This window comes from Lissotriton helveticus, chromosome 7 (genome assembly GCF_964261635.1).
Source record: "Lissotriton helveticus chromosome 7, aLisHel1.1, whole genome shotgun sequence".
In the NCBI taxonomy this organism is placed as follows: domain Eukaryota; kingdom Metazoa; phylum Chordata; class Amphibia; order Caudata; family Salamandridae; genus Lissotriton; species Lissotriton helveticus.
The window spans coordinates 1,157,518,630-1,157,782,061 of NC_136068.1; the positions used below are offsets into that span (position 1 = coordinate 1,157,518,630).

The following is a 263,432-nucleotide window of genomic DNA, read 5'->3' on the forward strand; positions in this document are numbered from 1 at the left end:
AGAGGAAGTCAGGGGGAGAACAAGGGGAGTAGGGCATACAATATTGACTATAGAATTAGGAGTTATTGAGGACACGTAAATGTAAATGTAAATGTCGGAATTTGTAAAGCGCACAGCTACCTCCACCGGAGGTGTCCCGGCGCTGTCCGTATACCGCTTAGGAACCCTTCCTGGCTTTCCTGGGAAATGTCCACTCCTGGGCACCCCCAGGTGCAGCCAGGCATCCCAGCGCTTTTGGGGCCATTGTGGAGACTAAGCAAGCTATTGCCCAGAGTTGCAGCGTGGGACCCATGATCAGAACAGGCACTGAGGTGAGAATATCCAGTCAGGGGAATTAATGAGCCGGAGACCCACCGAGGCGGGAATCGAACCCTGGTCCCTGGCCAGAGCTCTGCATCAAGGTCTGCCTGCTCTAACCATTGAGCCACACTTCTCCACTTGAGTAAGGGTCCGAGGAACAGGAGTTTCGGATAGGCTAGAAGAGTCAGGGAGAAGGTGAAGTGGGGTAAAGGGGTGACGGGGCATGGGAGAAGAGGGGGGTGGGGAAGTTTGCAGAACAAGAGTAGAAAAAGGGCTGAGGGTATGGGAGTCATAGGGGGAAGAAGGAGAATCTGTAGAGGGGGTGGATGGTAGAGAGGAAGTTGTTGGTTGAGATTGAACAAGAGAAGAAAAAGGGGGGAGGGTATGGGCGGCATAGGGGGAAGAGGGAGAGTCTGTAGAGGGGGCGGATGGTAGAGAGGAAGTCTTTGTTTGAGAATGGGAGGTGGGGTTGTCACCAATGGTAAAGTATTCAGAACTATCGGAGTCAAAAGTGCTTGGATATGGACGTCAAGGTTAGGGGTAGTGGTAGGTGAATCAGGAAGGGGACTTGAGAAAGCGGGGATAGTAAGGTATCTCGGTGATGAGGGGGAGGGAGGTAAGAGTTTAGAGTATGAGTGAGATTATGGGATAGTGCGTTGAAGTGGTGTTCGAAAATATAGAGGTATTTTTCGGAATCTTGAATGAGTATGTTTCCAGATTTGAATATAGAGATGTCTATTTCACCAGGAAAAGAGGAGGAGGGAGCGTTGAAAAGTTTCAGACCATAAGGGATTTTGAGGGAATTAGTGATAGGGAGGTGTCGGAGAAATATGCTTTTCCATTTGGATGGATGTTTGGTGAAGAAGATGTAGTTGGTAATTATGGAGGAGGTAAGGCTATAGTAGTTGTCGGCAAGTAGAGTTTCTTGCTGAAGAGTAAGGAGTTTGTGTTTAAACTTTTTCTTACCATGTTGGAGAGATGTGTGGGGTAAAGGATGGACCAAGAGTTAGGGCCAAGTTTGGAGATTGGTGATTCTAACATCGTGGGAGAAAGTGAGAGGGGAGGCATGATGAAACAGCTTGGTAGGAGCGAAGGGTGGGCAGAGGAGGAGCGGGGTGGATGTAGGGAGGCGCGAGGTGGTGAGGAGGGTAGGGGCAGGGTAGTTGAAAAAGGTTCCACAGCACAGTGAGGTAATAGTAAACGAGAGTAGACACAAATAAGATAAATAAGGTAAACCACTAATACAGTAAAAACAAGAATATAAAGTGCAGACAAACGAAAGGGATAGTAGAGTTGAGTAGAGTTGAGGTTAGGCATAGCAGTTACATTATAATATTTGAGGTAGAACAATCAAAAGTGCATCATAAGGAGGAGCCACGTAATCATAAAGAGTAATAGCATAGATTGAATCACACAGTAAAAGTAAAATAAAATTATATAAGTCCGATAGGCCAAAGAAATGGGGGTCGAGTCCCATAAATCACACAATTTGAGATAAAATAAAATAAAATAACATTAGGCACATAAAATATGCATACATGTATACGGAATGGGGGTCGAGTACCATTACTCACACAAGTCGAGATACAATAAAATAAAATAAAATTAGTCACACAGAATATGCATACATATATAAGCAAAAGAGATATGGGCAATTTCAGGTGCAAGAGGCATGAAATAAAAAACACTTTGGTTATGGTACAATGATTAAACTCACTGGCAGTGATTATTGAGTCTTATTGAGTGGTGAGGTTGCTCATAAGAAAGTGCAGGAAATTGAATAGCACTGACCAATCCAAGATGGCCGCCAACCAAGTAATATGATTGCACCCTTCTTCTATATCCATTGAAAGGGAGGTAAAAACCAGTACAAGATGGCTGCCATCCTTGTGAGAAGGTTTCTCCCTATTTCTATTTACACAGCACTGGTCACCTCTTCTGTTTCTAGTGGAGCTTTAACTCCCAAATGGATGCCCGCAAATCAACAGTTTAAAAAGTTTAAAGTGGGTGCCTCTACCTGTCACATACCTCGCTTCAGCCTTCTACGTGTCAAAAGCGCTTCGTCCCACTGCCAAACCTGCTGCTCACAGCAAGCTAGAACCAATTCAGGCTAGCTACGAAGCACTCCGTATGTGCGAGGAGTCAAGGAGGCAACATATGACCACAATCACTGTATTTGAGAATGATTCCTATGCACACACAGTTCAATCAAACATGTAGGTAATACAATAGTATGTTAGGTCAAAGCAATGAAATTATTGTCCACTTCTTCTCGTTGAGATTTTCTCTTTTTAATGCTCAAGCTACACCGCGCCAGCCGACATGTGTTTCGTCAAAGCATAGGTCGCTTTGCTCTTCAGGGCTGCCTTCTATTCTAGGTGTGTGTTGTAATTCCACTAGACCGGTGATAATTCCAACCCGGTTAGGGTAGTCCTCAGGTTGCTTCAGTTGCTCGAGTCTGCACAGGTATCTCCACTGTGAATATAACAGGACTTGTGTCCGACCGTGAGGGATGAAAGGAGGAACAGGACTCTCTCAATTTTAATATCGATTCCGGAATTGAACACACCATTGGAGACAGACGCCGGATTCTCGGCAGGACGGAACAGGGGACGCTACAAATGTACCGGAACTAGGAATTGGTGAACACGATATAAGTTGAGGAGCGGATTGGCCGCATATATAGTCATATCAAGTTCGATATTAAAATTGAGAGAGAGAATTAATACATATACTATTGCCACTACAATTTATACAAAACTACGCAAACTATTAAAATACATATATAAGAAATGTACCAATACCACTTCAGCAAACACAAAAATATTAAAACTTAGTAACATTTACAAAACTCCCTCCGATAAATGCAACAGTAGTAAAAGCTTTGGATTGCGGATATTTACTATACCCTTTCCAACCACTACAACAGTAGGGAAACTGTTGGAGTGTGGAGGGGTAAAATGTACTATTCCCACGCCAATCACTACAACAGCTGGCAAAGTGTTGGATTGTGGAAGGGTAACATTTACTATTCCCACCCCAATGAGTGTAACAGTAGGGAAAGTGTTGGATTGCAGAGGGGTAAAATGTACTATTCCCTCTCCAGTTACTACATAAGTTGGTTAAGTGTTAGATAGAGGAAGGGTAAAATTTACTATTCCAACTCCAATCAGTACGAAAGTAGGGAAAGTGTTGGATTCTGGAGGGGTCAAATGTACTATTCCCACTCCAATCAGCGCACCAGTAGGGAAAGTGTTGCATTACGGAGTGGTAAAATTCACTATTCCCACTCCACTCAGTACAAAAGTAATGAAAGTGTTGGATAGTGGAAGGGCAAACTTTACTATTTCCCCACCAATTACTTTAACAGTAGCGAAAATGTTGGATTGCGGCTCGGTAAAATCTACTATTCCCACTCCAGTCAGTACAACAGTGGCGAAAGTGCTGGACAGCAGAGGGGTAAATGTGCTATTCCCACTCTAGTCAGTAAAACAGTAGGGAAATTGTTGGAGTGCGAAGGGGTAAAATGTACTATTCCCACTCAAATGAGTGCAACAATAGGGAAAGTCAGTTCAACATTAAAATATATATATTATAAGAAGATAAAATACATATACTATTCCGACTACAATTTATACAAAATTACGCAAACTATTAAAATAAATGTATAAAAAATGTACTACTCCCACTTCACGCAACGCAAAAATAATAAAGCTTGGTAAAATTTACCAATGTCCCTCCAATAAATGCAACAATAGTAAAAGCTTTGGATTGCAGATAGGTAATATTTAGTGTACCCATTCCAGCCACTACAACAGTAAGGAAACTGTTGGACTACGGAGGGGTAAAGTGTACTATTCCCACACCAATCACTACAACAGTAGGGAAAGTGTTGGATTGTGGAGGGGTAACATTTACTATTTCCACCCCAATGAGTGTAACAGTAGGGAAAGTGTTAGATTGCAGAGCGGCAAAATGTACTATTCCCTCTCCAGTCAGTACATAAGTACGTTAAGTGTTAGATAGCGGAAGGGTAGAATGTACTATTCCCACTCCAATCAGTACGAAAGTGGGGGAAATGTTGGAGAGTGGAAAGGTAACATTTACTATTCCCCCTCCAATGACTTTAACAGTAGAAAAATGTTTGTGTTGCAGAGAGGTAACATTTACTATTCCCACTCCAACCAGTACAACAGTAGGGAAAGTGTTGGATAGCAGAGGGGTAAAAGATGCTATTTCCACTCTAGTCAATACAACAGTAGGAAAATTGTTGGAGTGCAGAGGGGTAAAATGTTCTATCCCCACTCCAATGAGTGCAACAATAGGGAAAGTGTTGGTTAGCACAGGGGTAAAATGTATTATTCCCACTCCAGTCAGTTCAACATTAAAAACAAACAAAATAGCTTCAACAATATGTAATTATATGAAAAACAAAGTAAATAAAAACATATAAATATGTTGAAAAATAAAATACAAATATATTTCATATTAAGAAAATGTAAAAATAAAAGCATATTACAATGTTAAATACATATCACAAATACCTACAAATAATATTTTAAATAAAATACAAAAATAATGTGCCTGCACATGTATATATTTATTTAGAAATTATTTATTCACAAAAACATTATTTATTACTATATTTTTATTTAGGGCCTGATTACGAGTTTGGCGCAGTTGCGCTGCTCTCAGCTGGCACAGCTGCACCAAACCTACGCAAGGACCACACGTGGTATTACGAGCTGAACTTGTGTATGGCGGCTTTCTCATGCAGTGCCTCAAAAACAGGCACTGCAATGGGAGCTGCAAAAAAATTCCAGCACGGCATGGACAGTGAATACAGACAGGGGGGCACATGTTATGTCCCCTTGAATGTATCCCCATTGCGAGGGGTATGGGGGCCCTGTAGGACCCCCTTTGTTCCTGCCTCGCCAGCCATTTCATGGCAGCTGTCCTTCATTGAAATGGCTGGTGGTGCAGGAATTTCTAATTTGCTCAGCAGGATTGGGCCATTCTCGCTGAGCATGTTACATTATGGTGCACCTCTGGTAGCACCAGGGAATGACCATTCCCTGGCGCAGCCGGTGGTCCTCTGAAGCAACGACTTTTCAAGTTGTAATGCGGTGGCCTGGCCACCGCGAGTCTGGCGGTCACAAGAGTGACAAGACTCGAAATCAGGCCATAAGAGGCCAATTATAATGACGTGAGACTGCCACCGACAACCTGTCGGTGGCAGTCTTACCGCCATCGTGTACAGGTTCACTGCCCGCATTATAATAATGATGGGCGTAAGGATGGCGGTCAGAAAGTCCGACCGCCACTCATCCGACAGGCTCAAGGAGCCTGTTGGTGCGCCGGAGGCAGCCATAATCCCTACAATAGTGACGGTGACGTTGGGGATTATGATGTCCCTCCCCACCAGCCGTTTCATGGCGGTTTACCCGCCATGAAAAGGCTGGTGGAACCTGACATTGGGGGCCCACATGGTGCATGCCACATAGTGCACAGATATGTTTCCTGTCGAAACACGCAGCACCCGCCACAATACAAAAGATAGACAGTGTGACCGCCTTGGAGGTGGTTGCATTGTGATAACACTGATGGGACCGCCAACAGCAAGTCGGATGGTCCTGTTGTCTACTAGGGTGGCTGCCACGTAGTGCAGGGATATGTTTCCTGTCTATTTTGTGTACTAAATTACCTCCCACCCTTGACCCCTATAACCACACAACCCACACCTAAAAAAATAAACATTTAACATTATTAATTATCAATTAATTAATCATTAACAACGAATTAATTACTAAATTATTAATTACTAAACTAATATAATTAATTAAAAATGAATTACTTCCCACCCATACCTCTATAAACCCATAACCGGCTATGAAACTAAAAAACACAAAATGTACTTAAATAAAATGTAATAACTACTAAAAATGTAAAACATATATTATAAAACATAAACAATAATTATACAAAAAACGTACATAATATACATGTAAAATATATACAAAAATACATAACTATAATTAGAAAACGATATTTTCATTAACTATATTTTTTGCAAACTATATTAATGACTTTGATATTTTAACATCAATATTACTTACTTTAAAATCTATATTCTTGACATCGATACTCTTGCTGACGATATTTCCAAATCATGATATTTAAGACTCGATATTTTGGTATGGATATCTTTTTTTCCGATATTTAGTCTGAATACCAGATCGCATATAGAAAGGGACGGAGCTTGAGGGATACCTTGGTACACAGTGACATTACTATGGCCAAGCAGGTAAGGGAGAACAGTCTCCAAGGGTTCTTTCCCTGTGGCCACTGTAAAAAATGTAGAGTAGCTGCTTGATAAAAGAATGCATCACACCCAGTCGCAATATCATCCGAAAGATCTCTCAATTTCTTGCATGCGGCTCCCGCTTTTTGTCTATATCCTGGAATGTCCTTGCAACCTCATATATGTGAGCAGTACCACCCAGAAGGTTAAGGAAAGTATTCTGGAAAACACATGTGGGCAATTAACAATAAGGACCCCCCTACCCAGCAGCAAGCATTTTCAGGACCATAATTTCTGTAATAGCTCCTTCCTCTGATATTATTCTGTTGAACAGATCCCTCCGAAGCCCAGGGGAAGTGGCTGGTTATTGAGACTCAGAAAGACTAAGTCTAAGTACATTCTGGATATTGAAACCAAGAGTCCAGTGCCACACAACCTGGATGAGGAACTGGGAGTCCATCTGAATGAGGAATAACTTCCCCAGTTCTCTTTTGTGTAGCACGTCTTATCTCTAGTTACAGTAGCTTTACTGTCTCTGTGTTTGTATACCTTGTCCACACTTCATCCTTCTGTCTCTTTGAGACACTGTCAAACTGATTGGTATCATGATTTAATGTGAAGTATTTGTTTTCTTATGTTTCAGGAGGAAAGGAAGGGACCTACTCTGGAAAATCGGTGACAGCAGCGCAGGTTACCTACCCTTTTCCTCATTGGCACTGGTTCGGTGATACACCTTGAACAAGATAAGATTCTGTGCACCTTTCTTTGTTTATCGTTTGATACTATGTAAATGTACAGGAATTTATATAGCACAAATCACCAAGCGGTTTCTAAGCGCTTGCTTAGGGAACCCGTCCTGGTATTCCCCTGTGAGATAACCCCAGCAGGGTATCCGCAAGGTGAAAGCCAGGCATCCCGCCGCGAGGGGCCGTTGTGGAGATTAAGCAAGCTATTGCCCAGAGTCGCAGAGTGTGACCCCGTGAATCGAGTAGGCACCGGAGCGAGAATTGTCGAGTCCATGGACATTTTAGGACTCAAGACCCCGCCGAGCCGGGAATTGAACCCTGGTCCAGGGCTGACCTCTGCTTCCAGGTCTGCCTCCTCTAACCAGTGAGCCACACTTCTCCACATGCCTATAGATGCTGATGTTTCTTTATGAGGACCATGACTATATATATGTCTGCTATCTTTCGTTCAGTAGCAATATTAATGTTAAGCTGTTGAAAGTTTGACCCCTCAGTTCCAAAAGAACACCCCCCACCTCTGCCAGTATCCAGAAATACATTTAAACTGGGCATCATAACTTTCGAAGCCATGCATTGTGCACAGCCTGACTAATCACACTCCACCGTGAAAATGTAATGGGGAAGAAAGCAACCAAAGAGCAAAGGCGTATTTAGACTGGAGTCTAGAATGCTCCAAACGCTCAATCCTTCTCAATTGCATTTCCTTCCATTCCCACCCTCATTTGTTTCCTTTTTCTACTTCCACTCCCTTTATAGTGCCTTCTCTCTGGTAATTCCACCCTGCCTGCAATCTCAATTTCAATCTATATTCCATTGTCCATCTTCGACTTTCACTGTGCCATGCCTTCTCTCGTTCATCACCTTCCCCCTCCCAAAACGTACCTTCCCCCATCCCACCAGCTCTACAGCAACTCGAGTCTGTCTACAATGGGTTTCACTGACCTCAGGACACTTGTACATTTTCATTCCTTGTTTTATAGGTTACGTTTAGTGCATCCTAAGGATACATTGAGTGTAAAGCAGAATTACACCTATCTGGTAATAATGGGCTGTTGAAATGTAAAATTAAAAAATAAAATGGGACTCCTCTTTGCGACTTTCTTTGAGCTTCCAAATGATTCCATCTATCCAGTGCATTTGAATCGAATGTTCGGGAAGAATCAATGCTTTCAACTTCAATAAAGCTAAGATACCCTGAGAGCTAAGCGCCAGGCATGCACTAGAGGAGTGACGAGGAACGCAGACTGGGCGCAGTTTATTGGACTCCTGAGAAGCTGGTGCGATGGCTGGCACACTGGCATGGAGGTGGCGCTTGTCTTGTTGCTGTATTTGTTTGTAAAGATCTCTTAAGTCTGCACACATCTTGCCAAAAGTAGCATTGTCAATGTCCATTTAGGGTGCAAAATTAGCATTTTAATAATTCATCATCATCAAGAAAAACTTTATTTCAGCCGATATGGCCATAAAAGCACAAATAAAAACAATACATAACATTCAACTCAATCGCATGACCATTGCTCTAGGAGAGGCACCAACTAGCACGTTAGAGTCCATTTAGGGTGTTTAGGGTGCAACATTTGCATTTTTAATAAATACGTGTTTGCTTTTCTTGTGTGTGCCGTGTGTGTGCCTGTATGAGGACACATGCACGCACAAGAAAGTGATGGGGTATTTTCATGTTCGGCGACAAGGCTGGCCCTGATTAATACACTTGATTTGATCACAGTAGAATCTGTTTGTTTTTCTTCCCTATAAGTGGCACCATTTAAACTCTGTCCATTCCGGTAACCATTCTCCCTCACATTCGGGTTATGAAAATATTATTAGCATCCTTAATACTCCATGGTCCTGGGCAAGGAATAGGCGCAGGTGCAAATACCTCAAATGTTATCACTGGTTCAGGATCACCTCAGTGCAATGTCTTTTTCAATCTTTAAAGTTCATAATCTCAAGAAGCCGTGGTGGAATCCCCCTTGCAACACAGTCTCTCCTCCTCAGGGGCAGTCTAAGCCCCACTGTTTACTTGCTAGTCATTTGTGGCAGGCTGGGCTGTTCAATGGTGTGCGGTACTCTCCCACCCTCACGGCAACGGTTCTTTCATGGGGTCTACAGCAGTAGCCTCTTTTGGCGCAAGATTCATGGGACAGACTCAGGTACTCAGGCCTATGTGTCAAAACTCAGCATTGGCAGGGATGGCTGAAGACAGGCTCTCAACAGAAGCAGTGCAGCATCCAGGCCAGAAGTCTCACATTGGTGTCTTTGGGGCAGTTGTGGATTCTGGGCTTTCTGGGCTTTTCACTTTGGCAGGGGCACAGCTCTCCTCTCCTTGTCTGTAGTGGCAGCACTGGTCTTATGAGCCTGAGCAGGCTTCTGGACGCCACAGGAATACACACGCTTATACAATCTAGGTTCGGCTTACTCATGAACCATGCAGAGAGATCTGGGGCCTGTCAAAATCTTGGGTCAACCCTGGCTCGCTCTCTTGAGTCAACCCTGGCTCGCTCTCTTGTGTTGCCAGCTTCCTCTGGATTCTCCTCATGTTGGGAACATGCTAGGCTTCTCTGCCTGCATGGCCAGACACACTCATACCTTCTCTCAGCAGAAAGGCAAGCTTTGTCAGGCTGTGATAGGAAACACAGTTTGCTAGACACCAACCTTCCGGAACAGATCCAATGGGGTGATGATAATTTCTCAGTTCAACCCTGTACAACATGCAGGGAGTGTTTACAAGCCACAGGCCTGCACTGAAGCACCTAGGGGAAAAGGGAAATGGAAAAAACTGTAGGAGGAGAGGAAAATGGGGGGCCCTTTGTAACTCGCAGGAAAAGATATCATCTCTTTACCAAACCTTCATCCCTTATTTAGAGGCTGCTGATCAATTCAGTCATAATGTTGCCTGCGATATAGCCCGAATAGAAATTGGGAAGAACCATCAAGATTTAGTGTGTGACTTGGCAAACTTTTTTTTCCCTCCAGCAAAAACTAACAAAAAAGATCACACTGGCCATCCTTAGTATAATGGTGACTGCCGTAGGGCTAAGGAAGCACTAATCTCAACTATTAAAAACAAAGATCGTCCCATGATAAAAGACAAACGGTTAGCTCATAAAAATATAATTAATGAGGCAAAAAAATGGTGGGAGGTAGACACATGGGAAAGCTTGAGACTTGCCCTATGCTCCGGGGACATGCGGTCCTTCTGGAATCTAGTTAACACTGGCTCCATAGAGGGCAAGTCGGCAATAGAACCACATTTGGGGGCAGAAATCTGGAAGATCCATTTTGAAGCCCTCTATACAAGGGCAGAGGAAGGTGAGCGTCAAACCATAGATGAGAGTGTTTCCCTGCTGTCATCGAAATTTCCCTGCTAGAGATAATGGGAGCAATGAGAAGGGTATCCCCTTCAAAGGCGCCAGGTCTAGATAAGATCCTGGGTGACCTACTATGCAGCAAAACTAATATTTGGGCCCCCTACCTATGGACCTTGTTTACTGCCATCTTACATGAAATGTCGATTCCCCTGTCATGGCTGGGGACGGAGATTATTCCAATTTATAAAAAGGGCTCACCACTCCTTCACGCCAACTATCGCCAATAAGCCTTATAGATGTCACTCAAAAAATGTATGCAAGAGTGCTATTGGATCAAAAGGAAAGCTAGATGGTGGAGCATTCTATATTCAGTCCTTACCAAGCAGGTTTTAGAGCCAAGATGTCCCCAATAGATCAGATATTCTGGCTGCAACTTCTGTACTGGAAGACAATGCTTTTGGAGGGAGGCAGCCTCTATCTGATCTTTGTGGACCTAAAATTGGCTTTCAACCTGGTCCCTAGGGATCAATTATGGTCCATCTTACTGGACTTGGGGATTCCCCCTTACCTCTATTATCAGATGAAACGGCTCCACGAAAACAACTCCGCCAAGTTAGGTGTGGTAAAAATGGTGAGCTTACCGACCACATTCCAATAGACAGAGGGGTAAGACAAGGATGTGTCCTGGCCCGACCCTCTTTTGCTTATTTATTAATGGTCTGGTGGAGGCTCTGAATGCTGGGAGGGACATAGATGCTCCTAGGCTGGCGAACAACAGTGTTCCGGCCCTGATGTTTGCGAATGATACCCTCTTACTATCCAAGTCCCCAATGGGAATACAGAGGGCCTTGGATATTTTCCATCTATTCTGTAAAAACAAGGGTTTGGAAATCAATTCACTAAAGATAAAATGTATGGTTTTTAACGGAGGCAACACCACGCGACCTAACCCTCTATGAGATGGGAAACCACTAGAGAAAGTGTCTGTTTTTACTTAGGCCTAACACTCACTGACAACATGGAGTGGACCGCACGAATCAAGAAGGCCAGCTTAATGCTGGCACAGACAGCTGGGGGGATAGCAAAGATGTCTGGGAAGTGTACACACAAAATGGTTGGTCCAGCAATGGAAATGTACAAGGCCCAGGGTAGAGAAGCTGCCTTATAGGTGGCAGAAATCTGGGGCCATTGACCGTGTGATCATTTATCTAAGAACGAGAACTCTTTTATTAGGCAGCTCCTAGGTCTCCCTAAAAGTACACCATTGATGCCACTCCGCATGGACCTTGGGATTAACTCAATTGTGGAGGAAGTTGCCTTTAGGCCTCTTCTTTACTGGAGATGTATCTGGAGTACTCCAGAACTTGAGGTCTTTAGACAAGAACTAAAGGAGGTCGTAAATCTACAGAGAGTTGACAAAATCCCATGGCTGTCCTATATTAAAAACATCTTGGCTGCTATGAGGATGAAAGACCTATGGGCTAAAGCTGAAGTAACTTGCATGACAACTCCCAAGAAGGCCTTGTCTAAGATTTTTAGAGAATTTAAACGTAATCAGATAAAGGCCAATTCCGATACAGGCGCACTGACCCTATCTTTTTTAGAGGCAAAAGACCAGTACAAGCTGGAACCTGTTCTTGATGTCGTACAGTCACCCGTTGCAAAATAATTGTACCTACAATTTAGGCACAGCGTACTACCACTGCACGCATTTACAAGTTATTGGGGAAATACTCTGACTCAGGGCTGTCCAGCCTGTGCAGATAATCTAGAGACGGACCAACATGTTTTATATGTCTGCCCGGCATACAAGAAGGCTAGATACCGATGGTTACAACAGGTGTGCCAGAATCTTGGGACAAAGTATTGCACTGAGGCCTATAGGATCCTAAAACATTATACTAGTCTGCACATAGTGTATTCAGTTACACGTTACTTATTTTCTATGTGGTGTGTACGGTCATCTATATTAAAAGCTGGGTCTATTGGATAATTTTAGGGTTTTTTTTTTACGCAAACAAAATGTACCAATACTTTTTAATTATCTTTTTAAATGTTTTAAATAATGCCAATCCTGAATCAGTACCTTTTTATATCTAGAACTCCTTTTTTAAATATTGTAATGCACGCACACTTTATCTGTCAGAATCATATGTACAAATTGTGCTGTATTCTTTTCTTTGTGCTTTTATGGCCACAAAGGCCGAAATAAAGAATTTTTTGATTGATTGAAATCGAAAAAATAAAGAAAATGGCTGCAGTCCGACACCACAGAACCTCTTTTGTCCTCTCCTTTGTCTGGGAAATACTTTTTTTCACTCTGGGCAGTGAACTGAATGTGATGATCTGCAGGTGAGAGTAGACAACAAAAAGAACTTTACCATCCACCTCATTTACATGCTCATTCTAATTAACGTTATCACGTGTAAAACATCATTCAGTCTACTCACAGGCTAGCCACACATTAAAGACTGGAATATAACAGTGACCCAAGGTAGAGTAACATAAATCCGTTTGCGGGTCCACTCCGGGTAAACCAAGAATGCTTGAAAATGTTTTAGTCTTAAATAAAATGGTAAAGAAGGCTGAAAGACGTCACCAGGTCTATGAGAGTGACTATAAAATATCAATTATCCAATGTCTTTTCTAGCCACCCAATCCAGTTAAGAAAGAAAGCAAACATGTACCTTTTGTTAATGTCCCCAATGAAACAAAAAGAAAAACAAATAAAGTAGGTTCCTTCAACCACACAAAAGCTCTCTCAGGAAAAGAGAGAGAACGCTGTATCTCAACAGGAGCTAGTAGCTCCCTCCACAGCCGGCAGCCTGTATCGTGGCAACCTCTATGTAGAGTAGGGGGACTCCCAACAAATGAAGAAGCGTTCTGTCCACAACGCGTGTCGAAAAGTATTAGCTTCCCTAACCACAGAAGCCAGAAAGTGACCGCGTCTGCTCAAAACGAGCAGTAACAAAGTCTCAGACAGAAGCGGCAAGGAGCAACGGAAGCATTTGGTCCTGGACACTGCTCGAATGACTCCTCATGTGCTGCTATGGAGAGTTGAAGCACTCAACTCTGTATCTGGATTGACAAGCGTTGGTAGACTCGAAAAGAGGGGCTTTTGTAATCATAGTTCCATTTTCTGAGACTTTGGAGCTAACTTCCCATGGTATTCTGGGAGTTGTAGTCCTGCCCAATACCATGCATTGTTCGCTCACCAGACTCACACACCCAGTCATGCCCAGTCAGTGTCACGGTGCCTGCCTGAGGGCCTAGGTGTACTCATCTCCCATCACCCCACTGCGTCCACTCCGGACAACCATGACAAACTTCTAGGCTCTTTAAGCAGAACCTCAACACCTCCAGCAGAAAGTGTTAACTTCATGTTATGTCCCCTTACCTTTGGGACACCGGCTGTCTGACAGACAACAGCCCTGGTTGAAGAGCAGCTCTTTGAGTACTCTGTGGAGCACTTCCTTCCTTAGTCAAGAGCCATTTGGGAATGGAAAAAGTGGGATGGTTTTGTATCCTACGCGTATACTCTTTCTCCATAAAGGGGATATGGGCCTATTGTCTGAGGTTTCAGAACCAGTTTAGGCAGGGCTGGACTGGCCATAAGGATCATTGGATGTTTACCGGGAGGCTGGAAGGGTGGGGCCGTTTTTGTACCAGGGCTGGTTTTGCAGCAATGCTGCAATATTAGCCCCCAGTGACAAACGTAGCAGTGCTGGTGGATGGTTTAGTTAAGCAGCAGTGCTCCACATAGCACCCTCGCCCAACCTCTGCCCCCTCACCACCACATCTCCCTCGGGCAGGCAGATCAAATTGCCAGGGCTGACTTGTGTTCTCAGTCTGGCCCTGGGTTTAGGATGTTCTCTTTCAAATATAATTCCCAGACAGCAAGTTAAGGCTTGTACAGCAGGCACCAATGGGCCTCCCTTCAAGCAGGAGAACCCAAAACATGGCCACAATGAAGTGTGAATTCTCTGCACCTGGCTGTCATCAGCCTTCTAGAAGTAGTAATCAGGGACAGAAAAAAGGGCATGCCTTCCTAGAAACATCCTCACCTTAAACAACAGAAACTGCTGTCCCCCCCTCTCACAATTACCATCAACCAAATGGCAGTCCTCAGGAAGACCTAACCAACAGTCCTTTGCTAACAAGGACCTCGTGTGATTTCTAAAAGAAGCTCTGCCTCCATCCTCCTCACTTCAGTGTCTGGGTCTCCACCCTCCAGCCACAGGAATGAAGGCAATACACTTCCACTGCCTGGGAGGAGCTGTCCTCATCCTCCATCATGGGCAATGCTAAACCAGGGTCAGCCAAAATGCTTTACTTGTGAGGGGTCAGTAGAATGCACTCTCACAGACACAAGATAAAGGTCTGGTTACATTGTTGATTCGAAAACAGGGTAGAGTGCTACCACCACTCTATGTGATACAGTTAACTCGCCTGCAACGGGTTCAAAATGCTGCGGCAAGAGCAATCGTCGGCCTGCCCAGATTTTGCCTGGTGGCGAGTGTCCTTCGCTCCCTACATTGGCTTCCAGTGAGGAAGCGTATTCTCTTTAAGGTCCTTTGTTTGACCTTTAAGATCTTGGGAGGTATAGGCCCTGAAATTTTGTCCAGCTGTCTTTCTTTCTATGTACCCACTCGCGCCCTCTGCTCTCAAGGCCAGGCTCTTGTTGTAGTCCCTAGATTTAGGCTCTGCCGCATGGGGGGTCGTTCCTTTAGTGTAAAAGCTGCATTAACCTGGAATTCTCTCCCGGTCGAAATCCGTTTGTTAGAGGACCTTATGACCTTTCGGAGAGCAATAAAAACGTTTTTGTTTTAGCTGTCCCCATTATATCCTATCTTTTCCTGTTGTGTTATGTTTCTCCTTGTCTATGCGCCGGGACGCTCCTTGGCTGGAGTAGCTGTGCGCACAAAAAATTAACATAACATAACATACACCCTGTGCATGGACGATAGTCCACTGCTTTACTATCATGACATGCCTAGTGGTCTCAGAATGGGTCTTGGACCACTCATTGTCAGGGACAGACCTGGGCCTCTGCACACACAGTCCATTTACCATGCAGGGGATATTCTCATGGTAGCAGCAACTTACTAGCAATGTAATTCGACCAGAAAGTTCTGCATTAAGTACAGAAAGAAATTCAAGACAGTGTGGATATGAAACACCTAAATACCCACCTATGTCATACCCACATATGGAAACTCTCGATAATAACGTGTAAGCATATTTTATTTTTATCAAATTAAATTTTGCAAAGACTTTTTAACCTCTGTATCAACTACATCATGCATTTTAAACTTCTGCGTAGGGATCACATCAGAACCTAAAATGTTTGTTTTTGTGTATTATGATATATTAGCTTCCAGTTATACGAAAAAAAGGATCAGATTAATAACTTTAAGGCATGAAATAGTAGCAGACCTTTTCCTGAAGTCTTGATTCTCTTTTTTGTTTGCCTTGAAAATCTTTCCTCTGCTCCCCGCATGACAGGCATTCCACCTGGGGCCCCAGGCGAATAGTTTCAAGCCTTTCAAAACCAACACCCATTGCTGGATCCTCGAGGCAAGTTACTCCTTGTTTCTGAGGCATTTTCACCGGACTGTCTAACTTCTAAGCCGCCCGCTGAGCCCTTCCTGGGATCCCAGCTCCATATTCGGTATGTTTATTTCATTATTTTATCATTTGTATGGCGCCAAACGTGTATAGCTAAGGGGTGCATAAATCATGCGTGCTATCTAGTCACGAAATGCTTGTGTTTAGCCCGTTTCTAAGCGCTACAAAGCAGTGGCAGATAAGGAAACCGCGGCTCCCCGAGATGAAGCGAGTTGCCCATGGTCACACAAAGCGCAGAGGAGAAAGTGAGATTATAATCATGGTGTCTTGATCTGTAGGCAGCAGCCTGACCAATAGGCCGCCTTCCCAGCTTTGTTGTGTGACTTTACATGCGTAAATGAAAAGAACATAGGTAAATTGCCATTTACTCAGCACTTTCAAATGTACCCAATGCGTAGTGTTTAAAGCACAGTATGAAGCATCCTCAGTTGTAAATATTGCTATAAAATACTTAGAATATATATTTCCGGTGCTCGGTTCGTTTTATTATAAAAAGTAGTCAAGTAGAAAAAACATCAGCAGTTCAACCGGAGATACAAAAAAACGTGTCGGCCTAAATGCTGTTCTAACACTCACCGTAGACAATGTATTGTATTGTAATTGCATTTATATAGCACTTACTACCCCTGACGAGCCCTCTGTAACCCCCGCCATCATGCGCCGCCCACAGGCAAATAAAAATATAACAATTTAACAACTTCCAATATCGTCAACCACATCTAAAAAGACGCTCTCCCCTTTACACGCAAACAGCGACTTGTGTCCTGATTCAAGCGCCACAAAGACATGGACGCGGTGGGTCTGGTGGGAGGCGGAGGCTGTGCAGGCCACGTCAAGGGTGCACAACACATCTGAACTGTCACTGCTGCGTCTATGTGAGGGCTACACCGGCCATAACTTCATGTGTGTGAAACTCATGAGGTAGGTGTGCGTTAAGATTGTAAACGCGACCTCTGGCTTCGTGGCTGGCATTTCTCAGCCTGCTCTTTATGCTTCAGTGACTGCTCGGGGTTCTTGCTTTTACCTGCACCTTTGCTCCTACAAGTTTCCACAAGCCCACTCCGATAATAGAGATACGGTTGTCGACTAATAGTGCAACTGGCTAATTCTGGATCTGCAATGCTGCGATATGGCCCTCGCGCCACGCTTTCTTTGCACTGAGTGATAGTGAAAGGTAATGAATGCGCTGCAATTAACATTATATTGCACATTCCTGTCTTTTACCTGCACTGGTGCACAATGTGCTGCATAGCGCCCACTGCGTTGTAAGCAGGATTGTTTTTGTGCAGAGAGGGACACCTTCCTGCTCAAAAACAACCACCTGCAGTATTTTCCTCTTTCTATATGTGGTGCACAATGCAGCGCACATAGAAAGAGGAAAAAACAAGGAGTAATACAAATATTTCTCCTGCTTACGCCTCACCTGGGCAGGCGTAGCATTTTGACGCCAGTCAGTCAAAATACTTTATTTCGATAAATCAATATCATAAAAAGACAATAATACTATACAAAGTTTACATACACTACAATACATAAGCTATACAAGATAAAATCAGAATTAATTATACACAGTAAAAAGTATGTCAAAAGTTTAAAAATTTCCTTTAAAAGTTCGTAAAAATTCATAAAATGAGGTCATACTTGAAAAGATACAAAACATCATACGTAATAGGTACCCACAGCTCATTTTCATTCTGTAAACATTATCATTGTGTAAACCTAATACTCAATTACATCCCAGTACAGTACAGCATTTAGGAGTTATTAATCATATTCCTGTTCTTAATCCTAACAGCACCCACTAAAAAGCTGGCAACGTGAAACATGATCCTAGGGGTCTGCAATAATTGTAGAAACAGAAGAGCTGGCCTGACTTGAATAAACCCAGCCTCCTTTAAAATGGGGATCAAAAATTTCGCCCTTAATGCCGTGTAATGACCACAGAACATCAGAAAATGCATTGTGATCTGAGTGGAGAAGTTATCACAAGAACACGGCATTGCATTTTCGGGGGTACTCCAATTTGGAAAGTAACCAAGGTTCAAATGAATCAAATCAAATCGGAATCGGGTTAGGAGGAACCTATGATACGGTCGATTTACAACTTTTAGATACATTTCAGGACCTACTTGGGTAGATATAATGATATTAGCCCTCACTGTGTTTTTTTTTAATTCCATTTGTTCTCGCTCCAGAGTTAGCATTTCACCCATTGCACCCTTAATTAGTGCAATATCCTTTGATGTTATCTACTCTGGTGAGGAAAAAAGCTCAGGTATCCCTAATTTGGCAAAGCTATTTTTAATGTATGCCAACCACAGAACGTTATTGTATCTATCTAGCTGTAAACAGTCTTTCAGAATGATGTGGTTTAGGGGAATTTCCTGATTCAACCATATCTTCAGCCATGCTAATAAGGGGGCTATTTTTATCAAATCTGAAATAAAACCTACTCCCAGTTCAGTATGGGTTGTATATGACGGGGTAGACTGTGGCACAGAAAGAACAGATCTCAAAAATTTGTTCTCGGTAATCTGTAAACAATCCGGGAAACTATATCCCCAGATTGAACTACCGCACGTAGCAACTGCAAGACACTTTGCTTTATAAATCTTCAATATTGTTGCAATTGGTCTAGCCCCCAATTTTCTCGAGAAACCCTGTAGAGCAGAAGAGGATCTTGCCAGGGAAATATTTCTGTTTTTTAGCTGAGGTCCCCAGTTTCCTCTCTCATCAAAAGTGATCCCCAGATATGGGAAAGTAGGTACTCTACAGAGTTCTTCTTTTCCACAGATAAAAGTTTTAGAGTACCTCTTCCTAGAACACCTACCCATTATCATAATTTGGGACTTCTTAGCATTTATTTTGAGGTCCAAGGAACCCATAAAGTTCTCGAAGACATCCAAAAGTCGTTGTAGACCGACCCCAGTCCGTGAAAGTAGGACAGCATCATCCGCGTATAGGAGAACTGGAATACCAAGTTCTCCTACACGCGGAATGTCAAGGGAGGCCTCCTTTAGTACGGGTTCCAAGGCGTTCATGTAAATCATAAATAAAAGGGGGTCCAGGATGCACCCTTGCCTGACCCCTCTTTCTGAGTTAAAATGACTAGTACAGCGGCCCTCCGAAGTGACCCTGACCGAAGCTAATAGCCCAGAATGTAGGTCCGCCAGAAGGTTGACTAGGGCCCTATCAAGACCCATGTCGAGTAGAATTTGCCACAACTTTGACCGGTTTACAAGGTCAAAAGCTGACAAGAGGTCCATGAACCCCAAGTACATGGACCCCTCCTTGGCCTTAGTGTATTTATCCACTAGCAGGTGTAAATTAAGACCTTGATCTAATGTGCTCCTCTTTGGTCTAAACCCATATTGGACATTTGATAGGATCCCTCTCTCATTCACCCATTCATTCAATTTAGACAAAATGACCCGTCCCAGTATTTTAACAGAAGAGTCAATTAGAGAGATGGGTCTATAGCAGGAGGGATCCTGCTTATTACCCTTTTTGTAAACTGGAATAATGATTGATTGTTTCCATGAGGCCAGTATATTGTCATGGGTTAGAGCGTTAAAAACGTTACACAATATCTTTGACCAAAATTTTGGAGCACATTTAAAAACAGCTGCAGGGACCCCATCAGGTCCTGGGGCCTTGTTTTTCAGGGTCAGGTCTATCGCCCTTTCCGCTTCTGCAACCTCAAAGGTTACAGCAGGACCCTCGACGGTGAAAGTGGTAGCTCCCATTTGCGAATTATTACTAGGGTCAGAGTATATTTTTCCGAAATGTTTTATCCAGCCCTCATCTGGAATATTAGTCTCGAGTGCGGAATTCTCCTCCCCCGAGAATAATGGTTGGTTTACAATTTTCCAGAATAATCCACTATTTTTTAGGGTATCTGGGTTAAGTTATTGGGCCCAGGCATCATCTTTCAGCTCCTTTTTTCTTTCTAGGATAGCTTTTTTATACGCCTTTCATAAACTAGCTATTTTGGCACTATCTCTTGGAGTGACCTTCAGGGCTCTAAGTAGTTCACCGTGTGCCTTGGAGCATATTTTGTTAAACCACTTCTTACCCTGAAGCGGCTTCTGTCTTGGGCCGGCAAGTAGATTGTAATTAATTGCAATACATATATTATCAAAAGCAAGAACCACTTCTTTATTTTGCACCTGTTTTGCTAAGCATATCGCTACTTCATCCTCGACTTTATGCAGTACCTCTTTCAAAAAAGTTTCAGGGACTATATTTGTCCATTTTAGCCTCTGTCCTTGATCTTTAACGGTCACATTTAGGCCACCTCTATGTGTCACCGTTTTCATTGAAAGTAAGTCCGTAGGCATTATTTCCATAAACACAGGGTTATGGTCACTAAAAACCGAGACCTCAGTGTTATAGATTAAAACCTTGCACAACCAAAAAGAAGACATAAAAATGTAGTCAATGATAGTACCATCATCTATTCCCTTAAATGTAGGGGGCCTGTTTTTACCATCCCCGCAACCCGACTCATATAAATTCCATCTAGCCAGGACATTTTCTAGACATTCCCCTCATCTAGTATGTTCCAGATGGATGGAAGAAGAATAAAGAGGGCCTTCTTCCTCAAAACTAATACATGGTAGGGTGCATGGGTGAATATTAAAATCCCCAAGGAATATTATTTCAAAAGTATTTACATTTACATTGTAGACTGAAAAAAATGTATCCAGAACATCCAAATTATAACCGGTGCACTCATTTGCATTAGAGTTATAAAAGTTTATAAATAAGATCTTGGCTTTATCCTGGGTAGAAAGTTCAACAATTAGACAATTCTCACATCCTGAGTTACACTGCAAAAAAGTGCCTTTAATATCAAGTTTAAATAGATTTAGTAAGCCGCCCTTCGCTCTACCTGCGGCACTACTGGTTTCTGGGATGCAAAAATGACTGTATCCATCCAAAGAAAAGCTATTGAACTGATCCCAAGTTTCTTGTAAAACAATAATGTCAAAAGTTTTTAAAGAATTAATCCACACATCGTTTCCAGCCTTAGCCTTAATCCCAGCAATATTCCAGGTTGCAATTCTGAAAGTAGATGATAAGGGCTGAGATGTAGTTCTAGGTTCAATTAGACGCCAATCATTTTCCTCCAGTGAGGCTAGAGGGGTGTAACGATTGGATAATGATAGGGCTTGATCAAATTGATTGTACGGGCTAGCCAACTGATAACAATAAGGATCCAGAGTATTTGGAGGTTGAAAAACATTTGGCGCAGGGCATGCAACTCCCCGTCTCTTTACGAAGTCAGGGAACTTGGGCTGGTCAGGTTGTGAAGACTGGGTGTGAATTAGATGGTTATAGAAAAACCCAAGAGGCCGTGCGCATACCATGTTATCCGCTATGGGTAAGGTAGCTGCTCTAAGTAGGACTGTGGCAACATGTTGCGGGTGCTTGAAATTTATAATAATACAGTCCCCCCCAGTATTCTTCCTAAAATTACCTATCCAGCTGACTCTACTTGTGGAAATTATGTCATTTGAAAAAGCAAATGGAAAACCACAATTCCTATTCAACCACGCTAATGATTTGTTTTTTAGGGCCGCATGTGTTTCTAGCCTAGGATCAGTGAGATAAGAATCAACCTCAGGGACGTTTGTTAATACAACTGTGTATGGGACGCAATCTGGAGGGAGATTAACTGTAGTTCTTTTCTTGGGCACGTTTCTCCCTCCATTCAGCTTCTACTGACGACCAGAACTCCCGAGGCTTCGCCGGGAGCAACAACGCTGCCTGGTGTGGCGCAACTTCGTGTTTTTAGAAGGAAAGACTTTTGATAACTTTGCCTCCTTCTGCTTTGGGGCTGCGCTCTGGTCACCGCGCACCCCTTGTCGCCACTTCATCCCCTTGGCTCCCGCTGCCAGAGCACCCCACGCTGATCGTTCTCCCCCCTCTGACGGGCAGGTCACTGGGGCGGGGACGGGCGTGGCCACCATCTTGGGCTGCTCCGTGGTTGGTGGGGCAGTTCCTCTGTCCCTCCCCCCCTGGCAATTTCTTCTGGACTGGCTCAGTCCCGCGTCAGCTTCTACTGACGACCAGATCTCCCGAGGCTTCGCCGGGAGCAACAACGCTACCTGGTGTGGCGCAACTTTGTGTTTTTAAAAGGAAAGACTTTTAATAACTTTACCTCCTTCTGCTTTGGGGCTGCGCTCTGGTCGCCGCGCACCCCTTGTCGCCGCTTCGTCCCCTTGGCTCCCGCTGCCGGAGCGCCCCACGCTGATCGTTCTCCCCCCTCTGACGGGCAGGTCACTGGGGCGGGGACGGGCGTGGCCACCATCTTGGGCTGCTCCGTGGTTGGTGGGGCAGTTCCTCTGTCCCTCCACCCCCCTGCCACGCCCCTATTACTTCCGGCGGCCTATTTTATGGCCCTCCTATCCCGGCCGTGCAGCGGACGAGCGCAGCGGGCGCGACGAAGGCGCGCCGAAGTAGCGCCTAAGTTAAGCCCGTCTGCGCCCGTCCGCGACAGGCCGGGACCAGGGGCCATAGCCCCTGCTCCTTTACTCAGATACTCCTCTGCGCAGCTTCTCTCCTACTCTGCTGATGCTCCCCTTCAATACTCCCTCACGCAGCATCTTACCTTCCTGGGCATCTATGTTCCCCATCCTGACCGCGCCACTTCCCCGTGGGCTATTCCTTCTTCGCCCTCCCAGGACCCTATGCTTTTTACCACTACACCCTCTCCCTCTCACATTGCCTCTGCCTGCCTCCTTAACACCCGTTCGGCAGGCAAGCATCAACTGCAATTATTTAACCTCCTTACCTCCGACTCCCCTGATATTCTGTTTTTAACAGAAACTTGGTTCTCGGATGCTTCACTCCCTGACATCCTGGCCATCCTCCCCGATTCCTACTATGCCCTCCGGGCTGATCGCCCTGACGGCAGGATCGGAGGGGGTGTAGCCATGATCGTTCGGGCCAGTCTCCAATTCCAGCTTCTCCCTCAAACCTCCATAGCTGGAGTGGATTTTCTGGTCGCCCGCTCCACTAACCTTCCCGCCCCTTTGACAGTTGTCCTGGTGTACCGCCCACCCCTGAGCATGCCTTTGTTTGTGGCCTCCCTGCAGGAACTCCTCGCTACCCTAGTAGTTAACAACTCCTCGGTTCTCCTGTTGGGAGACTTCAATTACTGGCCTGGTGATCCCAGGGAGGATCTGGCGTCCAAGGATTTCACGGCCACCCTCTCTTGTCTTAACCTCTCGTCTCACGTTTCTGCCCCCACCCACAATCTTGGTCACACGTTGGACCAAGTCTGGTCATCCCAGGACATTGTCTCCCCCCCTAGCATTCTTCCTTGCACTTGGTCGGATCACTTTCTTATTTTTTTTACTATTAACCTTGGTTCCCTTCACAAATTTTCTCGCCCTAAGAACATTTTTGCACGCAGTTGGAACCGCGTGGACCTCCCTTCCCTTTCCCTCTCCCTGGCTTCTTTCCCTCCTGACCTCAATGGCCTTCCTCTCGATCTTCAGGCCACTGCAGTCAGCAATTGGTTATCTTCTGGCTGCGATCTAGTTGCCCCCCTTAGAATGGTCAGGTCTGTTCGCCCACATGAGGCCTATAGATGGTTCAACTCTGAACTCAAGGCCCTCAAATTGGAACTTAGACGCTCTGAGCGTCTTTGGCGTCGCAGCTATTGCCCCGATCTCAAGGCCAAATATAAACGCCTTCTTAAGGATTATAAGAAAGCTATTCTTGCGTCCAAGACCAAGTATTTCTCTGACCAGGTAATACTATCCGCCAACAAATCTAAAGAGATCTTTTCCTTGGTCACTAATCTGGCCACCTCTGATCGTGTTTGCCCCAAGCTAATCCCTTCCCAGGCCCTCTGTTCTTCCTTAAACGCCTTCTTTATCGAGAAGATCGCTAATATTAAATCCAACATTCCTACCACTCCCTCCCCCCCCCTCATTCTGCCATCCTTGTGTCCAATTCTTCCTTTACTTCCTTCCCGCCTATTTCCTTGGACTCCTTTCTAGCCTTACTCATTAGGATCAAGTCAGGCTCCCCTGCCGATTGTGCCCCTGCCCGCGTGCTGAGAACCCTTTTCACCTCTTGCCCTACTACTCCTCTTTCCTTTCTTAATGCTTCTCTCTCAACTGGTTCGGTCCCTTCTTCATTTAAATCTGCGATTGTTTTCCCCATCCTTAAAAAACCTGGTCTTGATTCTTCTCTCCCTTCTAATTTCAGACCTATTTCTCTTCTTCCTTATCTTGCAAAAATTCTCGAAAGCTATGTCACCTCCTGTCTATCCTCTTATATTGAGCAGAACCATCTTCTCGCTTCCCACCAAGCAGGCTTCCACTCGGGCCACTCAACCGAGTCAGTGGTGCTTGCAGTTCTTGATGAGTTGAAAGCCAAGGCCGACACCAACTCCCCTCAAGCTTTGGTTCTCCTGGATTTGTCCGCTGCGTTTGACACGGTCGATCATACCATCCTTCTTGACCGTGTCAGCGCAGCGGGCATTCGGGGCCCTGCTCTTTCCTGGATCACGTCCTTTCTTTCAGGACGTTCACAAGCTGTTCACCTCTCTGGCTTCTCTGCCTCCCCCCTCCCGGTGTCATGCGGGGATCCCCAAGGTTCTTCTCTTTCTCCCCTTCTCTTCAATCTCTATATTAGCCCCCTTATTATTTCTCTTCTCGATCTTGGGGTCTCTGTGTACAACTACGCTGATGACCTCCAGCTCGTCTTTGATCTTTCTTCTTCTCATTCCTTACCTTTCTTTCGCTCCACTCTGGTTTTCATTTCTGAGTGGATGAGCGCCAATCATCTCAAGCTCAATCCAGATAAGACTGAGCTTGTCTTGACCGGTGGCTCATCCAGCCCCTGGTCTTCTGCTTTCTGGCCCCCTATTTTTGGTCCCCCTCCTACCCCTGTTCCTTTTGTCAAAACGCTTGGCATTAAGGTCAGTCATGACCTTTCAATGCACGGCCAGGTCAGCTCTGTAGTGTCTTCCTGCTTTCTTTCCCTCCGTCTGATTCGTAAGATCTCCCGATTCTTTTCTCTTGATTCCCTCAAAATTATTATTTCGGCCCTCATTACTTCCCGCCTTGATTATGGAAACAGCTTGTTCGTGGGTATCCCTGCCTACGAAACTCGTCGTCTTCAAGCAATCCAAAATCAGGCTGCCCGACTTATCTTTCACTTTCCCAAAACCCATCATATCACCCCTGTCCTCAAATCTCTTCATTGGCTCCCCGTTCTACAGAGATCTCTGTTTAAACTTGGGTGCCTAGTCTTCCGGGCTGTTGATCGCTCTGCTCCGGCGTTCATTAATTCCCTGATCTCCTCTCACACCCCTGCCCGTACCCTTCGTTCGTCTACCTCTGCCTTCCTCACTGTTCCTCGTTTTCGTAAATCCCGCACTGGTGGAACCAGATTCTCTGTTCTTGCCCCCCCGGTTTTGGAATTCCCTCCCTCTTTCCATGCGTTCTATTCCCATCTTTTCACACTTCCGTAAAGCGCTCAAAACATTTTTGTTTGCCCAGGCCTACCCCTGCTAACCTCCTTGGCCCTGTCTGTTGTGTTCAGTAGAGCTCTCAGCGCCAGGAAGCCGTTTGGCCACCGTGCGCTTTATAAATACTTTATTTCATTTCATTTCATTTCATTTCATTTGATTGTTTCCCCCAGCTATTGTATTCTGGCTGCCCGAGTTCGGGAGAGATGGTTGAATAACTGGTGCTAAAAGTTGAAGTGATGGGGAGGCTGATGCCATTGGTAGTTGAGTGACTGATATAGTTTGTGTAATGCCCCTACTCCTATTCCCCCCTTTACTGGAGCTACCTGCACCCCCCATTACATTATTGCCAGCATTGCCGCACTTGTGTGTTTTAGTCTGGGTTATGTGTGAGTTTAAAATATCCCCTAATCTAAAAACCTCTTGTGTAACCTGATCTAATTTTACTACAAGAGGTTTAATCAAAAGTTCGAATTTAGATTCAATTATACTTGCCAATAACTCAATATGAGCAGGGATCAGATTAATCAACTCAGCATTATTAGCAGGTTCAGTTGTACACCCTGAACTGGAGGATATGGTCCCTGTCTTTTTTGATTTCCTGGCCCCCGCCCGCTTTACAGGTACTTCCTACATGCCCTCACAGCTCTACGTGTAGGCGATGGGGCAGGCGAAGGCCTAGGAGAGGGTGATGGGGTCGAACACTGAGAAAGATCGTCTAATTCTTCCCGCTCTTCCTGTGACTCTACTGGGGATATATCATTAATAGCGATTACAATCGGATCTTCATTGCCACTATCCACCGGAATTGGGGAAACTAGAGGGGATATCGGACTTGTAGGAGAAGCCGTGGGGCTTACCCTATTTAATGAAAGTCGCCTTTCTTTATTAATTTTACTAACCACCTTGACTAGATAGTTATCCATTGTCCTGGTGTCGGTCGGTATTTTTGCCGACCTGAGTTTCGACGTTTTAAGAAACCTGAGGCACTTCAAGATGTATACACGAAAACTAATGTAGCAAATAAAAGTCACCCAGGAAAACTACTTCTAGATCAAGTGCATCCAAAAGGTACCACAAAACGCAAAGATTAAAATGTTAAAGTATATATTTCACAAAATAGAAGGGTCCAGAGAAAAGGGTGCCAAAGTCCATGGCCCAGCCCGGCCTCCTCTGGCCTCTGACGGCCGCAGACGGCCCGCCCTTGTCTCGGGCTTCTCCCGGCGCACGTCCCGCAGGACGAGGGACTGGCGCTGCCTTTATGCGCCTCCTGGCGCTGCTCAGGGTGTCCCTGGTGGAGGGAGGGACTCGGCGGAGCCAAGCCCGGCCGGGGAGAAGCCCGGGACAAGGCCCGGCCCTTAGCTGCTGGTGCTGCGGCGGAGCAAAGCCCGGCCCCCGGAGAACGCTGGAACTGTTGGTGAGTCAACCCCACAGGACTCTGCTCTGGCGCTGCCTTTATGCGCCTCCTGGTGCTGCTCAGGGCGTCACTGGTGGTGGGAGGGACCCGGCGGAGCCAAGCCCGGCCGGGGAGCAGACGGAGAGAGGCCCGGCCCTTAGCTGCTGGTGCTGCGGCGGAGCAAAGCCCGGCCTCGGAGAACGCTGGAACCGTTGGTGAGTCAACCCCACAGGACTCTGCACTGGCGCTGCCTTTATGCGCCACCTGGCGCTGCTCAGGGCGTCACTGGTCGTGGGAGGGACCCGGCGGAGCCAAGCCCGGCCGGGGAGCAGGCGGAGCAAGGCCCGGCCCTTAGCTGCTGGTGCTGCGGCGGAGCAAAGCCCGGCCTCGGAGAACGCTGGAACCGTTGGTGAGTCAACCCCACAGGACTCTGCACTGGCGCTGCCTTTATGCGCCTCCTGGCGCTGCTCAGGGCGTCACTGGTGGTGGGAGGGACCGGCGGAGCCAAGCCCGGCCGGGGAGCAGGCGGAGCAAGGCCCGGCCCTTAGCTGCTGGTGCTGCGGCGGAGCAAAGCCCGGCCTCGGAGAACGCTGGAACCGTTGGTGAGTCAACCCCACGGGACTCTGCACTGGCGCTGCCTTTATGCGCCTCCTGGCGCTGCTCAGGGCGTCACTGGTGGTGGGAGGGACCCGGCGGAGCCAAGCCCGGTCGGGGAGCAGGCGGAGCAAGGCCTGGCCCTTAGCTGCTGGTGCTGCGGCGGAGCAAAGCCCGGCCTCGGAGAACGCTGGAACCGTTGGTGAGTCAAGCGCACATAGAAAGAGGAAAAAACAAGTAGTAATACAAATATTTCTCCTGCTTACGCCTCACCTGGGCAGGCGTAGCATTTTGACGCATTCCCAGGTCTACCAGTGTTGGTAAGTCTGGGAATGTGCCAAAATCATGTTCCCTCCACCCAAGGAATGCCTCCCTTGGACAGAGTTACACAACGCAGAGGTTTGTGCTGCATTGCGTTACTCCAGATTTATCACGCCACTCACGGCCACGCAAGATGGCCTTGCGTGCAGTGGTCTAAGTGGGCGTGATCAGCAGGGCACAGCGTGCCCATACTTCTTTAATTTCATAGAGTCCGTTGCCCTACTTTCTATTTAAAGATGCCTCCCGGACAGCAGAAATCACCAAGGCCGATAGTTAAGGCTCTGCTTTTGGGCACGGGGGCGCGGGCAGAGAAGGAAAAGGACTCTGTCTTTTCCTTCGTGCCCCGTGAAGTCAAGGACAGTGTACAGTTCTCCTGCCACTGGCAGCTGCCCCCCTCTCTTTGTTCCCCTCTTCCCTCTCTCTCTGTCTCCTCCTCATTTAGTGAAAACGAGATTTCAAGAAACAGGTATTACCTTCTCTTTCCTTCTTTCATATATTTGCTCCCCTGAGAAATGGATTCAAAAAAGAAAAACACTTTTGCTGGAAACGTCGTCTTTTTCAGACATTTTTCAATTTCCAAGTGCAGCCTGAGGGTTAAGAGAAATAAAACATTCAAAATATGAAAAAAAATGAACTAAAGCTAGACAGAGTGGTTGCAAGGTGGCCAGATTGATTTATTCACACCTAAACACATTAGCACCACTTTACAGTGTTTGCCAGTGTAGCACTACTTTTGTTTTCTCGTCTCTCTTTGAACAACATTGTTTTCCCTGGGTGGGAAAGTGCACCATTCATGGAGGTGCTGAAATACCTGCTTGATGGGTAAATTGGAAAACAAAATGTGTCTAGTGGCTCCGTATTCACGAATGTGGCCTTTTTAAACCATTCTGCTTACGTGTTGTATGGATATAAGCAATGGGCATTGAAGCGGGTCCCTTTTGGGTCATGGCCTTAACTTTTCAGGCAAAAGCACTCACTGATTTCTGAATAATGAGTGTAAAAAGAAAAAGGTAACCGTGTTGTTCCTGCTTACATTTCACATGCTTTACTTAATCTTGCATTCCCTATGAGTGTTTGCTTTTTCTAGTATGTTAATTTTTTTTTAGGCAGCATATTGCTCTTGTCTAGTGCGTAATTTGAATTGAGTCACATTCAAGTGTTTATAGCTGGTTGGTGCAGTTCAAGTTTCTCTCAGTGGGGCAGTATGGTGTTCAGTGGGAGATAATTTGTGGCTACTGTGGTCAGAGCTGCTGAATTTGGAACTAGGGAACCAGGTACAGCCTTCATGAGCAGTTCACCAGACCACTCCCCCTGAGGGAGCACATTTCCATGCTAGACCTTAGAAGGCCCACAAGATCTTAAAAGCCCTGGTGCCTTAGCATCAGGAGGTGAGCCCTAGCAGTGGCAAGTGTGGGTTAAGCCTGTCCACCATAATACATTCTGAAGTTCACCTCTAGTCTTGCAGGCAGGCCTATGTAGCAGCACACCATAGAGTGACAGCAACTCTGTCACAGAGGTCACAGGACCCTTGAGCAGGGTGGCACTAGGGCAGTGCGACCACAGCAGGCACTGACCAGCCGCGGTCTGTGCAGGTAACATCGGTGGGGTAGAGGGGCTGGGTAAGGGGGGATTTTAAGGGACGATGCTGAGGGAAAGTTAAATAAATAATTACTTTTTTCTCGGCATCGTCCCTCGAAAACCCCACCGCCCCACCGGTGTTACCTGCATGGACAACGGCTGGCGCTGACTTCAGGTGGGGACGTCGTGTTTGCAAGTATAATATGGTTTTAAAAGCATTTGCTACCTCCTTCCTGGCCTCCAACAATTCTCAGCAACAATAAAAATGTCATGATAACTCCAGTGATTAATGTTCGTAGTAGAGAGAGATGGTGTTTTGTCTAGTGGACATTATGACTCATGGAAAGGAAGAGCAGAGGGTTAATTTGCCTGCTGCTAAGATCACTTACCATGCAGAATTTAATGTAAATAAGTCAGTGGGTTACTGCTTTTTGTCAGAGAGACCCTATTGTTACTTGCAGTTAATAAGTTAAAATCCTAACATTGAACAATGAGCTATTAACTGTCATGTAAGTGCTGCATGCAAACTGTAAGGTATAAATTAGAGCATTATGATTTTTTCCCCAGTCTTTAATTATCCTAATGTTGCAAAAAAGGGTTCATTTGGGTAGAAATCAATTCTGATTATTAAAGAGAACCCCCAACCATGGTATTACGTTTTAAGTTCTGAGTTTGTGTTTCTCCAGATCAATTACTATTAAACTATGCTGCCTACTAGTATGGTTGTCATATGACTCCTACACCTTGTAGTCCTTTGTCTTATGTAACATTTCCTATACAGTGATTTACACACATATGATTGATTGTGTCTGTGTAATATGTGTGATATAAAGTGCCCTGACACCCTACACTAGTATTAGAGGTGCTGTAAATTTTTTGATACTTAATTTTCTTGACATTTTTACACATGCTAACAGTCTCTGCAAAGATCCTTCCTTATTAGTACCAGTGGAACATACAACTTCAGCAGTGGGAAAGGTGACTGTGGGACTTGGCCTTTTTGGCTAAAGTTCCCTAAACTTTTTGCTTTTCTCCTAGACCTTTTTCTGACGACAAGTGTTGCCAACTTAGATGCGTTGGACACTTTGCCACTGCTAAACAGTGTCAAAGTGCAAGTGCTCCCTGTGTACAGTGTAATGGTAATTGGTTGTCCATGCTTGGTGTGTTTGCCTTACTAGTAAAGTCCCTAGTAAAGGGCACTATGTGTGCCAGGGCTGGTAATGCAAATGCTACTAGTGGGCCTGCAGCACTATTTGTGCCATCCACACAAGTAGCCTTAAAAAGGGAACTCAGACCTGCCATGGCAGGGCCTGTGCGCAGTTTGTGAAACTGCCATGTTTTTCTGTCAAGTGTACTCACATGCCAGACCTTACCCTTCCCTTTCGGTGCGCCTAAGAAATCCCTATGGTAGGTCTAGGGTCCCCCTGGAAAGGGTGTAGTACATGTGAAAGGTAGGACATGTACTAAGGTGTGTGTCATGTCCCGACAGTGAAATAACACCATTTCGTTTTTCACTGTTGAAAGGTCATCTTGCCCATTAGAATAGAATGGGAATGCTGTGTAATGTGAAGTTTAGTATGCCTGCACTCACCCTGCAATAACACATCTTTTTATGAAGATGGTTTTTGCATTATGTGTTTGTAAGCCACTCTTTCAGGAGTGGCCGGGATTTTGTGCTTCAAACATTTCTATGGGCCTCAGCCTGGTTGTGGATTGACTGGCTGAATTTGAAAGCAATAGGATCTGGGGAATGTCTTGACCCAGGGGAGGAGGTGAGACAGCACAGGCTGACCTGCATCTGGAGTGTAGGGGGAGGAGAAGCCTCTAGAGGTGAAGGGGCCTGGGCTGGTGCTATAAAACAATTGTCCCATCTCCTGCTGACTGATCGAGAATCCAGACCCCCCACTAATCAAAGGAAGAAGGTGTCACTGGTAGGGTGGCACCCAGACCTGGTTTGAGCAGGGGTCAGGGCCCCCTGTAACACAAAGACTTCAAAGCCATTGAGTGGTATAACTATGCGAGCTGATGCCCCTGAACTCTGGAGAATGGCTTGATCAAGTGTGAACAAGACTGGAGCTACTTTGTAGTCAAGAGGACCTTTGCCAAGGAAGAAACAACTGAAGAGATTAATGGAAAGGACTGCTCTTGCTGTGTGAGCTGGGGCTGGCCTGCAGTTTGCTCTTTCAACCAAGGAAAGGCTAAAGGCTAAAGGGATTTTGCTGTGTGCTGTGTCCCCCTGGTTGAGGGACTTTGCAGTGTGCTGTGTCCTGAAGTAACTGTCCCCAAGGGCCTGAGGTGAGCTGGCTCCTGTCTCCCTGTTACAGGAACACAAAAGTTTCCAGAGAAGACTCTCAGAGACGCATATTCTAGCCTGAGACCTTCACAAGTTGTGTCCCGTGATCTTGGGCACGTGGAGTTCCAAACGAGACTAAGCAACGCTGTGTGCGTGTGCTTGGTGAAGCCTGAGTCCTTCAAGAAGATCCTCCTGTGAACATGTGCACCAGGAAGCCAAGTAAGTCTCAGCGATGCAGTGTACGTGTGCTTGGTGCAGGCTGAGACTTTCGCGTGGATTGGACCGAGTTGGTGCATACGAGAAGGGCAAGTGTGTCTCAGCGACTCTGGGTGCGTGGGCTGTTTGCAGCCTGAGACCCTCTCCAGAGTTGCCCTGTGATCGGGGGAACAAAAAGATCAAGCGTGTCTCGAGCAACGCCGTGTGCGTGTGTCTTTGCGACGCTGAGCGCATGTGCTTTCTACCGCCAGAGACCTGCGCAAGTTGTGCCCTGTGATCGCGGGCACCAGAAGATCAAGTGTGTCTCAGCGATGCTGTGTGTGTGTTGTGTGCAGCCTGAGACCCCGTGAGGAGTTGTTTGATTATCGTGCACCCGGAGTCCAGTGATTCTCATTGACTGAGTGCGGGTGTAGTGTGCAGCCTGGGATCTTCCCATTGCCCGGAAATTCAGAGAGATTGCATTGGAGGCCCACGTCAGTGGACAAGGAGAGGAGAGTGGGTTCCCGCCCCCCAGGTAACGTGTGTCTACTCCCGGGGCGGGGCGCGTGCTTGGTGGGAGACGCTCTCGGCCTCTTTCTCTTTCCCTGCAGCGTGAGCCTCTGCTTCGGCTCGGATCGTGGCCTGTGTGCCAAGGGTGTGGCAGTACCGGGGGCCAGAGTGCGAAACGGCATTCACTGTGATATATCTTACCCGTGTGCGGGGTGGCAACTGTGGCCGGAGACTAACCGCAAGCATCACGAGTGGCGGAGAGACTGCCGGAAGCACTGTGAATGGTGCTGGAGTAACTTACGTATTGCATTAGTCCTGCATAACGGGGTATCTGATGATTGTATGACACTTTGCCTTAATTCTGCACAACAAACTGTTTGTTGGTCGTATTGCCCATTGCATTAGTGTTGCATACCGAACTGCCTGATATATGTGTTCCGCATTACATTAGTTTTGAGTATCTGAAAGGAGCCGCATGCATTGCATTACGGTGGCATAACAGTTTACCATGTTGTTGCATTACGCACTGCATTACAGTAACAGTATAAATCTCCAGATAGCCGTATTATGATCTGCATTATTCTATGTTGTGAAGTACCTGATTGTTGCATAACAAACTGCATATTACAACATTAGGATTACATAGGATTGTTTAGTTAAACTCAATACTAATAGGCCAGGGGGAGCTTTACCCCGATGCATATGTTGGTTTAGTATTGTGTGGTCGCATCATATATATTTATATAAACATATACTTGTTTTCTATGCAACTCGTGTGGAGTCTATTTGTGGTGTCATCATTGCGTTGCTGTGAGTATAATTGCAAATACTTTACACATTGGCCTTGAAGATAAGCCTGGCTGCTCGTGCCAAGCTACCAAGGGGATGGAGCAGGGGCTATCTCTAGAGGTGACCTGTCTTTCCCTAACGTTGGGGGATTGTGGGTCCCTGTTTGGCCCAAGGTACCTATCTCAGCCAACCAGGGAACCGGGGATTCTAACAGTGACCAGTCAACCTTTGCAAAGGGCCCACCACTTTACAGCAGCACAGTCGCCTCCACCAGTTTCAGCTGCCTCCGCATCCTCCGAAAGACCTTCAAATGGGTACCCCCGAATGCAGAAAGACCGTCACCCACGCACTCATAACCACCAGACTGGACTACCATAACGCCCTCTACCCCGGAATCAACAGAACTCTTCTACACAAACTCCAAACCATCCAGAACGCCACAGCCAGTCTCATCCTAGGGACCCCACAGAACAAACACATGACCTAACACCTACGAGACCTCCACACGCTCCCCATCGAGAAGAGAGTAACCTTCAAACTTCTCACTCACGCCTACAAATCCCTCTACAACATAGGACCCAAATACCTCAACGAGAGAGTCTCCTTCCACGTACCCAAACGGAACCTCCGCTCCGCCGACATCGCCCTGGCAGAGACCCCCGCATCCGCAGAAACAGAGCAGGTGGAAGAGCCTTCTCCTACAACGCAGCCAAGACCTGGAACGAGCTCCCATTCGACAACAGACGCACCCGACCCTGCACACCTTCAGCAAGGACCTCAAGACCTGGCTCTTCGACTGATCCGGAGCTGCACGCCCCCTCGCTCCCCAGCACCTTGAGACCCTCACAGGTGAGTAGCGCTCTTTACCAACTCCTGATTGATTGATTGACAAGTCTCATTTTTTAATAACTTGATCCATTTGAGCTATAAACAATTTATTAGTTACATTCATCAGATTATGCAGCAGATGATGTATTATGTGGCAAATATTTCAGAGCCATAGTTATGTGGAAAACATGTGCAAAATAGGATATTTTGCCATTCATGTTTGAATTGCTCTTTTGGAAAAATGGAGAAGAAGTGCTGATGACAGAAACTCCATAGCTGGGAGACCGATGGTTTGCGATTCCACCTTTGAGGATATTTGGGACATTCTGTGATTGGAAACGTATCTCACTTTGTGAATGTATTTTAATGTCAATAACTCATATTAAACCTTAAATAAACATGTGTATCCATTGGTTACATTGAATTACTTAATAAGCTGTAACCGGTTATTGAAATGGGAAACAAATACTAAAAATTGGGATATTTGGCTCTTTCTGTCACACCTCTGACTCAGCCCACTGATCTAATCAACGGGTTATTCCTACCCTCTGATTCTCCGGCCACAGTTCCCCACATCCCCTCCACCCCCCCACTTTGACCACTGCTTCCGTGGCTTGATAAATCTTACTTAGCAGTTGTGTCGCCCTTGTGCCCTGTTGCGTTGGGCAAAGGTGACACAGCGGCTAGATAAATATGCCCCTATATGTCTGCTAGATAGCCTTATAATCCAGATCTATGTGCAGTACCACTCACATAATAACAATGAAGAACCAACCTTCATATTAATTTCTTAGAATACCATGCATTGCAGACTAATTTTGAATGTGCTGAACTGAAGAACCTCTGTGCCCATTGCCTGTCTTGCGTCAAGAGTGTGTCGGTGTTTGCTCTGTGGTGAAATGTCTGCAATTCCCTTCCGGTATGTGGACGAGCAAGACCTTTGACCTCCTGGTCAGGGAACCCTTCTCTCCCCTCGTGCAGCTCCATCATTACACCGCTGCCCCCAGCACCGCTCTGGTCACAGGTTGGTGTTCGAGGCCCTCCTCCACCCGCAGGCTTCTGCCTGCGTGTCATCCTTGGCGGTCCAGTGGGAGAGCCTTACGCTTCTACTGGTCTGCTCTGCCAGCCTTTCTGTTATTTTTCAGCTTTTTCTCTTTTTGTGCCTGTTCATTTTGTCTATTTGTTCCTTTGTCTATCCGCTGCCTTTTTGGCCTAGTTGTCCCTTTTTGTTTCTGTCTGTGCTGCTTCTCTGTTTCAGTCTGTGCTGCTTCTCTGTTTCAGTTGCTGCTTTCACTGTCTTTTTCCTGTTTTTAACCTTTTGCTCCCCTTCCTGCCGCTGCTGCCGCAGTGGCCCCCCCTGCCAGTTCCCGCCTCAGAGCTGCGCTCCCTCCCCGTCCCCTACTTAATGGTGGCCGCGCACAGTGGGTGCGCTGCTGGCATGTCCAAGGCATGCCAAAGGCAAGGCCCTCTGCACGCAGCCCTGACCTGACCGTGACCAGCACCAGGGACCCTGGTCCTCCAACCACCCACCGCTACGACTCAGCTGCTCTTCATGCACTCAATCCCATAAGAAACAACAACTGCCCGCTGTCGCCGCTGAACACCACCCACGGCCAGTTCTTGTTCGACACTACCGCTGTAACTTCACCCACCTCAGGATACTCACAGCTACGGCCCACTCACCGGACGCCAGCGCAACCAAACCCCTGAGCAGCATCCTCCTCAACATACACTCCCTACACAGACATGCAGTAGAAATGTGGGACCTCCTCGACACCCTGTCACCAGACGTCACCTTCCTCAGAGAAACTTGGGTCAACACCACCTCTGCCCCCGACATCGCTACCACCATCCCCGACGGATGGAAGATCCAAAGGAAGGACCGCTTGAACCACCCGGGAGGAGGACTTACCATCGCACACAAAAACTACCTTCGGCTCACCACATCCAGCACAAGGGAATGCTCGGCCCCCACAGTACATCTCCATTTCCAGTTCTAGACCAATCCCAGAATGACCCTATGCGGCACCCACGCTTACATGGTTCGCTGCAACCATCACTGGCCTTCATCGCGCCCCACGCCATTGCCTCCATGGACTACATACTGCTCGGAGACCTGAATTTCCACCTCTACAACCTCAGCGACCCCAACTCCACCGCCCTCCTGGACAACTTCGCCAACCTCGGAATGAAGCAGCTCGGCACCGCCCCCACCCACAAGGCAGGACAGACATCGACCCCCCTCTTTGTAGGCAGGAACGACACCCACTTTAGCCACACTACGCAACCCCTCTGATCCACCACCACTGCGTACACTTCTCCAACACTAAACCCACTGCACACAAACCTACACCATGCCCTCCACGCAGGAATTGGAGCAATATCACCAAAGAGCACCTCAACTCCACCCTCAAATAGGTGCTCCCTCCTGCCACGACTGACATCAACTCTGCAGCCCACAAACTCAACAGATGGATCACCGACTGAGCAGAAAAGCTCGCTCCCCCCTCCGGAACTCAGACAAACAGCGCCCCACGAAAGCCAACTGGTTCATCACCGACCTTCGAAAATCCAGACTCACCTGCAGACATCTTGAGAAAGTCTGAAGAAACAGCAAAACCCAGAAAGCATGGACCAGCTACAAGAATGCCACCAATGCATCAGATCAACCAAAAGGAACTTCATCCAGGACAAGATCCCCTCCAACTCCAGCAACTCGAAGTAGCTCTTCAGCATCATACAGGAATTCACCAAACCCCCAACAAAGCCTCAGATGTCACGCCCGCCCAGAACCTCTGCAACAAACTCGGCTCCTACTCCCATCTCAAGATATCAAGGCCCTCTACGACAACTTCAATGAACAGATACCAGACTCTGAAACCTCACCCACCTCCAGCACCGCCAGTCAGCCTACCATCTCTGTCTGGGCCCCGGTCACTACAGAAGACACTATCACAACCATGAAGTGCATTCACTCAGCAGCCCCCATGGACCCCTGCCCATTGCACATCTTCCATAGAGTCGCCATAGCACCCAAACTGCGAAGCACCATCAACTCCACCTTTGAAACCGGCACGTTTCCCGACAACTGGAAACGCACAGAAGTCAAGCCACTCCTCAAGAAGCCCTCTGCTGACCCGTCGGATCTCAAAGACTAAAGAACTATATCTCTCCTCCCCTTTGCATCTAAAGTAACTGAGAAGAGCGTCAACGGCCAGCTCACGAACTTCATCGAAGTTAACTCCTTCCTCGACTCCTCTCGATCCGGATTCCGCAGCAACCACAGCACCGAGACTGCCCTCCTAGCTGCCACAGATGACATCCGCACTCTCCTTGACCAGGGCTACACGGCAGCCCTCATCCTACTAGACCTTTCTGCAGCCTTCAACACCGTCTCCCACCGCACACTCACCGCCAGACTCCACGACACTGGCATACAGAAAACCGCCCTCGACTGGATCCACTCTTTGCTCACCGGCCGAAACCAAAGAATCAGACTCCCGCCCTTTTTTTCCGACCCCACAGAGATCAGTTGCGGAGTATACCAAGGATAATCACTCAGCCCCACGCTCTATATGGCACCCCTCATCACCATCGTCAGACAGCATGGACTCAGATCATCCTCTCCCTCATCAAGGAACCTGACACCGCCAGACTCAGCTTCCAGGAAGGAATGAAAGACGCTGCTTCCTGGATGAGCGATACAAAAGGGGATGATGGACGGAGCGTTTGAACAAATCAAACACTCACCCCCAGTCAACTGATCTGGGTTTAATCCATCACCATTCTTTAGTTCACTCAGCCACCCCAGTTCAGACATGGCTATATGCAAATCAGTCTGACCCTGTGCCTTATGGGAACAGTCCAGCCCGAACTGCCAAGCCATGTCTTCCCTGGACCGGAAACAAGCATCCTGGGACCGGTTTCGGATTCATAATCCTCATCAGCCAGGCTATCTTGAATCCAGTGGCCAAGTGAACAAGGGACTCACATCTGAGCATACCCTGCCACACTTAGGGCGAACAAAGCGATACAAAAGGGGATGATGGACGGAGCGTTTGAACAAATCAAACACTCACCCCCAGTCAACTGATCTGGGTTTAATCCATCACCATTCTTTAGTTCACTCAGCCACCCCAGTTCAGACATGGCTATATGCAAATCAGTCTGACCCTGTGCCTTATGGGAACAGCCCAGCCCGAACTGCCAAGCCATGTCTTCCCTGGACCGGAAACAAGCATCCTGGGACCGGTTTCGGATTCATAATCCTCATCAGCCAGGCTATCTTGAATCCAGTGGCCAAGTGAACAAGGGACTCACATCTGAGCATACCCTGCCACACTTAGGGCGAACAAAGCGATACAAAAGGGGATGATGGACGGAGCGTTTGAACAAATCAAACACTCACCCCCAGTCAACTGATCTGGGTTTAATCCATCACCATTCTTTAGTTCACTCAGCCACCCCAGTTCAGACATGGCTATATGCAAATCAGTCTGACCCTGTGCCTTATGGGAACAGTCCAGCCCGAACTGCCAAGCCATGTTTTCCCTGGACCGGAAACAAGCATCCTGGGACCGGTTTCGGATTCATAATCCTCATCAGCCAGGCTATCTTGAATCCAGTGGCCAAGTGAACAAGGGACTCACATCTGAGCATACCCTGCCACACTTAGGGCGAACAAAGCGATACAAAAGGGGATGATGGACGGAGCGTTTGAACAAATCAAACACTCACCCCCAGTCAACTGATTTGGGTTTAATCCATCACCATTCTTTAGTTCACTCAGCCACCCCAGTTCAGACATGGCTATATGCAAATCAGTCTGACCCTGTGCCTTATGGGAACAGTCCAGCCCGAACTGCCAAGCCATGTCTTCCCTGGACAGGAAACAAGCATCCTGGGACCGGTTTCGGATTCATAATCCTCATCAGCCAGGCTATCTTGAATCCAGTGGCCAAGTGAACAAGGGACTCACATCTGAGCATACCCTGCCACACTTAGGGCGAACAAAGTGATACAAAAGGGGATGATGGACGGAGCGTTTGAACAAATCAAACACTCACCCCCAGTCAACTGATCTGGGTTTAATCCATCACCATTCTTTAGTTCACTCAGCCACCCCAGTTCAGACATGGGCTATATGCAAATCAGTCTGACCCTGTGCCTTATGGGAACAGTCCAGCCCGAACTGCCAAGCCATGTCTTCCCTGGACCGGAAACAAGCATCCTGGGACCGGTTTCGGATTCATAATCCTCATCAGCCAGGCTATCTTGAATCCAGTGGCCAAGTGAACAAGGGACTCACATCTGAGCATACCCTGCCACACTTAGGGCAAACAAAGCGATACAAAAGGGGATGATGGACAGAGCGTTTGAACAAATAAAACACTCACCCCCAGTCAACTGATCTGGGTTTAATCCATCACCATTCTTTAGTTCACTCAGCCACCCCAGTTCAGACATGGCTATATGCAAATCAGTCTGACCCTGTGCCTTATGGGAACAGTCCAGCCCGAACTGCCAAGCCATGTCTTCCCTGGACCGGAAACAAGCATCCTGGGACCGGTTTCGGATTCATAATCCTCATCAGCCAGGCTATCTTGAATCCAGTGGCCAAGTGAACAAGGGACTCACATCTGAGCATACCCTGCCACACTTAGGGCGAACAAAGCGATACAAAAGGGGATGATGGACGGAGCGTTTGAACAAATCAAACACTCACCCCCAGTCAACTGATCTGGGTTTAATCCATCACCATTCTTTAGTTCACTCAGCCACCCCAGTTCAGACATGGCTATATGCAAATCAGTCTGACCCTGTGCCTTATGGGAACAGTCCAGCCCGAACTGCCAAGCCATGTCTTCCCTGGACCGGAAACAAGCATCCTGGGACCGTTTTCGGATTCATAATCCTCATCAGCCAGGCTATCTTGAATCCAGTGGCCAAGTGAACAAGGGACTCACATCTGAGCATACCCTGCCACACTTAGGGCGAACAAGGCTTCCTGGATGAGCAGCAGCTGCCTGAAGTTCTACTCAGAGAAGACAGAAGTCCTCGGACCCTGCCCCTTTCCCTGGGACAACACCTGGTAGCCTATGGCCCTCGGCCCTCGGAAACCCCCCCACACCTACAGACCATGCCCGCAACCTCAGCACCATACTCGAATCATCCCACTCTATGACCCGATATATCAACGCCGTCTCCTCCACGTGCTTCAACACCCCCCGCAAGACCTTCAAATGGATCCCCCGGAATCCAGAAAGACCATCACCCACGCACTCATAACCAGCAACTGGACTACGGAAACACCCTCTATGCCAAAATCAACAAAACCCTGCTCCGAAAACTCCAGACCATCCAGAACACCGCCACCAGACGTGTCCTCAGTATCTCATGACAAGAACCACATCACCCAGCACATACAAGACCTCCACTGGCTCCCCGTCGAGAATAGAGTGACCTTCAAGCTACCTACTCACGCCTACAAATCTCTCCACAACACCGGATCTCAGTACCTCAACAAAAGAGTCTCCTTCTACGCACCTAAGAGAAGCCTCCGCTCTGCAGACCTCGCCCTTGCCGAAACCCCTCGCATCCACAGAGCCAGAACGGGTGGGAGTCTACTTCTACATCGCTGCAAAGACCTGGAACAAACTCCGCTCAGCATCAGACGTTGAGCCACTCTGCATGCCTTCAGGAAGAGCCTCAAGACCTGGCTCTTTTCGGGTAAGACGTATATGCACTTTTCCCCCCACCAGCGACTTGAGACCCTCGCGGGTGAGTAGCACACTTCACAAATCCCTGATTGATTGAATGATTTTGTGCTGCGCTTATTTTGTAGACTGACTTTTCACTGCCTGCACTGCAGCGCCTACTCAAACAGCAGTGCAAGTTGGTGAAATGCCCATGGGCAGGGTGGGGAGAGGAGCAGGTGATGGGCGCACACCCATTAAAAAACAAAATGCCACTCATCACAGAGCAAACACCAACATCGATAGTGTGTCTGTGTTTGCACCTTGGTGAAATGTGCGCTAATCATCTTCCCTATGTGCTGTGCACTCCTTGAATTCTGTGAGATATTCTGCCCCCCAAAGGATGAGAGACCCATGAGCATCTTTAAAATCAAGATCAGATGTGAGATCCAAAGAAGAACTCGGATCTAGGCCAATAAGAAATTTAAATTACGCTAGTGAAATTTGAAACATTCCCGAAATCTTTTATTACATGAAATTCATAACATTTCTTGAAATTTGCAGTTTTGCCTAATTTTTACTGTGGGAGCCTGATTTGCACATAAAATGTCTGACTAAAGACGTTTTCTTCTTGAACTGGTCTCCTGAACATTTCTTGCATTATTTCATGATTTCGTTTTATTGAAAGTATTCCTTGTTGTATGTATTTTTATTCAAAGTATGAATCTCGTTTCATGCTAAAAGCATAATTTCAGGTAATTTACATACTTTTCCATGAAATTTCATGTGTGTTTGCTAAGGGAGAAGGCAATAATTTATCAATTTCAGACAACACTACTGGTATCCCAAAGTCGAACTCAAAGTAATAATAACAATGATCCCAAAGTCAGGCTAAAACTAATTTCCTAATGGATTCCAAAACCAATCCCAGATGAATGTGCCTGGGTAAATCACAAGATGATTTTAAGATCACTTTCTGAAGGTTGGGATGAGCTCTTGGATTCTTTTCACAAGGAGGTTGAGAACTAAGGGCCATATGCATGTAGGAAAGTGCCTGCAGTTACCAAATAGCAAATTTTTGTGATTCGCTATTTGGTAATAGCAAACACCCATGTACAAATGTGCGTTTAACACAGTTTGAGAATCCCAGTGGGTTTCAAATACAATTACCTCATTAATATTCATGAGGTCGATCACAGTTTGTGACCCATTGGGATTCGCAAAAATCACAGGGATGGTGGCAGGCTGGGGTCAGCAGACAAAAATATCTGTGATTACTTTTTTAAAAAAGCAATGTTTTTTTGGAATTGCAGCTCGTTTTCCTTAAAGGAAAATGGGATGTGCTTCAAAAAAAAAAATCAAAAGTTTTCTTTAAATTTTTAAGAGTAGGCAGGGGTCCGTGGGACAACTGCCTGCTCTTAAAAAATGTTTTTACAAACATTCACAAAGGGGAAGGGTGGACCCCATCCCATTTGCAAATGGGCTACCACCTACTAAGTAGGTGGTAAAAGGTGAATGTTTTGCAACCGCATTTCAGTCACAAAACATCCATACATACCATCGTGATTCAGTATTAGGAAGGGACGCCCTAAACACGCCCCCTTCCTAATACCGAACCGCAAACCAATTTGCGTTTCGGTAATAGGTTACTGAAGTGCAAATTGAGCCTTTGTACATTAGAAAATGCGTTTTTGCAGTCACAAACTGCCGATTCTGCGAATTGGGCCATTGGCGACTTCAAAAAGGCTTTGTACATTTGACCCAAAAATCCTTCTACAGCAATTCAATACAGTTCAAAATAAAAATAAAATGAAGGAATGCTACAGGTGTATTATTAAATAGCTGTAAGCAGATGGGAAGCAAACAGGGTTAACTGAATAACATGTTCAGTGAGAAATGGCAAAGCAAACAAAAATAGTGCTCATTGTTGAAGAACCGAGAAGTCTCTGATAATCAGTAGTCCCATCATTAAATATGGTGGCAGCACGGCAGAGACACAGGGCTTTTAAAAAGTGTTACACCATCTAAGTGCCTAAAAATAAAGACACCTTGGGAAGGTTGCACTACAGAGCTTAGAATAATTATTTGAAAGATCAGAATAATGTCAGTCCCCTTTTTAGGAGGGTTTTGTGCACCTTACAGAAGCAGAATTAAACAAAATGCTCTTTACTTTGAAGACCAACCTATGGTTTCTTAATATTAATATTCAAGATTTATTGTGATTTTATTCTGAGCATCAAAGAAGAACGTATGTAATGTTTTCAATGTATCAAGTCATAACAGTGTTGTCTATTTTCAATAGGTTTTGTCTTTTTGTTCTAAACGAAACTGGCTTCACTTACTTCACAAAAGATGTCTAACGAGAATAAATGCATTTACAACTGCATATGCATGCTATAACTGTGTACAATTACACAGTAGTGAAACCCCATATAAAAAATTAGGAGTAAGAAGATTAATATGTGGTTTACCCTGTGAGTCTGAGAATACCCTCAAAGTCCTCTTTTATCCATTCCCACCCTCACAATAGATAAAGATTTCTTCAGAAAAGGAATGGCTCTTGTCATCTTCGAGGCCACAAAAGTGAATGAAACACCCACAAATGTCCTAAGGGTGGAGGAGGAGTTGCACAATGGGGAGAAAAAAATATTGTAGAGGAAAAAAGAAAAAGAAAAATTTAACAATTGCATAGACCTTTCCACAATTTTAGCTGTACTTTGTATACAATTCCAACGTAGGGAAATAATGTCTAACAAGCATTGGTAAAGCCTATAGGTCTGGTGTTAGCCGCCAGGTTTCTGACAATTCGTATTTTGTATTGTCATGTGTATGCAGGACATAATTGTTTGTTAGTATGATGGGCCCCACAACAATCTTAAAAAGGAATTGCTATGGGCAAACAACATTTTATGGTCCAGAAAAACGCACATTACCATTGTACTCCCTGGCACTGAAGGAAACTACTTTGTGTGTGGATGTGTTCCTTCTGAAAGGGCAGCATGCCATAACTCATAGTATCCAAGAGAAGGAATAAGAAAATGAAACAGTGAAGAAAAGAATGTAGGAAAGAGAGAAGTAAAGAAAGAGAAGGAGACAAGGAAAGATAGAGAAGGAAACAAGGAAAAATGAAGGAAAGAGAGAGAAGGAAAGAAGGAAAAAAATGAAGACGAGAAAGAAAGACAAAAGACTGAAAGAAAGAAAAAAGAGAGAAAGAGTGAATGAAACAGAGAAAGAAAAAAATGAAACCAGGCAAGAAAGTAAGAAGGCAAAAGAGAAATAGAGAAAGAAGAAAGAGAAAGAAAATAGAAAGACAGAAAAAGGAAAGAAAGGAAGAAAGAAAGAAAGAAAGAAAGAAAGAAAGAAAGAAAGAAAGAAAGAAAGAAAGAAAGAAAGAAACAAAGAAAGAAACAAAGAAACAAAGGAAGAAAGGGAAGGAATGAAAAAAGAAAGAAAGAGCGAGAGAGAAAGAAAGAAAGAACTAGAAAACAAAGAAGGAATGAAAAAACGGATGAAGGTAAGGAAGGAAGATAGAGAAAGAAAGAATCAAAGAAACCAAGAAAGAGACAAATGAAGGTACAAAGTGGGTAACTCAACACAGAACAGTTTTGAATGAATACAATGTGACCTGCTATGCTATTAAATAGCAGCAGTCAGAAAAACAAAAACACTCCAATAGGAAGTTACAACAGCATTGGCAGGAGACGGGATCTGATAAAGATGAAATGTGCATCGTAAGCGTCCTGCTATCACATCAACACTAAAATAATTATAAATTATAATTATAAAGTCAAAACAAAAACACTGGCACTGAAGTGAACTAGCTTGTGTGTGCACCTTGTGAGAGAGGAAAATGCAGTCACTCAAAGTGAAGTAAACCAGTGGCTTAAGTAGGCTGACCCATTGCTCCATGCTTTAAACTGTAGTGGGCAGAAGCAAAATGTGAATGCCACAACAACAGACCAATCGAGGAAGAGGGGTGGCTTAAAGCCCCTATATGTATGTATATTATACATATTTTAGTAAAACTGAAAGGTCTTGGCTAGCTCCAGTGCTAAAAATGCCACATCATATTTCCAGTACTATGACTGGAGAAGTGTGACTGTTGCTACATTACAGGTGTTCTACTGCTCGTGTTTTGAAATTTCAAACTGTGCTAAATCTGTACCTGCTTGTAGAAGTAAATATATGGTTGCAGGGTTACTACTTTTTTAATCAATCCCATGTGATGCGAAGGTGCTTCCAAAGCTAAATTGTGTCCCTTCAGCGGCTCAAATGAAGAACAACATGAGCAGTCATATTCTGCAATCAGCAAACATGATAGATTATGTAGTTATAGAGACCTAGCTAATTCTGCTGGCTTAATAAATGGGTAAGAGCGATAAAGGCAAGGTGGCCTGTGTTTTTCAGGAATATCAGCAGGTGAATAAATCCTCCTGAGGAGTTTTAGAAAAAATACGTCTTTTGTTATGCTTTCGATATAAATAGACTAGGAGTGTGTGTAGCTAATGTAATTTGATGAAACATAGGTATTTGAAATTACAGCAACATTATGCTAGAGTAAATAGAATTATGTGAAGAGCCTAACCTAGCATTTAACATTATTTTCGTAGCCCAAAATACACCTCTGTGTCCAAAATGGACCTGACGATTCATTTGGCACTAAGAAAATACCACTGAATGTGACAGAATATGAACAATAGCAGCCAGCAGTCGTCCACGCTCTCTTCCTGTGTTCTTGTGCTAGATATTTTTGCCCCAAAATATCTGAATTATGCAAGAGGGCATAAATCCTTCATGTTCGGTAATTTTACAAAATTACAGAAAATACTCCAATTATTCCAGTGTAATTTTGCCCATGCCTAAGACGCAGATAGCTAGTTCCCTAGTGGCTAAAAATAACTGAATCTATTGAAGTGTAAGATGACAGTCATCCTCTGGGTTGCCACCAACGAAAAATATGGATAATATTCAATTCAGATTAACATATGAGTTAATTTAGGTGTAGTAGATTTATTGGGGATACATTTGGATCTGTTTTACGAGAGTAAGGTAAAAATATCAGTAATGGGATTGCAACTTTCTCCGTGTCGCCATGGTAAGTAGATGTAAAGTTGGAAACTACAGGGCATATGTACAAGGACTTAATGCCACCAGAACGTCACCTTTTAAGATGTTCTGGTGGCGTTAAGTCCATTGCCTTATATTCAAGGTGGCGTTAAGCCACTTAACGTGGCTTAACCCCACCTTGTAAATAAGGCCCCCTTTCACGCTACACTTAGCGTGAACAGGGAAGGCAATGGGTGTTGTGGTGGGTTTTCAGCCGCAACAGCCATTGAATTTGATACTGCACCCTATGTGTAAGGGTGGCGTAACTATGAGGCAGAGCTAAAATTAAAACAAAAAAAACATGTTCTTAACAGGGCAAAACGAGGAGAAATGTTTAATTTCTCCTAGTTTTTTTCCAGTTTCTATGTATGCTGCATTGTGCAGCACAGATAGTAACAGCAAATCGCCATTATTTGATTGTTTATGTGCAGGATGGTGTGCCTTCCTGCACATTAACAATAATTTAAAACATGACGATTTGCAACTTCCATGCGTGCTGTGCAATGAGGCACACATAGGAGTTACAAATCGCCATTATGCATTGTTTATGTGCAGGAAGGGACACCTTCCTGCCCGTAAACGTTCATTCCCCCCAACGTAGGCACCCTGCGTTGACACTAGGCAGCTAAATTTAGTGTCAGCGTTAGGGGAAATGCAGGGATGCGGCTTAAGGTGCATCCCTGCCTTTTTGAACTGACTGAGTGCAGCGTTAGCAATTTTGGAGCTAACCCATGCTCAGTCAGTTTTATTTATTTATTTATTTATACACAGTTTTCTATAGCGCGAACTAGACCCATGGGTATCAGAGCGCTTTACAACAATGGCAAAGGATAAAACAGCAATGTATATAACAAGCAAAGAGATTGCGCATAATAGTTGGTAATTTTCCAGCGTAGTCTGTAGGAAAATAGTAATAAAGGAAAGACCGCTACTAATTTACAAGACACGAATAGTATTGTTCTGAGGTAGAGCTGATTGTTTACTGTTCTCTCCTTGCTTGTCTTTTGACTTCCGCTAGTCTTCATATTTCTCATTTTGTTATCTTAAGACCCTCACAGCTAAGTCACAGAGGCAAATTGCCAGTTCATTGTACGTATGCCTCTACATTGGTTACCCCTCCATACCCACATTTTCGTCAAGACTATCTGTCTTACAAGACACTTACAAAGGGCACCCCTGCATTCCTTATTTTTGTTGTTAAATCATTTTTATTGAAGATAAAGAACACAGAAATACAAATATAATATTTCGTTCAGATGAAGATATGAGTATACAGTTATACAATAATAACATCTGTAAACAAGTGAACTAAAGAAATGAAAAAAGAAGATTGCATGAATTTGTAGTAACACTCGTAAAACACAACCAATAAAAAGAACATAGTCATTATAGGACTGAACTTTGAACTAAAAAATATGGTGTACCTATGAAAATATAGGATGGTAAAGTATATTTAGAAGATTTTATTATAAACAGAAAGAAGGGAAGGAGTATGAAAAACAAAGGAATAGAAAGAAAAGAAGATAGGGAGAAGAAAAGAAAGAGAAAGTATAGACTATAAAAGATGAAGTTATAGAGAACGTGAGTTCGATGACAGATAAGTAGTGAACGGTAGCCAAAGTAGATCAGATTTAATCTGTAGATGAATTGAAGCATGAGATACCGAAACAATTCTATGCTCATCACATATTAAATTCCACCAGAGTAAAGAAGATAACTTAGAGTTGTCTTTCCAGCATGTTAATACCACCTTGAAAGCAACAGCAATACATAAATCAAATAAAATTGACTTGGAGGTAATTTGGTCAAAATCAGGAGACAGAGTACCTAAAAATAAATTATGGATGTTAAGTTGAATTCTATAAGAGAAAATCAATAGACATTTTGACCAAACAGTTTTCCAAAAGGCATGAACCTTAGGTCAGTAGTAAAGTAAGTGTATTAAAGAACCTTCAGCAGTACGACATGACCAACAAGAAGGTGAGACTGGTTGATTGAATTTATGCAGAAGAAGGGGAGTAATAACAACTCCATTATAAATAAAAAAATATAGGGATTGTGTGATATTTGCAGCTTTGGATGTCTTGAAGAGTTTTTGCCATAATTTGTCCCAGTGAGAGATAGACAATGTTTGGCATAAATCCTGTTCCCATTTTAGTTCAATATTAGATTTATTCCGTGTGCAAAGAGCTGTAGATAAAGTTTTATATATGAACGAGGCACTTGGAATAATATCATGAGAGACTTGGTATAAGGGTGTATCTGGTGTGAATGAAATTGGAACTGGCTTAGAAATGAAATTCTGTAAACAACTCTGGAGTACTGGAACTAGAATGTTATATTGTTGAATACATGAATCAGGTAGAGTAAATTTCTCTTGTAATTGATGGAAAGTCAAAATCACATTATTAACAATCATTTGATTGACATAAAAAAAGGCCCTTTTCTTTCCAATACTTGTAATAAAATGATTTATGACAAAATTTGATTTTTTTTTGTACCATATTGAGGAGGTTAGGAAAGATTGATATTTGTCAAAATACTTAACGAAAAGTGTATGCAAAAAGGTATTGAGAGTATTTCAAAATTGGATATTTGGAAATAAAAGTACAATTGGTCATGAATACAACATCCTGCAATGAAAACTCATTTAATAATGAACAATCAACAGTGACCCAAGAAGGTTTAGGTAAATCTTGATAATCTTTGGACATAGCATAAAATTGACGAATCAAAAAAGCATTATGATATAGTCTAAAATCAGGAAAACGAACACCCCCCTCAGTTTTGGGATGAATTAATTTGGATAGGGCAATGCGTGCACGCTTATTATGCCATAAAAACTTAGTACATATAGAATTAATCAGTGTAAAATAATTATTGAGGATTTTGAATGGTAACATTGAGAATGTGATCAATACCTGGGGAACAATCATGATTTTAATCGTATCTAGTCTGCCCAACCAAGATAAAAATAAAAGAGACCAAGAGGTCAACAAATTGATAATTTTAAGTTTTAGAGCAGCAAAGTTGTGGGATAATGTATCACGGATATTAGAGGAGAACCATGTTCCTAAATATTAAATTTTTTGAGGGCACTATGTAAAATTGGTATAATCAAACATATGTCGATAACATAAGAGAATTTAAAGGTAAAATCTCAGTCTTGGAGAAATTAAGTTTATAGCCAGAAACACTAGAGAATGATGAGATTTCATGTAAAAAAGGGGTTTGAGAAGAAACAGGGTTGGATATATAAATAAGAATATCATCTGCATATGCAGAAAGTTTAATTTGGTGTGATTTCAGTGTAAGTAATAAGGGGGTTATTTCTAATTCGTTCAAAGAAGGGTTCCAAACATGACAAAAAAAGTAGTGGGGACAGGGGGCATCCCTGACGTGTACCTCTTTGTAGACAAAAATATGGAGAAAAAAGACCATTAACAAAAACACATGCTTTTGCATCTTTATATAATATTTTGACATATGAAATAAACTTTGGACCAAATCCAAACCATTGTAAAGTGTGAATCATGAATTCCCAATTTATTTGATCAAAAGCTTTTTCCGCATCCAAGGATAATGCGACTAAGGGAGAGAGATATTTTCCACTAAGAGTGAGAATATTAGAAAACATTCTGGCATTATCAGAAGCTAAACGTCCTTTGACAAAACCAGCCTGATCTAGATTAATAAGAAGAGGGATAGCTTTCTCAAAGCGGGTAGCCAAAATCTTTGCATACATTTTACAATCATAGTTGAATAGTGATATGGGATGCCATTTTTACAAAAGGAGGGATCTTTGTCTTGTTTATGGATGACAATAATAAGGGCTTCTAAAAAAGAGCCCCAGGCCTTAGAGTTGTAAAGAAATGAATTAAAAAGTTCTAATAAATTAGGTGCAAAAATTGAAGAAAAGGCAAAAAAAAATTCAACTGAGAAGCCATCAGGGCCAGGGGCCTTAGATTTATTTAAGGATTCGAGAGCATCGTATATTTTTTGAAGAGATATATTCTCTTCCAGTGATGAGAAGATATCTGGGAGAGCTTTAGGTTTAGGAATATCTTGGAAGAAAGATACAAAATCTTCCTCAAAGGGATTAGTAGTTTCTGTGTGTAATAGATTATAATACGATTGAAATGTATTAATAATATCGGAATCGGGTGAGAGGAATTTATTGTTTGTTTCTGAGTGAATAGGGCCAATATTTTTACGTTCTGATTTAATTTTTAAATAATTTGCTAACATTTTCCCTGCTTTGTTTTGGCCTCTGTGAAATTTTGATTTAACCTTAAGAAGAATGTTATAAGCGTCCACAGTGACAATTTTGTTTGGGGTGAATTTAGCTTTAATCAACTCTTGTAGTGAAGAAGAGGATTTGGATGAAAAATATTTATGTTCCAAAGTTTTGATTAGTGTTAGGGTTTCTTTATATTTAGCACTCATTCGCTTTTTTTTCTTGGAGGAATAAGCAATAGTGAGGTTTCTAAACGATGCTTTAAATGCATCCCAATTATTATGAATTGAGGTATCTAAAGAATTGTTGAATACAAAAAATTCATTAATAAAAGAGGTCGCTTCTGAAATGAAAGTACGGTCTGATAAAAAGTAATTGTTAAAATGCCAGCGACCTTGTTTGCACATAGTGATGGATACATCCACAGAGGTAGAAACAGGAGCATGGTCAGAAATAAAAATAGAACCAATTTCAGATGAGTGGAGACAAGGTAATAGTGATTTGGAAATTAAAATATAGTCAATACGAGACCTTGTATGGTGTACAGGAGAAAATATTGTAAATTCTGGGGCATATGGGTTATATGTTTTCCATGCATCAAATAAAAGACGAGATGAAATGGCAGAATGGAATGATTTGTGAGTTTTATCTGGTTTGTATTTACATTTGGATTTTCTATCTGAAAAAGGATCTAACCAATTATTGAAATCACCACCAACCACTACAATAGAATTAGATATAGATAATAACTTCATTTTTATAGAGTGCCAAAATTCCGGATCCGGTTTAACGTGTCCATAAATATGGAAAAAGGTAATTTGCATTTTGTTGATGATAGCATCTACCAGCACCCAACGACCATTAGAATCACATTTTGATGATAATATTTGGGTATTGGTAGATTTATGAAACAATATGGCAACACCACCATGACGTTCAATAGCAGGAGAAAAAATGATTTGATTAACCCATTGGCGTTTGAGAGATTCTACATCATTACAATGTGTTTCCTGTAAAAAAGCAACATGGGCATTCATTTCAACTAAATGAGACAATACCTTTTGACGTTTGACAGGATGACCAAGACAATGCACATTCCATGAGACCACATTAACAATAATGTTGGATTAGGGGGTACATGAAGAAACAGGAACACGAAACTGCATAATAAACAAAATAAAAAGAGAAAGAAAGACATTGTTTGATATGTGATGAGGAAAAGGCATTGTTAGAAGTAAGACATTTACTATAAAATATAACTGAAAGTGAGAAGAAAAGATAAGAATAGAAAGGAAAAAAGGAGAAAAGAAACAGAAGAAACAGAAGGAAGAAGCAAGTAAACAGATCAAGGATTAACATCCAGATCTGTAAAGAGAAGGAAGATCGAAAAAAGAGGATCATAGTGACACCGAAGGACATGGACCACAGTAATAGATAAAAAGGAATAGAGAAAATGAGAGCCTCATGAATTGGCGATCCTGAAATATAAGAGAAGTCAAGTATTAGTATCCATGCCATGGGAGGAGAGATTATGAAGAAAGAGTTTAAGTTTATCCGGATCATCAAAGCAACGTGACCGACCATCATGTGTAATTTTACAAAGGCACAGATGGAGAATTCCATATTGGATGTTAAGCTGTCTCATCTGAGGACGTAGAGCAAGAAATTCTTTACGTTGTGCGTTTGTTGCATAGGAAATATCTTGAGATATGTATATAATATGGCCTTACCAGATAAGACGACGTTTAAGTCTTACAGCCTTCAAAACGTGCATAAGCTCGGTGAATTCCAGGAAAGGCATTATGATTCCACGTGGTTTGTTAGCAGTAGGATGAAGACGACCCAGCTGGTGTGCTCTTTGTATGTTGAAGGGGTTTGACGATGACTGAAGATCCAGGAGCTCTAGAAGGAATTTCTGTAGAAATGCTACCATGTCAGGACCTTCAATATTCTCCAGAAGTTCATAAAGTATTAGTATTAGTATTAAACCATTTTATAACGCGCTCCATTACTGGGGAGTATCCTGGCGCGAAAGAGGGAAAAAAACAAACAGCAGAACACAGAGCAAGAGAAAAAAAAAACACATCATATTGTACTCTTGAAGAGGTGAGTTTTCAGGTGTTTTTTGAATGCAGCCACTGTTGGCATGGAACGCAGATGGAAAGGGAGAGCGTTCCAGGCCCGGGCCACAATAAGCCACAATAAAGGCGCAGATTATTTCTACGGTTGCGATTTTCAAGATCTTCAGTGTGGATTTTTTACTTGTGAATTTCTTGTTCAAGTAGTGGAATCTTTGTAGAGATATCCTGTATGTCGCTAACTCTTTGTTAAAGTTCCAGTACCTTTCTCTCCATAATAATCCATCTCTCCTCAATTTGTTTTAGCTTTTCATTTGTAGTGGACATAAAGGGTTGAAGACCATCAACTTCATCTAAGATAGAGTCCAGAACTGGATTCTGTGAGGAAAGAATTGGAGAAGGCGGATCGTTTTTATGCCTTTTCGGTTTTGTACCAGATGAAGAGGATCTGGCTATGTGAAGATCGTTAGCTATTGTTGATTTACAAAGGAAATCACCTTAAGAGCTGTAGCAAAAGTGAACAATTTCTAATAAGTGCCGTGAAAAACAAATGATTCCTTATTATGATGAAGAAGTGGTAGTGATATTTCCCTCAGTATGCAACAAATATTTAAAGTTCCTCCAGTGAGCAAAAGCAACAGGTGAACCTCAACTTGAGCTCATAAAATAATCAAGGCTGGTTTCACTTGAGAAGAGAAAAAGAAAGGAGCTGCTCCATTCCCACAAAATAGTATCATATTTTGGCAAAAACGGTATACTTGTGGGCGATAATTAGTGCCCAGAGGAGCTAGTAAATGCAGGCATGATGACAGGAAGCATTTTGGCCCCACCGTAGTTGAAAACGGCAGAAATACGCGAGCGCTGCCATCTAAAATGGTGGCCGCTCCCATCTCTGTGAGGTGAAAATTGCTGCGACGGTGTACGGGCACAGAAATGAAGGAAATCTTGTTGACAAGCGGTATTGAGACTCAGCGCATCATCATAAATGCAGGACCGTCACCCACAGCTGAAAAACAGGGAAATGAGACTCAAACAGCGCATCGGAGTCCAGCGACGGTGCGGAGCTCACATCGGGTCCGCCGCCATGTCAACTTGGCACGCAAGCCACCTCCCCCCCACCCTTGCATTGCTGGCTGAGAAAGAAACATTGCACACAGACCGCACTGAACTTCGAGCGAAGGCAGTGTCAGACTAGATATGAAGAAATGCATGAAAGAAAAGTTCAGCAGGCAGGCCTTCTCCATCGATGCACTCGGGAATGTGGAATTACAATTCCAGCAACATCAGATTGGTTCCTATTACCCTGCATGTAAAAAGGAATTAATGACCCATCTCTAAACAAAACTATATTCCCACAGAATAGAATCCGGTGTGAGCTAAGTTTCCCAGTAGGCCACAGACTCACGTCTAGGGAGATGACGGCTATTTTGGATTTGCCGGTATAATCTAGTGGTGCTGACATTCTTACTGGGCCAGTTGTGCTGCATGGATGTTGGTTTTCAAGCATCAAGGCATCTATTTCCCCTAAAGACTGGACTATGAACCTTTTGATTCTCAGAGACATATACTAAAGTTGTGGCTAGTTTGCAAACAAACCTTTACCTACCGCACTCTTTTTGAACGCTAAAGACTTTGGTTATATCTTCAATTAAGTTATTGTAATGGAACGAGACTGCAATCAAAGCATGTTTCTTATGTATACAAATATTGATGTCCTCACTGCATTATTATTAGAATTCTAGGATGTAAACAGATAAGTGTAGGGAATCTCAAGATGCTAATAATGTTTCTTATGTATTCATGTTTTCGACAATCAATCAGAAACTAAATGAATCTTTCAAAAGACAGTGACAGAGCCTAAGGTAGTTATTTTAACATAGGGAGATGTAAACGTATACATATATTTCAACAAGATAATCACGTATGTTTATCTCTATGCTTTCAGGAATTCCCACGACTCTGTCAAAGCATAGATAGTTGATGTGAAGAGATATTACTTAAGTGTACAATTTCCCCATGTTCAGTGTTCCAATGACAAGGTTCTTAAGGCATCTTTTTATGCTGTAGAGAGCCAATACAACTTGCAGCCTTCCTTAGCCCCAGAAGTGAGGAAGCAGTGTGTGGAGTTCTGTACCTCGTTTTATTTCTTATTCCATTCCCCTTTCCCAACTTTTATCCCTGGTCCTAATGTTCTATTATATGTGCTCACTGGTGGAAACATTGAGAGATAGAAAAGTACATTGCTTCTGTTGGATCTTGCTTAGAAGTTGAGGGTAAAACCGAAATCGCCCACATTTCAGTTCTCAGCTATTCTCCTACTAGTACCACTGTATATCAACGAATACACATATATATATATTTTTCGTCCTGAAAAGATGCAAAAGGAGTTAATCTGTAGTGTAGATTCCTTGTGGGGTTGTGGTGGCTATATAGTTATCCAACATCACATGATGTTTTCATATAACAGGCTTACAGGTGTCTCAGCGAAGGTTTTTTGTTGGAGTAGGTTTAACAGTTGCCTTGAAATGTTTTAGGATTTTTTTTACATCAATATCTTCCTTTAGAACAGGGTTCACTCGTGAGTAGAAGTTGCATGTGAAATCTACAGCTGTTGGTCCTCTTGCATTTTTCCAGATACGGTAACATTGGAAACCTCTTCATGGCAGTTGAATGTGGCCCTCCTTTTGTCCCATACCTGGTTCGTATTTGGCGCTCCATCATCCTTGCATGAGGCAACACCAGTCACAGTCTTTTCAAAATCTACCTGCCCGCAGTCTTAGTACGGCACACCTAGACAAGAGACGTGGTATCCACTCGATAAAAAGAAATTACGTGGATCCTGAAGACACCACTAATTATTACTCTCCTCCCAGTCATGTGCAAAGTTCTCTAGGCATATCAATGTCCAGAATGCCTAGAAGAAAATTATATCCATAATGTTTAGCTTTTATCTGAATCTGCCTTAGTCTTGGCAGTAGAGGACCTTAAATCGCCTCTGGACAAACAACACTCTGCATCCGTGATCCTCTTACATCTCTCTGCAGCCTTCCACATGGTCAATCATAGCAACCTTTATCAATAGACTGGAGGAGGTTGGCATTGGTGGCACTGTACTTCAAAGGTTTACATCTTTTTTTACAAGGCAGGATGTAAAAGGTAAACACTGTACCTTTCTTTATGATGAATTGCCGATAACATCAGGAGTCCTACACCTTTCTTCTCCATTCCCCCTACATTTTATTGTGTACACCTCTCTTTTGATTGCCTTAATTCACTCTTAAGGCTGGCAAACGTTCTCATATGCCAGTGCATGCACATTATCGTGCGTTTATGCGAACACTCAATACCTTCTTCAAATGCACTTCATGACTGCTTGAACGGCATTCAGCATTGGATGGCATTTAACTTTTTAGAGCTCAATGCTACTTAAACCGAGCTGTTCTTGGAAACAGCCTGTATCACTGGGAATAAGAGTGTTGGCATCAACGCCTTGGCCCCTCTCCCCCTCTCCTAAGGTGAACACATTAGGCATCATTATAGACTCCGACCTCCCGCTGGATCCTCAGGTCAATACTTTGTACAGTTTCAGTCATCACGTGCTCGGTCTCCCTCATTGAGCCCTACCGTAACTTACAAAATAGATGTTCTCCACTGTAGTATCTGCATGAGTACCCACCAAACCTGATCTATTGTGATAGTCTCTTCCTGGGACTCACTCTTGAACTTCTCAATAAACTCCAAAAAGTACAAAATTCAGCTGTTCAACTGGTTTGCTCTACTAAGAATGACCTCAGACAATTTAATTCAAAGGCCTATGTCTTTTCCACAAAGCTTATATTCAAACCTACTCATAGGGCTTTCCTCTTTGATTCAACCTTATAAGCTAAGCTGTAGCATACATTCTGACAGACATTTGCTGCATCCAGTGTTAAAAAATCACTCACAGGGTTAAAAAATCACTCACAGTTGACAGGTCTTTCAGATACTTGGGAGCAATAGCCTCCCTTTTCCTTTTTGGCTACAAGCAGCACCAGGAAACTGCTGGTCGTGGTGAGGTTTACAAGTTCCGTCATGCATTCATTCATTCAATGGCAGGTGAGTTAGAGCCCAACATCAAAGAGTATTTATTGATGTGCATTTGTTTACTAGAAATGGATGAAAATGATACTTGTGCTTTATACATGTATCCTGATATCAGGCCTGTTGAGAGCCCAAACATGTATTTGCTCCACTAGTCCACTATCCATGCAATAGCAACAAGCTGAAGCTCTCCAGTGCACTGGTATGGACAGCCAATCCAAAGGCCTTTGTCTGACTGATTTTGATTAGTACCCATGTAGATTGAATTTCTTGTTTGTGAAAGGGGGGCCTGAATGGAGAAAATGAATGGAAAGGTTTCTTTATTCATAAAGAATTCGAAAAAAATACTTTTAGGAAAATGTAGTATTCAGAGAGCTAAAATATTTGAAGTGCTCTCAGGGATATATATGCAGTGATCGATGTTTGAGGCTGTGAAATGCTTAGCCTTCATGCCCTCTTCTTGGACTAGGAGATTTGACAGTTTTGTTATGAATGAATAAGCACTTACCTATGCTGGTGGCAACTAACAAAGAGTTTTAACAGTACCTTGGAAGTAGAAACATCTAATACTAAGCAAGGTGACTAAGAGATTAGGTTTACAAGTACTTCAGTATCTTGTATTTTATAAGCTTTCTTAACGACTAAATGAGACAGTTTACTAATCATGCCCAGGGAAGGGAGTGGGAACTGGAAGGCCGTGGCATGGTTTTCAGACCAGTCAGTAAGGGTGGCTGGTTCAATGAGAAAATCAACTCTTTGAGTGCCAAGTATTAGACAAAGCGTATCAATGCATGCACATATTTTGAAAAGAAAATGTCCTCAAGAGCCATGATGGGACAGGAGTTTCTAAACATTCTAGAAATGTTAACGAAGACAGATGACTAGTGAGATGCTATTTCCAGTCCAAAATCTTATTGGTAACGTTTTGTCGGGAGAGAGAGATTGACACGTAAAAGTGAGGTGATCCATGATCTGAAAAGAGAGCCTTCCACCGCACAAACTATATTCATCAAATGTGTAACATGACAATGCCATTGACAGCTAACATACTTTTGTGCCATGAGACCTCCACACTTAAAGAGCACCAGATCTTTAACAGGGTCTTGCATCCCTGTGTGACTAATTCAACCAGGGTACTGTGAAGATTCATTGAAATGGCATGTGCAAGAGGTCTGAGGCGCTGGAGAAAGTGCCACAGGAAGTTATGAAGGGCTTTGATTCCAGACCCTTAACATCAGTACTGCAGTGGTTACTCGCTTCCTAGTTTAAGGTCACTTCTGGGTTAAGAGAGGTAGAGCAAGAACTTAATTTGAGCGGATGGCTGCAAGTGAGGCCACCAGTACTCAGTTGTGAAGACCGGCACTTATTTTCCTCATCAGAGGTTGACCCAGAGCAAGAGAGTGAAAAAACCCAAGGGGAAAAAAGGAGGAAGAGAAAGAAGAAAGAGAAAGAAGGAAAAAAGTGACAATGGATGTAAGCATGAACCGACAAGAGTGAGGGAATATGCAGGGAGTGGATTAAAGGTGGAATCAAAACTACACAGTCTTGGTATTCAGCACTCTTTGCTGCCTGTGGACTTCTGAACAAAATGTTGAACCCCGGCACTTATTCTTTTACAATTCAGCACAGTTTAGACTCACTTGGATTGTTAGGCTTTGTCTGGAAAGTGTCACGTAGTTGCATTGGTTTTTAGGTCTCGTCTGAGCCAGCGCATGCATTGGTCTAGTGGGATATTTAGTGAGTGGGCTTTAGAAACACGCCGAACACCCACACTTCCAGATCCACATCAACCCCCAGACCACCCTGAGAGGAACGCTCATCTACAGACCCCCAGGCCCACGGACACAATTCAGCGAAACCATCACCGACTTCATCAGCCCGGACGCCCTAGCCTCACCAGAGTACATCCTCCTAGGGGACCTGAACTTCCACCTGGAGAAAAACGACGACAACAACACCACCACCCTGCTCGACAACCTCGAAAACCTCAGACTCAAGCAACTAGTGGACATGCCCACGCACTACGCCGGCCACACGCTCGACCCCATCTTCTCTGCGAGCAGCCACGTTACCTTCAGCCACTCCATCGGACTACACTGGACCGACCACAGCTGCATCCACTTCACCTTCAAGAAGAACACATCCCACCACCGCACTCCACAGATTCCCTGCAGATGCTGGAGCAGAGTCACCACAGACCAGCTGACCACATCGCTAAGCCAGAACCCACCTGCCGACACCCCTGACACCAACGACGCAGCAGACAACCTCACACAGTGGATCACCAACTGCGCCAACGACCTCGCTCCACTGAAGATACCCCCAGGTAAGACCAGCAACAGAAAAACTTCATGGTTCACAGACGCCCTCAAAATCGCAAAGAAATCATGCCGCACCCTCGAAAAAGCCTGGCGCCACAAGCGGACATCAGAAAACATGACAGCCATCAAGAGCGCCACCCGCGAATACCACCAGATGATCCGCACCACCAAAAGGACATCATTCAAAGAGCGGCTGGACAACAACTCCCACAACAGCAAGGAACTCTTCAACATAGTCAAATAGCTTTCCAACCCCAGCGACAGCAACAACGACATCACACCATTGCAAGACCTCTGCAACTCCCTCGCCGCATTCTTCCACCGCAAGTTCGCAGATATACACGACAGCTTCGGACCTCAGACTCCGCCCCCAGCCACCAAACCAATTTGCCCCACCACCAGTCTCAGCGCATGGACGCCCATCAGCACTGAAGACACCACCTGCGTCATGAACTCCATCCACTCCGGCTACCCCGACGACCCATGCCCTCATCATATCTTCAACAAAGCCGACACCATCATCGCACCCCACCTCCGGAACATCATTTACAGCTCCTTCACGTCAGGCACCTTCCCTGGAAGCTGGAAACATGCAGAAATCAGCACCCTTCTGAAGAAACCAACAGCAGACCCCAAAGACCTCAAGAACTTTCGCCCCATCTCTCTCCTCCCTTTCCCGGCCAAAGTCATCGAGAAGACCGTCAACAAACAGCTGACTGCATTCCTCGAAGCAAACAACTCGCTCGACCCATCCCAGTCCGGATTCCGAGCCAACCACAGCACCAAGACCGCCCTTATCGCAGCTACCGACGACATCGGGACCCTGATGGACAACGGAGAGACAGCCATTCTCATCCTCCTAGACCTCTCGGCAGCCTTTGACACCATCTGCCACCGCACCCTGACAACCTGCCTCTTCAAATCTGGGATCCAAGGAAAGGCTCTAGACTGGATCACATCCTTCCTCTCCGACAGAACCCAGAGAGTCTGCCTCCCTCCGTTCCGCTCCGAGGCCACCAAGATCATCTGCGGCGTACCCCAGGGCTCATCACTCAGCCCAACCCTCTTCAATATCTACATGAGTCCCCTCGCCACCGTCGCACGCAAACACAACATCAACATCATCTCCTACGCCGATGACACCCAACTGATACTCTCCCTCACCAAAGACCCTCTCACGGCCAAAGCCAACTTCCAGGACGGAATGAAAGAGGTCGCAGAATGGATGAAGCCCAGGTGACTAAAACTCAACTCGGACAATCCCCATCTACCTGGGACGACTCCTGGTGGCCCACGTCGCTGGGCACCGCACCGACACCTACGGACCACGTTCGCAACCTGAGATTCATCCTGGACTCCTCCCTCACGATGACCAAGCAAGTCAATGCAATCTCATCCTCATGCTTCAACACCCTGCGCATGCGCCGAAAGATCTTCCGATGGATCCCCACCCAGGCCCTCGTCACCAGCCGACTGGACTACGGGGATGCCCTATAAGCAGGAACGACAGCCACACTTCAGAAACGGCTTCAGCACATACAGAACGCCTCCGCACGACTCATCCTTGACATCCCCCACCACAACCACATATCCGCCCACCTGAGAAACCTGCACTGGCTCCCCGTCAGCAAGAGGATCACGTTCAGGCTGCTCACCCACGCACACAAAGCACTTCACAACATGGGCCCCGAATACCTCAACAACCGCCTCTCGTTCTAAACTCCCACCCGCCAGCTCCGCTCCACCAGCCTCGCCCTCGCCACCGTTCCACGGTTTCGCAGAGCCACTACCGGAGGAAGGTCATTCTCCTACCTGTCAGCCAAGACGTGGAACTCTCTCCCCGCACACCTACGACTGACCCAGGACCATCTCACCTTCAGGAGACACCTCAAGACCTGGTTATTCGAGCGGTAGTGGCACCCACCCCTGTCAGCGCCTTGATACCCTCACGGGTGAGTAGCACGCTCTACAAATGTATTGATTGATTGATAGAAATCCAACCACAAGCTTTTGTTTGTGGCCTAAAGCTTGCGGTTACGCGCGTGGGCACACGCACAGTCGCTATCTGGCTTTTTTCGCAGCACCCTTACAGCGTGCGTTCAGGCGCCATCTGGCTTTCCTCTTGCTTGCTCTCCCAAGCGCCTCGCTCCGCCCCTCCCCCACAACAGAGCGCATCTCGCGGGCGTGTCTTGTTTCCTTCCCTTTCCTGTCCATGCGTGCCTCCCAGTTGTCTGTATTATTTCCTGCAGCCATTTCACTCTTTCTACCTCTGTCAGTTATAGGGTCCTCGTCTTTCTTTCTCCGGTCACATCTCCTCTCATGTTCCTACAACAGATTCCAGCTTGAAAACATTTGGGAAATGGACCGTTTTCTGAACTTTTGACTCGACTCGATTATTTCGTTTCACTCTTTACTCTTTAGACCCACTTCAAACGATTTTTAGTTCTTCTACTTCTTCAATGCCCACTCTTCATTGTCTTCCTTTCAGTCCTGGCTTCTCCCTCAGTGTTTTTGTATTACATTTGAAGGTACCCGTGTGTTGCTCCATCTTCCTTGCCTTTACTCATGTCAGTCAATGCTCCTGGCTTTCATCTCTCTTCGGATACTCATTTTTTTCTACTCTCCATGTTGCCAATCTTGCTTTCATTCCATTTCCTTGCTAGAGAACAAATATGTTTACCTGTCCACCTGCCATCTTTCTTTATTGTCTTCCTCCTCATTGTTTCGGTTTCCTTCTATACAGTATCTTACTTTTTTTTCTTGACTTCCCTGGTGTAGATTCCTGGTGTTACCTTTACAGTGTGTTCCTTATTATTTTGTTGTTCAGCGCTAGTGTGGATGTGGTTTATACTACCATTAAAAAGAAATTACATAAAAAGTATAGGAATTTCTTCAGATAAAGTTTCTAATGTGTTTGGCTACAACACGTTTGGAATCCTTCATGGCTTGCCCACTGTAAATAAAATCCATGGGTAGTGGTAACCTGTGAGGTGGATGTAATTCAGGGGTAACTTTAGCCCACTTTCTTCCCCTGTGACACTTTGGTGTCAGAATGTAGTTTAAGGCCGCGCATGATGCAGATTGGTGGTAGAAAAATTTGTCTAATTTGTTTTTGTGCAAATACATGGAATTTTGGGAAAATTACCGGAAATAACATAATCATATGAAATCTCAAAATGGCATTTGGCTCTGTATTTTAGGATCATTTCATACTAATAAAAGGGAGCAAAAAGCGTAATCATCACGTACAACAGTCACTCTTGCTCTACTATTCATATTATACCTGTATATTTGTTCAAACTTTTTACTACAGATGTTGCATTTGCATGAAATATTTATAAAAAACAGCACGTCGATGCCCAATTGGGCATAGTAGCACAATTTCAGGGATTTCACATGACAAAAGTAACTACTAAATGTATGCTACTTACAGCAGCGTTACACACTTTTTGCCGAGACCTAGTACAGAGGCCAGTAGTTCAGTGTGTGCCAATCTCACAATGCTGGAAGTACATAGTTTTGGTATCACGCAGCACCTGTGGGTATGCTTGCATTTTGAGGTTTCCCTTTGTAGTCTAATGTATTAGTTCGTTTCTGTCCAGATGTGGGTAATTAGACATAAGATGTGCTGTATGGATGGGCAGGCTGTGAACTAATGAATTCTGTATAGTGTTTCCGGTATGCCATTGATCTGTAATTCGCTGGACTTTTCTGTGATGGTGACATCTTTGCATAGATCTTGTCAGCTGGATTTATATTCTATTTCCACACAACAGCTTATGAACTTGGGTTTATCTTATTTTGAGGATCATCCTGGTGATTGCCTGGTGGTCTCAGGTGCACGTTTTTGCTTGCTCAGTCGAGTCAGGTGAATTTTAGGAAGTAGCGCCTATCCACTGCATAACCATATCCCCGTTAGGACAGCAGATGGCGTTCTCTTTCACATTGCTCTTATTCACAACAAAAACAGAAGACGCATTGGCATAGCCAATAGGTCTTGACTTTGGGACCTTATAAGTGTTTAGCCATGCAACAGTTAATGTTGTTGCACCAAGGATATTGTGCTGGATAACTAAACACTTATACGGTCCCAAAGGTGAGACCTATTGGCTATGCCAAAGCTTGTTTCCTTACCTACTAGCTCACCCTCATTATTGCGGTCGCTCCATGTTTATTGTTTTCCTTTCCTTTTGATTTCTCCCATTTTCCCTGCTTTGCTTCTGTTTTGCCTTGCCTTGCGCTGTGCTGTCTCACCTCCTTTTTCTTTAAAATCTCACCAGTGGGTTGCTGCCGCGTCACAGGACCTTCTACTTGTATTTTGGTTAGCTCTACTCCCTGCTAGAACCACTGGTGTACTTCTACCCATTTTGTAATATTTAGACAGAGTGGTACCATCACTTAGAAGAAATGAGTCCTGAAGGGGTGTGGGCACCAGTCCAGGATTTCTCTTATTACCTTCCCTGTTTCCTACGTCCAATGGCGAGTTCCTCCGCTCACCGGCTTAAGTATTTATGGACAGTATGGACCTTCAACAGGTCTACAACCTCAGTACCTGATCGGTGGCTATGCGGCTCTATCGGGACCACATTGCTGCAATAAGTAGCAGGCTCATTCAGATAAGTGCTGACTTAAGCAAATACTTAGCATGCCTAGATGTTGAAGGTGGAAGATCACAAGAATCGCAATTTTGTGGAAGAGTGAGATTCCAACCAGGAAAGTGGTGCCATAAAGTCATTCAATCATATATTTTTTTGCATTACCTTTAGAATTCTCACTGTAACTATCCTTCTCCACCTTTGGGGAAAAACCTTAAGACTTACCTCCTGAGTAACTCCTCTCTCATTTGCTGACCAGCATCAAGATTTATATTGTTTACAGCACAATTTATAATTTACTTGCAAAGAAATAGTGCCTATGGCAGCATCATAAGTACCCTGATTATTTTATGTCAGTCAGCTACATTTAGCTCTGTTGGCCATCAGACGGTACTCAACCACCTCAATGTGATCAGCTGTAGGGTTTTGATTTGCAGTCTCTCTTTAATCATTTCATGCAGACAGAAGTCAGGATTATGCTCTACTTACTTATTCTTGTAAGTCTCAATCTCTTACCTGCAATGTGTGCCAGGGCTCATTGCTGCAATCACTTTTCTTCGGTCCACACCACTTTGATTGTAACGTGCACTCTGATAATGCCAATCTTTTCCTAACATTTAATGGAGGTTTTCGGTAATCATGTCCACATTCAAACTATGCCCATAGTTAATAGGCATTTAGATGAGAAATACTTGAATGAGTTTTAACCTGCGGTAGGTATTACTGTGGAGTCTGTGGAATGGCTGAGATTCTCACCACGAGGCAAGTGACCTGAGCCCCAGGAGCATTTCCTTGTTAAACGTCCTCTTGACTGGACTCAAGAATCATCTTAATCCAGATGTGCTAGTTGTACTCCCGAAAAGATTGTGAACACTATAACACAATTGTTTCTGAAACTGAAAAAGGGAAAACACCGCGGTGACACTTTATCCGTAGCACTTTAGTTACCCTAGCAAATATTAGGGCTAATGTAAAGGGTTTAAGACTCCAATTAATATTTATTATTGTCTAATTAATATTCATCGCATATGTTGTTTTGTGATTCCTGGACCACTTCTAATGTTGAAAAAGTATGTTTTAATGCAGCCTTCCTGCGCGTCACATCCCCTGAGCCAGCCATATGCAATACTGGCTCTCATGGAACTCCCACCCTTCAGCAGTCACCAAGAGAACACATGGAAAATAATATTCTAATAAAAGACTTGAAGACACAACACTAACCTGGCCAAAAGGCAGCAGAGTGCTGTACATGGTAGAAGGCAAGCTTGAAGTCAGCAAGTAATGGGGAGGAAGCTGAGTTGTGAATGGTTAATGCAATGTGAAGCAGTGTTCTTTAAAGAGGCAAGTCTTCAACTCTTTCCTAAATTGCAGCAGCTATTGGGCAGTCCTGATGAATACAGGAATGATGTTACAGATCCTGGGCACTTAGATGGAAAGGCCTGTTGTCTTGTTTTTTCTTTTTACACTTATTAGTCTGTAGTCTGGGTGTGCCGAGAACCACCAGAGATGGTGAGCTTGTCTGCAAGATAAGCAGAGGCGCTGGTCATGTTGGCTTTTAAAGGATGTGGCTGGTTTTGAATATGGTGCGACCCAGCAAGGAGAGCCAATGGAGTTCCATCAGGGTGGGGTTGATGCAGTGGTTTAGATTGGGGGGGGGGGGTTTGCCCTGGGCGTCCCTTTTTTGGGGGCAGCAGAGGTGAGAAAGTCATGTCTGTCGACTAGCACCATCCCCCCATGAACAAGTCATCCCTCGGCCGCCAGACCCCTCCCCCACCCCCACCCCAAGAGCAAGTAGTCCATCGGATGCCACCCCCTGCTCTTACCGGCTCAGGCCGGCAAACGTAGGGTCCGCCCCATGTGGCAGTAGGTCTTGCTATGCCAATGGGTTGATGTGATCATGTAGTGTAGCTCCTATTTTCCCAATAGGCTCTGCGCATTGGAATAGTACCTACAGCAGTAAAGGCCTAGGCCAGACGTTAACTAGGTCTACTACTGTCGATACTAGACTTAATTTTTGGGTTTGCCAGCTAAGCTCAGAGTTCGCTAGAAACTTTCTCGAATGTTCAAGGAAGGATTAACTTCCCTGATTAGACAAGAAGGGATTTAGTTTCTGACAACCATAGAACATGACAACTTTGCTCTCCCCTAATCAAGAGTCAATCTCAAGAGTCGTGTGAGCACAAGGCAATTATTTTACTCAGTCAGTACGTGCATTCTTAGTCTCATCAGAATGTAGAGAAAAGGAAGAGACGGGCGTGTTCAATAAAAGATGTTATTTATTGATCAGTCTCTTTTCTCGTACAAGAGAAATGGATCGATATTATTGCGATACTTATAGTTAAGTAAAGTGCATACATTAGAAGCAATAGTATAAAATAATACTGTAAAAACATTGATATGGTTTCTGAGCCATATGATGTTTAAAATGATTAAAATATATTTACATACACATATACATTTGACTAAACGTACTCAACTGGTGTTTCTAAATACGCCTACCCCGTGTACCTGACCTAAGTCTAATGCGTGGGCGGTAATAGAAAGTTACAGTTTAAGTTAAGTTTGTTTTTGCCAAGTGAATAACTAAAGAATTCTCTAGGAGGGGTTATTCAGTTCTGTACCTGGAATTTAGGATGAATGAGGAATGGTATCTCTTTCTCTGCTCTCGATATTCCAGGCTGCCTGCGAGGGCTGCCCAGAAGCGCCGGTGCTGGGTCTCTCGGCTTGAGATAGCAGCGCGTCTCTCAGCGCGTCAGGAAGGCGGGGCTGCTGCCTGCGGGGTCTGCTTCGGCTCTCTGCTTCGGCAAGTATGGCTGCTCCGTCTTGTCACCACGCGTGTGTGTTGCATAGGGCAAGGTCGGCAATATTTATACCTTAAAGGTGCCGGGATTGACGTAAGGATGGACATAGGTACGTCAATAAAGATGTCATACGACTTGCTCGTTAGCACATTCTTTACTAAAGTTCTCTGTGAAATCAAAACAATGGCCGCACGGATTATCCAGGTTGTCATAGGTTTGATTTGTTATGAGAACGTCGTATGCCTTATCAGGGGCTGGAGGAATGTCGCTTGTCTAATTAGATCTCAAGCGTTATGACCTAATCAGATAACACGTTCCTGTGCCGTAGTGTGACTGCGTCAGATAACGGTATCTGCATCATGGGGGATTTCTTGCCTCATGGGCTGACTGTTAGTTAACTAGCTAGTAAGTTTAACCAGAATAGGGTCAGGAATAGGGGGATCGATTCAGAACCTATAGAAATACACGACACCCACTCCACGCTAACTATGGTCATATCTACTAATCTATGCATAGTATAACATAGTACAACATACTATAGAGTATAGTGTATACCTTACCACCCCAAAATACATAAATGCATTTTGAAATTTTCAAATATACTGGAAAATTGCAGTCATATATATTGTATGCACTTAAGCTATGAATTAAATGCAAAAGTAAACACGCATTGTTATGCATTATTGCTTGTTGGTATATGAGAAATACACATGAAATGGCTCTTAATATGGCTATACAGAAAAAAAGTCGAAACCATTTCATCACATAAAATATATTGTGAACATACCAGTGGGCAGCTAAAGTCTATATAAAGTCTATAAAGTATCTAAAAAAAATAGAAATCTTAGTTCTCTAGGAATAGTTTCTTACTTTAAGCAGAAGATCAGTGTCCCGGGAAAAAATATATAGAAAAATATTTTAGGGGCTTGCTGAAAAAAGTTGCTGTCCGTGAACTGGATTGTAATTGTTCATGTGACTTTATTTTTAAAGTTGAAGGCCGAATTCAGGGAACGCCGTGTGCGAGTTTACTCAAAAGTCTCTATTTCTGTTCCGGAGAGAACATCATATCATTCAGGCTTTCGAAAAAACTGTCAACAGCTTCATGGGAAAGTTCCTCTAAGTCGGAAATAGGGGTAACCATGCATTCGTGCGCATGATTGTCTCCATTGACATTCTGATTTGCATTGCTGACAGAAGGTCGTACCTGTTCGATGCTGCTTTCATCTTGAACTTCACTACTCTTCAATCGCAGTGGTGAAGATTCCAGGAATGCCGTCATCAGAATTGGTAGCCTTTCAGGGCAGCACAGTGCGTGAACCTTGGTAGGAACCAACAGTGTATCTGCATCCACCGGCGCATCCGATTGTAGCGTCAGACAGGTGTCTAACACGCATTCTTCTCTGCATAGCAGACACCTTAGTACAGGTAAAACGCACCTTTGCCACATTGGTCGAAATGATAGAAACCAAGTCATGTTTAGGTCTCTAAGCCGGGAGAGTCCCAGGATTTTTGATATCCGGTCCCGGTATCCAATGGCTAGGATCGTATCTTCCATTGTCGTGAGATTTTGTTCTGTGACATGGGTTGCCATAACGAAAAATAAGGACCAGGAATAGGATTCCTGCAATTAGTCCTAGGATCAGGGGAAGTCCGCCAAAAATCGAATGGACGAAATCTGGAAAGATACCCAGTATGGCTTTGAATGGTGTTAATGCCATCGAAAATACTGTCTTAAATACCTTTGAGACCCCAGTGGTATCAGAAATATTTAAGATTTCGCTCAGGATTTCCGCGAAATGTACGGGGGAATTGGTTGATAATAATGTATGTATCTCTGCAGTCGTCCTTGCGACTTGTAGATCATACGTTTCTTTAGATGACGTGAGCCTTGTAGGCGTCTGAAGAAGCACTGTTTTCATTCTGCTTAAAGTGTCTATTCGAATAGAAGTAATTTTCAGACCGGGCCATGCCCTTGCCTCCCTGTCTGGAAAGGAGCTGGGGAACAAAGAACGTCCACAGCACTTGACCTTCGCCGTCGTAGTGACGAGATAAGGAGTCCCGGGCATAAGACTACAGCATCTGCGGTCTACAATAAGAATGTAACTCCCATTATAGAGTCTTTGAAAGAATGGTTCTATTTCAGTTGCAGGTGCGCCTTGCTGGTGACATGAAAGGTTGTATGAATTCCCTTCACAGGCTCCGTGCAAACTAATACCGTTACACAGAAGCGTGCCGCTTAGTGACATAGCACAATTGTTGCCACTAAGAAACACTTTCTGTCCTTTGTTACTGACACATGCATGTGAATAGGGCAGGTTCCAAGTTGTTTTAAGGTACCCCTTTCCCAATTTCTCGTACATGCCAGCCTGTATATATTTTTGGCAGTATTGAAACCTGAAGGTTGAGATTGGAATATTTATGATTCCGTGGATTATCCATTCACTGACAGGTCGTTCTGACATTGTCATTGGTAATCTTTCTAGTTTTTCAATGCTCAAGATTGTATAATCAGCACCCTTCTGCGCCATACCGATTTGTCTATCAGTAAGGTTAAAGATTTGGAATAGTGACGTAGTGTTGATTAAACGCCAAGGCACGTAGCCTGAACGCAGATTTTGTAACGTCCAGCCAAGCTGTACAATAGAACGCAATTGTGACTGACCATGTTGTAATAACAGTAAGTCTTGCGATAATATATCGATTGCTGAAGACACAATGCTGTCCAATGAAAAAATTCTGGAGGACAGAGTCATTAACCCATTGTCCACTACAGAAAGTGATTTTTCCAAATTAATACGGTCAATTTCCCGTATTCTTTCTGCTGTCTCAATTTGAGTAACCTTCCAGGCCTCATTGTATGCTGCATATACAGAGGCTGCTATGAAACGCTTCTGACGCTGTTTGCGTGGTCCCAGTATGAAATCACGCAAGTCAGCACCATCAGTAAGTAAAGTTAGGTGTTGCTTAATTTCAGGCAGTGTGGAAGTTTGTAGCCATTGAAGGCATAATTTGCCCACACTGTAGGTTGTTATTATCCCTGGGTGATGTCTTTGGGGATATCTAGGGTCTGGCCTGTTCATTTTGAAACCCTGTGTTTTATTCAGGAATCTATCTTGACAGTTATTTGTATCTGTGGGCCAGATCAACCATTGTTTCCAATCAGGATGTGTTCTGTTTTGGTTAAGTATATGGTTTATGTCTATATCCGAGTTATTGCTAAACATTGTTGGCTTTGGAATAGACAGGTTATTTAAATCTTTGATTTTCGCTAGGCCAAGACAGGTGGTTTGTTGAACGGTGTCATTTAAAAATATCATTTGTTCTGGGATCATGCAGGCTCTAAACAAAGCTTCTAAACCCTGTACTTGCCATTCTTTTGTACCCCAAACACTTTTCAAATCAACATTTTTGTCCCAATAATCAAATCCAAAGGTATTCATTTTTTCAAAGAAAGAATCTGAATATATCAATTTTGTGTTGGTTATCATGGTTTTCATCCCTGTCTTGTTTGACAATTTGTAATAAAATGTTTCAGCATTAGTTATGTTAAAACCTGAAAAATATGAATATTTGTCATAAACGGTTCTAGAGCTCCCTTTTGGAGGTGTAGCACAATGTTCCCATTGATTATAACTTAAAACATTTCTAGGTTGTGCAGATTTATGCACGAAATGGTTACCATAATGGTTATAGCAGTACATGCTGTCATAATTTGTAGAACCCTGCAAATAATCATGTTTTGTAAATTTAGCAGACATTACTAAGTCAGACATCATATTGTTGGCTGAAGAAAGTTCTGAAGAAAGTTCTCGTTTCTCGACGTGTGAAGATGTGTGTGGTTTGAGGACCAAGTTGATGTTCTGACTTGCTGTGTCCATTTTAGCATATTTTCCCTCAATGAAGCGTCCCAAGGTAAATACCATGATGAGCCAAAGTATGAGGATAAATGCACCAAAACCCACCCAAAATTCAATCCATGGAGAAATCAGATATGTTTCTTTTAGTTGTTTCAAAAGTTCCTTCGCTTTGTCTTTAAAGGATTTTGATGATGGCTGTGTCTTTTGTTCGCTGAAACCGTCGGAGGAATCATCGAAGTTGATGAAGTAACCAGATGCAGTTCTGTCAATTGTTCCAATTGGTTCAGGATTTTTGTTTCTTGCATTTTCACTTGGTACTTCTGTATAGATTGGTGTGTCTCTGCTAAATGTCTTTATTTGGGTTTTCAGAGGTCTTAGTTCTATTGCATTGTTGCATAGTCCTTGTTGTTCTTCTGTAGGCGTTTCGAATGTGATGAGCCTCTTTGTTAGGACCTCTGTACTGGTAGCAAACCTTGGTGTTCTGCTACTTATTGGGAGTCCACTTGGCCTACCGTTGGTTATCGGCCACATGTTGTGGTTTTACCAGGTCGATGGATACAACTCGGTTCTCCTTTTTTCCAGCAAGTGGCGGTAGTACAACTGATCTTGTCCCGTTGACAGACAATACAGGAACTGCTTTTCTGTAAGAAGGCCCAAATTCCTTCTTTACCGCGATCTTCTCCCTGACTAGATCCCCGACTTTTGGAATCCAGACAGGTCTTGCTGGGACAGGTGGTGATTCTTCAGTGGTTGTTGGCTGTTCTTTCAACTGTATGTTGCTCAGGTCTTTTCTTGTTTTGTTTAAGTCCTGCAAAATAGCCAAACGGTCTTTGACATCAAAGCTTTTTTCTGTTACCACTGAAGTCTGACTATCAAGGTCAGAGATCAACATCCTAGTTCCGAATAATAATTCGTACGGACTGAATCCCTTCAGAGAATTTCTTGGCAAGTTATTTAGACTACGTTGGACACTTATTAGATGTTTGACCCACCCAGCTCCCGAACCTAATATCCTTTCTATTATAGATTGCTTTCTGTCTTGGTTTTTTCTTTACACCATCCCATACCCTCAGGAAGGAAGTGAGAAGATTCCCGCTGGGCTGTGCTCATTTGGCCATTCTTTCCCTCCCCCAGGCTGGATTGCCTGAGAAAAAGAAAAAAAATGGTCGAACGTAGCATGCTCTTAGCGTATATGCCATTTAGACTCGCAAATCTTGTATAACAGTCCGGACGTCAGCCGAGTGCTGTAGATCTACATTATAAGTGGGAACTAGCCTGTATATGTTAATCGCAAGCCATTCTTTTTACTGGTAATATTATCTGCCTTGATACGACGAGGTATTAAACTGCTTCTCTCCCCACTGCGATCTCTGTTGCAGTTTGGGCAGTTTTTTACAAACATGGTGTAGTGCAGGCTCATGCCTGGCCACCAGTACCGTGATTGTAATTCTTCCAGAGAATCTTTTAATTTAAGGTGTCTGAGACCCTCGCCCATGTGTGCGTCTGCGATTAACAAGTTTCTCCTGTCCGTGTTTGGAATCACTCTATCCCCCACTCCAGGGATTCGAGCAAAAGGAATGGAGTTTGCATCTATGATGTATGTGTAATTGAGTGGATAGTTGATCGGTAACGCCGAGCAGTCGCCTTTTGATGACGTTTTTACTGCCAGCAATGTTTCGCCGTCAATGTATTTTAATGTACGCTTTTTCCGATCTACGGGAGCCGGTTTACTGGCTGCCGCTGCGGCTGTTTCAGCCAATGAATTCCCTACAACGTGAACGCCATCATGCTGGTGACTCAGTGAGTGTGTCACGTGAGTCTTTGGTAGTTCTTTTTTCAAAAGAGCTACCTGTTCCCAGAGCAGTCTCTGCTTTATTGGTGCATCCGTGTCATCTTTGTAATCGTTCTGAATCCAGGTCTGCAAATCCTTGTTATATGCTTTGACGCAGAAATATGAATCTGACACTATAAGTGTCGGGAATTCGCGATCCGCATTATCTAGCGCCATTTTCAAAGCTAGTATTTCAGTTTGTAGTTCTGAATTAGTTTCTACTGAGTGTGATTTTGTTAATAGAGGTCTTAGTTTACCTCTGTGCCACACTTCTTTTGTAATCTCACATGTGGGATTGTATGCATGTTCTCCCCAAACGGAGGGTTGAGCATGTCCGTCTGTATAGATTACACAGGCGTAGTGTCGTAGAGGCAGAATGTCGATTGGCAGAGGATACGTTTTTTCATATTTTAGATTTTTTAATTCTTCTAGTTCTGGATCAAAGAAGTAATATACTTTGTCCGTTGTGATTGAATTTACCCATTGTAACCATTCTGGATCCAATGTTGTTGTTGGTAAATTACACGGTGTTGTTAATGCCTCAAAGGCTGATTCTGCTGTTCTGACTGTGATATGTCTACCGTCAGCTATGTCTTTTTCTCTAACTATTGCGGTTTGAACTGCTTGAACAATTTTTCCTTTGTTGTTGAATCTCTGTTCAGCTTTTGTGTACAAATGTGATTTGAATGCAATTGGTACCTTATCTCCTTCATTAGAAGTCAGGTATGTGAATCCGCATCTCCCTGGGATGACTCGGATCACAAGGTTGCGTGTATTATCACGGGTTTCTAATTTTGTCTTAATTAGCATGTCTGTTTGTAAGGATCTCAAAATGTCTGTGTGTGTTTGAGTCCAACTGGATTTTTTAAAATCTGGTTTAATTAGATCGTAAAGGGGTTTGACCCTTTCTGCGTAATTTGCAATGTAAGTTCTTCCGAAATTTAGGAAGCCTAGAATTGACTGTAGGTTTTTTAGTGTTTTAGGAGCTTGGATTACGGCACATTTCTCTAGGAAATTGTCTGCCAGGCTTTTGCCTTCACTTGATAACTCATATCCTAAGAATAGGACCGTCAGATGGGCAATTCTGGACTTTTTGAAGTTGAATTTGTAACCCTCTGCAGCGAAACCAAGTATTATGGTGTTCACTCTTTTCAAGTGAGTCTCCAAGTCATCATCTGTTAAGTAAATGTCATCGACATAAGATAATGCTTCATCATCATATAGTTGTAGTAATTCTGTTACTCTCGCTGAGAATACCCCCGGGCTGTTCTTGTACCCCTGGGCTAACCGACAGAATTGTTTTTGAGTGCCATTTACTGAGAATGCAGTTAAATATCTGCTCTCTGGTGCTATGTTTTGACAAAAGAATCCGTTGGAGATGTCCAAGGTTGTTTTGTATTTTTTGCGCACTATGTTATTCATTAGTGCAGCACTGTGTGAGTTTTGCACTGCAAAAGTTTTGCAACATGTGTTAAGGTGTCGGTAATCCAAAACTAGACGGTACGAATTGTCTGGTTTGGAGACCGGAAACAAAGGATTGTTCATTTGTGAGGTGCAAGTTTCAATCACCCCCTGGTATTCTAGCTGATCTAGTATTTCATTTACTTGTTTTTTAGCTTCTTGCTTAATTAGGTACTGCCTTTGTGCAGTTGGTTGTGATTTTAACTGGATTTTGTGAGGAGGAGAATCCTCATCCCATCCTACATGATTTTTATATAAAGCAGGTGCTAAGGCCACTGCCCACTTTCTAGCAAGTGTGTATTTTTTATGAATCGGTATTTGATTCGAGAAGGCAGGCATAATTACTTCTTCGCCATGAGGGCACTCCCTGACAAACTCTGGTGGCCAGTCTTTTTCAGCTAGAAGTATGTCATAGCCTTTGGATAGGTTATCCCAAAATAGTCCCCTTATTTTCCTAGTCTTATCTCCCTCTATACGTAATGTTATCTCGTATATTTTGTGGGGCTTGCTAACTCTGGTATCTGCAGTTTCCACTTGAAGGTATTCATTCGTGTCCACTGTCTCCAGATGATCCATAAGGACTTTGCGAGCTATGCTCACCTCTGCTGCGCTGTCTAGCATTGTCTGAGCCCATTCTCCGTTTTTCAGTTGTGTCCTCAGTATTCTCGGCATTGTTAACTACCTTGATACTGGCTACCTTCTTTTTTGGAAATTGTGATTTCTTTTTCAGTTGAGCAGGTTCCTTGTCTTTGGACTTGGCGTGCTCTTCTGATCGTCCTCTTCTTTCCGATTTCTGCGAGGAATTCTGAAAAGATTGAGAGGGACGTGTATCAATGTCTTGATATCTATCAGGTTTTTTAATATTATCCCTATTTCTAAGGTTATATCTATTCCCAGAGGGGTCACTCTGAGGTGACCTTTGTCTCGGGTTTGGAGATTTCTCTCTTCGCCTAGGAGACCTTCCTCTGGACTGGAATTTCTTTTCTTTAGGATTGGATTGTTTGTTCCCATCCCAGTTCTTTTTTGGTGAATTATTATTATTATTAAAAAACATTTTTTCTGGACTTGTAGTCAGTTGCGGTTTTACCGGTATTCCACCTAGACTATCTCTGCCTAGTTCTTCATAGGATTTTTCTATGATTCTGGCAATTTCAGCTGGTTGGTCTGCTATATCTGTCTCTTTTAACCTCTGGCGGATCGCCACGTTTGCTGCTTCACCCTTTATGTTGGCTAGTAATATAGCCGAAACCTGCTTGAAGTCTTTCAGTAATTTCATACCAAGAGTTAAAGCAGGTTCTGGACCGTATTCATCTTGAATTTGTTTAAGCACATCTGGTATTACCGAAATGGATGGAACACCGTGTGTTTTTGTATAGATGGAAGCAAAGACTGTACCCCAAGTGTCACAGTCCTCAATGTGTGGTGCGATTCCCATTGGGAGACATATAGTCAGAATCCTGTGTTTTTCCAGCGGGGTGGTGTCAGGAAACACCGCCTCTATTTGGGTAATTTTCTGTGCCAACCAGAATGGTATCTGTTCCCGTTTAGCTGGAACTTTACCTAGGCAGGATTGGATGTTCTGTGGTGTAATTTTATTTGTGTTCCCCTGGTGAGGGGTCAGCTGTGGAAGTTTAATCGCTGGCTGAATTGTTGAAGTCCGCATTACATACTGAACTAATTGTCTGTGAATTTTTAGTAGTTGTTTTAGCTGTATTAACAGCTCTGCTGCAGGCATTCTTTCGATGTCTGGATGTGGTGTGTATCCGGCTAAGACCGGCCACGTTGCTCCTGGTCTTCCTAAAGGACCGAGCCTTGTAATGTGATTATTATGTTTTAGGGCGCCATCAAATAAGAGCAAATGCTCTTGGAATTTGAGTGGTACTTCCACCTCCTCGAAAGGAGTGTACTCATTAGGAGGTTCCTCTACTTTGTAATAGTGGAAGTACTTTGTTACAGCATTTGCTGCTGGAAAATGTATCCATGTATAGTATACCTCTGTCTGCCGATATTCGTGTGCCTCGATTACGAATATGACTGTGCCACCTCTAGGTGTCAGTCCATTTTCTATAAGTTTTAAGGTTATAGATCTTCTTTTGGTGACCGGAATGAGTATTATATCCGCGTCTGCTGCTTGCATGGTAGCATCAGCATCTGCTATTTCAGTAGCTAATCTAATTGCCTCTCTTTCTCCATCACTGTCTCCCATTTTACTGACAGGATGGTATTATTTTTATTTGCAGATCAGGTTTTTTATGGAAACAGAGATTAGATGCACAATATTCTGGAACTGTTTTATCCTTCAACGTTGACTAGACCAAAAACCATACATAGGAGTTCCCTCCTGCGAGGTTTTGGAGGATATAATAACCTTTCACCCACTCCAGACGTCTTTGGAGTATTTGGAAAAAGGGGTCTGAGTGAGAAAGCACGACTGAGTTACTCTAAATGTCTTACGTTAGTTTTATCGCCCTTTCCAAACGCGTTGGGCGCCATGTAGTGTAGCTCCTATTTTCCCAATAGGCTCTGCGCATTGGAATAGTACCTACAGCAGTAAAGGCCTAGGCCAGACGTTAACTAGGTCTACTACTGTCGATACTAGACTTAATTTTTGGGTTTGCCAGCTAAGCTCAGAGTTCGCTAGAAACTTTCTCGAATGTTCAAGGAAGGATTAACTTCCCTGATTAGACAAGAAGGGATTTAGTTTCTGACAACCATAGAACATGACAACTTTGCTCTCCCCTAATCAAGAGTCAATCTCAAGAGTCGTGTGAGCACAAGGCAATTATTTTACTCAGTCAGTACGTGCATTCTTAGTCTCATCAGAATGTAGAGAAAAGGAAGAGACGGGCGTGTTCAATAAAAGATGTTATTTATTGATCAGTCTCTTTTCTCGTACAAGAGAAATGGATCGATATTATTGCGATACTTATAGTTAAGTAAAGTGCATACATTAGAAGCAATAGTATAAAATAATACTGTAAAAACATTGATATGGTTTCTGAGCCATATGATGTTTAAAATGATTAAAATATATTTACATACACATATACATTTGACTAAACGTACTCAACTGGTGTTTCTAAATACGCCTACCCCGTGTACCTGACCTAAGTCTAATGCGTGGGCGGTAATAGAAAGTTACAGTTTAAGTTAAGTTTGTTTTTGCCAAGTGAATAACTAAAGAATTCTCTAGGAGGGGTTATTCAGTTCTGTACCTGGAATTTAGGATGAATGAGGAATGGTATCTCTTTCTCTGCTCTCGATATTCCAGGCTGCCTGCGAGGGCTGCCCAGAAGCGCCGGTGCTGGGTCTCTCGGCTTGAGATAGCAGCGCGTCTCTCAGCGCGTCAGGAAGGCGGGGCTGCTGCCTGCGGGGTCTGCTTCGGCTCTCTGCTTCGGCAAGTATGGCTGCTCCGTCTTGTCACCACGCGTGTGTGTTGCATAGGGCAAGGTCGGCAATATTTATACCTTAAAGGTGCCGGGATTGACGTAAGGATGGACATAGGTACGTCAATAAAGATGTCATACGACTTGCTCGTTAGCACATTCTTTACTAAAGTTCTCTGTGAAATCAAAACAATGGCCGCACGGATTATCCAGGTTGTCATAGGTTTGATTTGTTATGAGAACGTCGTATGCCTTATCAGGGGCTGGAGGAATGTCGCTTGTCTAATTAGATCTCAAGCGTTATGACCTAATCAGATAACACGTTCCTGTGCCGTAGTGTGACTGCGTCAGATAACGGTATCTGCATCATGGGGGATTTCTTGCCTCATGGGCTGACTGTTAGTTAACTAGCTAGTAAGTTTAACCAGAATAGGGTCAGGAATAGGGGGATCGATTCAGAACCTATAGAAATACACGACAATCATATTTCTTATGCCCTTGGATGAGACGTGCTGTGGTGTGTATGATACACCTATGGGGTGTCAATGTTGAGTTTGGGAGTCTCGGGTAGGGCATTACTGACATCCACATGCGAAAGCACGAAGGCTGGAACAGCAGTGTAGAAATTTCTTTATAGAAGAATTGATTTGACTTTGTTTAGAAGATAGAGATTGTACCAGACTGTCATCGTTTTTGTGGCAATGTGTTCATTGAGGGATAGGTTGGGGTCCATGGTAAATCTAAGTGGTTTGGCATTCAGTGAGCGTTGATGATGGTGATGAGTGGAGTTTGTAAACTGAACGGCTGCTCCTAGGAGTGCCCCAGCGCTAGTTTTCCAGTAATTCAGATAAGTCTGTGTAAAAAGCCATGTTTTCAGCTTCTTTATGAAAATCTGCTCTGAGTTCACCAGCCGAATGTACTGGGGAATTTTATTTCATTCGGATGGACCAAGAAAGGAGAAAGAAGCCCCCCTCCGCCATCCCCAGCCTGGAGAATCCTAGGGACCTTAGCTAAGGCCTCTTCAAGAATCCAAGACTCCTGGCAGAGCAATAGAAATGGATTCTGGTGGACAAGTAACTCAGGCCAATCTGATGTAGAGCTCAGTAAATCAGCACCAGATTCTTAAACAAAATTAGTTCCTTACTGGGAGCCAATGCAAAGTATGATGGGAGTTTTGAAGTTGTCAAAGTTTGTGTCATTGAAAGAGGTTTGTACATTATCTTTTTGATTGTTCTTGTCAAATAATAGGCATTCTGTCTTGGTTGGGTTGAGCTTCAGATAGGTGCTCGACATCCAGGAATGGATGATGTACAAGCAGTATTTGAGGCGTTGGATGTCTGAAGCAGGAGACATTCAAATAGAGCTGTGCATCATCATTGCAGAATCTTGATACTGTTATCTGTAAGTAGAGTACCAAGCAGCTCTATCTAAATGTTGAGAATAACAGGGGAATGGCTAATTTGTGATACAGCTTATTAGAACTTTGCAAATTGCAATTTGTCAACAGATGCTCAGAAACCTGGTCAGTGCTCATTTTGAGCCAGTTGTTGCTGGTGGAGACCAAGAGTGGACTGGCCAGATCAGGCATCGGGCATTTCCGCAGGAAGCTGGATGGGTGGGTGGTGGTTTTGTTACGGGGGGCGGTTTTGTAGCAGTGTAGCAGTTTTAAAAGCACTGCAGAATTCCTTGTCCATCCAACAGTTTTAAGACAACAGTAAAAGTGCCAAGATAACTCTGGTGATTAATGTACCGGATGGAGAAAGATCAGAATGTTGTCTAGTGGTAGTTTTTACTCATCTAAAGTTGCGCAGAGGGTTAATATGCCTGCTGCAAAGAGTGTGTGCCATGCATATCACAGAACAGTATTTTATGTGCATAGTCCACTGGGTTACTGCTTGTGTCACATATATTCTTTTACAATCATAATCTAGGTTAGAAAGTTCGGTTTTTTTCCCTAGAGTCTTAGTCTATCCTTATCCTAATTTAGCTAAAAATGGTTTGTTTCAGTAGAAATCCATTTTATTAGTAAAGTCAACCCTAACCACTGTGTTACATTCTGAATCCTGGGTTGGTGTTTCCCAAGACCAGGGACTCTTAAAAAAAGCTACTAGTATGGATGACGTGAATCCTGCACCTTGTAGTCCCCTTTGTCTTATGTAACATATTCTACACACTGATGTGCACATGTATGATTCATTGTCTCTGTAATGTGTGTGATGTAAAGTGCTCCGACACCATATACCGATATGAGAGGCGCTGTAAAACAAACCAAATACATGTGAGAGAGGGGCCATGGAGAGATGAGGGGCACTTTTGAAAGGTGATAGTGAGGAAATCATTGAAGAGCCCCAATAAAGATTGTCCTATCCTGGTGCACTGTAAGGTCATCATTTACTGCTATGAAAAATAATAAAAATGAATATATAATGAAAAGTGTATTGTAGAATACGTATACCTAGAGGGAAAAAAAGGAGGGACTAAAGAACAGGTCGCCCTCCTAGGACGTCATATGAAAAGTGTGAGCCCACATTCCTGGGTTCAAGGACCTGTCTTGTGTTGCGGCTGTTCACAGAAAATATAAGTGAAGCCAAAATAAAGAAAGAAAACTTTCTTTCTTGAGTCCCCTCACTCACCGGAGTTTCCTCACTGTGACATGCTTCATCATTGGGGCCATCCCAGTTCACTACGAAAAGGGGCGTGATGCGACTTGCGAACTACGTAGGAGCACTTAGTTGTGAAGGACTATGTGTGGTGCAAAAAAAGTCTAGTGGAGTGGGTGAAAGTGAATTTAAAAATACCGTGCTAGTGGGCCTCAATAATTTATTCTGCTCCTAGGTTGGTATATTAAAAATGGGGTTTATACTGTAATCCGACCAGCTATGAAGGTAGGGTCAGTATATGGTCAACATGTTTCACGCTACCCCTAGCGTTTCTTCAGGACCATACAGGGACCAGCCCTGTATATGGCACTCCTAAAAACCTAAAGTAGGGGTTAGGAAATAAACAATGAAAAAAAGGAATAAGATATTGCAATTGTTAACGCTGCTCAATATAGAAACATGCGTGGCTCTGAATACATACGCTGTTGCTTACTGACGTATGTTTAGCTCATTGATGAACCTGTAAAAGATGAGACAAAGTTTAGGGCACCTTACCCCTTTCTCAAAGAGATCGGGTACATGTATGTCCTTCATGCCGCACGTTTTAGAATATATATATATATATATATACACATTTATGGTGCAATTTGCCCCATATCGGTGCGTGCAGGCTCTCAGGTCCGGTGCATAGTAAACATAATACACACAGAGTGACTGTGGCGTGAATTCACACACAAACAAGACACACACACGACTTATTGTGACAAAAACGATAAATATACACTACAGATAACATATAAACCAAAAAAGAATCTCAATATTTACATTTGCGGGTGCCTACTAGCGCTTCATGGTCTCTAAGGGGGAGGTGTCGCCTCTATGGAAGCATTGCTGCAATAGCGGAATTAATAAGAAATGCGGTTAGTTTTCAAAAAAGCAAGGTTTGTTTGTATCGAGCGGGCACGGTTTTAAAGCCTTGCTCTATCTTTTCTACTGAAAATGGAGGGAAAAAGGGATGGTACACTTACTTCCTGATCAGCAACACTGCGTGGTATTACCTAGCTGCTTCCCCGTCGGACCGCATCTTAGAGTGCGTTCGGCGGGGGATGTTTTTATTTCTATCATTTCCGGGTTTGGAACAAAAAAGCTAGACCGCTTGGTCTTGGAGGCCATTTTAGGAGGATGTAATTCCCCGTATCGATAAAGTTTCGTGATTTAGAAAGAGAGAAAAAAGGATGTTATGTCGCTTACATTCAAGTAAAAAGGATTATTTAACAGGACATTCTTATAAACAAAAAACGTCATGAATGATTCATCGTAGAGCAGAGATTCTAGGACAAAGTATCTAAATACAGAGTATTTTGGTTTGTTGCAGAATGTTTCCTAAAATTAAGACCTCATGACTTTGTAAAGTTACTCGGGGACGAAATGCCTTAATACGAGATTAGCTCCAGTTAGGCATTGGTGTTAATAGTGGTGGCGAAATTTATTCTCAAGGGACTTTGATAATGAATTCAACGTTAGTTTTTTCTTTTATCCACTACGGCTGGGAGAAATGAATTGGCATACCTAAACCTAAGGTATTCCTAGTGGTAATATTTTACTGGGTAAGGGCAGTGATTTTCAAAAGGTACTTGGTGCCTAATCAGATTACACATTTAGTGGTTGAACGCACCCCAGGGTATGTCATCGTTTAGCCCATGTACATCAGTTTGAAGCTTGAAGGCCCAGCGTTGTTCACGTTCATGCAGGGTTCTCTCAAGGTTCTCTTTGTTCTTGATGCATTCCAAAACCACCCATTTGAGGTCATTAGGTGTGTGGTTTTTTTCAAGGAAGTGGTTGGTCATGCGTGTTGTGGCCCTTTTGCAGCGAATGTTACTTCTGTGCTCCACAATGCGGGTGCTGACCTATCTTGAGGTCATGCCCACATAGTGTAAATTGCAGGTACAGGTGATCAGGTAAACTACTCCGCAGGTATTGCAGTTTGAAAAATGCGTAAGCTGCCATGTTGTATTGTTGTTGAAAGTTACTGACTTCGTAACTGATGTTAAATGGCAGACACTACAATTATTACACGGGTAGTGGCCGCTTAGTAGTGGCTGTAACTGTTGATGGTTTCAGTAGGTCTTGGGCGAGTATGCACCAAGTAGTTTTTCAGATTCATTCCTCTGCGATGGCTGAACATAGGTGTGGGTATGTTTAAGTCGCCGCTGTTAAGTATAGGCCAATGTTTCTTCACTCTTTTCGTGACTTTGTCAGACACCTGGTCAAAAGTGGTGATGCAGATGGGTCTGTTGTTAGTCAGAGTATTCTTCACCTTGGGTTCCAAAAGGGCATCCCTGTTGTTGTTGCTCGCCCTCTTACTAGCATCCTTTATCAATGTCTTAGGGTAGTTTCTTTCTCTCAATTATTTGCTCAACTCTTCAGCTTGTGAGTGATAATCCAGTTTGTTGGTACAGTTTCTTCTCAACCGTAGGAATTGCCCAAACGGGAGATTCTGTTTCACATGTCTGGGGTGGAAACTGTTGTAAGTAAATAAACAGTTCCTTGCAGTAGGTTTATGGTGAGTTGTTGTTGTTAAGATCCCATCGTTCGCCCAGATGTTTAGGTCCAAGAACACCAGGTGTGATCTACTCATGGTTTTCGTGAACTTAAGGAACAGGTCTTGCTCGTTGAGCCAAGAGCAGAAATTCTGAGCCTCTTCTTCGTTTCCGTCCCAGATCAGCAGGATATCATCAATGTAGTGCTTCCACAGTTTGATCTGGTTCATGTATGGGTTGTTCATGTTGAGGATCTTCTTCTACTCTAATTGATGGACGTACAGTCCGGCCACGCTCGGCGCGAAAGTACTGCCCATACTGGTCGAGTGTTGTTGGCAGTACAATGTCCCTTCAAAACGGAAGAAATTTTCAGTAAGGGCTAGGCGGCAACATTCAAGGACTACATGCCTTGGTGTATGATATGTCCAGATTTCTTCAAAAAGGACTTCTTCTAATATTTCCAGTGTTTCTTTGTGTGGCAAACTGGTATATAGACTCTCCACATCTAGGCTGATTAAGATGCTAGATGTGGGGTCGAAACATTGGTCCTTCAGTAGACATAGTACATCTTTAGTGTCTCTTAGGTACGTGTCCGTCTTTTGTACAATGGGTCGTAGGAACGCATCCGCGTACTTCGACAGGGGTTCCAAAATAGACCCTATTCCGGAGACTATTGGCCTCCCAGGTGGATTATCCAAACGTTTATGAATTTTTGGGATTGTATAGAAATATGGGATAGTAGGTCTTGTGTTCACTAATAATTCTGATTCTTTTTTGTCCACCCAGTCATTCACCATACTTTCTTCAATTAGATATGCAATGCATATCCGTAAGCGTTCCGTAGGATCTTCTTTTATAATGATGTAGTTCCTGGTGTCTGCAAGGAGGCGTAGACACTCCTGTCTATAGGTTTCAGAGTCCTGCAGGACAATTGCCCCACCCTTGTCAGCTGGTTTTATGGTTATTTTATCATTCTTGGATAGTTACTGTATTGCTTGTAACTCAAGGTTGCTAGTAATCTGCAATACCCTGATTGAGTTAGGGTCCAGGTCCTTCACCTCTTTCATGATTGCTTTTTCAAAAGCTAATAACTCCACCGGTAGGCGGTGTGTTGGTGGAACAAAGGTTGATTTTTTCTTCAATCCTGTATCGCTGTTATTTGGATTCGCTGGTTCTTTGTCTTTGAAAAAGATCTGGAGTTTTAATTTCCTAAGGAACTCTTTAAGTTCGCAACAGAGTTTGAATTTGTCAGTGTGGGGGGTAGGGACAAACCCTAAACCTTTGTTCAGTACATCCGTTTGTGCCTGGGATAGGGTCATGGTAGACAGATTTACCACCAGGCCTATTGGTTGCCTGTCGTTGGTTCCGGTGGCCCCTTGCTGCATGTGTTGCGTCCTGTGGTTTCCAGTGGTTGGGCCCACTGCAGGTGTTGACCTGTCTTGTTTTTTGCTCGTTGTGCTGGTTGCCCCCCTCCTAAAAAAGGTCGGCCTTGGTTCCCTTGGTTTGTGTTCCAATTCTGGAATGGTTGCTGAGGTTACATTGGGGGAAACTGTTGAGGCCCATAGTAGAATGGCGGAGGAGATGGGCCGTGGGGTGCATGGTATGGGGGCCACATTGGGGCTTGATTCCCTCGATATCTCCCAGAGTTTCCTCTACCTCTCCTTGGTCTTCTGTTCGTTGAGTAGTTGTAATTGTTAGAGGAATTTGAATTGTCAGATCCAGTATCTGATCCATCGCTGTCTGTATTGTATCCTGAGTTCCTATCACTTGGTTTGTAATCATCCCTTATATATGGATATACCTTTTCGTGCGAAAAGGATTTCTGATCCTTTGACAGTTTTATATACTTGGTGTCCTTTAAGCTTATTTCGAAATCTGTCATGCTCTTATTTAATTCATCAAGTCTCTTTTTTAGCTCTGTTGGAGTGTGGAAGGATTTTAGGCGGACCTCTAAAGTGCAACGAGCAAACAATAGGCCTGGTGGTAAATCTGTCTACCATGACCCTATCCCAGGCACAAACTTTTGTGATGAAGTATCCGTCTCACAAACATAGGGTCTCTGTATTGGATTTTTTAAAATGTAAACTTGTTTAACAACGCACAAAGCCTACCTTGCTTTAGAGCATTGTAGGAGAGTGGGGTCTGCTTTCCTATGGTCACCCCATTTTTTGCTTTTTGCTTCACTGGTTTTCGACTTAATGTGGCTGTGGGCCAGCTAATCAGACCCACAGCCCTGCTGTTCTCTCTCTAAATTTCACACCATGTACTTTAGGTACATCACCAATTGGGATTTGGGTCAGTCTTATGAGTCTCTGTACAGTGTACTATAGGTACCCAGGGCATAGGTGCATCCAAGGCCTACCAGGGGCTGTAGCATCTCTTATGCCACGCCTGGATGGCCATCCAAACTGACACAACTGGCTGATCACTCAGCTGGGGCAAGGTCGTGTAATCATCCCTTGCTTAGGTATAGTATTCCTATACCTACCCTTATATATAGACACATATGCACCTATAAGTCACTCCTATGGCAGGCCTTAACAATCCTGGAGGCAGAGTGCTTGGTTTTATGTGAGATGGTGCTCTAGCATGAGCTGAGCCTGTCTGCAGCTTTCAGAACCATGTCCTTATAGCTGTTCTATGATATAGCCATACCATATACTCTTAAGTGCATTATGAACCTCGGGGTTAAATGCTATCTTTGGTTTGGCTTTATCAAAACATGTCGTGTAAGGTGCATATGCTTTGGAACACTACCCCCTCGCCAGTTCAGGCGACGGGGGTAGCATTCCACCCTTCTAGAGGGAGAAGACATGTTACTTCCACTAATCCCGGTTAAAGTTAACCAGAGCCTCAGCATCACAAAATGGATGCTGCTGCCACAGACACAAGTCTGACCTCCTGCTGCTGGGAGTCCTTCCAGCTAGGGAGGCTTGGACAATAGGTTTCCTGTCTTGGGAGGTGCTAGCACCACCCCAGACAGGCTATAGTGTATTGGGGCAGGGAGGGCTGAATGAAATGAGACACTGCCTGGGTGTCTTGGAAAGCCAGCGAATTGCTTTCCGTGCAACTTCTGAGGCACCCTTGAAGTTGTGCATTGGGGAATGAGAAGTGCTAGCCACGAGCACCAACTGCACCAAAGATTAGCCCTCCACACTCCACGAGTTCTGCGTGGGGCCCTTCTGCATTTTCCTGCTTGACCCGTCTGTCCGGTCACTTGCCCGTTGGCTAGTGGCCTCTGTGACGACTAAACCTTTGATTTATAATACTGGTCTGCTTGTTCCAGACTGACCCTTGCTCTCCTGAAAAGGAGCAGCCCATCAGACCTTGCTGGTCTGATTAAGAAGCCATCTTCCTTTTCTGCATGGGTTGCCTTTGCCAAGGCTTGTTGACTCCAATCCGGAAGCCGACACCGCCAACAGCGAGATCCTTTGTGGGACAGTCCGTGCCCTGCTCCTGGTCATCGTCGACACCTCCTGGTCAACGTGGCTGCAGAGACAGGTTTCACGGCATCACCTGATTGCTTCGCGGCATCGCCTGGTTCCTTCCTGGTTCCATCCTGGTCACTGGCTAGTGACCCAGACTCTCTCCCCTCTGCTTTCAGGTACTCTTCATCCTCGATCCGCCCTTGGTTCCTCCCGGACACTTCTCTCCTGGTCGCCTGCAGCATCTTTCTCCAAGGCTCCATAGGAATCAGCGACGAAACCGACACACTTTGACACCTATGCACCCGCTTCCTGTGGGTGAGGTAACGCGAGTATTTCGGTACTCCTGTGGGTATTGACTATCCTAGTGTCCTAGTTTCAAGTAGCTTTTCCCTAGTCCATCCAGAAGTGTCCTAAAAGAACTAGTTTCCATTTCTTTCGTTCCCATTCTAACTCTATGGTAACTTGCGTGTGTGTAAAGACACTGCACGCGCATCCCGTGGGCCTCCTGCTCTCCATCCATTGGTATTACAGTGTAGCCCCAGCGATTCTCCAGGCCCGAGGCCTTTCCTTTGTTCGTGACGTGGTTCTTATACCACTATTTTAGTATATGGTTCGAAGTGCCCCTAGGGCATTACTGTATTTTGTGCAACTTATTGTATTTTGATTAAGTATCTTGTATTGTACTGGTGCCTCTGACCTCATAAAGAGTTCAGAGGATTGTGTTAGAAATAAATACATATATATTTTGATATACAACCTGTGTGGTGACCTTTCACTTGGTATTAAAGGGATTGCATATGGTAAAACATCTGGCTTCACATGCCCTCTTGAGTTTAGCCTAAGACTGCTTTGTCCATGCTACCACTAGGATAGCTGGTCTATAAGGTTGACTTTACAACCATCACCATAAGGGTTGTTTGGACTGGTGCAAGGTGCTCACTAGAATAGTGAACATCATATACCAGGCCAACTTCTCACATTGGTGTGCATCAGTTGGGATTTGAGCTTGCTGTTGTTTTACCAATTGTAATCTTTGCAATATCATTTGAAAGATCATACAGGTACCTATAGGTACATATAAAACAAGACCTAGAATACTTAAGTTCTACTGAACTTAGTTGTTGTAGACCAAAGGACCTAGCACACACTGACTACAACTCCTAGGGAGGTTCAGTAGGAAACACTTAGTGTAGGTAGGTGCACACACCACACCTCACTAGATCATGTCTGGCACAGGTGACCCATTTGGATCTCTACCTGTGGCGAGTGACCCTCCCAGGGCACCCTCCAGATATGACATGCTCAAGTTCCAAGAGATGAGACACTTGTGTACCTCAAGGAAATTGAAACAGGGTTCCAACCCTACCATCCCACACCTGATAGAACTCCTAGAGAGAGCTGACATTGAGAAGGCCTCTAAACCAGGCCCCTCAGATAATACAGGTGAGGGTGTACCCTCCACAGAAGATGACTCCCCAGCCCCAGAAGAGGAGGAAGAGGAGGTTGAAGAAGATTCTGAGGGAGAGGTAGACAGCCAAACTATAGTCAGGAGACTTAGCAAGGCTAACTTAAGCCAACTTGGGCCTGAGAATGGGACAGCCCCATTCAGGCCTTCAAGTGGGTTTAACCAGAGGTATAGGAGGGACAGATCTCACTCAGGTGAATCTCTCCACTCCAATGGCTCTAGAGGTTCTCAGAGGGGAATTCCTTCCTCTCAAAGGAGAGAACATGAGGCTAGGATGAGGGAAGTCCAACTCAGAATAGAGAAGGAAGAACTTGCCCTAGCCCAAGCAAAACTTGCTTTGGCAAGGGAGCAAAAGTTAAGTGGATTAGATTCCACTGGTGGCAGCACTATCCTTAAGGATAGAGACAGGTCCTATGACAATAGACACCTGAGTAAGATTGTGCCCCCCTACAAAGTTGGGGATGACATCCACAAATGGATAACTGCTTTGGAGAGGGCCTGCAAAGTATAGCAGGTACCCCAAAGTCAGTGGGCAGCAATCTTGTGGCTCTCCTTTGCAGAAAAAGGAAGAGACAAGCTCCTCACAGTTAGTGATGATGGTGCTAACAATTACACTGTCCTGAAGAGTGCTCTAATTGATCGGTTTGGCCTAACCACTGAACAATACAGGTTGATGTTCAGAGATACCCAGAAGACACAGACTCAGGACTGGACTGATTTTGTTGATTGTGCCACTAAGGCTCTGGAAGGCTGGTTGCTGGGAAGTAAAGTTAAGGACTCTACAGGATTGTGGGGCGCGGTTTGGGCGCTGATGGGGACGGCGGCGTGAGCAGATAGCTCTGCGCCTGACCCCGGGAATAATCCTGGTATACAGTCCTGAGTGCGGCTAATAACAGCGGTCCGGACACTGGATTGCCGGGGGCTCATCCCGCGATTGATTTCGCGGTAACAGAGGGCTCCGCGGAGATAGTGGAGCTGAGCGAAGGGGCAGCGGTCCGCGCTGCAGGCGTGGAAAATGGCGGCGGCCGCCGAGAAATCCTGGTGCTGACCAGCGGAGCACCTGGAGCTGGCTGATAGCGGGTCCCTGCCTAAGCGCTTATTGCATCGCACTGTGGGGCTCGACTAACAACTGGGTGGCACGGACCAGAGGGCTGGCGCTGATGTGAAAACATCGTCGGATTCGGCCGACCAGAGGGGATCCCATGATGCGACCTAAGAGGGCGACCACTGGGCTGATCCCTTGAACTCCGCTACTGACAAAGGACCCGCGGCTGGAGGGGCGACCCGACCGGAATCCGGTATTGATGTTGGTGGAGCGGACGGGGATGGCGCCAGACTGGCTGGTGTTCTGTGGTGCCCTGGCGCGCTGATACATGTGGGCGAGGTGTGAACAGTGATTGCTGCAGGCAATTTCCTAGCGCTTGATGGACCCGGACGACCTGTTGGATTGCCAGTGATACGGACAAGGTACCGCAGCGGCGGCAGAGGGACTGGTGGCCGTGTCCTCCTGGGGAGCTGCAGAATCTGAGCTGCGGTCCTCCGCCTGGACGTGCGAAGAAGGACGCGGGGCCGAGTTCACAGCGCTGCACCTGTGGCGGGGGCGGCCTCCAGGGCGAGGGCACTGAGTGCTGCGGCCGGGCCCCATAGCGCAGATTACCCTGCTCTACCCCAAGTGCCACTACGCTGAGGAAATACTGGCAGCGCGCAAAGGAGTTGCGGGCTGCGGGGTGCTGGGGGAGCTGGATCGGAGCTGCTTACTGACTTGCTAGCACTGCATGGCTCCCGTGCGCTGAGGATTGGTGCGGAGGAATCACCGAAGGCGAGAGAGCTGCTTGCTGGAGTCACGGCTGGGTTCGCTGGGCCGCAGGGGGCGAGTAGTGAACGCACAGGCATACCTACAGTGGCACGGCTTGGTCGGTTGCTCGGGCATTGCATTGGACCTACAAAGCTCCCGTGGGGTTGCGTGCTGGTGGCGGGGGGCTTCACAGCGCTGCTGAGCAGTGAAGGCGGACCATTGGCACACAAGAGGGACGTTGGATGCTGGCTGTGAATTGGGCACCCTGCTAATAGCGTGGAGGAGGGCAACGACTGCCTGGAAGTCTCCTGCCCATAGAGTTGCACTGGGCTGAGGATACTGCGGGTGCTCAGAGCTGAATGTGGGGCCGACATGGACCTATAACTCGCTGGTGACCGCTGCATTGTGCGACCTGGTGTCAGCTGGGGGGCTCCGTTAGCTATACCGGCGCGGACACTCTTTGGGAGCTCCCGGGGCCGCGGGCCTCTCTTTTACTGCAGATCTGGGTGGACTATAGTGGCCATAATGAAACCGAAGTCCAAGGCTGAGGATGTTGGGGCGCAAGCTGACGCCCAAGACGACGGAGGAGGCGGTGAGGGCTCAGGAGTGGAACGACGACTAAATGAAAGGCTGGACAAAATTCTGGAGGCCATCACAGCTTCAAAGGAGTCATTACATAATGATATTTCACAGGTTGCGACGGGTCTGGGGCTCCTGAGGGCGGACCACTCGAAATTGGTGGACAGGGTAAAGGAGACGGAGCTGGTGGTTCAAGACCTGAAGCTGGCAGTGGTGACGGTGGAACGCAAATTGGAAGATGCCCTGCAGCGCCTAGCGACCCTCGAGAGGAAGACCGAGGATGCAGAAAGTCGTAACCGGCGGAACAACGTACGCGTGGTCGGTTTGCCCGAGAAAGTGGAGGGGACGGACATGGTAGCTTACCTGGAGAACTGGTTCCGGACAGAGGTTGCCCCGGAGGGCCTTTCTGCTTTTTTCACGCTCGAACGGGCGCACAGAGTCCCGGCCAAACCTCCCTTGTTGGGCCGCCCACCTCGACCTGTAGTGGCTAGAGTCCTTCATTTCAAGGATAGAGACTTACTGATCCAGAACGCACGCACGAAGGGGCCCTTTAAGGTGGAGAACGGGACTGTCACGCTTTTCACGGATTACACGCAGGACATACAGCGTCGTAGGGCCTCTTTTCTAGCCGTCAAGAAGGAGCTCAGGGACGAGGGGATACAATACTCGCTGTTATTCCCACCCAAACTGCGTGTCATTCTGGATGGATCTACCCACTTCTTCCTGACCCCTGACGATGCCTGGACGTGGTTGGAAACGTATAGGGTGGGTACTGACCGCAGGGACAGAGGAGACCGGGGCCAACCGATACCGCCAGGGCTACGCAAATCGCAACGTATCCGGAAGCGGAACAAACACCAACAGGCTCGTCTGCAGGCACAACTGGCAGCTGACAAACAGGGTGCTCTGGCGGCGACGGTGGCGATAACAGGGTCGCAGAGAGAGGACTCGACCAGAGGATCGGGATCGGAGGAAGATGGGAGACATTCAGGGGCTGACATGTCAGATGTGGACCATACAATGGGCCCGGAGGTAACACCGAGGTCAGCGGATGATTTATAGCCGGGCTGGGCTGCGCTATGCCTAGGGACTGCGTTCTGAGGGGTTGGAGCCCCTGGTAATGTATCTGTTTGCTATAGCTGCACATGCTGCTGTTTGGGGTTACGGGTCCGGAAGCTGGGGCGGGAGCTGCCGACCATTGGGGCTGCACCACCCCCATATTGCCCTTAAGGCAACCTGTAGTGATTACTGCAGGGTAGCACAGTATGTTAGTTGTGCCTGTTTGGATGGGGTCTGATAACTTGGATCCTGTCCTGGGGGGGGGTTGTGTTTTTTTTTTTTCCTGGGGTGTTGAGTTTTTGGGGGTTAGTAATGGTGTGGGCGCTGCTGTTGTGATGAGGGCGGGGGAGCGAGACTGCAATGATGGGGACATTACGCGATTTGAAATGTATCACCTAGAATGTGCGAGGCTTGCATACCATGACTTGACGGCATAGGGTCCATGCATATTTATTACGGAGAGGGGTACACATAGCTCTACTGCAGGAGACACATCTTACTAAGGCAGAAGGTCAGGCATTGCAACGGAGGTGGAGGGGCCAGGTCTTTAGTACCGCTTACTCTGCATTCGCCAGGGAGGTACTCATTTGGATACGGGCAGGAATCCCGTTTCAGGCCACTAGGCAGGTGTTGGATCAGGAGGGCCGGTATGTAGCTGTAGAAGGTAGATTGTATGGTAAAGACATCGTACTGTGCAGTGTGTATGCCCCGAATACTGAACAGGCCCGCTTCCTAGCTACACTGTCGGGTGCGCTGGCGCCCTTGTTAGCTGGTCCGGCCATCGTGGGAGGCGATTTTAATGCCATCTCGAATGTGGACATGGATAGATCGCATCCTCCTCTGGCGGCAACACCGGTTAGGAATTTAGCTACAGCTAGGTCTGATTGGCAGGACCAATGGGGATTCATTGATGTGTGGCGTGCTCAACATCCTCGTGATCGGGATTATTCATTTTTTTCGTCGGTGCATGACCTACATGTACGCATGAACGCTTTGCTGTGCTCCCCCCTGGTAGCTCACATGGTGGTACGCACTGAATACCTTGCACGGACTATCTCCGACCATAATCCGCTCTTGATGTCGATGGATTGGCAGAGGGTGAGGACAGCGATCCCGACATGGCGCCTTCACCCCGAGACTCTGGAAGATCAGGTGTTTAGAACGGAGGTGGGAGAGGGTGTTGGTAACTACTTCCGGGAGAACTGGGGTTCAACTAGTTCAAGAGCAGTGGAGTGGGACGCCTTTAAGGTGGTTATCAGAGGGTTGTGCATCAGTAAATATTCAGGGGCTAGGAAATCGGTGGTAGATGACGTACTGAAGGCAGACGAGGCCCTAGGAGAACTGGAGCGGAGGAGGCCGGAGTTGCCGTCCTTACAGGAGCAATTGCTGGAAGCCAGGGAGAAGGTGGCGGCCGAAACGGAACGGCTCCGTTGTTTTGACCAGAGAGGGTACTTGGCGAGGGTACATGAAGAGGGGGACAAGGTTGGCACGCTGTTGGCCAAGCTGGCTGAACCGGCGCAACGGAGCGGACCTGTTATGCAGATAACACTGGAGGATGGCTCCATGACACACTCACAGGAGAAAGTGTTATCTCGCTTTGCTACTTATTATGAAGCGCTTTATAGCAGTAGGAGGGAGGAAGCGGATGAAGACATAGAGTAGTATCTAGAGGGAATCCGTCTACCGCGGCTAGAGGAAGACGCCGCCGAAGGGCTGGGTCAAGATATTACATTGGCGGAAATTCGTGGGGAGATTAAACATATGGCCCGGAACAAGACGCCGGGACCTGATGGGCTGCCTATTGAATTCTACGCTCAATATGTTGATACACTGGCCCCCGCCTTAGTGGAGGTTTTTCGGGAGGCGGTGGCGGAGGGCCCCCAGCTGGGATCGAGGCCCTGATAGTTCCCCTTCTGAAACCGGGACGCCGGGAGGCGGACGTGGCCTCGTATCGACCCTTGTCCATGCTGTCGGTGGATTACAAAATCCTGAGCCGCATACTAGCGACCCGGTTGCTGCCGCACATGACATCGCTGGTTCACACTGACCAGGCGGGCTTTATTCCCATGAGATGCACAGCTACAAACATTCGCCGACTTCTTAGGATTATGGAAGACAATAAGTCCGATGAGAGCTCTGCGGCAGTGCTCTCTGTGGACATAGAGAAGGCATTTGACAGCCTGGAATGGGCCTTCCTCTGTAGGGTTTTGGATAAATTTGGCCTGGGCGACAGGTTCGTAAAATGGACGAGGGTGCTGTACTCTTCGGCCGCAGCTCGGGTGAAACTGAGCGGAGTGATTTCGGGTCAATATTCAATACAAAGAGGCACAAGACAGGGATGCTCGCTGTCACCCCTGCTGTTTGCGTTAGCAATTGAACCCTTGGCGGCACAGGCGAGACTGGGGCAGTTATATAATGGACTAGAACATTGGGGCAGCTCCGACTACATTTCACTGTACGCTGATGATCTGCTCCTCTTTCTGCGGGAGGTCGGTGCGGATCTACAGGGGGCGACTGATATGCTGTCCGGCTTCGGAGAGGTCTCCGGTCTTCGGGTGAACTGGTCCAAGACATGCCTCTTCCCAATGAGACGGGATCTTTCCCCGCCTGCTGAGCTGGGGCACATTGCATGGGAATCGGCATGCATCACATATCTAGGGGTCCGGATTTATCATGTGGACCAAGATTTGCTGGAGGGTAACATAGGCCGATGTGTTCGAGCTCTGAAAAAATGTATGGAATTCTGGGCGGCGCTTCCTCTGTCGGTCATGGGCAGAGTGGCACTGCTTAAGATGGTGGCACTCCCCAGGCTCCTGTACTATTTCCGTACACTGCCGATCTGGATCCCAACGAGAATCTTTAAGGAGAAAAACAATGTTTCCACAGTGGACCAACCGAAAAAAGCACCTCCACCTTCAAGAGAACCAAGCAATATTGCATTTGTTGTGCTGATCACCTCCGAGACCTGCTGTGGTTAGGTCCCACTGGATTCCCAGGAGAAAGTTTGGAGACATGTGGAGGCAGCATCAAAGTCGAAGTAATTTACAGAAGCGAGAGGTGGTATGTAAAAATATTGTTCTTTTTATTAGTTTTTTTCTTTTTGCAAGGTGCACAAAAAAAGCCAACGCGTTTCGCTCCCCAACCTTGGGAGCTTCGTCAGGGCTGAAACCAAATGTGAAAATATATACATATATTAATAATACATACAGACATATAGAAAATACAAAACATAATTTACAACATTTAAAAGACAATAACACCAACAGTTATGCGAAGAGATGGCATCTCAAATAAACAATGGACAATACATATAAACACTAAAAAGACGATACAACCGTCATGTGAATTAAATATCCTACAGTCAAGTAGCATGGTCACATAGAGCCACCAGTTATTTTTTATTCTATTTTAATTTAAAAAGGAAAAAGGGGAAGGAGAAAAAGTGGGGGGGTGGCAACATTCTAAAGAAAAGCAACTTGATAAAAAGGAGGGGGGAAGGGAGAGGAGGATATAAACAAAGGAGCAAAGTGAAAAAAGAAAACTAAACCAATAACAGTAAGAAGAGAAAGAGCTTTATCCACAGATTTGTCCAAAAACACTTTTAGCAATAAGTTCGCAACAAAGAAGCCTTACCAAGATCAAGTGAGCTTAGACCTGTGTGGGTCCTAGGATCGAGTAGAAATAGCGACATTCATTGTAGTACAGCTTGACCAGCGTTGTACATGGAAATATAGTCTGAACGAAATCCAATAGAACAAAGATAGTGCTCTTTAAAATTAAAAACAAAGAGAGATTGTATATATCAAAAACTCGTACCATATTAACTCATGCACAATTAATCAAAGACTGTTACGTGACAAATGGTAAAAATAATATAGGACACAGAATACAAAGCCTCACCAAAAGGAAAACGTTGTAGGAGTCAAATAATCCACATGTGTGTCTAAGGGTGTCAGGGGGGTCGTAAGTCACTACAGTCAGAAAGCAATAATATGCAAGAACCTGTAAGGGTCACCTGAAAAGTAAGAAAAAATACTAAAGTTCCTTTGGTCAACAAAAGGAAAGTGCAACTATATTAAAGGGCGATACAACTGAGCACAAAAGCATATCACAATTGTACACAGCCCATAGTGTGATCTCTACAAAGGCAAAGGTCGCTAGAACATAGCATTTTTTTTATATATATATATAGTTCGAATCAGCAACAAATCGTCATAACCTTTTTTCCAGGGGAGTATCACTATGCAAGACAGCATATAAGTAATATACACAACCCACATCGTAATCACTGGAAAGTCGAAAACGCCAAAGCGTTACAGCTTGAAAGAATAAATCCAGCTGTAATTTGTTGTAACTGTCTTTGAAAGTAATATAGCTAACTGTAATAGAATCTTTAAGGACCTGAGGTCGCTGATAGGGGGTTTCCTTTGGGGCAATGGTAGGCGGCGAATAGCCCTGGCAACGTTAATGAGACCCAGGTTGGAAGGTGGCCTGGCGGTGCCGGACTTTGAACTATTATCTGGCGGCCCAACTGCAGGTTTTAACGCAAAATATAGCGAGGGAATACCAGGGCCCGGAAGGTGGCTGGGGGAAGGGAATGCCTCGTCATGTGCAGGCTTATATAGTTCTGCAGCAGAAGCTAGACCTGAGGGACTTGACGGGGGAGGAACGGACCCTGAGACTTTGCTGAAACAGGATGCAGCGAATGGCGGGGACTCCTCACCCGTACGCACCGGAGATCCCGTTGGGCATGCTGACAGCACTGCCACATGGTGGGGATTGGTCCCCGCTAGCGGATTGGGAGCTGATGGGGGTCCAGGTGGTGGGAGACTTGTATGTGAACCAGGAGCTGGTGCCTTTCTCAGTGCTGCAAGAAATGTTTGGGCTTCCAGAGGGGGACTTCTTGCTTCACGCCGCGGTCACAACGGCAATTCAAAAGCACTGGAAAACAGGGAAACAGGAACCGGTGGAAACCCTGGCTTGCCAATACACAGTGATGGCGGCGGGCACGGTTAAGGCAGTGACCTGCCTCCACTCCCGACTGCTTAGGGAAGGTATGCGTCCCCTAGATGCTCTTAAGGCGAAATGGGAGGAAAGTATAGGTCGGCAAATACCGGATCCCACTTGGGGCCAAATCCTTAAACGGGCATGGAAGAGCACAAGAAACACTCGCTTTCAACTAATCCAGTACTTTGTGTTGCATAGGGCTTATCTAACACCGGGGAAGATTCGGAAGTACTTCCAGGTCCAGGATGCGTTGTGCCCGAGATGTCGGGAGGAGGATGTTGAGCTAGAACATATGCTCTAGCTTTGCCCGCGCATGGGGGGCTACTGGGAGGAAGTGGGGGAGCTTCTGAATGCGGTTACAGAGAGACAAATAGATTATGACATGGCCACCTGTTTGCTGCATTGGTTCCCTCATACGGCTAAGACTAAGGTAACCAGCAAATTTATTGATTTAGGGCTTTTGTTGGCAAAACGCGAAATTACCTGGCATTGAAAAGCGAAGGAGGGTCCATCGTTTGAACGGTGGAGGAAGGAATTTTGCAAGTGGGCTAGTAGCGAGAGTGTAGTGAGGCTCAGACAGGCCACCCGCTCAGGTCATGACAAAGTACTGGAAGTAGCACGGGCATGGGAGGCCTTGGTCCAAACCCTGAAGGACCAACAGTTGACGGAAGGGGGAGAGTAGGTGTCACATCCACGTGAGCATAGCGTATGACACGTAGTTTTGCTACCCAACGATAATTCAGTTGTGCTATGTTGGGCGATTTGGTAAGCGCTCACACCACCATTCATGTAAGGGGGAGGGTAATGAGAGGGAGGGGGGAGCTGGAAGGGACAACAGTATGGACTCTCAGTGTTAGCTCCCGGGGGGTAGTTCTAGTTTGGTTGCTGGAAAGTTGGGAGTAAATGAAAAGCGGATACAAGAATCCTGTGGTTAGCCAGATCTGGCTATGATAATGCGAACTATGCCTGCACATCACGATTCTGATAATTGCCGCCCGACCTCCGGGTTGTGGGCTAAACGGCTGGGTACTTCGAATTTCACTGTTCCATAGACGACGAACGATGATTGTGTAACTATAGGTTGGCGTAACTGTGTGACCATATATCTGCAATAAAAATATATTTAGGAAAAAAAAAAGGACTATACAGGATTGTATAATTTGATCATGAGAGAACAAATCCTTAATAATTGTCAGAACCAGTTGTTGCACCAACACCTGATTGACTCAGATCTGACCTCTCCCCAAGAATTGGGAAAGAAGGCAGACAAATTGGTCAGAACCAGGGTTAAGCAGAAACCCCAGAACCAAGGTGGTGATCAGAAAAGGGAAGACCAAAAAGGTGGGGATCAGAAACAAAAAGACCAGAAGTCTTCATCAGGCCCCCAAAATTCTAATGAAGGGGGGTCCCAAACTTCTAAGAAGAAAAAGAAAGAAGGTCCTAAGAAACCTTGGTGTAATTATTGTAAATCTGCCTCTCACTGGTTTAGTGAGTGCACCAAGAAAGGTACATCCCCTACCACTGTAGCCCCTAAGGCACCTGCACCCCCTAGTACAGTTAACAGTGGTAGTTCCCAACCCAAGGCTATAGTGGGGTTAACCATGGGTACTGAGGTGGATTCTGGCCTAGTCAGGATCCCCACTCAGGCTGTTCTTGTCTGTAATGTGGACATGGCTATGTCCTCAACTGTGAGTCCCAGTACTCTGGGCAAGTACAGGCAAACACATTTAATCAAGGACAAAGTGGCTCAGGCCTACAGGGACACATGCGCCAGTGTCACTATAGTGACACCTAACTTTGTGGACCCTGGACAGATTGTACTGGGTGATAATTACCTGGTGACCAATGCTAGCAATGTCACTACTACCCATAGTGTGACAGTTGTTAACTTTTCCTGGGGAGGGGTAACTGGCCTCAAAGAGTTGTGGTAAGTGCAGTCCTCCCAGTTGAATATCTGTTGGGCAATGATCTTGAATCCTCAGTATGGTCAGAAGTGGAGTATAGGACTCATGCAGAGATGTTAGGCATATCAGCACATGTCCTTGCTGTGACCCGGTCACAGGCCAAAAAGTGCCAAACTGAACAGGCCTTGGATCCTGAAACTATGGACCAAGTGCCATCCAAGAGAAAGAGCAGTAGGGTCAAGGCAGTGCCTTCCCCCCTACCTACAAGTGAGATCAGCCTTCTCAGGAAGCTGATTCTGAGACTCCTGAAGGAACTGTCCTAGAAGAACATGAACCTGACCAGGTTGAGTTTCTTGGGACAGAGGGGCCTTCAAGGGCAGACTTGAGGCAGGCACAGTTAGACTGCCCCTCTCTTGAACCCCTCAGACAGCAAGCTGCTTCTGAGGCTGCTGGGATTGCTACAGGTACCCATAAAGTTTACTGGGATGAAGGACTCCTTTATTCTGAGGGTAGAGACCCCAAGCCTGGTGCTTCCAGGAGGTTGTTCATACCTCAGACCTTCAGGGGTTTCTTTCTTACCTTAGCCCATGATATTCCCTTAGCAGGACATCTAGGCCAGAACAAGACTTGGGACAGGCTTGTCCCTCACTTTCACTGGCCCCATATGTCAGAAGATACTAAGGAGTTTTGTCGCTCCTGTGTGACCTGCCAAGCCAGTGGCAAATCAGGTGGCACAAAAAAGGCCCCCCTCATACCACTACCTGTGGTGGGGGTACCCTTTGAAAGAGTTGGGATTGACATTGTTGGACCAATGGATCCCCAAACAGCCTCTGGGCACAGATTTATACTGGTGGTAGTGGATCATGCCACCAGGTATCCAGAAGCTATTCCCCTAAGGACCACAACAGCACCTGTTGTGGCCAGAGACCTCCTGGGAGTTTTCTCAAGAGTGGGCTTTCCAAAGGAGATTGTCTCAGACAGAGGTGCAAACTTCATGTCTGGGTACTTGACTGCTATGTGGAAGGAGTGTGGTGTTAATTACAAATTCACTACACCCTACCATCCACAGTGCAATGGGCTTGTTGAAAGATTTAACAAGACCCTCAAGGGTATGATCAAGGGTTTACCTGAAAAGCTTAGGCGAAGTTGGGACATCCTTCTACCCTGCCTTCTGTTTGCTTACAGAGAGGTCCCACAAAAGGGGGTTGGCTACAGCCCTTTTGAGCTTTTGTTTGGGCATCCTGTAAGGGGACCCCTATGTCTGGTGAATGAAGGATGGGAGTTACCTCTCAAAAAGCCTAAACAAGACATAGTGGACTGTGTACTTGGTCTCTGCTCCAGGATGGCTGAGTATATGAAGAAGGCTTCTAAAAACCTTGAGGCTAGCCAAGAACTTCAAAAAGCTTGGCATGACCAAAAGGCTGTGCTGATTGAGTACCAGCCAGGACAGAAGGTGTGGGTGTTGGAGCCAGTGGTCCCAGCAGCACTCCAGGACAAATGGTCTGGACCCCACACCATTTTTGAGAAAAAGGGAGAGGTCACCTACTTGGTGGACCTTGGAACCCCTAGGAGCCCACACAGGGTGCTCCATGTCAACAGACTCAAAGCATATGTTGACAGGGCAGACATGGGCTTGCTCATGGCTACCGATGAGGGACAGGAGGAAGAGAGTGACCCTCTCCCAGACCTGTTGACTCAGAACCCTGATGATGGTTCAATTGATGGTGTGGCCTTAGCTGGCAGCCTCACTGACCAGCAGCAAGAGGACTGCAGACAAGTTCTACAGTCCTTTAGACATATGTTTTCATTGACACCTAGTCAGACTAACTAGTGCACCCATGCGGTGGACACTGGTGACAGTCTGCCTGTGAAGAGTAAGATCTACAGGCAACCTGACCATGTCAGGGACTGTATAAAGACTGAGGTACAGAAAATGCGGGAATTGGGAGTAATTGAGCCATCAGAGAGCCCCTGGGCCAGCCCAGTAGTCCTTGTACCAAAACCTCACACCCAAGATGGTAAGAGAGAGATGAGGTTCTGTGTGGACTATAGAGGTCTCAATGCTGTCACTAGGACAGATGCTCACCCCATTCCAAGAGCAGATGAGCTCATTGATAGATTGGCTTCTGCCAAGTTTCTGAGCACATTTGATTTGACAGCTGGCTACTGGCAGATCAGGTTAGCTGAGGATGCCACGGCCAAAACTGCTTTCTCAACCCCAGGAGGTCATTATCAATTTGTGGTAATGCCCTTTGGCTTGAAGAATGCACCTGCCACTTTCCAAAGGTTGGTGAACCAAGTCCTCACTGGGTTGGATGACTTTTGTGCAGCTTATCTTGATGATATTGCTGTCTTCAGCTCCACCTGGGAGGATCACCTGGTCCACCTGAAGAAGGTTTTAGAGGCCCTGCAGAAGGCAGGCCTAACTATCAAGGCCACAAAGTGTCAGATAGGGGAGAGTAAGGTTGTGTACCTGGGCCACCTTGTAGGTGGAGGTCAGGTTCAACCACTGGAGAGTAAGATCCAGACCATCAAGGACTGGGCTCCTCCAAACACTCAGACACAGGTCAGAGCTTTCTTGGGCCTGTCTGGTTACTACAGAAAGTTTGTTAAGAACTGTGGGTCCATTGTGATACCACTTAATGCCTTGACTTCAAAGAAGATGCCAAAAAAGGTTCAGTGGACAGTTAGCTGTCAAAAGGCATTTGATGACCTGAAGAAGGTCATGTGCTCTGCACCTATCTTAAAGAGTCCTGACTACTCCAAAGAGTTTGTCCAAACAGATGCTTCTGAGTTGGAGGTGGGAGCTGTGCTTTCACAACTTAATGTAGATGGTCAAGATCAGCCCATTGCTTTTATTAGCAGAAGGCTGACCCCTAGAGAGAAATGTTGGTCAGCCATTGAGAGGGAGGCCTTTGCTGTGGTTTGGGCCCTGAAGAAGTTGAGACCATACTTGTTTGGCACTCACTTCAAAATTCAGACAGACCATAAGCCCCTCTTGTGGCTAAATCAGATGAAGGGTGAGAATCCCAAACTGCTCAGGTGGTCCATTTCCTTACAGGGGATGGACTTTACAGTGGAGCACAGACCAGGGACTGACCATGGCAATGCAGATGGTCTCTCCAGGTACTTCCACTTAGAACATGAAGACACAACTGGTCACGGTTAGTCTAATGTCCCTGCGTTTGGGGGGGGTTATATAGGAGAGTAGGGTCTGCTTTCCTATGGTCACCTCATTTTTTGCTTTTTGCTTCACTGGTTTTCGACTTAATGTGGCTGTGGGCCTGCTAATCAGACCCACAGCCCTGCTGTTCTCTCTCTAAATTTCACACCATGTACTTTAGGTACATCACCAATTGGGATTTGGGTCACTCTTATGAGTCCCTGTACAGTGTACTATAGGTACCCAGGGCATAGGTGCACCCAAGGCCTACCAGGGGCTGCAGCATATCTTATGCCACCCCTGGCTGGCCATCCAAACTGACACAACTGGCTGATCACTCAGCTGGGGCAAGGTCGTGTAACCACCCCTTGCTTAGGCATAGTATTCCTATACCTACCCTTATATATAGACACATATGCACCTATAAGTCACTCCTATGGCAGGCCTTAACAATCCTGGAGGCAGAGTGCTTGGTTTTATGTGAGATGGTGCTCTAGCATGAGCTGAGCCTGTCTGCAGCTTTCGGAACCATGTCCTTATAGCTGTTCTATGATATAGCCATACCATACCATACCTCGCGGTTAAATGCTATCTTTGGTTTGGCTTTATCAAAACATGTCGTGTAAGGTGTTATACGTTTTGGAACATTACCCCCTCGCCAGTTCTGGCGACGGGGGTAGCATTCCACCCTTCTAGAGGGAGAAGACATGTTACTTCCACTAATCCCGGTTAAAGTTAACCAGAGCCTCAACATCACAAAATGGATGCTGCTGCCACAGTCACAAGTCTGACCTCCTGCTGCTGGGAGTCCTTCCAGCGAGGGAGGCTTGGACAATAGGTTTCCTGTCTTGGGAGGTGCTAGCACCACCCCAGACAGGCTATAGTGTATTGGGGCAGGGAGGGCTGAATGAAATGAGACACTGCCTGGGGCACACAAGGTGTCCCATTCATAGTCTAGTTCAAACCGGTGCTGGGGCACTCCAGCCCCAGCTCTGGCGCGAAACTGGACAAAGGGAGAGGGGTGTACCTGCTAGGTCCCTCCTAACAGGTAATCCAGCCCCTAGATTTGGTATATAGGTAGGAGCTGAGTCCCAAGACTTTGGATTTATCCTGACTGAAACTCTGATACGAAACTCTGGACCTTCGACATCCTACTCAACATAGAAGACTGAAGAATCTCCTTTGTGGTCAAGGAGTGACCACCCTGCACAAGCAGGCACCATCAAGCGATCAACGGTTTGCTTTGACGATGCTCCTGTCGGAGCCCGAGCACAGAGCCTGACAAGACCTGGACTTCCAGACTTCCTTCAGCCCGATCCACAGCCACAGCAAAGCTGAGATCCGTGGAGGCGACGCTAGACGTGGTGCCGGCCATCTTGAAAAGCCAGAGAATTGCTTTCCGTGTAACTTCTGAGGCACCCTCGAAGTTGTGTATTGGGGATTGGGAAGCCCCAGCCCCGAGAACCATCTGCACCGAAGATCAGCCCTCCACACTCAACGAGTTCTGCGTGGGGCCCTTCTGCATTTTCCTGCTTGATGCATCTGTCCGGTCACTTGCCCATTGGCTAGTGGCCTCTGTGCCGACGAAACCTTCGATTTACAATGCTGGTCTGGTTGCACCAGACTGGCCCTTGCTCCCCTGAAAAGGAGCATCCCATCAGACCTTGCTGGTCTGATTAAGAAGCCATCTTCCTTTTTTTTGCGTGGGGTGCCTTTGCCAAGGCTTGTTGACTTCAATCCGGAAGCCGACACTGCCGAAAACGAGATCCTTTGTGGGACAGTCCATACCCAGCTCCTGGTCCTCGTCGACACCTCCTGGTCCACGTGGCTGCAGAGACAAGCTTCACGACAATACCTGATTGCTTCGCGACATCGCCTGGTTCCTTCCTGGTTCCATTCTGGTCACTGGCTAGTGACCCAGACTCTTTCACCTCTGCTTTCAGGTACTCTTCATCCTCGATCCACCCTTGGATGCACCCGGACACTTCTCTCCTGGTCGCCTGCAGCATTTTTCTCCAAGGCTCCATAGGAATCAGCGACGAAACCTGACACACTTTGACACCTACGCACCTGCTTTCTGTGGGTGTGGTAACGCGAGTATTTTGGTACTCCTGTGGGTATTGACTATCCTAGTGTCCTAGTTTCAAGTAGCTTTTCCCTAGTCCATCTGGAAGTGTCCTAAAAGAACTAGTTTCCATTTCTTTCGTTCCCATTCTAACTCTATGGTAACTTGCATGCGTGTAAAGACACTGCACGCGCATCCCGTGGGCCTCCTGCTCTCCATCCATTAGTAGTACAGTGTAGCCCCAGCGATTCTCCAGGCCCTAGGCCTTTCCTTTGTTCGCGACGTGGTTCTTATACCACTATTTTAGCATATGGTTCGAAGTGCCCCTAGGGCATTACTGTATTTTGTGCAACTTATTGTATTTTGATTAAGTATCTTGTATTGTGCTGGAGTTCAGAGGATTGTGTTAGAAATAAATACATTTATATTTTGATATACAACCTGTGTGGTGTCCTTTCACTTGGTATTAAAGGGATTGCATATGGTAAAACAGCTGGCTTCACATGCCCTCTTGAGTTTAGCCTAAGACTGCTTTGTCCATGCTACCACTAGGATAGCTGGTCTATAAGGTTGACTCTACAACCATCACCATAAGGGTTGTTTCGACTGGTGCAAGGTGCTCACTAGAATAGTGAACATCATATACCAGGCCAACTTCTCACAAGCATAACATACAGAGAGAGTACTTAAGAGAGTCCAGAATTGCATATTAAAATCTCGAGAATCACCAATACAATATATGGGTATAGGACATAATGAGTATTTAAACAGTACCGCACAGTTGGAGGAATCGGGTTAATAAATGGAGTAAAAGAAATAAAATGTTATGCAGGAAAGTACAAAGAGCAAGGTGCTTACCACGGGCATTATGGTGGAAGAATTCAACATAAGCAGCAAAAAAGGGTCATTGGTACACACAAAAAGAGAGCTTCGGCTTCAGGAGGAAGAACCTTGGGATGAAAAAGATGTGGAGAACCCACCGTTACTGCAATCCCAGGTTATGATAATTTTTTTTCGTGTGATCTCAGACTAAAACCTGACAGAAAATGATGTATATTCTCCGTTTTAGAAGGCATGAGACGGCAGCGGTGCTTGTCTGTCCATGTGGGAATGACTGTAACATAACGTGAAAGTGTCTAACTCTAGTATGTAAAAAGGTTATAAAGACAATATTTTGTTCTTTCTACCGCTCTCCCTCTCTCTCTCTCTCTCAGCCTCTTCTCCGTGGCTGCCTGGACATGTCCCTGTACAGCTTTGGGATCGAGCCCATCACTTGCCACGCTTGGAACAAAGATCGCTCACGTGAGTACAATATGAGAAACAGAAGTGCTTGTGCCATGGCAAATATCTTACCCAGAGGAGAGATGACCCATGTATAAACTGGGAAATTTCCTCAGCAATCCATTGCTTTTCGAAAGCTCATAGGGCAGTGCTTAATTTGTGCAGGTGGATTCCGGTGCTTGGCACTGGCACTTAATTGTCAGCAGCGGCTTTACTGACAGTCCACATGGTGGCACTGTCTTTTTTTAATTTTGAGGTGAGCAAAACAACTTTGTTTATTAAGTCAATATGCATTGAAAATGAATAATACCGGCCTCTCATGCCATTGTAATGGCTGTCTGTGGCCTGAAATAGTCTGAATTGTCACACTTGTAGGGGTGCGATGGTTAGGTTTTATGTAGGTACCGCCATTGGCAGCGCTGGCAGGTTATCGGTGGGGCATGCTGCAGTGGCCTTCCGAGCAGGGCCCTGACACTTCATTTTTTACAAGTTAAGCACTGGGAACACCCGAGGTAGTGGGGCCTACAACGTCACCGGCCAACGCTGAAACTTAACAAACAGTCCGAGGACACTGAAGAGCTGTAGACAGAGAAGCCCTGCGTCGTGACGCGACATGTTTGGGAAGCTGATCAAACTGCCTGGCTTCCGGTTCCTGACCCAGAGCGAAGACCAGCCAGCCCATTGTGTCTCAAAGTTAACCTGTTTGCCCTGTTTAATTTTTGCAGATAGGCGTCCCAACGGCCTGAAGCAGAAACTGCCCCTCTGTGGTCGAGGTCAAACTTTCATTTGGCGGTGTTCCCCACGGTGCTGGGGCTTGCATTACATTCGTTGATCAATCATGCCTTTAAAATGCAATATCTAAAAAACTAAGGGGGAGGAAGTGATGTAGAGTTGAATCTCTGTTTACTTCAAGTAAAGGCGATTAATGATTTGATTGATGATAGAAAGCTTTTGTAAAGTTGATGTTGGCATCATTCTGTCTTGATGAAAGCAACCTTTACTCACAAAAGTAATTTGTTTCTGTGCCTTATTCGCCACATTTCCCAGCAATATAAAATAGATAATAAAAATTTCGGATGGAATATGGATCCAAGCAGTAAACTATTACAAATTCAGAAACGACGCGCTCTGTGTCAAGGGTAAACAAAAATAAAATACAAAAAAGGTAATGTCGTTTTTTGCATACTGAAATATGTATTTGAAAGTGAACCATCCTTCACAAAAAAGGGGAGAGGGTCGAAAATAAACTCTACCACCCCGAACCACCAAGTATCACACATAAACCCATAAAGGGGTGGAGAGTACTAGACCCAGAGTGAATAGAAAAGCAAGCAGTGGTAATATAGAGGAAGAAACGATCAAGTAGATCAGAACCATGTGGAGGTCAGTTTTACCATCATGGAGTACAAATAAGAGTTTATTGATAGATTAAACTCGAAATGGCGTCAGGCGGGGGGAGCTCCAGAAAACACAACTGTTCTGATGGGGTCTCCAGCACCGGTCGTGCCCGCTCCTGCTCCGCCGCGAATATTGCCAGACTAAGGTAAGAGGGGAGACAAGACTGGGACAGATAGATGTCCTGATGAAGACCGACACGACATGTCAAATGTGGGCACTATCATACGGTCGAAACATGTTGGCTATCGCAGTTTAAGGAGGGGTGTTTTAGGAACTTGATTTCCTTCATAGACACTGACCATCATTCACTCATTTTTAATCCTGACCTTGGAACCTATGAATAAAGGTCTGACAAGTATCCATGAGCCAATTTTAAATAGCACTATCTATTTACTGCACCTTGGTCTATCACTATACCCATTCTTGGGGTAACACTCTATTTGTGATCACTGTTTGTCTCCGTTATTGTGTTTTATGTTTCTCCCCCTCCCTATGCCCTGCCCTGTGCGTGGCTACGCAGGGGCGTTTTGTAAGCAGACCCGATGATGAAGCATGTCACACACATTTGTGTGTGAGTGAGGGCAGTTTTTCAAAACACACGTTTGTGCCACTGCTTGCTTTTCAATTCACTACGTTTTTGTTCATAGATATTTTTATAAAAACTGATTTCATTTTATTACAATGCATAAGTACTAATGAATGAAAACGTACTTCAAAAATGAAAACTTTAATAAAGAAAACTATAAAATCTGACAAATATCAACATTATTGAAAATATTAGCGAATTGTATTCATTGTGGGGGGAGAACAAGGGAACCATTTAACTATAGCCACTCTATTTGTAGCAATATTTATTAACTGTAAAGTGTATGTTTTGATTACTGAGGACCTTGCTTCTGGAAGTTGATAGAGGTCTTAGAGACCGATAGGACTAATGCAACATCAGTCAGATATCAAGTTAAATCTTTGCGCAAGGAGTACTTAATTTGTAAAAAAATAAGTGCCAGGGATCTCATCAGAAAGCCACTGCAGCTTACACCACATATTGCCCCTGCCATACTGCTAATGATAGTAAGAACTACTAACCATCTCACTCCTCCTACAAGTGTGACAATTAGGACTATTTCAGGTACCCAAAGCTATAGGAATGGCTTGGGTGGCCGGTAATAGTAATTTTTTATGTTGATTGAATTAATAATTACCTGTTGCTGTGGTCACCTCTAAATTAGCCAGACAGCACCACCATGTGGCAGACTGGTACAAGCACCAGTGTTGACAATTAAGTGCAGGTGCCGAGCACCAGAAACCACCTGCTCAACTTAAGCACTCCATATTAATTATTATTGTATGATGAAAACCTGGATGTCTTTGGTCAGTGAGTATACATTTGCTTCGGACTGCACAGAGTGTGCACGATTGTTGTACCGTAGGCCATATTAGAGCGACATGTGATCAGATACTGCAGTAACTGCATTTCTCATTACAGAAATTGCCATCAGCCCAAATAGTCATGTTGTGCAAATCTATCAGAAATCTGACAACCAGTGGAAGAAAATCCATGACCTCAGCGAGCATAATGGACTTATTACAGGTTTGATTGTGCTTTATTTCTTACCTGCTACCATGTAGATCTTTATTGATAATATAAAATAATGTTTTTTATATTGTGCAAACTCATCTAAGTCGCAAAGTACAGGTAAATAAAAGACGTTCTACTTCTGCAATTCACTGCCAGTCATGTTTTTAAAAACTCCAGAAAAAGTGTGTGTGTTGTCACTGCCTGTATTCAATCCTTAGGGCAGTATTAACAAAATGTCTCAATATCTATTTTATTCCATGCCACATTACAATTGCACTTAGTGTCTATAACCTATGAAGGGATAACAGATTGCTCTATCGTAATAAGCACAAATTAAGATATATTGTAGGAGGCAGTGGTACCTAAAAAAGCAAATATTGAAAGAGAGGAAACTGAATACATTAGCAGCTAGCAGCTAGCAGCATTAGCATCTAGGAAAGAGGGAGGGGTTTACACGATTAGAAATTCATGGTTGTTATTTACCTTCCAGCGCCTTTATCTCTTTGTGACAAATTCTTGTAAATTTGCTTTAAAAATCATTTCAGGAATTAAGAATTTAGCTTTTGCTATGAATAACCTGACGAAATGTCTTACAGGAAAATAGCCAAGAATAGTACAAAAATCGACTTGATTGTGTGTAATCACATGAGGTATTTCCCCATTTCTATGTGGAAATACAACTGTAATTTCATGTCCCAGAATTACTGTTCTTTGTAGGATTTGGTATTTTAAGATCAGAATTCCCAATGGCTTTTCCAGCAGCGCTCAAGTATCTTTTGAAAGAACTGTCTGTGATCCAGTGTACATGTTAACCTTGAGTTTTAACCTTTGACTTACTTCGGTTTCTCAATATATAGTAAATGACCGGTGATAATTTTTCCACATTTTCAGTTATTGCCACTAACACAGATCTTGTTAAATCACACAAGAGAATGACTGAGCGCCAAAGGACAATCAAGAAAGTAAAGGGATCCCAATTTGCAAACCAATAAACCGGGCGCCTATCCAAACCAGTGAATTATTTACAATTTTTAGGTCGAGTCTGGGCATCCCATGTGCTGCTCTGCAAGCCATGCTGTATTGAGTTATGGCATAGATACCCCGCCCATTTCCCACCCATAATTTCAATTGGCTCCTTGTACTGTCCTTTTAAAATCTTTGCTTTTCATTCCTCAATAGGTTTGGTAATCCCTCCTGGGTACTGCCTTGTCTGCAATTGTAACCACCTTTACTGGTGTTGTTACACGGGCTCCTTTATCTAGTAGGTGAGCACTATTTGCTTAAACTACTTTCTCTTACCAGCTGTTGTAGGCAGGACACTCTCTCTGGTAACCACATTATTTATTTTTTTACACCACTGGGCACGCCTTTTGTTATACAGCTTCCAACATGCAAAAGAAGCGGTATGACGCGTGGGGCCATTGCATAGCTAAAATATTTTAATTGTTTTTCAAAACGCACATGTGCTTTATCTTTAACACAGCGCCTGCTTTTTAAAAAAACATTTTATTTTACCCAGAGCACACACCGTGCTTTATTTATAACATGGGAAGCGTGGGTAAGCGAATGTTTTTAAGCCGCGCCGCCTCTATTTTGTTTTGCATGGAGCGGCATGTTCGTTGAAGCTGTTTTTGCCTCCCCCCCCCCTGCTTCCCATTATGAGCCCTCCCCCACTCTCTGAGCAAAAACGGGGCCTTTCTCAATCAAGTAGTAATGCTTCCTCATTCCTCCTCCCGCAGCCATTCCCTGGTCTACCCGACCCCAACCCTTATTCCCAACACACCCGCCCCCTACGCAGGTCCTGCGGGCGCCTACATAGTACGGGCTTCACAGCGTCATTTATATTCTTTAAAAAGTAGCATGTGTAAAAGCATTTCCATTCTCTGCTCTGCCCGACCTCTCTCTCGCTCCCATCACTCCCGGGCACAGGTCCTGCGGGCGCCTACAAGGTACGGGCTTCACAGCAGCAGCATTTGTATTTTCAAAAGAGTAGCGTATGTAGTCATTTGCAGTTTGCAAATGCTCTGTCACTACAGGCAAATGCTCTATTACTTACCGGTAATCTTCAATACTCCGGGGCCCGTTATCCTCGTCCTATTCATGACAAAGTGGATACAATCATCTCCTGACAGAAAAAGAAAACAGAGGAATGCTGGGACGCTAACCCCAGCCCCTCAGACTGGGAGTACATAAGCAGTACTTACCCAGCACTACGCCTGAACTACCAAGCCCCCAACAGGAAGGTCGGCGGTCTGAGAGGGAGGGTGGGGCGTAATGAATGGGATGAGGACAACGGGACCCGGAGTAATGAAGATTACTGGTAAGTAATGGAGCATTAACCCCTGGTCCCTACTGTCCTCATCCCATTCATGACAAAGTGGAGAATACCAAAGCAGAAACCCGGCCTTCCAAAACCCCCACACACACTCAGGGAACCACACCAAAGGCAGCAACCCAAGGGAAGCAAAAGGGAGAACCGCAGGATACAAGAGGCAGAGCAACCATCCAGGAAAGCACCCCACCAAAGCAGGGTCGCACCCCCCAAAAACAAATAGGAAACAACCAAGACGAAGAGGAGGACAACCCACAGAGTGCAACCAGCACACGCCAGGAGCCCCCCCCCCACAAGGAAGGGGAGAACATGCCACGCCAAAACAAACAAAGGCCACCAACAACAAGGACAGTGAGGAGGCCTAACCAGGAAGAAGACCTCCAGCAGCCAAACTGGCCAGCAAGCCAGAGTCAGGCAAACAGGGACACAACCAAGGACCGGAAACCAAGACCAAGGAAAACAGAAGGCGACAGCAAGGAGGTAGTCAACCAGAGAAACAAGAAACAGAGTACACAGGCCAACAAAAAGGGAACTCCAAACCGCCCAGCGAAAGGGAGCATGCCACAAAGGAGACCAGGCCCAAGAAAATGAAGTCTAACAGGAGGCTCCCCAAAGAGACGCCAGAGACAAAGCCCCAGAAGGAAAACAGAACCAAAGCAACCAACATCCCGGAACTACAGAAGGGAAGCCCCCACAGCCAAACAGGACACACAATGCCCAAAAGACGAGGGGAAGAACGGACGGCCACACAGCCCCTGAAACAATCCGGCATGAAGGATGAAAAGGGGCCCACCAGAGGCTAACAACACCGGGCAGACGCACCGGAGAGCAACCCAAAAGGGAAAGAAGAGAGCGCCAGCCATCAGGGCAAAGGCACAAACCCGAAGAACCAACCAAGGGCAAGACCACCCAGACCAAACCAGGAAAGAGGGGAGCATTGACCAAGCACCAGCAACCCCCACAACCAGAAGTACACGGCCCCTAACAGAGCCGACACACAACAACCCCCAAGCACCCAGCCCAGGAGGTGCCGTAAGAGCCCAAAGGGCAAGGCCCACACAAGAACACCAGGGAAGCACGAACACAGCCCCCGAATGCCGAACCACCAGGCCCCAAGAGCCATAAGGGAGCAGTCGAGCACCCAACGGAAAACCAGCCACAGAAAGATGGAAAGACCAACCACTACCAATCTCCCACCTCACTCACCTATCGGTCCTCTCAATCTGAATTTACCCCCTACCTCTTTTAATGATCCCTCACCGCACTATAATCCCCCCCGACACCCCCCTCAAGGCTTTCCCCCCCTACCGCCCCATGCTATCCCCCACCTTGATATCCCGCACTCTACCAATCTCCTTAATTTAACTGATGCACTCTACGCATCAATTCCCTCCCAATCATTCCATAAAGTTGAACTTCTACTCTCATCCCTTGTATTAGAAATCTCTTCTCTCAGAAATGATATCTCTCTCCTCCTCAAAGTCCATCCGTCCAACCCAGACCACACTTCTACGTTATCGGAATGCGCCGCACTGTCACAAGACGTTGCTCAGCGCATGACAACCACCAACGGACCTCCTACTGTATCGACCTCCACCTGCACCCCTCTCCTCCCCGGTAAATTCACGGCCCGAGCTAAGCATAATGACTACTCTATTAGCACCACAACTAACAACCTTAACACATCCTCTCCATCACACCGTGACAATAGCATCCTACCCTCAGGAATCACCTCTTCCAATAACTCCCCTGACCCCCCCTCTGCATCCTCGCTCACCATTCCCTCTCCTTCTACAATACCTGTTCGCTTAAATACGAACGGACTCCCCCCGCACCCAACATCTCCTAGGCTTCCTCAAATACTTAGACCTATCCCCCCTGTCCCATTACCCCTCCTCCTGCCTCTACTCCCCTCCGATACATGTTGATTAACTGTAGATCTGCCTCCTGCCACGCTACGGAGATTGCTGAAACCATCCTCAGTGAAAATATTGACATCGCATTCCTTACAGAAACCTGGCTCACCGCCCACTCCACCCCTATCCTAGACCTGCTTGTCCCTCCAGGCTTCTCTATCATCTGAAAAGATAGAAACGAACAACTAGGTGGAGGACTTGCCTTGATCTTTAAAGACAAATTTAACATATCGCCTGTCCTGCTCCAAGACCCTTCATCCTTTAAATACCTTTGCGCTGACCTCTCTTTTCCGGGCTTGCCCTCCACTCGGCTACATACCATCTATCACCCACCGGGAAACTGCCTACCCTTCCCCGAAGAGATGACTGAGGTTATTATTCAAGCATCGATCTCCCACTCCAAGAATCTCTTCCTGGGTGACTACAACATCCATTTGAACAAGAATGATGATCCTGCGGTCGGATCACTGAAATAATATCGACTACCAAAATATCGACTACCCAAAATATCGAGGAAAAAATATCTACAACCAAAATATCGAGTTTGTATGTACAAACAGGTAAGTACAAAAATATCGAGTACAAAATATCGTTTACAAAAATATAGTTGTAAAAAATATCGACTTTAATCAAAACAATGTTTAATTACATTAATATAAAAAATTAATTACTAAAATATAATTAACAATACTTAAATTAACTTTTAATAATTAAATAATTAATGAAAGTAAAAAAATAAAAAAAATTATATCATATTTCTTAAAACATATATATATATATATAGTAACAAAATGTAATTAAATAATAGCCAATATTATTAACGTACAAATACAAAAGAGTAAAAATTACTATTCCCACTGCAAAGAGTGCAACAGTGGATATATGACGTTACAACGCAACTTTTACAACGCACTACCATTACAACGTAAGTATTGGTAAGTATATAATATTTTTTTTTAATTTAAATTATTTAAAATTATTTAAATATAATTTAATTTAATTTCATTTCATTAAATTAAATTAATGTAAATTTAATTGTACTTTATTTTTACACTGTACCCCTGTACCCCAAAACTGACCCTGAACCCTAAAAAAACCCTTTACCCAAAAACCCAAAACTGACCCTGAACCCTAAAAATACCCCTTTACCCAAAAACTAAAAACTGACCCTGAACCCTAAAAATACCCCTTTACCCAAAAATTAAAAACTGACCCTGAACCCTAAAAATACCCCTTTACCCAAAAACCCAAAACTGACCCTGAACCCTAAAAATACCCCTTTACCCAAAAACTAAAAACTGACCCTGAACCCTAAAAATACCCCTTTACCCAAAAACTAAAAACTGGCCCTGAACCCTAAAAATACCCCTTTACCCAAAAACTAAAAACTGAACCTGAACCCTAAAAATACCCCTTTACCCAAAAACTAAAAACTGATCCTGAACCCTAAAAATACCCCTTTACCCAAAAACTAAAAACTGACCCTGAACCCTAAAAATACCCCTTTACCCAAAAACTAAAAACTGACCCTGAACCCTAAAAATACCCCTTTAATTTAACATAATTAGCAATTAATCAATTAAATTAAAATAATTACCAATTACATTTTAATTAATTAACAAATATTATTTAATTACCAATTAATTAAATATTACTACCAATTAATACATTTACATATTTAATAAATAATAATTAAATTACTTCCCACCCTATTCCCCTATAAACCCACAACCCGCTACAGGAAATACATTATTTTAATTTACATAATTAGCAATTAATAAATTAAATTAAATTAATTACCAATTAAATTTTAAATAATTAACATATATTATTTAATTACCAATTAATTAATTATTACTACCAATTAATAAATTTACATATTTAATTAATTATAATTAAATTACTTCCCACCCTATTCCCCTATAAACCCACAACCCGCTACAGAATAAAATTACACAATAATTTAAAACAAATCATTAATTAAAAATAATTATAACATAAAATGACACTTTTCACACATATTATAACATAAAAACACTATAAATAATTACATATTATATAAAAAACGATATTTTTTACTTTCGATATTATTTACAGTCGATATTACTTCCCTTACCTTAAAAACAATATTTTGGCTGTCGATATTCTGTCCTGTCGATATTTTCTCCAAACGATATTTAAAACTCGATATTCTGTCCAAACGATATTTTGGAGTCGATATTATGTCTGTGTACCCCTGCAGTCACCCTTTTCAACGAAACCCTTGACATCACGGACCTGACCCAACTCTGCCTTGCCCCCACTCATAGCAAAGGCGCCACCCTAGATGCTATCCTTACTAACAAGGATTTGGCCACTCTCTCTAATATACTTCCGGTTGATTGGTCTGATCACCACCTCATCCTCTTCTCCTTGAACTGCCCCTCTACTCCCCCTCGCACCTATCAGCACTCTTCCCATTAAACCCACTCGTAGCCTTCACCTCATCCCACCTGGTGAACTCGAATCCACAATTAAAGCTTGCTTACTCCCCCCCTCTCGTAACACCAATGATCTCACTGATCATTACAACTCCTCCATTCTCGACGCCCTCAACCTTATTGCCCCTATTAAACTCAAAAAACATCCCTTCCAAGTCCTGGGTCTACGCCAACCTCAATAACAAAAGACGGACTCTTAGACATTCAGAACGCACCTGGAGAAGTCATCCTTCCTCCGAAAACCTGACTCTACTTAGAGCCAACAGAGCCCTTTACAAAAAACATATCTTCAATGAGAAAGCAACCTTTCTCCGCTCTCAACTTGACCAGGCTAAGAACCGTCCCAGAGTACAATTTAACATTGTTAAAAAACAAACTTCCTCTGGCCCTCCTAAACTTACAGCCTCAGTGGAAAGATGCGAAGAAATTGACATTTCTTCTCTAATAAAGTCAACACCATTTAACTATCCTTCTCTTCCCCTCCTCTCTCTCTCCATCCTCCCTCCCCCCAATTTACCATCCCAAATATCCCTAACTCACCTTCTTCGACCGCCACTCCTTCTCCCTACCAACTACCGCCGTCCAACCAACTCTCCCTCCCTAGCACACCACCCCGCCCAACCCCTACTTACTAGCACCCAGTCTGCTTCTTCTTTGACTAATACCCCTCCTAAAAACAATGCTTCATGGAGCACTTTTAATCCTATTTCTGAAACCAATATCATCAATATCATCTCTAAACTCAAACCATCGTCTCATTCCAAAGACCCCCTCCCAGCTCATTTAGTTAAAGAACTCAAACATATCATTGCCCCTATTTGGTCCGATATCATCAACTCCTCACTCTCTTCCGGTTGCGTTCCTTCCTCCCTTCAGCTTGGCCAAATATCCCCCATTCTAAAAAACCCTCTGCCGACCCTAATGATCTGAACAATCTGCGCCCTATCTCTAACCTTCCCTTCCTCTCTAAAGCCCTAGAAACATGTGCTCTGCCCCAACTATATAACCATATCTCCTCTTTCAATTTACTCGACACTTACCAATCTGGGTTTAGAAAGGTATGCAGCACAGAAACTGCGATGCTCAATATAACTGATGACATTTATCGCTCTCTTGACAAAGACGAATCCTCACTACTTATCCTCCTTGTTCTCTCAGCTGCCTTCGATACGGTACACCATCCCACTTTGCTGAACACCCTTAAAGATCGCTTTGGTTTTGAAGGCATTGTACTCAAATGGTTCACCTCCTTCCTCCAGAATAGATCTCAGCAAATTAAGCTCAGTCACTGCCTATCCAAACCCCAACCCATCACTCTCGGGGTCCCCCAAGGGTCTATCCTCTCTCCAACACTTTTCAACCTCTTCATGGAACCCCTCACTCTCCTTCTTAAACAAGCCAAAATCAGTTACCACCTCTATTCCTGCGATACACAACTATACTACACTATTAAATCGCACAATGACATCCTTCACCTCAATGACACTTTGTTGAAAGTCCAAGCCTGGTTCCACCTTAATCATCTTAAACTGAATCCTAAAAAAACGAAATCATCATTTTCACCCCTAAACACAACTCCCTCCCCATTCAACTCTGGATCAAAGACATCAATGCTCTTAATTGCCCCCTCTCCACCTCCAATTCTATCAAATCCCTTGGCATCAGTATTGATCAGAACCTTACTCTGATCCCCAACATTAAGAACACAGCGAAAAGTGCTCTTTTCACCCTGCACCACCTCAAAAAAATGAAACCTTTCATTCCTGCTGATGATTTCAAAATCGTTGTTCAATCTCTTGTCCTATCCAGGATTGACTATGGTAACGCCACTCTGGCCAGCACCCTCAAAGCACACCTGGCACCGATTAAATCTGTCCTCAACTTAGCCGCTAGACTGATCGCTGACTGTAGAAAATTTGACCACATCTCCCCTGTCCTCAAAAATCTTAACTGGCTCCCAATTGAAGGTCGATCCACATACAAGATGGCCTGCATTACACACAAAGCTCTTCACCAAGACACCCCCTCTTACCTTTCACACAAACTACATAAAGCAAGGAGTACTAGATCCTTGAGAAGTACCAACTCCCTTGTCCTTATCCCTCCTAAAATGTAAAAAGACCCAGTCTCATGCATTCTCAGGCAATGCACCTACAATCTGGAACTCCGTGAGCTCCCCGTACAAGCTCCATTCGATTGATAAAGCAATCGAATGGTTGCAAAGAAGAGGACTCATACAAGAATTTCGACACAAAACAAACCATCCTATTCAGCGGGAGTTATGGAGGAGCAGGACCCAGTCAGAGGAAGGTGGTCATCCGTGTTTATACTGTCCTGGTACGTGTCTTGGCAACATCATGCAGTAAGTCTGGTTTGAGAAACCCGATAGGTACCCCCTCTTGGGGCAGAGGGGCCTGGAAAGTTAAGCCAATGACAGGTTCCCGACGGTAATATAGGTCATCATGGTTACGCTCCCTGGCAGGCGAGAGAGATGCAGGTGCTGCTGGTATCACCCGCCCTGAGTGCTGGGACTCTCTATGGCCAGCGTTTGGCCAAGCGGGGACAGGGTGCTGACAACTTCACACACCACTTCTTCCGGAGAAAGGACAAATGGGACTACAGGGCCGAAGAACAGTGCGGACTGCCAGTGGCAGCTCACACGGGTTGACGCCAGGATGCTTGGGAGGTCTCCAAGAGACATTTCCTCAGCAAGGAATTTTTCATGAGTAGTAGATGCCTTGTCATGGGCTCACTTCTCAGGAGGGGTGTTCTTGGTTTACTGAACAATAATGTGGAATTCGAACAGGGTATGAGGCAGCATGAGGAGGAGAATGGGGCTATACGTAGTGCAGGGGGCCCTGCAAGGGCTCTGTATAAGGAACAGTGGGCAAATAAGTGTGTACAGGCACTGAACCACAGTGCTCCTCGAAGGTGGGTGGGGGTAAGGTTCACAGAGGCAGCTGTGTCTAATGAGGAGGTTGATGGGAGGTGGGGGTGAGGAGGCAATGGGCCATGTGAAGCTCTGGCTACAGATGAGCACCTGTCTGGTGCTCATGACAGTGACAGCTGGGGGCTTTAGGTCTGTTCTTTAAGGGAAGAAGGGTCTGACACGGGCCTGGGATGAGCTCAGGACAGCCGTGACCATAGTCTAGAAGGGGACTAGGTGGAGGGTGAGGTATTCCAGTAGACAGGAACATTGGTTGTAGGTAGTTTATTTACAGGAGACAGCCTGTACAACCACCATCATCAGAAGTCCAACTCTTTTTCCCCAACTCCCACATACAGAACTTTAACCCCTTCCGCACTCAGGACGAGCTCAGCTCGTCATGAGTGACGACGCTCGTACGCTCATGACGAGCTGAGCTCGTCATGTAACGCGTTTTTTTAAAAAACGCAGCGCGCAGCGGGAAAACCGCCAGCGCGCATGCGGTTAAGGCATCAATGTATCATAACAATTCTATTAGAACACTCTTCACAGATCCTGATCGTCGCCAGATTATGAGGTATTCCAGTAGACAGGAACATTGGTTGTAGGTAGTTTATTTACAAGAGACAGCTTGTACAACCACCATCATCAGAAGTCCAACTCTTTCTCGCCAACTCCCACATACAGAACTTTAAGGCATCAATGTATCATAACAATTCTATTAGAACACTCTAAATAGGAATACTACAGAGGGTGAGCCTTTGAACAGTGGGGAGGGTGCCTAGGCAGGAGACGTAGATGCTAGGGCAAGAAACGTTCATGGGAATCTCGTGGACAAGACCAGCTTTCGAAAGGTGGCAAGCGAACAAAGAGAGGAGACAGCCGGCAACCCAGCAGAAAGGAGCCAGGAAGTGAGTATAAGGATGACTGGGAGGACTCATGGGGTAAGTCGGCCAGTAGAAGAAAGGGGGTTAGGGCTATCGGAGGACCAATGTTTTTGGTAGCATAAGGGATATTGAGTAGTTGCAGAAAGGATGGTGAGAATTGCGGGAGATGTTTCTGGTGGTACAGTGGAAGTGGGAAACCAAGGCATTGGTGATGTGGTGCAGGGGCAGGGCTCAAAAGCGGCATTGAGTGTTCGGCAGGCTGCAGCTATTGATTTGATGGAGGAGGGAGGCTCTGCTATAACACAGGAGGGGCAGAAGGGGTATAATACGGTGGAGGACACCAGGTAGGTGACTCCACGAAGGCTGCCACCATGGCAAAGGGGAGTGATGTGGTATTGCTGTATCCTGGGGGGAGAAGGGGGGGGGGCATTTGTTGCAAACAGCCAAGGATAAGATTTGGGCAAATTAGATTATGGTTTGTTTAAGTTTCTGAATAGGGAGATAGTGAGTAAAGAGGGCTTGAAAGTGGATAAAAGGGAGCTGGCTAAAACGCAGCAGGTGCCCACTAATATTGATACCAGGACTGCGGCGTTTACAATATTTGCCTACATAAAGTGTCAAAAGGTCCTAGAGCAGAGTGTGGTCCTATGGAAGTACATGGCTGTCATTAGGTCAAATAGCATAAATTATGGGGGCTTGGTGTGGTTAAGATATGATGAGCTGTTTAGGGCATGGACAAGCGCCACACTGACAAAATCATGGGAGGATATTGACCAGGAGCTTTGGCTATGGTACATAATACCTACATTACCTGCACAAACAACACACACTGCAAGTAAGCTGCCTATTCCTTACCAGCCCTTTCTGTGTTAGCCTTTCTGTGTTGCCCCTTCCAGAGTGTTCAAGCAGTCCCTCATGTGCCCTGCTGGACGTTTAACAAGGGAGCTGGTTATAGGTACCCCGGCAAGTTTTGCCATGATGTTTCAGGAGCGGCAGTAGGCACTCACTGCTGCAGGGTACAGCAGGGGACAACCAGCCCTCAGTGGAATGGGGCAGGCGGGATGGCAAAAGAGTAGCGGCAAAGGGTGGATGTTCCTGTTAAACCAGATGCATTGCTACCAAGGTGGAAGAGATATTCTCCCGGTGCAGTCGCAGCTTTCTTGTGGGAGGGTTTTTGTTTTGGTTTATGTATACCTTACACGTGTCCCCGAGTGGGTCAACAAGCGAACAATCTGACGTCACAGACTGTTTTGGCAATGCTACTAGCAACCGAAAAGAGGGACTGGCATCTACTCTGAAAGTTTGGGGGATTGAGTTGGACTCTGTGGCAATAGTGTCATGGCTTCCAAGCTACGAGATGGAGGTGCTAAATGATTTGATTGATTAGCCTCTGTAGAGGGAAACATGAGCTGCGACTGTCACTGCGGGAGCTGTAAAGCCACATCCCAGGAATTGTTTGCCCAGACGAGTGGAGAATGACCTATTGGTTTGAAAGCATTATTTGGTGGGTTATAACGGAGTGATAATGTGGCTGCAAAATGACCCAATGACATGGAAGGTGGAGGTTTTTTTAATGGCTCGGATTTTGGGGTCATATGGGAGGGGCGTTGGTTTGCGGAAACCTGACCCCAAACTGGGAAGATCAAAGACCACAGGATTGTTTTCCATTGCTCCTGGCAGTGTGTCTGTGTAGGATTGAGATGAGGAAGGAACAGGCGGGTGATGTTTGTGTCTGACAATGTTGTGCAGATAACTGCTTCCAATGCTTGGGTGTTGAATATTCTGAGAGAAACGGTCTTGCTGTGTTTGGAGATGAATGTTTTCTTTCGAGCTAAGCACATTGCAGGTCTGGATAATGGAGTGTCTGAAGCACGTTCTCATTCACAGTGGGAAAGGTTACAAGGTTTGGCTCTTAGTGCAGGGAAAGAAGGTCTCCGTTTCCAGAAGACTTGTGGGACATCGGGTCATGAAAGCATATACACTAGTGGAATATTTTCTGGTGAATTCCACAAGGAAGATGAACCGACAGAGTTGAAGGGAGTTCATAGTATCGGGTGCCAGACAGCGTGGATGTGAAGGGTGGGGTTAAGGTGAAGATTCAGAGACATGGTAGATTTAATTTTTGGTCAAATACAGAAGGGTGTATGTGGAATTACCATAGGTGGCAAACTGGCAGCTATTGCATTCTATGGGAAGATGCAATGGGATAATGATCCATGTGAAGGAGAGCTGGGAGGAAGGCGTTAGGTGGCTGGTCCTGACTGCATGGCGAAGTACCCCAAGTGAGGTGTTTGAGGTCCGGTCAGAGTCCTGGGGGTAATAGTAGAACAGGCGAGAGTAGCGTTCACTTCTGCATGCAAGGTCAGCTCTTCAGAGCACTATTCAGGAATGTTCTTCAATGCCTTTGGATTTTCAGGGTTGGTAGAGGGAAAAGGAAGTTCGGGTTGGTGTTGGACAACCCCTAGCATACAGAGGGTTTCAAAGTGCATTTGAGAAGGTCTAAGACTGACCAGAGGGGTAAGGGGCGGTGATGCTCTTTCACCGTTTGGTTGAGGCGTGGGTTTGCTATTGGTTGCAGTTGGGGTGGTCCTTATTGGAGTTAAGGGGATGGGGTGAGGGCCCTATTTTATGGCACAAGGACAGCTTTGTAGTAACTCGGGGTAAGTGCTCTGAGTATTGAGAAGATGCTTACAGGGTTTGGGATTGACAGCACTGAACTTTGGCACTCATTTGTTTCAGATAGAGGCAGCGAAGTAGGGCTTCTGACTAGTAATAGGGGAAGACAGACGAGAGGGTTTCGGTAGGTGGTGGATCAGTTGTGTGTGGGGATAGGTTCAGCAGGAAATTAGCTAACAGGTCGATTGCTTTATTGGCAGGCGCTCGCTGTGCAGAGTATACCGGCGGGACACATGGATCTGCAGGCACTCTGGTGAAGTAGGCAAGGGTGCGGGCGGAGAGGAAATTTGGAGGCAACTAGTTGGGTTTGGAAAAAGATGGTGCATTAGTTTGGCCTTGATGGGGTGCATTGGGGGCAATGGGTGAAGGCTGTGTAGGATTACAAGACAGAGTGGGCAAGCGTAATGTTTTGGTCATTCATTTAGGGGTGAATAACATGGTGCAGTTCACTGGTTTGTGTTCTTGAAGTCCATGGGGCGGACTTGGACATGCTGAAGATCAGCCGGCTTTCCAAAGATGTTGCCTAGGAGGGTGTGTAGGGGCACACAGCAGTCGGCTCCAATACACAGAGCCAGGAAGGAGCTGAATAGGGAGATGACTGTTTTTACATGATGAAAAGAGTGCAGGGAATAGCTCATCACACCATTCTTTTTGAGTCCCCACACATTTTTCAGACGAGATGAGGTACTCTTGCAGAGCAGTGCAATAGCCTGTATTTGGAAGGGTGGACAAGGTCACTGGAAGAGTGGCTGAAAGGCTGTATGATGCTCTGAGTTCAGGGGGAACAATAGAGCCACGTTTTGAGGCAAGTACGAGGGCTGTTCCAAGAGCTGGCAGACTAGATAAGATGGTTAACGTCGGTTCAGGTGTTTAGAAGCTGGGATGAGAGACGTGGGAGTTACTTAGGGCAGGCAAATTTGTTTCAAGCTTTTTTTTAGCCAAGTTGACAGAACAGCTTGTGTGGCTCAGCTGAAGGGCTAGGTACTTTGCTTGTCAGTTGTAAATATAGCAGCCTTTTGCACTCAGAGCAAGCAGAGTGGTGTGATTATTTCCTCCCAATCAGGGTCCGAACGTGGACAGCGAAGCACACTCCCCTCTCAGGGAGGTTAGGAGGAAGAGAAGGAGACGACAAGGGGACATGGCAGCTGTTGGGTCACCCATGTTGCATCAGCGCGCATAGCGGCAAGCACACTTTCCCCTGCACCCACTGCCGAGCTGAAGCCCACCGCCCCCCCTGGTATATGTTGTTGGAGGTGGGGAGCTGGAATTTGACCGTTCTGGTGGTGTTATTGTTGTGGTTTTTTGTCACTGGACAGCATGCAGAGGAAGGAAAACTGTTGAACTGATTGGGCAAACAGTTCGGAGGGGGTGTAAGAAAGAGCAAAGAACAATGAAGCCCAGATTTAGGACAAGGAACGGGGCCTGATCCAAGACTGAGCAGGCTCAACAAGATGGTTAATGTGGATCCGGTATGAGGACTACACAGCATTTTAAAGGTTGTGTGCAGTTCAGATGTGGTTGGGATGGGATTGGAGTTAATTGGGGGAGGTGGGTCAGTTTTGAACTTTTGTTAGCCCAGTTCACAGGGTAGCGTGTGCGCCTCTGCATGCCAGTTGTAAATAAAGAAGTCTTTTGCACTCAAAGCAAGCGGAGTGAAGTGATTATTTCCTTCCAATCCCCAGTTAGTATTCTTTTGCAGCTTTGAGTCAAGGAACACAAGTGTAAAGCAGTCGCTAAGCTGAAAACACTTGAATATTCTAATTAAATCTCATCGGGCTTCTTATTTAAAGAACGATTGTTTGCGATCCAAACATTAACAAAATTCATTAATGCATCTCTCCAACAAAGTATAGCTCTCTAAAGCATGCTATATTTCACTCTAATATCAAAGATGCTTTTGCAAACCACAGGAACCAGGAAATGACTCATCACTAACCTTCTCTCTATCAATAGGATCTTGGAGATTACTTGTCAACTACAAGTGTTTATAGGAGCTAGCTCAACCTTTCACAACAGATAATCTATTTCTAGATCAAGGAGAGGGATAGAACCCTCAACAGAAGATGTGAGGGATGATATCTTCTCTAGACTTTGTACAAACTTGGATCTTAATCCTTCTCCATTTATCTATAGCTTAAGATGATAAACCTTTACTGGAGTCGCTGGAAAAATCGTTTGTGATCTCTGGCATGGTCTTCCAATGGCTCCAGTCTATCTTGTTAGTAAATTAGAATTGGATCATCATCAGTGACTGTTAAATATCTCTCCTGCAGGGCCCTGCAGGGCTCCCCATTATTTCCACTGTTACTCATTATCTACATAAGCCTGCTGTCCTGGGTTATCTTCCAGTACCACCTACATTTACACATGCATGCAGATGACACCCAGCTCCAAACCCAGGTGGATAGTCAGAATGAGTACAGTGAAAGCACTACTTTCTAGCAGGAACACTTGCACCATTGAATAAAAGAGCGCTATCTTTGTTTGGATAGTTCAGTAATGAAAATCCTTAGAGTTGCAGATCCGTTATATGACAATCTTCTCTTGAAGGGCCAGAGGAACTAGTAGCCATTCCAAATCCTAGGTGCATGACTTCACACAGGTCCATTACTTGGTTATCAAATAAGAACAACAGTTAAAAACACCAATTTCTATCTCCTGCTACTGATAAGGACACTACTGTTGCTTCAGTTTCTATATGCTTCAGGCATACAGAATGTTGATGCTATCACACTTGAATATTACAACATTGCCTTTGTCTGAGCAGCAAGAGTTTCTGAAACTCCAGAGACTGCAGAAGTAAACGGCTGGGATCTGCTTCAAAAATGTCATACCAAACTGGTTTTCAAATACTGCATTGACTTGAGGCAGCCCAGACAAAAAGTTCAAACTTCTCTGCAATCATCAAAGCACAAATGAGTTAAGACCTGGAATACCTATAGTCCCTGGTCAACAGGGAAGCTGAGTTCCAGCACTACTAGCATGCTGACATAGGCCATATTTACTATCAAGGCCCACAGAGGCAGGACTGGCAGCATTTTGAAGTTGGTATATGCCGCAAGCAAGCACCTTATAATATTAATAAATATGTTTTTCCTCTTTGTTATTAAAGTGAGTTTCTGCCCTTCATCCCAATCAATATCAATGAAATATTTCACTTGTCTTGCTCTGCTCTAGGCATGAGTAGTTTGTGGAGTCTCGGGGCTCATTTTGCATTCTGGTACTTACAATCATTAGTTTATAATGTGAACAATACAACTAACAAAACGGAAAGAAAAGACTAGGTTTGAGGATGGCAATGTGAACATTTTAAGCTAATGAAATTAAGCAAGTGCATTCCCATTGTAACATCTGTCATTTTTATAGTTAGCCTCCCTGTGGTTGTGTATTGTGCCACTCTAGCCCCTTTTTTTTACGTCGGTTGGTGATGTTATTGCCATTCTTCTAAGTCCATGGTTGCCTCCAATTTGTTCTCCTCTGCTGAGGTCTGTGATCATCTGTCCGAGTTTTGGTTTTGAAAAGCCTCTTTCTGCTGGGTGTGACTAATGCCCATCCATGTTGCTGGAGAGATGATTTTTTTTTGCCGCAGCCTGCGTCTGAAAAATCAGCAAGTCCCTTTTAAGTGTTGTGCTGCATGTTTGAAACCTAGGATGGCTAGAACTCAGAGTCATACTGGTGAGGTCCATAAGAAGACTAATGGCAATCGTCCATGTCAAGGTCTCTCTAGGAGTATTTCATTTCCTCTCCATCCTAGGGCAGGCAGTATTGGATATTTCCATATTACCTATGCACATTGAAGCTTGCTGTAATGTCGCTTCTGTATAGGTGCTAGACGTCAGGGACTGTCCAGGACTGTCTGGTACACATTCAGGGCCTTGGAAAAGGACTGGTGACTGGGTCGAAAACGTAAGTAGAAAGAAGAGTACAGCGCTGCCCAGGATCACACAGGAAGTCAGAGGAGAAAAGGGGTCCAAAGGGGAATCCTGCACAAGGGAACAAGATGGCTAAGACTCAGAAAGGATAGGCACTTTGGAATTCAGAATAACTACACCCAGGAAGGACGTGCAAGAGATATATATACATAACAACATTAACAATAAAGGGAATGTGGGGTAAAGCACTCGGGAGCTCCACACGGTAAGACTGAAGCTCAGTAAGTTCTTCACCCACATTTGCTATTACAGAAACTGACTGCAAATGTCCACATATAGGCTATATATGCAAAGGGAGGGTCTGTGGAGCTGATATCTATGGTGATGTTATAAATGTAACTCAAAGACAAGAGTCACAGTAGTCAAGAAACATCACCTCTATCTTCAGCTATGCCCACGGATCCTGGTGATCAAACAGGAACACGCAAGGCTATAATAGCAAGTGCGTAGAACTAAATACACAGCCACAATAGACAAGAATCTAGCAAGTAGAGTGCTTAAGAGGGAAACAAGGATACACTTGGCAGAACGCAAGTAACACACATACAAGGAAGCTAGAAGCAAGACAGTAGAACAGGAAGACAACAAATTAGGGACTAAAACAGAGGTAATGGGAAGAAAAGCAGGAACTGGGACAAAGGAAATACAGGAGAACGGATTCAGTGGTGCATTAAATAGTACTAGTTTAGGAAACAAGGAATAGCTAAGGATCAGGAGTCAAGGTAGCACTAAAGACAGTGCTAATTCAGGAACAAGAAATGCTACAGCTGAGGAACAGGAATCAAGGTAACACTACAGGCAGTTGCTAATTCAGAATCAAGGATAGCTATAGCTCATGGATCAAGAGAGCACTACAAGCAGTGCTATTCGGGAACAAGGAATAGCTGCAACTTAGGAACAGTAACAAGGGATAACTATAGCCCAGGAATGAAGGAATATCAAAAGCTCAGGAAACAAGGATTCATCTCATTGGTACACAGCTATAATGACTGTTAGAAGCGGCTGTCTCTAGTTGGCAGAGGTATACACTTCTGACAAATAGGGACACACCTTTTCTAGTCAGGGCAAGGGGATCACACACTTAGATAACCCCTGCTCACCCCCTTGGTAGCTTGGCAAAGCAGACAGGCTTATCTCAGAGGCAGTGCGTTAAGCATTTATGACCACATACAGTAATAAAGTAAATACACTACAAATGGACACGACACAGTAGTATTATAAAAATAAGGATTTTTATATAAGGCTTAGCACAAGACCAAATAACGACAAAAATATACCTCAGTCTTAATAAATACTCTTGGAAGGAAAAAATAATAATTCAAGCACGGTTTCTTCTTAGCACAAAGTCTTTAGTATCAAAAGCAACTCTTCTTCTCTAAAACACAGTTCTTGGCAACAATGTAACCCACACGGGAGTCACACGACGTCGAGGCAAAGTTAATCCAAAGGTTCGGCGTCGACCGCGATGAGCGCTACGTCGAGCCCGGAGTCGCACAGACCCCAACAACACAGTACCTTGGAAAAGTGAAGCACTCGATGATCAGCGGCGTCGAGATGTCCGGCGTCGCGTCTTCGGCGTCGATCGGGCCTCGGAGTCGGGGCGATCTGCAGCGGCGTCGACCGAAGTCAGGCGGGAGCAGCGCTCTCGAGATGAAGCAGGATACGGCGTCGTCGATGTCGATGTTGCAAGAGTGAGCAGCGCTCACGGCGTCGAGAGGGCTCGAAGTCGATGCGATCAGCAGCGGTGCAGACACGAGGTCACTTGGAGCTGGAGCCGAACTCACTACTCACTGGCGTTGTTGCTGGCGTCGATCGGGCCCGGCGGCCGGCGTCGAAGGTGCGGGACACTGGAGCCGTTACTCACGATGTCGAGCTGGATTCGGCGGCGTCCATCGGCGTCGAGATTGCTGGATTCTTCAGAGGTGCTGGATTTCAGGTTCCAGCAACAAGCACTTTCAGCAAACAAATGAAGTCCTTTGGCCCTGTGACTTCAACAGGAGGCTGGCACTCTTCCAACCCTTGGAGATTTTCTTAGCAAAGTTTGAGAGTACACACACAGTTCCTCTCTCCTGGTTCCTTGGCAAAAATAAAGAAGCAACTGCAGGATTCCCCCAACAAACAGCACTCTGGCAGAAGGGGTAGGCAGTCCTTAGATCAGCAGGCTTCTTGTCCTTGGTTCAGGTTTCCTTGTCAGAAGTGATCTAAATTCTTGGTTCAGGGGTCCTTCTCTTATACCCCTTTTTGGCTTTGATCCCTTTGTCCATGCAGGGGAATTTCCCCCCATCTTGGGTTTGTTGTGGGTGTTGCCAGGCCGAGGCACCTGGCCTATTCACTGTGCAGGGCAGAGTCTTCAGCCGCCCAGCAGGAGCGGAGCCAGCATTGTCACTGGCAGGGGCAGGGCCATCAGTTGCCCGGCAGGAGGTGGGGCCAGGAAAGTCCCTGGCAGGCACAGAGTCATCAGTCGCCTGGCAGGGGGGCGGAGCCAGCATTGTATCAGGCAGGGCAGGCTATCAGGAGCTACTCTTCCCCTACTCTCAATGTAAATGCCCCACTCACCCCACACTGACTCATTCAGACCTCTGGAGCCACCCAGCTCCTGTCACACACACACCAGAACCAGCAGAGACCGGTAGACAGTTAGACAAGAAAATAGCTACTTTCTAAAAGTGCTATTTTCAAACACAGAGTCCAAAAACCATCCACACAAACGGATGCGTTATTAAACCCTGAGTTCAGGGATACCAAACTCGACATTGCACCATGCTCCCCGAGCCCGCTAGGATTATAGCATTAATAATCCTGGCAGCCCATTCTAACTTATGGAGAGCAGGTTACCTTACAATAGTGAAAAACGAATATGGCTGTAATTCACTATTAGGACATGCCAACCTTGTCAGGCTTGTCCTACCTTATGCTTACAGTGCACCCTGCCCTTGGGCCTACCATAGGGGTGACTAACATGAAGTTAAGGGAAGGTTTAGGGACTGGCAAGTAGGTGTACTTGCGCAGTCCTCGTGACAGTCAGACTGCACGTGGTCTAGCAATGGCAGACCTGTAGACATACTTTTACTAGGCCGCTCTTGTGGGTGGCACAACATGGGCTGCAAGCCCACTAGCAGCATTTGTATTTACAAGCCCTGGCACTCCTGGTGCACTCTACTAGGGACTGACAGTAAACCAAATAAGCCAAACATGGAATCCAATCAATACATCAATTTCACATAAGGAACACTTGCACTGTGGCACTGATCAGCAGTGGCACAGTGCCCAAAGCAATATACCAGCAAAAACATCGTACACAGAGGAGGCAAACAGAAAAAAATGGAGGAGAGACTCATGCCAATGATGTCAGGTCTAACAATGACCAACCCTGTACTGAAGGGAGCTGGGGCTTAAAAGAGCTCACAGTAATCATGTGCATCAGGTGTGAGCAGGCTATCAGCATCCAGCAACAGTTGAACTGAATTCCTACACCCATCTTAGGCCTGCAGGGCCCCACACTAACACCCACACTGACCCACCCAACTATACAACATGGTATGGCCTTCTAGCCAATGTCAAATCCCTCCCTAGACATGCTACCGCTATCTGGGATCTTTTTAAGGACAATAATCCAGACATTGGATACCTCACGGAAACATGGATTAAACCCTCAGGCTTTTCGGCAATTGCTCTAGCTCTCCCGCCCGGCTTTCGAATCCAAAGTCTTGACAGGTTAGAGCGAGCGGGTGGAGGTGTAGCCATAATCCATAAGTATCTATTATCAGTCACCATACTTGATTAGCTCTGCTCAGACTTATTTGAATGTCTTATTTTTAAACGTATCTACACCCTCAACATAGCTGGTTTACAGGCCCCCAAGCCCGATGCATGACTTCAACCGTCGCCTTTTAGAATTCATCTCCCCCCATATTGTTGCTATCCTCAATTTCCTACTTTTAGGGGATGTTAACATTCACAGCGAGCGGTACAAAAGGGGGTGGTGATGGACGGAGCATCTGACCCAATCAAACACTCACACCCAGTCAAAAGATCTGAGTTTGATCCTTCACCGTTCTTTAGCCCACTCTGCCACCCCAGTTCAGACATGGCTATATGCAAATCAGTCTGACCCTGTGCCTCATGGGAACAGTCCAGCCCGAACTGCCAAGCCATGCCTTCCCTGGTCCGGAAACAAGCTTCCGAGGACCGGTTTCTGGCATTACAGCCGTCTTCAGCCCGGCTTGCTTGAATCCAGTGGCAACGTGAGCAAGGGACTCACGTCTGAGCATACCCTGCCACACTTATGGCGGCAAAGCGGTACAAAAGGGGGTGGTGATGGACGGAGCATCTAAACCAATCAAACACTCACACCCAAACATTCACAGCGAGGACACAAATAATCATGATGCAGTGACCTGTCTAGAGAACCTGGCTTCCCATGGTCTCCTCAACATCAACGATGACCCCACTCACTTAGCAGGGCACACCCTTGACCTTATTCTTTCTAACTCCCAACACATTAAAAATGGGGATACTCTCCCTCTGACTTGGTCGGACCACTCTTTAATAAACTTCCATCTGACAAGCCCTTCCACCACACCCTCTCCCTTATCCCGTACGGATAGGTGGTACAGACCTTGGCATAAAATCAAAGCCCACCACCTCGCGTCCCCTTTTCGGACCTGGGACATTGACACTCGTAATCTCAATGTTGAACAACAACTACTGTATTTTAATATTATCATCTCCAGTATCTTGGATGAAGCAGCACCTCTAAAACCGGCCACTCCACCCACAAATCCTCTGCCTCTGAATGGTACTCCCCGGCCCTACGTACCGAAAAGAGGGGGTTCATAAAACTGGAACGCACCTGGCGACTTTCCCATCTAGAACAAGATAAAGCCAGATATAAAAGCGCTTTAGCAGCCTATCATAACAACATCAAAAACGCACGGAAAATCCACATTACTCAGCAATTAGAGCAGGCTGGCTCTAACTCCAGGACACATCCAAGATCCCCACCACTGAAATCAGCAACTACCGACCCATATCTCTTCAACCCCTACAGTCCAAGCTTATTGAGAAACACATTAATAGACACCTGTCAGATTATTTGGAGACTCACCAACTTCTGGATGTCTCTCAATCGGGGTTTCGGGCTAAACATAGCACCGAATCCGCCCTTATTGAGGTCACTGACAACATTCGCATGGCTGCTGACAACGGTCAGGCAGCGCTTTTGGTGCTGCTTGACTTGTCAGCAGCGTTTGATACTGTTTCCCATTACATTCTTCTGGACAGACTCCAAGACAAAGGCATTCAGGGGTTAGCACTGAAGTGGGTCACCAACTTTTTAACAGATAGAACACAGACTGTCACCATGGGATCTTTTACATCCGCCACTACCAAGATTAGCAAGGGGGTCCCGCAGGGCTCCTGCCTGAGCCCGACCCTCTTTAACATTTATGTCACCCCTCTGGCCAGACTCATGAGATCCTTGAGATTTACTCTGCTGCCTGGATGCGTAACAACTATTTACAACTGAATGCGGGCAAATCTGAAATCATGTTATTTGGAGGAGCTGCCACTTATTGGTCACCTACCTGGTGGCCGGAAGAGCTGGGTACTGCCCCTATCCCTAAAGAAGTGGTCAAGAACTTAGGTGTCAGGATTGATCACAGACTCACCCATGAGACACACGCCAACACTACTGCAGGCTTCTGCTTTTATATTCTTGGCCTCCTGCGAAGGATCTTTCCTCTTTTACCCTCTTCCACCAAGAAAACGCTCATGCAGGCCTTGGTACTTAGTAGACTCGACTATTGTATTGCCCTACTATTTTCAGCCAACGAAACTGCTATTAATAAACTGCAGGTGGTGCAGAATACTGCTGCCCGACTTACTGTCAATGCCCCTTCTAGAACACCCTCCGCACCCCTCCTGAACCAACTCCACTGGCTCCCTATAAGGAAAAGGGTCAAATTCAAAATAGGCTGTATTGTTTAAAAAAGCCCGCAATGGTCAAGGCCCTTTGTATCTCTCTAACAAGCTCTCCTCCTACATCCCTGCACGAACTCTCAGGTCCAGCACTGAGCATCTGCTCATCATCCCCAGAGTCAAAAAGGCACGTAGCGGTGGCAAGGCATACTCCTATCTTGCCCCTCTATTTTGGAATAATTTACCATCTCATCTACGTTCTGAACTAAATCTGGCCCAATTCAGAAAGATGCTAAAAACCCACCTTTTCTAATCTTCCCCTTGTCTATGATGTTCCTTACCGTCCACAGCGCCGAGATACCCTCATGGGTGATTCAGCGCTATACAAACCATTAAACTTCAAACTTCAAACTTCAGGGGTGGAGACGAAGCAGTAAGCAGAGAATTATAGGTGATAGAGTTTCCATCAAGAGCAGACTAGCCTCCACAAAACCTGGCATGGATTGGGAATGTATGTCAATTCCCAAATAGTGTCCACATGGCTGGAAGTCAGGATATGCATGCAGAGGAGTGTCTGGAAGCTTATTTGAACACTGGAAAGTCACATTATGCGCCCCCTGGCAGTGGGCATGAGAGTGCAGGGAGAGAATCGTGACACTGGGGGTTTCCATACTCCCATTTCAGGGCCCCATCAGATTGATGGGAAATCAAAGCTGTCCCTCTGCATACAGGTTTATACAACTACTACAATGAAATTGCCTTTTCTGGTGCACAGGCAAGTTCCATATATTACAAACGATAGTTACAATCAACCTACTGCTGAGTTGACTGATGAATGTGAACTGATCAATAGCTGAATGGCATTTCCAACAGCCAGTTGCTATGGGGGGCTTTGTATGGGTTGTGAAGCTGGGCTGTGTATGGGTTGTTGTGAAGCTTTCCCGAAGCCAACCTGGAAAGATTTGAGTGAGTTTTCGAAATTAATAATTCCTGGTTTGAGCGCAAAACCATAAAACAGTTTAATTTATTTATTCACTAGCTCACCCGTCGCGTGTTGCTGCGATCTCAGAAGAAAGGAAATTCAAGGAAACTTGTTATGATAACATTCAATTTACATTCTGTCATTTTTATTGAAACTTATTCATTTTAATATGGAAAACATTTCAAAGTGTCGTTTTAATTTTATTTATTTATTCGAGTGCTTGTGCATACATAAATGTAAAAATTCAGTATTCGAAAGATTATGAGGGCCCTGGGGCGCCGATATTTAAAACATTTGTATGCCATAAACCTTCGCGGGAGTGTACTCAACAACTTCCCAAAGTTTCATGGCGATCGGATGAATGGTGTAGTAATGCATATGCCAGAAACCTTCGCGGGAGTGTACTCAACAACTTCCCAAAGTTTCATGGCGATGGTATGAATGGTGTAGTAATGCATATGCCAGAAACCTTCGCGGGAGTGTACTCAACAACTTCCCAAAGTTTCATGGCGATCGGATGAATGGTGTAGTAATGCATAAAGGACAAACAGACAGACAGACAGACATACATTCGTTTTTATATATATAGATTAATAACATCCCTTTTCATGCACCCTTCTTTCTTTTTGAGGCTCCAGAGGGGAAAATAATTGCCTTAGAAGCTGATTTGATTTTTCCCAATATTTTTATTATGCAGGACTTCTTTACACTGTGATAGGACGTCTTTTTAGGACATTTCAGAGACGCTTAGTTTAACTACCTGCCCACTTGTTCCATATAATACATGGAAGATAAGGCCTCTGTGAAATGCCTCAGCACAAAGTACTACCTCAGCAAGATGAAGTCCTGTCTCCTCAATATAGAACATTGCATGAGAAAGACTGAGGGCCTAATTTACAATAGAATGGCGCAGCACGGAGCCGCAGCAATTTTGCAACATCATTCTAAAAGAGCAGGAATGCGCTGTATTTACAAGAATACAGTGTATTCCTGTATTGACCCCTGTGCTCGTGCTAAAAAATCAATCTAGCGCCAATGGCACCAATGCAGGCACACTTGTGTCATGTTGCAAGGGTGCCTGCATTGCAGGGATGATTGATTTGTGCAGGTAAGGACACCATTCTGCACAAAATCAATAAATGGAGGCAATTTCCTCCTTCTATGAGTGCTACAGAATGTAGCACATAGAAAGAGAAAAAACTAGGAGAAAAAAGGATATTTCTCTCTGTTGTACCTCCCTAACGCAACCATTGGGGTGGCGTTAGAATCTGACGCATTCCTAGGTTTGAATCTGGGAATGCTTCAGATTCCATGAGTTATGCATGGGAACACCCACAGCAACACCCATGGAATGCCCCTTTCTCGCAGTATTCTGGTTCTGGGTGAAAGGCTCACATATTTACGAGGCCTTGAAAAGCCATGCAAAGTGGCTTTGCGTGGCCTTGTAAATATGCTACGGCACATTGCGCCACCGGAGCCCCAAAAAAGTGACACTCCGGTGGCACACAAGTGCTGCTGGAGCCATACAAATGAGGTCCTGCGTGTTTCAGAGATGGTCATGTCCTCTCCAGGGCCACAAAAAATAAAGGGTCTAGTATGCACTATGGGCACTAGTGTTTGAGTAGACAAATAGCTTTTATAAGATATAAGTTTAGCTAATTCAGAATCTAACTTAGACTGGCAAAGAAATGCATATTCATTGGCTTATAACCCCCACAGGTATTGACTGGGCACCGGAATCCAACCTCATTGTGACATGTGCAGTGGATAGAAATGCCTACGTCTGGAACCTGAAAGATGGTGTGTGGAAACCTACACTGGTGCTGCTACGCATCAACCGAGCTGCCACCTGCGTTAAGTGGTCCCCACAGGAGAATAAGTTTGCTGTGGGAAGTGGCTCCCAAACCATCTCCATCTGCTATTTTGAGAAGGAAAACGACTGGTAAGTAGAAGAATCCTGTCCAGGCTCTCATAATTATGTGGCAACATAGGATGGAGCCCCATTGCATTGACAAGGTGCCCTAACATTAAAATGCAGAAACAAATGGCTCTGGTAATTGTCAACATGGCTTGATTGATAGTTAGTGAATAGACTCTAGAAAAGTAGTGTTCGCAAGCTCGTGTCAAAGTAACTTCAATATAAATCTACTAATCTTGTTGGACCTATCCTCGGCCTTTGACACCGTCAAACACGAGACCTTGATAGATCTCCCTGAACACATACAGGGTCTATCAGAAATTGTTCTAAATTGGTTCACCCCCTTTCTCCAAAATAGATCACAAATATTCAAGGTCAATCAATCATTATCCAAGACCGTATCAGTCACTCTAGGAGTACCACATGGATCATCCCTTTCACCTACACTTTTCAACCTTTTCATGGAGCCACTCACAGAACTTCTCAGCTCATCGAATGTACATTATCACGTGTATGCGGATGACATGCAACTCTACATAAAGATCCACTCACTTGAGGACATCAAATCTCTCAATTCAACACTTCAAAAAATACAGACCTGGCTGGCCGAAACCATCTGAAACTGAACACTCTCAAAACTGAATTCCTCTTAATCGCTCCCCCCAACCAATCGACCACCATCCTCCATTGGATGAACCAACTAACAGGACTCAAAGGTCAAGCTTGCATTATCGACTCAGCGAAATCACTGGGAGTGACCCTAGATAGAAACTTAAACATGCAGAAACACATCAACACATCTACAAAAGGAGCACATTGTCAGATGACCACCTTGAGAAAAATGAAACCCTTCCTGCCCCCCTAATGACCTCAAGCATGCAGTTCAAGCTCTAGTAATCCCCAGAGTGGAATATGGGAATGTCACTCTCTGCGGCCTTCATAGATCGACGACAGCCCCTTTAAGAGCTTCAATCAACGCTGCTGCTAGACTCATCACTGGCTCCAAAAGAAACAGTCACATCTCCCCCTACCTTCGAGCCCTCAACTGGCTACCGCTCGTGGCTAGAATTCATCTGAGAATCGTTTGTATGACAAAAAGGCACTACATCACAAAACTCTGAGTTATCTAGCTCAGAAAGTAGTGCTATCATGTGGCAATAGATCCACCAGGAGCTCCAGCAATCTTCTACTGAAACCACAACGTTTTCTAAAGAAGAAAACTTACAACCTGAACCGGTCCTTCTCAGGAATGGCTCCCAGGATTTGGAATGCTTTGCCCCCAGAAACGAGACAGAATCACTCCTCTGTATTCTTCAAAAAAGAAGTGAAAGCTATTCTCATGGCTAAATTTACTTGATCTATTTTTCTTGTACATATTACCTGTAATATACCTGCTAATCTGTCTTAGTAATATTTTTGAATTAGTCTTACATACATTTTTCTATGCCTGTATTTGTTTACTTACATCAACCGTATAAAGCGCTCTGATACCTGTAAGGGTCTTGTTCGAGCTATACAAAACTTTCAAATAAATAAAATAAACCGTTTGACTATGTTAGATCATCTGTGTATCAGTACAGCTTGCCATTGTTCACTGACTGGCCTTTGACACCAACATGATTTTATGCTGGGCAAATCCCTTTCTCTCTCTGTGACTCAAGTAGTAAAAATGTGAAATGTGATACATAAAAAGCAGCTGTACTGCTCCAATTACATGTTCCCATCACTTGCTTTCTGTAATCTGTTTTTTTACGAGAACCCAAATTCTGATCTATTCTATTAACAGAACCTTATATTCAAGATAACATGACATTTTGTTTAAAGGGCATGTTTATTCTTATGCCTCTATGTGCTGCAATGACAGGTATTGGTTGTTATACAGCTCAATGGCATTCATGTTATTACCCTCAGAAGGAAGAAAGGCAGAGTGGACCTATCAGGATTCGAACCTGTGGCCATGAGAGTACAGAGAGGCTTCCGAAGTAGATGCATTAGCACACTTAGTGACTTACTTTCTGGTCTCCCATTCCATTGTTGACCTTGTCATTCAATATTTTACTCTTATCTGTTAAATATGGCAACCTCAGGGTTCAGTGACCCAAATTCTTATGTCCCAATACGTTATGGCATCATAGCTATTCTTCCCTTTCTTTTCAATGCTGCTCCTAACATGCACTTCAGTTGTTGCACTTCATGCGTGTACCAGTGCTGGTATGTCAGCAGTGTCCCACTGATAGAACATAATGCTTCAGTATCTGCACAAGTAACAGTCTGTGCTGCAAGGATGCACCTCTTCGCGTGCATACGCACTAATCACAGATTTGAAACCAAAACCGACAACCCAGCAGCTATATCGCCAATGTGTAATGAGGCTGTAAATGGGAGTATGCATGTTTTCTCGCTGGTATTATGCATGAAGCAGATTTGATGCAAAATACATCTATTCAATTGCTGCTGTGAAAAAAGAGATCACGAAAGCTGAGGGTGAGCACCTTTTACATGTATTGTCCAACACTGGTACTTAATGCCAGGCTGAGATTGGTGTAACCTGTAAAGGCAGTTAATTTTGAGGAAATGGCGGGCTCCAGGTTTGTGAAGGCAAAGATTGAGTCCCAGGAGGCTGTTTGCAGTATGTCCCTGGTAACAGAGGCATCAGTGGGGGGACACTGAATGCCGGTTTCGCAAGCAAAGAGAGGGAGGCTAATCCTCTTCTTTTTGCGGCAGGGTACACAAAATCTGAACTGATGTAGGTCTGAAGACATATGACCCAGATTAACTAAAGGTGCAACAAAGTGACATAAACTAAAGAGTCACTAAATATCCATGTGCACACCACTACACAGTATTGCTAAACAGTACTACATCACGTAGTACAAAACCCCTGGTTGTGGATGCAAATTGGGGTTTTCAATGAGAGAATTGTTTAAATACCCATTCGAATCAAAGCAAACCCACATCTACTAAAGTCTCACAAGGTTGCATGTCCTAGCATTATATCAAATATTGCCTGCAAACTAAAAAGAACAAGGGCAACCACGTGGCAATGTTGGGCTGGGTGGTCTTGTGCCATTTTTCAATGAGTAAAGTACGTCATATGATTTACATCACTATGAATACCATTGAGCTTGAGGGTATGCCTTTTGTCTAACAATCATAAAAGATCCAGGTCAATGGACTTTCCACCACGGTGCAATGTTAAATCACGTTTAGTATCACACAAGCAAGGCGTTATTTGTGTTTGTGTGGCTGATGATGCCAGTAGCACACAACACCTTGAAAACATGATGCTGCTCACTTTATATCTGTTGGTGCAATGCAGTGGAGTTGATTTACACACAGTGACACTTTGTGATATTCTTGGCTTGCTCTCCCTAATAGGTCAAAAAATATATATAGGATCGATGCTGTTTGAAATTCTCCCAGTTTTCTGCTTGGCCACTCTGCCTATTGACTTCAAAGGGTGTAGAGGGAAGAGACATTGTGTGTGTATTTACAAAAGGGCATGTGCGCTAATCCACCATTCCTTGACTCCTTTCATAGGTGGCTGAGCAAACACATCAAGAAGTCCATCCGATCCACGATACTCAACCTGGCCTGGCACCCCAACAATGTCTTGCTGGCTGCAGGGTCCAGTGATTTCAACTGCAGGTACCGCCTCTCATCATCATAAAGTCGAACTCCTGAGGTGGTATATTCAAGCTGAGTTACAATACAATAACCAAAGCTGGCACCAGAGACACTGGAATAGTTCTAGAAGGACAACTGGCCAATGCAACACATCCCATTCGCCCTCTGCCACTTGGAAAGGGTTCCAGATAAGCATTTTTAAGCCAGGGAATTTCACTCCTAAATTTTGGAAGTTGGCAGTGACCCGGGGCAGAATGTGCGCTATACAATTGACACCTTGTGCACAGATAACAGAGAGGCCTAACAGACACACAGAACTCACACGCAGGTGCACATACACACCTTTGCAGCGATAACAGGCGGTATGTGTTGTGTAACATCTTCAGAAAGTTCTTGCCCTATACTTAAAAGGGTTTTGAGAAGATTGTTTTAGTTTGTGATCGTGCACCGATGAAACATTGTATTCTTTAAGAAACATTTTACTGAAACATGACCTTGGCAACTGAACCAATCGTAAAACAAGCATTTTCGCAACTTGCTTCACAGGCCACATGCCCTCCATTAGGTTTCGGTGTGTAAATGCTGAACGCCTCATTTGTAAGGGTAAACCTAAAAAAGAAGAAAAAAAATAGATCCGATTTTTAACATAAAAAATGTAAAAGACCTACGGATCCCTCTTTGAAATGAAATTGAATCTGGTTAAATATTTGCGAAAAAGAAAAACCACTCTAAAGCATGTATTTAAAAAGCATGTTGAAAATGTAAAATATCGTGTGCAAGGAAACGCACATTCCTTGCATGAGGGGCATTTTCAAAGAAGTCCAAGTTCAAAATACTCGCTTTTGCAAATGTGGTGTACTCCAGACACCAGTGACTTACACTTGTGTTGGTGACATTATCTCTTTTCCAAACGTGGGTTTTGTTTTGCCAAATACTGCTACTTCACTACACATCTCTTTAAAGTAGCATTGGTGCAAGAAAGGGCTTTCTTCTTTCTTGATTGATGTTTCAGTTCCCCCCGTTTGTTTTTAAGAGAATTACAAAACTCCAAAATTTAAATCTGTTTCTCGAGCCATTCATAAATGTCACTGGCTCCCAGCTAGGTAATGAATCAGGTGCAAGGCTTTGTGTACTGCCTACAAGGCATTGCCCAATGTTGGCCCTGATTACTAGAAACAGAATTTCAAGTGGTCTGAGCCAAACCGGAATTTGTGCTCTTCTGGGGCTAAGAAACTGATGGTCCCTAGGTTCAAACGGGCCAGCTAGGGAGGAAGAAGCTTTGTAATATGTACCGCAAAGCATGAAACCCCCTACCCTCTAATATTAGCTTCATGCCCAATTAGTTATCCTTCAGGAAATAATTAAAAACTTGGCATCTCCGTAATTAGCGTTTCTCTGATCTATTTTAGCAGAGCTAGCGCCAGGTCACCTTCGAGTAATCAAGCTCTTTAAAAGTCACTTCAACATAACATAACTTGAGAGACCCTTTTACTTCATAGCATCATCACACCAGGTTTACCACCCTAATTAACTACCTCAATAGGTATCCATGTCCGTCCTGGACATAAGCCTGGGATCTATGACATAATATCGACAGACAGAATATAGACATACAAAAATATCGAAGCAAAAATATCAACATCAAAAATATCGAAATTCTATCTACATTAAGGTAAGTACAAAAATATTGGGAAAAAAATATCGTAGTACAAAAATATTGAAGTAAAAAATATTGTTTTTTTAAATGTATTAATAATAATGTAAAAATAATTTAAAAATACATATAATGTAACAAATTATAGATATAAACATTAAAACATATTTAAAAAATAATAACTAATACATATACATTTAAAATAAATTAAAAACTCTACATATAAATTAATATATATACTTACTCTACATATTGCATCAGTAGTGAAAGCGTTGGATAGCGTAGGGGAAAAAATTACTATTCCCACTCCAGAGGGTGCAACAGTAGGGAAAGCGATGGATAGCGTAGGGGTAAAAATTACTATTCCCACTCCAGAGGGTGCAACAGTAGGGAAATAATTGGATAGCGTAGGGGAAAAAAATCACTATTCCCACTCCAAAGGGTGCAACAGTAGAGAAAGCGTTGGATAGCGTAGGGGTAAAAAATACTATTCCCACTCCAGAGGGTGCAACAGTAGGGAAAGCGCTGGATAGCGTAGGGGTAAAACTTACTATTCCCACTCCATAGGGTGCAACAGTAGGGAAAGCATTGGATAGCGTAGGGGAAAAAATTACTATTCCCACTCCAAAGGGTGCAACAGTAGGGAAAGCGTTGGATAGTGTAAGGGTAAAAAATACTATTCCCACTCCAGAGGGTGCAACAGTAGGGAAAGCGCTGGATAGCGTAGGGGTAAAAATTACCATTCCCACTCCATAGGATGCAACAGTAGGGAAAGTGTTGGATAGCGTAGGGGAAACAATTACTATTCCCACTCCAAAGGGTGCAACATTGGATAGCGTAGGGGTAAAAATTACTATTCCCACTCCAGAGGGTGCAACATTGGATAGTGTAGGGGTAAAACTTACTATTCCCACTCCATAGCGTGCAACAGTAGGGAAAGCGTTGGATAGCGTAGGGGAAAAAATACTATTCCCACTCCAAAGGGTGCAACAGTAGGGAAAGCATTGGATAGCTTAGGGGTAAAAAGTACTAATCCCATTCCAGAGGGTGCAACAGTAGGGAAAGCGTTGGATAGCGTAGGGGTAAAAATTACTATTCCCACTCCAAAGGGTGCAACAGTAGGAAAAGCGTTGGATAGCGTAAGCGTTATATTAACATACTTATCAATTAGATATTTTTTTTAACAAAAAAATATATATATTTTATTTACAAAAATATATTACTAAATACCAAATATTTATAATTAATATTTACTTAAATAACAAAAAATTACTTCCCACGCTACTCCCCCTTTAACACACAACACACTACACATACAAAAAACACAATTAATATAAATATCAATTAATCAATTAATAACAATTCATATTATTAAATTGACGTAATTATAAATTAACTAATTGACAAATATTAATCACCAATTAATAATTAATTACCAATTAATAATTAATTAACAATATATTTACAAGAATAAACAACATTTATTAATACATTATTTATAATTGATATTATAAAATAATTTTCAAAAACGAATTACCAATTAATTAATTAACAATTAATTAATAATAAATACCAATAAATAAATACAATCTCTTTAATTAAGGTAATTATCATTTAATCACTTAATAATAATTAATTGCCAATTAATCGTTAATTAACAATAACAAAAAATAAAAAATATTACTACATTAACTCTAATTAATTTAATTACCTAATTAATAATAATTAATTACCAATTAATTAATAATTACCAATTAATTATTAATCAAAAATATTAAACAAGATAATAATAATTAATTAAAATTAAATTACTTCCCACCCTATTCCCCTATAAACCCCCAACCCGCTCTGATACTAAAACGCAAAATGTAAACAAAATTACTAATTTCTAAACATACATTAAAACATGTTTAACAAACATATAAAATACTTAACACTAAACAAAATTTAGATATTAGTAACATACATGCCTTAAAATCGATATTCTGTCCATCGATATTATTGCACATCGATATTCTATACCATCAAAATTAAAACATCGATATTATTGTATATCGATATTTTAATATCAATATTTTGTCTCCCTACCATAAGCCTGGGCTGGTCTACCAGAATATTGTAGAATAAATCTCATGTTATAAAACTATTGTAGCTAAACTATTGACTTATAAAATATCAGGAACATATATATATATATACATAGGAAAGCATAGATTTGAAGTGTTTATCTCCTAATATAAGTACATTGATGGCATAAATGTTTTCGAGGGACGCAAATGTGGAGTTACGAATAGTAAGTCGATACTTACCTATTCCTACCTTCAAGATATTTTGGTTTTGTATGTTTAGGCTATGACACTTTTGTGGGATTACATTTCTTTCCTTAATGTTCTGACGAACAGTCATGCCGGGATTGCAGTGTCATTCTCTGCCTTCATTTTGTGCAAAAGAGAAAATGTAATCTTAGGCTCTTTGGCATGAAGACATTATTAGCAGAGCACAGAGAAATGGGTGCCTGTGCTTGCAGTTACACACACAATTTGAGGGAGACATCGAGGATACCTAAACATATAGGCAGGCCCCAGGCCCAGCTCTCCCATGCTGCTTCATCACTATGCTTTCTCCCCGTTTCTCTGAGTGCTCTCTCCTGCTTTTGCCTCGTTTTAACTGCTTTTCCCTTCTTTTCTCCTGCTCTTGTCGCGTTTTCCACTACTTTCTCCTTCCTTTCCCCCATTTTCTGAGTGCTTTCTCCTACTCTTGTCTCACTTTTTACTGCTTTCTCCTTTCTCTCCCTGTTTTTCTGAGTGCTTTCTCAAGCTTTTGCCTAATTTTTGACTGTTTTCTCCATTCTTCCCCCATTTTTCTGAGTGCTTTCTCCTGCCTTTGCCTCATTTTGTACTGCTTTCTCCTTCCTCTGCCCGTTTTTCTGAGTGCTTTCTCCTGTTTTTCCCTCAGTTTTCTCTGCTTTCTCCTTCTTTTCCCCACGTTTTACTGACTGCTTTCTCTTGCTTTTAACCTCGTTTTTCACTGCTTTCGCCACAAAGCAGCTAGCAACTCCTGCACCTTGAAACCCTCACATGCTTTATAAATCCTGATTGATTGATTGAAGTATGAAGTCCTGTGCAATAACACCAGGGAGGAAACTAATACGGATGCTGAAGCAAACCCTGGAAAAGAGACACAAACACTACACACGGAGAAACCAACAATCCAGAGAGCCCGCTACACTGAGAAACCAAAGCATAAGGGTACAATGTGATTTAAGAATGCTGCCTAAAATAACATAACACTATGCAGTTTGCTATTTTGCAGTCTTAATTCTAACCTAGCTTATTAGCTCTAGCGTGAAAGGTTTAGCTGAATGTGTTAGGATCCACACCTTCTAGATGTAGATGCTGAAAAACTCTTAGCAAGGGGCTACTGATCTCATGTGATTCACTAAACAGTTCAGCAACTATAGGGCTATCAAGGAAGCTCAAAGTTTTCATGCATGGTTAGAGATGTGAAACTTTGCTATCTTTAAGGGCTGAGTTTTGTGTAGACTGAGGAAATGTAATTGAGTGACAAAGTGATTGAAATGCTAAAGGATTAATGTAAGTCACTATCAAGCATTCAAAACATTTGTCATGGTGAAATATTTATTGTTCTCCATTCAATGTCTCTCCACATCTCTCACAATGCCAAATGCAGGAATGTCCTGGAGAATTAGGGACTGTTCCCTGTTAGGCTCATTCCATTAAAGTATCTGGAAGTTGTTTATCTAGTCAAAGTGTGAGAAGGAAATTAGACTGGTGCACCATCAACAAACGGGGATGGATTAGAGGGAAAGAAGGTTCTCATTTATTCACTCTCATTTTTCATAGAAAGGCACAATTAGTCGATCATAGAAAATCTGCTTCCGGCAAAAGAAGTATCTTTGCTGTTCTATTAAAAGCAGATCAACCCTTTAAGAAATGTATGTATGATCTGATGCAATTATGGGAGCTGTGCTGAGAAGTGTTGGCGAAGTCCATGAAAAGTATTACAGTTCAGGCGAGTGCTCTGACAGTCAAGGCAGTGCTGCTGAGAGTTATTGATATAATCAATGAAAGCCTTGGCATCCATTTTGAGCAGTGGTGGACCTAGAAGTTGCAGAGCAGAATATGCAGTAAAGGAATGGCTGAGGCCAACCTACAGGTATTTAAATGTAAGTGAGCATCCACATTCCTGGGGCTTTAAAAGCTAAGATATGGGGCTTCTATGTAATCAAGTCATGAGCCGACAAGGATGTCACTGTCAGTTTATTTCCGGAAGTTGTTAAAAAAGTCGTATTTTCTACTGCAGTTTAAAGACTCAGTAGAATGGCATGAGCGAAGGCGTTGATTTGGGCCAACACCTCTAATCAGGGTCCTGACACTGCCTGTATCACTTGCCAACCTACGGTCATTGACAGCCACTAGTAGCAATGATTGTGCCTACAGGGCAATCTGGCAATCCCCAATGGGCTGGCCTGATAGGTCAGTGGGTGGGCTGTTTTTCTGACTGCCTGAGGGACAGTTTTATGGTCTGGTGAGGCATTTCCCTGATATTACCTCAAACCTTGCCTGCAGCTAGCACAAATGTGTGCAGCGTCCCACATCTTAGGACACATGTATACAGCATGTCTTGGCAAGTTTGAAACTCCTCTGATTTGTAAATGTGGGCCATTTTAAATCTATTTCATTGGTTAATGGGACCCACTTTTCATTTGTTGCCCGGCCCTGTTTTCAGTCCCTTTCCTACCCTGTCCTGAATCCTGTGTGATTCCAAGGAGTTCCCCAGGTGTATGTTGGCAAACCCTTGCAGGTCGCAGATCTATGGTCCTGAAGCTAACAGGGGGCTTGGGCTCCATAATTGATTTTTTTCAAAGTACACGCATCGTGGCATGTTTAAATGCCAGAGGGACAATCCTTTCGACAAGTTAAGGATTGATGAATCCCAACAGCTGATCATTAATATCAGGAAGGTGATATTGCCAAGATCTGGCCAGGCAAGGGCCTGGGGGAGCAGCACAGTCTATATTTTATTGGACTGAATCACATTGCACAATCTATGTTTCATAAAATGTTTCCATATCATTTTTGACTCGAGTTTCTTCCTGTTTTATTGCCTGGCAGAGTCTTTTCCGCCTATGTGAAAGAGATTGAAGACAGACCCAGTGCCACGCCCTGGGGCGCCAAGATGCCTTTTGGCGAGCTCCTGTTCGAGAAGGGCGAGAGCGGCGGGTGGGTGCACAGTGCCTGCTTTTCCCCCAGTGGGCAGTGCCTGGCCTGGGTCAGTCATGACAGCACTGTCACCGTGGTCGATGCTGCAAGAGATAAGGTGTAAGTATATGCACTTCAGGAGGTCTGTCTGCATGTATGTTTGGGGGTCACATAGGGGCTGGCAGGATGGAGCTGAAGAAAGTAGGGGCAGTCCCCCTCAAATAATGTTTACATTTAAAGATTCACGCAGTTATACATAAAAAAAATGTTTAAGCACACGCATGACCTGTGGCCAGGGCAGTAGGAATAATGCAATTATGTGGTGTTTACCACTTAATTATGGATGTATTTTTTCCATATAATTTATTGTCTACTGCACAGTCAGCAAATTCCAAAATAATGAATTTGTTGTAGACCAGACACATAAAAAATTACTTGAAGAACCCACTGCGCGCGGTACTGCAAGGTTGCAGCCTCTTTGCAATGGTTAATTGTTCACCTTTCGCTGTTTTTAGGTGTTAACCTGCTAAGGAGATTAAGCTTTTGCTCAAACCATAATAATAAGTGACAAAATGTCACAACAACACTGTCACATAATATGTTGCGCTGTACTCAATGATTTGCCTTTTTTGCTGCATAATTTAACCAACCCTGGTGCACGATTGGTGTTCAAAACTGTCTCAATTTGCACACACTGGCCGCTTTTTAGCAACCTAATTCACTAATGGGGCACTTTTACTTTGGTTTCTGGGCCTGATTTCTGTCCCAGTCAGACCCCTGTCTCCATGATCTATAGATAGACACAGCTCTTGAGTGCGAGTGAATGACTCTGACTTCTTTTTCTGTAGTGTGACCCAGCTGAAGACCGAGTTCCTCCCTTTCCTGAGCGTGATTTTTGTATCCGAGAACCAGTTCATTGCTGCTGTGAGTGCGATGCCTTATTCCATGCATGCTTTACATGTGTTTTTACGGCTTCGGTCCTGTATCCTCGGGTACAAATGCAAAATATCAAAATACTGTCTCCTTTTCCACTACATAATATCATTAATTAATACAGGATTGTATAAAGCATCTATTAATGAAGGGATACGAAGTTTCAATGGCTGAATTTAAGAATGAAACAGTAAATGCAATAATGTCCAGCCCTGCAGAGCATCCATTTAGCATATCTGACTAGGACTGAAGCAATACACTTCTATCCGTTCTAATGCAGTACCTGGCTTCCCCATCACCGAGAGACCCTGGAGCAGCAGTAGCTGCTGTAGGGCAAGGAATGCAGCCCAAAGATGTAAATGAGCCAGTCAAACAGCTATGGTGATTCCATCACAGTCCCTTGGCAGTCCACCCAGAAAGGAAAAAAACAGATATGGCCTCAGTTATCTTACCAGTCTGAATCCAGCCTGGAAGTGATCGAGTGGGATCCTGGAATTGTAGTTTGACGTGACTGAATTCTGAAGTGAGGTGAGTAGCAGAGGGGATGCAGGGCTGGTTGGTACGTGGCATCTGTAAGGTGTATTTGATGCTGAGTGGCACATCTTGGATGCTTTGACCGAATTATCCCTTGCTCTGCTGGCTGATACCTTCCTTAGTGCAGAAAGATCAGGTATCACAGAACCCCAGAGGTGACTCTGCTGGGACAGGGAAAGCAAGGGCACAGGGTGGCACAGTTAAAGGTGAGAATAGTCAGAGGTACCCTCATAACTGAGTGACATTGGGCCAAGAAATAGCAGACATAAGATAAAACTAGGACATGGCACTCAGGAATAACATGGATGGTGCAGCATACTGATAGACTAATTCAACTACTCGGGTCTCTGTAAATCGAGAAATCAGTTCTAAACCTTCACAAAGGTTAAATATTTTCTATCTTGCTCACTCAGTCTATTTACCCTTTTTCACTTAAAGTCGGCAATACAGGTACCAGGCAGCGGCGGCTCCTTTGCTAAAGAGGAGGAGCGTCGCCCGACTGACTGCTCTGCAAACAGTGTAAAAAGAAAACTAAATCCATAATAACTAACGCTTTCATCATTTTAGTTTTCCTTCCTGCTCAGGTGCGGGCTGGGAAGGTGGGCCAGGCTGGCCAGTGCAGGGGGCAGGAGGAGGAGCGTAAAGCACACTGTAAAGTGGGCATGACGGTTTGGCTGGCCTAAAAGGACCGGTCAAACCCTCATGCGCACTTTTCATCTTCCCCACCAGGCTGCATTACACAGCCCAGTGAAGAACATGCAAAGCCTCCAAGCTCCTGTCTGAGTGCCAATCCATGGTGATCAGACCAATCACACGCCAGACCAATCACAACGCTGCTTGAGGCAGCGTTGTGACTGGACTAGGGATTCAGGGAGGCTGGGAGATTCCTGTTGCAGCGCAGAGAAGAAGGAGCAGAGGTGGCAGCACACGGCGGCACCCAGGTAAGTCTGTTTAATTTTATTTTTTGTATTCCCCGGATTTCATCCCTATTACCCCACCCGCGCTTAGTAGCTGCACAATGCAGCACACATAGAAACAGCAAAAACAATGAGAAATAAAGCATTTCTCCTCGTTTTGCCATGTTAAGACCAGGTTTTCCCTGGTCTAAATGTTGGCTCTGCATCCTATTTACACCACCCTTGTAAATAGGGGGCAACGTCTAAATCAATGGGTGTTGCAGCAGAACGCCCACCGCAACACCCATTGCTCATCCCTTTCACACTAAGTATAGTGAGAAAGGGTGTCTTATGTACAAGGCGGGGTTGCCGCCTTGCAAATAAGGCAAAGCCCCTATCAACACAGGAATGTCACTAAAAGGGGCGATAAGGGCTTGTAAATATGCCCCTTAATCTGTAGTACATTCTCAAAAGTAAATGACATCAATCGCATTATTGTTTTCAGCTCACCGGAACACTGAAGGACAGTCTCTTTTATGCAAGTATTTTACATACTGTAGTAGCATGTTGCCCTTGCATCCCCCTCGCAGGGCCACGATTGCTGCCCCTACCTCTTCACATACAGCAGCCCAGACAACATTGAGGTCATTGGAAAAATCGGCGGCCAGAAGCAGAGCTCCAGGGGGAACATGTCAGCCATGCAGCACTTCCGGAATCTGGACAAGAAAGCCACAGTGGAGAACGAGGATCCTACAGTGGCCACACTCCACCAAAACAGCATCAGGCGAGTTTTCAGTGGGTTGCTCTTTTGGAAACGTTTGAAAGAAACCTATTGTTTCACACACCCCCCTCTCTTTTCTTCCTTCTTTCTCTCTCTCTTTGCTACCACTGAGCAAACATACATGTAAAGCAGCCCAAGAAAGACAACTGTATACAATGTACATGTGAAACTTATTCAATTCAATAAAAAAAAATGAAATAAAAAAAAAAGAAACCTATTGTTTCTTGCTTTATTTGTAAAAATGTTTTCCTATATATTTCTACAAGTGAGAAGCGATATAGCTATTCTTTACTATAAAAGGCATCACATACACCTTCTGAGATATATTTTCACTGTTCTTCTCTGGAGTTCGCTTTAACCCCTTCACTGAAGGAGTGAATGCATACACCGGCCCTAGAGCTTTTAAAAAAACAAAAAAATCAGCCTCAGTGTTCATACACATGTACCACTGTGTGCACCATTGCAAATATATTTTTTGAAGCTCATTCAGGGATATGTATTGGTGCATACGTTCTATAGATATCTCAGGCAGCCTGAACATATATTAATAAATATGTGGAGATGTTTTAATGTTTTTTTACCAAAATTGCTGAATATATTGTTGTTTTTCCCTAATGGAAAAAACACAAACTGTGAAATGCTAACCAAGAAAATGATGTCCAGTATGTCTGGAGCCTGGCAATATACTAAACGCATGTGGGCCTTTGTAAAGAATGTAGTGTATAGAATTAATTATGTAATATCACTGCAGACCACTGCATTGTGTCAGTATGACTGGTATCTGATGATTAATAACAAACTAAAGACTATATGGAAAGTATAAAAACAACATAGTTTCTAATTCTGTACAAACTAAGAAATCTTTGAGGTGCAAACTAGAGATTTCTTGCCTTGACTAGCTGGCTGGGAGAAGGTGCTGAACAATATATTGTCAGGGTAGATTAGTGAAAGGACCAAGTTTCAGGATCAACTGTCTCCATGATGAACAGGGTCAGTACTGATCAGCATTAGGTGGGCCTCTGTCTAGAGTGGCACAGTGAGTAGAAAACGATGGGTCGGAATGCTACCCCAAGGCATTGCCAATGGTTAGACTTTTGCAATCATTAATCCCATCACTTTTTGGGTGTTTGCTTGCCCATAGTATGCCTAGAAGCATGAGACTGGCACAGCTTTCCAAGCCTACTACGGTCAATGACTGTGTATTTCAAAAAGTACTACAATTGCACCAATTCAAGATCTTTTGTGGTTGCAAATGTAGTATTTTTTTCATAAACCAAGCACTATATGGGCCTGATTCACAAAGGTAACTTATACTTGTGAGTAGTTATTGAAGATAAGATGCAGTATCTCTAAGTTAAATAATTGTTATAAGTAACACAGAACAACATCTCCAGGTTGCCTCTACAACGCTCCTCCTGGCAATGACAGTTATTCCTCACATAACATTCTAACACCAACTCCCTGTCCAGTATTCCATTTAGAATCTACAAAGGGACAAGCATGAGCGGTGTTCAGAGGCTGAGGGAAAACAGAGAAAGACATGAGGGAAAAAGGGTAAAAGGAAATACCAAATCAAAATTACAAAAGGTATTTACACTCTTGAGTAAGTTTCTACTTTTTGTCTTTTCAAAGAACCCAAGTGTAAATTTACTCCAAACGTGTAAAATACAGGTTTTCACCAAATTTAAGCGCCTGGAGGCTATTCGAAAACTGAATTTTGTAGTAGGTTTTGTAGTAATACAAGAGTACTACAAACATATTACAAAATGCTATTCACAAACTTCACTTCTACTATTTACTACTGCAAAGAAAACAGTACCAGGCCCTTCATATAAACCCTAAAGTACTCCCGTAGACGTGGACTTGATTCTAATTGTAGATGGAGGAACATTCTAGTGTATTAAATGAATTATAAGAGAAGCTTGTACAGAGCACATCCTGAACTCAAGTATTTAAAAGTGTTCTCATGTGTGATGATCAAGTAAGAAAAAGCTCTGAAATAAAGAGTTGCTTCTAATGCCTTTTTTGTAAAGTGGAGGAATTAAACTACCAGTCCAAGATCTTGAAATTGAGCCTTTTGTATAGCAAAAGTTGAAGCCTGGGGTCAATAGTTTTCCCAAGAATTCTACATAGGGACTTATTACGACAATGGCGGTCCATGGGACCGCCATAGTCGTGGTGGTGGTTCCGCCAGCGCCACACCGCAGGACCACCCGCAGTATTATAAGTGTGGCAGTTGGACTGCCACTGAACAGCTGCTACCACCGCGGATCAAGGATCATACGGTGGTCTGGCACCGGTTTGAGGCCAAAATATGCTGGCAGTGCCCAGCGGCACAGCAGAGCATATTTTGAGTTGCCCCACTGCCACCCTTTTCATGGCGGTTGCACTGCCATGAAAAGGGGGGCAGTGAGACAACAAAGGGGGCCCTACAGGGCCCTCTTGTGCCTCTGTGCACTGGGGTGCATGCGGGGTCACCTGTTGTGCCCCCCTGTAGTTATGCACCCCCCCAGTTCCTGCACTTGAAGGAATGCACGACATGGTGCATCCCTTCCCGTGCAGGAATGTGCGCTGGCAGTCCCACGGCGGTGCTGTTTAAGGTTCACAATGAACCTTTAAACAGTGCCGCCATGGGACCACCCCGCCATCTGCCCGCCAGACCACAACATGTTTTGTAATCTGGCACGTGGCGGTGAGTTTTGGCGGCCCAGGAACAGGGGGTTGGCGTGCCGCCTGCTCCAGGACTGCTGAAACTCAAAATAAGGCCCTTAGCCTTTAACACTGTGACCTGTACCCGATCTTGGGCATTACATTGGAAAGTCATGAGGTAAGGAAAATGTCCACATTTGAATTTAGTGAACTCAGTGATGCAAAATATATCTCTAGAAAAAATAGCTCAGGTTCTGAAATGGTTGAAATAAAGAATAGCCATGCCTGCTGTGAGATGGTAGTTTCTGGGATATTTTTCACTTCAGAACACTAGCTTGCAGTAATCTGCCAGATGGATATAGGGTTTTTATTCTTGGATACAACTTCTAAATCCTATCAAAGGAGGTGAGATTGCTTTTGCTGCATTTTAAGTCTATGTTTCTTTCAGGTGCTTCCTAATTGTTTTAATTTACTTGCTCTCCAAGCTGAAGGATCTTTATATTGTCTCTGTTTAACTCCATACAAAGGGCAAGATCTATTACATCTCCAGACAAAGGTTTAATTATTTTTACTTTGTCTCTCTGTCTCCATGATTCGGGAAGAATTAACCAAAAGGCAATGTTTAAATGGCTCAATCATAATATCCTCTGTGGCTTGCTGTAATTGATCTTTAAAAGTGGTTAAGCATTAATTTGCTTTAAGCACAGCTTTAGAGTTCTAGACCACCCAGTCACTTGTATTGAGGATCTCTGTTTTTCCACCCATTAGATTCCAGGAATAGATCACCTTTGATGAAAGTGCCATTTTGACAGAAAGAAGTAAATGATCACTTTAAGATTCCAGATTATCTGCCCTTCAGTAAGTAAATCAAAAAGGGCATAGTTTCAATATCATCTATTATCGAGGAGCTAGAAGTCCTCCATCTGAGGCTAGAATTTCTTCGAGGGCCTTATTAGCAGATATTTCCAAATAAATGTGAAATTTGTCATTAATGTACCCTACAATTATGACCCAGTCTCCCTGACTTAAATAAATAAGTGCAGAAATGAAGTCAAAGACGTTTCAGAGACTTTCATTATTCTTATTATCTGGTGGAAAGTAAAAATTTAGAAATAGACAAGTGGATTTCTTATTTGACACAGCGCTGTTAAAAATAAATGTTAGACCCTAAGTACTAATATCAGTAATGGAACCATTTCATAATTCTAAGTCCTGTCAACTAAAAGGAGAATTGATAGACCCCCCACTTGCATGAACCTTTATAATAAATGTGGCTGGATTACTAATAACATAATAATAATAAACTACAAATTCTTTCTTGCAAACAAATAATGTCTGCTTGAGATTCGAGTAAAAGTAGCCTTTTCTCTAGATGTGTGTGTATGCCAGCCACATTCAGGGACCAGATAAATAGATTAGAGGTAGAGTTAAGGGTATGCAAGGATTGATAGGTTTGTGGAGTTAATCACTCCAGTGACCCATGACCAGTCTTTTATTACTTCTGTTTCACCTTGTTTTTGAAGGGTCGAATTTAGAATTCTTACTGAATGCCCAGTAGGGCCACAGGCGATAGTGAGAAAATCACCTAACGATGGAACGTGGATGACAGAGAAGAGATTTCATCATTTGTAGATTAAAAGGATTTTTTCATTTAATTATTACTTGCTTGACCCCCGTTTGTGGTTTGGATATTGTTAGATGATGAATGTTGTATGGGGTAAACATAAAAAATACTAGAATCCAAAATAATACAGGGAACAAAAGTTGAATTAAATTCAAATAAAAAGGAAAGGTGACTCAAATTATTCTGGATATTAACCCATTTAAACCAGCAGAATGAATCATTTATAACTGTGGATGCATGTGTAGAAGAGATATAATACAAGATCTATTCAGAGATGCGTCCACAAATCAAAAAATATCAACAAATGTAATTATAAGGGAACAATGTCCCTAGTAGTAGAAAAGTGAGGTCCTTGGGAAGCCTTATTTGATTGTAAAGTGTGTATAGTGGACTCATCAGGAGTATGAGTTGTAATTTTAGTTTTACGGAACAATTTTGCCCTCTTATTTCTCCTCCTGAAGATTCACCAGCCAACATCTTCCTGTGATCCACCATCACAAGGAAGATATTGGTTGGTGAATCTTCAGGAGGAGCAATAAGAAGGCAAATCTCCTTATTGTCATCTATAATTTCAATCAAGTCCTGAAAAAGCAGAGGTTTGAGTATCTTTTTAGGGTGCCTCCATTTTTTTCTTTTTTTTCTCAGCATACTTTTTAGATACTTGAATGAATGTCCACTGTTTCAGATGATGTACACTGATATTCCGCAGCCTCTTTTTCAAAGTATTTTTCATCAACTCTGTTGCTGAAGATCTATTAAAGTCAAATCAAACTACCTTTGCTTATTTTGTAAAAACTGGATAACAAGCTACTTTACTAAAATGTTCTTCCAGTGGCGCAGTTAAATCTTTCTGAAACAATTTTTTAACAAATAAAATGTATCAGTCAACAATGATTTTTTAAATGGCACATATGTTTCCCTTTGTGTGATAATGGACTTATTTGAACTTTTTTTTATAAATTTACTCTGAACTGGCTTAGGCATGGCAGAAGCAGAACCAGCTTGTGAGTTTTTTATTTTATTTGTAATATTTAACTCTATGTGTCTACCCAGTATAAAGACAATGAAAGATGAAACAGCATTTCGAGCACATGATCAGAGTTGGAAGAAAGTTTTCTAACAAAGAAAGAATAGACCTTAATGCTCTATTTAGAGCTAGAAGACATAGTCAAAAGGGATGTTAAAGAAGCTAAATAAATGAAGTTCTGGGTTAGCAGATACATTTTATTCATGATTAGGTTTACCACTTAGGGTGCTAATGAAGATTATGTATCTCTTTATGAAGTCCAGATTTTGTCGAGGGAATTTCTTTTTTTTTTTTTTTGGGCATATCTTTTTTTTTTGTTGTAACTTTTATTACATAAAACAACAAAAAACACATCAACAAACAAACAAGGCAATATGACGAAAGTACAACCATTAGGCATGTGCTCAAGGAGGGCGGGAGATACATGACAACAGGAGAAAAAATTTGTCGAATACAGATGAGGGGGGGGCCGAAGGCGAAATTGCATATAAACAGTACAATATACCACAGCATTGCCGGAATGCAGGTCAGGGCGATTGAGAAGGACTAGGAATCTCTGCTACTGGGGGCGTACATATATCTCCCCGGTATGAGTTCCACTGGTTCCAAATCTTTCCCCATTTTCTGGGTCTACCTCTTGCTATATACACCGTTTTCTCTCTGAACATGCACCAGTCCATACTCTCTTTCCAGGCAGTCACTGTAGGTGGCCTCTGGGACCCCCATAATTGTGCAATATCTCGTTTGGCTATCATATTAGCAAGAGTCACCCATCGAAGCTGCGACACATCATAATCATTTGGGCCCCACGCGTTCAACAGACATTGCCGGGCTTCTGGCATCATCACAACACCCGTTACTTCATTCATCTCTTCATGTATACGATTCAAAAACGCATCACATCAGGGCATTCCCTGGTTATATGAAGATAGGTGCCAAGGAGACCACAACCATGCCTACATAAGCCATCAGCGGAATAGCCCATATGGATCAGACGGGGGCCGGTGACATAGATTTGATGGAGGATCTTGAGTTGGACCAGGCGGAGACGGGCCGGAATGGAAACCTCCCTGGGAAAGGAGATCGCGGATTGCCAGTCCTCATCATCAAGTTCAATACCATCAGCAATCCAGGTGTCCCGAAGGCGATCAAGCAAACTCGATCGGTCATTAATCATCTTTTTATAAAACAATCAGATGGTACTAGCCGGCACATGACCATCCAATATACGATCTTCGAGGGGGGAGGATTCCAGAATGTCACTACCCACAGGAAACACAGAATTCAAGGCATGGCGTATTTGGACATTACGAAAAAATTCCCTGTTACTCAGCTGATATTCCACTTGTAAGTCCGAAAAGGTCTTCACCCCACCTTTAACCCAAAGATCACGCACTTTACTAATACCGATCGTGTCCTATTTATCAAACCCCTTCGTCTTCCATAGACAACCCAATTTTGCGGAGGCATAAAGCGGAGTAGAGCCGGTTAGTCTATTGCTCCAACCCATAGCCGCAGTCGCGCTATGCCATACACGCACGGCTATAGCGGTAGGTCCCGAAAGTCGTGAACGGGAAGATCCCGAGTAAAGCGCCCTGTTGTAATCACCACCCGGGAGCAGCCACCTATACATTTCAAATGCTGGATTCAGTGCCGGACCATACAGCACATGGTTGATGGCAGCAAGTTGGGAAGCCCAATAATACCTTTGAATATCCGGAAGCGCTATGCCGCCATCATACCAGGGAAGTGTTAATTTCGGAAGAGCGATGCGTGAACGTCCGTCCCATATCAACTGCCTCTGCAAGGATTCTATCTCCCGAAAATATTTCGACGGGATCACATCAAAACTGTTCTGAAGTGCATATAGGAATCGCGGTAAGGACATCATTTTAAAAAGAGCCGCACGCCCTAAAGGAGACAACGGTAATTTATGCCAGCGCACTACATCCGAGCACAACTGTTGGAGTGGTGGGAGTAGATTGCGTTCATAGCGAACCGCCGGGTCCAGCGAGATAAACACACCCAAGTATTTAAAACCAGACTGCGACACCTGGATGGGGCAGCCCCGCGGTAATCGAGGGACACCACCCGCGAGCACATAAATATAGGATTTTGACCAGTTAATAACAAGGCCAGAGTTCTTCCCAAAGGAGTTAAGCACGTCGAACAACACGTTAAGCGATTTTTGGGGAGATGTCAGGTACAATAAAATATCATCCGCGTACAAGGAGATACGATCTTCAAAGTCCGGAGTCCAACGTATACCATTCATTGAGGGCTCCCACCGTAGCCAAGCAGCAAGTGGCTCCAACGCAAGAGCAAAGAGAAGCGGGGATAACGGACAACCCTGCCGTGTGCCCCTCCCAAGAACAAAAGGCATGGAGACCCGACCATTGACCACTACCTGCGCCAGTGGCGTTTCATACAGGAGTTTGACCCAACTAATAAAGCTAGCGCCAAAACCAAACTTGGCGAGTGCGGCCCAAAGATACGACCATTCAATTGTGTCAAATGCCATCGTGGCGTCCAGGGACGCCAAGATGGCCGGTTCGCGCAACGTCTGGGCCCTCACGAGAACACCATGCAAACGCCGCAAATTCAATGCCGTGTTACGATGAGGGATAAAGCCCGACTGATCCGGATGAATCAGGTCGCTGATCACCGTAATCAGACGATTAGCGAGTAACTTGGCAAGAATCTTAGGCTCCGCATTTAAGAGCGAAATAGGTCTGTAAGACGCGCAACGATCCCGTGGCTTGCCCTCCTTGTGGATTACCACAATGGTCGCAAGACGCTGATCTCGAGGGAGGGAGCCATTTTCTCGTGCAGCCAAAAACATATCTCGAAGATAAGGTGCCAGCGTATCAGGTCGTAGCTTATACAATTCGATAGGGAGGCCATTGGGACCCAAAGCCTTGCCGGAGCGAATAGAGCGTATCGCAAGAGCTACCTCATCCACCGAGGGCGCGGCATCCAAACAGTCCCGATCCGATTCTGACAAACAAGGAAGTGCAATATTTTTAAGTAAAGACTGAGAATCCTCCTCGGGCCTGTCGGACACCGAGGTATACACCGCTCGGAAATAATCAGCAAAGCATTCAACAATTTCAACAGGGTCTGTCACACGCATACCATCCAATTTCTCAATCACAGGAACCACACGACTCGCTCTCTCCTTTCTATCCAGCCAGACAATCAATTTTCCTGCTTTGTCGCCCACATCATACAACCGTCCCTGCTGTTCCCTACTCATCATCTTGGCCGCATCAGTAACCAAAGTTTTATATTCCAACTGCTTAAGGTGGAGAATATGCAATGCGTCTCGAGTTACATCTCGCTCCAATGCAGTCTCTAATTCAGTAATTTCTGTCTCGAGACGAACAATTACCTCATTCTTACATTTCTTGGCACATCCAATCAAAGACAATGCCTGTCCCCCGATAACAGTCTTGAAAGCTTCCCACACGAAACAGGCGAGGACACGGAACCCACGTTTTCAGCAAAATACAAATCTAGTGATTTAATCAATTCAGTGTGGGTTTTGGGGTTAAGAAGATACCAGGGGTTAATCGGGGCTACCCTCCCTTCAGCGTCTGTGTTCAAATTAAAATGAAACCAGAGAGGGGAATGGTCTGATATACCCCGAGCCAGGTGTCTAATCTCTCCAATCGAAGGGGACAGGGCAGCCGGCACTAGGATATAATCCAATCTAGAAAGACTACCATGTGCTCCCGAGTGGAAAGTAAACTGTGTCTGCTCCGGATGCATAAGCCGCCAACAATCCACCAGCCCCAATGTCTCCAGGAAGTCACCCAACCAGGATTGCGCAGCAGTAAGGTCTCTGGGTGGATAGCGGTCCGCTCTGCCGGAGACGACGGAGTTAAAATCACGACCTAATATCAGAACACCCTCCGGGAGACCCAAAACCATCCGCCCCAAGTCTGCAAATGTTGTGGATTGTAGGCCAGGAGGAACATAGACCGACACCAACGAAACTGTTCTTCCTTCCCACCTCCCCACAAGTGCTACATATCGACCCCTGGTGTCGAGAACCACATCATCAACCTCGAGGGGGAGTGAGGTCTTAAGCAATACACCCACCCCTCTAGAACTAGATGTAAATCCAGAATGGGCAGCAAGACGATAACCCCGTCTGTTAAGAGCATAACAAGTATTCCCAATCAAGTGTGTCTCTTGTAACAGTACAACGTCGGGTGAGAGGCGCCGAAAAAGCTGCATAACCACCCCTCTCTTTATCCGATCACCCAACCCATTCACATTCCAGCACAGAACCCTCAATCCCCTACCCCCATCCAAACCCACGACGAACTCCCATCTCAGAACGAGCACCACACCAATGTCCGAAATAGTAATAGTTTGTTGCCTTGAAAAAGAAAAAACGAACAACCCCAACACATTTCCCCCCCCTCCCCCCAATGTTCCCAACACAACTCCCCCCCACCCTGCACCCCTGCACAGACTCGGAAGCCACCCCAATTTGCATTGTGCCTGTCGCCCTAACAATAAAAAACAACAACTAATCTACACAAAGAAACCCCAGAGGAGGAAAGGGTCCCTTCGTCCCCGCTACCTCCCAGGATACGCAGGGAACGATCAAAGAAGTCAGTGAGCCACAGCTGTCCACGGAGAATAGTACTCCGGACACAGACACCATCGTCATTCTTGGTCCATTAGGCCCCCCTCAGCGCCACCAGTGTGGTCCTGGCCAGCACGGCGAGCGGGCAAAGTGTCCAACCAATCACTTGCTTCCTCAGGCCGGACGAAAAAGAATGTCCGATCGTCGTATTCAACAAGCAGTCGGGCCGGGAACAACATCGCGTATTTCAACTCCATGTCTCTAAGCCGCCGTTTCACCCCTTGAAATCCCATTCGTTGCTTCTGGACCGACTGGGAAAAGTCCGGATAAAAGTTCACTGCAGCATTCTCGAACTGCGTAGGACCGCTTGTCCGTGCCGCCTGCAAGATGGCGCCGCGGTCCCTGAAGTTGAAGATTCGTGCGATAATCGGACGGGGGGAAAACCGGGCTTTGCCTGACCCCCCGGCACCCTGTGTGCACGTTCAATAGCAAAGAATTTGCTCAAGCCCTTGGGTGCGAGATGATTGAGGATAAGGTCCTCTACTCGAAGATCAGTAGAGAGTGAACTAGAGTCTTCCGGGACCCCAATAATACGCACATTGTTGCGCCGTGCACGGCCCTCAAAATCCTCCAAGCGACGAGCAAAAAAGTCATTAGCAGTTCGAAGGTTGCGCACTTCTGTTTGCAAGTCGGACACATCCGTTGTGAGGCTGGATGTCTTTAGATCAAGTGACTTCACCTTCTCGTTCGTCTTGGCCAAATCAGTTCTAATTAGGTTGACATCAATGGCCACCGTGTCCAGTTTCAGAGCCAGGGCTTCATACTGTTGGCCAATAGAGGTCTTGATACCAGCAATGGCGCCCATTACGTCCTGCAGCGTTAAGTCCGCCGACATCGCAGGATCGTCGACAGCCTCCTCCCGTGTCTTAGGTATGCCACCGGGGTCTCCTTTAGAAAGTGTGTAGCGGTCCATGACATTTGTCTGGGCTGAGCCTCCTCGGAAGGTGGTCTTGACTTTCCGTTTTTCATCGTCGGACTTGCCCGTCATGGCGAGCCGGGTGCCCCGAAGGGAAGCTTGGGATCTGGTCCAAATGGCTCCTTAGAATTCACCCACAAGAATACCAGATGCAGAGACGAGTCAATTTGAATCCACAGCCAAACTGTCGCTAGCTCCGAGCCCAATGAACTGGCATAGGAGCCATCCCGACCAGCCCTCACCCGCAGAGGGGATACGGTGTGCAGGAGAAACGAAACCGAAAGTGAAGTGAGGCTGTGAACTGATCCCCGCCAGCCGTTGTTGTTGAATTATGATCTGGGTAAAGCCACTACTCAAGGCCCAGGTTGTCCCATGGAGAAGGCCACAAACTTCAGGATGGCGTAACTCGGGGACCCGACGTCCGATTCCGATCCTGGAACCTACTAGTACATCAGCCGGGCTGTGTCTTCAATGATCTTCCGTCAAATCAGGATATTGTCCAGGATAAATGCGGGAGGCGTCGAGGGTTCTCGGGAGCCCTGTGCTCACGCGGCCATCTCGGATGCGCGCGAAGCTCCTCCCCCCTCGAGGGAATTTCTTGAATAATTCCAACATTTAGGAAAGTATAATCAATCGGTATACCCAATTAGTGGATTCTGTGAAATCTTTAATATGCGCTAATCTTCAGTTGTTGGAACTCCAATTTTTTCCATAGTGAGATCTATATTTTGTGGTTGATTTAATGCCCAACTGACAAAAGAACAAGTGTCTTGTTTACTTTGCTACGGACTGCCTCATCTTCTAAGACTCATGCAGAGAAGAAAAGTGAGAGAAAGTGAAGTTATGCTAGCTGTCCCCACAGCTAGCTGGCCTTTTGAAGGATTACTAATTTATTAAGTAACTAAACTAACAACATTATATTGGGTGTATTCATCTCTGAAAAAAGCATTTCTCACACTTTTTTAATTCTTTCATTTCTACAGTCAGCTGCGCATCTTCGAGGGAGGAGAAGCTGGTGTTTTCAAATTCAGCAGCGTGGGAATAGATGGAGCATTGGTCATCTGGGACTCCAAGGTAAATTGAACATCCCCACATCAAAACAGGTAGTGTGACAGCCGATAAGGACATATTGGTCCTACTTAGTTTGTCAATGTCCCTCTAACTACTTAGCAACACTGACCCATTCTGCATGTTCACTGATTTAACTTTTGTTTTCTCAGCAGGGGCGGCTCCTCCACTAGGGCGGAGGAGCGTTGCTCCACTGCTTCCTCGCAGTGCGAAAAGCAGAAACATAAAATGGTAAAACTACCATTTTATGTTTCTGTTCTCACACTGCGAGAAAGCAGAAGAGTTTGTTTGCGGGCGGATGGGCCAGGCTGTTCTACGAGCAGGGCTGGGCAGGGAAGGAGTGGTGTGCCCACTCCTGAGTGAGCATGACTGATTTGGTTGGCCCTCTGGGGCCGCCCAAACCAGTCATGCGCACTCTGCAATGCAGCCTAGCAGCCTACATGGAGAAAATGGCCTCCCCATTGGCGCCTGGCTGGGCGGCGTCCCTACCAATCATAATGCTACCATTGCAACATTGTGATTGGCTTAGGGGAGGGGAGGGAGGCTGCCAGCTTCCTGTTCCTGCTGGAGCAGGAGCAGGAGCTGTGAAAATGTGGGTCCCAGCCCGAGGACAGGTACGTTTTTTCAAATTAATTATTAAATTTAACCCATCCCCCTCCCCATGCGGCCCCCGCACCCCTTCCCCCACCTGCTATTAATGCCGGCTGCAACTATTTCTCAGTGCTACTGTGCCACTGAGTCCATTATGGATCTTTCTGTTTTTGTTTACACCGCTTTTCCTGGGAGGCTGTTGCCTGCATACCTTGTCTTTTACATTTAAACATGTTTCCTAGTGCTTCTGTGAAGCCTTCATAACCCTTCAGTATCATTTCTTGATTCCTGCGCCTAGGGATGGACTTTCCTGTGCACTGTTTGCAAACATTTGCTTTCTTATTATATTCTACATCTTTCTCCAAAGACGCTCTGTACATTTTTTGTACATCTTGAAAACTATGTTACATTAAAGTTACATTGTGAAAAATGTTTTGGGGTTTTGTATTTCAGAAGAATATTTCTGATTCGTTATTTCAGCACAAATATGTTACTTATTATCACTTTATTGCATGCCTGAAAGTAAAAGTTCCAAACTTAGCCAACTCTGCCTGAGGCTTCAGTTGTGTCTTCCAGAAGGTGACTGATGTTTTGGTCCACAAAGAATGTGCCCAGTCGAAAAAGAACCAACATTGGGCTCCATCTTTTGTATAGTGGCAGGTAGTGAAGGAATGTGCAAAAAGATTTAAACAATATAAACAAAATAGTGACTCTTCACAAGACCAGTCAAGTGATGGCTGCATTGCACTTCCAAGTTGGACATCTAACATTGGACTGTTAGACTTGATCTGGAATAAATTAAAACGGCACTGGTTGTCCCCTAGTCAAAGAGATCAAGTTGTCAGCCAATCTCCAATACTGCCTTTGGGCATTTTGAGTCAAGGCAACCAAATCTGCATAAGAAAGGTTATTTCATGGATGTATGACAACGCATGCTTTTACCACGCATGCCTTTACAACGCTGTTTTTACAACGCATGCCTTTACAACGCATAGTGCTTTGGGGCGCTGGATAGTGAATAGTTTAATTTACTAATCCAACTCCAGTCCCCGTGGATAGTAGGGAAGGTGTTGGAAAGTAAATTAAACCTATTCCCTATCCTAGAGCGCCCCCCCAGCGCAATGCGTTGTAATGGTTTGCGTTGTAAAAGTTGCATCGTAAAGGCACTGCGTGGTAAAAGTTGCGTTGTAAAGGATGTTTCCCTTATTTCATAGACAAAGAATGTTCAAACCATGAAAGCACTAAATAAGAAATCCTGACAGGGAAAGGCCCAAAGGGCCACCATTTCAACTAACTTACTGTAAATGTGGGAAGATGAGAAAGCCAGAGCCAATTCCCTTTTCAAGTTGAACACCTTCTCCCTCGGAATCGGAATTTCACTGATACGCATCAACCGAAAACTATTCCATTTGCTGCCAAGAAATCATTGCAGATATTGAATCGCTACTGGCAAATTCAAGCTTCTCAGAAATGGCAAAAGACAACAAAAGTAGATTTGGGATCCTGACTATGGAGAGTTTGTCACTACCCCAGATCAACATACTCCTAACTTTTTGGGGCATGGGAAAAGAGGCTCGAGGTGTATTTTAAATCAATAGGGAGTAGAAGAAATGTCAAAGGAAAGGCTTTTAAACTTCCCCACCAACTCTTCACACTGAAGTTGAAAGATTACTGTGTGGAGAACAAATAGGAACAGGGAGTTGGGTGTGTTCTCTCCTAGATTAACCATACAGTCTACCTGCTCAAGTATTTCACAAATGAACAACTGTTATCTTAAAAGAGTGATAGTAAAGTGCCCTAGGTGTATGCCCGGACAAAGTTTGTTGGTTTTATTCTGAGCTAGAAAAATATTTCTTAAAGATCTCAAAAAGTCCAACTTCACCCTTTATATCGGCTGCAGAAGGCACAGATCTTGAATCTCTGGACTGAAACTCTATTGTTCTCTTGATAAAAAAGGGAGGAGTCTCTCTTGTGTATTTAGAGATGCTTTCACAAATCTGAAAGACACTGACGAGTTCTGTAGCACCCATAGATCTAATATTATTATTAGTACGCACTAGTAATTTAAGAGGTGTGATGTTTATTGTGCCACTCAAAGTGGGAAATGGACGGAGATACTCACCTCAGTTTCCAGTTGCTTTGTCTTTGTCTCTTTTACTACTGTTTCTATGCCTGGGACACCTCAGTCTGAATAAGACAGCTTTGAATTTGACCTCAAAACTGGGACATGTGACTGCTCTTTGTAGAAGTGCCCAGTACAGCAGTCCCCACATTTACCAGGCCCATTGAAACCTTTAGATTGAAAACATGCCTTAGAGATGTCTAGGCCTTGTCAGTTGACATGAACAGCATCATACACTTTCCATCTTCTCGACGACTCTTCCACCGAAATCGAGGTCCTGTCCTTCTAGATCAGGTAAAGAGATGCTCCTCAAACCACTTTGGGGGTCTGTCATCACGGGGAACAGTTCTAAAGGTTTAAACATCAACAAGGGAACAAGGTTTCCCTCATTAACCATGGATTGTTATAGTTTCTTTTAAATATACGCAACATCCGGACTTTTTTCAACATGTTACTATTAGTATTTTTGAAGATTAATTCGGAAATTCGAGTGACAAACCAGGTTCCCACATTGAAATAATGTCAATTAGACAGTGGCAAGATTTATACATGGTATTCAGCACAATAATTAGCATTTGACATTCATAATTAAACAAGAAAACAACACATCACATTAAATGACAGTGCAGGGTGCATACACAAAAATGATTGCACATGTTAAGTGAAATTAAAGTTTACATTTTTAGACATTGGACACATATCTTCCATTCTCAATTCCTGACTAATTCCCACAATTGTTCTAGCAAAGTCTTTGTCTTGGGGAAGAAAGTCCTTTTTTAGGGGAGGTCCCCTGCCTAGGTGCTCTCCGGTGTCCTCAGGTATATTATGGGGCTTCAGTTTCTTGGTTACAATGCATGTAGTCAGTGCTTAATTTGAGTTGGTTGTTTCCGGTGCTCAGCACTGGCACTTAATTGTCAACACCGGTACTTATGAAAGTCTGCACCATGGTGGCCCTGACTCTCTAATTTAGAGATGAGCACAACAACAGATGCTTTATTAATTTTAAGATAAATTAAAAATTACTATTACCAGCGCTCAAGCTATTTTTATAACGTTGAGGGCCTGGAATAGTCTGAATAGTCACACTTTAGAAGTGTGAAGGTTAACGGTTGTTTTGGCACTGTCATGGGCAGAGCTGACTGGAGCAATGTCCGGTGCAAGCTGCAGAGGCCTCTTGGAAGAGCCAGGCACTTATTTGTTTACAAATTAAGCACTGCATTTACCACTGCTTAAGGTGTGCCAGCGTGTTTCGATCTCTGTGGGTATCTATGTTTTGGGTGAGATCTTTGGGTACTGCTGCTTTTATTTCAAGGACAGGTCAGGTATGCCAGTTCCCTAGGGTTTGAGACTGGATAATCTTTCAAATCTGCCAATCAAGCTTTCTTTTGAAAAGTTGTTTGAGGTGGTTGCCCTCTAGGGTGTCCTTGGACACCCCCTGTGCTGGCGTTGCAGGGTGCTCTGCTTTGGTCTGGCGCACTGACTCCACATTCCCTCTTTTTGTGATGCACAGTCAATGCACTTCTCAGCATCTTCTTTGACTCTGCGTCGTCCAAGTCTAATATGACGTGGCAGCGGCCCCATGCAAATGAGCGAATGCCCCATTGTGATCACACAGTCGCAAAATGTGCACTTGCAAAATCCCTATTATCCCTATTAGCATAGATGCATTTGCAGCCCCTCCCTTTTATAATGCCAAAGAGCCCCAGGGACGCAAGAAGCAGACACAAATGCCCTTTCACTCTCTGTAATACGGACCCTGGTGGTTAAAACTCTTGCACAGCCTAACGCTATCTCTACCTCCAACTGCATCCCTAACTTTTTTTCTCCCCTAATCCTGAATGGGCGTTTGCCGAGTTATACTAAATATTGTATTTTTATATCATTACAGGGAGCCCTATTTGTTGATGTTCAAACCTCAGAAACAAAGATAGAACCCAGCTCCCCTTCTTTTTTCAGGGCATGTTTGCTTTCACTTGAAATTATTCCAAGTTTTAAAATTCACGTACCCAATTGTAATTACTTCCCATATGTGCTGAAACCCACTTACATGCCTTTTAACACTGTTTTTGTAGTTCTGTGCTTAATATCGATGTGTGTGTGTTATACGTTATTTAAGATGCGTCAAAGGTCCTTCGCCCAAGTGTATTTTAGTTCAAACTAATGGTCACTTGCAAACCTGACTGTCAGACTAGTCTGCCATCAGCAAAAAAGGTGTTGAAGAAGTCGAACTTTTACAAAAGTACTTTAAAATGTCTAAAACATTTAAAAGTTATTTGAGATCACCACAGGCCTGGAAGTTCCCTAGTTCCCGAGGGAGGAAGAAGGTAGGAAGGCTACGCAGGATAAAAATGCAGCTACATGAATTTTTGGAAAGGTGCCACAATCGGGCATATCTATGGCTTTTATAATTTCCGTTTTCGCCACAGCTTAATGTAAATAACACTATTTTGCCCATGAAGGAATACTGCCGTGAAATTGGACCTATTTTGGCTGTCAAGAGAACAGAAGCATAGAAAGAACATTTGCGTAGGATAGCATAATTTGGGGGGAATCTTGATTGGAAGTCGGACTACTAACTTCGACAAGCAACACTTTGTGAATCAGAGTTGGATTTGGGAAACTTCCTTATTTCCTGCCAGTCACTGGCACTGGAACGCAGGACTGGCCGTTCAGAGTCAGCTTTCTGCATACTTTGCCTGACTTGCGACAAACTCTGCCTGGCCCCCACCCTTGCCGGCCCGGACCACCTGCCTCTCGGACCTCCACGCTGGCTATTTCCCAGGTCTGCCTCTCCCGAGAGCCCTGCGATGCTATAATCTACCAGAGATTTGGCCACGGATTATGACAATACAAGTCCTTTTTGATGATGTTAGAGGCTGGACAGCATCCCGTGAACACGCAAAGCCTTTTATGAAAAGAAGCTTACGCTCTGATGGACAGTGTGAGCATTTTATCTGCAGACTCGGGGAGGGATTGAAGCGCAACTTCATTGAGCGGCAGAAGAGCTCTGAAAACTGCTGTAGTTATCCTAGGATGACGTGCACCCGTTGAACATACACTGCTGGATTTCAGCGACAGCGGAGATCTATGCTTGCAATGTTTTCTGGCAGAAAGTTACTTTTTTTTGTCTTACGCAATTCACGACTCAGACAAAAGCAAAGGCGGACTCCACATTAATTATATTTGTAATTGTTTATTTGGCGAGCAACATGGAACATAAAATGGAGCATGAGAAACGAGCCGCCAATGATATTGCTCAATGATGATTAAGGAACGATGATAATCCTTTAGCCATCGAGTGATGAATGTGCCATAGCCGAACACTCTCCCTCTTGTTTTTCCTCCAGTCTTTGGAACATGGCAAAGGGACATGTGACTGCTGCTCAGCTATGACCTCAACAATCTCATGGAAGACCAATGTCTTGCGACGGTATCCTGAAACACTGAGTGAGCCAGTCTCCTCTAGAGGCAAGGGACAATCCTCTGATTTGTGGAGGACTCGGTTAATCCTCAATTGGAGGATCCATTGGTGGAGAACCCTCCAGCAGAATTATCATGGCCTTTCGATCCTTGTTGCAGTGGTAATTCGGGTGGAGTATTGCCGTCCAACTCCTTCCCAGGCCCTTTTTTAATTGTACCTCATCTGTGCATCCTTAGAAGTATTTCATCAATCTCCTGTCCTCTCTGTCACAGGTTTGAAGCTGACCTGTTGGGGTTCAGGAGAGAATAGAAGCTGGTGAAATGAAATCACTCCTGTAGCCTCTCATGTTATAAACCTTCATGCAGCTAGTAACAATCTACATCTATCAGAGAGAAAACCCAGAGCTCTTCCATCCTACTGCAAAACATCAGCAAGGATCTCCCTGACCCTAATTTCAAATTTCCCCCATCCAGCTCAACAGTCTGCTTTGTCTTTATACTTGTATGGCAGTCTCTCTTGGTTTGCAGTATAACCACTGGGTCTCTCCTTTTCAGACAAGGACCCAGGCAGTGCTTTAAATGGGAATGAACTAGTACAGGTACTCATTTAAATGCGGCGAATGGGCGGGGCTAGGGGCGGGGCTAAGAGCAAGACATGCTTATACTCATTAACTTCAGTACTAGTGGCAGCACATACCAAAACTGATGAGAAATGCGTTTCTATAAACAAATCGGGTTAACTCGTTACACAAAAGGAAAGCTAAACGCGGTGATGTTTTAACATTTCTTTGTTTTATGATATTTACAGTTTCCATACTGTTATATGCTGTTGCTTGGCACAACAGTATATATTCTCGAGCATACACACACAGAGAAAGAAACAAGCAGACGTGCACAAAAAGCGTTCCACACATTTCCCTAATATACCTCCCAAGAGTGTCTCGATCCCCAGCCCCCCCACCCTTCTCTCACTTTTTTCCTCACATAAAAACACCCACAGGCACATAGACAAACCTAAGCAGACACTCAGGCAAAATAATCAGGTAAGATTAAATCTATTTTAACCTTGTTACCTTCCTTGGCTTTCTTAATTGCAGCATCACGGGGCTACCTGGATTCCTGTGTTTGCAACACAGCAGGATGGTGAACACCGGACGTTATGCAAATGAGCCCACGCTGAATAGTTCAGCTAGGGCTCAGCTCACCAGTCACTGCTACAGAAGTGCCTTGGCTGTCTGAGACAGGTCACCAGCACTAGCAGCCAATGTGCCTGCCGTTTATGAGTACCGGTACTCTCCTAGGGAGTCGAGAAGTGCCGGTACTCGGAGTGATAAAATTAAGAAGTGCCGGTACTCAGTACCTGTGAGTACCGGCCTATTTAAAGCACTGGACCCAGGACAAGGATCCAGGGCTGCTCAACCACTGTTCGGTTACCAAATGGATCATCATATTTTGCAACTGGTGGCAAATCAAATATTCTTGAATTCCTGAAATCCAAAATATTCTCAAACTACCTCTAAAGGGAAACAGTTAAGACATCTGCTGCAGTGGGTCTGTAAATCTTGCTCTGCTCTCTGACTACTCACCTGTTAGATAATTAGTCATTACCTAGTCACTTTCCTGACTTCCTGGCTACCCATCTTGCACATGAATCAGGCAACATTCACTGGGCCCCACTGTTTACCCTATCCCCTGCTCATATATTAGTTGATTCCTGAACACTGCCTGCCATTGTTACTCCTGAAGACCAACACCCTGTGTTCAGATTGAGCCACATGAGTCTCAGCATCTCAAATCTAAACACCAATATATGAAATTGCTGCTGGGGAAATAGGTTGCCTGAAATAGTTAAATCATGACCAAGTAGACAGTCAATATAGTGAGCATTGTCCGTGTCTCTTTTTAACTTCCTTGATATCACTGTTATCTGCCTCACTACCACTGAGGGGCACTTTGAACTCTCAGCTCTGGTGTAGTGGGGAGCAGTGGTCTCCTTAGGGGGTAGGAAGGTGCCTCTTTGAATTCCCATCTATGGATGCATCTGTTCCCTTCTTGATCTACCACTTCAAATTCTTATTTCTTTTTACATTGTTGCCCAAGGCTTTTTGGCTCTGGTCCACTGTTCCCTACTTCAAGTGGCATGCGACTTATAGAAACTGTGTCCTTGCCTGGTTTCATTTTGTCAGGCTTCTTATGAAGGTATCATAAGGCATTGGCTTTCAATTTTTTCTAAAAACCCTCTGCTTAATCAAGTCCACTATTACAGGACGGATCCCTTCCTCCACCTTAGGTGTCAGTGGGTACTGGGGTCGACCTTGATTTTTACGAGTTCTATTCGTAATATGAATCCCACGTCATTGGCCACTGTGGACCACAATGTGGATAGCACCTGACGAAGCAAACCAGTTAAATCTGGAGACATAGTCTTATCTTGACTTGGTCAGCAATCAGTATTTTTACATAGGAGAGAGAGTACCTCATTCTCGTACTGTTGGGTTATGTTTAAGCCAACACCATCTGGGGTACAAACCACAGTGCAATTAAGCTTCCACCTACTGTCCTTACCTACCAAATGTGCAAGAGAAGTTGGACTGAGCAAAAAGGTACAAGGGAGATGGAAGTGAGTTAGAAATATGGTGAGGGGTTCGTTGGTTAGAAATGCCTTCTGCATCAATAAACATTCCTGAGAGAGGTAATGAGGTAAATTTACACGTGTTTGAAGCAGAGATACCAGTGTTAATGAGGCACATGGTATGTTTACCATTAGTAAGGCAATCTACTTAGGGACCCTTCTGGTCTACAGGAACTAGTGTATTCATTGCAAAGTCTAAGCCTGTCTTTCTGTCCAAAAATTCAAGATAGGAGTTCTGTGTCATCTGGTGAAACTTAGTTTGGTCATTATGACCATGCGCATTAGCAACTTTGTAGGGGAAATCTTGCTTCGAATGTCCTTGCTGACCTCAGCCAAAACAAGATCCCCCATTTTCCAGTGCTTCTCCTCTGTCCCTTCTGTTTCCTCACCTGATCTCCCACCACCTTGTCCCCCCTTCCCTCCCTTCTCTACTCTCCTCTTTGAGAAGTGACACTGCCACTCCCGTTCACAGTTTGCTGCATGCTCTCGAGTTTGAGCAACATTCTATTTCTTCTGAAGCCACACAGTGGTTATCATCTGTTATTAATTCAGTAAACTTCTTAGTCTGCCACCCTATGAATATGGTCATTAACGAGCATCTTACGTTTGGTAGCAATCCCTGTACAAAAGCAGCACCTACAGCCTCCTGAGCCATTTCTGTTGGACGGGCTATGCCCGAGTACATTTCAAACACGTCCTGAACTCTGCCTAAATTAATTACTAGTGCTAAACTAGTGGGGGTCCGAGGAACATGGCCCATCATTTTACCCTTGGCTGCAGGGCAGTACCTCAAAGGATAGAGGGTGCCTGGTGTTGGTGGAGAGGGAATCTCATCATCAGCATTGCTAGAATGGAGAGAAGTAAAACACCTCCTAGCTGCTCAATCTTCTGTCAATCTTAAGCTTGCTCTGGTGATATTAAGGCTCGTTCTTAGTTGTCTCTGCATCCTGTGGGAATAGAACCCTCTCACAAAACACAGTAGTGGAATTGGCTTCTTGTTTGGTCCCTTGCATCCCTTTACCACGCTCTTTTACAATCAGTCACATGGCAGCACTCACTTGTGCGTTACCTCCATGTACGATGGTTGCCTGCAGACGCGCAGGCCCTGCTGCGTTTCCAGGTACAACTGCGGCTGCACCCCGCAGTTCAGTGATCTCAGTTAGGGAGGGAGGAGGAGCAGTCAGAGTACAATCCCCAAGTCTGTCCCTAATGTGACTGATTTAGTACTCAAACTTCTGCTGGGTATTTTTCATACCATGGATTTGGTATTCATGTTTAGGCTTATGTGCCTCTTTATGACACTGTGAGAAAATAGGCTATCATGTATCGTGTTCTTAGGATGCTCTGGTTTCATTTGCAAATTCCCTAATCCTTCCATATCAAATGTACCATTTTCAGGAAAAAACTTCTTCCCATCCTCGTTAGTGAGTCCTACCCACTCTTTTAGATATTTGCACATGCCTTTACCATACTGGAGCCAGATAGAGTGGGCAGGAGTCCGTTTGGGAGGGACAATTCAGACCCCCTCACTGTTCTCTGGAGTAACAAGGAAAAGGTTCTACCGGCCTAGTGCACACAGCTCATCTTGTGGAGGTAGGGTGGAAAGGAAATAGAAAGCAGTATATGGTTGCCCCAGTTTTTTTTTTTTTTTGTGCAGAGTTTTATATAGCGCGAACTAGACCCGAACCGAATCAGGTATCAGAGCGCTTTACATAGCACCAGTTACGTTACTTGAGGACGGACACACATTAATTTTAGGCACGGGGAGATTAAGTGATTTGCCCAGAATCACAGGAGGTTTTCTAATTGATCTCATGCAAGGTAGAACATATCGTACTCTTGCATCCAAAGATCCTCCTGCATTTAGCTTTTCCTTCAGTTAGACACCCAGAGGGCATCATAAATGTGCTGGGGGCAGCTGGATCAAAGGGCTTCTTTCTCTCACACTTTTATTCTTTACGGATCTGTTTTTCATGTCCTGGTGCTCCTGTCTACCCTCCCGATTGCCACACTTCTAGAGCCTGTTTACTCTAAACCAGGGATTCACTCACACACTTTCAGTTCTCTGGACTCCACCCCGTTCTTCCTACCCAACCAGCTTATTTTCCCATTGTCTCCTACTCAGAGGACACTTGTTTTCACCTTTGAAACAAACTTTTTACCAACACAAAATATTATTAGACACTCAATGAAGCAAAATACTGTGACTGCAGTTAGACTTTTCCTAATTTTGGTTCAATGTGCTTACCCTGTTTGACCAATTCACCATGTCCAGTGCTGGAAGGCGCTCCACCCTGGTCCCCCTGGAGAGGCTTCTCACTTACCTCTGTCACCTGGGGTAGTCGTATGGAGTTCAGACCATCGCAATCCTGCTTCTCTAGCACCGATGGGAGCCTCTTCTCTGTGGTTCGTTGTTAGATCTAGATGAACCTCTCTCCAAGATATCTGAAAGAGGAATTTACCCAGTGATGAGATCTCCATTGGCTGTTACCAGGTTATGGCATCTTCCTTTACAAGTCTCACAAAAGATGAGCAAACCCGAACTTCAGTATCGGCGGATATTTGCCAGATATCGAGCTTTGGACAAATGACTTCCTGTGACTGCACAGGCACCTAAAGAGAGAGAGAGAGGGAATGAGTTTTTCATGATTGAAAATAATTGAGTACATATTGTCTGTAATACAGCACAATGTGTACATATATGTTCAGCCCCTTGCTGTTGATTGGATGGTATTCTTTTCGATCTCATTTCCAGTCTTCTTTTTTGATGGCCTTCTTCCCTCATCTTTCTTTGTTTCACTTCTGGAGTGTTTCATCTTTACTGTATTCTCATTGGATGGCTTGAGTAATTCCACTGCTTGCATTCAGGGAAGCACGTTTTTCCTTTTCTTCCATCACTGCCTGGTAGTGCATGTGTTGTCTAGCTCTCTCCCTTGTGTGCAGCTTATTTCCTTAAATCCACCACACCCTCTTTGTTGCTCCCCCCTCTTGCCACTTTTATTTTTTGGGAGGGCCCTGTGACTGCCATTTGCTCCAAAACAGGTGTCTACCATTCTGTAATGGTAAATGTAAAACAAAAATGACAGCTGCATCATGCCTCATACATTAGATGATGCATGTGTGCTTTTACATCATCACACTGGGCCACCGTAGCATTATAATGCATATGTGCAAGCACATCCTTGCACGCTTTGTTTTACTGATGCAGTTCAGCATTTATTTCTGCCAATGTTTTATATGCTGGGATAGGGCAACTTGCTGCAACTGCTGCTGCCTGTGTGGCAACTCCCCAGACATTATTTCTCATATGAAGTGTGTTATCGAAGAAATGGTAGTTGAGAAGTGGAGATAACATATTCTACATTTTGTCAAGTTTGAGACAGATCTTTAATGCAAGCAGTAGGTAAAATCTTTGGGGGGCAATTTGATGGAGGAGCTCTGACTAGTACTGGAGGGCTTTAGAAGTCAAGTTAAACTCTAACTTTCCTCAGGCTTTTTACATTTGGAAGGATCTACAGCAGAAGTGAAGGGGAGAGGTCCTTGAGGAGCTATTTGTTGCAAATATCGTAATCACTAAATTGTAGTGGAGCACTGCAACAATGCTGTCTCCTTAATAATAACTGATTATTATTGTCATTGTTAGTGGGTAATAATACTTTGACTGCTCTATTTTACCATTTAAGTTTAAGTTGTTTTTTTTAACAATGTCATTGTACTGTTCTGAACAACTGCAGTGGATTTTCTGATTAACTAACGTTTTTTATTGATTCATTTGTAATCGGTTTTATTATATATGCAATAAAAAGTTACCAACTCATACCATTTTTCATATGATTGCTTATTTTGCAGCCATGAAAATTAAGTCTGGGAAGATGTCAGAAGTTCTTGGAAGCAAACCTCTTATACAGCCGGAATTCCTATGTGATGTCAAAAGTCTTGTAAAGTGCCCTAAAATATGAAAAATACATATAAATGTGCATACATTTACTCAATGATCTTTTTTTATTGTTTCACGAACGTGTTTTGCATACAGCCAGGTATTTCTGTGTGTCTGGGGTTATGTCAGTCAGTCAATAAACTTTATTCGATTTGACAAAAGCAAATCATAAAAGTGCAAATTCATAACTACATCCCATATAATCACATGAAAAGTTCAACATAGTAATACAATGAATAAAAGGTTATAACATCTCAGCATTTCGATCAAAAGTCCATGATAAAGAAAAACATACACTAGGAGTAGAAAGTTGTAAAAACAATAATGCTGGATGCGCTTGTCTAAAATTCAGTGGTAACAAGAGAGGCCGGATGTATTTGTAGCGCAATGAATTGAACCTAGAGCACAAAAGAACAATATGCAGTGTAACAGGGGTAGAAGCATTATCACTCGTACACACAGGTAACTCAGTGGCTTTGAGCCAACCCCCATCAGAAAACATAAACTGGGGAATCATAATCAGTCTTAATAGGGTCAACACTTTTCCATGATGAGAAGTCATATCAAGGGTCAGATAAGGCTCCAAGCTGCTCAACGATTTGACTAAATAAAAATGGGTCATCAAACGGTAAGTCAATGCAAGAGCCTCCCTCTCTGCACTCACCTTAACAGTAAAGGCCTCTATGACCCATTCAATGTCTGCATGAAATAGCACAATCCGGGTCAAAGAAAAGATCAGATCTACCAAGATCTCTCATATTACTCATTATGTATTGCAGCCAGGGGATATGGGACATTAGGTCCAGGCCCAGAAAGTCCCACAGAATCTTAATATTGAATTTGAGCTCTTCCTTCAGCCAGACCAAAAGCCACAGGAGCAGGGGGCAGAGGCAAATACAATCTGAGATATGTCTTAGGCCTACTTTTTCATGGACATTTTCAAAGGGAGTACATTGTGAGACCTTTAGAAGGTTTCTTAGGAACTTCTTTTGTGCACTCTGAATAAAAGAGAGGAGTGTGTACCCTCAAATCTCACACCCAAAACTTACTGTAGGGATGCATTAAAGATATCAATGATCATCTTAATGTGAGTATGCCCAAGACGCTTTGAGAAATCGCTGACGCTATGAGTGACCCAATTAGAAGATGTTAAATAATTTTTAATCAGTGATTGCCAATTAAAATTGGAATCCAGCAAAATGCCTAGGCAATGAACATTTTCAGCCCTGCTGATATGATGACTATAGCCATAAAGTTCTTGGAGTTTAAACTTCTTGGGTCCAACCACTATAGTGTAGGATTTAGCAAAATTGGTATTAACGTCCAAACAGTCCATGAAGTTAATAAAAAAGGTCTCAAAGTTGCTGCAGACCTTTTGCAGTGCATGCAGTCATGACTGTGGCATCAGTATATAGCAGGACAGGCCCTGGACTGTACCGATCCCTGGGGACATCTGGCACTCCTCAGTTAAAAAGGATTCCAAACGATTGATGTATGGAATAAAAATAAAGGACACCAAGATACAGCCCTGATTGACCCACTCCCTTTACCGTAAATTGCGTGTGTTTCCCATTAGGACCAAATCTTATGGTAGCTGTTAGTCCCGCTTGCAAGTTACGCAAAGAGTGATGAGTGCAGGCTCGAAATCCAATGGACTCTAGCACGGCCCAGAGCTTATTTCTGTTAACTGTATCAAACGCTGTGCAGAGGTCCATAAAGGCCAGATGGATGGCTCCCTTCTTTGCTCTAGTGTACTTGCTGGTGAGCAGATATAGGTTCAGGTTCTATTCTTTGGTTCCACGACCTGGTCTGAACCCATACTGTAGGTCCGACAGGACATTAGGCTCGATACACCAAGCCATTGAGCGATCCAACAAAGTTTTCACCACAGCGTCCACCAGGTAAATTGGTCTATCACAGGCTGGGCCAGCTCTATTCCCTTTTTCAAAAATTGCCACTATCACTCATTTTTGCCAGGACGGTGGGATAGGGCCATGCACAGCAGCATTTAAATGTGAATTCATTATAGTGGCCTAAAGCTCAATACATGAATTGTATAAATACCTGGGTACCCCAATACGGTCTGGGGCTTTCCCTGAGGAAAGGGCTAAATTTGCAGATTTCACCTCTTCTCAGTAAAAGATGTGCCTATCCTTTCCTGAGTACTAGGGAAGAGGGTAGTTTGCCCATCAATGTTATAGATGGCCTCGAAATGCCTAGTCCAGGCATGTTCTGTGGTGCCAATGCCATATTAGACAGGTTCTCTGCACTGTACTTCAAGGTACAAGCAGCAAGTACGTTTTCCCAGGCCTCACTCTTAAGTTAATTTTTTCGCTCCTTACAGGCGAAATTGTAGGAGGCTTTGGTCTTCCTTACCTCTTCTTGAATCAGCTGCTTTTTTTGTAATGCAGCCAACATATTTTTTTGAGCCCTCGAGCATCTCATATCAAAGCATTTATGACAGGGAGGGGATAAAGCCTACCAATCCTGGAGAAGGCCAGCTTAGATGCACCGCAGATATTGGAAAAAAATTCCAAGATGCAAGTATCAGGGGCATCCTCATTACGACTAATTAAAAAGTCAGAATGACTTAAAATAACCAAACTCAATAAAAAGTCAGAGTACAACCTTTGACCACCTAATCCTAAATCCCTGGTCTATAGTTACTAACGGCTAATTATATGTGCATGGCCTAAGCGCTCATAATTCTTCCCAGTAGAAAGTGTCTGAGAGAGGGTTATGATCACTCCAAACATTCCATACCACCTGGAAGAGTATAAGGAAGGAAAAAAGGCAGGCTGAGGGAAAGATATAATCTATTGTTGATCTATAGTCCCTACCCAGGATTCTGGGTACCGGGTTGGCGGAGCTATATCTCTCCCTAGTCAACAGGTTGACTAAATTGTAATCAGAAATCAAATAATTTAACACTTCACCGCATCGTGTGTGTTCGAGATTAACATGATCTGAGGAAAAAAATGAGTTACAAACACACCGATGGTGTTACAAGACATAGAAGGATGCACATTAAAATCTCCCACTAACAAAACCATCGTAAATTTGGACAATCCAAAAAAAGAATCCTCAAAAATCTTTTTAAGATCCACAATGACATCATAAGCACCTCTATTCGAGACAGAATTGTAAACATTCACAATTAACAGTCTATCGCTGTTGGGCTGTTGTTATGTGTTTCAAAAAAGGGCAACACTAGAAATATCGTCTGGATGTATATTTGCAATTGAGCTCTGAAACAACACACTGTCACTGAAGACAATAAACAAAATGTGTAAATGTGGTTTAACTTCCAAAAAGTCATGAACTTCTCGATCCAGCAGATGTGCAACATAATGCCATCATGTTCTTGAGTCAATCAGAATCCAAGGCTGGTGGAGAAGGTCGCAACAACTTGCTTTGTTGGCATGTCTGGTGACATTCATATTCAAACCTCAAAATGTAATACAGTATGACAGCACAAAACCACACAATGTAGTATGTGAATGTACCAGGGAAATGTATTTGGGGAATCCTGATGTTTGTATATTCTATTGTTATGACTTGATTACATGGGGCGAACTCTGGAGGAAGGTTTGAATAGCAAGAGTCAGTTGCGGTGCGACCTTCATGCTAGCGAGTCGCTACATGCCGTGGGTGAATTCTGAAGAAGAATAAACTACATTTGGAAAACGTATTCCATGTGAACTCGACTTACTTGATTTGGCGACGACTGGGAACATCAACCACCAGCTGATCCCATACAATTGGGCTCCCGTTCCTGTGGTGATTGCTGGTGAGCTATGGAGAGGCACAAGTGGACAGGTGCCATCGTGCTGCAGGGGGCGAAAAGATTTGGAGACATTCCGCCTCACACATTTGGTGAGAAGTACTGTTCGAGGACTGCTTTTGGCAGTCGACTGAAGGGCGACGGCGCGCGGCTCCGCTCAAGCATCTGCGTGTGTTTTCCCTGAAAACTGGCCTCATCCATTGTGCATGAGGATTCTTGGAAACTCAGCAAGACTACCACCTCCTGCATAATAGCTATGTATAAGGGTTTTTCCTTCCGTCATCCTAAGTCCGACTTGACACAGAAAGGTAGAACCCCTGAGGGTACCACTTTGGGTATTTAAACACCATATCCTGCTGAGGTAGTCAGAAGAGAAAAGGAGACGCTGAGGTTCCTGCACGCAGACACAACAGCTCGTAGTGGTCTGACATCACTTGTGGGGTGTCCATCTCGAGACCAAGACGGGGTCCCACAGCCTCTCACTTCAGGTAATGGGGTTGACTTTATCCTAGAGGGATTCTTGGCTTTACACCTACGTACATGCTAGGGACACTTAGGTACATCTAGTTAGGGTTGCATCGTTGGAGTACGCATTTATTACTGTCATGTATTTTATATACTTGCCGCCATTCGTTGTTTTAGTACGATGGTAGAAATCTACAATCCTTTTACTCTATTAGTGCGTCTACTCATTTATATCTGTTTCTGTCTAATGGTTGTTTCAGCACACCTATTTTACACTAGAATGACGCTGGTTCAATAAATGCTTATTGAAAAACATACCCACTGTTTATTCTGTGTATCTCTTTCAAGACAAAGTGAGCACAAGTGACTGAGCGAAAAGTATCGCACTGTTTCTACGATCCTGAGGGATCTGGGTGTCGTGTTCGATAGTTGCCAAAAACTATTCTCTCCTTGGTAAGAGGGGTTTCTAGTGGCACTGTGAGCTAGCTGGTACAATAGGCTAACATACTAGGTGGGGATGTCTAGAATCAGCCGGACACCAATCCTACAGTTTATGTTGTCTAAACACGCAGACCCTTTATAGGTTTATGGGAACTACACAGCAAGAGGCATTATTTAATCAATGTTGAGTGCTTTGGAGACATTGTTTAAACAAGGTAGACAACAGTGTCAGCTTGTTAGAAGAAAGTAACATTATTGATTTGTCTATACCACAAATTTGGGTCTACTTCAATGTGTACTTTCTATCTCATTGCTTGAAATAGCTTACATTTAAAAAGGTCCCTAGCATCTAATTTTTTCTTTGGTATTTTGGTGGGCCTGTGTTTTTCCATAACTTACAGCGGCTAAGGCAACATCACACCAATTCACTCAACCACCACCGTTCCATAATAAACCAGGTAAACCGGCTATGGAGTGGCATGGTTCAAACTGTTTGAGAGCCATTTGGTGGCTATATATGCCATACAATATGCCCCATTACCTAATTTTCCATGCTGTTTGGGAGTCTAGGTCAAGCAGCTCAGCACATTCTTGGTAGTCTTCCACCGATACCTCCTCCTAAGGGACAGTCTGGTGATAGACACTGGAATGTGTATATGGAGGCGAATGCCAGGCTAAATAAGCAGTTTTTAGACACTACTAACATTGTGCTGGAACGCCATAACTACTATAAACGCAAGCAAATGGAGGATGAAAATGTTGAGGAGTACATTTCAGTGTTAAGGGTTTTGGCAACTACTTGAGGTTTGGGTCCGTTGTTGGATGATGACATTAGAGACCAGTTCGTATTTAATTTTGTTTCATGAAAAATCAAAGAAAGATTTCTAAGCTGAAAAAATCCATCACTAACTGAAGTCATTGACTTGGTATTTAGTATTGAAAGGTCAGCGATCTCGACAAAAACCATGCAAATGGGTACCGTCTCAGGTATCAGTGTGGTTTCTTCACATGACATGGATCAGGAGAAAGGGCTATGTATGGTTGGCAATGTATGGTTGGCATGAAAGATAAACTGTCAAAGTTTACACACAAAAAAAGGATCCAGCTTTTGTTACAGATGTGGGTCAAAGAGTCATATGAGTTATTATACAGGGTGCCCGGCCACAAACAAAAATTGTTTGGGTTGTAAGATATTGGGACATTTTCAAAAGGTTTGCAGGAGTAATAAGAAAACTGTAAGAGTAGGCATGTGGATGTAGATGTTGACATATGTTCAGATTCACTCAACAACGTGGTTTTAACACTGGATTGTGACGTTGGGTCTATAGAGGTTAAAGGTCCATTATGTTCTGCTGCTATTGATAACACTGTGTTACAGGTCATGGCGGATGCAGTATCACCAATAACGATTCTCAGGGATACTACCTTACACGAAAATTGGGGAAAGGACTTTACTTTGTGTCAAGGGGATGTGAACCCCAAACCATTGGGGCAAAAGGATATCGAAATGATTAGGTATTTTTTGGCCATTGTGCAATGTCTTGGCAGAAAGCCTTACACAAAGGTGTACATAGCCTTCAGAGGAAAAAATATAATTGGGTGGAAAGATCTGGGGCGCATGTGCCTGTATCTGGTTCCTGGGGATGATAACTCAATAAGAGTATGGTATGTTTCTGTTTACAGTGTGGATGGAGCAGAGGATTCTATTAAGGAATTGTTAGCCGATTTCAAGGTAGTGTTCAGTGAGCAAGTGGGGTTAGTTAAAGGTGTGGAACATCGTATTAGATTGTTGCCTCATGGTCAACTGGTAACGCACAAAGTGTGTGCAGTGCCTGTGAGTGTCAGGGAAGAATTGAAGAACACACTACAAGGATTGTGTTCTCAGGGAATTATATAGGCCACGGATTCGTCTCAGTGGATGGCACCCATAGTCGTGGCACAGAAAAAGTCAGGAGAGATCAGGCTTTGTGCTGATTTAAGAAGCCTAAACAGGAATATTGTCTTGGACTGCCACCCACTGCCTAGAATTCAAGAGCTATTGGCGAACCTTGGGTGAGATTAGTCGTTTTCTCTGATCGACTTGAGTTTATGACTTTTATAACCTGTTTTGGTGCTTCTAAGTTTCTGAGACTACCGTTTTGTCTCGCGTCAGCGGCCAGCGTGTGTCAGAAACTTATGTACACATTATTTCAAGGCACCAAAGGGGTAGAAGAATATTTGGATGATATTTTAATTTATGCACAGAGCATAACATGACTTTAAGGGATGTGCTATCCATTTTAAAAGAATGAGAAATGATTGTAAGGGCTGATAAATATAAGTTTGATGTGAGAGAGTTGGAATATTTGGGGCACACTGTATTGGAGGCTGGTATAAAGCTGAAGTTCTCAGTGATTAGAGTAATCAATGATGCTAAGGCACTCAAGGATAGGGATACTCTCCGCTCATTTCTGGGGTTGGCAGAGTACTATGCCAGATTTGTGGCCAATTATGCACAAACGATGGAGCCACTGCGTGCATTACTAAGGAAAGGTAAAAAGTTTATGTGGTCTGAGGAGCTAGAGATTGTGTTTGAGAAGGTGAAGGAGTTAATCATATCAGCTCAAGCTCTACTGCACGTCAACTATATCTGTGGATGCCATTGTGCAAGGATTGGGGGTAGTGCACAGTCAGAGGGTGGAAGGTCGAGAACAGACCATGGTGTTTGCGTCAAGGTCACTGAAGCAGTTTGAATGCCACTATAGTACAATAGAGCAGGAGGCATTTGCTTGTGTCAGGGTAGTGCAGAAGTTTAAAATGTATATTTGGGGTCGCAGGTACGAGAAATATACTGACCACAAGCCACTAGTTTATATTTTTAGTAGAGTGAAGAGCAATAACATGTCAGCCAGGCTCACCAGACTAGTGTCTAAGTTACAAGAATATAATTTCGAAAACAAGCACATTGTAGAGGAAAGAATTTCCGAGTGGATTGTTTGTCCAGAATACTGATGGAGAAGGATGAAGAAGATTCTCTAGAGGATGACGTGGAATGTGTGGTGATCGTGGATAGTAGCGGAATGCGTGTCTGTTATATAGGAAAGTGATTGGAGGGAGGCTGACAGAAACTATCCTACACTGATGAAAGCAATTGAGTGCACTACCCATAAATGGCCAGAGTCGAGATGTTTAAGCAGGGATTTGAAAACGTTGACACAGATAGTTGAGGAATGATTTGGTAACGGTGGGAGATAGCTTCATTCCTTCTTCTGCTTTACATGAGGCAATCATAAGGGAAGCACATCAAGGGCCACCTGGGGCTGCAAAGACTAGTTTGAAGGTGACGCAGCCCTATTGGAGGCCCGCCACCAATAGTCAAATTAGAATGTTGATTGATAAGTGTACGGAATGTTTAATGTCAGATAAACACTGGAGGACAGTACAGACGCCATTTCACCCAACTCAATTTCTGAGTGTGGCATGGGAGAAAAGGGGTTTGGATTTCTCTAGGCCATATACAGTTTTACCACAGGGGATAAAATACTTAATATTAGCTGTAGATCATTTCTCGAAATAGATGTATTATATGTTTGTCGAGTCACCAGATACGAATAATACTATTGAGTTCCTGAAAAAAAAACATTTAACGGATGGTGCGCCTAAGGTTATAGTCACTGATAACAGGATACATTTTGTGTCAGAAAGGATGTGTAAATTTATGAGTAGTTGAGATATAAAACATCTCAACGTGGCATTGTACTCGCCTACTTCAAATTACTTGGTGGAGCGAGGCAATAAAGTGATAAAAGAGTGTATAAAAACTGCCATTGCATCTTGTTTGGATGTGGGAGAGTACATTGAGCAAAAGGTGTGGAATTATAACACGTCGCCACACTGCACCACAATGGTTACTCCGTTTGCTGTGTTAAGGAGCAGGGAGGTACACACAACTTCATTCCCATCATGGTTGGGTGAAAAGAAAAAGGTGAATTTAAATAAGTCAAGGTCTCAAAATGTATCTTCTAAGGTGGTTGCGAAGCAAATCACTATGAAAAATAATTTTGACAAGAAGTGTTACTTTGTGGGCAAGGACGTTTCAGTGGGTGACTAGATTTTAATTAAGAAACCTCTTAACTAGGTAAGAAACGGGGAGTCTACGTTTTTGGGCCCAGTACAAGTCAGTAAAGTTAGTAAAGGAGCAGCATTTTATATCGGTAGAGGTTGGTGGAACAAGAGACAGCTGGTGAAGGTGACATCGGAACAAGCTGATATTATAAAGCAGAAGAGGTGTAGTTTGAAGGATCAGGATTGGGCACATCGGTTGCACTCTGAGGGGAGTAGGACTGTGACAGATAGAGGGTTGGAAGAAGTGGAACGGATGAATGCTCCAGGTTCTAGTGGGTCTGGTCCGGGTCTTCCTGGCATGAGAGAGGAGGCTAGTTGTTGAATCAGAAAAGTTCCTAAAAAGTTTGATGACTTCATTAGGTATTAAGTTTCCATTTGCAGGATATAGTGGTTGTGTATCAGATGTTTTTAGGCAATGAGTTTTTTATTTTATTATTTTGGTTTGAAAAAAAAATAACACTATACTATACCACATCACAGCGAAACAACATAGCAACACAATGCATTATAACACAGCACCATTAAACATTGGTTGTGTGTATTCTTGATGGTAGAATGCTATGACAGAAGTGGTAGAATGTGGAATGTGTTTTTATCTGATTGAAAGGAAAACACTGTGAAGGGTTTGGTAATTGGCAAAGGAGTTGAAAGCATGTGAATGTGGTGATTGTTTCTCCTGTTCCTGTACCCACAACTTTTTAATTAAAAGAACATAAAGTCTACCTCAGAGCTGTGGTTTCATTCCCCAACCTAACAATGACAAAAGCAGCAGACAAGAGGGAATTCTTCAGTGTGGAGGGGTTAAAGGGACACATTTCTGAAGAGAGGATCCTATACTGCATTGGCGATCCTGTACCCGTGTTCAATCAGTGACCTTAACAGACATGGCAAACTCATCACAACCTCAATGCCTACATTTATTGCTGCATGTCCTGTAAACCAACCCGTATTACTTGATTACAAGCTGATGGTGCACTGGAAGACTTGTACACACCATCATATTGAGTGAGGCTTGGCCTCTACAGGGAACGTCATCACCCACCCATACTAATCAAGCTTGTATGTTGCCACCTTAAACTGTACATTCTTGCCTGGTACCTGTTAATTTATCAATTCCAGTCAGAGATTAATCACTAAAACGTTACAATTAGCTCAAGAAATCTAAAAAAAGATTATTTTATTAGCACATTGTAAATGTGGTGTACACTCATGTTCCTGCATTTAAGGGGGCTTGTTTTTCTCAGTTTCAGGCTGCATTGCCTTATTGTCTTTCTGATAATTTCCTTAAGGGAGAAGTTCTCATCCAACACCAAAGTGTGAATCTTTAGTTACTGTGATATATACACACACACTGGACACAACCTGAAAATACAGTTATTTAAACAAGAAGGGACACCTGTGACTACTTTGTTTTGTTTATTTATTTTTTATTTTACATGGACATCAGATACTACTTTTCTCTTCCTGTATACCACATAGAACTTTCTCTCTTAAAACGTTACGTTTTGAATTCTACCACCAGTGTAGAGATCAGGTACTTTAGATGTATTTCAGAATGCCACTAAAGAACATGAATTATGATAGGACAAAAAAGCAAACGCTCATAAGGAAAGGTGCATGCTTTACTCAAGAAAGCAAGCTGAACATGAAACTAAGTTACAGCTTGAGGTCTCTAGCTGTAAACTGTAAATTACTTGTGTTATGTGACTAAATCCTCATGAAAACATTCAGCATGAAACCTTAGTAATGGATGTTAATTGATTTGGAGTTTTTCACATAGTGGTACTACCTACATAGTTAAAAAGAGTAGAACAATCAGAGTGATTTGTACAGGAAATAAAGGACGACTCCAGCAATGAGGGTCATATCACAACTAAGATACATTGTGCTGAAAGAGCAGGGAAAAAGTTATGGAAATGAAGTGATAGGAAAATACCCCTCTGTGTTATAGGTGTGGCAGTTAACCCCGTTTGGGTAATTTAAAAGGCTGTCCTAAAATGGACAAAGCTTGCAATAAATATAGAAGAAGGGACATTTTAACAGGGTTTGTGCAGTGTATGGAGTACATTTACTCACCACAAAAGTGGAGAAGGGTACACAAGCATACAACCCTAAGGTACTACTTGGTATAGGAGATATGAGTAGCAAAAATAATTGATTTCCCTTATGCAGACTTGATATTGATGGCAAAATCAATCACAGTATTTTTTCATTCCTGTGCTTGGTACATGGTTTTAGGGAAAGATATAGAAGAGAAATTGTGGAATCGTACGAAACTGCAACTCACAGAAGTACCTCCAGGAGGCTATACAGGACTCAAGGTTAATCTACTAGGTTATTTTATGCAGGTTTACATTTCCAGTGAAGGTGTACCAAGGGAAAGGTTTATGTAGCGGAAAAGGGGAAATCATTACCTGGATGACCACATCAAGAAACAATGAGAATTTAGCTAAACCCAGAGCTGATCCACCAGATTAGGTAGTGAACAAAGAGTTAGGGGCAGATAAGAGTAAATAATGCTGTGTTGAATAGTATTTATTGAAATTACAGAACAAGCATAAAGCTCTGTTTAATGAAGACCTCTAATAATAGGTGTCAAAAACTGCATAATTCTGAAAGTGAATGATACACCCACAAAACAAAGGATAAGGAATGTGTCTCGTCCTCACTGGGCAAAATTGAAGTTGTTGTTGGAAAATCAAAAAAAAGAAAAATTATACAGACGACTGAATCACCACCGAGGGTATCTCCAGTAGTACTATCTTAAAAGACCTAAGATTGTGCATCATCAACCCTCTCAGTTTGAATGAGGCCATTTGGATTGGCTGTCATCCTTGGCCAAATCTACATAAGATGGTGTTCACATTAGAGGGCGCTACTGTCTTTTCAACATTTGAGCAATACCATCAGAGTGTATTAGATGATGGCTCATCTAATGTGTTTATTCAGTCTAAAGGGCATGTTCCAGTATCAGAGAGTTCTAGTGTTTGATGAAAGAGGGTAATTCCAGAGCTGTAGCTTTCCATGATGATATTCCAATGTTTTGCAAAACTCAGGGGTAACATGACCACATCCATGAAAGAGTGTAGCATTAAAGTAAACAAATGCAAATTCCAAGCCAGAGAACTCAAACACTTTAATGGCAACTTAGAGATAAGGACTTGGAACAATCATGTCACTAAGAAAGCCCCTTTTATTCACAATTTGTCAGTGGCTATGCTACAAAAATGCAACCATTTAGGGCTCTTTTTTACGAAAAATGCTAGGTTTATTTAGGATCATATCTAAGATAAAGCTTTCAAATTTCTCAACAGTTAAGTAATTAGTGCATCATACTTACAGTCCTATGTACTGGCAAGGAATGTATTGTATGAGTAGGTGCTATTAACTATGGAATACGTCCCGATGCAACATGATGGCTATGAAGAGTGGATAGAATTTTATGATTGTAGGAATCAGAGGTTAGGTGATAGGAACAATTTTGTTGTAGAAGCAGAACTGCTTGCATGTGTGTGTGGATTGTGGGACATTATAGAATGTTTCTTTGGGGGCCAGGTTTACGAAGTTTTACAAAGATGAAACATAACCACTAGTTCATATGTTATCACCAGGTAGAACAAGAACAAGAACTTTGAAGATGTCAATGCTAGCAGCTAGATTACATGCCTATTCGTATAAAATAGGAATACATTACTATGAAGAAAGCCATTCTGGCCAATTCCATGACCAGATTACTTGTGGAGAGAGAACAATAATGAGAAACAAATACTGGAGAGTGAAGTAACATTCACTATTGCTGATGTTGGATTTAAATGCAATGATGCAGTTATTCCAGTTGAGTTGTGGTCAAAGAATTGAGCCGTGATTCTGACGTTAACTCCATGATGGGGAATGTAATTGCTGGTTGGCATGAAGGCTTATTAAAAATGTAGGACTAATTGGACACTGACAATGGGATTTTAATCAGAGGTGACAAGGTTATATCTCCATTCAGGCTGAAAAATAATATTAATTTCATAAAAGATATTTGGGAATGGATGGTACTAGTTGAAGAGCAGAGGAACATTGTTGGTGGGCAAGCATGGATGCCTTGTAGACAAGTGGGGCAGGAGGTTTAACTGGTGCATAAGTAGTGACACATGCAAAAGCATGCATATTGGAAGCATAACCAGTGGAGTTACAGGAGAGATGCCCATTGATAGTGCTGGTCCTTTGCTGTATTAGCTAGAGAGTACCTATAACCAAAGAGTATTCCACCCCCATATGTCGAACACGCGAGGCACTGGTCTCTTCAGGTGGTACACCGTCTGTCCATAGGCAGTAAAGGAACGAATTCATTTTCTTTATATAAAACTTACACAGTCTAATAGTGTCATGCTTCATCACCGTGTTCACCCTGACTCCTAAAGACCATGGTGGGCTCGACTGTATTTCAGGGAGCACTTAAGAGAAGTTGACAGGGGGCTTAAAGATGAAAAGTCCTCCAAACTACTCCAAGGTTTCCCTTTATTGACAGAGTTGTTGGGGATATGAAAAAGAGAAATAGAGGGTATGGAGGATATAATGGTCCAATGACCCTAAAACCAACATGTTGCAGCCCTACTTTTTTGCCCTAAATGGTCCTGGGCTTTCATCAGGGTGATCAGTCTCACCTCCCTGGTGTGTAAAGTTCAAGACACTTTCAAAACTTTATACAAGCTAATGTGCTGGTGCCTGCCTGCACCAAATAGACAGGTTTATACTTATCCTCTACTTAGTTGTTTCTCTTCTTTTCTAAGTCCAACCTGAAATGTAAAAAAACAGATCATATTGGTGACTGTAATCGCATGTGCCAGTTTCGTAGTTTGTGACGTGTCAATCTGTCATGTGGAATCCCGCTGCGAGATTCTGTATAAAGGCATGCATCACCCAATGCAAGCTCATACTATAGTGACATGGGGAATGTTTTTTCCCCATCCAATCTCAATCAACACATGTGGCTGTGATTACACCACATTTGTGCTTCTCTCAGAGGATTTGTCTATCAACTTAGCGGACTTATCACACATATTATCTGTAGTCCATGTAGTATATTTAACATATTTACATCACTCACATAAGATATGTAGCCCATTAAAAACTGTATCCTGTTTCAATTGTACATTCGTGCATGTCATAATCATACTGCAACTCACTCGTTATCGTAGTGTGAGCCACTCGCCCGTTGGTATTGGGCCTCTTGTTCCTCGAATGTTCGCCGCAGGGGGTCATCCTGTAGTTACACTCTTACATTGTAAACAAACGGGAGAGAGGTGCAGGGGAAGGAATTGCATTGCACTCGTTAAATAATGGAAGGTCAGTGTACTGGCCATACCGATCTGTCTTCGGTCATACAACCGCACATTCGTATTTTACTTACTTCCTCAAGGGTCCTACCCCTCCGGTTCACCAGTTTGGTCCCACAACTCTCGGCTCTGAGAACGTCAGAAACCGAAGAGCGCGTTTATTTGGTGTGTCCGGACAGTAAAGAACTACTAAAAGCCCAGGGAATCATGGGGCTTGTGGTTTTTTATATAGTTTGTTCCTGACATTTGAATACTCGGAGAAACAAGCAATGGCAATGCCAATTGGTCTCGGCATATTAATGAGCTTAGTGGTGTAGTTGCTATTATAAATATATTAATATACATCCAACAAGCAAATTCGGCAGAACAATAACTGTGCACCCTCACAGTGAGTAGTTCGCTATTGCCAACTGTCTTGCCCTGCTCCCAGTATGGACATAACCATCCAGCAAAATCAGTCACGTTAGTTATACAAGGGGGGTCAAGCAAGCACTGGGTGACGCAGTCTCCACAATGTTGTTTCTGCATCGGCAATATTCTCTAAATTCGATGTGTCCACAAGTGCCTACAATGGGTCTCAGTGTCCTGTGTCCCAACCTTTGGTGCCATAAATTAGTAGACTAAATACTTATTATTAAGGCACACTTATTCCACCTGGCCACGGTAATTCAAACTACAGACATGGCAAGTACACAGTCTGATCTAGACAGCGGCACAAATTCCCTTTTGAGTACTCTATGGATTTCTTCATGGGCCCTGGGGTTTTCCAGTACATGCTCTGTTTTACCCGCTGCGACACAAGCCCTCTCATGTTGCCATCGCATCCCCTGCTGGCGCCACCGGTGTGTGTGTGTGTGTAGGGTGTGTTTGTCTGTGGTGGGGTGAGTGAATGTGTGTGTGTGGGTATACAGTCAAAATATCGAGTAAAAAATATAGAATTGCATTAATACCGAGTTAAAAATATAGAATGGACTAAATATCGAATGGACAGAATATAGACAACAAAAATATCGAATGTAATGGTCAAAATATCGAATGGACAGAATATAGACAACAAAAATATCAATTTTGAGGTAAGTAATTTAATATCGATTTACATAAATATAGAAAGTCAAAATATTGTATATATATAGATGTTGAATATATCGATTTTTTAATAAAATCGAATTTTTTAAATTGTTTTTTTATGTTAGTATATGTGTGAAAAGTGTATATTTATTTTATAATTTATTTTAAGTAATGAATTTTATGGTATTTAATTTTTGCATAATTTAATTCTGTAGCGGGTTGTGGGTTTATAGGGGAATAGGGTGGGAAGTAATTTAATTATAATTGAGTAAATGTTTTAGTTTATTTATTGGTATTTTTCTTGAATTAATTGTTAATTAATTTTTAATTGGTAATTAATTAAATTATAATTGGTAATTAATTTTATTAATTGATTAATTGATAAATATGTGAATTTTATTTTTAAAAATGCTGTAGCGGGTTGTGGCTTTATAGGGGAATAGGGGAATAGGGTGGGAAGTAATTTAATTATAATTGATTAAATGTTTTAATTTATTTATTAGTATTTATCTTGAATTAATTGTTAATTAATTTTTAATTGGTAATTAATTTTCATTAATTGATTAATTGATAATTATGTTAATTTTATTAATGTATTTACTGTAGCAGGTTATGGGTTTATAGGGGAATAGGGTGGGAAGTAATTTATTTGTAATTAATTAAACATTTTTATTTATTTATTGGTATTTATTTTTAATTAATTGTGAATTATTTTTAAATTGCTAATTAATTGATTGTAAATTTGTAATTCATTTGTATTAATAGGTAATGATTTCTAATAAATATTTTTTATTTGTATTTTTAATTGATGAATTATTATATTATATTAAATTGGTAATAATTTTTAAATATTTTGTAATTAGTATTAATATTTAATTTTTTTAAATTATTATATGAAGTATTTACTTACCCTACTGTTGCACTCAGTGGAGTGGGAATAGTAATTTTTACCCCTACGCTATCCAACGTTTTCCCTACTGTTGCACTCTCTGGAGTGGGAATAGTAATTTTTACCCCTACGCTATCCAACGCTTTCCTTACTGTTGCACTCTCTGGAGTGGGAATAGTAATTTTTACCCCTACGCTATCCAACGCTTTCCCTACTGTTGCACTCACTGGAGTGGGTATAGTAATTTTTATTCCTACGCTATCCAACGCTTTCCCTACTGTTGCACTCACTGGATTGGGAATAGTAATTTTTACCCTCCCACTATCCAACGCTTTCCCTACTGTTGCACTCTCTGGAGTGGGAATAGTAATTTTTACCCCTACGCTAACCAACGCTTTCCCTACTGTTGCACTCTCTGGAGTGGGAATAGTAATTTTTACCCTCCTGCTATCCAACGCTTTCCCTACTGTTGCACTCTCTGGAGTGGGAATAGTAAGTTTTACCCCTACGCTATCCAACGCTTTTCCTACTGTTGAACTCTCTGGAGTGGGAATAGTAATTTTTACCCCTACGCTATCCAACGCTTTCCCTACTGTTGCACCCTCTGGAGTGGGAATAGTAATTTTTACCCTCCCGCTATCCAACGCTTTCCCTACTGTTGCACTCACTGGAGTGGGACTAGTAATTTTTACCCTTCCGCTATCCAACGCTTTCCCTACTGTTGCACTCTCTGGACTGGGAATAGTAATGTTTACCCCTACGCTATCCAACGCTTTCCTTACTGTTGCACTCTCTGGAGCGGGAATAGTAATATTTACCCCTATGCTATCCAACGCTTTCCCTACTGTTGCACTCTCTGGAGTGGGAATAGTAATTTTTACACTCCCGCTATCCAACACTTGCCCTACTGTTGCACTCTCTGGAGTGGGAATAGTAATTTGTACCCCTATGCTATTCAACGCTTTCCCTACTGTTGCACTCTCTGGAGTGGGAATAGTAATTTTTACACTCCCGCTATCCAACACTTTCCCTACTGTTGCACTCTCTGGAGTGGGAATAGTAATTTTTACCCTCCCACTATCCAACGCTTTCCCTACTGTTGCACTCTCTGGAGTGGGAATAGTAATTTTTACCCCTACGCTAACCAACGCTTTCCCTACTGTTGCACTCTCTGGAGTGGGAATAGTAATTTTTACCCTCCTGCTATCCAACGCTTTCCCTACTGTTGCACTCTCTGGAGTGGGAATAGTACGTTTTACCCCTACGCTATCCAACGCTTTTCCTACTGTTGAACTCTCTGGAGTGGGAATAGTAATTTTTACCCCTACGCTATCCAACGCTTTCCCTACTGTTGCACCCTCTGGAGTGGGAATAGTAATTTTTACCCTCCCGCTATCCAACGCTTTCCCTACTGTTGCACTCACTGGAGTGGGACTAGTAATTTTCACCCTTCCGCTATCCAACGCTTTCCCTACTGTTGCACTCTCTGGACTGGGAATAGTAATGTTTACCCCTATGCTATCCAACGCTTTCCTTACTGTTGCACTCTCTGGAGCGGGAATAGTAATATTTACCCCTATGCTATCCAACGCTTTCCCTACTGTTGCACTCTCTGGAGTGGGAATAGTAATTTTTACACTCCCGCTATCCAACACTTTCCCTACTGTTGCACTCTCTGGAGTGGGAATAGTAATTTGTACCCCTATGCTATCCAACGCTTTCCCTACTGTTGCACTCTCTGGAGTGGGAATAGTAATTTTTACACTCCCGCTATCCAACACTTTCCCTACTGTTGCACTCTCTGGAGTGGGAATAGTAATTTTTACCCCTACGCTATCCAACGCTTTCCCTACTGTTGCACTCTCTGGAGTGGGAATAGTAATTTGTACCCCTACGCTATCCAACGCTTTCCCTACTGTTGCACTCTCTGGAGTGGGAATAGTAATTTTTACCCTCCCGCTATCCAACGCTTTCCCTACTGTTGCACTCACTGGAGTGGGAATATTATTTTTTACCCCTACGCTATCCAACGCTTTCTCTACTGTTGCACTCACTGGAGTGGTAATAGTAACTTTTACCCTTTCCGCTATCCTACGGTAAAAATATTGTAAATGTTATATTAATATTACATTCATATATATATATGTATTAACAAATCAATTTGTATGTTTTTTTACTTACATTAATTATTTATTAATTTTAAGGTTATTTAAGTATTTTAAGTATGTTTAAGTTAATTATATTTATTGTTTCATACATTTTTAATTACTTTAAAGCATTTAAAAAAATCGATATTTTGACTAACTATATTTTTTACAACAATATTTTTGATTCGATATTTTTGTACTTACCTGTTTGGAGATAGGAATTCGATATTTTTGCATTCTATATTTTTTACTCGATATTCTTGTAGTTCTATATTTTTGACATCGATATTGTTTCAGTGATCAGTGTGTGTGGGTAGGGTGTGTTTGTGTGTGTGTGGTGGAGTGAGGTGTGTGTGGGTGAATGTGTGTGAGTGTATGTGTGTGTGTGTATTTATGTGTGTGTAGGGTGTGTGTATGTGTGTGTGGGTAGGGTGTGTGAAACAAGGGTCCGGAAAACCATGCTACTCACTGAAAAAGCCTCGTCGGGGATCGTAAGCGCAATATAAATAAATTTACAATTCAAAATTACAGTTTACAATCAAGGCTCAAACTACTTGCTGTGTGTGCGCTGGGGACAGAATAGAGCCTGCTGACAATAACTTTTTGATTTTTAAAAGCTTTCGTTAGTTGAATCTGAATCGAGCAGTATGGGTAATATAAAGTGCAGATTTGTAAAGCACACGTCACTCCTTCTGGTATCAGCGCTAAACACAGTTGTTTATTGTTACCCAAGGAGCCCATATCATTGACCTCAGAAGGATGAAAGGCTGAGTGGGCCATCGGGATTCAATACTGTGACTACCAATAATGCAATTGTGGAGTGGCAAGAGAGACATCGGCGCTCGCCTGAAGTACATTTTCTTATTCACAAAACACTGATAGTTATGTGTGAGTTTGGTCCAAACTGTCTTGAATTAAAGTAAACTGAGGAACAAAGCAATCAGTGTAAGAAGAAAAACAACATGGATGTGAAACCCGATTCCGGGACAGTTTCTTTGTGGTAGGCACCTGCTCCAAGTGGTCATACTATGCAACAACCTAAACTAACATATATTTTTGGATAGGGTTTGGAATCATAGTGAGCTGGGACAAGTCAAGCCCGATGGCGTGATCGCAGCAGCCCAGCGCCAGCACATTCAGCTCCTGGCAGCACAGCATGCAGTTCCGCTCGAGAGCCAGGTCCGGAGGGGTGGATGGGGACAGAGGGCTGCCAGCTGGGAGCTGAAGGTGCTGGTGCTGGGCCGCTGCGATCACGCCAGCCGGGGACAGTGAGATGGGAGGCCGGTGAAACTTCCGGGATGAGACTCCGGTCCGAGGCCCGCTGACATCTCGGCCCTTGACGCTGTTTTGCCTGATTACACCATCCGACGTGGAGCCGTGGCCGCTGGTGCTGCAGGCTGGCCGCGGCCGAGGGAGAGCTGCGGCAGGCTCACGCTGGTATACAGCGACTGTGGCTGAGGGGCGGGTGAAGGCGCTCCGGGCTACGCCACCACATGCGTATGAATGGCATAGCGCGCATGCAACAAAGAGTGCGAATCCATGGACCAATCACAAGACAACCAAGTACTGAAAATGCAATAGGACTCGTATTTACGAGGAACCTATTGCATTTTCAACAGAAGTGCATGCGTGAAAGAATGCATGACGGGAGGGGGTGGTGTGGGTGGTGTGAGTGGTGATGGTTACAGACTACCGGAGGGAACAGGGAAAGGCTGGACAACCAAACTATTGTGGAAGTAAATGGGCTGAAAGCCTCGGAAGGAGGAAAATTATGTCATGGCCGGGAGGAGGCGGGATTAAGTCCCAAAAACCAATCTAAATGCAGCATTTAGAATTGCGGCCAATCAAAATGATAGCTGGAAAGTGGGCGGAGCTTTCCCGCTATACTGAATATAGCATCTCTCTGACAAGACAGCACATGCGCTGCCTAGTCCGAGACCTAAAAATGTATGGAGGCACTTATGTTTATACCGGATCTAAAATGTAGCTATCTGGTGATTTGTATGTTTTTCAGGATGGTATATTCACTATTTAGGTCAGTAAAAAGTACCTATTGGTGGCTCACTGACACTTTTTACTAATGATATATTATCAGCATACAAGTTCCACTTAATGTTTCGACGTTCTCGTTTATAAGGGAACTGAGATGTGGTTGTTTGGTCATATACCATCTGTGTGCCAGTGAGGTGGAGTAAGTGCAAATGGTCCAAACCTATCTATAGGTGTAATAGGTATCATTGAGTAGTGGTTTATCTCAGGTGCCTATACATCGTTTTTATATACTGCTCACATGTCTGTATTTATATTATGTGAGTGGTGGTATATATGATGTAATGTAAACGAAACTTAGAATAATCTTTAAATGCGTATCAGCTAGCCCCACGGGATCGCTTCGTTGAGTCGTAATGTATGCGTTTTGAGCTTATAGACCTAACATTGTTCTTTTTCCAGTAATCTCTGGGACAGTCCCATGCCACAGTTGATTTTTTTTTTATCACTGTCCATTTAAGATCCTGATCTGTGTGTCCCATTTCTTCATAGTGTGCTGTAAGTTTGGCTGATGTCCTTGCACATCTTATAGTGCTTCTATGTTCACTTATATGTACTTCTACCTTCCTGGTGGTCATCCCAATATATCGTTGGTTACATGGACATGTAACATGTAGATGACGTTGTTATTGTTATAGTTAGTATGATGTCTTTGCTCCCATGGAGAGGGGTGGCTTAAGTCAATAAAGTTTGTTTGAGCGGTAAAAGAACATTCTGTACAAGGTAGTGCCCTTTTACTTGTGGTTGGTCCCATAGGGTCATTTGTGTCTCATGTTGGCCTTTCCAGCTGTTGCTGTGTACCAGCATGTCCCGAATTCTCCTATTTAGTTTAAAAGAGAACAAAGGTTTTTTGTAGGACAGTTGGTTGGAGGTGAGAATGTGCCATTTTCTGTTTCTGATTTTCTTAATGATATTTGAAGACGAGTTGTATGTGGTGACACATATGAGTTAGTTGGTTTCCTCCTTCACATTGGTTTCAAGTAAGGCCGATCAGGGAGTGTTCTGGGCTTGTTTCTGGACCTGTTCTATGATTCTTTCTGGGTATGCCTTTTCCTGGGTTTCGTATCGAGTTTCTCCTACTCCTCTTTGAAGCTGTACAGGTCTGACCAATTCCCAGCTAGAGAGTAGGCATTGGTAATTGTTCTGATAGATTACATTTAAAAATGGGCAGAGATCAAAATGATGTGCACTGAGGTCGAATTCTTGCAATAGGTATTTTGCACAGAAAGACTTCAAGGCAAGAGAAAATAATAGCTGATAATGGACCACAGTTTGTGAATTGAAAGACAGAAGGGTTTCTTCTAAATGTTGGATTAAAGACAATTAGTGACAAAGTGAGGCATTCAATAGATAAAAGCGCTACTAGCTGTTTGACTTACAGAACAACTCCCAAAGTGGTATTAAGTGTTCCTCTTTCTGAAGCTTTAACAGGACATAGACCCTGGTAGTTTCATGGTAATTCATAGATTTTGAAAGGGTCAGTGATTAACTGTTAAGAAATAAGGAAGGTATGTGAAGCATACAAGAACAGAATAAAAATACACAGATAATAAAAGAGGGAGGTACCGCAGAATAAACATAAGAATTCTAGATCTGGTTAGAACTAAGCAGTCACCAGATCCGGGCAAAGGGACTTTTCGTTGGTCAATTACAGTGAAGGCGATTGCACTGTATGAGAATGCTGTGACAGGATTGAAACACAAGGACAAGACATTTGAGAAGGTAAATGGTAAGATATTCTTAGATGAGTAGGAATTACAAGTAGAAGGCTCTGATGAGGAGGGTCTTGCTCCTCGTCACATCCCAGCATTGGAAATGCCAGACCCTTTATGTAGCGAGCAACACAAGGCATCCTCCTATTAAAGTGCATGCCTACATTTTGCAATACTTTTGCATTACTGTTGATCCATATTTCTTATATTAACTTCTCTATTTGTATTTGCATTGGTCCATTATGGTATTATGCTTGTTAGAAAGTTATTTTTCTTTTCTTGAGAGAGAGGAATATGCATTGTAGGGCATCTACTGGAATGGAAGAATATTAGAGTGATAGCAGGTGAATTGCTATGATAGTTTGATATGACTGACAGGCAAACGCTGTGAAGGCTTCAGAAAGTTTACTAAGGGAATGGAAGCAGGGAGATCTGCTGATGTTTGCACCTGCTATTCTACTGACATCTTCCTAATAAAGGCAATACAGAACCTTTCTTAGTGTGGTGGTTTTATTTTCTAACTTAACAAAAATAACATCACTACAAACCACCAAACTACACACTATAGCATTGAATATTAAAGTATACCATGAGCATGCCATAGTACAGTGGTTTGTCGCACATCCTAGTAGTGACAGGGGCTGCACAATCTGCAGTTGTCCAGATGCAGGAATACTGCACCCAGCAATCTCAATACCGCAGGGTGCATTGGTGCAGTATTACCACATTGTTACAAATGAAACCATGAGAAATGGGGAATGTGAGAAATTTAGTTGTTGGTTGAGGGGGTGTGGGCCATTTTCAAGTGGCAGCCACAATCCTTGGCAGCGTGAACCACAAAAAGTCCCTAAATTAACCTGTGCTTAATCCTCTAGCAGGTTGGCACAAAAGCATTCAGGCTTAACTTAGAGGCAATGTGTAAAGTATTTATGTAGCACTACAATAATAAAGTGAAAATACAACACAAGTAATATCCCACACTAATTTGGAAAAATAGATTAAAATTTAAAAAAATTATTTAACACTAAAACAAACATCTAACTAGTAGAACCGGAGATATGCAATTTAAAAGGTTTAAGTAAAAATAGTGCTTTAAAGCACAAAGCGCCAACTGTGGTAATCTGGTCTAGCCGGTCCCAGGCAAAGTCACTATGACAAAGTCACTAGTTCAGTCTGACCATGATAGAGCATGGACTGGATACAGGGACCATGTTAGGCCCTCCGAAAATTCTACCTTAGGTCCTTTTTGCAGGGCATTGTGCCACACAGCTGGAGATCCAAGGAGTGATGCTGGATCCTGCGTTGAGATGTGTCATGCTGCGTCAGTTTCGATGAGGAGTTGTGAAGGCTGCGATGCAAAGTCTGCTTCGAACTGCATGGAACTGTGTCGGTTCGGTAAGCGGCCATGCATTGAGATGTGTTGCGCTGCGTAGGGTCCGATCAGGAGCTGCAAAACCTGTGATGCAGGAGCTGCGAAGGCTGCACACACATCAAGTTGTGTTGAGTTCAATAGTTCTGATGAGGAGCTGTAAGAGCTGTCAGGTTACATTGGGTTGCGTCTCTCTGCATCAGTTCTGCTGGAGACCACAGCTGGGTTGGCAGAGCACCTTTATCTCCTCTTCCAAGGGTCCAGTACTGACAGCAGGCCAAGTCCAGGTATGAGTCAAGATGGTTGGAGCCTTTAGATTCACTCTGGTAGTCCTGGTTTAAAGGTGCCGGTCCAGCACTTCTTCCTCATGCAGCAGAGCAGTCCTTCTTGCGGGCAGAACAGCGGGCAGCAGTGCAGCTGAGCAGTTCTTCTTGCAGCAAAGTTGCAGGGCAGAAAAAGTGATCTGAAGAGTTAGGTCTGAGGGTCCAATATTTATATCTGGTGCCAGCTTTAAAAATGGGAGAAACTTCTGGAGTTTTCCCCCTAAAGGGGTGTCTGGAATTTCCTTCCTCCCTGCCCTGGCCCCAGATTGTATGGGGTCACAATAGACTAGTGTGAAATCCTTTGAGTGTGTACTGGAGTAGACCCTTTGAGGTGCAAATGTGGTAGTTGACCGATTCTCACCCCCATTCAGTCAGAGCTGGCCCATATTGCCAATAACCAGATCCTGTATTGTGATTCTATCTGGGAGGAATATACAAAGGCCAATTGCCAACTTAACCTACTCATGTGTCCCAGGAACAGGCTATAGTTGCCAAATGGTTAGGACAATAAAATGCCAATTTTTTTCAAGTGCAACGCAAAATGATGATGGACGGAATGCTGAACATTGTCAAACATTCACCTCCAGTCACAGATCTGGGTTTAATCCTTAATTATTTTCCTTCCAATTCCATTCCAGTTTGGACCCAGCCATATGCAAATCAGTCTTGACCCTGCTCCCCATGGGAACAGTCCAGCCCGAACTTCCAGGCCAGGTCCTCCCTGGACCAGAAAACAAGCATCCTGGGACAGGTTCGGGGTATCGCCCCTCATCAGCCAGGCTAGCTTGAAACATGTGGTTAACACAAAGTGATGCTTACTCTCTCTTAACAGTTCAATGTCGAGGACCAGAGTGGATGCTCAAATTTTGAGTAAACATTTTCATTTACTCATTACAATCAAAAATAGAACCACAGTGTCTGGTCAACTGCAGCAGCGAGGTGGGTGAGATCAATGGTGCAGCCAGGTGATGTGAGCGCAGATTAGGGGTAATCTACCATTACTTAGCAGGCATTTGATTGTATTACTATTACTGCGCATTTTTTAGTTCGCAGGAACTTTTAGTTTGCATGCTTTTACTTAGCATGCTGTTACTACGCAATTACCGTTACTTCGCAAAGTGAAATACTTTGCAGACTATCCACATCGTTGTTTGGAAAAGGAGGCACTTCCATTTCCAAACAACGACGTGCTGCTCTTAAGAGGCTTGAAGAAGGAGAAGAGTGGATCCAAGAGTGAAGGTGAAGAGAGGGACCACGAGGGGAGAGAGGTAAGTGGGGCAAGGGATTGTGCTTAAGGTTTAAGGGTTGTGTTTGTGTAGTGTAATTTGGATTTAGAGAAGTGATGGTGTAGTAGTGGGCCTCAGCAAGGCCTACCAGTGCATAGGGGTTCTCCCTTCTCTGCACAGAGTCCTCATGCCAATAGAAAGAAGTTGGCACAGAAGCTGGAATAGAAAATACAGAGTTTATTAAACCTCATGAGGTGGAACTACATTCACACAGCACCCTTCAGTAATGTATGAAGTAGCACACTGAATGGAAGGAGCTTGGTCCTTTTATACCCACACAGGGGCTCAAATGAAGGTGGTACAAGTACAAAATGCTGGTTTTAGGTACATATAAGGTCATACAGAAAATGCACAGTCAACAAGTGGGAGGAGCTAACAGTTTCTAATTCTGGTGAACACATCCTGACAGTTACAGACTGGGGACAGCTACAAGGACAGCTGCAAGCTCAACTGAGCATGTGCAGAGCAGAAAAGGCTAAATATATCTCGTTTCTAGGCAGATTTCAAGAGCAGTTAACAGGAAGGTAGGACAGAGCACATGGTGATCACATGGTAGCACATGGCAAACAAAATTGCTGACAGAAATACAAAATGGATTCCACAAAACGGACAAGATAGTCTCTAAATACAGGGTGGCTTCTTCTAATGCTAACCCCATCGCTGCCAAATTACAACAGACGACCCTTTTAGCATTAGCTGAAGACAGTCGTTCATCTGGGGTAATCTAGATATGCATCCTGTACATTGATGCTCATAATCTCAATGATCTCTTTATCTAGCATGTGTTGTTCTTTTATTTCTGCAATATTTCTCTTGGCAGGTGTACAAGCAGTGATGCACATGGAGCAAAGCATAGGACCACATTGTATACAAGTACAGCATGTAAATAATATCGCCAACAGTATACATAAAATAGTCCGTAGTTTCCAGCCCCAAGTAGCAAATAGTGTCCAGAACCAAGTCGAAAAAGTCCATGTACCAGTCTCTGGGTGAATCTATGCAGCAATCTTATGCAGTTTTGATATAGCGTTGTATACTGAAGGTAAGTGATGTGGTATAAATACGCAGCAACTGCTACCGATGATGCGAAATGCACCACCTCGATCAACCAAAATCACATCAAGCACCATTCTGTTTTGGAGTGCTACAATCCTTGCAATTTGCAGTTCCTCTGTAATGTTCCCAAGTGCCATTGCTGTCTGATTGGTAACAGCTTCCACAACACGAGTGAGTCTCCTTATTTTCCTACTGTTTAATGCAGCACCCACGAAAAACAAACCCAAATTAAAATCAACATATTGTTGCAAAGTGGTATCAGTCTGATCAACCTCATCAGTACTTATTGTTCGTTTGTATCTGTTCTTGGAAATATCATTATACAATTTGAAGTCGAGGTGATATGACGCGGGTGCCAAAAACACAGGGGGCAACAGAAAAGACACATAGCAGATCCCTGACCACCCAACATGTAGTTGATAGTATCCCTTATTTCCACAAACAAAATAGGTATTGTGCGAAGATGTGAAACTACTATTATTAGCTCCTTCAATAGTCAGTGTCAAAATACATTCACTCCGTCCCACTGTAATTCTCCCAACACTACTAATACATAAATCTGCTTTAGCTCTTGTCACAGAAATTACAAAAGGTCCATTGTTCTTGATATTTCTCATGTTCGTAAAGACATATGGTGTCGAAATATTGTCCGGTTGATACTCTTCCCATTCCCATTTAGTCCCTTTAGCTTGAGGATAACCATCTGTATCTTGATAGCATACTTTATTCAGACGAAAGCCAATCCCACCTACTGAAGGCTTTCCAAAAGCAAACAAAAGTGCATACCAAGCTTGACACGAACCATTATGGGAAAACGGTAGAGGAATAAAAGATGTTCCTCCTTTCTTTTGGTGTGCAGATATCATTCCACACACCCAACAGTTGGTGGTATTCGTGGCATTGTGTGTATGATGCAACATCTGGATGAATGTATTATTTAGGTAGGATTGTCGATGCTTCTGCTTATGGTAGGGAAGCGTGAAGTAATGATGTTCCACTGGCGCTGTAGTAGTGGCAACAAAAAGCTGTCGAGCAGGAGCCACTTTCTCAACAAACCAGGTGATTATTGCCATAACCACCAGAGCAACAGCAAACCCTACAGCACAAATGATTCTTTTGTTATGCATTTTAGCAACAGCAATAATTGATTTTTCTACAAACTCGTTGAAACAATCGTTGGAGCTCTTATCCCTGGGCAGCCGCTGATATCTTCACCACGGGCCAAGACGGGTGTCACTACACTACGCAGGACTGATCCTCCCTCCTTGCCACATCGGCGTTCCGTTTCACTAACCCAGGGCGGTAGCTCAACCAGTCTTTTTTGGCAAAGCAGATTCTTTCCTTGGTCTCAGCTGATATCGGGATTCTCCAGCGATCATGTAGTCCTGAAAGACTTCTGCAGATTCATCAGGTTAGATAGCTTGACCTTTCTCCGTCTCCAGAATCTCTCGATGGTCGGGCAACACAGCAGATTCCACCAAGGCAGGCGACACTTGTTTGCAGTGTGTGCTATGGGGGAAACATCCTTTACAACGAAACTTTTACAACGCAGTGCTTTTACAACGCAGGTTTTACAACGAAAACCATTACAACGCATTGCGCTGGGGGGCGCTCTAGGATAGGGAATAGATTTAATTTACTATCCAACACCTTCCCTAGTGTCCACGGGGACTGGAGTTTGAATAGTAAATTAAACTATTCACTATCCAGCACCCCATAGCGCTATGCGTTGTAAAGGTTTGCGTTGTAAAAACTGCGTTGTAACAGCATGCGTGGTAAAAGCATGCGTTGTAACGTCATACATCCGTGCTATGGACCCAGTTCTTCTTGTTCGTCACTGGAACTGCTGTCCTTGTTACTAGGAGCACATGCTCCGGTCCTCGCCACCTCGGTTCCAAACTGTTCGATCTGTCGAAGACCTTGACCATCACGTGGTCGCCAGGACGGAGTTCATGGGCCTCACCTGTAGATCTGTCAGGAAGAGCTTCTCGAGCCTGTTGATGAATAGAGATCAAACTGTCGGTTAACTGTGCCAAATAATCATTCATCAGAACACATGGAACATCATGTATGGGGCGTGGCTTAGGAACTCCCCAAATGTTCATTGGTCTCCCAAAGACCACTTCATATGGGGTAAGGCCAGATCCTGAATGTGGCACCGATCTTATGGACAACAATGCCAAGTGTAGTGCATCTGGCCACTTCAAAGACGTGGAAGCCAGTATTTTCGCCAACTTCAATTTCAAAGTAGCATTGTACCTCTCCACTAATCCTGCTGATTGCGGGTAGAAGACTGCATGGACTTTCTGCTTGATCCCTAATCCTTTCAGGACATGCTCAACAACTTGCCCAATAAAATTATGTCCATTGTCACTCCACAAAAGTTTACAAACACCATATCTAGGGAAAAACTCCTTTAGAAGCACCTTCGCTGTGGTGAGAGCATTATTATCCTTTGTAGGATATGCCTCTATCCATTTATTGAAGGCATATACCACCACTAGGACGTATTTCAGATTATTGCAGCGTTCGAGTTGGATGTAATCCATCTGCAAAACTTCAAAAGGTGCGGTTGGTGTAGCAAACCCTCCTGTAGGAGTCTGTATCCCTTTACCAGGATTATACTGCCAACAGATCAAACAAGAATGTACTACTCTTTTAGCTGTGCTGGCAATTTCAGGATGCTCCCAAACTTGCGTAAGCAATTTAGTAATTGCTAGAGGTCCAACATGTGCCAGCCCATGTGCCAATTGAGCCATAGGTTGTAAATAGGCTGCAGGCAATTTCCATTTATCCATGTCTTTGTTGCGCCAACAACCCTCATCGTCCAATATTCCTTCTTTAGCCCATTGCTCAAGTTCTGCTAGAGAAGCAGATCTCTGTACATCTAACACTTCCTGTCTAGCATCATGCCATCGCTCAGCTTGAGACTTCACTACGTACATGGAAGTAGTGCTTCATTGCATTGCAGTCTCACGAGCTACGCGGTCTGCAAAAGCATTGCCTTGTCCTATTTTGTCAATGATTTTCTTGTGTGCGCTACACTTCATAATAGCAATTATCTTTGGGTATGTTAGTGCAGTCAAGAGATTATGTACAAATTCTCCATGCATTATCTGCATCCCGTGGGATGTAAGAAAGCCTCTTTCCTTCCAGAGTAGGCCAAAATCATGAACCACTCCAAAAGCATAGCGGCTATCTGTGTAGATGTTCACACACAAGTCAGTGCTAAGTTCACACGCTCGTGTCAAAGCTATTAGCTCAGCTGCTTGAGCTGACTTCTGAGGTATGCGAGCTGATTCCACTACTGTCTGAAGTGTCGTAATTGCATATGCAGCTGAGGTAGTGCCATCTGGTAACTTCAAACAGGACCCATCAACCCACAGTTCCCCATCTACATCTGGAAGGGGCGTATCTTATAAATCGACGTGACTCTTTGTCTGTTCCACAGTAAGGAATATACAATCGTGAGGCTCTTTTACTTGAGACTCGGTTACAGGATATGGCAACAAAGTGGCTGGGTTCAGTGTCGCGCATCTCTTCAAGGTAATATGAGGTGCTAACAGTGTCAATTCATATCCTGTCAGACGAGCACTAGTTAAGTGTTGTGTCTTAGTCTGATTCAAAAGGGCTTCTACTGCATGGGGTACTAGCACCAACAGTGTGACAAAACTATCCCTTCACTCTGACGTATGGACACAGCTGTTGCTGCAACTGAACGAAAACACCCAGGCAATGCACGAGCAACAGGATCAAGGACAGCTGAAAAGTATGCTCAGGGACGCTGCTTATCACCATGTGTCTGTACTAAAACTGATAATGCACATCCATCTTTCTCGTGTACATAGAGTGTAAAAACCTTCGTGTAATCTGGAGTGCCTAACACTGGTGCAGAACAAAGAGCTTGACGTAACTGTCGAAAAGCATTCTCGCATTCATCTGTCCATGGAAGGGGCATTGGAGTATCTTTCGTCAAAAGTGCTAGCAAGGGTTTGACAATGTGAGAAAACCCTAATATCCATTGCCTACAAAACGAGGTCAGACCAATGAATGCACGGACATCTTTCTGAGTGGAAGGTACTGGTGTGTCTAAAATTGCTTGTATGCGATCTGGTGTAAGTGCACAGCCCTCCTTAGACAGAAGGTGACCTAAGTGGGTTACCTTTGGTCTACAATATTGCAACTTCTTTCATGACACTTTATGATGGTGTGTAGAAAGAAAAGAAAGCAAAGACAAGATACACTCTTCACATAGTTCAGGCGTATCGGCTGCCAACAAGATGTCATCGACATATTGTATGAGAGCCACTCCTTCAGGCAAAATAAAGGAATCAAGTTGTCGTTTTAAGGCTTGACTATAAATACTCGGACTCTCAGTGTACCCTTGTGGAACTCTATAAAATCTGTATGATCGATTATTCAAAGTGAAACCGAACAAATATCGGCTATCAGGATGAATAGGAATCGAGAAGAAAGCATTCTTCAAATCGATCACAGAAAATGTAGTCGCTGAAGGGGGAACCAAAGTAAGTAGTGTCGTTATGCCAGAAACCACAGGGTACTGCGGTACTACAATCTTGTTGACTTCCCTCAAATCAATGATGAATCTGTAAATCCTAGTGTCAGTATCTTTTTTCAAAATAGGAAGAATAGGATTGTTGCAAACATTGTAAGGAACTTCTTCCACACCCCCCACTTTAATCAATTCATGAACAATGTCTGTAAGTGCTTCTTCTCCTTCTCTAGAAATGTTATACTGAGGCAGTCTTGGCAAAGAAGCACCCTCCTTGACACTAATATGTACTGGCGGAATAACCATTTGCCCTACATCGGTGTCTGAAGTAGCCCACAAAGTACTAGGGAGTGAAGCTAATGCAATGTCCTCTTTAGCAATGCAGGATCATTCAATATAACCTGTACTCCTTCCGGAGAACATCGTATCGTAGCCCTGAAATACTTGAACATATCAAGACCCACAATATTGTCTGGTGTGTTCGGAGAAAGCAAAAATGGACATGGAGCAGTGAACTTATTAACATGGAATGCGAGTGGTTGTGACGATGGGCTAAGGGAAGGCGTTCCATCAAACTCTATCAATGTAATGGTTGAGCCAGACAGGGGAGCCCTTGGAACCAATTGTTTAGATAAGGCGCCATGAGTAGCTCCTGTATCAACCAGAAACTGATCAGTAGAACCCAAAACATGTGCTGTAACATAGGGACCCCTCTGATTCCTTACCCCACCCTAGGCAATCTTATGCATAAGCAGAGTCTTGAAAATCAGACGGCACATAGTCGGACATTTGATATTGGTTCCTTCTATCAAAAGTGTTAAACCCATCCTGCCCACGTGTATTAGCATCAAACCTAGCGCGATCATTCGTGCTTCCTCTAGGCCCTGAATATCCTGAACGACTTCTCATTTGTCCCCGACCACGTGGACACTGCGGAGCATGCAGCACTGGACAATCAGAAATCCAATGTCCAAATTTCTTGCAGTACGCACACTGGTCAACAGACAAATTCGAACGAGTATAGGAAAGAATTGACAAACCATAAGATCCACGTCCACCTCTATCATTACCTCCAGAAGGCGGACCATAAGCCTGAGCCAACATAACCTTTGTTTTCAACTCTTTAGTCTTTTTATCCTCATTACCCTTCGCTTCTAATTCCTGGCGTTCATAATACTGAGCCATAGTCAAAAGAGAAAACGGAGAAGAGGTAGTCCATGAACTCTCACTGGCCTTTAGGCGACTAGCTATTTCTGGCAAAAGGTTTGCGACATATTATCGACAAACAGATGCCTATCCGGGTCATCTGTCAATGACTGGCCACTAAAATCGTGGAGTGCCTCCTCAAAGTGTGTAAAGAAATCTGAAACCGATTCATCTGCCTTTTGCTTACACAACGCTAATACAGTCCAATCCATCTTTTTAGGGGGAATAATTGTCTTTAACTAATATAGCTGTAGGGAGTTCTAAAATCAATTTACACGGTTTCTGTGCAGGCTCCCACTCTACATCCATTTGTTCTAATTCTTTCCATAATGCCCCAAAAGTTGCACGATCATCAACTTTACGCACAGTTCTCCACATGTCAGGCGGCAATATCAATCCGAAAAACATATCAATATCAGGCAAAGTCATGGTACAAGAGCTAATAGCACCCTCAACTTCCTCATAAAAAGCTGCTGGATTTTTGCGCGATCAGGCAATGTATTTTTAAGGGAATGCATTTTTAAGGGCCATAACATCCGCTCTATTCCAAGGAGTGTAAACCCAATTATAAATAAAGTAACCCTTTGCATCAATAGAAGTCTTATCATCACTCGTACCAGCTCCTTTAGGAGGAACACACAAAGGTGCAGCTTCCCGCATAGGTTTTGCATGAACTATCATAGTCTTATCTGTTCCAAAGATAGAAGCTTGTGCCACGCCGGTCTGAGATGTTTGTGCAGCTGCGTCTGCTGCCTTTTTCTCCTCTCGCAAACGGACTGCCTCAACACGTAATTTAACCAAACGCCTGATTGTATCAGCCACCTGAGAAAAGACAAAAAGACCATCACGCATTTGTTTACAATCCTGTGCTACATCATCAGGCTCCAATTCATCAGAATGTTTCCTAAACCACTCAACGACCTCTGCGGCAAATACCTCGGTAAAATATATTTGCTCCCTTTCCTGCCAATTTTTCATCTCCTCTAAAAGCTCAGAAGCAGGGGCGGTACTGCGAAGAGCTTTTCGGGCAGCAGATCTAAGCTCAGACGAACATTGGGCGGGCAGCATAGAACGAGTTTCTCGCGCTTTCTCCTGCTCTGTAGGAGAATCCTCATCTGACTCATAAGGGGCAGAGGGAAGAATATACGGAGGTGGAGAACGATCTAATAACAAAAAATCATCTTGGGGTTTACTAAGAATGTAAATGGCGCTCCCTATCCTCTCTTTCTTTTAATTCTTTTGTTTCCTTGTTTTTTACCTCTAATGCTTTTGCATAAATGATCTTTCGCTGTTGTTTTTCAATCAAGGCTTGCTCACGCTTCATTCGTTCACGCACTTCTTTCTCCCACATTCGCACACAGTCAAACATATCTTGCCTAGTCTTTCGCTTAAACATACATTGTTCCACATACTGAATCTTTCACAAATCAAATGACCCATGCATAGGCCAACGCAACTCAGGATCCTTAAGAGTGTATTTATTCCATAACGTGCTGTACATTATGGAAGAAATACCATGCTTAATATACATGTCCCTATTAGGCGTCCCCTCCGGGGGGGGCGGGGGGGCGGGGAGGGCGGGGGGGGTTGTGCTTCATCGAGTTTCAAACTGGTACCTCTACAAAAGAAACACATCCTACGAAGTGTGCTAGAAGCAGGCATGCCAAAAATAGTGCAAAATATGCAGTATTATAATCAAAGTAGCACTTAAGGTACTCTTCGTACGTTGCGCCGTTCAAACAAATTCAAATAGAGAAAAATCTCCTCATTACCTGCCTATATAAATTGCAATTCATATATAGCACATACATACAAATACGAATACTGGCCAGTCATACATATCATAAGCCGCAGTAAGTGTTACTAAACTACCTTGCCAATCCAAGGCATTAAAAACCAACAGCAAGTGCCGCAGAACGATTCTTACCAATCAAATGGTGTCCAGGTTCCAACTGCCAAGTTCTCAAATCGGCCAAATGTTCACTGCGCGGCGAATCAACAGAAGAGATCTCAGTCGAGGACCGGCGCCACCTGGATGGTCAGATCAGAAAGAAAGTAAAAACGCTGTGGTTGCCAAGACTCGGGTCTCCTCAGGCAGCGATCGCGTCCAAAGCGAGATTCCAATCCTTTGTTTCGATCAGTCCTTCGGGCATCCGAGTCGCCGATGAGTCCCGCGTTGGAGCGCCAATTTGTAATAGTGGGCCTCAGCAAGGCCTACCAGTGCTAGGGGTTCTCCCTTCTCTGCTCAGAGTCCTCAGACCAATAGAAAGAAGTTGGCACAGAAGCTGGAATAGAAAATACAGAGTTTATTAAACCTCATGAGGTGGAACTACATTCACACAGCACCCTTCGGTAATGTATGAAGTAGCACACTGAATGGAAGGAGCTTGGTCCTTTTATACCCACACAGGGGCTCAAATGAAGGCGGTACAAGAACAAAATGCTGGTTTTAGGTACATATAAGGTCATACAGGAAATGCACAGTCAACAAGTGGGAGGAGCTAACAGTTACTAATTTGGTGAACACAACCTGACAGTTACAGACTGGGGACAGCTGCAATGACAGCTTCAAGCTCAACTGAGCATGTGCGGAGCAGAAAAGGCTAAATATATCTCGTCTCTAGGCAGATTTCATGAGCAGTTAACAGGAAGGTAGGACAGAGCACATGGTGAGGACATGGTAGCACATGGCAAACAAAATGGCTGACAGAAATACAAAATGGATTCCACAAACGGACAAGATAGTCTCTAAATACAGGGTGGCTTCTGCTAATGCTAACCCCATCACTGCCAAATTACAACAACGGGGTCGAGCAGGGTAGTGTTTGGGAGTAGAGAAAGGACTTTGGGTCAGGGGAGGGATGTGCAGAGGGTAGGGAATTAGGGTTTGGGGTAATGGTGTGATGTTTTTGTAGTGTAGGGTAGTGTTTTAGGGTTTAGGGTAGTGTCTGGGGTGGTGAAGTGTAGTGTTAGAGTGTAGAGTCCAGGGAGGGGGATGGAGGAAGGTCATGTAGGGGGTAGTGTATTAGGGTTTAAGGTAGCTTCGTAGTGTTTGAGTAGTGTAGAGTAGTGTAGTGTGTGAGTGTTTGGGTAGTGTTGAGATTTTATGGCGAATTAGGGTGTAGGGCGGTGGTGTGGTGTTTGTGGTTGTGTAGTGTAGGGTAGTGTTTCAGGGTTTAGGGTAGTGTTGGGGGGTCATGAAGTGTAGTGTTAGAGTGTAGAGTCCAGGCAGGGGGATGGAGGAAGGTCATGTAGGGGGTAGTGTATTAGGGTTTAAGGTAGCTTCGTAGTGTTTGAGTAGTGTAGAGTAGTGTAGTGTGTGAGTGTTTGGGTAGTGTTGAGATTTTATGGTGAATTAGGGTGTAGGGTAGTGGTGTGGTGTTTGTGGTTGTGTAGTGTAGGGTAGTGTTTCAGGGTTTAGGGTAGTGTTGGGGGGTCATGAAGTGTAGTGTTAGAGTGTAGGGTCCAGGCAGGGGGATGGAGGAAGGTCATGTAGGGGGTAGTGTATTAGGGTTTAAGGTAGCTTCGTAGTGTTTGAGTAGTGTAGAGTAGTGTAGTGTGTGAGTGTTTGGGTAGTGTTGAGATTTTATGGTGAATTAGGGTGTAGGGTAGTGGTGTGGTGTTTGTGGTTGTGTAGTGTAGGGTAGTGTTTCAGGGTTTAGGGTAGTGTTGGGGGGTCATGAAGTGTAGTGTTAGAGTGTAGGGTCCAGGCAGGGGGAAGGGGGAAAGTCATGTAGGGGGTAGAGTATTAGGGTTTAGGGTAGTGTAGTGCAGTTTGAGTAGTGTAGTGTGTGAGGGTTTGGGTAGTGTTGAGATTTCATGGTAAATTAGGGTTTAGCGTAGTGGTGTTTCTGTAGTGTAGGGTAGTGTTTCAGGGTTTAGGGTAGTGTTGGGGGTCATGAAGTGTAGTGTTAGAGTGTAGGGTCTAGGCAGGGGGAAGGTCGTATAGGGGGTACGGTATTAGGGTTTAGGGTAGTGTAGTGGTGTTTGAGTAGTGTAGGGTAGGGTAGTGTGTGAGGGTGAGATTTTAGTGCGATTTTTTTAATTAGCATAAACTATTACAGAAAAACGTAGTAGTGCTATGCTTAGTAATAGAATGCAGAATAAAAGCATTTAAAGTACATTTATAACCATTTGCGACGTAATAGTTTATGCTAAGTAAAAACATCGCAATAAAATCGGGTGAAGAAATGGTATGCGAAGAATTGACATACATTCTTTGCTAAAGTGCACCTTGTTTAAGGTCAGGGCCCGAGTGTGACCTTTCAATCTGACATTGAGTCACGTAGTGGGCTCTTTTCCATCCTTCCTGGACAAATAAACAAAGACAGTAAATCAGAGAATGGCAGAGGTGAATTAGCAAATGGATGTTCTGCTCTCTGTATTTCCTGATGCTACAACATTGTCATGGTGTCCTTGACCAAACAGAACCTACGATCAGTGCCCTTTAATCATAGCGGCGCATTCCCTATTGTATTATAGCGCCTACCAAGGCTCAGCCTACATCTGGACACCACCTTTCAGTTAGAATTTTACCTTACCGGAAACAGATACTGAACCGGACACACGTCTGCAATACAGTAACTGCAAGGAGCAGACCAGCACACCAAAGGTCTTCACTCCCACAGCAATGTGCCGAATGTCTCTGCTAGTGAGGGACCTTGCAGTGTTTACTGGATAGAACCACAGCACTCTTCCCCACTTAACTTTACAGTACCCATGCCCAGTGAGGTGTCTCTTGCCTACCTCCTATGTTTGATGTATTGGGAAAACTAATAATCAGCAAGACTCACCATTCTGTCTATTTCTGGCCTTTCTGGGAACAATGGGGTAGATACTTTTCTGGATCCCTGATCTGGTTGAGAGATCTGTGGAATGGGTGTCCCCTGCCTGGGGCCTTCTTTGCATACTGTACTCCTCGGTTCCTTCCAGTAGTTTATGGTCTCACCTACACAGAAGGAGTTGCTGGAGAGAGCTGTACCATTTGAAGCCTGATCACTGGCCCTGTGGGTCAGTGGACTACTGCCTACTTCTCCATTGCTCCCTAATGTCATGTGGATTCCTGTGGGCAATCTGGAGTGGTTTCCTTCAGTTGGCAGGAGTAAGTAATAAAAGTGACAAACGCGTAAAGGGATCCACTAATCAAGAATCAGTACAAATCCCCTGCTGAGGTACGAAATTGCATGTAAGAGGCATAAACCGAACCTTGAAACTCAACACGAAGCTGGCTCGTGCTGCCATGTGCTCGTGCCTCACTGCAGCAGGTACTTCCATGCTGAGCAGACCGCACATCAGAGGAATTCCATGTCAGGACTGAAGACTTTGATTATGCTTCTCCTCCTTTACTGTACACACGCAAAAAACTACATTTTCCAACATTATGTGTCCACCAATTACAGCAACCCAAGCCCTCTAACTAGAACAGACACTAACTATCTTGATGCCTCTTTCTTCACTGCTTGGCAGTCAAGATAAGTGTTGTCCTACAGTGCTAATATTTTTATTGGGCAGTTCTTTGTATTTCAAATTATATCCTTATAGTTACAAGGGTTTTTTGTATTTTCTTATTTAGTGTGATTTAATTCTTGACATATACCTTGGTCAGCTCCAGAAGAATGCTCTAAAGCGGGCAAACATGTACTGTTTCTTTTTTTACTGATTTCATGGTTCATGTTCATTTTATTTTGCATTCTTTGTTTTCTTTTGTCTTGTGGACGTAAGCGTGGTCTTTAGTGGAGCAGGAGCCTGATGTTCTCTGTGCCCGGTGACCACAGTCCTTTTTTTATGCCCAGGGCTGTAATGCACATGCACGCATCACAGGCCCTGGTTAGAAGTGCTCAGGCTCGCACCTAGAGGCAGTGATTGGGGCAAACTGTGGGTGTCTCAACAAAAAGCAGGCTCACACATATTTCTCTGCTCTCATTCATATTTTCAAGAAATTTGAAACGATTATAATTAAAGATTTGTCCTGAATCCCCAGCAAGACTAGATCTCTGGGGTTCAACAGTATTGTGAGGCTTGGCCTTCGAGGTTGAAGGCACGTTCCCTCCATTTCTTACTGTCATTTGTAAAGACTTTTCTTTACAAGCCTTCTTGTTGGGGCTACCCCCCACCCTCTCCAAGTGACCTCATAAGGTTGGAAATCCGTTTATTACTCCGTGAATGAATCAAAACCCTATCTAGGAGTATCATGATTAATAACTGAGAGATCCCCTTGAGACATTTTTTGATGGAGAATTGGTGGACGCTCTAGACAACTCCATCCAATAGTCTGTAAATCGAGCTTTGGCAGTGGAGTTTAAAACATTTACAAGGCAATTGAAGTGCTATGTGCATCACCAAGAAGGGGATGTGAAAAGCCTAGGCCTCTGGTCAATCGAAGATTGCAGTAGATAATAACTCTCCCAAGACTAGTGACAAACTAACTAAATAGCCTCATTCTGAGGCATAGGCATATTATCTCAAACTTACCTGACCGATCATGGTTGTAATGCTTCTGTTTCAAACTCCGAGTGGGTGCAGATTTGGATTCAGATCACTTTTTTTCTCCCAAGAATTTTCATTTTTTTTGTTGCTTTGGAAAGAGTAAATTCAAAATACACGACTAACCTGTGCCTGATGCTTCAGTAGGGCAAGCAGACATCTAAACGTTTGATCCTGATGACATCATCGACCCAAGGTCGTCATATGGGTCCCGGCTCATGAAGTTGCAGAATATATTGAAACTAGGTTACACAAGGGTTTTGAAAAAGAACTGTGTGCCTGTTTATGAGTTGAATGTTTGAGACCTGTCCTACCAAGTAAGTTAGCACAAACCCCAGAGGAGAGCCCCAATATGGGTCTGTGAAAATACTTGAATGATCCCAAATGTATTGGCAGGAACTGGCGGGCATTCCAGGATAAATTACTTGATTTGCCTGATCCATTTAACAAGATCATTGAGATGGGCTTTCAAGCAATGGATAGTGGCTCTCCCATTGATTCGGACATCTTGGCTGGTTGGGTCAGCACGCAGTGTGCCAATTGGGAAATGTAAATTTCGCCATCCCAGTAGAAAGGTGCTGGTCCATTTTGATGGGGAGTGATTTGAAGTTGTCGCATCAAGCTTCCACAGAGCCAAGACCCATGGTGGGACGCATGTTATTGGTTGATCCATTTGCGAAGACCTGAGTAGAATAGTCACCACGTTTACTGCTTTGAACAAATCTCAATTGTCCTTTAAAAAGTATTTCAGCCTGGTCTTTCTGGAAGGGCCAGGTATTTTTCCTGTTTCTTCACGCAAAGTTACCAGAGAGGATTCTCCTGTAGCAGACGTGGTGCATTTTTCCCCTCTCGGAACATAGATAGCCACAACTGATTCGCAAAAGGGGTGGCTTCAGGGGATCATGATCAGGCGGATTCAGTACTGGTTTTACAGGTATGAATTGTCCAATTTCAAGTGTGATTTTGGGGGCCAGGGTTTGTTCCTTCACAATTGGAAGTTGATTACCCAGGATTCCTGGGCTATCAAGACAGTTTAGGAATTGAAGCTAGAGTTTTCCGACACCATAGTGCAGCACACCCTTCCCAGGCACTTCAATTTTTCCCATCTAGAACAAAGTTTATAAAAGCATAAATGAAAAGCTTGTAGGAAAAATTGGCCATATGTTTCTCGGAACATCATCCCAGCATTTTTCCAGCACTGTGTTTCTGTTGGCAAAGAGTGTACGAGGTTGCAGTTTGGTATTGAACCTGAAAGAATTAAATGGCTGACTTTTGTAAAGGCTCTTCAAGATGGACGGTATCCATTTTCTAAGTGATCTGTGGGATGGAACAAGACAAGAAGGTCCAACTGGACTCGGAAGATTATTGCCCCGCGATTCCAATATTTGCTTCTCAGAGATGCTTTCTTAAGTTTCAGTGGACAACGTAATGTTATGAATTCATCGTTCTTCTTTTCAACCTGTCATCAGAGCCTTAGTGTTTCACTAAGTTGATGAAACCTGTGGTAGGGACCAATGTTCCCTCTCATTTTTTTCCTCTGTGTGCGGCAGTGGAGGGTCTCTGTGCGCTTCAACCATGGCTATGTGCGCCAGGAACCAAACTGCGCATGTCTGCGGCGCCAAATGGCACTCAAAACGTTTACTTTAAAAAGTGAAAAGATGGTGCATTTTCACACATACAGAGCCACAATAAGGGTCTTAAGGGCAGTTTGCAAATTTATTGTATTGCCTGTATTTTCATTGTTGTGTTGTCTGTCTTCCCCGCTGCCTGTAGGTGGTCCGTGCCCTTTTTACTTCCCTCTGTTCCCCTCGCTGTCCCCGTGCTCTCTCTGCCCGGTCTTTCCTTCTGTACCCCTCGCTGCCCCCGTGCCTCTCTGCCCGTTCTGCCGTCTGTTCTTAGCTGCCCCTATATTTCTGTATTCTGTATTTTGCCTCTGTGCCATTAGTTTTTTTGTGCCCGTCTGCCCTCTGTGGCACTCGTTTTTGTGCCCCTTTTGCCTTCTGTTCCACTCGTATTTCCCTCGTTTTTTGTGCCTTTCCTCCCTCTGTTCCACTCGTTTTTTGTGCCTCTCTGCCTTCTGTTCCATTCGCTTTTGTGCCTTTCTGCCCTCTGTGCCACTTGTTTTTCCCCTCGTTTTTTGTGCCTTTCTGCCCTCTGTTCCACTTCGTTTTCTCCTCGTTTTTTGTGCCCTTCTGCCCTCTGTTCCACTCGTTTTTTGTGCCTTTCTGCCTTCTGTTTCACTTTGTTTTCCCCTCGTTTTTTGTGCCCTTCTGCCTTCTGTTCCACTCGTTTGTTGTGCCTTTCTGCTATCTGTTCCACTCGTTTTTTCCTTGTTTTTTGTGCCCTTCTGCCCTCAGTTCCACTCGTTTTTTGTGCCTTTCTGCCCTCTGTTCCACTCGTTTTTTGTGCCTTTCTGCCCTCTGTTCCACTTCGCTTTCCCCTCGTTTTTTTGTGCCCTTCTGCTCTCTCTTCCACTCTTCCACTCGTCTTTTGTGCCTTTCTGCCCTCTGTTCCACTCGTTTTTTGTGCCGTTTTTTGTGCCTTTCTGCCTTCTGTCCCACTTGTTTTTTGTGCCTTTCTGCCCTCTGTTCCACACGTTTTTTGTGACTTTCTGTCCTGTGGTCCACTCCTTTTTTGTGCCTTTCTGTCCTGTGTTCCACTCGTTTTTTGTGCCTTTCTGCCCTCTGTTCCACTCGTTTTTTGTGCCTTTCTGCCCTCTGTTCCACTTCATTTTCCCCTCGTTTTTTGCCCTTCTGCCCTCTGTTCCACTTGTTTGCTGTGCCTTTCTGCCCTCTGTTCCACTCATTTTCCCCTCGTTTTTTTGTGCCCTTCTGCCCTCTGTTCCACTCATTTTTTGTGCCTTTCCGCCCTCTGTTGCACTCGTTTTTTGTCCCGGGCTGCTGCTCTCAAGGCCTCCCTGGCCTGGACACCATGGCAGCCCACATTGCCTGTCATCTGGCCGCTCAGGAGGAGGCGATCCACATGCTAACGGGGGGATTGGCTGCCTGACACGGCAGAAGAAAGCGACCAGCAGCCCTGGACTGGAGCTGTTGTTGGCCAAGAACAAGAAGCACCACGGCCTGATACTGCATCTGCAACGTAGCCAGATAGCTGAACGGGAGGTGAGGCAGAGCACACAGGCTTCACCGGCAGACGTCACGGTGCGCTCGGCAGGCCAGAAGCAGGTAGGGTGGGAGGCGGAGCCCTGTCCTGGGGGGAGGGGGTTGTTCCTGTACCAGGATGACACGTCCAAGCCTGGGAGGCATGGAGCAGAGATGTCAAGGTGAGGATAGCTGCATGAATCTGTAAACTTCACTACGGCAGTGAATGAAGGAGTTTTTATTCCAAACTTAATGCTCAAAGCGGAGTGCCCACAAATCCGCGAACTCCGCCGGTGGAGCGGTTTGTTGCCCACACTTAATCAATACCTCATAATCAGTATTAGTCCCTTCTCAATGCATAGGCTTCCTGAGGTTTCAAGTGAATTCAGTGAAAGAACAATTGCAACTTCCAGCGCAGAAAATAAAATTCATCAAGAAGGAAGTGAAGTCAGCATTCACTAGTCAGACTATCACTGAGGTTGTTAGCCAGGATTCTGGGGTTCTCGATCCAAATTTTTTTTACGAGGGTATACATCTCTCTAATCCACCCAAACCTAGGTATTTAGTACTGTGGGATGTAAATGTGTGCTATGTTTCCTTGAGAACTGGGTGGACAATTTTGATCTCCCAAGAAACCCGTTATCTGAGAAACTGGCCATGCTTTTCTGTTTGATCTTAATCAGATGAGTTTCGGATGTTTGTGCTCTCGACCAAACATGTAGAGTTGTAAATGTATTTTTTATCCTTCTTTTCCTACAAATCCTAAATTGTGAGTGGTACATTCTTTAAGAGTGCATGAGAATAGTAGCATAGAGTTTAGACAGGATTTCATAGGTCAATTGCCTATTACCTTGCAGAAACCTATTAGACTGGTTACATCTGCACTGCTAGGCAGATGGATAGATGGCTATAAGAGGAAGCAGATATTGATTCCATCTAGTTTGGGGTGCATTGGTATTATAGGCTTTTTTTCAAGTGTCCCAATTAGGGGACATAATGAGAGCAGCAAATTGGTCAAGTAAATTTACATTTAAGACAGTTTAGCATAAGCTGATTGCTAATGTTGTTTCCTAAGTGGGACAGCTTTAAACAAGCATAATTTGGCCATTGGTTCTTACATAGAATAAAAACTATTTTAGCTATTGCGTCAAGAATTTTCTATTAAGGAAGCGGAGGCGAAGGTTATCCCACCATGACTGTTTTGTTGTTGTAAACAATCAGGTGTTCAGATATGACTGGCTCTCCCTGTTGTCTTGTATTTACGAAATAGAAGCCTCTGTAAATGTCTCTTCCAGAAAGTGACCAGAAACAAGACTGGAGAAGCAACCCTTCTGCATCTAATGGTGAGACAACTGCTGTTGGCCCAGTTTTCCTCCTTGTGACTAACCCCGAGCGGGTAACTCCGCTCCGCCAGTGGAGTTTATGGAGTTTTGCCTACTCCGCACTCCGTTGCAAACGCAGAGTTTAGGCAAAACTCATACTCCATGGTGGAGCACAGTTAGCTGGGCCCTCTACCCTCCCCAATTAATTATATATTTTTTTTAATGCACTTACCTGCGGTGGCTGCCTCCTCCTCGCCATGGCCGCTCTCCTTCCTCATCCTCACCGTCCGTTCCCACTGGGAACGCGCAAGACATACAACGTAGGGGATTCCAATAGACAAGGACTGCGAGGACGAGGAAAGAGAGAGGCCATGGCGAGGATGAGGCAGCCACAGCAGGTAAGTGCCCAGTTTTTTTCCAACTCCATGGAACTCCTCATAGAGGCACTACGCCAGCTCCACCCGGGCTTACTTGTGACCTACCAAAAGATCATGCTTAAGGAGTCTGCTGGTTGGTGATGAATCACAGACATTACATTTAGCTGTTGTTAAACTATGTTGGAGATGTCGTTTGTCGCAGTTACAGTGTTTATATTTGAAGAATTGGACTAAAAGGGAGACTGTTTTCTCAAAGAATGAGGCAGCAAGAAACTGTCTTCCCTATTTATAGGGCTTTGGTTGCTGTAATTTCCGGACGCATAATAAAGGGAAATTAAAATGTGTGCTTTGTGAGCATTCATTGACTGATATGTTTGTGCAGTAAAGGAAGAGAAGCATAATCATCACCTCCGTGTCCTCAAAAGAATTGAAACTTTTTAATGCAATAGCAATTCTTTTTTACTCCATATAGTGAGGTGCATGCCGCACTTCCTTGCAAAGCACTGTCGGTATTCACACGGCCAAAGCATGATGAGAGCATGCCAGCATGGAATAGTGATTGCTAGGTATCACAACACACTGTTTTCCTCACTTCATGAGCACTTGGTGTGAGGTTCACTTTGTGTGGAAACTTTCTGAACATGTTAGTGCTGGCTTTTAAAGGGAATGCACAATTTAAAAATGGAGCTACAAGGGGAAGATTGAATTGGTTCCCTATATATGTCATGATGTACACCATTATTGGTTCATTGTTGGTTGAAGGCACAAACTTTGGTTCGAGGTATGGACCTGGCTAATAATAAAGGTACTGGCTTTGACTTCTAGGAGCTGTCTCCAACCAGTCGCTCCCAAGCTGCATGTAGCTCGTTGACACCTTCAGAGCAGCTCACAGCCTTGAGTTCATTTTTAAATAAACACTAGGTCACATTTTCATTTTAAAGTTAAGGGAAGGCTGTGTTTATTTTCCAGGCGGCAGACAGCAGATACTGATAATGAGTAGTGCTGGAGTCAGATTTATGACCTAGGGCACAGGGGTAAAAAACTGAAGCACTGAGGTGTGCAAATCGTAAATAAATCTCCTTATCAACTCAATATTGGAGGGTGAGAACAAATAATTTAAATGGGAGAACATTGAAGTGAATAGTGACCTCAATGATTAAGATAACTCTTCCTTTTAATTTTCTCCCATTTCAAAGTTTCACATTTACAAACAGCAGGCCTCTTGCGTCCAGTGGCCAGTAGACACTGTGTCAGATTTATAACTGAAAAATAAAGTCAATTTTAAACGGGAGGGGAAAAATTCTAAGTGAAGAAAAATACTTAAATGAAACACTGAGTCTCTGTTTTTCTCCAATTTCAATTAAGCCAATTATGTCTTAATATTTTATTTAAACAAATGGTTGTATTTTTATGTTATAAATATTGCACCATGTTTGCAGTCATGTGGGTGCAAGATGCTGTTGTTTGTAAATGTGGCACATTGAAATTGGAGAAAATGTAAATAAGTTTTGTGGACTCCATATAAATGTAAAGTTAACTCTTCAGGTTAATTTTCTCCCATTTCAAAGTGTCATATGTACAAAAAGTAGGAATCTTCTTCCCAGTGGCTGATAGACACAGTGTCATATTAATAACTAAACAATACAAACATTTTTTAAAGTGGGATACAATTATAGTGCAGAAAAATGTTTGCTATTATGAAAACTTTAGCAGAACGTTTTTCTGCACTTTATATTTCTCCCATTTAAAAATGGTTGCATCTTTGTGTTGCACATGTAACAGTGCCACATTTGGGGAAAGGTGTGTCCTGTGTCACAAGTGCATATGACACAGGCTCTCAGAGGAGAAGGGGGATTGGCAGTATGAGTAATGTAGCCACATGTCAGGCAGGCACGCACGCTCACCACCATACACCACTAGCAACTTTCCTTTATCACTTGGAATTCCTTGGCACACGGGATAGGCAGCACTTCTGCACCTCAAGGCCTCTACTGGTGCGAGACGCCAGGGGACCAATACGGAGAAGATACCATGACAGCAATGGGGACCCCGGATAGACACAGGCCTCAGGGAGATGCCCTTAAGGTGATGACCTGGAATGTTAATGGCCTTGGCTGTAGGATTAAGGGAGGTCTGGTTAGCAATTACATAAAACGCTCCGGGGCGGATGTGGTACTCCTACAGGAAACACACCTGAAGGGCACGAAGTGTGCGTTCTTGGCGAGGGGACAGTACACAGTCCTGGCACACGCTGGGTTTACCTCCGGCTCAAGAGGGGTTGCAATACTGATAAAGAAGTGTCCACCAATGAAAGTAGCGAAAGTCTGGACCGATCCAAATGGCACATATGTAGGGGTACGGGGGACGTGGGGGCGGAGGGAATACACACTTATCTCGACTTACGCGCCACCCAAATTACAGGCAGTTACGCTTCGAGGTATAACAAACATAATACTTAACACATCGGACATGATACAGATCGTTGGTGGGGACTTTAACGATGTCATGAGCCCGTCGTTGGATAGAACCGGGGATCGCGGCCGCCCCGCGACCCTGACTCCGTTGGCCAGAACAATGACTACCTTGGGCCTTCTAGACGTATGGAGGTGGTTACACCCGACGGCGCAGACGTTCTCCTACTTCTCGGGAGCCCACAAAGTCTATTCACGACTTGATTATATCTTCATGCCGAGACAGATGCTTCAGACGTCAGATTCGGCGGACTACTGTGCTAGAGGGGTGTCTGACCACTCGTCACTGATGCTGGCTCTGGGCAGGAGGAGGCGGACCGGGCCTCGCATTCCTCGGCTTTCGAGCTGGGATCTGCAGAACCCAGAGCTCCTAAGGGGATTACGAGCCGATCTTAAGGTGTATCTGGCGGACAATGTCGGAACAGTGGACTCCAGGGTGGTCCTGTGGGAAGCACTCAAAGTGGTGCTCCGTGATAGGGCACACTGTCAGCTGGCGGATGCCAGAAGAAAGGAACAGGTGGAGATCCTGGCGCTGGAAACGCAAATAGTGCAACTGGAGACGGAGCATCTCCGGACTAAAGACCCAGGGACCCTGAGACGCCTGGTGGACGCTCAGGCCCAATACCGTCAGGCTGTAACCGGGGAGGCGAAGACGCAGGCACTGGCTACCCTACATCGAATTTATGACGTGGGAGATAAGTCTGGAAAGCTCCTAGCGTGGCTGAGTAGAAAAGAGAAGGACGAGAGATGGGTTGAGAGAGTCACGACGGGCCGGATGGCATGGGCATGTACCGATGACGAGATTGCGGATGCCTTTGCTGACTACTATGGGGCCTTCTATGAAGCACGCGACCTAGGGACCAAGAAGGATGCGCTGTCCTATATGACAAGTATTGAGATCCCTAAGCTTGAAGACGCAGACCGCAAGGACCTAGAAGAGGACATCACATCAGAAGAGGTTAGAATAGCACTTGCGAAACTCCGAGCAGGTAAGGCCCCGGGACCCAATGGTTTCCCCGCGGAGTTCTTTAAGAAAGCGGCAGACCTCTTGAACAAACACCTTCTGGGACTATTTGAGGATGCTGAAAAGGAGGGCCATTTTCCTCTAGACCTCAGACAGGCCACAATTGTCCCAATCAACAAAGCAGGAAAGCCTCCAGATGACTGTGCGTCCTACCGCCCCATCTCCCTCCTGAATGTGGAGGCCAAGTTATATGCCACAATCTTGGCTCTGCGCCTACGACGATTTATACCACAACTGGTCCACATGGACCAGACAGGTTTTATTCCGGAGAGGGTGACCAGATACAATCTGCGTAGGACGCATAATTGGTTGTGTGAAGTGGAGGAGAGGACAGAACCTCACTGGTTCCTGTCCCTGGACGCGGAGAAGGCGTTCGATGCAGTACATTGGCCCTTCTTGGAGGGAGTCTTAGAATATCTAGGGTTTGGGCCCAAGTTCAGAAGTAGGGTGCGGCTCCTTTACTCGGGCCCTGTTGCACGTGTCAGGGTCAACGGGGCGATGTCCAAGGCCATTCCCATACAGAGGGGAACCCGACAGGGATGCCCCCTGTCTCCCCTTCTGTTTGCCCTGTCTATTGAGGTCGCGGCATGCGCGATTAGGCAAAACCCCGAGGTGACGGGTTTCCGGCTGGGTCTGGAAGGAGGGCAGGAGGAAAAACTGTCCCTCTATGCAGACGATGTGCTGCTCTATGTGATAAAGCCGGAGACTTGTAAACAACAAGGGTTCCCTGTACGAACAATTAGCAATCAACCCCTAGGTCAGGGAATAAATCAGTGGAGAAAACTACCTAGGCAGTAATTCTGAAATAATGACACAGTGGTGAAAGGACCAACGCTATGAGTGAACAGTTTCCAATTAGTTACACAATTTTATTGCAATCACATAAACAATAGCTAAAAATGTACAATTCATAAAAAATTCAATATACTTCAATCATAACATAAAAATTCTTGAACATAGAAGAGTAAGTTGTGTGTCGACGCGTTTCGGCGAGGCGAACATCTGACTCGGACGTGGTTCCGGGATAAAGTGCACTCGAGTCAGACGTTCGCCTCCACGCGGCTGCAATCTAAGGATTTAAGGAACTTGGCAAGCTGCATAAATTCAAACAACCCGTTCGGACTTTATCTCGCCATATTGCGGAGAAGTAACGAGCCGATAACATAGGATTCAAGCTTGGTAACGCGCATGGCCATCAAGTGCACGTCAAGTGTGAGACAGTGATTGAGCTCTAATCAGCGACGTCAGTTATTTGGAGAACAGCCCGATAACGCTGGTATTCTAGATTTCTAGAAGTTATTATCAAATCAATAAAGTGTGGAGGCGACGCAATTCAAAGCTCGATTACGGCAAGTTGTAATTGGTCTTGAGAAAGGCGCTGGTCGCCGAAACGCGTCGACACACAACTTACTCTTCTATGTTCAAGAATTTTTATGTTATGATTGAAGTATATTGAATTTTTTATGAATTGTACATTTTTAGCTATTGTTTATGTGATTGCAATAAAATTGTGTAACTAATTGGAAACTGTTCACTCATAGCGTTGGTCCTTTCACCACTGTGTCATTATTTCAGAATTACTGCCTAGGTAGTTTTCTCCACTGATAAAGCCGGAGACTACCATTCCGGCGCTCTTTCGGGAGCTGGACCAGTATGGGGCCAGATCGGGATACCGAATTAACTGGCATAAGTCAACGCTCTATGACCCTAGGGGGCGGGCGAAATGGCCTGACCTACCGGACAGACTGCAGATGACTACTGTAGGTTTCACGTACCTAGGGGTATTCATAACAACAGACAAGACAATAGCCTACGAGCGCAATATTCTCCGTGTGCTTAATAACTTTAAGTTGGACGCGGGCAGATGGCAGTTGCTCCCCCTGACACTTCTTGGACGGGCGGCCATGTTCAAGATGGTCTCCCTGCCGAGATTCCTCTATGCATTCCAAAACGAGTATCTCCCGCTGCCGCATAGGTTTTTCTTAGAGGTGCATGCGGAACTAAGGTCCTTCCTATGGTTAGGGAGGCACCCCAGGGTGGCATTGGCGACTCTACAGAGGCACCAATATGATGGGGGAATTTCTTTACCCGATCTAGAGGCCTACTACTGGGCAGAACATTTAGCCCCCATCAATGACTGGGTCCACGCACCGGCTGAGCATCCCACCTACGCACTAGAAAGATACAATATGGACGCACATAGCTGCATACACTACATCTACGAGGGGAGGGGACGAAACAAACTGCTACCGGCTACCAGACTCACACTGGGGGCCTGGCAGAAGGCCACGAAAGCTGTAGGGTGGACTCATAGGCCCTCGAGACAGACTCCGATCTGGGACTGCGCATGGCTAAAGGAACTCAGTAAGTTAAAAGGCTTCCGTGGATGGGATGTTATCGGCATCTCCTCCCTGGGAGATGTGGTTAAAGGCGGGACCTTAAAGTGAGGAGAGACATGGCGGAACTTCAGGCTTCGCACCGCCAGCTACTGTGGAAGGTGGATGATGCAGAAAACAGGGCGCAACGCAATAACCTACGCTTTGTTGGTTTTAGAGAGGGAATTGAGGGGACGGACATGGCAGCTTTTCTCCGCTCCTGGATCACAACAACCTTCCCGGCGGCGCAGTTCTCGACGTGCTTCATCATTGAAAGAGCGCATAGGGCCCTCTTGGCAAGACCACCGGAGGGTGCGAGACCCCGGCCAGTCATCGCCCGCTTTCTCAACTTCGCGACCGGGATCTGATATTACGAGAATCTAGAAAGCTGGGAGAGATACGCGTTAAGAACACAAACATTATGATTTTCCCGGACAACAGCCAGGAAGTGCAGAAACAACCCCGCTCCTTTGACGCGGTCAAAGCAAAACTGAGAGACATGGACATTACCTATATGCTGCTCTTCCCGGCAAAATTAGAAGTAATCTATAAGGACAAAGCGCACTTCTTTAATCACCCGGAAGATGCTTGGCAGTGGCTGGAGGAGAGAACCATATTCCATAGGCAGAAGAACAACACCAGGAGAGAAGGACCAGGCAGGCCGACTACAAGCGGTACACAGTGGGAACGGCGAGGCCCCAAAGACAGAGGACCCGCAGAAATAAGAGGCGGACACCGCTGACGCCCTATCCAGGAGGAGGCCCGACTGACGGAAGGCGAGGGCAATCGGCCTCACCCGGCAGGAGCGGCGCGACGGGATCCTGGTTCAGATGCCTGGACACGCTGCCAGATCGGAAGGAGATGAACGAGAAGACTCAGAAGTGCATTCATCGGAAGGAGGGGAGGGAGGAGCACGCTCCGTCCACCCACTGGAGAAAGCGATCCGGGAGCTGGAGCAGGAAGCATCGGGGCACGTGACTGATCCCAGACCGGACATACAGGACTCACGGTCCTAAACAGGGGACTACAGGGCAGCAGAGATTGCAGCTCGACGCGGCGGAGACACGCAAGTTGATGCACCCTCCTTACACCTATTATTTGTATTGGTTACTGACTTTCCTATGCACACATTCCTTAACCTTGACTCATGTAATTGCTACGTTGGGAAAGTATTCCATGTTTGTATTGACCTGGTTGACGTAGGTTGATAGGGAGGGGGACCTCTGGGAGGGCGACAGACCCTCTCCTGCTGACAGTTCCGCCTCAGAGAGAGATGGGACTGAAAGGGGAGGGAGGTTGGGTGGGGGGAGGAGGAGGGGGAATTTGGTGTGGTTGGCAGTGATCAGTTGGGTTTGTTGGGGTGGGAATGGGGAGGGGTTGATGGGAGGGGGCGGGAGGATGGGGAGGAGAAGGGGGATTGGCAGTATGAGTAATGTAGCCACATGTCAGGCAGGCACGCACGCTCACCCCCATACACCACTAGCAACTTTCCTTTACCACTTGGAATTCCTTGGCACACGGGATAGGCAGCACTTCTGCACCTCAAGGCCTCTAGGCCTCTACTGGTGCGAGACGCCAGGGGACCAATACGGAGAAGATACCATGACAGCGATGGGGACCCCGGATAGACACCGGCCTCAGGGAGATGCCCTTAAGGTGATGACCTGGAATGTTAATGGCCTTGGCTGTAGGATTAAGAGAGGTCTGGTTAGCAATTACATAAAACGCTCCGGGGAGGATGTGGTACTCCTACAGGAAACACACCTGAAGGGCACGAAGTGTGCGTTCTTGGCGAGGGGACAGTACACAGTCCTGGCACACGCTGGGTTTACCTCCGGCTCAAGAGGGGTTGCGATACTGATAAAGAAGTGTCCACCAATGAAAGTAGCGAAAGTCTGGACCGATCCAAATGGCACATATGTAGGGGTACGGGGGACGTGGGGGCGGAGGGAATACACACTTATCTCGACTTACGCGCCACCCAAATTACAGGCAGTTACACTTCGGGGTATAACAAACATAATACTTAACACATCGGACACGATACAGATCGTTGGCGGGGACTTTAACGATGTCATGAGCCCGTCGTTGGATAGAACCGGGGATCGCGACCGCCACGCGATCCTGACTCCGTTGGCCAGAACAATGACTACCTTGGGCCTTCTAGACGTATGGAGGTGGTTACACCCGACGGCGCAGACGTTCTCCTACTTCTCGGGAGCCCACAAAGTCTATTCACGACTTGATTATATCTTCATGCCGAGACAGATGCTTCAGACGTCAGATACGGCGGACTACTGTGCTAGAGGGGTGTCTGACCACTCGCCACTGATGCTGGCTCTGGGCAGGAGGAGGCGGACCGGGCCTCGCATTCCTCAGCTTTCGAGCTGGGATCTGCAGAACCCAGAGCTCCTAAGGGGATTACGAGCCGATCTTAAGGTGTATCTGGTGGACAATGTCGGAACAGTGGACTCCAGGGTGGTCCTGTGGGAAGCACTCAAAGTGGTGCTCAGTGATAGGGCACACTGTCAGCTGGCGGATGCCAGAAGAAAGTAACAGGTGGAGATCCTGGCGCTGGAAACGCAAATAGTACAACTGGAGACGGAGCATCTCCGGACTAAAGACCCAGGGACCCTGAGACGCCTGGTGGACGCTCAGGCCCAATACCGTCAGGCTGTAACCGGGGAGGCGAAGACGCAGGCACTGGCTACCCTACATCGTATTTATGACGTGGGAGATAAGTCTGGAAAGCTCCTAGCGTGGCTGAGTAGAAAAGAGAAGGGGCGAGAGATGGGTTGAGAGAGTCACGACGGGCCCGATGGCGTGGGCATGTACCGATGACGAGATTGCGGATGCCTTTGCTGACTACTATGGGGCCTTCTATGAAGCACATGACCTAGGGACCAAGGAGGATGCGCTGTCCTATATGACAAGTATTGAGATCCCTAAGCTTGAAGACGCAGACCGCAAGGACCTAGAAGAGGACATCACATCAGAAGAGGTTAGAATAGCACTTGCGAAACTCCGAGCGGGTAAGGCCCCGGGACCCAATGGTTTCCCCGCGGAGTTCTTTAAGAAAGCGGCAGACCTCTTGAACAAACACCTTCTGGGACTATTTGAGGATGCTGAAAAGGAGGGCCATTTTCCTCTAGACCTCAGACAGGCCACAATTATCCCAATCCACAAAGCAGGAAAGCCTCCAGATGACTGTGCGTCCTACCGCCCCATCTCCCTCCTGAATGTGGAGGCCAAGTTATATGCCACGATCTTGGCTCTGCGCCTACGACGATTTATACCACAACTGGTCCACATGGACCAGACAGGTTTTATTCCGGAGAGGGCGACCAGATACAATCTGCGTAGGATGCATAATTGGTTGTGTGAAGTGGAGGAGAGGACAGAACCTCACTGGTTCCTGTCCCTGGACGCGGAGAAGGCGTTGGATGCAGTACATTGGCCCTCCTTGGAGGGAGTCTTAGAATATCTAGGGTTTGGGCCCAAGTTCAGAAGTAGGGTGCGGCTCCTTTACTCGGCCCTGTTACACGTGTCAGGGTCAACGGGGCGATGTCCAAGGCCTTTCCCATACAGAGGGGAACCCGACAGGGATGCCCCCTGTCTCCCCTTCTGTTTGCCCTGTCTATTGAGGTCGCGGCATGCGCGATTAGGCAAAACCCCGAGGTGACGGGTTTCCGGCTGGGTCTGGAAGGAGGGCAGGAGGAAAAACTGTCCCTCTATGCAGACGATGTGCTGCTCTATGTGACAAAGCCGGAGACTACCATTCCGGCGCTCTTTCGGGAGCTGGACCAGTATGGGGCCAGATCGGGATACCGAATTAACTGGCATAAGTCAACGCTCTATGACCCTAGGGGGCGGGCGAAATGGCCTGACCTACCGGACAGACTGCAGACGACTACTGTAGGTTTCACGTACCTAGGGGTATTCATAACAACAGACAAGACAATAGCCTACGAGCGCAATATTCTCCGTGTGCTTAATAACTTTAAGTTGGACGCGGGCAGATGGCAGTTGCTCCCCCTGACACTTCTTGGACGGGCGGCCATGTTCAAGATGGTCTCCCTGCCGAGATTCCTCTATGCATTCCAAAACGAGTATCTCCCGCTGCCGCATAGGTTTTTCTTAGAGGTGCATGCGGAACTAAGGTCCTTCCTATGGTTAGGGAAGCACCCCAGGGTGGCCTATGCGACCCTATAGAGGCACCAATATGATGGGGGAATTTCTTTACCCGATCTAGAGGCCTACTACTGGGCGGAACATCTAGCCCCCATCAATGACTGGGTCCACGCACCGGCTGAGCATCCCACCTACGCACTAGAAAGATACAATATGGACGCACATAGCTGCATACACTACATCTACGAGGGGAGGGGACGAAACAAACTGCTACCGGCTACCAGACTCACACTGGGGGCCTGGCAGAAGGCCACGAAAGCTGTAGGGTGGACTCATAGGCCCTCGAGACAGACCCCGATCTGGGACTGCGCATGGCTAAAAGTTAAAAGGCTTCCGTGGATGGGATGTTATCGGCATCTCCTCCCTGGGAGATGTGGTTAAAGGCGGGACCTTAAAGTCATTCCAGTCCCTGCAAACGGAATTTGGACTGCACCTCTCCCAATTTTTCAAATATATACAATTTAGGCATGCCTGGCGGGCGGAGAGGGCATTGCAGGAAGCGCTTCCTGAATACGCCCCCCTGGAGGGCCGCTTATTGCAGGAAAAGATCCCTGAAAAGGCTGTCTCCCTGACATACAAAACGATCATGAATAATAAACCAGACAGGTTGATTGGACTCCGCACCGCCTGGGAGACAGAGTTGGGAGCGATGGACGCCGTAGACTGGGGGGTAGTGCTGATGCACCCTAGAGAGGTAGCCATCAAATCAAGACTCCGCCTGAAACAATTCAAAATCTTACACAGGGCATACTTTGACAGGCAGAGGCTCTATAAGATGGGGAGAGTGACTGACCCTAGTTGTCTGCGTTGTGGGATGGGATGACACCCGGGGATTTCTTGCATACACTGTGGTCGTGCCCTCATATACAAACCTACTGGGGGGAGGTCACTGCTGAACTGGGGGAGGTACTGGAATTGAAGATCCCGATGGATCCGAAGCTTATACTCCTGGGGATGTCAAATGACGTGCACCTGACCCGCCCCCTGCTGATTTTTTTAGCCCTAGAGCTAGTAGTAGCCAAGAGAGACATAGCTAGAGACTGGGGAGCGCCAAGTACCCCTCGACTGAGAAAATGGAGGAGGGGAATGGATCTGTACATGGCGGCCGAGAGGGTTACGTATAAGGCGAGGGGGTGCCCGAAGAAATTCAGAAGAATATGGGGCAAGTGGAGGCACTACCATGGTTTAGATGGAGGACTATAGGGTCTGCCGGTTCTGTATGGCCAAGATGTATACATTAGGCGGAGCTCCCCGAGCTCGAGAGACGATGCACTGTGAGGGTATTGGCCAACCAGTCTTACATGTACATTTGACTATCGATGAGAAGCTCCTAACCTTTGCAGGGCTGTGTAGGAGCGGGGGGGTAGTGTGGGCAGTGGGGCCTTTTGCTTGACAAAGTTATGACTGTATTATACTTGTTCTTAGGTGTTAAATTGGTAAACATGCAAACTGTAGGCTTGTATATCGGAGGGTGGGAAGGGAGGGGGGGAACAGTTAAAAAAATAAAAGAAAAGCAGATGAGCGAGACTTTCACTAGATGCTCACATTTGTTACTGAGTTTGTATTTCCAGCACTTCCACGATATTTGCTGCCCGACCCCCGGGTTGTGGGCTAAATGGCTGTGTGTTACTTTACAGACTCTATTGTGCACTACAACCGGAGAATAGCTGGAATACTGCTTATTTGGCGATAATTTCCTGTGTATCTGCAATAAAAAATAATTTAAAAAAAAAGAAGAAATCCATGTTTAAAGGTGTGTTCTGGTTGGGCTTGACCTGATTAAAAGCTTTACAAAAGGGGGTGGTGATGGACGGAGCATCTGAACCAATCAAACACTCACACTCTGCCCACCCCAGTTCAGACATGGCCATATGCAAATCAGTCTGACCCTGTGCCTCATGGGAACAGTCCAGCCCGAACTGCCAAGCCATGCCTTCCCTGGACCGGAAACAAGCTTCCTAGGACCGATTTCTGGCATTTCAGCCGTCTTCAGCCAGGCTTGCTTGAATCCAGTGGCAAAGTGAGCAAGGGACTCACGTCTGAGCATACCCTGCCAACTTATGGCGAACAAAGCGGTACAAAAGGGGGGGTGATGGACGGAGCATCTGAACCATTCAAACACTCACACCCACTCAACAGATCTGGATTTAATCCATCACCGTTCTTTATCCCACTCCGCCACCCCAGTTCAGACATGGCCATATGCAAATCAGTCTGACCCTGTGCCTCATGGGAACAGTCCAGCCCGAACTGCCAAGCCATGCCTTCCCTGGACCGGAAACAAGCTTCCTAGGACCGGTTTCTGGCATTTCAGCCGTCTTCAGCCAGGCTTGCTTGAATCCAGTGGCAAAGTGAGCAAGGGACTCATGTCTGAGCATACCCTGCCAACTTATGGCAAACAAAGCGGTACAAAAGGGGGTGGTGATGAACGGAGCATCTGAACCAATCAAACGCTTACACCCAGTCAACAGATCTGGGTTTAATCCATTACCGTTCTTTAGCCCACTCTGCCACCCCAGTTCAGACATGGCCATATGCAAATCAGTCTGACCCTGTGCCTCATGGGAAAAGTCCAGCCGAACTGCCAAGCCATGTCTTCCCTGGACCGGAAACAAGCTTACTAGGACCGGTTTCTGGCATTTCAGCCGTCTTCAGCCAGGCTTGCTTGAATCCAGTGGCAAAGTGAGCAAGGGACTCACGTCTGAGCATACCCTGCCAACTTATGGCGAACAAAGTGGTACAAAAGGGGGTGGTGATAGACGGAGCATCTGAACCAATCAAACACTCACACTCAGTCAACAGATCTGGGTTCAATCCATCACCGTTCTTTAGCCCGCTCTGCCACCCCAGTTCAGACATGGTCATATGCAAATCAGTCTGACCCTGTGCCTCATGGGAACAGTCCAGCCCGAACTGCCCCCTTTTGTACCGCTGATTAAAAGCTTGACATATCTGAACAGTTGTCCCTCCTGGAGTCACATCGGAGTCCTCGGTACTCATAATCAGCTCTGATTGGCTGAGGGAACTTCTCTGTTAAGGTAAGGCTGTGCTTATTGTACATTGATATCGTCAGGCATCAGATAGCTGGGCCTGATAATGAGCAGTGCTGGAGTCACATTTATAACCCCGAGCACAGAGATAAGAAACGGAAGCACTGAGGTATGTAAATCCTCAGTGCATCTCCTTGTCAACTAAATATTGGAAGGCGAGAACAAAATAATGTTTCTGAATGCTTTGGAATGGGAGAAGATTAAAGCGAAAAGTTACCTTAATGATTGAGTTAACTCTTCTTTTTAATTTTCTCTTATTTCAAAGAGTCACATTTACCAACGGTGGGCCTCTTGCTCCCAGTGGCCAGTAGACACTGTGTCATATTTATAAATGAAAAATACAGTCAATTTTAAAGGGGAGGGGAAAAATTCTAAGTGAAGAAAAATATTTAAATGAAACACTGAGACTGTTTTTCTCCAATTTCGCATTAAGCCAATTATGTCTTAATATTTTATGAAGCAAGTTAAATCACTTTAAATTACCCCCCATTGAAACAAATGGCTGCATTTTTTTGTTATAAATATGGTACCGTGTCTGCAGGCCACTGGGTCCAAGATGCCTGCAGTTTGTAAATGCGACACTTTGAAATGGGAGAAAATTAAATGAGTTTTGTGGAATCCATATAAATGTAATGTTAACTCTTCAGTTTAATTTCCTCCCATTTCAAATTGTCACCTGTACACACAGCAGGAATCTCGCTCACAGTGGCTGATAGACACTGTGGCATATTAATAACGAAACAATGAGACATTTTTAAAAGTGGGATACATTTATAGTTCAGAAACATTATTTTGTTCTCGCCTTCCAATATTAAGTTGACAAGGAGATGCACTGAGGATTTACATACCTCCGTGCTTCTGTTTCTTATCTCTGTGCTCGGGGTTATAAATGTGACTCCAGCACTGCTCATTATCAGGCCCAGCTATCTGATGCCTGAACATATCAACGTACAATAAGCACAGCCTTCCCATAACTTTAAAAGGAAAATGTGACCCTGTGGTTATGTAAAAAGGAACTCAAGGCTGTGAGCTACTCTGAAGGTATCAACGAGCTATTTGTAGCGCGTCATGACTGTTGGAGGCAGCGGATCTAGCCATATGAGTTCAAACTATTGCTATTATGCTATAACAGCCCTTATGCCGCAGTTTCTGGAGCGCACAGTCAGCACCTGGTACTAATGCAAGAGTATTACAGCAGCAAGATAGGCCCCCTCCCTTGCAAAAAGTTACCATTTTGAAAAATACTGAAAGTTTGAAACACAGGTCCAAGGCTACCGAGAGCAGGGCTGTGCTTGAACATGCAAGCAACCACTGTCAATGGTGAGAAAAAGTCTATTTGAGTACATATACCAGCATGCATTGGGTAGCAGTTGGACAGTCTTGCCACTGCAACTCTACCCCTTGTTATATGAGGGATATGGCACAACATGCGTTGGTTTTTCCTGGACACATAGAGTTGTTATGTTGGCATTTGAGGCTGTTATGTTATGTTAAAAATGCTTATAAAGTGCACGTACACCAAGCTGTTTCATGGCGCTGAGAACAAGAGAGGAAGCGGCATTAACAAAACAGTTGACTTTACTGATATGACTGAGAAAATAAGAAAGTCTTTAGCAATTTCCTGAACTGCACATAGGGGGTTGCCAACCTCACTTCCACAGGAAGCGAGGTCCAAAATTGCGTTGCATCCCAGCTTAAAGGCGCAGCGTTTGGCCACCGGAAGCCAGTGAAGACTCTTCATAAGAGGTTTAACATGATGTCGTACATGCTGACGGCCAATCAACCTTGCCGAATGATTTTGCACCAACTGTAAACGATGCAGTTGGTATGCCGGAATACCGGCATATAATGAGTTTGCATAATCAATGCGTGAAATTACTAATGCTAAAACGACCAGAGTCAAGGCCTCAGTGGTCAAGAATCTGCTGATCTTAAAAATTCTTCGTAGATCGTAAAAGCAGGCGGAGACCACTGAGCTAATCTGGGCCTTCATGGATAAGTCACTACTAATCAGGACCCCCATGCTCTTAACCGAGCTTCCTGGGAGTGGAGGGTTGCCCAACATAGAAGGCCAAAAATTAGAATTGCACGTATTTGCAATTCCATCTTTAACAATAAGCTCAGTTTTATCAGGATTTAATTTCAAGTGATTATCATTCATCCAATCACTGATAAAACTCAAGGTGAATTGGAAATTGAACACTGAGGAAGTGGAAGAATTGATGTCAAACACTAGCTGTAAGTCGTCAATATAGTTGAAAGTTTCGACCATCTCTCCACGTAAGACCGGCTCAAAGTTAAGAGGTACAAGTTAAACAAAAGGGGTGAAAGGGAAGACCCTTGGGGAACCCCACAAGTTAATTTATTTTTCTAAGAAGAGAAACTAGTGAAGCAAACTTCAGTCCCAGGCCCCGGATCCCAGCGTTGCTGACACGGTTGATCAGGAGACCATAATCGACCATGTCAAACGCAGATGATAGATCCAGGAGTACCAGAGCCTGGGTAAGGCCTTTGTCAGCTCCCCCTCTGAGCTCACCCATGACTGCAAGAATGACTGCCTTGGTGGAATGGGCAGGTCTAAATCCTGCTTGGCGAGAGTCAAGAAAGCTGGTCCTGGCCATTTGAGGCCACTCGCCAGTGGTGATAGTACAATGGACTAATGCATCAACTGAAGGGGTCAGCGTGCGCAGCCTGCCAGTCGCGTGTTTGAGACTTGGTGAGTCCTTTCAGCCTCTCTTCCAATGGCAGCTGATTAAATGAGTAAGATTGAGCTGGCTGATTGCAACAACCACTTCTCATAGCATTTTAAGAATGTGACAGAGCTCTTTCAAGCAGTCATCATTATTAATATCACCACCATCCTATTTTTTACTCTCTAATATCATTATAAGTAGCCTTCTTTACACAACCCATGGTTTAATACCTTTCCTTCTACGTTCCCCGCAAATAACTTGGCAACGTTTACCTGTACTTTGTCTTTGTCTAGCATGTTGCATTGCACAGGCCAGCTTGCGCACCTGCTGGCACAGATACAATCTGATATGGTCACTCGGTCGGCAGCCCTGAGTGGGGCTTGTGCCAAACACGTGCATGCCAGTTGCAAAATCAGCCGGGCCTCTATTGACACCTGTGCAGGGCAGGGTGCCAGGGCCTGCTGAACAGCTGCTTAGCAGTACAGCGAGCTCTCCAACTCGGTGCACGTGTTGGCAATGTATTGTATTGCCCAGGTGCCCTTCCGGTCACATTGAGTTACTGTGACCCAACTGAATAAAGCTCAATCTATCAACTTCAGACCCACAGCCATGTCACACCAGATGTCAACAATGTGCGTTAACTTGACGAGTCACAGTCCAAGCTATGGTAAGATAATAAACCGCTCCCAAAAAACTGTTGAGGGTCAGATAAACATCACAAATTGCTATCAAGCACCTTAGCATCATTTTTCCTGGAAAATGCATGTAAAATCAGGGATATTTTGAATTCTGTATGATTGGCCTTCAAGTTTTTGGAGTTTTAAAATACTGCCATGCTTTTAGCAGTGTGTCCTTGCAACAAGTACTGAGAAACCCAATCGTTTTGGTCTTTGCATAAATAAATATTTCTAGCGATGCACTAGTTGGGCAATTAGTCAATTTGATTCCATGGCATGGCCGTTGAGGGCACACGCGCAAAGTTGTAAGCATCCACTGAAAAATAAGTTGTCAGAGTTCCAGGTGACGTAGAATTTTGCTACTTGGAGCCCGTTTCGTAAATTGAACAAAAAGGCACATTTCTGGAATTTTCCTCATAATCTGGCTGTAAGTGGCGTCCTTAGGCGGCTGCCTTTGCTGGTCTTGTCAAAGCCAGGCCATGCACCAACTCAGAGCGTTCATTAAAATGCACAGGCCTCGCTGGGGGGACAATTAGCAATGAAGTGGCCAAAGTTCTGAAGGGAAGAGTGGGTGGAACAAGGGCTGGAGCTAAAAGAGTGTCAATGGAGAGCTAGAAATGAAATGCTTGCAAGGTTCTCTCTGGTTCCACCCAGAATCCTCTCCTGCGCAGGCAAAGGCATACGTTGCGCAAGACCATACCAGGACCCTGAGATGAATGCCCTTCTCACCCTATCCTGACTGCTCCTCTAACAAGTAACCAGAAGCCGTGGCTGCCCTACAACTGGTGGGAGATGGAGCCGGGCGGTGCTGGCAGGGAAGAATGGATAAAGAGAGAAGAGAGATGGAAGAGCAGAAAAGAAGAATTAGGGGGGAGAAAGGAAAAACAGCAGGAGGGAAGAGAGCAGGGGCAATAAAGTTGTAGTTGGGGGCTCGGGCAAATCTGTTATTGGTGCGATGGTGCAGTGGTACACATCCAAGGTTGAAAGGGCCCCCGTACACCGAATTATTGCTGTTTTTTCTACTCTAGTGATGACTGTAGGAGTTTCGTATGCCCTGTTTGCCTTGGCTAGTTCGGCAGAAGTCTGCAAAATAGATTTATTAAAAAGCAGCAGTGACTGCAGAAAGATGGGAGCTGATCTCCCCAGCATTTAGCATTAACCATACAGACAGGCTCACCAAGGGGCTAAAGGGACACATAATCCAATCAACCCCAAAACTGCCTCTTTGGAATGATACACATTTACAGTTCACGGGGAACTAAAGCAGCCACAATACACTTTGCTTAAATTAATAATTACCCAGGAGTAGGACTGCTGCTCTCTATTCAGATATTGTTTGAGGGTTAGGGGCTCTCCAACAGCGTGCACTGTCTCTCTTGGCCAGCACCGTTGCCAACCCCACCAGCGTACCCTCACCTCTCATGCCCCTCAGGTCATCCAACAGCCCCAGCAATGCCACCATTGGGGTCAGGTCCATATATCTGCCAATCACCCCGGTAAGGTTTTTGGCTATCACGCTTCAGTACCTGGTGATGCCGGGGCATAGCCATGGCATATTAAAGAAACCTGCGTCTAGATGGGTGCACCTGAAGCCAACCAGCATGCCAACCAGCATGCCATGTTGTGGTGTATATTAAGGTATGTGTAAGTAGCACTGCTAAATTAGCCAGAGCCTTGAGGCTACTGCGATTTCACGGGGACCATTTGCACTTCCCTCCAACCTACATCATCTAGGGGTTCCACACAGCCCTCCCATTTCTGCTTCAGTGGTGCAAACTTGTCTGGTGCGTTGTTTATGAGTGGTCTTTATATGCCAACCCAGAACAGCCATCATCATTTGGACCTCCAGCCGACTGTACTGTGATAGATCAGAAAGCTCTGATGTATGACATGCCAACACATGCCAAATCTGTAAGAATTTGTGGAATTAGGTGTGTGCAAGCTTGAAGGTTTTCATATGGGATCCCGCCCGAACATCCCCCAGGGTTGTAATCCCAATCTATCCCATCTGTCATATTCCTGCAGCTGCGAAGAATGGTTCAACCACCGGCCTTTCCATAATGCGGTTTGCTGTGTCAACTTCTTATCCCACCCCGTAAATCTGATTGCTGCCTGCCAGCTGAGGAACACCACTCTTGTACACTCTGGGAGATGAGCTGGGATGGGGGTGCCATATAAGAAGTGCTTCACATTATCTAGGCCTAAAGGGCCAATTGGGCTTGGTAGTCTGAATAGCTACGCCCACCATCAGCCAGTCATTAATGACCAGGATTTGTGAGTTTCCCATTTTGTTCCTCATTCTCGTATGCCCCTATGGTCAGTGTGCTATAGCACTAGGGTGTCTCATCTAGTGCCAACTGCTGGAGCACTGTCCTATCAAGCTCAAGCTGTCTATGAAGTGTCTCAAGAGTGTTTATGCTACACTTCTTTTCAAGATGTAAGATTTGGGTCTCATGCTCTATGATCTGGCTATATTTAGCCTTTTCAGTTTGTCATAGATGTGATCAGGACACCCACTGATTGGGTCCTTGCTAGCAGCCCACAGTGTGTCCGTAGAGGCCACTGAGCCTGTATTCATTTCAAAGTATGTTTGGAGCTCTTTAAGTAAATGGTTGGTGAACTGGTCGTCCACCAGACATTCAGGTGCCACATAGGGCTTCTGAGTGGTGCTGGTGACCAAAAGTGAAGGATCACCACGGATTGATCAGACAACCCGCTAAGGATCAATTCAGAACCAGGTTATCGAGAATGTCAGGTGCCGGTATAAGTAGGACATTAATGCATGAGAGTGTTTTGGGGGTCGCCAAAAGTGTGTATACTCTCTGGCATATAAATGCCAGGTCATCCAGATATCGCAGAGGCCCCTATAGTTCACAGAGCCCTTGAGTTCTTTCAACTGCAGGGTTCATTGGTGTGTGGGAGGGCCCGAGAAGCTCACTTCAGGGTTGGGAATTGTGTTGAAATCCTCTCCCATAGTCGCAACTCCTTGAGGGAGTCCAAGAACTACTGTTCTGCGTTCTTTTAGAGTTAGAGCAGGCACTTGGTGAGGTATATAGACTCTAAGGATATTGATCTGCCTCCCTTCAGTCAAGTCCTCGTTTTCCACATACCAACTCTGTTGATCTACTACTATTGGAAGGATTCATGTAGTAGCATTGCCACGCCTCTAGATCGTCTGGCATAGCCTGCATGAAATGCCATGTCCATACCAAAATCTGCATAGAAAGGCCAATTTGGTCCCCAGAAGGTGCTTTTCCTGCAGTAACACCTCAGCTGGATGGGTCCTATTTGCATAGCAGAGGCCCACAACTCACTCACATGAGAGGTGACCGTCTCATCGCTGCTGTGAGCGGTCGCTCCCCAGACTCCCTGCCTGAGCTGGTATCGTTGTGCTGAGCCTGTGAACTGCCTTTCATATATCTAGCGCGATTTCTGCATTGTTACTGCTATCATGCTTTCGGTGTGCTGAGCCTTTGAATTGCCATTAAAATATCTAGCGCGATATTTGCATTGCGACTGTTGCTCCGCTAACTATTGCAGTCTGCCTCATCCTATGAGCATACATTTTACTGTAGCGCTTTGACTTTCACTGCGCCTTCGTTGCTTTCATCTCTGCGCTCTGCTGAAACAGCGTTACCATCCGCTGCCATTTTGTTGTTGTTGTTTTCCCTGCAAGCCCGTCCTCTAGAGACCGCCCCGCCTCCCAGCTGAGCCTCCCTCGCCCCTCCCCCTCCATCCATTTAGGACAGTTACTTTTGCGCGCAGCGTTCACGCGCAGCGGACGCGCCCCATGTGTGCCGAAGGTGCGCCAAAGGTAAGCCCGTCTACGCCCGTCCGCGCCTGGACCGCGCCCAGCGCCAGACCCCCTGGACCCCGCAAAACCCACTCCTCCCGCATTACATACGACGCCTCCACCCTCTTAGCCCTAAACCCCGGTCGACTCCCCAACTGCGCCCAAGCCACTCCTGGACACACCCATGGACCCTTCACATGCAACTCCTGCAAGTATGACGGCACCAAGACCAACCCCTCATCCACTAACACCAAACAGAGATCTGACACCAACCACCTAAAATGCATCCTGCTCAACACCCGCTCGGTCCACAGACACGCCATCGACCTTTGGAATCTACTAGACACCATCTCTCCGGACGTCGCCTTCCTAACAGAAACATGGATGAATGCCTCCTCAGCCCCAGACATCACCATTGCCATCCCGGAAGGCTACAAGATCATCCGAAAAGACCGCACCTACCAAACAGGAGGAGGCATCGCCATCGTCCATAAGAATTCCATCCGCATCTCAACCAGCTCAGACGTCAACCTCGCCAGCTGCGAACACCTTCACTTCCAGATCCACATCGACCCCAAGACCACACTCAGAGGCACCCTTCTCTATAGGCCACCAGGACCCGTGCACAATTCAGTGAAGACATCACTGACTTTATCACCCCACACGCCCTCCCCTCCGAGGACTACATTCTATTGGGAGACCTCAATTTCCACCTGGAAAAGAGCAACGACAGCAACGCCACCACCCTTCTGGATAATCTCGCCAACCTCAGACTCAAACAACTTGTTAATACCCCCACTCACTACGCAGGTCACACACTCGACCCTATCTTCACCTCCAGCAAACATATCTCCTTCAGTCACACCACAGCTCTCCATTGGACGGACCACAGCTGCGTTCACTTTGTCTACAAAAAGACCACAACACACAACCATCCTCAACCTACCCTGAGAAGAAACTGGAACAAAATCACCATCGACCAGATCTCCTCATCGCTTCTTCAAAACCCCCCTGCCCACTCTTCGAACCCCAACCAAGCTGCCATTAACCTCACTCAATGGCTAACCAACAGCGCCGACAACCTAGCACCTCTGAAAAAACGTCAAATCAAACTAGGCAGCAAAAACGCCCCCTGGTTCAAAGATGACCTTAAGAAATCCAAGAAACTCTGTCGCTCCCTTGAGAAGGCCTGGAAAAAAGACCCAAACACCAGCACCAGGGACGCCTTCAAAAACGCCACCCGCATACACCACCAACTGATCCGGACTGCCAAGAAAGCCTCATTCAAAGACCGACTAGACAACAAAGCCCACAACAGCAAGGAATTATTCAACATCGTCAAAGAGTTTACCAACCCTACTGCCAACTCCAACGACATCACTCCCTCTCAAACCCTTTGCGATTCCCTAGCTTCGTTCTTCCACGACAAAATCGCAGACATCCACAACAGCTTCGACAACCAACCCGGAGACCAACCGACCCAACCTTCTGCCGTACCTTCACCCCCCTTGAACATCCTTAATGACTGGAACCCAATCTCCACTGAGGACACCATCCGCCTGATGAACTCCATCCACTCAGGATCTCCTACAGACCCATGCCCTCACCACATCTTCAACAAAGCAGACTCCATCATAGCACCACACCTCCGAGACGTCATCAACTGCTCCTTCAACTCCGCCACCTTCCCGGAAAGCTGGAAACACGCCGAACTCAGCGCCCTTCTGAAAAAACCCACAGCTGACCCCACTGAACTCAAAAATTACCGCCCCATCTCGCTCCTTCCATTCCCGGCCAAAGTCATCGAGAAAGCTGTCAACAACCAACTCGCCGCCTTCCTCGAAACCAACAAATCCCTCGACTCCTCACAGTCCGGCTTCCGAGCCAAGCACAGCACTGAGACCGCACTCATCGCAGCAACAGACGACATTCGAACTCTACTGGACAATGGAGACACAGTCGCCCTCATCCTCCTCGACCTCTCCGCAGCCTTCGACACAGTCTGTCATAGCACCCTGCTACAACGCCTCAGAAACATCGGAATCCAAGGAAAAGCACTGGAATGGATCACCTCGTTCCTTGCCGGAAGAACTCAGAGAGTCCGCCTCCCACCATTCAAGTCAGAGGCCACTGAAGTCATTTGCGGCGTGCCACAAGGATCCTCACTCAGCCCCACCCTCTTCAACGTATACATGAGCCCCCTCGCGGCCATCGCACGCCAACACAACCTCAACATCATCTCCTACGCTGATGACACTCAACTGATCCTCTCACTCACCAAAGACCCTAACACCGCCAAAACCAACCTACATGAAGGAATGAAAGAAGTAGCCGAGTGGATGAAGCACAGCCGTCTGAAACTGAATTCAGACAAAACAGAAGTCCTTATCTTAGGTACCTCCCCCACCGCCTGGGACAACTCTTGGTGGCCAGAAGCCCTTGGAAAAGCACCCATCCCGACGAACCACGCACGGAACCTGGGCGTCATCCTGGACTCCTCACTCTCGATGACCAGACAAGTCAATGCCGTTTCATCATCTTGCTTCAACATTCTTCGCATGCTCAAAAAAACGTTTCGCTGGATCCCCACCGAAACTAGGAAAATGGTCACCCACGCACTGGTTACAAGCCGCCTGGACTACGGAAACACCCTATACGCCGGTACCACCGCAAAACTTCAGAAAAAACTCCAACGCATCCAGAACGCATCAGCCAGACTCATACTAGACATCCCGCATAAAGACCACATTTCGGGTCACCTGAAAAACCTCCACTGGCTCCCCGTCAATAAGAGGATAACATTCCGCCTCCTAACCCACGCACACAAAGCACTTTACGAACTTGGACCCGAATGCCTCAACACACGACTTTCCTTCTACACCCCCTCCCGCCAGCTACGCTCTTCCAACCAAGGCCTTGCTGCTGTACCTCGCATCAACAAAACCACCATGGGAGGAAGATCCTTCTCCTACCTGGCGGCTAAAACCTGGAACTCACTTCCCATTCACCTTCGCCTCACTCAGAACCACCTAACATTCAGAAAGCAACTTAAAACCTGGATATTCGACATGTAATTCCCCACCCTTCTTCAAGCGCCTTGAGACCCTCAGGGTATGTAGCGCGCTATATAAATTAATTGACTTGACTTGACTTGACTTAATATGGTCTAAGAGACTTTTGACCTTCTAGGTCATGAGGAACAAGTCCTTCATTGGAGACTGTAATTAATTGCATAGTTTGTACTGCAGAGAGAAACTAGGGTCAAATGGTGGGGATGTTCCAGCGGCGTGTGTGTGTGTGTGCGTGTGTGAGTGCACTGTCAGACCAGATTCCAACATTGAACAAAACAAGATCAATTGAACATATGTGCCCAATCAAATCCCCGCCACACACTTCCATCCAAGAAGTATCTGTCGCCCCAAATTCCCACTATAACATAACCGGTTCTAACCTAGTATAGGGCATTAAAGTTGGACCTTTTTCTATTAAGGGTATCTGCACAGGGATCTGGAGGCTTTCCCCCAGGTCCCAATGGCATCTTGCTCACCATCACCAACACCCTACCTCATGCCCCCTCAAGTGCGAAGTGGCAAACCATGACTTTCACAATATCGTCTCTTCTGAGGTTGCCCCTTGACTACCCCTCTGTTCGATATGTGTCTCTTTAGAATGGAAGACACACCCCTCTCGGCGGCGACCCCACTCTGATTCAGACAAGTCTGGCGACTTCATGTGGCATCCACATCCCTTTCTCGACTTTGGTGTTTTGCGTGAAGATTTTGGCTGGCCTTGCTTGGGGACCTGCAGTTGCTGAGCTTCGAAGAAACAGAGCATACCTGCAGCAGATCATTTTCCTCTCTGCTACCTCATCTCTGACTTTTTCAGGGGATTCAAAGAAGATAGGGAATTGTAAAACACCTCCAGATTTGACAGGTAGAGCAACATATATGGAAGAGACAGTTCCCTGACTTTCGACTGAACCACCTTGAAGGATTTCCTCTGTTTCTGGACCACCCTGGTGTAGATGGGGCAGATCATAATGTGGGTGGAATTAAACTGTAGGTACCCATTCTTGCGTGCCTCCCGTAGTATGTTGTTGCAATCCTGAAAATACAATAAAAGGCCATCGTGGATCTTGGAGGGTGTCTAGCAGAAGATTTGGGGCCAGGTTTCTATGTGCAGGCTCCACCACAAACCACTGGGATAAAGCAACTTCTGGGATCCAGGATCGAAGCAACATCTCTAAAAATGCATCCAGTGCTGTGTTTTCAGCTTCTTCTAGGAACCCTACAAAGTGCAAATTATTCCGCTGGGCTCCATTATCGGCATTCTCAGTTGTTTTTTCAAAAGTGTGTGCAGTGGTAGCCAGTCGAGAGACCATGCCCTTAAGCATCGTTATATCATCCTCAAGGAGTTAAATTCTGCCTTCGGCTTCTGTTACCCTGCTCACCACATACTGAAGGTCCTGCTGGAGGAGGGCAATGTCTACCCACACCTCTCCCATATTAGTTTCCACCATCTCTTACAAAGTCTGGATTGTTTACAGGATTGTTGTTACCACCGCAGAGTCATGGCTTGGAGGGGTCACCGGGTGGCCTAGTCTGATCTGAGGCAGAAGTGGTGTATGGGTCGATCCACAACTGGGTGTGCACATGAGGGCCTTACTCCTTCCCCATCATTTACAGTCCCGAGCAGTTCATGGTCCCAAGGCGAGTATTACGTGGTCCTGTGCACCACCCTGGACCTTGACTGTCCCCATGGGTAGGCCTCCAGCCCAGTCTGGCAGTTTACAGACTCAGCCACAGGAGTAGCAGACTCCCAGGATCTAGAGGTATTTTCCACTTACTACTAGCCAGTCTCACTGGACTTGGAAGCCCTCCCAGCCCTCTCGCCTATGCTCTCTTACTGGAGGCAGCATGTACAACTGGTGCTGATAGTTCTTTAGCCTTCATTCCTTGTAGGCCTACATCAGGTGAACTCCCAACAGTCACGAACGCAAGCTGCAGCAGCACCACTGGCACAGCCCAAGCAAGAGAGAAGGTCAGGGGAAGAATTAAGTTGAGGGACCTCTGGCCCTGGCTCACCTTCACAGGAGGTGTGATTCTTTCAGTCCCCTTACTGATTAGGGCCGGAGAGGCAGCTCACCCAGATGAAGGCAGGTTTTCAGTGTGCTTGCTCACCTGCCTGGGCCTGTGGAGGCAGACAGAGTCTTCAAGGTCCTGTGGGTGCATCTGAGGGGTGTCGTCTGAGAGACTGCATACGCTGCCACTCCTCTCTGGATGCACCGGAGAGATTCACCGATCCTCCACCGGGCCTGCTAAGTGGTGCCTGTGACATCTCTTCAAGGGTGTGATCGGTCCCTTTGCAGCTCACTTTCTCCCGGAGCCGGCAGCGCAGATGACCTCAGCGACTCCTCCAGCTGCAGCTGCTCCCTTGGCGGGGCCAAACCACGCCTCCCAACCCGCCCACAGCCAGCTCCCTAACATGGGATCCAGGTCTCAGTCAACAGGACGTTACCATCTTGAAAGTGGGCAGCCTCACCGCATTCCTGCTCGTACTCCCCTGCACGCCTTATTGCCATCTCTTTTCTCACCCCTGTCACCTCCCCGTGGCCCAGGGGCCACCACCAAGGGATCTGCAGCACTGCAAGAGCACTCCAAGCAGCTGGATGCATATGGATGGTGATGGAGGGCTGGAAGCATCACAAGAATCTGTTTGCCATCTTGACCACACCCATTAACACACTTGCATTATCTTGAATACTAAGGGCCTTATATAGGGTTTGGCACACAGGATACTGCATTTCAAAGGTGGCAGATCTCCTATTCACCATATTACAGGTGTATTATAACCTACAGCACTGATAGTGTGACAGACACAATATGCACAGCCCAGCACAGGTCATATTAAGAATTGTGTGTGTCCTGGCATGCTGCAGCAGCCTCGAGAATGGCACATGACAGAGGCCTGAAGCCCTTTCACCCTAATAGGCGCTGCATGCCTGTGCTGCGCTGTTGGCAGTACCTGCTCAGGCTATATTGTGCTGTTTCCAGTTTTACTTTATTTGCATTTTTATATAGCTGCAAACTCAGCCTGAAGGTATTGGAGCGTTATACATGAGCACTAGTTACATTACACAAAGACACATTCAAATTTGTAGGCACAGAGAGATTAAATAATTTGCCCAGAATCACATGATGTTGAAAGGATGCCGAGACTCGAGCCTCCTTCCCAGTGCTTAATTTGTAAAAAAAAATAAGTACCAGGGCCCTTGTCAGGAGGCCACTGCAACTTTCACAACCCATTGCTCCTGCCAGTCATGCCAATAATAGTAACAGAACTACTAATCATCACACTCCTACAATAATAATAATAATAATAATCGCATTTGTAAAGTGCATGGTTACACTAGGCTAGTGTGTCCCCTCGCTGCGGTATAGTCTGCGACCGACATCCCACAAGGGGGGAGCTAAAAAACTGGACATAGCGAAGGGGGTCTGCTCAAAGGGAAAGAGGTAAGTTTTCAGATCTTTACGGAAAGTAGTCTCCGAGACCTCCAGCCGGAGGCCCTGAGGGAGTTTGTTCCACTGCTGCACTGCCAGATAGCGGAAGGAGCGTCCACCCATCCTTGCTCTCCTGATGGTAGGGATACACACCTGCCCTGCCCCGCTAGATCTAAGTTGACGGGTCGGGGAATAGGGAGTTAATAGATCATGCAGGTAGGTGGGGCCCTTCCTCTGTATGATCCGATGGCTAACACACAGAGCCTTGAAAAAAGCTCACTCCCTAATCGGGAGCCAATGTAGGGAGGCTAAGGCCCTCTTAGAAGAGGCTTTCTTAGGAAGCATTAAGACCAGGCGTGCTACAGCGTTCTGGATACGTTGGAGTCTCTGAAAGCATTTAGAATTTGCTCCCAGGTACAGTACGTTCCCATAATCCAGATGCGATGTCACCAGGGCATGCACCATGGTTTTCCTAGCTGCAGTAGGCAGCACATCTAGAGTTTGACGATTCAGACTATTCCAGGCCCCAAAAACTATAAGAATGGCTTGGGAGTCTATTATGTCACTTTTAATGTTTTTTGAATTGATAAATAACTGTTGTTGTATTCATCTCGAAAGATGACAGACAGTGCCACCATGTAGCAGCTCTCAAAAGTGCCGGTGTTGACAATTAAGTGCCGGCGTAGAGCCTGGAAACCACAGGGCTCAAATTAAGCACTGCTGGTTCACCAGCTCTGAAGTCAGCAGCCCATGTCGTTATGACACATTCTCTACCCCTGCTCAGCCTCAGTGTGACAGCGTGCTGTTGAGATTCCCAGAGACCCTCTTCTCATTTTCTGTAGTAGCGTTGTACTTTCAGTATATTTGTGTTTGATTTATTTATTTATTTTTACTTTGGTGATTTATAGAGTGAGGGCATAGCCCAGAGGCATCATAATGCTTTACAAGAGCACACTTACAAAACAATTGCAGCTGAAGTAAATTAGAGATAGAACCTAGGAAGCAATAAGAGCAGATAGTCAAGACTAAGTGGGGGATAGGCTGTATATGAATACAGCTCCCAAAGTAAAAATACATTTTTAGTTTTGTGATTTTATATAACAAGGGAATGGCCCAATAGCATCAGAATGCAGTACAAGAGCATACTTGTCAAACATTTACAGCTGGAGTACATTAGAGATATAAGCTAGCAAAAAGAAGTGCAGGTAGTAAAGAGTAAGTGAGGATAAGCTGTACACAAATACAGTTGCCCAACGATCTAGGGATTTAACAAATGCTTTATTTGAGCCGGTGGTATCTGGTGCTCAGCACCGGCACTTAATTATCAACACTGGCACTTATGACAGTCTGCCATATAGTGGTGATAGCTGCCTAATTTACAGATGAGCATAACAATAGTTGTTTATTAATTCAATATACTTAAGAAATGGCTAAGGCCTGCCGCCAAAGCCATTTATATCTCTTTGGGGGCCTGGAATAGTCTGAATTGCCACATTTTTAGTAGTGTGCTGGTTAATAGTTGTGTTGATCAGTGGCTGAAGTGAGCAGGGTCAGAGAGGCACGACGTGCCTACAGTTCACCCTACGTTTTGAGGAAAGAGAATCGTCCCAGGATGGTTAATTCCAAGAGTTGAAATGCAGCAGTAGAAGTATAAAGCTGAGAATCTCCTGTGGTGTTAAACCAAGTAAGGGGTAGACAGTTAAACAGGGCTTCTTGGCAGGGAGTCTGCTTGCCTAATAGAAATGTAAATGTGCACAACTGGTTTATCCACAAATGTAAAGGGTGCTTAGAAACCGATATTAGAAGTAATAGATCATAAATTAATGTTTCCTTCTGTAACGATACTGGTGCTCATGTAAAGCGCTCTGATACCCGATTTCTTGGGTCAAATTCGCGCTATATAAAAACTCTAAAAAAAAAGAAATTTTTAAAAGATGTACTCACCTGAAGCTTCCTGAAGACTGTTTTATTGCACGGGTAAACCAGCTGAGTTTTATTGCAATGTAAACCAGCGGAGTTGCAAAGTGTGAGATTTTAATGCTTGGTTACAAAATAAATAAATTGCACTATGTACAGTCTGGGTATTACTAAAATCTAAATTTTGGAAGCACTTTATCTTAAACCTTTTCCCACACTTTGTATCAGCCTATCTTAAACTGTATGTCATGCAAGTTTAAAATAATGACTTACATATTCATGGTGCTTTCCATCAGAGATGGGACCTCGTTGCACTAAATATGCATGAGTCACTATTCTCCACTGCACCAAAAAGGAAAAAAAAATTGCAAACATTCGTGACAAGAATTTTCAATTCGATTAAGGACAGGAGGCGAAGATTATGCTTCCTCATTTCTTTACTAGAAATGCTCAGCAGCCAATCAGAACACAGTAAAGAAAAACACAACTACATTACCCATGAATACTCTGGGTAACCATAGAGAATACACGCTATATAAGGTACCATAGAGGACAACACTTCCTCTTTCTTTGTCCATAATAAAACAGTTCAAGTGAAGAAAAGTCGTAGTCCCAATCGAAACACAGGATCCATGAAGAATATCATGAAGCAGCAGACCACCGGAAGGCGGAAGCGAAGCGCGCAGCAGCTGAAGATCCTCCGGGACGAACCACAGTCCTCAGGCAGCAGAGAACGCGCACCAAGAACCTCATTTAGGATCAGAACCTGAAAATCAAATCAGAGCCGTAATACACTATACTCACAAAGGAGCAAAAGAATATAAAACCAAACATAGGGGGGGTAAAAACTGTAAGGAGCATCATGAAACATATCATAATACAATTGCATACAAAGCAAGAGTAATATACATTAGACATGCAGGCATAGAACATGGGTGGGATAATCTTCGCCTCCTGTCCTTAATAGAATTGAAAATTCTTGTCACGAATGTTTGCAAATTTTTTATTCTATGGCAGGACTGAGGCTCCGATTATGCTTGTTTAAAGCTTAGCCACCACAACAGAAGCACTATCAACAATAGGTTTGAAATAGAAGGTTTTAAACACAGAATCAGATGACCAATCTGCAGCTTTCATGATATCCTGTAGACTGACACCCATAGAAAAAGCTTTAGAAGCCATAGCCCTCCGTTTAGAATGTGCACCAAACAGGGAAACATCAATGCCGGCTTCCAGCATTAGCCAACGCACCCATCTCGCTAACGTAGCAGGATCACAGGCTTCAAAGGCTTTTGCAAAGCAATCAACAATTGTCCATGTAAATCTTGGCGAAAAGGAGCAGTACTTACCTCATAATCTTTAATGCACTGGACCACACACAGTTGTGGATTATGTGGAAAAGAAGGATAAGTCAAGGAAGACGTATTACATTTGGTGCGTCTGGAGACAACAAAAGTAACACCCTCAGGCGAAAAGGTACGACCAGCAAGGTCTAAAGCCCGAACATCGGAGACCCGTTTGCATGAAACCAAACACAGCAACATCGTCAACTTAGCTGACAGTTGCTTGCGAGTCAACAAGGAGTTGGAAGGCCAGGATTCCAAAAAACGCAAAACAATGGACACATCCCAAAAAGCCACATACTTAGGACAGGGCGGTTTTACCAGCCGAATGCCTCTGAGTAATTTAGAAATCAAAGGATGTTCCCCAGCAGGTTTGCTATCGATAGCAACATGCCCTGCTGAAATGGCAGAACGAAAATTATTGACAGTCCTATAAGCCAGACCTGAAGAAGCAGCAGAGGCCCGAAAATTGATAATCAAAGCGATATCCGCTGAAGCGGGATCCATCTCCCGCTGTGAACACCAATCACACCACTGTTTCCAAGCTGGCGCATAACGTTTGTGTGTGTTGGGGGCCCAAGCATCGCTGATAAATCTGGTAGCGTCGCTAGAAAGGCCTGTGACTTGCCAACGTCCCCCGAAATCCGCCACGCCACTAGAAGGAGCTGACCCGATAGAACTAGGGGGTGCGGATTGAGCAGAGGGTCCAGCAACAGGTTCCACTTGTGGGGAAGGAGGAGCGGCGACGAACAACTCATCTCCAGAACAACTGGAAACCAAGCCTGAGCCCTCCAAAGAGGAGTGATCAGAATGAGCTCCAATTGAAAGTGCTTCGTGCAAGCCAAGCCCCTGGGAATCATCACAAAAGGGGGAAATGCATAACACAGGAGAGGAGGCCAGACCTGGAGAAACGCATCTATGGCCAGAGCCTCCAGATCCGGACGCCAACTGTAAAACCGGGGAAGTTGTGTGTTGAGGCGAGAGGCAAACAGGTCGACGTGACAACGCTCCCAAATCCGGGACAAGACCCGAAATGCACGAGAATGAAGCCTCCAGTCGCTGAAATCCCTCAGATGGCGAGAGTTCCAATCGGTAATCTGATTGTCGCGACCCGGAAGGTACTCTGCAATAACAGTGATCTGATGTTGCAAACAAAGATGCCAAAAATCCTTCGCAATTTCTGCCAGAGGTTTGGACCTCCTCTCCCCCAACTTGTTGACATACCGAACCGCTGAGACATTGTCCATGCGGAGGAGTATGCATCAATTCATCGTTTGCGGGGCCAGACAACGAATCGCAAAAGAGCCCGCCAGCAACTCCAAGCAATTGATGTGGAGAGACAATTCCTCCTGGGACCAATGGCCCCCCGTCGAAACCGGGCCGCACCGGGCTCCCCAACCCCACATACTGGCATTGGACTGGCATCACCACATCTGGGGACTTCCCGAACAGAGCACGCCCGTTCCAAGATTCCATGTGCTCCAGCCACCATAACATCTCCCATCTCGCATCCTCCGACAGAGGAATGTGATCCGAATAACTTAGGCCCTTCTGGAGATGCTTGATCTTGAGACGCTGAAGACGCTTGGATCGAAGAGGCCAGCAGTCCTACAATTCGAGCCACCGATCTCAATGAAACACTCTGTCTGGACAAGACCAACCTCAATTCCCTCTTTATGGATCTGATCTTCTGACCGGGCAAGAGGAGCTGACAGCAGACCGAGTCGATCCAAAAACCGAGGAAGTCTATCGACTGTGAGGGAACGAAAGCGGACTTCTGAGGATTCACTAGAAACCCTAGTGATTGTAACAGATCTATTGACCAATTCAAATGAGTCCGTAAGAGAAGAGGGCATTGCACCATGATGAGAATATCGTCGAGATACACAATCAGGTGAACCCCGCGGGCTCGCAAGGACTCCATCACCGGCCGCAGAAGTTTTGTGAAGCACCATGGTGCTGACGAGAGGCCGAAGGGGAGAACAATGTATTCAAACCAAGTCCCAAGCCACTGGAATTGGTGGAAACGCCGATGCGGTCCGTGAATCGGAATCGACAGATATGCATCCTTCAGGTCGAGACGGACCATCCAGTCCCCTTCCTGAAGAAGATCCCTCAGAAGATGGATGCCCTCCATCTTGAAATGACGGTACACTACTCCGCTGTTGAACTCTTTTAGGTTGAGGACCAACCGTGCACGGACTCCTTTTTTCTGAACCAGAAACACATTGCTGACGAAACCCTGTGGATGAAGGGATGTTGGAACTATGGCCCCTTTGGCCAAAGGAGACTTGATTTCCGCGGAAATGAACTCCTGATCTTGTTGGGGAAAAACTAGGGGCATAGGCAGCTGGGGTTGGTGAGGGCGACCGTAGAATTCTATTCTGTAACCCTGTACCGTCTCCAACACCCAGGCATCGCTCGAGATCAATTGCCAATTGCAGAGAAAAAAACTTAACCTGCCCCCCAAGACAACTTCCGAGGCTAGAATCAAACTCACCTGAGTTGGAGGAGTCGTGACGACCTCCTTGATTACCACCGTAGTTTCCTTTCTTGAACTGTCCTCTCCCCTTGTGGGAGGGATAGAAGGAAGACTTGTTGGAGTTGTAGGAGGAATCCTGTCCACCACCTCTCTGGGACTGATAACCACGCTGGTTTTGCTGGTTGGATTGATGGAGCGAGATTTAGAAATAAAATGATTTCAGCTCGCGAAGTTTTACTTCCATAATTCAGTAACAAAATTAATAATGTGTGTAGTGAGAAAATTAAATCAACCTAGAATAAAATTGCATTCACGAACATATGGGTTTAACATTATGTGCTCTATGTTGCAGCAAGTACGTTTTAAAAATAATTAGCTAACCTTGTCTGTTTGTCTATCGTCTTATTAATTGCGGCTGTTTAATTAATGGCATGTGCTTATTTTATGTATGCTTTTGTCTATGTGGTGTCTTTTTATTTTATACAGGTATGCGGAGAATCCTGCTGGACTAAATGATGAATGGTAGATATAAATGCTGCTTTATTTGTTTGCTTCTGCTAGATAATATAGACTAATGGGTTAATTTTTAGCCATGGTGGGTGGGTAACAGAACGAATTTCATTTCCTGCATTAATTATTCTTTTATGTTTGTTTATACACTAGTTAACGTGAAGGCGTTTTGAGGCCTAGTGTTTTCGTGGTTGGCAAAAGTTCTGCTCGGGAGAAAGCAAGAGTCCTGTGAGGAAAAAATGATTTCTCTGCCAAGAAAATTATTCGTGTGGAATGAAATAAATAAACGTGATGAGCTGACTGTTCTTTTAGTCAGCGAGGCCAGGGCCAGGAACCGGCAGAGGAGTATGACAAGCTGAGGAAGTTATGAACCTCGTTATTAAAATGTTGCAAACTGGAGGAAGCCTCACAATTCGAAAGCGAAGGACAATGGACTCTAAGAAAGAGACGGAACAAAAGTTTTGAGAATGCAATGACATTATGGCCTGTCACTTGACAGCCAATGAAATCCCAGACCGAGCAGAAAGAATACAATTTTCCTTAGATTAGTTTAGTTAGAAAAGGTATATAAACTCATCCTCTAGGGAAGAGCTGCTGCTGCTTGCTGACCTTTAGATGGGTGTGTCGTGCTGACGGACTTCTTTGGAGCACGTAAGAACCTAGGGCTTAAAGACTTTTACCCTTTATTTTTAATAGAGTAAGTGTAGCTAGGGACTTAGAATTTAGATGATGCCAAACTGCTATTTTCTATTTGAAATTAATGCTTTGAATTTGAATTTGAATTTTAATGGTTTTCTAAAGCGCTCTGTTACCGGGGCGGTTTCCTGGCGCTAAGTAGCGGTAAGCTGGAGGGGACGAATGCGGGTGCTAGACTGCTGGGGGTCTGGGAAACAGGAAAGTTTTGAGGAGTTTACGGAATTCCACGTAGGAAGTGGAAGCTCTGAGGGCAAAAGGTAGGGAATTCCAGAAAGAGGGGGCTAGGACCGCAAATCTCGTCCCCCCAGACCTCCGCTTCCTAAAGCGAGGAACTGTCAGTAGAGCTTGGTTGGAGGAACGGAGCTCTCTGGCCGGGAGGTAAGTAGATATAATCTCACAGAGGAAGGCAGGGGCTGTCCCAGATCTGGCCTGGTAAGTCATGCAGCCCAGCTTGAAAAGGGCCCTCTCCTTCACCGGTAACCAATGCAATGATTGCAACAGGGGAGTGGTGTGGTGAAATTTAGGGAGTCCATAAATCAGGCGAGCAGCCTGATTCTGAATCTGCTGAAGTCGGTGGATCAGATAGTCTGGGGCGCCATTGTAGACCACATTCCCATAGTCAAGGCGCGATAGCACCATGGCCATGAGGATGAGCTTAAGGGCAGGAACGGAAAAAAAACGGGAAACCTTACGGATAGTGCGAAGGGAGAAGAAGCAGGAGGACACCACCGAGTGAACCTGAGTGTGAAGCGAAAGCTGGGAGTTGATAAAGATACCGAGGGTTTTGACCTTGGAGACCGGGGAGGGAGGGGAACCAAGGGAGTCGGGCCAGAAAGATGGGGACCATGGACTGCAACCACCCCCAGTCAAAACCAACTCTGTTTTGTCGGGGTTTAACTTGAGGTGGTTGCAGTTCATCCAGTTTTGGATGAAGAGCATCACCCTCTGAAAGTTCCAGGCCGAAGAAGGGGAGTGAGAAAGGTTAAAAATAAGTTGGAGGTCATCGGCGTAATTGAACACCGAGACCTCCATCTGCTGTAAAGCAAAAATGAGGGGTGAGATGTATAAATTAAATAACAAGGGGGACAAAGAGGAACCCTGGGGAACGCCGCATGTCACTCTGCGAGGGGGGGCGGCAAAATCTGCCAGGTGGACTGCCTGCTCCCTGTCCGTTAAAAAGGAACGGAGCCAGGCATGGGCCGTGCCCCTGATGCCCGCCGCCTCGACACGGTTCAGAAGAATGTCGTGATCCACCGTGTCGAACGCGGCGGACAGATCTAAGAGGACCAAGGCCTGGGGGGTGCAGATGTCAGTGCCCTCCCTCAGTTTGTCCATCACTGACACTACCACCTTCTCGGTTGAGTGAAGTGGGCGGAAGCCTGCCTGACGGGAGGAGAGGCGGCCTGTAGACTCCACAAAGGAACTCAGAGTGCAGGTGACATGAGCCTCTGAGACCTTCGCCAGATAAGGGAGCAAGGAGATGGGGCGATAATTGGCAGGTAGGGAAGGATCAGCGCCTAGCTTTTTTAAAATAGGGATAATAACTGCAGATTTATGGGCAGTTGGGACAATGCCAGAAGTGAGGGAGTTATTGATTAAAGTGAGGGGGGGGGAGTAACAACTGGAAAAGATCTCTTTAAGGGCGAATGCCGGTCCGATGTCATGCGGTGAGCCCGATTTGACCCGAGCCAGTAAGGGGAGAAGGGTGTCCCGTGTCAGAAGGGGGAATTGGGTAAGAAGTGAGGCAGCGGCATGCGGGTCCACAGTGGACAGGATAGGAAGTGAGGGAGGGATATTCGCCTTGATGAGAGCCACCTTCTCTATAAAAAAGGAATTGAGGGAATTGCATAGGGATTGGGACGGGGGAATTTTGGAGATCACCCTGTCTGAGGCAGCGAGCTCGTGCACCGTGGCGAATATTTCCTTCGATTGATTTGCAGCTGTCAAGATCTTACCGGAGAAGTACTCAGCCTTAGCCGTTAATATGTCTTGTTTATATTCCTTGAGTACAAGGCAATACTTGGCTTTGAGAAGGGGGCAGTAGGTGCGTCGCCAAGCTCGTTCCGCTCTGCGCGCCTCCAACTTCTTAACTTTAAGAAGGGGGGAAAACCACCTATTAGCAGCGTGGGCTCGCTTAATGGCTACTTTCTTAAGGGGAACAATGCTGTTGCATGCCTTTTGCAGCCAGGTGTTGATGGCTGCGAGCTGAGTGGGAAGAGAAAGATCACAAAGCTCTGGGCAAGATCCCGCGAGGGAGGAGCAGACATCAGGGAGGACGGCCTTATCCCACTTCCTAAACCAGGTGTTTTTAGGCAGGGGGGGTTTAGGTGGACGACCAAGGTTCAGCGCAAAGGAGATGAGGAAATGGTCTGACCAAGGGCAGGGCGAAACGGTGGGGGGGTTGGTAGGGATGTTAAGGGTCCATATTTGGTCGAGTTGATGACCTAAGGTATGGGTAGGTGTGGAAAGCTGGGGAAGAAAATTGAGACTAGTGAGCAAGGCAGAGAACTCCTTAGATCTAGCGTCCTCGGCCGGATCACTAGGCCAATAGTTTAGGTCCCCGAGGAGCAAGACTGCTGCGTTGTTTACCACTAAGGTGGCCAAGAGATCCTCAAGAGAACTGAGGAATTGGGGGGTGGACTGGGGAGGACGATAAATCAGAACACAGGTCAGGGGAACCCCAAATGAAGTGGAGCGGACTACTAAATAGTCCACAGCGGGGATGGGGGGAGAGGAGAGTGTGTGAAAATGAAAATCGGTGTGAGTAATCAAGGCTACGCCACCTCCTGTCTTGCCCCCAGGGCGGTCCATTCTAATGGCTGAATAGGTCGGGGGCAGCGTGGCTAAGAGGCTCGGAAGGGAGTCATCCCTGAACCACGTTTCAGTGAGAAACAATAGGTGGGGTTGACGAGAGTCGAGCAGATGAAATAGCTCATGCTGGTGCGCGACCGCCGACCTGGTGTTCAGGAGGATCGCATTGATGGTGGACTGGGGGGGGGAAAGAGGGGTGGGAGCGGGGAGAGGTGACGAGTGAGCGAAGGGAGGCGAAACCTCAAGCGACTGATGTGATGGCAGAGCAGAGCATGGCTGTGTAAGGGGAGGTCTGCATAGTCCAAGAGAGGAGATACGCTCCAACACTGTGAGGGATGGTGGGCGCAGGTGACACATTAAGAGCATAGTGGCCGGGAGATAACTAATGACCGGAGGAGCAGAGTAGCCGGCCCCTGGCCCCGGCCAGCCGCGGACGGGCGCAGACGGGCTTAACTCAGGCGCAACTCCGGCGCGAAGTCGGCGCGCCCGCTGCGCTCGTCCGCTGCGCTGACGCATATGAAGCGTTTAAGTAGGCAGATGCGAGGGGGGTGGGCGGAGTTAACAGGGCGGGTTGGGAGGCGGGTTAAAAAAGACCCAAACAAGCCAGCCGCTCGTGGTCAGCGGGGCAAAGGACTGCTTGCAATCAGCAGCAGAGAAAGTAAATATTTAAAAACCAAACGTGCACACAGCCTCGCGCTAGCCCTCTGCCACCGGGCTTACACGCAACACTGAGGCCAGGGAGAGAGAAGCCTAAGTAGGCAGATGCGAGGGGGGTGGGCGGAGTTAACAGGGCGGGTTGGGAGGCGGGTTAAAAAGACCCAAACAAGCCAGCCGCTCGTGGTCAGCGGGGCAAAGGACTGCTTGCAATCAGCAGCAGAGAAAGTAAATATTTAAAACCAAACGTGCACACAGCCTCGCGCTAGCCCTCTGCCACCGGGCTTACACGCAACACTGAGGCCAGGGAGAGAGAAGCCTAAGTAGGCAGATGCGAGGGGGGTGGGCGGAGTTAACAGGGCGGGTTGGGAGGCGGGTTAAAAAGACCCAAACAAGCCAGCCGCTCGTGGTCAGCGGGGCAAAGGACTGCTTGCAATCAGCAGCAGAGAAAGTAAATATTTAAAACCAAACGTGCACACAGCCTCGCGCTAGCCCTCTGCCACCGGGCTTACACGCAACACTGAGGCCAGGGAGAGAGAAGCCTAAGTAGGCAGATGCGAGGGGGGTGGGCGGAGTTAACAGGGCGGGTTGGGAGGCGGGTTAAAAAGACCCAAACAAGCCAGCCGCTCGTAGTCAGCGGGGCAAAGGACTGCTTGCAATCAGCAGCAGAGAAAGTAAATATTTAAAAACCAAACGTGCACACAGCCTCGCGCTAGCCCTCTGCCACCGGGCTTACACGCAACACTGAGGCCAGGGAGAGAGAAGCCTAAGTAGGCAGATGCGAGGGGGGTGGGCGGAGTTAACAGGGCGGGTTGGGAGGCGGGTTAAAAAGACCCAAACAAGCCAGCCGCTCGTGGTCAGCGGGGCAAAGGACTGCTTGCAATCAGCAGCAGAGAAAGTAAATATTTAAAACCAAACGTGCACACAGCCTCGCGCTAGCCCTCTGCCACCGGGCTTACACGCAACATGCTTTGAATTTTACTTGAAACTGATATTACTTTTTGCAAATACTTTAATAAAAATGCTTTAATAAAAGATTCTAATGCACTTTCTAAATATTAGTTAATAAAAATATTCTTTGAAAAAAACAAGCTGGCCTTGTTATTTCATGAGTTTAGGTTACTAATAGCAGATCTTTTCGCCACAGTGGCTTAATTAATCGTAGGGTTTGATAAAGTGTGATGAAATCGTTTTACTGCAGTTGTATATAAATGTATATATTTTGTGAATAGGTTAATTAGGTCACATGATTCAGTCGGTCAAAATATGTCATGTTAGTTTATGGGCCTTATGAATAATTTGTGGTAAATGGTAGGTTTAGTGGAGTTGGGTAGCGTTGCTTATGGCATATTTCCTATAGGCCGCTGGATCAATTTCCTGGTAGCAGAGATATGGTTGCTATGGTAACCAACATGCTACATGGTAGTTACATAGGATCAATGTCTAACATATGTTGAGTTCGTTCACTTATGTCACGTGTAGTCGAAAGGTTTTTTCCTGCGGTGTGAAAAATCCTAGTTGTACCGGTACAGAGTGGTGTGACGAGAAGTGAAGTTACACAGTGCATTTGATCTGTTTCAGAATAGTGGTATTACTTTATATCACCAGTGTTGTGGTCGTACAACACGTGTTAGGGATTTAGGTGTGCTAGATTGAATGCATGTATAGTGAGGATTATCTATGAAATGTTGGCTTTGAGTATAGGGACAGAGAGCCCGTTTTAAAACTCACTGTGAAAAGAGTAATAGAATATATTCGAGCTTGTGTGAAGGGTAAGATAACGTTGTTTATTTTGCTGGCGGTTTTCTGGATTTCTGAGGCTGGTTAAAGTCCTGCCAGGATTTCACGTATGTGTAGTTTAGGGTAATTTTCCGTTTGAAAGTGCATAAATGATTTTGTAATTCCGTTCGAATCAAACTTTGAATTGCTACTTTATGTGCATTCAGAGGGAAATGAGTTCACTATTACCTGTTTGAAAGGTAGAGTAAAAGTTTACTTTATCGACGAATGTATATTCTGTGAGAGTAGCGTCGTCTATTCCACGCAAAAGAATTCTTGCATGCCTGTAAAAAAAACTGTCACTTTATATTAGAGAAACAGACAAATGGTTTGTTCTTTTGTCGTTATTAATTGAGTTTCATTGGAAAAAGTGTTCTTAAAATGGCGCTGTGAAAAGTTTTTGTGAAGGAGGGGTGAGCGCTGAGAGTGAGACGCGAGAAACCGCAGCGGCTGTGTACGTCACACGTCCGCGCTGTGATTGGGAAACATACGTCACAGCTAGTGTTCTGATTGGCTCATGTGACTTTGACGAGGTAGACGCTGATTGGCTTTTGTGGAAAGCTCTGTTCTTACTGGTTGAGCAAGGTGGTGACGTAGCTCGAACCTCATTGGTCTGTTGGTGTGTTTCGCGCACGGATTGGCTGAGTTTGCGGAACATACAGGAAGTATTTACGAACATTTCAATTAAGCGAATTTGATTTAAAAATGAGTTATTTCTACAAAAAGGTAGAGAAAAAGCTTACGATGTTTCAAAGATTTAAAAATTTTATTTCACCCGATAAGAAAATTGAAACGCGAGGTGGAAAATTACTTCATAAATACAAAACACCTGCAGCGTATATGGAAGGTGAATATGGTTATCACACCTGCCTATGGTTTGATGTTTGGAAATATTACACCAAAGATGACGGAGTTTTAGCTTGGCCGGAAGATGGTTCATTTAACATGAGGATTTTGAGAAACTTAAGAGAAAAAATGACAGCTCTTGTTCCAAAGCCTAGACCGACACAATTTGAAGCTTTAGTTGAATGGGAGGATGAGATGTTTCAACTTCAGAAGGAAGCAAATGGCTTAATAAGACCTCCTAAAACATTGATTTACAAACGAGAAACACATGAGGATAGAATGCGTGTGTGGAGACAGGCAGACATGTGTGAGGGTCTTTATGTAATAAGAGAAATGGTTTCTGGAACGCCAGGTGAAAAGAGTACTCAAAAGAAAAATAATGCTGTTGCAGAAAGTGAAACAGAAGATGCAGTCTTAGAAGAAATTTATATGACAAACAAAAAGCTTTGTTCGCCCTAAGTGGGGCAGGGTATGCTCAGACGTGAGTCCCTTGCTCACTTGGCCACTGGATTCAAGATAGCCTGGCTGATGAGGATTATGAATCCGAAACCGGTCCCAGGATGCTTGTTTCCGGTCCATGGAAGACATGGCTTGGCAGTTCGGGCTGTACTGTTCCCATGAGGCACAGGGTCAGACTGATTTGCATATAGCCATGTCTGAAATGGGGTGGCTGAGTGGGCTAAAGAATGGTGGTGGATTAAACCCAGATCAGTTGACTGGGGTGAGTGTTTGATTTGCTCAAACGCTCCGTCCATCATCCCCTTTTGTTTCCCTTTGTTCGCCCTAAGTGTGGCAGGGTATGCTCAGACGTGAGTCCCTTGCTCACTTGGCCACTGGATTCAAGATAGCCTGGCTGATGAGGATTATGAATCCGAAACCAGTCCCAGGATGCTTGTTTCCGGTCCATGGAAGACATGGCTTGGCAGTTTGGGCTGTACTGTTCCCATGAGGCACAGGGTCAGACTGATTTGCATATAGCCATGTCTGAAATGGGGTGGCTGAGTGGGCTAAAGAATGGTGGTGGATTAAACCCAGATCAGTTGACTGGGGGTGAGTGTTTGATTTGCTCAAACGCTCCGTCCATCATCCCCTTTTGTTTCGCTTTGTTCGCCCTAAGTGTGGCAGGGTATGCTCAGACGTGAGTCCCTTGCTCACTTGGCCACTGGATTCAAGATAGCCTGGCTGATGAGGATTATGAATCCGAAACCGGTCCCAGGATGCTTGTTTCCGGTCCGTGGAAGACATGGCTTGGCAGTTCGGGCTGTACTGTTCCCATGAGGCACAGGGTCAGACTGATTTGCATATAGCCATGTCTGAAATGGGGTGGCTGAGTGGGCTAAAGAATGGTGGTGGATTAAACCCAGATCAGTTGACTGGGGGTGAGTGTTTGATTTGCTCAAACGCTCCGTCCATCATCCCCATTTGTTTTGAATATGGTTATCACACCTGCCTATGGTTTGATGTTTGGAAATATTACACCAAAGATGACGGAGTTTTAGCTCGGCCGGAAGATGGTTCATTTAACATGGGGATTTTGAGAAACTTAAGAGAAAAAATGACAGCTCTTGTTCCAAAGCCTAGACCGACACAATTTGAAGCTTTAGTTGAATGGGAGGATGAGATGTTTCAACTTCAGAAGGAAGCAAATGGCTTAATAAGACCTCCTAAAACATTGATTTACAAACGAGAAACACATGAGGATAGAATGCGTGTGTGGAGACAGGCAGACATGTGTGAGGGTCTTTATGTAATAAGAGAAATGGTTTCTGGAACGCCAGGTGAAAAGAGTACTCAAAAGAAAAATAATGCTGTTGCAGAAAGTGAAACAGAAGATGCAGTCTTAGAAGAAATGTATATGACAAACAAAAAGCAGACCCCATTAAAACCAGCTTGTTCATGGTCTACTCCGATGGTTTCTCCAGGGACCACACCGAGTGCACCTCCATTAAATGAAGAATCATCCAGATTGTATCCAAATAATTCTGAATCTTTTGAAACCCCTGAAAGGTTTGAGACAAGAACTAATTTTAGTGTCTATAATGAGAGTAGAAATTTTTTTGAAACCCCAATGAGAAAGGAAGCTCCTAGAAATTCAATGGGAATTGGGAGAGATGAGGAAGTTGCAAATACCTCAGATTATTTACGATCAAAAGAGGAATTAATTCGGCAGTTATCTAAGGGCATGGAAGCGGTGACAGTTCCAGTAACGATTGGTCCTGTCCAGCCTGTTTTTGATAAAGGAGAAATTAAACAACCAGGTTTGACAATTCCATTAAATGCAGAAATTCAGAAAGTAGCTGAAAATTTTTATTCGTAATTAACTGAAATACATCGTGAGAAAACAAAAATGCTTGATTTAACTTTTAATGAAGGTTCATTAAACAGAACACCAATGGGTGCAGAGTCAGATACTGAATCATCAGAGAAAACAGAGTCCACTTCTAAACTTGATGTGGCAAAACTAAAAGCAGATTTAGAGGAGTTAATAATTGGCACAATTGGTCCTGACAGTTTGAAGTATTATCGGGATGATGAACTTCTGTTCATCAGCAAAAGCATTCAGTGGAAAACTAAAAATAAATATGATCAGTTGGAGGAATTAGCTGCAGAGTTGGATGTTGATTTGGGTAAACAGAAAAATTTTGGAAAACACTACAGATTAGATTTTACTGAGAAAGACATTGGGAATTTCAATACAATGGGAAGAATCATGCATATAAAAGAGCTGATTGTGTACATCAAAAGGTTAGGTGATCTGAGTAAATGGAGAATGAAGTGGACCAAAAAGAAGGAAGACGAAAGGTTAGAAAAACTATCTAGACAGCTTCCAATGAGGGAAATTGCTGGGGGTGGATATGTTCATGTTCCATGGTCAAGACAAGACATTCTGCTTTTTACAAATGATTTTCCTCGGCTGAGAGAAAAACCAGTGGAATGGTATCGGCAGGTAGACAGATTCATCAAAGTTTCAAAAGTACTGTGGATTTATCTAGATGGATTCTTTGACATAGTTGTCCCATCAGATCTTTGGACAGAATGTAAAATTGCTGTGAGTTGGCCCAAGTCAGAGCCAGATCGAATCAAGGAGACAGGTGCTCCAGCACCAGTGGTCATGGATCTATATGACAAAGTGATTTATTGGTTAAAAGAAAAAATTCCACCAAAAGAAGTTGATTGGGTAAAAATAGACAGAACAAATCAGGAGCCAAAGGAATCAGTACATTCATTCTATGAAAGATTACTGTTGGTTTTCAAGCAGTACAGTGGTTATGAGAAATTAAATGAAAAGGACATGAGCCACTTTATTTACAGATTTGTTTATGGTCTTAGACCTGAAATTGGAGAAATGATCAGGAATAATATTGTCGGATGGCAATCAAATTCAGTTGATGATATTTTGAGAAAGGCAAAATACTGCAGTGATGAGCTAGAAGCAAAGCAAAAGAAGTTAAAAGAGAAGGCAATGTGGGCACAGGTGAAGGTAGCTGAACATCAAATTGCAAGTCTTGAGAATAAAAATGTAAACTTCGTTCAGAATCAGAATCAGGGTCAGGGAAAGTTTAAAAATAATTTCAGCAAGCCAAAATTTTATGTTAACATTGAGGAGTTAAAACAAAAATTACCTTGCTTTAATTGCGGGGAAATTGGACACTGGAAACGCGAGTGTAAGAACCCGCCCAGAAATTTTAAAAATGCATCATTAAATCCACAGATGCAGAATGATGTGGATCTGCAGCAACAGCTACAGCGACAATTGAATGACTTGAGTCTTCAGCAACAGCTACAGCGACAGTTAGTGCACCAGCAGAGTCAGATTCCACAACCTCCTCTTCCAAACTGTGGGGGTGGTCAGAGATTTAATTCAAACACTGGATTCAGCGGAGGTGATCAGGTAATAAGAGCTCAAAGACCAAATGTACAAAATGCATCAGGACAATTTTTGATAACAGGAAACCAAGGAAGCGATTCTGACGACTGCTTCTGACGGTGCCCGAGAGAGGAGGAAGAGTGTGTAATTGGAGCCACTCTTGAGGTTGACCAGTCTGGTCCATATGTAAATGGTAAAGTGAATGATGTTGAAATCACTTTTCTTGTGGACACTGGTGCTACCCGTTCTACTGTTAGATCAGTGGAAATTGAAAACCTGCCTCTCTCTGGGGATTCCATCCAAGTAGTCGGTGTAAGTAATCAGAAAATTAAAACAGATCTGACAGAACCTGTGAAGGTGGAAATTGGCAATTTTAAAGACAAACACAGGTTTGTAGTTTGCAACAGCAGTCCTGTAAACTTATTGGGAAGGGATATATTGTGCAAAATGAATTGCAGAATATATTGCTCACCAGAAGGAATTGAGTTGCAAACCATGGAAGAAGATGGGCTGTACAGGTTAACAATGTTAATGGTTGAAGCAGAAGAAGCAGAACTATTTCCTGTATTTGATAAAGAAAATCTGCCTGAAGAATTAAAAGAGACAGTCAAAGCTGAAATTTGGGATTTAACAGGAAATTAGATGGGTCTGATGAAACATGTTGATCCAGTGAAACAGGGAATAGAATTTCCAAACATTCCTCAGTATAAAATAAAAGCTGAAACAATTGAGGGTGTCATTCCTGTGATTGAAAAATTCATTAAGCAAGGCGTTTTAAAAGAAATTGAGAGCAGTCCTTGTAATTCACCGATTATGGGGATCAAAAAGCCAAACGGAACGTATAGGATTGTTCAGGATTTGAGAAAAATTAACCAAATAGTTGTTCCTTGTTGTCCAGTTGTTCCAAATCCAGCAGTCATTCTTTACCAAATTCCGCATGATGCAGAATGGTATATTGTCATTGATCTTTGCAATGCGTTCTTTACTGTTCCATTGCATCCGGAAAGCCAGGAAATCTTTGCGTTCTGGTTCCAAAGTAGGACCCTAGCATGGTGTAGAATTCCTCAAGGGTATACAGAGAGTCCTTCTATCTTTAATGAGCTATTAAAGAAATCTTTGGAAGATCTAGATTTACCAGGTCGATCAACTTTAGTTCAGTACATTGACGACCTTTTAGTGGCAGCAAAAACAAGAGAAAACTGTGTTACAGATACAATTACTCTCTTGAATCATTTGGCAGAAGAGGGACATAAAGTGTCTCCTGCAAAATTGCAGTTTTGTAAACAGGAAGTAAAATACCTTGGTCATAGAATTGCAAAGGGAATCAGACAGGTGACAATTGAGAGAATTAAAATGATTCAGATAATGCAACCTCCAAAAACGCAAAGACAGGTCAGAATGTTTCTAGGAATGGTTGGTTACTGTCGTCAATGGATTAGTGGATTTTCAGTAATTGCTAAACCACTGCAGAGACTGACAAAATCAGACATAAAAGATCCAATTGTCCTTACTGAAACTGAGTTGGAGGCTTTTGAAAAATTAAAAAGAAGTTTGTGTGAAGCTCCAGCTCTGGGCATGCCAGACTATGAGAAAGATTTTGAACTGTATTGCAGTGCAAGAGAGGGATGTGCATTGTCTGTGTTAATTCAGAGACATGGACATTTAAGAAAACCAATTGCATATTTCTCAGCAGTTCTTGATCCAGTTGCAAAAGCATTACCAGGTTGCTTGAAAGCAGTTGCAGCAACTAGTGTGAGTCTTGAACAAAGTGAGGGAATTATAATGGGATTTCCTGTAAAAGTCTATGTTCCCCATTCAGTTGAGATTCTCCTTACAAGGAGCAAAACGCAACATTTAACAAGCAATAGACTCACGAAGTATGAAAAAATTATTCTGGGATCAGATAATGTTTCAATAGCAAGATGTGTGAATTTAAATCCTTCCACGTTGTTGCCTGATGGTACTGTAACTGAAATTGAAAATGAAAATGATGCGGATCATGAGTGCTTGGATGTTTTGGAATACTATACCAAGCCAAGGCAGGACATTAAAGATGTACCTTTGCCTGTTTCAGATCATGTCTACTTTGTAGATGGTTCTTGTCTGAGAACAGAAGGAGGTGTTTTAAGGGCAGCCTACTCAGTCTGCACAGTTGCAGATGTTGTGGAAGCATCATGTCTTGAAGGAATTCGTTCAGCACAAGTAGCTGAATTGATTGCTTTAATTTGTGCATGTGAAGGAGCAAAAGGTTTGAGAATAACAATAATAACTGATAGCCAATATGGATATGGAGTTGTGCATGATTATAGACAGCTCTGGTCTCAGAGAGGCTATATGACATCAGCAGGTTCACCAATCAGAAACGCAAAATGTATCAAAAGATTGATTGATGGCATACAGTTGCCAGAGGAAATTGCAGTAGTAAAATGTGCTGCTCATCAGAAAGGTGAAGATTTTATCACCAAAGGAAATGCCTATGCAGATGAAATTGCAAAATATTGTGCAAGAAACAATTTTGCACTTAATCGGGAAAAGGTCAATGAACATGCTTCAAATTCATTAATGCTAACATCAGTAGTTGAGACATGGCAGGAAGTCAACGATTTACAAGATGAAGCTGATGATGAGGAGAAAGACTCATGGTTGAGAGCAGAATGTAGGCAGCGAGATGAGGATGGAGTCTGGACTTACAAAGATGGCAGAGTAGTTTTACCAAATTGCATGATTGCTGACATGGCCAGAATGTATCATGGCCCAGGACATATTGGAAGAGATTCAATGATTAGGCTTTTCAAAGAAACTTGGTTTAATACCAAATTTAGAACAATTGCAGAATCCCTTTGTCAAAGGTGTCTGATCTGTCAACAAATGAACCCAAACAGAAAGACGGTTGTGGGAACGGGAACCATAGGACGGGAGGGTGGTCCTTTCACCAGGTTACAGATGGATTTCATTGAGATGTCCAAACACAACAAGCTACAATATGTTTTGGTAATTGTCTGTTTGTTTTCAAGATGGGTAGAAGCATTCCCCACACGTCACAGTGATGCAATTACTGTAGCAAAATTGCTTTTGAGAGAGATTATACCGAGATATGGTTTCCCTGTGACTCTGGAGAGTGATAGAGGAGGACATTTTGACAACAGACTGTTGAAATTAATTTGTGAAGCACTACACATTGAGCAGAAATTGCATTGTGCATACAGACCAGAGGCATCTGGAGTTGTAGAGCAAATAAATGGAACAATAAAGAACAGAATAGGGAAAATGTGTCTAGCTACAGGCGTAAAGTGGACAGATGCTCTTCCACTTGTTTTGATGACCCTAAGAAGTACACCAGATAAAAAGACAGGTTTAAGTCCACATGATATCCTCATGGGCAGAGTCATGAGACAAGCATTTGTACCAGTAGGAAAACTATTGAGTATAAATGACAGTGCAATTTTGGAATATTGCAAGAAGCTGTCTGATGTCGTGAATTCTGTGTCTAATCAGGTGGGAACTGAAGTGCAGTCAAAAGAAAAAATACAAACACATGATCTGAGGCCTGGAGATTGGATGAGGACAAAAGTTCACCGAAGAAGGAACTGTCTGGTGCCGAGGTGGCAGAAGCCGAGACAGGTGATACTTGTGACGACAAATGCAATAAAGTGCAGAGGTTTAAAAAGGTGGATACATCCGAGTCATACAATCCCTATACCTACACCTGAAAATTCTGATGAAGAGAGTGATACAACAGCTGATTCAGATTCTGAAGAAGAAGCTGAAGAAAATCCAGATTCTGAAGATCGACAGGGTGGTCGACATCTGGATAATTCATCTGAAAAAGGAGATCAAAATGAAAAAGATTTGAACATTATTGTAGTAGACTCTGAAAATGATGACGATCTGCTAGAAAAAGAAGCAGAAGCTGCAGCAGAAGAGTCTGATCAAGTTCAAAAACAAAACCAGGAGAGTATCGAAAGGCAGAAAAGAAGCTCTGAATGCAGGGACAAGAAAACTGAAGCTGGGAAGTTGAAGGTAATTGAAGAAGAGGACGAATTGCCGAGTACCAGTGGGGGAAGTAATGTTCCTAACGGAGTGAAGCTGCCGAGTAGAAAAGTACCTGAGTCTAGAATTGAAGTTTCTGACAGTGATTCTGGAGAAAGTGATGAAGATTCTCAAATAGGTAGATTGAGGAAGAGATCTTGGAGAACAGAATCGAATGTGACTGAGCCAAAGAAGAAAATACTAAGAAAAGGTGATATCTGGCCAAGTGAAAATGGAGGGCTGAGATACAGGTTGATAAAAAGATCAAAGGAACAAGTGAATGAGATAAGTAGTCAGAAAGACCCTGAAAAGAAAGCGGAGGCAGGAAGGAAAATAGAAGTTATCACTAGAAACACAAAGAGAATTTTAAGGCCAAATCAAAAATATAAGTCTCCTGAATGGGCCTACATTATTATACCACCTGTAGTTGAAATAAATAGTAGCAGTCAGGAAGAAGTTGAGGACTACAGTGATAATGATTGAAGTACTGATTTGTTAGAATTTAGGTTTCTGTTTTTGGCATAAGGCTGAAGAAATTGTGTTTAGTTGGAGGATAACTTGTGACGCAAGGTCGAAGAAAAGTTGTTAGAGGGGTAAAAAAATATATATATATTTAAAAAAGGGGGTTGTTTAAATTTTAGGTTTACATTTAGACATATTTTTAAATTTTTGTTTTCTTTTTCTGTGATAAGGCTAGTGAAAATGCCTTTTGTTCTGAAACGTAGTACCTCGAAATGTTCCATTTTTAAAAATTGCTGTAAGATGACTCTGATATGTATGCTCATATTGATTCTGCTCTGGTTAGTTTTAGCTGTCATCTTTCCTTTTGGGATCGATAAGGAGATGTACAAGGTCAATATGACAAGCAAAGCTTCAGTTAGACAAGACAAACATAGTGCAACAGGCAAAGCTAACAAGGTTATTGATCACAGACCAGAGGCTCATCAAGACAAGTCTGTTGGTGATTTTTCTAGCAATACTTTTTCAAGACTTTTGGGTGAATATGTTAAGATTATGGGTGTCAAAGATTGTTACATTTGTGTAAAGTTGCCTGCTTCTGTTTCAGAGGGAGTGACATACAATATGCTTCCTCTTACTTATGGCATGACCTGCAGTGTGATAGCTAGCTTATTTTATCAGACTGGTCGTTTAGAGTATTATTACTCTAACTACGATGAGATTTTTGCTAATCTGAAAATTGAAAAGGCTTTAAATAAACACAAGCAAGCTAAACAGATGAGGGAATTATTTTTAGTGACTAATGAACTTACCTATGAGTATGCTTACAGAAATATTCTAACTTGCAAATTGAGAGCTGAGGAAAAGTCTTTCCTGAATCTTGTTGAGGAGAGAAGGGCAATTTATAAAAGAAATGAGATGGTCAAACAGACCCAATCCAAATTCTGGCAGAAGGAGGATGAAAGATTCAATGGCAAATCTTTTGATAATGTTGCAATTCTCATAGACAAACCAATTAGTGGCAAGCTTTGCATTAGAAGAGATAACACACTTTTTGATAATTATTTTGTGGGAGCTAGCAATTGTGAAGACACATATGAGATCATGGGGGGTTGGGGATTTAAAGGTGGAAAAGACCCAATTTGTCCTGGAATTTATTTTGTTTGCGGAGACAAAGCCTATTATAACCTCCCGGACCATTGGTATGGGACGTGTTTTGTTGGTCTTGTGTTTCCAAAGATATTTCATGTTGACAGAAATGGGGAAGGCTCATTTGAAATTAGTAATCATGTAAATAGGTACAAGAGAGAACGTTTCTCAGAAATTTTGGGAGACATTTTTGAGGCAGTAATACCTCTAGTGGGTATAACCCTGAATGCAGGAAGAA

General features: G+C 44.6%; 1 protein-coding gene across 1 annotated transcript; it reads left to right on the forward strand.

The window, feature by feature from the left end:
• Positions 1 to 16,243: 16,243 nt before the first annotated feature.
• Positions 16,244 to 175,421, forward strand: LOC144770060 (actin-related protein 2/3 complex subunit 1A-B-like). The gene is made up of 10 exons (XM_078654291.1): positions 16,244 to 16,329; positions 103,551 to 103,638; positions 106,502 to 106,606; positions 132,364 to 132,586; positions 136,103 to 136,210; positions 142,979 to 143,185; positions 143,914 to 143,989; positions 146,019 to 146,212; positions 158,069 to 158,159; positions 170,768 to 175,421. The coding sequence occupies exons 2-10, from the start codon at positions 103,575 to 103,577 to the stop codon at positions 170,771 to 170,773; spliced, it is 1,074 nt and encodes a 357-aa protein (XP_078510417.1). The 5' UTR covers positions 16,244 to 16,329; positions 103,551 to 103,574; the 3' UTR covers positions 170,774 to 175,421.
• The last annotated feature ends 88,011 nt before the right edge of the window (positions 175,422 to 263,432 follow it).

Coding starts and splice junctions, on each gene's coding strand:
- LOC144770060 (XM_078654291.1), top strand. CDS start 103,575: ATGTCCCTGTACAGCTTTGGGATCGAGCCCATCACTTGCCACGCTTGG. Junction 106,607..132,363: donor GCATAATGGACTTATTACAG/GTTTGATTGTGC, acceptor TAACCCCCACAG/GTATTGACTGGGCACCGGAA. Junction 132,587..136,102: donor TTTGAGAAGGAAAACGACTG/GTAAGTAGAAGA, acceptor CTCCTTTCATAG/GTGGCTGAGCAAACACATCA.